General features: G+C 43.6%; 9 protein-coding genes and 3 pseudogenes across 12 annotated transcripts in view; 4 read left to right on the top strand and 8 right to left on the bottom strand.

Annotated features, from left to right (window-relative positions):
• Positions 1-357: 357 nt before the first annotated feature.
• On the bottom strand, positions 358-16,623 carry c8h22orf15 (chromosome 8 C22orf15 homolog; the record flags this gene model as incomplete). The annotated part of the gene is made up of 4 exons (XM_084176202.1): positions 16,467-16,623; positions 1,084-1,206; positions 797-871; positions 358-491 (listed from the first exon to the last, which is right to left on the bottom strand). Exons 2-4 carry the CDS (start codon positions 1,190-1,192, stop codon positions 358-360), a joined length of 318 nt encoding a protein of 105 aa, XP_084032328.1. The 5' UTR covers positions 1,193-1,206; positions 16,467-16,623.
• Positions 8,113-13,028, bottom strand: adora2aa (adenosine A2a receptor a; the record flags this gene model as incomplete). Its single annotated transcript, XM_084176230.1, is given in 3 exon segments — positions 8,113-8,560; positions 8,562-9,288; positions 12,694-13,028. Coding segments are annotated over 3 exon segments (1,386 nt in total). The 3' UTR covers positions 8,113-8,236.
• Positions 16,624-38,290: 21,667 nt separating the features above from the next.
• On the bottom strand, positions 38,291-62,767 carry LOC311141282 (cytospin-A-like). The gene is made up of 16 exons (XM_084176562.1): positions 62,716-62,767; positions 56,638-56,803; positions 56,006-56,144; positions 54,243-55,888; positions 52,571-52,778; positions 51,952-52,025; positions 51,514-51,689; positions 51,091-51,275; positions 50,827-50,930; positions 49,697-49,787; positions 49,002-49,097; positions 48,620-48,770; positions 47,718-47,820; positions 43,780-43,896; positions 42,750-42,809; positions 38,291-42,052 (listed from the first exon to the last, which is right to left on the bottom strand). The coding sequence occupies exons 2-16, from the start codon at positions 56,785-56,787 to the stop codon at positions 41,963-41,965; spliced, it is 3,390 nt and encodes a 1,129-aa protein (XP_084032688.1). The 5' UTR covers positions 56,788-56,803; positions 62,716-62,767; the 3' UTR covers positions 38,291-41,962.
• Positions 62,768-67,040: 4,273 nt separating this feature from the next.
• Positions 67,041-114,585, bottom strand: LOC311141439 (breakpoint cluster region protein-like). Its single transcript, XM_084176769.1, has 23 exons — positions 113,142-114,585; positions 83,825-83,985; positions 82,879-82,983; positions 82,470-82,655; positions 81,779-81,886; positions 81,529-81,586; positions 81,226-81,278; positions 80,635-80,775; positions 77,336-77,457; positions 77,050-77,215; positions 76,740-76,859; positions 76,456-76,531; positions 76,253-76,357; positions 76,030-76,104; positions 75,400-75,497; positions 75,163-75,294; positions 72,853-72,912; positions 72,412-72,521; positions 69,731-69,870; positions 69,204-69,338; positions 68,939-69,044; positions 68,610-68,772; positions 67,041-67,246 (listed from the first exon to the last, which is right to left on the bottom strand). The coding sequence occupies exons 1-23, from the start codon at positions 114,496-114,498 to the stop codon at positions 67,157-67,159; spliced, it is 3,867 nt and encodes a 1,288-aa protein (XP_084032895.1). The 5' UTR covers positions 114,499-114,585; the 3' UTR covers positions 67,041-67,156.
• Positions 114,586-115,460: 875 nt separating this feature from the next.
• On the top strand, positions 115,461-137,215 carry ift81 (intraflagellar transport 81 homolog). The gene is made up of 18 exons (XM_084176313.1): positions 115,461-115,945; positions 116,169-116,272; positions 116,375-116,555; positions 117,060-117,149; positions 117,454-117,519; positions 117,844-117,954; positions 118,210-118,294; positions 118,949-119,112; positions 119,272-119,367; positions 124,574-124,720; positions 127,988-128,137; positions 129,794-129,922; positions 130,636-130,725; positions 131,644-131,730; positions 131,950-132,021; positions 132,130-132,215; positions 132,614-132,659; positions 136,810-137,215. The coding sequence occupies exons 1-18, from the start codon at positions 115,802-115,804 to the stop codon at positions 136,990-136,992; spliced, it is 2,031 nt and encodes a 676-aa protein (XP_084032439.1). The 5' UTR covers positions 115,461-115,801; the 3' UTR covers positions 136,993-137,215.
• A 5,357-nt stretch (positions 137,216-142,572) lies between these two features.
• Positions 142,573-179,388, top strand: LOC311141928 (sarcoplasmic/endoplasmic reticulum calcium ATPase 2-like). Its single transcript, XM_084177441.1, has 20 exons — positions 142,573-143,015; positions 147,761-147,778; positions 147,985-148,067; positions 150,272-150,376; positions 152,248-152,386; positions 162,784-162,864; positions 165,320-165,405; positions 165,750-166,214; positions 168,653-168,741; positions 168,874-168,976; positions 169,074-169,205; positions 169,301-169,420; positions 169,541-169,759; positions 171,425-171,760; positions 171,892-172,112; positions 173,816-174,018; positions 174,229-174,314; positions 174,411-174,544; positions 174,695-174,812; positions 174,921-179,388. The coding sequence occupies exons 1-20, from the start codon at positions 142,898-142,900 to the stop codon at positions 175,191-175,193; spliced, it is 3,129 nt and encodes a 1,042-aa protein (XP_084033567.1). The 5' UTR covers positions 142,573-142,897; the 3' UTR covers positions 175,194-179,388.
• A 335-nt stretch (positions 179,389-179,723) lies between these two features.
• LOC311141929 (anaphase-promoting complex subunit 7-like) lies at positions 179,724-188,110 on the bottom strand. The gene is made up of 11 exons (XM_084177442.1): positions 187,891-188,110; positions 186,708-186,894; positions 186,409-186,528; positions 186,142-186,253; positions 185,877-186,030; positions 185,608-185,750; positions 185,342-185,459; positions 181,353-181,549; positions 180,975-181,199; positions 180,684-180,834; positions 179,724-180,523 (listed from the first exon to the last, which is right to left on the bottom strand). Exons 1-11 carry the CDS (start codon positions 187,989-187,991, stop codon positions 180,358-180,360), a joined length of 1,674 nt encoding a protein of 557 aa, XP_084033568.1. The 5' UTR covers positions 187,992-188,110; the 3' UTR covers positions 179,724-180,357.
• Positions 188,111-223,777: 35,667 nt separating this feature from the next.
• LOC311140937 (ubiquitin-conjugating enzyme E2 G1-like) lies at positions 223,778-231,901 on the top strand (annotated as a pseudogene). The gene is made up of 8 exons: positions 223,778-223,853; positions 225,096-225,160; positions 225,311-225,395; positions 226,831-226,932; positions 229,488-229,590; positions 229,724-229,822; positions 231,530-231,713; positions 231,821-231,901. The product of its transcript is annotated as a ubiquitin-conjugating enzyme E2 G1-like (transcript).
• Positions 231,902-244,684: 12,783 nt separating this feature from the next.
• On the top strand, positions 244,685-255,044 carry LOC311140938 (annotated as a pseudogene). The gene is made up of 8 exons: positions 244,685-244,806; positions 244,940-245,059; positions 245,220-245,326; positions 245,593-245,686; positions 246,257-246,321; positions 248,084-248,205; positions 254,254-254,462; positions 254,886-255,044. The product of its transcript is annotated as an uncharacterized misc_RNA (transcript).
• Positions 255,045-257,579: 2,535 nt separating this feature from the next.
• LOC311141388 (protein phosphatase PTC7 homolog) lies at positions 257,580-278,634 on the bottom strand. Its single transcript, XM_084176698.1, has 6 exons — positions 278,084-278,634; positions 271,689-271,868; positions 268,807-269,005; positions 261,550-261,673; positions 261,288-261,417; positions 257,580-261,040 (listed from the first exon to the last, which is right to left on the bottom strand). The coding sequence occupies exons 1-6, from the start codon at positions 278,283-278,285 to the stop codon at positions 260,982-260,984; spliced, it is 894 nt and encodes a 297-aa protein (XP_084032824.1). The 5' UTR covers positions 278,286-278,634; the 3' UTR covers positions 257,580-260,981.
• Positions 278,635-281,347: 2,713 nt separating this feature from the next.
• LOC311140999 (serine/threonine-protein phosphatase PP1-gamma catalytic subunit A) lies at positions 281,348-284,505 on the bottom strand. The gene is made up of 7 exons (XM_084176268.1): positions 284,089-284,505; positions 283,455-283,586; positions 283,119-283,349; positions 282,858-282,962; positions 282,452-282,675; positions 282,206-282,340; positions 281,348-282,020 (listed from the first exon to the last, which is right to left on the bottom strand). The coding sequence occupies exons 1-7, from the start codon at positions 284,141-284,143 to the stop codon at positions 281,931-281,933; spliced, it is 972 nt and encodes a 323-aa protein (XP_084032394.1). The 5' UTR covers positions 284,144-284,505; the 3' UTR covers positions 281,348-281,930.
• Positions 284,506-285,174: 669 nt separating this feature from the next.
• Positions 285,175-288,358, bottom strand: part of LOC311140939 (myosin regulatory light chain 2, ventricular/cardiac muscle isoform-like) — a 4,002-nt pseudogene continuing 818 nt past the window's right edge. The window contains exons 2-4 of the transcript in view: positions 286,460-286,561; positions 285,371-285,419; positions 285,175-285,279 (exon numbers count right to left, since the gene is read on the bottom strand). The product of the transcript in view is annotated as a myosin regulatory light chain 2, ventricular/cardiac muscle isoform-like (transcript). The remainder of the gene's footprint in view (positions 285,280-285,370; positions 285,420-286,459; positions 286,562-288,358) is intronic.

Consider the following 288,358-nt stretch of genomic DNA (forward strand, 5'->3'; position numbering starts at 1 on the left):
TTGTATTTTATTTCAACTTCATGAATTATTGTGAATACATGAATAAGTAGATTAATGTATTTAATAAGTGGTCCATATAACCTAATTCTCAAAAATATTCCTAGATGAGTACAAAACGTTTCTGGGCCTATACCAGCCTCTAGTATGCACATCAGACATGTAACATTCTTACATTTACCAGTTGGGATATGTTGGAATGTTAATTTATCAACCTAAATGTACCTTAGTTGAAAATAATCAGAGTGAAGTGAACCACAGCACCAACACAATTACTGTATTAGTATGTGGTCCACATCTTTTTATTCATGCATGTCCATCACCATCATGTTCACCTTTCCTCATCTCCTCTCATCATAGTCAAAGTTTTCCAGAATGGCTCTTCTTGTTTCCAGCGGTGGCCTTGCTCCAGGTCTTGTTAACAGAGCCTTTCCTTGACGGACCACTCTTTCTGTCCCGCTCCTTACAGGGGTTGGACAGCTTCTTCAAGACCTCTGAGGTAGACAAATGGTACAAAAGTAACAAGGGTGCAGACAGTACATACAAACGTACATATTAGCCACACCTTTTCATGCAGTCTTAAATCAGGCTTGATGTGGTTTTGCTCAAGGCAAGTGCACTGCACATGTACAGTAACTAGGCAAGAGAGTCATATTACAGGTATAACTCCAGTCTGTACCATTAGGAGGCCACAAAGAACCACTTCAGACCATGCTCAGCTCCAACTGAACAGACTCATGCAGTGGTTTCAGTAGTGCACATTTGCCTGTGCTGTGGATGAATGTGTTTTTGTCATTACCTGCTAACTCAGGATGGCTCTTGCCCAGGTCATTTAGGAGTGGCACATACTTCTGCCCTTCAGTCCCGTCAACTCCTGGGGGCAAAATATGAAGTAAATTAAAGTGAATCAGTTTCATTACTGTAAAATATCTTTAGTAATAACAACATTTATTGCAGCCATGCTAACGAACCTATCTATAACATATTAGTAGGGCAAGCAATGTGAGAAACCACTCTTTGATCCCATGGGATTTTTAATATGGACATGTGTAGCTTAGTGCCTTCATCATATTTGGAGAGACTCACTGCAGATGCGTATGAGAATGTAGCTGTGCCTCTTCTTCATCAGACTGCTGGCCTGCTCCATGCTCTCCTCCTTGTCACTCAGGTTCACTAGCTCCCCTGTCCTGTCCATCAGGTCCACACAGTCTGCAGAGTACATCTTCAATGTGACCTTTACACTGGGCTCTCTCTGTCTATTACATATTCAATTATGACATTTACCCAGTCAGGAAACAATCTGGCAGACTGTTTCTATCATTTCCAGTCATTGACAGAGTTACCATATACAGTTAAAGTCGGAAGTTTACATACACCTTAGCCAAATACATTTAAACTCAGTTTTTCACAATTCCTGACATTTAATCCTAGTAAAAATTCCCTGTTTTACGTCAGTTAGGATCACCACTTTATTTTAAGAATGTGAAATGTCAGAATAATAGTAGAGAGAATTATTTATTTAAGCTTTTATTTATTTCATTATATTCCTAGTGGGTCAGAAGTTTACATACACTCAATTAGTATTTGGTAGCATTGCCATTAAATTGTGTAACTTGGATCAAACGTTTCAGGTAGCCTTCCACAGGCCTCCTTGCTCGCACATGCTTTTTCAGTTCTGCCCACACATTTTCTATAGGATTGAGGTCAGGGCTTTGTGATGGCCACTCCAATACCTTGACTTTGTTGTCCTTAAGCCATTTTGCCACAACTTTGGAAGTATGCTTGGGGTCATTGTCCATTTGGAAGACCCATTTGCAACCAAGCTTTAACTTCCTGACTGATGTCTTGAGATGTTGCTTCAATATATCCACATAATTTTCCTTCCTCATGATGCCATCTATTTTGTGAAGTGCACCAGTCCCTCCTGCAGCAAAGCACCCCCACAGCATGATGCTGCCACCCCCGTGCTTCACGTTTGGGATGGTGTTCTTCGACTTGCAAGCCTTCCCCTTTTTCCTCCAAACATAACGATGGTCATTATGGCCAAACAGTTCTATTTTTGTTTCATCAGACCAGAGGACATTTCTCCAAAAAGTACGATCTTTGTCCCCATGTGCAGTTGTAAACCGTAGTCTGTCTTTTTTATGGTGGTTTTGGAGCAGTGGCTTCTTTCTTGCTGAGCGGCCTTTCAGGTTATGTCGATATAGGACTCGTTTTACTGTGGATATAGATACTTTTGTACCTGTTTCCTCCAGCATCTTCACAAGGTCCTTTGCTGTTGTTCTGGAATTGATTTGCACTTTTCGCACCAAAGTACGTTCATCTCTAGGAGACAGAACACGTCTCCTTCCTGAGCGGTATGACGGCTGCGTGGTCCCATGGTGTTTATACTTGCGTACTATTGTTTGTACAGATGAACGTGGTACCTTCAGGTGTTTGGAAATTGCTCCCAAGGATGAACCAGACTTGTGGAGGTCTACAATTTATTTTCTGAGGTCTTGGCTGATTTCTTTTGATTTTCCCATGATGTCAAGCAAAGAGGCACTGAGTTTGAAGGTAGGCCTTGAAATACATCCACAGGTACACCTCCAATTGACTCAAATGATGTCAATTAGCCTATCAGAAGCTTCTAAAGCCATGACATCATTTTCTGGAATTTTCCAAGCTGTTTAAAGGCACAGTCAACTTAGTGTATGTAAACTTCTGACCCACCGGAATTGTGATACAGTGAATTATAAGTGAAATAATCTGTCTGTAAACAATAGTTGGAAACATTACTTGTGTCATGCACAAAGTAGATGTCCTAACCGACTTGCCAAAACTATAGTTTGTTAACAAGAAATGTGTGAAGTGGTTGAAAAACAAGTTTTAATGACTCCAACCTAAGTGTATGTAAACTTCCGACTTCAACTGTACATACAACCTCACACTACAATGTACTGTTTAATGTATATCCAGGACTGTTTGTATCACGCTTTCATACTGTAACCACACTATCAGGTTGAATTAGGAATGTGATATTTGATTAAACATATCAGAAGTTCAACTGTAAATTATTCTGCTCTATGGGAGAAGTACAGGACAGTACCTTGAGGATCCAGATGACACCTCTCCTTCAAACTGTGGATGAAGTTTATCATCCTGCAGTTCAGGTTTAACAATTCTGTTTGGGCCTCTTTCAAAGTAATAAAAGATAAGTCTTTTTGTACATATCCTCTGTCTATAACATCATACTTCATTAAAGTAACCTGATTGTCACATCTAAATCCCCACAATGATTTTCTTAAAGTTTTTACTCTCATATGATCCGTTTATATCAACAAAGCTTTCCATTACTGTATGTCATACATTTAATTACAGGTCAGCTGTTGGCCTCCACAGAGATTATGGAATTATGCCCAATCAAATCATGATGATGATATAGCACCATCTTTTACTTACCTCCAAACTGCACTGTGACAAACATTTCACCTTCTCTCTATACAAAATGCTTCACCAGACCTCTATAGCCCCCTCCTGTAATGTCGCTACAAGCAGCTGAAGCACTGGCCTCTTCCATAGAGCCAAAATAAGTAATGAGTTTGGGCTAAGCACACAGTGCCACAATAGGGGGTGTTAAATCAATGTTGTTGACTACAATCATACTTAGTGACAAAGCTTTGGCACTGAGGGAGAGGCCATTGTGAATGGCTTCTGCAGTTGCTCTGAGCAAACCAACAGTTGACAGGGTAAGTTATCCGTTTGGAATTTTAACCAGACATGTAAACAGTTTTGAATTGTTGCAGGGACAGCACTTATCTAAGCACATTCCCCCATGGTTGATAACCCCTCTGACACCCACTCTTCTCTCCTTTCCTTTCAAAAGAAGAGAAGACAGGAAGCCTTTTATGTGAAGGGACTGTTCTTGTTTGTATCCATGGAGTCAATACACAGACAGAGCTTTTACTGCTACTTGTTGAACACTGTGGTCTGACAGCTATACTGTGGGGGATGACTTAGGGGGTTTATTGTCAGCCGACCACTAACTGGGATTGAAAACAAGACTGTGTATGACCTATATGAATGAGACACTATAGAGCCACTTAGTGAGAGAATTAGATTAGCCTTGTTCAGTGAGCACCATTTCTCATGGCCAAATGTACAGCAAACCATGTACAGTATCAGGACCACTGGTCATCACTGAGTCATGACAGAAAGGAAACTATCTGTCTGTAACATAACCCCCCAGGACACTTAGGACAGTCACAGGTATATCATTTTACATAACATTTTAGTCATTTAGCCGACACTCTTATCCAGAGCGACTTACAGTAGTGAGTGCATACATGTTCATACTTTTTCGTATATCAGCAGTAGAGGTTAGTACAGTAACACTGGACTAAAAATACATTTGGGTGAGGATGACACCGCAAAACAGGTAAGTGGTGAGAGAGAGATATATTGGCCAGAATGGTCACAGCTAAAAGGGTGAGTTGTTGAAGTCTGATTTAGTAATGTCAGAAAGGGGGAGAGAGACAATATTTTGTTGTGCAGAAAACACCAGTGAACTAGGCTGGAAGCATCTTTAAAAAACACAAAAATGTCATTTCAGGAAGGCCCTGAGAGAATATCAAAAGGAGAATGCCCTGTAACCCTGTAACCTGGAATCATCAGGGAATTTGGATAAAAGCTGGGAAAGCTGGAGAAATCAGAGGATCTCACAGCTTGTGATAGGGGACATAAATCCCATAGAGGGCCCGTCTGGTCTGGTCTGCCCCTTCCCCAGAGTCACCAGCCAGCCTGCCTCTGGAGCTTCTCTGCACTTATTGATTGATGGTTGGGAAAGCTGTACAGTAATTGTAATGCGTAAACAGTGCAACATGGAAAAGCAAACAGATACACTTAGAGATGACAATAACATACAAATATTTATTTTCAAACAGGAGGTATTGTGTCCTGTATAGCGTTCGAAAATGTGAGAATGCAGAGAATGCCATAGCTATGTAATACTTGAGAGTATATTCAGTGAATAATGTAAGCTCTATGTCATTGATTAATTATTTTTACCATTTAATTGTCTGTGTAATCTCAATGATCAGCACAACAGTTTTGGTGTGTGCTACTGACAGTTAGACAAGTTGGAAGAACTGCAAAGTAGAGAAAGTGCAGAGTAGTATAGATATTCCTCAAAATAGTTTAAAACCATTATAATTTAAAAACACGCTGATCATTTTTTGAGCATTCATACATTTGCAAGATCATAAACCTGAACGTCCATCTGTATGGTGCACAAACATGCTAAATCAATGCAGTAGTACTGTCCCCTTATCACAAACTTGGAACATCCTTGCCATCCCCAAATACACATGAATAATCATAAAGGTAATTTATTAAATGTCACGCTCTGGCTCCGGGACTGTGTAGTTTGAGCCAGGGTGTATTCATTTGGTTGTGTTGGGTATAGGGTGTGTTCATTTGGTTGTGTTTGGTTTTGGTTGTAGTGTCTTGTCTCGTCATGTGACTCCCAATCGGAGGTAACGAGTGTCAGCTGTCGGCTCGTTATCTCTGATTGGGAGCCATATTTAAACTGTCAGGGTTCACCTTAGGGTTGTGGGTTTTTGTTCCATGTTTCAGTCTGTGTACTGAGGACTTCACTATCCGTCATTGTTTATTGTTTTCTCGTTCGTGCACTTTAACTTTAATAAAGTCATGTTCGCTACAAACGCTGCGCTTTGGTCCACTCCTTCCGTAGACGGCCGTGACAGAAAAACCCACCACAAAAGGACCAAGCAGCGTGTCCAGGAGCAAAGAGACTGGACATGGGAGGAAGCGCCGGGTAAGGAGATCGAGAGGCTGGCGATGGCCCAGGTGGGCAAATCGTGGTCCTGGGAGGACATGCTCGGGGGCAAGGGACCTTGGGGGAGGATCAAGGCCCTGGCGAGAGAGGAGCAACGGCGTCAGCAGGGCCATCGTCGGAAGGACGAGAGGCAACCCCAAAACGTTTTTTGGGGGGGGCACATGGCTTGGGCGGCTGGGCAGCAGGAGGCTGCCACCGGGAGACGTGGAGAGAAGGCTACCGGATTACGGGAGCCATTGGCGAGTAGAGGGAGGGAAGTAGTGGAGGCACGGCGTGAGAGACTGAGGTGTGTTACCAGTCCGGTCCGGCCCGTTCCTGATCCCCGGTTAAGGCCAGTGGTGTGTGTTCCCAGTATGGACCGGCCTGTTCCTACTCCACGCACCAAGTCCACGGTGTGCGTCGCCAGCCCAGCCCGGCCTGTTCCTGCTCCACGCACAAAGCCTACGGTGTGCGTCGACAGCCCTGTCCGGCCTGTTCCTGCTCCACGTACCAGACCTACGGTGTGCGTCGCCAGCCCAGCCCGGCCTGTTCCTGCTCCACGCACTAAACCTACGGTGTGCGTCGCCAGCCCAGCCCGGCCTGTTCCTGCTCCACGCACTAAACCTACGGTGTGCGTCGCCAGCCCAGCCCGGCCTGTTCCTGCCACCCGCACCAAGTCTACGGTGCGCGTCGCCAGCCCGACCCGGCCTGTTCCTGCCACTCGCACCAAACCTACGGTGCGCGTCGCCAGCCCGGTCCGGCCTGTTCCTGCCACCCGCACCAAGTCTACGGTGCGCGTCGCCAGCCCGACCCGGCCTGTTCCTGCCACTCGCACCAAACCTACGGTGCGCGTCGCCAGCCCGGTCCGGCCTGTTCCTGCCACTCGCACCAAGCCAAGGGTGCGAGTTGTCAGCCTGGTCCAGCCCGTTCCTGCTACTCGCACCAAGCCAGGGGTACGAGTCGTCGGCCTAGTCCAGCCCGTTCCTGCTACTCGCACCAAGCCAAGGGTGCGAGTCGTCAGCCTGGTTCAGCTCGTCCCTGCTACTCGCACCAAGCCAAGGGTGCGAGCCGTCAGCCTGATCCAGCCCATTCCTGCTACTCGCACCAAGCCAGGGATGCGAGTCTTCAGCCTGGTGAGGCCTGTTCCGGCTCCACGCACCAGGCAAAGGGTGCGTTTCGTCGGCCCTGTCCGGCCCGTTCCTGCTCCCCGCACCAGGTCTGTGGTGCGTGTCGTCAGCCATGTCCGGCCCGTTCCTGCTCCCCGCACCAAGTCTGTGGTGCGTTTCGTCAGCCCTGTCCGGCCCGGTCCCGCTCTCCGCACCAAGTCAAGGGTGCGCTTCGTCAGCCCGGTCCGGCCCATTCCTGCTCCCCGCGCCAAGGCAGTGGTGCGCGTCGTCAGCCTGGTAAGGCCCGTTCGTCCTCCACGCACCAAGCCAGGGGCGCGTGTCGTCAGTCCGGCTCCGACCAGCGGGGCTAGACAGGACCAGGGGTACTTTGGGGGGTTGGAGAGGAGGTGGGGATCAAGGCCGGAGCCAGAGCCACCGCCGAGGAGGTATGCCCGCCCAGCCCTCCCTTGTTTAGCCCGTATTGAGGCGCGGTCGCAGTCCGCGCCTTTAGGGGGGGGTACTGTCACGCTCTGGCTCCGGGACTGTGTAGTTTGAGCCAGGGTGTATTCATTTGGTTGTGTTGGGTATAGGGTGTGTTCATTTGGTTGTGTTTGGTTTTGGTTGTAGTGTCTTGTCTCGTCATGTGACTCCCAATCGGAGGTAACGAGTGTCAGCTGTCGGCTCGTTATCTCTGATTGGGAGCCATATTTAAACTGTCAGGGTTCACCTTAGGGTTGTGGGTTTTTGTTCCATGTTTCAGTCTGTGTACTGAGGACTTCACTATCCGTCATTGTTTATTGTTTTCTCGTTCGTGCACTTTAACTTTAATAAAGTCATGTTCGCTACAAACGCTGCGCTTTGGTCCACTCCTTCCGTAGACGGCCGTGACATTAAAACCTCACCGGTTATCAAAGAGCAAAAGTAAATTGTGAGGATTCAGATTTAAGCACGTCACAGACCAAGAGAATAAACATCGTAAACAGAATCACATTTAACCATTCGAGTCACATTAACGTTTCTTCCATAAATAACTAAAACAAATTTAAATACAATTGTTCATACCCCCAAAATAAGTTGTTCTCTTCCGCATGGTGAATGTACAGTAGGCTTTGTATGCCTGCCTTTGTGTAGGTCCTCGGCTCGTACTCATTCAGGACCACGGTTACAATCCCTGGCGATAGAATGCCTCCAAGTATGTGGAATTAGGCCATCTGGATAGCATGGGATACAACCAAACTCTGATCCTCAGCTTGTGATCCTGCCTGCCCAGTAATTTACTCTAAGCTGACTCCAAAAAATTTGCGCATCCACAGTAATTTCACACCAAAGGCCAGGTGATAAAGATCCTTTGTAGCTGTCTGATGAGCTCAGTGAAGCAGGTTTTATGTTTATAGAACAGTGATTTGACCTGGACAAGGGAGAGATCCTGCCTGTCCTTTATCTCTTCCACCTCCGGTCCTTTAGGAGACTGCTGCTGCTGGTCCCCATACTGCAGGGGATGACATAAAGGGGGTGTATGTGTCTGTCTGAGAGGCTGTGGCACAGGGGGGCTTTCCCTTTGATTGTGGGAGCTAATCACGGTAAGAGGGTGGTTGTGAATGGGCGCTGGCTTCAGAATGCCCCCTGCAGGTTTGATATGGCTATGACGGGTGGGAGCTCTCACAGCTACTGCTGCTGTGCTCGGTGTAGAGGTTGAAGCGGAGGCCGTTGGCCTTAACCCTTACTGAGTCGCTGATGCTGTTGTGGGTGGAGGTGCGGGTGCTGCCATCGCTGTCAAACAGCTCCCGGCGGCCCAGGACATGGCGGCGGATGACCCTCTGGAAGGTGTGGCGGAACTCCTGGATGCGGTATGCGTAGATGAAGGGGTTGACCACCGAGTTGCCGTGAGAGAGGATGATGGCAACGTATATGATCCAGAGGGGCGGGCGGGTACACTGAGGGCAGAACAGTGTGAAGCAGTTGATGATGTGCAGCGGTAGCCAGCAGATGGCAAACAGGCCCACGATGATGGCCAGCGACTTGGCCGCATGGATCTCCTTCTGCAGGGTGGAGTGGGACTTCCCCCCGTGGACAGCCTTCAGTTCTATGAGCTTCAGCTGATGCCGAGCTGCCATGAAGATCCGCAGGTAGATGACCAGCATGAGCAGCAGAGGCATCAGCACACAGGCAAAGAAGTTAAAATAGACCATGTAGTCCATGACCACCACCTCCTCAAACAGGCACTCCATCAGGCCTGGGGGGCAGGTGCTGTTGGGGCGCTCAGTGAACTTATTCCAGCCCAGCATTGGGGTCAGGCCAATGATGATGGACAGCACCCAGCAGACGGCAATGATCCCCTTGGCACGCTGGCCTGTCACCAGGCTATTGTACCTGTGGGAATAATAAAGATATGGACTCTGTCAGTAAGACAAATGATGGGCTCTCTTGGCTGGAGGAGGATAAGTTGTCTCTCTGGAGGGTTAGATTCCCCCAGAGGTTAAGGGATAGTGAGTTAGATAATACACATTATAATAGCAGGCATATCATTATCTAGGTTTCCATCCAATTTGCGACCAATTTTCATGTGAATATTCTAAACTCTGCATTAAACAATAAGCGCATTTTCCCACCAGAGATGTTTCCATTAAACATACTTTTTGCAGATAAAAGGTTGTGCGTGATGACGTGGTGCACATGAAAATAACTTTTGCCCTTAAATTCCCATGTACCGAATGAAAATTAGAAGTTAAATGGGTTTCCATCGCATTTTTAAATATACTGATGGTTTTGTCACAAAAACTGTTGCGTTATATAGCAAATGTGCTCACTCTGGTATTGGCATATGTACTCTAGCCAACAGCTCACAGATACAGCAGGTAGGCTACCTACATTATGAGATTATTATGGATAAGAGCAATATTATTTGTATTTGTCAAATGGCAGCCAAGCATCGATCATCATGTCACCAGAATAAGACCCTTGATATTTATTGGAGAGGAGCATCAAGCTCATCACCTTTAACATTCACCACCCTGCGAAGTTCATCATCATTTATTTCACCTGTAGCCTAATAAACTGCATGGTTTCCTGAGTCGTAGTGGGAGGACCACGCAACATACACTACATGACCAAAACTATGTGGACACCTGCTCGTCTAATTCCAAAATCATTGGCATTAATATGGAGTTGGTGTCCCTTTGCTGCTATAACAGCCTCCACTCTTCTGGGAAGGCTTTTCACTAGATGTTGGAAGATTGCTGCGGGGACTTGCTTCCATTCAGCCACAAGAGCATTAGTGAGGTTGGCACTGATGTTGGGCGATTAGGCCTGGCTCGCAGTCGACGTTCCAATTCATCCCAAAGGTGTTTGATGGGGTTGAGGTCAGGGCTCTATGCAGGCCAGTCAAGTTCTTCCACACCGATCTCGACAAACCATTTCTGTAAGGACCTCGTTTTGTGCACGGGGGCATTGTCATACTGAAACAGGAAAGGGCCTTCCCAAAACTGTTCCCACAAAGTTGGAAGTACAGAATCGTCTAGAATGTAATTGTATGCAGTAGCGTTAAGATTTCCCTTCACTGGAACTAAGGGGCCTAGCCCGAACCATGAAATCAGCCCCAGACCATTATTTCTCCTCCACCAAACTTTACAGTTGGCACTATGCATTTGGACAGGTAGCGTTTTCCTGGCATCCGCCAAACCCAGATTCGTCCGTCGGACTGCCAGATGGTAAAGCATGATTCATCACTCGAGAGAACGTGTTTTCATTGGTCCAGAGTCCAACGGCGGAGAGCTTTACACCACTCCAGGCAACGATTGGCATTGCGCATGGTGATCTTTGGCTTGTGTGCGGCTGCTCGGCCATGGAAACCCATTTCATGAAGCTCCCGATGAACAGTTATTGTGCTGACGTTGCTTCCAGAGGCAGTTTGGAACTGGGTAGTGAGTGTTGCAACCGAGGACAGACGATTTTTACTCGATACGCGATATGCGCTTCAGCACTCTGCGGTCCCGGTCTGTGAGCTGTTGTTGCTCCTAGACGTTTCCACTTCACAATAACAGCACTTACAATTGACCGGGACAGCTCTAGCAAGGCAGAAATTTGACGAACTGACTTGTTGGAAAGGTGGCATCCTATGACGGTGCCATGTTGACAGTCACTGAGCTCTTCAGTAAGGCCATTCTACTGCTAATGTTTGTCTATGGAGATTGCATGGCTGTGTGCTCGATTTTATACACCTGTCAGCAACGGGTGTGGCTGAAATAGCCAAATCCACTAATTTGAAGGGGTGTCCACATACCTTTGTATATATAGTGTATCATCGCGTGACTCTAAGTTTACTTCGATATGATGGTTATCATATCAATATTTGCGCATAAAGGCGTTTTCACCGCTTTCTTGTATAATTAATTTTACAGACACAAAAAGATCCCACCATGTCGAATGAACAAATTGTCTGTCGGGATATATAAAATTGTACCAGCATTTAATCAGCCCGGTTGTGACTTGTTTCATGTGTCAGCTAATTCATCTGCATGAAATGGTTGGATGGAAACGTGGTTAGACACACTGTCTTTTTATGGGAAAAACTCTCGTCTAAGTTATAAAGAGAGACTTAAAAACAAAATGTCAGTATTTGGAAGGGAAGTCTATTTCGAGTGTCTGTCGGTCAGTGTGGGAGAGCAGCTGATCTTTTGGGCCGTTTCTGTCACATTCTCGAGACGTTGAAGTTCAAAGGTTAGCTGTGAGAAAACAGCAACCCCCCCCCCTCACCCCGTGCAGCAACACAGACATGCACAAACGCCCTTAACACATCCCAGGGACACAACAGAACAACAATCTTGGACGCAATAAAAAAAGGGAGTGATGGGCATGTTGTTTTTAGGTAATGCACACTATCAAATATGCTAGTATGAGTGAGGTTGAGAGAGTGTGTGAGCATCAGTCTATACATACTTTCCAGAAAGTGTATAAGTAATTACTGATTATTAATACATTTTAGGGCATAATGTAATTTATATTTGTTTATCTAGGAAAATAAATGAGTGGTCTGAACAGCTGTTTTATTTTTACATGCTTATAGTTGTGAATAGGGGTCATGGTCTGTATAAACTATTAGTAAGAGGAGATTACAGTTAACTGGTCCTGGGTGAGATGGCCTCCTGGGAGACTATATCTGGTTCCACTGAGGAAATCAAAAGCTCAACTAGCCATTTGGTAAATAAATCTAAAGTTCATTTAAAAATAGCACGGTCCTCTGCTGCTCTATTCTGAAAATATCTCACACAGATTTTAAGATTTACTTTTTTTAATGTAGCAATGTGCTACTGGCATGAAGCATACAATGTACCTGCAACCTGGGTATGCAAATCAATCAAAAACCCTATACAACCTCAAAGGGTAGATTTAAATCTTTGAAAAGCCTAACGTCTAACCCAGGGGTGGGAAACTTTTTGGCTCGAGGGCCACATAAGGATTTCAAAATTCAACCGAGGGCCGCTCCAATTTTTTGGGGACCAATTTGTTAGTCCAAATCAATTTGCGGGCCAGAAAAAGGGCTGTTATTTTAAAATATATAGGTGCATTCTCATTTCTACATATTTTCTAGCTAGTTTTAGACATTCAAGTGTAGACTTTAAAAAAAACCTAAAATAATAATTTCCCCAATAAAGTAGTTTTCCCACCCTTGGTCTAACCTCTTTCTCTGTATATGGGAGAGGAAAGCAGCACGACAGCAGCAATATGTTTAAAATGGTTAGCACACTCTCTGTTATGTTCATACAATTTTGAACTGACCTGAGGGGTATCTTGATAGCGATGTAGCGGTCTATGGCAATGGCCAGCAGGCTGAAGATGGAGCTCTGGGTGAGCACCAGCACAAAGCAAGCGATGAAGAGGCAGCCATAGAAGTTGGAGCAGAAGCCCGTGCTGATGACGATGGCGAAGGGAATACCCAGCACTCCCACAGCAATGTCTGCCACTGCCAGGGACACCAAAAAGAAGTTGGTGATGCTCTGCAGGTTGCTGTTAAGACAGACGGCCCAGCAGACCAGCACATTGCCCAGCACGGACAGTATGGCTATCAGCAGCTCCAGCACAATGTAGATGACAGAGGCAGCATCGTTCAGCATGGTGAGAAGAGCAGCGGGGTCACTGAGGAGGAGGGAGGACCACTCTCATCAAAGTCCATAGCTGCAGCCAGGCAGCAGTGCGCTTACTCTGTAGGGTTTATCTCGCTGCCTGGGATTATGGCTGAGCTCTCCACACAGAGACCACTTCACCTTGAAGCCTCTTAGAAGTCCCACACAGTTGGTGATCAGAGAAGCAGTCCAAACGCTAAGGCATTCTCCTCACTTAACATATAGGGCACGACTGTCTCCTTTCTGTTATGGTATCTGCTGTCCTGTCTGGCCCTCTCCTCTCAAGTCCTTCCCCTCACTGTTGCAAGATTCAGCACTGTGAAACTCAGATGGCGCTGAGACTGAACCAGGAAGTGATCACATGAGCGCCATACTGATGCTGATAAAGGGAAGAAAGAGTAAATAAAGTGGAAATGCTAAATGCAGAAATGACATGACATAAAATACCAGTGAATAAGATACTTTCCATCAAATATTAACCACATTTGAAGTCAAACAATAAATGGCAATGTATTGTCTGCCATGATACTCTGGGATTTCCAATGTAGCAAGTAAAATAATAAGTGTACTGCATTCCCCATACAACTGCTGGTCATCATCATTAATATTTGATCTGCAATAGTGAGCACTGACATCTGACTACGGATCACAGTATACTGACTACATTACACACCCTGGCCAACTGCAGGGGTCATGTTAACACATGATAACTGACTTTCCACCAATCCTCCTTTTCACCATTAACAACAGTCACTAAACTGTAAACCAGGGCCAGAGGAAATATAATCAGTGTCATGATGACACAGTGGTGTTATGGAGCTACTATCCCAGTGACAGTTAAATGTCAGCTGTACCAGAGAGAGGAAACAGTCGGATGCTTCAGGGACTGGAACTTTCTATATGTCCCCCTGAGATCACCCAACCCCTGCCTGATAAGGAGAAAGGAGTCTTGAGGACACCAAATGAAGCATTCAAATTTTGTTAGAGAAGGGTGTCGTCATGCTCAAGAAAAATAAAAATAATAATAAATGAAGTAGTAAATACAGCAAGCATAATCTACACTTGAAATGACAATTGTTTTAAACAAGGTCTAATTTGTCAATCAACTGAGGTCACTGCGCCACGCTGAATTCCCCTGGAATTAAATGTGAGCGTGAAGAGGTTTCCAAACTCCTTTCATACAGAACTCTGATCATGTTTATGGAGAATTCCCACAGTGAAGCCAATGATGTTTTCTGAGGTTACTCATGGTTTCAGGAGATAGCAGCTGTGACGGAACTGAAAGGCCTTTGCTCTCAGAAACATTTCCATTTAGGTGGGACTGAGGTTTTTTCAGACTGATCTCAGTTACTGTGTCAGTTTCCATACTGTTTTAAGTTTATCACACACATACAGTATGAGGCACAGAGGTTGCTGTTGCAAATAGTGTCAGTCTTTGAGCACATGTAACCCAACAGTGACAGATCTGATAGCCATAGCCTCGTATACTGTAGGACAACCCCTTTGCATTGCAAAAAGCCTATAATGCAGTTGTGATAGGAAAAGGCGAAATTATGTTCACCATCACACGGTCACAAAAGGACCAGGGAAGATGCAAAGTGGTACCTTCAATATAGAGGTTACAACTGGATTAGAAGTGACATCTCAATGTGACTGCATGTGTGACCCTGTCTCAGTCACCTTATAACAGCAGTCAAAAACTAGGTAATAACAGGGTATTTCAGTTGTCCTCTTTGATAGCACTTGAGGGGTATGAATAGTTCACGTATAGTCCATAATGTTAAATTCATTTTTATTTCCCAGGGATGTAGCTCAGTTGGTAGAGCATGGTGTTTGCAACACCAGGGTTGTGGGTTCGATTCCCACGGGGGGCCAGTATGAAAATAATAATAATAATAATGTATGCACTCACTAACTGTAAGTTGCTCTGGATAAGAGTGTCTGCTAAATGACTAAAATGTAAGCAACTCCTGTGTATATTTGGCCTTCTGTTTTAGGTTATTGTCCTGCTGAAAGGTGAATTTGTCTCCCAGTGTCTGTTGGAAAGCAGACTGAACCAGGCATACCCATAACATGATGCAGCCACCACCATTCTTGAACATATGAAGAGTGGTACTCAGTGATGTGTTGTTTTGGATTTGCCCCAAACATAACGCTTTATTTTCACGGCATTAAGTTAATTTATTTGTCACATATTTAGCAGGCTTACTTTAGTGCCTTATTGCAAACAGGATGCATATTTTGGAATATTTGTATTATGTACAGGCTTCCTTCTTTTCACTCTGTCATTTAGGTTAGTATTGCAGAGGAACTAGGGCGGCAGGTAGCTTAGTGGGTAAGAGCGTTGTGCTAGTAACTGAAAGGTTGCTGGTTCTAATCCCTGAGCCGGCTAGGTGAAAAATCTGTTGATGTCCCTTAAGCAAGGCACTTAACCCTAATTTCTCCTGTAATTCACTCTGGATAAGAGTGTCTGCAAAATTACTAAAATGTAACTACAATGTTGTTGATCCATCCTCAGTTTTCTCCTATCACAGCTGTTAAACTCTGCCATCCTCAGTTTTCTCCTATCACAGCCATTAAACTCTGTAACTGTTTTAAAGTCACTTTTGGCCTCATGGTGAAATCCCAGTGCTGTTTCCTTTCTCTCCGGTAACTGAGTTAGGAAAGATGCCTGTATTGTTGTAGTGACCGAGTATATTGATACACCATCCAAAGTGTAATTAATAACTTCACCACGCTCAAAGGGATATTGAATGTCTGCTTTTATTTATTTTTACCCATCTACCAATAGGTTCCCTTCTTTGCGAGGCATTAGAAAACCTCCCTGGTCTTTGTGGTTGAATCTGTGTTTGAAATTCACTGCTCGACTGAGGGACCTTACAGATAATTGTATGTGTGGGGTACAGAAATTAGGTAGTCATTCAAAAATCATGTTAAACACTATTATTGCACACAGAGTGAGTCCATGCAACGTATTATGTAATTACCTTGTTAAGTAAATCTTTACTCCTGAACTTATTTCGGCTTGCCATAATAAAGGGGTTGAATACTTATTGACTTAAGACATTTCAACTTTTCATTTTTAATTAATTTGTTTAAAAAAAGTCAAATAACATAATTCCACTTTGACATTATGGGATATTGTGTGAAGGCCAGTGACACAAAGTCTGAACATAACAAAATGTGGAGAAAGTCAAGGGGTGTGAATACTTTCTGAAGGCACTGTAAACTTTGCATAGGCTAATGTCCCGTGTCTGTATTCCTGGCCGAAAATAATTTTGATTGCACCAGCACTAACTGTTGTATAAACTTACATTGTCTAACAAAATGTTTTATTAGTCTATTCATTAAATAGTTAAAACACTCCAAATGCAAATACAAACTCTTGGACTTCTATCCAATTCTATGTTCAATAAAAAAAAAACGTACCTTGTTAAATGTATGCCTCGTCGTATTAGAAATTAATTAAAATCTTTTTAGAAATGAGTTTGCGCTATATCCATAATCATCGCTCGAATAAAATAACATAATTCCTAGAAAAACCGTTGTGAATAATAAGATGTGCGAAACTCAATTTGATGGGCTATTTGTGCGCTCCGCACCCACTGTTTCACTACGGATTCTCCGTTCAATAACTCAGGCGGACCAGATTTACACCACGTGATCCCATGGTCCGTGTTCGTGCGGATAATTCCCTTTCTACGCTAAACCGAGCAACACGGAATGAGAAAACGGACAGTTATTTTGTTTTTGGATACACATTTTAAAACTGAAAAGTTTTTTGTTTGTTTTTAATCTCGTTTTTGCTTATAAACCAAAAACAACTTGATATTTTGATTTTCACATATGGGTGGGGTTAAATGTGGAATGCCTGTCATTGGCCAAATAAACAGCCAACACTTCCTGTCCCTTCAAAATAGCAGTTCACCCTTCTAACTCTATTCTATTATCTATTAATTCATATATTAATAGCTGCCCATAACATGCCACAGTGCCAAGGTGAGATTTCTCAATTTCTACTTTAGATTTAAGGTTAGCTATGTAAGCTAGCCACAACAATGATAGGGTTTATTGACTTACATGTCTACTTTAGATTGAAGGTTATTCATAAACTACTGTTATTGTAAATGGTTAGCTAACTGATATATCCTAGCTACAGTCACCTCCAAAATTATTGGCAAAAAATACTTCATAAAATAAATACAAATACTGAGCTATATTGTAGGCCTATGCAAAAAAAAGTATATTATTTAATAATAATACAATTGCTCAGAGAAAAATATTTTGTTTAACAAGTAATTTAAAAAAAAATCTAAAAAGGATAGGTGTCAAAATTATTGCCACCCGTTTTCAATACTTTGTGTACCCTACCCTTGCGAGGATAACGGCATTTAGCCTTTTTCTAGAACTCAGACCATTCCTCCATACTGAATCTTTCCAGATCCTTGATATCCTTTGGTCTGCGCTTATGGACTGCCCTCTTCAATTCAAACCACAGGTACTCAATGGGGTTCAAGTCCGGAGACCGAGATGGCCATTGCAAAATGTAGATTTTGTGGTAAATTAACAATTTCTTTATGGATTTTTATGTGTTCTTGGGGTCATTGTCTTGCTAGAAGATCCACTTGAGGCCAACTTTCAGCCTCCTGGCTTAGGCAACCAGGTCTTTGGCTAAAATGTCATGGTACTAGGTAGAGTTCTTGATGCTGTTGACCTTAACAAGGGCCCCAGGACCAGTGGAAGCAAAACATCCCCATAACATCAAAGCTCCACCACCATATTTTACAGTAGGTATGAGGTTATTTTCTGCATATGCATCCTTCTTTTGAGGCCAAAACCACCACTGGTGTGTGTGGACAAAGAGCTCTATTTTCGTCTTATCTGACCATAGCACCCAGTTCCAATCAAAGTGCCAATGGCGATTAGCAAACTCCAGGCGTTTACATTTGTTGGTTGCTCTGAATAAAGGCTTTTTTATGGAAACTCTTCCAAATAGCCTATAGATATCGAGGTGGCGTCTAACTGTAGATTTGGACACTGTAATTCTCCAACTGTGGCCTTCAGACTTTTCTTTGCCTCCCGAACAATTTTATTCCCTCTGCGTTGGGACGTGATTAGGGCTGTTGCGGTGACCTTATTACCGCCACACCGGCAGTCACGAGTCATGAAGGCAGTCAAATTCCACGTGACCGTTTAGTCACGGTAATTAGGCTTCTCCAAGTGCTGATGCTGCTGATGGTCATTAGTAGCCTACCAAACTTGCTAACTGCCTGGTACTCAGCACTCTATTGTCCCTCTAATCACTCTGATATCAATGCAAATGTAATCGAAAATCTAATTAAACTCTTCATGAGAGCCCATGAGCTCATGTTGCACAACATTTCTATAGGCTATGCAATTGCACGAGAAAACAGAGTGATGGCCTCTATTAAAAAGAGGAGGATCCCATCAGCTTTATATAGGCTAGGCCTACTATATTTATTTCTCAACTTTTCTAATATTAAGCAAATATTAAGCACATTGTTTATCTTTACAACAGGAGTATAGCCTACCTGGCTGGCATGAAAATGAACCACAGGAAAAGCGTCCTCCATTCGCTATTTAAGTGCAGAGATGACATGTCTTTTTTCCCGTGCCCGTTTTGAGACAGGTGCATGATAACGGTCCATTCTAAATCAAAACGAATTTCAGACATACATTATTTAGTAAATGTAAAGACAAGATTAAATCAAGAATAGTCTGATGGGTGACAATATTAGCCTATCACTTGTGAATTATATATTATCATTTATGAATGATGCCCAGCTTAAGGCAAGAAACAATGCCTTTTTTGTGTGACTTTTTCTAATTATAGTCGCACACCTCATGTAGCTTAGCCCATAGGCGTATATGTTTGTTTTGATAAGGTTTGTATCACAACTAAAGTGGCCAAATAACTTATTAAAATGAAGCACATTAATCCGCTTTACAACAGTTGTAGAGCCTAACTGGCATAAATACTGTATGCAGCGCGTGAGTTTCAAGTTTGGGGAAGATAATTTTCACCATAAAATTGCACCTTTATAATAAAAGCATTACATGCATAATTGCACTTGTGGTCACTTTTGATAATGGTGTTTTCCCCGCTAATGGAACATTCGCGCTTATAGCCTACTGCCGTGTGCGCATTTCTGCGCTTAAAATGTGAAGAAAAAGCCTAATAGTTTATCAACATTTTAAGCTAAACGTTCTGATCTGTTGCTTCAGCTTAATTGCGTAAATAAGGTTTTTTGATGCTAGTGATTGTATTAATTTGGGATCTATCGCATCCCACAACTGTCCCAGACTATGTTTGGAATATTTATTTCTCATACAGAATAGAATAGGTCAACTTTTGTACTATGGGGGATAGTAGATTGACATAGGCTAGTGCTTTTGCTGTTCGTAAGGCCTACTCATCTTGTTGGCTGCCAAAAAGTAAATGTGGACAGTTCTTCCAATTCTTCAATATGCACCCCGGAATTGGATAAGGACGCGCGCAGTTGTGCCCCTGATGTGTCTGTCTTCACTTGTAGCCTGTGAGAAAGACCCAATCACGTGATGGAGAGCTGTGTGAGTGAGATGAGAGGTGATTCGGAGCAGGCAGCACTCAGGGAGTAGGGCTGCAAAAGGCATGGATTTTTTTAGGGTGTATTATGGCCACACAAAGGGGATGCCACTGGGAAATTTGAGGAATTATATCAAGTGCTTCTCAAATTGTGAATGCGAGACTGACAAAATGTATACAGCCTGCGCAAAAACAAAGCAGAGCTCATGCCTTTCAAGCAACTTTTTTCAAATCATCATTAGAGTCGCATCATGCAGCCTTACAATGTATTAAAAATGAAAACATATAGCCCAACGTTTGTAGAACAACTAAAATTACATTAATAACTCTAAATTAAGCATATAGGAGTACCTATTTATTTGTTAACTGCTCATCACAGAATAGCCGCATGTGCGCACTCCCTCAAATCGTTTGGAGAAAATACCCTTTATTTTTATTCAGCTTTGTTCAATTGTATTATTCATACTATAAAATAATGTAAAATAATGCCATGGAATTCTAAGCAAATCTTGTCTGCTAAATGAACTAGTGTAGGCCACAGCCATATGGCATTGCCAGATCAGGACCTAACATGAGGACAACTCAGAGTATGCTATTGTGTTCTTCTGAAATATACTACATTTTCTTTATATCATGTTTCTTTAGACCTGTCTAAAATAAATAATTGATTTATTGTGAAGGTGTAGGATATATTATATGGATTTATTAGACTTTTTTAAATGTAGGCTTGTAGGCTATGTGTGGAAGCCAAGAGATGCTAAATGTGTTTATGTTAATTAACGGTCAATAACCGTGAGACCGACAGTTATTTGCTTGACAATCACCGGCTGACTAAATTTCGTGACCACCACAGCCCTAGACGTGATACACTTGCGTCCTCTTACTCATCTACCAGACAAGTTTACCACTGTTCCAGTGGTTTCAAACTTTTTAATTGTTGCCCTAATAGTGGTAAGTGATATATTTGTTTTTTCAGTAGTTTTTTTGTACCCATTGCTTGATTTATGAAAGTCAACAACCATTTGTCTCTTTTCATTTGTGAGTTCTTTCCCTTTCCCCATGATGATGGATGACAAAGGGATTTTACATGCATGTTACTTACTTTTTATACCCCAATGAAACAGTAAGCTTGATCATTTGGCAGCCATTACAGCTGTGAATCATTTTGAATAAAATTCACCAACTTTGTCAGGCGAGTGCACAAATAGGGCTCTACCTGTGCAGAGCACACGCCACTTTGCCCTTCCAGTCTCAAAAGTGTCCTTTTGGGTGGTGGTATAATTTCCCCAAAAATGATATATATATATATTTTTTTATGTGTAATTATTGTCTGAAACCCATTGCCTGCAAGTAGTTCTGAAGGCACTGTATAGAGGTAAATCACAATCAATAAAATAAATCGAGCTAGCTAATTAGCAGATTTACATCAATCATCAACATCAACGATCAGCTGATAGCCCACCCCCTTTTCCCGATGTCAATCATGTCTTTAGGAGGCACTGTAACTAGCTTGCTTACAATTTGTGATGATTGTTGTTATTGCAGAAATAAATAGGGCTACGTTCAAAAATGTAAAACATTTCATTACAGAGGCATTTGGCATGTTATGAATTTAGATATATGAATCATGAAATATATTTTTATTTAAAGCGGGGGGTGTATTTTGAGCACTCGCCCCCTGAAAGGTCTGTGCACGGCCCTGAACCTTGTACAACACTTAGGGCAACATATCCAATGTCTTTGTCGAAATGGCTCAAGCTCAGTATTTGGATGGCAATCTTTTATGGACAGCAATATACAAACAGATTTTCAAGCAGATTTAAGTCAGGACTTAGATTGGACATTCAGGAACACTCACCACCTCTTGGAAAGGCATTCTGGAGTATCTTTGGCATTAAAATCTGTCTAATTGTTCGGTTTGCAGAAGACTATGGCAGACTTTCCTCAAACTTTTTACTGGGGCTTTGCTCCTTTCATATTTATTTTGATCCTGAAAAACTCCCCAGTCCCTGCCGGTGACAAGCATACCCATAACATGATGCTGCCACAACAATACTTGAAAATACAGAGCATCAACAACATTGAATTCACGCCACATTACTGGCCTGTATGACAAAGTGAAAAGAAGCAAGCCTGTGTTAAAAACTCCACTCCAAATCATCCATTCTGTTTGCAACAAGGCCGTTAAGTAGTACTGAAAGACAACACGGCAAAGAAATGTACTTTTTGGCTTAAATTAATTGGTTGGTATGCTTATCACAGGCAGGGACTGGGGAGTTTTTCAGGATCAAAATAAATATGAAAGGAGCAAAGCCCAGGTAAAAAATTAGGAAACCTAACCCTGGGATAGTTTTATTTTTCAGAGGGACAATTACACAAATGTCCCAACATATATTTGACTGAAAATCAGTGACAAGGTTTGAATATTGCTGTGCATCAATGATTCTGAACCAAATTTACTGAGCTTAAAACATTTTGACAAAAACAATAGTGTACTACTGAGTGTACAAAACATTAAGAACACCTTCCTACTCTTGAGTTGCACCCACCCTTCTGCCCTCAGAGCAGCCTCAATTCGTCGGGGCATGGACTCTACAAGGTGTCAAAAGCGTTCCACAGGGATGCTGGCCCATGTTGACTCCAATGCTTCCCACAGTCGTGTCAAGTTGGCTGGATGTCCTTTGGGTGCTGGACCATTCTTGATCCACACGGGAAACTGTTGAGCGTGAAAAACCCAGCATTGTGCAGTCCTTGACACACTCAAACTGGTGCGCCTGGCACCGACTACCATACCCCATTCAAAGGCAAAATGTTTTCTTGCCCATTCACCCTCTGAATGGCACACATACACAATCCATGTCTCATTTATCTCAAGGCTTAAAAATCCTTCTTTAACCTGTCTCCTCCCCTTCATCTACACTGATTGAAGTTGATTTAACAAGTGACATCAATAAGGGATAATAGGTTTCACCTGGACTCACCTGGTCAGTCTGTCATGGAAAGAGGAGATATTCTTAATGTTTTGTACACTCAGTGTATGTTGCCCTAAGAGTTCTACAAAGTTGGTAGAATCTTATTTGAAATGATTCACAGCTGTAATGGTAAATGTGTTTCCACCAAGTATTAACTCTGCGGTGTGAAGACGTACACGTACACAATTTGTTTTTTTTATTATTAATTTGGAAAATGTTCTATAATTTTCTTTCACTTTGAAAAAAGTACTGAGTAGGTTTTATTTAACTTTAAGACAGAAAAATGTGAAGACTGTGCAAGGGGTGTGTAGACTTTACTCTATGTCTACTATTCACGCTTGCTTCATTCCAGCTAGGTAGATGTGCACCCACTGACTAACTATAGCTAGGGGCATATCTCTAGTCCAGCAATAGAAACTGTTGTTTTGGCTGTATTGCATCATTGAGTGAGATTACCAATGGTTAGCTAAGTAGCTAGGATATATCAGTTAGCTAACCATTTAATTAACAGCAGTTCATTAATAAGTCAAACACGATCATTGTTGTGGATAGCGTGCATAGCTAACTTTGAAATCTAAAGCAGAAATCCCACCTTATCTTGGCACTGCTGCAAGGTATGGGCAGCTATTAATAGATTCATTAATAGAGATAATAGATTGGAGATAGAAGGGTCCGTGTACCTTTTGGCCAATTAATATTTCCTATTACATGACAAGATAAAAAACGAGTAAAGGGTCATTCCTCATTAATTTTTTTGTTATTAAAGTTGTATTTTTCCATTTTTTCCACAAAAAAAAATAATAATAATAGTACAGCATAAAAACATTGAGCATGACATCCAGACATATCCTCCAACATAGCACACATACATGGTAAAATAGTATCTCACAAGCTACAATACAGAACTAAATGGGTTCACAAGCATAAGTAATCACCTCCCAGTCTTAGAAACATGACAATTAAAACGCCTCCTGCTTCTAGAATTGTTGTTTCTACCAGTGATCCTAGCAAGCATTTGTTAATAAGATGCTACCTCCAACATTGATTCTATCCACTGTTTCAGAGTAGGAGTGTCATGACCCTTCCAAATTCTAAGGATTACTCTAGCTGCTGTAACGATACCTACAGTGATCAGTGCGAATTCCTAATTTGTTACATTAGGTAATTCTGTTCTATCGCCCAAGAGACATATTCTCGGTGAAACTGGAATTGTTAACCCCAACCATTCCTCCAGATATTTCAAAACATCCTTCCAGAAAGGTAGCACTAATGTACATTCCCATATTGCGTGTAAAAATGTCCCAGTGTCTTTTTGGCATTTCCAACACAGATAATTGTTGGTCAGACCCATCTTATGAAGCCTTGTTGGGGTCCAATAAAACCTATATATTGAGCAAGTTTATTCCTCATTTATTTGATTTGAATCTGAAATCAAACAACACAAACGGTTCTGTTTTTTGTTTTTATTGTCTAAAGGAAATGTTAAATAACAAGAAACTGAATAACTATTTGATTATTCCCACTCAAATGTTGAATTTTTATTTATCGGTTCTGGTTCAACCCTTGCACCATTCGTTTTGGCCAATTAATAGTCGTGGCTTCCTGACAACATAGAAAATGATAAAAGGGGCATTCATGTTTTTTATCTGCATACAGTGCATTCAGAAAGTATTCAGACCCCTTCCCTTTTCCCACATTTTTTTACATTACAGCCTTATTCTAAAAGGAATAAAATAAATGTTTTCCCTCATCAATCTACACACAATACCCCATAATGACAAAGGGAAAACAGGTTTTAGGATTTACCTTATTTACATGAGTATTCAGACCCTTTGCAATGAGACTTGAAATTGAGCTCAGGTGCATCCTGTTTCCATTGATCATCCTTGAGATGTTTCTACAACTTGATTGGAGTCCACCTGTGGTAAATTCTATTGATTGGACATGATTTGGAAAGGCACACACCTGTCTATATAAGGTCCCACAGTTGACAATGCATGTCAGAGCTAAAACCAAGCCACGAGGTTGAAGGAATTGTCCGTATAGCGCCGAGACAGGATTGTGTCGAGGTACAGATCTGGGGAAGGGTACCAAAACATTTCTGCAGCATTGAAGGTCCCCAAGAACACAGTGGCCTCCATCATTTTTAAATGGAAGAAGTTTGGAACCACCAAGACTCTTCCCAGAATCGCCGTTATAATCATTGCTAATTTAGGAAAGGGACGATTTTAACTAGCTAGCTAGTCACCGGAGGACAACGGCACAACGAGATGCAACAATTCAAGTTTTCTCTCACTGACATTAGGCTTCTAATGTGATGTGATTAGTTTGAAGCCAAATCCAAACTGGCTTCCCTTGCCACTTTTTTTTGGCGTGCCAGAAGCATTCATAGCTGAGCTCACTCAGTATAGCTCAACACTGATTGGCTATTATTAAATATTGTTTTAATAAACTGAGGACAAATGCTCCCTGGCTTCCCTTGCATTCAATGCTACCGGCGGGCTACACACAGAGACAGAGGTTTGCTGTTTCGTTGGCTTGGATGCTTTCTCCAGTGCATTCAGCCTCTTGCGAATTGAAGGACATTTATGAAACACAGAGAGATGATAGATACATTATTTTGTATGTTTTTTTCTTGGTAATTTTTTTTGGGGAAGCATGGTTTCCCTTGGCATGCATGAATACACGACACTGCTCTCACGTCACTTTATACACAGAAGATCTCAGCTAAACACATAATCACATGGTTTATCCGTCTCTCTGTGACCAGCAATAACTTCAGAACAAAGTTGACTACAAATACAAAGTTGCCAATGTCTTTGCAATTGATACAAACGAGCGACGTATAAAAATATGCTTCAAATGAAAATCGAGATGACCGCATTAAAATCTAAATAGTAGGCTATGCATGCCTATTTCAATCAAATTGAAAAATACATTTCATGTTCAATCAGTTGAGTTCTATGTTGATACTTGTAGGCAACTGTCTGTAATTTGTCTCAATATATTGAATTATGTGTAGCCTAACTTGCGCAATGATGTGCCAAATCGGTGATTTAGTGCATTTTTATTGGGTAATCATTAGAAGAAGCGGCCTCAATATTTGCAGCGGTAGGTGGTAATCTCTCTCTAGGAGCTTATCCGTCGTCAGTATTGTGAATTCCTGAAAGATTTGAATGGAGAAAGCTGATTCAAGAGCAGCATTCCGTTTCTTTCGATCCTATCAGGATCGACACATGCTCCAACGACACACTTAACGACCGTCTTATCTGCGTGGTGTTTTGGGAAACGCATGTTACATCTTAGGCCGTTGTAGGAAAGATGCATCATTAAAACAATCATAAGCCTCAAAAGTTCCATCGCTATCAGGAAACCGGGCCCAAGTCAAAACATTGTGTTGCTGTGTGTTAAAGCACTGTGGAGGAAAGAAGACGACCAGGGTTGAAATCAATTAACATTACATGACGAAATTGGATAGGCCTAGCCTACGTTTCACATGAAATGCGGGCTATTAGTGGTGAACTGGAGAGCTCCCCCAACGAGATCATGTAAAACGATGCTCTTAACTGTGGCTCTTACAGGTTCACTCTACTTGCTTGTTTGGGAAACGCTCTTAAAAAGCTGGACGGTAAATAACTATGCATCTGGTATGACCATCGTGATGCTTAAGTTACATCGCAACTGGGAAACGAGGCCCTGATCCGTCGGTCTCTCCTGAACTGCGTTACCTTCAATGTTCTCCAGACAGTCCCAGGGGAAAGTGTCTCACACTTCGAAAACCAAATTGGCAATTGGCTAGGCTATGGTTTACAATGTTTATTTGTCCAATTATGTAAACTACTATGCCACTGCAGGGGCACAGAGCAGGTCGCCATAAAATATAAAATATGGATAAAAAGTGGCCTACGCCTACAAGTGGATATCGAACAGCTTAAAACATCTCTCTGCGCTGCTTTTTCACTGACAACCAGCAGCTGTTTTCTAGAAGTCCACGCTTCCCGAATTTCCAACGACACAGGTGAGTGCAATTGTCTGGATGAAATTATGAATAGGCCTAATAGTAGATGATCGTCCCTTTTAGCAGGGCTAGAGAACATTGTCTGGAAGACTGCTGCCATTATGAGATTCACAGGAAGACATAGCCTAAATAACTCATGTTGTACTAGTAGGTGGTTAGGAAATGACCATGCCTCAACAGCAGAGAGAGAGCTTTGTATCCTGCAGCCTTCCGTCTCTCCTCCTGGGCTCAGAGCAGCGGTCATGTTTCTCCTCCCCGGAGTTGCGCGGCTCTGTGTCGAAACGCCGCTTTTTAATTATGCAGGTAACCAATGTAGAAACGCCAGGTGGAGGTCTGCTGACAATACTACGGTGTCGAGACCTGCAGAGGGGACAAGCTCTCCAAAACAATAGCACACCTAGTGGCAAGCACTGCCTATCTCAATTACTTAGGTAAGCCTATAGTCTATAGACTAAGTCTCTAGTCTACAAAACAGACTCTATAATAGTCTCGCCTGTTGCCTCATCCAGAACTCTCAGCACCTGCGTCTTTTATCAACACTGTTCAGGATCCTGAACCTGTCAAAATACAAATAGAATACAGGCAAACCGAGTGGCGCATGGTCTAAGGCACTGCATCTCAGCGCTTGAGGCGTCACTACAGACCCCCTGGTTCAATTCCAGGCTGTATCACAACCGGCCGTGATTATGAGTCCCATAGGGCGGCGCACAATTGGCCCAGTGTCGTCCAGGTTTGGCCGGTGTAGGCTGTCATTGTAAATAAGAATTTGTTCTTAACTGACTTGCCTAGTTAAATAAAAAAAACACAAATAAAAAACCAGATCCTTCAGGTTTCGGGGCTGTCGCTGGGCAATACAGACTTTCAGCTCCCTCCAAAGATTTTCTATTGGGTTCAGGTCTGGAGACTGGCTAGGCCACTCCAGGACCTTGAGATGCTTCTTACGAAGATCTCGCAATACATGGCCCATCCTCCCCTCAATACGGTGCAGTCGTCCTGTCCCCTTTGCAGAAAAGCATCCCCAAAGAATGATGTTTTCACCTCCATGCTTCACGGTTGGGATGGTGTTCTTGGGGTTGTACTCATCCTTCTTCTTCCTCCAAACACGGCGAGTGAAGTTTAGACCAAAAAGCTCTATTTTTGTCTCATCAGACCACATGACCTTCTCCCATTCCTCCTCTGGATCATCCAGATGGTCATTGGCAAACTTCAGACGGGCCTGGACATGCGCTGGCTTGAGCAGGGGGACCTTGCGTGCGCTGCAGGATTTTAATCCATGACGGCGTAGTGTGTTACTAATGGTTTTCTTTGAGACTGTAGTCCCAGCTCTCTTCAGGTCATTGACCAGGTCCTGCCGTGTAGTTCTGGGCTGATCCCTCACCTTCCTCATGATCATTGATGCCCCACGAGGTGAGATCTTGCATGGAGCCCCAGACCGAGGGTGATTGACCGTCATCTTGAACTTCTTCCATTTTCTAATAATTGCGCCAACAGTTGTTGCCTTCTTACCAAGCTGCTTGCCTATTGTCCTGTAGCCCATCCCAGCCTTGTGCAGGTCTACAATTTTATCCCTGATGTCCTTACACAGCTCTCTGGTCTTGGCCATTGTGGAGAGGTTGGAGTCTGTTTGATTGAGTGTGTGGACAGGTGTCTTTTATACAGGTGACGAGTTCAAACAGGTGCAGTTAATACAGGTAATGAGTGGAGAACAGGAGGGCTTCTTAAAGAAAAACTAACAGGTCTGTGAGAGCCGGAATTCTTACTGGTTGGTAGGTGATCAAATACTTATGTCATACAATAAAATGCAAATTAATTACTTAAAAATCATACAATGTGATTTTCTGGATTTTTGTTTTAGATTCCATCTCTCACAGTTGGAGTGTACCTATGATAAAAATTACAGACCTCTACATGCTTTGTAAGTAGGAAAACCTGCAAAATCTGCAGTGTATCAAATACTACTAGTTCTCCCCACTGTATATATATTTACAACAAAAATACATTGTCATAAAATAGCTTTACATTATTTAGCCCATCCAACGATGACATAGTAGCTTATAGGCCTATGTGACCCTTCTGTGGCGGGCATAGGCCCTAAATCAAAGTAGCCTTTGAGTCCAGCCTCCATCGGGCCAGGTGCACAGTTGTCAGTAGGCCTATGAACCCATTACCGCTTTCCCGACCCCACTGGTATAGAGACGGAAACCATGGAATAGCCTACTGCATAAACCCCGTCCTCAATCATTAATTTCACTAAATGCATAGGCAAAACTTTTGACCTATATTCAATAGTAGCTTTTTTTGTATCATAGGCTAATTGTCCAGTCAAAGTAGCCCTTATTTCTACTAAACATTTCCCCGAAAAATCAAGGCTAGGCTATTGCAAAAATACCGACTTGTGAAAACGCTGGGCCCTGCATTGTAACGGCATAGTAGCCTACATATTTTGATAACTAAACATTGCAAACCATAGCCAACTGGGTTGTGAAACTGTGAGGCACTTTTCCCAGGGACTGTGACTGAAGGTGACACAGTCCAGGAGAGACCGATGGGCAGGTCTTTATGCACGGTTGCGCGTCGGAGAGTTGGAATGAGAAACCAAAAAATCTATAAACAACATGTATCTGTTTATTTGATTTCATATGCAGATCAAAAACATGAAGAACGACCCATTTATCATTTTCTGTGTTGTCAGGAAGCCACAACAATGAATTGGCCAAATCATATGGCGCAGGTGTTGAACCAGAACCCATAATTAAAAACACATTTGAGTAATCAAATAATTATTCAGTTTCTCTTTATTTAATATTTCATTTAGACAATAGAAACAAAAAACAAAACCGTTTGTGTTGTTTGATTTTAGATTCAAATAAAATAAACAAGGAACAAGCCTTTACTCATTTTTTATCTTATGTAATCTTAATAAATATTAATTGGCCAAAAAGCACACAGACCTAGAAGGGTGAACTCCTATTTTGAAGGGACAGGAAGTGTTGACTATTTATTTGGCCAATGACAGGCATTCCACATTTAATCCTACCCACATATTAAGTCGTTTTTTGGTTTATATGCAAAAACAAGAAAAATAAACTATACATTTTTCAGTTTTTCGACTTATATCCCAAAAATGAATAGGGCGTTTTCTCGTTCCTTTATTTTTTTGTTCAGAAGTGAGAGTTGTGCTTGAGCCCTGCTTGAGCCCTATACAGTGAGGGAAAAAAGTATTTGATCCCCTGCTGATTTTGTACGTTTGCCCACTGACAAAGACATGATCAGTCTATAATTTTAATGGTAGGTTTATTTGAACAGTGAGAGACAGAATAACAACAACAAAATCCAGAAAAACGCATGTCAAAAACGTTATAAATTGATTTGCATTTTAATGAGGGAAATAAGTATTTGACCCCTCTGCAAAACATGACTTTGTGATTGCCAACAAGGGTTTTGCCACCAAGTACTGAGGTCAGACATTTCTTGTAGTTGGCCATCTCAGGAGGGATTTTGTCCCACTCCTCTTTGCAGATCTTCTCCAAGTCATTAAGGTTTCGCGCTTGACGTTTGGCAACTCGAACCTTCAGCTCCCTCCACAGATTTTCTATGGGATTAAGGTCTGGAGACTGGCTAGGCCACTCCAGGACCTTAATGTGCTTCTTTTTGAGCCACTCCTTTGTTGCCTTGGCCGTGTGTTTTGGGTCATTGTCATGCTGGAATACCCATCCACGACCCATTTTCAATGCCCTGGCTGAGGGAAGGAGGTTCTCATCCAAGATTTGACGGTACATGGCGCCGTCCATCGTCCCTTTGATGCGGTGAAGTTGTCCTGTCCCCTTAGCAGAAAAACACCACCAAAGCATAATGTTTCCACCTCCATGTTTGACGGTGGGGATGGTGTTCTTGGGGTCATAGGCAGCATTCCTCCTCCTCCAAACACGGCGAGTTGAGTTGATGCCAAAGAGCTCGATTTTGGTCTCATCTGACCACAACACTTTCACCCAGTTCTCCTCTGAATCATTCAGATGTTCATTAGCAAACTTCAGACTGGCCTGTATATGTGTTTTCTTGAGCAGGGGGACCTTGCGGGCGCTGCAGGATTTCAGTCCTTCACGGCGTAGGGTGTTACCAATTGTTTTCTTGGTGACTATGGTCCCAGCTGCCTTGAGATCATTGACAAGATCCTCCCGTGTAGTTCTGGGCTGATTCCTCACCGTTCTCATGATCATTGCAACTCCACGAGGTGAGATCTTGCATGGAACCCCAGGCCGAGGGAGATTGACAGTTCTTTTGTGTTTCTTCCATTTGCGAATAATCGCACCAACTGTTGTCACCTTCTCACCAAGCTGCTTGGCGATGGTCTTGTAGCCTATTCCAGCCTTGTGTAGGTCTACAATCTTGTCCCTGACATCCTTGGAGAGCTCTTTGGTCTTGGCCATGGTGGAGAGTTTGGAATCTGATTGATTGATTGCTTCTGTGGACAGGTGTCTTTTTATACAGGTAACAAACTGAGATTAGGAGCACTCCCTTTAAGAGTATGCTCCTAATCTCAGCTCGTTACCTGTATAAAAGAGCCAGAAATATTTCTGATTGAGAGGGGGTCATATACTTATTTCCCTCATAAAATGCAAATCAATTTATAACATTTTTGACATGCGTTTTTCTGGATTTTTGTTGTTGTTATTCTGTCTCTCACTGTTAAAATAAACCTACCATTTAAAATTATAGACTGATCATTTCTTTGTCAATGGGCAAACATACAAAATCAGCAGGGGATCAAATACTTTTTTCCCCTCACTATATATATATATATAAATAAAATCTCTCATTACCAGAACAAAGGATGCTGGCTGTATTCCAAATCCCACCAGCTAGCTGACTGAATTAAACACTCTATTCATCAACAATTTACGTCCCAATCTAATTTGATATAATCCCATGATCTAAATAATCCAAGTAGTTTAATATGCCCTGTTACAGAGAATCAGAGACAGAGTATTAGTGTTCCCTGTTTCACAAGAGAGGATTTGAGGAATTACGTTTTTTTGTTTATCAGTGCCTTCATTAAAAACTTCAGACCAGTAATCTGGTTATAATACACATAGTGCTACAGTTAAATCATAGCCTTTTACTCTATAAAGGAGACATGACTTAATTAACCACGTGAACAATTATATGTATGTCTTCACAAAACAACATAAAATACATTCCTGTTGCAATGATTCTTTAATATTACTGTCTGCAAAATAAAACAATATACAGTTGAAGTCGGAAGTTTACATACACTTAGGTTGGCGTCATTAAAACTCGTTTTTCAACCACTACACACATTTCTTGTTAACAAACTATAGTTTTGGCAAGTCGGTTAGGACATCTACTTTGTGCATGACACGTAATTTTTCCAACAATTGTTTACAGACAGACTATTTCACTTATAATTCACTGTATCACAATTCCAGTGGGTCAGAAGTTAACATACACTAAGTTGACTCTGCCTTTAAACAGCTTGGAAAATTCCAGAAAATGATGTCATGGCTTTAGAAGCTTCTGATAGGCTAATTGACAGCATTTGAGTCAATTGAAGGTGTACCTGTCACGATCGTCAGGGAGAGACCAATGCGCAGCGTGTTGAACGAACATGGTGAACTTTATTATCTTTAGTGATAATCTACACAATAAACAAAACAAGAAACGACTCGTGAAGTCCACGGTGACAAAGACCGAACACGGAACAAAAACCCACAAACACAAAGTGAAAAACAGACAGTAAAATATGGCTCCCAATCAGAGACAACCAGCCAACAGCTGACACTCGTTGCCTCTGATTGGGAGTCACTCAGGCAAACATAGAAAACAACAAACTAGAACCCCCAACATAGAAATACACCACATAGAACAAACACACCCTGGCTCAACAACTAGAGTCCCATAGCCAGGGTGTGACAGTACCTGTGGATGTATTTCAAGGCCTACCTTCAAACTCAGTGCCTCTTTGCTTGACATCATGGGAAAATGAAAAAAAAATCAGCCAAAACCTCAGTTATTTATTTTTTTGACCTCCACAAGTCTGGTTCATCCTTGGGAGCTGATGTGCTTGCCTATGGAGCTGTGAGGGGATCGGCACCTCTGTACCTTCAGGCTCTGATCAGTCCCTACATCCAAACGAGGGCATTGCGTTCATCCACCTCTGGCCTGCTGGCTCCCCTTCCTCTGCGGAAGCATAGTTCCCGCTCAGCCCAGTCAAAACTGTTCGCTGCTCTGGCACCCCAATGGTGGAACAAGCTCCCCCACGACGCCAGGACAGCGGAGTCACTCACCACCTTCCGGAGACATTTGAAACCCCACCTCTTTAAGGAATACCTGGGATAGGATAAAGTAATCCTTCTACCCCCCCCCCCCCCCCAAAAAAAAAAAGATATTGTAAAGTGGTTATCCCACTGGCTATAGGGTGAATGCACCTATTTGTAAGTCGCTCTGGATAAGAGCGTCTGCTAAATGACGTAAATGTAAATGTATAAACACCATGGGACCACGCAGCCGTCATACCGCTCAGGAAGGCGCGTACTGTCTCCTAGAGATGAACGTACTTTGGTGCGAAAAGTGCAAATCAATCCCAGAACAACAGCAAAGGACCTTGTGAAGATGCTGGAGGAAACAGGTACAAAAGTATCAATATCCACAGTAAAACGTGTCCTATTTCGACATAACCTGAAAGGCCGCTCAGCAAGGAAGAAGCCACTGCTCAAAAACCACCATAAAAAAGACAGACTACGGTTTGCAACTGCACATGGGGACAAAGATCGTACTTTTTGGAGAAATGTCCTCTGGTCTGATGAAACAAAAATAGAACTGTTTGGCCATAATGACCATCGTTATGTTTGGAGGAAAAAGGGGGTTGCTTGCAAGCCAAAGAACACCATCCCAACCATGAAGCACGGGGGTGGCAGCATCATGCTGTGGGGGTGCTTTGCTGCAGGATGGACTGGTGCACTTCACAAAATAGATGGCATCATGAGGAAGGAAAATTATGTGGATATATTGAAGCAACATCTCAAGACATCAGTCAGGAAGTTAAAGCTTGGTCGCAAATGGGTCTTCCAAATGGACAATGACCCCAAGCATACTTCCAAAGTTGTGGCTAAATGGCTTAAGGACAACAAAGTCAAGGTGTTGGAGTGGCCATCACAAAGCCCTGACCTCAATCCTATAGAAAATGTGTGGGCAGAACTGAAAAGGCGTGTGTGAGCAAGGAGGCCTACAAACCTGACTCAGTTACACCAGCTCTGTCAGGAGGAATGGGCCATAATTCACCCAATTTATTGTGGGAAGCTTGTGGAAGGCTACCTGAAACGTTTGACCCAAGTTAAACAATTTAAAGGCAATGCTACCAAATACTAATTGAGTGTATGTAAACTTCTGACACACTGGGAATGTGATGAAAGAAATAAAAACTGAAAGAAATCATTCTCTCTACTATTATTCTGACATTTCACATTCTTAAAATTAAGTGGTGATCCTAACTGACCTAAGACAGGGAATTTGTACTAGGATTAAATGTCAGGAATTGTGAAAAACTGAGTTGAAATGTATTTGGCTAAGGTGTATACTTCAACTGTAAATACAGATATAAAACCTTTCTTTTTTTTACCTTTTTATAATTGTTGATTATCATAATAATGTGCATTTGGTCTACTTCCCTACACTATACCATAATCTTTCAATTATCAGTATCAAATCAACAGGACACGTTTTTATTTCAAGATATTCCTTCGGCAATGAAGTGGCAATCATGACTTCTTAAAAACAGAATATGACAAAACAAAAGGAAACATGGATCTCTTGGTCTTCTTATTACCAAGTAAAACTCTGGCAAGAATGACATTATTCATTTGTATGCAAAATGCACCATGCATAAGAATGAAAAGAAAGAGGCTTAGAAACATTTAAAACCTTTTAAGTAAACAAAATGAAAACTTATTAAATAAGAACCCGTAAAATAAAATAAACATGCTTTAAGTTCTTTTCACATTTGTTGTGATGTATTGAATAAATAAATAGAAGAACATGCAGAGCAAAATACTGAAGTCTAAAGAAGCCATTGAAAATGAGCAACTTATTGAATAGGTTACCAGACCACTGTTCTTCAGTGGTGATATAATGTCAAGATGATAGTCAGATATTTGACATTGTATTATCTACTATACATTTAAGTCATTTAGCAGACGCTCTTATCCAGAGCGACTTACAAATTGGTGCATTCAACTTAGGATAGCCAGTGGGACAAGGACCACCGGGGGAGGGGGGGGGGGGGGTGTAGAAGGATTACTATACCACCGCCATTCTGTCCACAGAGTACAGTTGAGTATAATGTTAGGGAAAGGTTTCAGTCCTCATAAATTACAACATTTACAGTGCCTTCAGAAAGTTCACACTCCTTGACTTTTTCCACATTGCTGTTACAGCCTGAATTTAAAATGGATTCAATTTAGATTTATTTTGTCACTGGCGTACACACAATACCCATTAATGTTAAAGTGGAATCATGCATTTAGAGTTTTTAACAAATTAATAAAAAATGAAAAGCTGAAACATCTTGAGTCAATAAGTATTCAACCCCTTTGTTATGGCAAGCCTAAATAAGTTCAGGAGTAACAATGTGCTTAACAACTCTCATAATAAGTTGCATGAACTCACCATGAGGCCAATGGTGACTTTAAAACAGTTACGAGTTTATTGGCTGTGATAAGAGAAAACTGAGGATGGATCAACAACATTGTAGTTACTACACAATACTAACCTAATTGACAGAATGAAAAGAAGGAAGTCTGTACAGAATACACAATTCCAAAACATGCATCCTGTTTGCAACAAGGCACTAAAGTAATATTGAAAAAAATGTGGTAAAGCTATGAACTTTTTTTCCTGAATAAAGTGTTAAGTTTGGGGCAAATCCAATACAAAGCTCTGACGAAGGCCTTGAGGCCGATACGTAAAGCTTATTAAAGAGCAGTGATCCTATCAACATTTTACATTTTACATTTTAGTCATTTAGCAGACGCTCTTATCCAGAGCGACTTACAGTTAGTGAATACATCTTTTTTATCAAGAGCAGTGATCCTATCAAGAGCAGTGATCCTATCAAGAGCAGTGATCCTATCAAGAGCAGTGATACTATCAAGAGCAGTGATCCTATCAAGAGCAGTGATACTATCAAGAGCAGTGTGCGGGTTTCTTCTTTTTTTCTAATCTGGGCAAATCCAATACAACACATTACTGAGTACCACTCTTCATATTTTCAAGCATAGTGGTGGCAGCATTATTTTATGGGTATGCTTGTAATCGTCAAGGACTGGGGAGTTTTTCAGGGTAACAAAGAAATGGAATGGAGCTAAGCACAGGCAAAATCCTAGAGGAAAACCTGCTTTCCACCAGACACTGGGAGATGAATTCACCTTTCACCAGGACAATAATCTAAAACACAAGGCCAAATCTACACTGGAGTTGCTTATCAAGAAGACAGTGAATGTTCCTGAGTGGTCAAGTTACAGTTTTGACTTAAATCCACTTGAAAATCTATGGCAAGACCTGAAAATGGTTGTCTAGCAATGATCAACAACCAATTTGACAGAGCTTGAAGAATTTTGAAAAGAATAATGGACAAATGTTGCACAATCCAGGTGTGGAAAGCTCTTAGAGACTTACTCCGAAAGACTCACAGCTGTAATCGCTGCCAAAGGTGCTTCTACAAAGTATTGACTCAGTGGTGTGAATACTTACACTACCGTTCAAAAGTTTGGGGTCACTTAGAAATGTCCTTGTTTTCCATGAAAACATACATGAAATGAGTTTGAATAGGAAATATAGCAAAATGAATAGGACATGTAGTCATTGACAAGGTTAGAAATAATAATTTTTAATTGAAATAATAATTGTGTCCTTCAAACTTTGCTTTCGTCAAAGAATCCTCCATTTGCAGCAATTACAGCCTTGCAGACCTTTGGCATTCTAGTTGTCAATTTGTTGAGGTAATCTGAAGAGATCTCACCCCATGCTTCCTGAAGCACCTCCCACAAGTTGGATTGGCTTGATGGGCACTTCTTACGTACCATACGGTCAAGCTGCTCCCACAACAGCTCAATAGGGTTGAGATCTGGTGACTGTGCTGGCCACTCCATTATAGACAGAATACCAGCTGACTGCTTCTTCCCTAAATAGTTATTGCATAGTTTGGAGCTGTGCTTTGGGTCATTTTTCTGTTGTAGGAGGAAATTGGCTCCAATCAAGCGCCGTCCACAGGGTATGGCATGGCGTTGCAAAATGGAGTGATAACCTTCCTTCTTCAAGATCCCTTTTACCCTGTACAAATCTCCCACTTTACAGATGGCATCAAGCACTCCTCCAGCATCTTTTCATTTGGTCTGCGTCTCACAAATGTTCTTCTTTGTGATCCGAACACCTCAAACTTCGATTTGTCTGTCCATAACACTTTTTTTCCAATCTTCCTCTGTCCAGTGTCTGTGTTCTTTTGCACATCTTAATCTTTTCTTTTTATTGGCCAGTCTGAGATATGTCTTTTTCTTTGCAACTCTGCCTAGAAGGTCAGCATCCCGGAGTCGCCTCTTCACTGTTGACGTCGAGACTGGTGTTTTGCGGGTACTATTTAATGAAGCTGCCAGTTGAGGACCTGTGAGGCGTCTGTTTCTCAAACTAGACACTAATGTATTTGTCCTCTTGCTCAGTTGTGCACCGGGGCCTCCCACTCCTCTTTCTATTCTGGTTAGAGCCAGTTTGCGCTGTTCTGTGAAGGGAGTAGTACACGGCGTTGTACGAGATCTTCAGTTTCTTGGCAATTTCTCGCATGGAATAGCCTTAATTTATCAGAACAAGAATAGACTGACGAATTTCAGAAGAAAGTTATTTGTTTCTGGCCATTTTGAGCCAGTAATCGAATCCACAATTGCTGATGCTCCAGATACTCAACTAGTCTCAAGAAGGCCAGTTTGATTGCTTCTTTAATCAGCACAACAGTTTTCAGCTGTGCTAACATAATTGGAAAAGGGTTTTCTAATGATCAATTAGCCTTTTAAAATGATAAACTTGGATTAGCAAACACAACGTGCCATTTGAACACAGGACTGATGGTTGCTGATAATGGGCCTCTGTACGCTTATGTAGATATTCCATTAAAAATCAGCCGTTTCCAGCTACAATAGCCATTTACAACATTAACAATGTCTTCACTGTATTTCTGATCAATTTGATGTTATTTTAAATGGACACATTTTATTTTTATTTTCAAACAAGGACATTTCTAAGTGACCCCAAACTTTTGAACGGTAGTGTATGTAAATTAGATTTTTCGGTATTTCATTTTTCAATACATTTGCAAAGATCTCTAAAAACATGTTTTCACGTTGTCATTATGGGGTATTGTGTGTAGATGGGCGAGCAAAAAATCTATTTAATCCATTTTGAATTCAGGCTGTAACACAACAATGTGGAATAAACCAAGAGGTATGAATACTTTCTGAAGGCACTGCACCACTTATCAATACCAATGTACATTGGAACATCATCAAGAGACATTGAGGTTGTCTCAGGGATATGCAAAAAACTACATTTCAAATTCACATGTGTATAATACACACTTGTACATGTGTGAAATAGGACAAATGTAAGCACACCCACCTAATTATTTGTATTTATTATTACATTGTGTACTTGGCAAGAAGTAGCAGAGTAGCTTCACATAATAGAATCACTGCATACCAACTACTGTTTGGATCCAATGCAAATCAAATTTAAGCCACAGGGTTGCAGTATGTCAATGGGAAATATAAATACATGAGATTTAGAGGTAACATACTATGCACAATTTTCAATAGTAAATACTGTACATGATAATGATAACAATCACAAATTAGTGTTCATCCATACAATCGACTACCAACAACTTTTAACCACCCAGTCTTACTCTCCAACCACACTGATCGACACAAAAAAAAGAACTAGCACTCATGCTCCTAGTTGTGCTTTGTCAGTGAGTGCCTCAATCACCATGCAGTGCTTCGTACAGCTGGTGGGAAGGTGGCTTGGCAAGCAGACAGGAGTGAATGTGCTTTTAAATATAAAAAACAAAAAAATGTTTGTCCCTCCAAAGTTTTATCGCCACATGCCAGTGTGTTAGATCGTAGATGTAAAGGGGCCTAAACTAAAGTGGTACAGCAACGAGGGAGTATCTACTGCATCCTGTACCATTCAGAAATTATACAGTAGTGTGGTTGGGACCAAATGAAAGGCAACAAGCCAGCTTATGTTATGAGCTTATGAGAGAAATCAGTGCAGCAGTGTGATGAAGTCATAGACTTGTCACATACATTACATAACCAAAAGTATGTGGATACCTGCTCGTCGAACATCTCATTCCAAAATCATGGACATTGATATGGAGTTGGTCCCCCCTTTGCTGCTATAACAGCCTCCACTCTTCCAGGAAGGCTTTCCACTAGATGTTGGAACATTGCCATGGGAACTTGCTTCCATTCAGCCACAAAAGCATTAGTGAGGTCGGGCACTGATGTTGGGCGATTGGGTCTGGCTCGCAGTCGGTGTTCCAATTCATCCCAAAGGTGTTCGATGGGGTTGAGGTCAGGGTTCTGTGCAGGCCAGTCAAGTTCTTCCACACCGATCTCGACAAACCATTTCTGTATGGACCTCGCTTTGTGCATGGGGGCATTGTCCTGCTGAAACAGGAAAGGGACTTCCCCAAACTGTTGCCACAAAGTTGGAAGTACAGAATCGTCTAGAATGTCATTGTATACTGTAGCGTTAAGATTTCCCTTCACTAGAACGAAGGGGCCTAGCCCGAACCATGAAAAACAGCCCCAGACCATTATTCCTCCTCCACCAAACTTTACAGTTGGCACTATGCATTGGGGTAGGTAGCGTTCTCCTGGCATCCTCCAAACTCAGATTCGTACGTCGGACTGCCAGATGGTGAAGCGTGATTCGTCACTCGAGAGAACGCGTTTCCACTGCTTCAGAGTCCAATGGCGGCAAGCTTTACACCACTCTAGCCGACACTTGGCATTGCGCATGGTGATCTTAGGCTTGTGTGCGGCTGCTCGGCTTTGGAAACCCATTTCATGAAGCTCCCAACGAACAGTTTATGTGCTGACGTTGCTTCCAGAGGCAGTTTGGAACTCGGTAGTGAGTGTTGCAACCGAGGACAGACGATTGTTACGGTGATACACGCTTCAGCACTCGGCGGTCCTGTTCTGTGAGCTTGTGTGGCCTACAACTTTGCGGCTGAGCAGTTGTTGCTCATAGACGTTTCCACTTCACAATAACAGCACTTAAAGTTGACCGGGGCAGTTCTAGCAGGGCAGAAATTTGACAAACTGACTTGTTGGAAAGGTGGCATCCTATGACAGTGCCACGTTGAAAGTCACTGAGCTCTTCAGTAAGGTCATTCTACTGCCAATGTTTGTCTATGGAGAATGCATGGCTGTGTGCTCGATTTTATACACCTGTCAGCAACGTGTGTAGCTGAAATAGATGAATCTACTCATTTGAAGGGGTGTCCACATACTTTTGTGTATATATAGTGTACTTTATAGGAACTTTACTTTAACATTTATAATACTTGCCTCGCTATACTGGATGGTGGATTAAACCATGCTAATAAACCCACAGAAACTGTAATAAGCAGAGGCACAATAACATGACAGTCATTCTTCATTCCAATATCTTTCTTGCCGACTATGTAAACTACATAGAATTGAGTTACACATTAATGCTAGTGTTTGTAGGGCTTTATATCAATTAAGTAAATTGGGTGAAGAAAGCTCAGATATATAATTTACAGATGCGTTACTTGTGCATTTCTTGTAGTTAGAATTAGCTGTGCAAATGTATTTGTAGACTAGTTAAATGTTACTGGCAAGCTACAAAGTTAGATTACACACACACAGTCACACCCACATATGATTAGTTAAAGCCATTGTGAGTTGAACTCAGAGTATCTAATAACACACCAATCTTACAGTTCAAGAGCACTGAACTGTGACCAATCCTGGGAGTTCAATGTATAGAATGCAAATCAGTCTGCTGTTGGTGGAAGTAATGTGTCAACACTAACAATATGTTAATATGGTTGGTTCCAGCAGAAAAACAGATGCATTTTGCAGTTGAAAAACTTTCCCAATCTTGATTGATGACCACAACAAAAGTGACTATGAAGAATGTCCAACCCTGAGACTCAACATCCTGGCCAAACATCCTTTTACCACAATCAAATCACCAAGAAGCAGGACTTTTGGCAAGTCTAGCCCTTGACTTCACACAGAGAAAGAACACTTGAGCAAGTATTCCTTTTTTGGTTCAGGATTAAGACAGTTCTATGTGAGAAAGCCATCACTGAGAGGCATTGTGTTGGTCCTGTATTGTTCATTGGTCTCTGTTACCAATACAAAATGCTACTGTAGCAATGTTCACGCTCCTAAAAAGCACATCAACATTGTAGTTTTAATCTAACAGGTGATCGTGAGAGCACCTGACAGCTTTATCCCTTATGATGTAGCTAGTGTTTTTCATATAACTGCTGCATAACTAGTGTTTCTAAAAAGCTTCACTTCGATTCCTCCAAAGATGCTTTGAAAGCATGGAAACAGTTTCATTGAGAAATTTTTGCTCCTACCTTCTCTCTTAGGAAGTCAGCGATGTAATTTAAACAGGCACTTAATCAATGATAAAAGAGGAACCTGAGCCTGACAAAGTGTTCAATTTGTTTGTCTTTTTTCCATAGAAAAGAAGTGCCATGAACACACTACACACACTGGGTATGGTTTGGCTGAAACATTTTGGATAACCCCTTGGTTAGAAGAGTAAAGGCTGGGTGCAAGGCACAAAGGCTGGGATAGTTTGTAGCATGTTCCCCAACTGGTTTAACTAGATAATTTGGATTAAGGGTCATCTCAACCGGGTTATCCAGTAATAAAAATTGAATCCCAAACAGAGCAGGCCCTGAACAGGTGCTTGAAGTGCCCTTAGGCTGCATGTTCATCACACTTAAGGTGTCAGTGAAAAAGGCAAGATTGTTCACAATAGCAATACCATGAATAGCTTGCAGTGAGCTTATTTGTAGATTCTTATGGCGATTCAAAACTAGCAGGCCTCTAGACCAGAGACAGAGTGGCCGGCATGCGGCATGGCTGAGTGCTGGGATGAAGGGTGGTTCAGTGAAGTGAGCTATAACACCGGAGTTGAATGTCGAGTTGAAGTGTTGGAGGTGAAGTGAGGTCAGAGGAGCTGCCGGGCAGGGCTGCAGGTTGTGCTTGCCGTGTTGGATGGTGAGATCACATCAGGTCTCAAAGTACTTGTAGATGGCCGTGACGTAGGTCATCACACTCTGCCAGTCTGGTCTCTCAGTACTGGCCATCTCATTGAGGTCCTGCAGCACAGAGAATAAGACAAAGTTAAAGCAACAGGGGCTTTGTCATTAAGAAACATCATGCCTTGGAAAAGGTCCTTGCCATTTCTTCATCTTTGTATTATATATCAAGGTGATGTTTGTAAAAAAATAACTTGAAATAACATGCTGTTGAGTTCCACAATCAGACTATAAATAACTGTGGAGGTCAGAAATGTGCTTTTGTGGCATAAATTCTGAAAATAAGAGCTTGCATTTTTTATTTCTAGAACCAAGTGAACCCATAAAACAAATCTGTCAGAACAATTCACACAGGGCCTGCTTTATACCTAGCTATGGGTACAGTGATATACATTAATGTGAGAACTTATTTTGTAAAAAGGACTAAAATAGCTATCCAGGTGATGCCATGAAACTGCACCTGCCACCCTGCACATATGCACAATGAAGGCAGTTTCATCTAAAATATGTATCTTCTCTACAGGAGTCTACCTATAAGAGCCAGTCCTCAATCTCAATGCCTCACATAAAAAAGACCATCCTCAACATGCAATAGAATAGCAGGTCACGATTCACAACTGTGATTTTTAAGGTGAAATGAGCCTGAAAGATTCTCTATTAAAAAACAGGATTTTTTTTAAAGCATGTCAGATATAGGTTTGAATATGTTCCTGTGAAAAACACCTCTGTTATTCAGTTCAGTTAATCTTTCACTTACCAGAGTGGACTTGATCCCCACACTCTCTGCAGCCTGGAAGGCTAGTGTGAAATTACGCCTCTAAAGATAGGGAGACACAAACAAACATTCACACACTATAATGCTCCCTGATCACAGATTAATGAGACAACTGGAAACAATGAAACAATCAAACAATGGCTAGGTTTCCATCCAATTGGTGACAGATTTATGTGAATGTTAAAAAATCCCAATAAAAACAATATGCACATTTTCCCACCAGAGTTTCCATCAAACTGACTTGTAGCAGATAAAAGGCTGTGCATGCTGACGTAGTGCACATAAAAATGACTTGTGGTTAAGTTCCCATATACCGAATAAAAAAAACATAAGTTAAATGGGCTTCCATCACAACTTCAACCCTAGCAATGGTTTTGTCACAAAAACTCTTGCGATAAATAGCAAACTGGTTTTGGCACATGCTCTCTAGACAAGACTTGGCTGATAATGTGGACAGGGGGTTATATGATTTGATAAAGATAAGAGCAAGATAATTGTATTTGATAATTGGCAGCCAAGCGCCGATCATCATGTCACCAGCATTCAAATAATAGCCTACCCTCGATATTTAGCCTATTGTAAATTTGCATGATTACCGTACACTTAACCACCATGTGAAGTTCATAACTTATTTAATCTGCCTATAAACTTTTGATGCTTTTCCACGTCGTGGTGGTAGGCCCATATTATCGTGTGACTCCAAGTTTACTTCGATATGATGGTTATTATATCAATATTTGCGCATAAAGGCATTTCCACTGCCATTTCTCGAATAATTAATTTTACAGTCACAAAAAGATCCCACCATGTCGAACAAACAAATTGTTCTTAATGCTAGTGTCTGTCAACATTTATGAATTTGCACCGACATTTCCTGTTTCCATAAGACCTGTTGTTACTTATTTTAGTCAGGTAATTCTTCCACATGTAATGGTTGGACGGAAATCTGGTTACAGTTCTCTGATACATTGTTACTCATCATCATCATCACTATCGTAGGAGGTAGGCTTGCCTTGTCCTGGCTGGTGAGCTCCTGGTAGGGGATGTGAGCAGGCAGGTAGGTGTGAAGCAGAGCACAGAACACAAGGCCGTCGTTCCAGCTACTGCTGAAGTTTGTTATGTCGATGTTCTGCCAGAAAGAGGGGCAAAGGGTTATTTTCATTGTTTTGCAAATGTAGAGTGTAAAGATGTGGGATGCAGGAGGAGTTTGGTATTGATTATACAATATATATTGGGTCGGGTCCCAGACATTGGTCCTAAAAGCGCCATGTGGTTTCATCCTACTAGTGGCTATAATGTCTTAAATCAACAGGCTTGTGTTCCTCATGACCTAATTTCTCTGAAGGATGAGGTCATATACACTGAGTGTACAAAACATTGAGTTGCACCCCTTTTTGCCCTCAGAACAGCCTCAATACATCAGGGCATGGATTCTACAAGGTGTTGACTCCAATGCTTCCCACAGTTGTGTCAAGTTGGCTGGATGTCCTTTGGGTGGTGGACCATTCCTGACACACAAGGGAAACTGTTGAGCGTGAAAAACCCAGCAGCGTTGCAGTTCTTGACACAAACCGGTGCGCCTGGCACCTACTACGATACCCCATTCAAAAGGCACTTACAGTGCATTCGGAAAGTATTCAGACCCCTTGACTTTTTCCACATTTTATTACGTTACAGCCTTATTCTAAAATGGATTAAAATGGTTTTTTCCCGCCTCATCAATATACACACACAATACCCCATAATGACAAAGCAAAAATATGTTTTAAGATTTTTTTGCAAATGTATTAAAAATAAGAAACTGAGCTATCACATTTACATTAGTATTCAGACCCTTTACTCAGTACTGTTGAAGCACCTTTGGCAGCGATTACAGCCTGAAGTCTTCTTGGGTATGACGCTACAAGCTTGGCACACCTGTATTTGGTGAGTTTCTCCCATTCTTCTCTGCAGATCCTCTCAAGCTCTGTCAGGTTGGATGGGGAGCGTCGCTGCACAGCCATTTTCAGGTCTCTCTATAGATGTTCGATCGGGTTCAAGTCTGGGCTCTGGCTGGGCCACTCAAGGACATTCAGAGACTTGTCCTGAAGCTACTCCTGTGTTGTCTTGGCTGTGTGCTTAGGGTCGTTGTCCTGTTGGATGGTGAACCTTTGCCCCAGTCTGAGGTCCTGAGCACTCTGGAGCAGGTTTTCATCAAGGATCTCTCTGTACTTTGCACCATTCATCTTTCCCTCGATCCGGACTAGTCTCCCAGTCCCTGCCGCTGAAAAACATCCCCACAGCATGATGCTGCCACCACCATGCTTCACCGTAGGGAAGGTGCCAGGTTTCCTCCAGATGTGACGCTTGGCATTCAGGCCAAAGAGTTCAGTCTTGGTTTCATCAGACCAGAGAATCTTGTTTCTCATGGTCTGACAGTCCTTTAGGTGCCTTTTACTGTTTGTGCCTTTGTGCCTTTTACTGAGGAGTGGCTTCCGTCTGGCCACTCTACCATAAAGGCCTGATTGACGGAGTGCTGCAGAGATGGTTGTCCTTCTGGAAGGTTCTCCCATCTCCACAGAGGAACTCTGGAGCTATGTCAGAGTGACCATAGGGTTCTTTGTCACCTCTCTGACCAAGGCCCTTCTCCCCTGATTGCTCAGTTTGGCCGGGTGGCCATCTCTAGGAAAAGTCTTGGTGGTTCCAAACTTCTTCCATTTAAGAATTATGAATTATGGAGGCCACTGTGTTCTTGGGGACCTTCAATGCTGCAGAAATGTTTTGGTACCCTTCCCCATATCTGTGTCTCGACACAATCCTGTCACGGAGCTATACGGACAATTCCTTCAACCTCGTGGCTTGGTTTTTGCTCTGACATGCACGGTCAACTGTGGGACCTTATATAGACAGGTGTGTGCCTTTCCAAATCATGTGCAATCAATTGAATTTCCCACAGGTGGACTCCAATCAAGTTGTAGAAACATCTCAAGGATGATCAATGGAAACAGGATGCACCTGAGCTCAATTTCAAGTCTCATAGCAAAGTGTCTGAATACTTATGTAAATAAGGTATTTCTGCTTTTTATTTTTAATAAATGTGCAAAAATTTATAAAAACCTGTTTTTTCTTCGTCATTATGAGGTATTGTGTGTAGATTGAAGATAATTAAAAAATATATATATTTTAGAATAAGGCTGTCAAGGGGTCTGATTACTTTCCAAATGCACTGTAAATATTGTCTTGCCCATTCACCTTCTGAATGGCACACATACACAATCCATGTCTCAATTGTCTCAAGGCTTAAAAATCCTTCTTTAACCTGTCTCCTCCCCTTCATACACTAATTGAAGTGGATTTAACAAGTGACATCAATAAGGGATCATAGCTTTCACCTGGATTTACCAGGTCAGTCTATGTCATGAAAGAGCTGGTGTTCTTAATGTTTTGTATACTTAGTGTATGTTGATTGAGTATGATGTCTGCTCAGATTCATCTGACCGGATGATCAGATGCAACTATCAATCACATTTATTTTATAAAGCCCTTTTTACATCAGCAGTTGTCACAAAGTGCTTATACAGAAACCCAGCCTAAAACCCAGAAGAACAAGTGAAGCAGATGTAGAAGCACAGGTGCTAGGAACAACTCCTTGAAAGGCAAGAACCTATAGCAGGGGTTCCCAAACTTTTTCTATGGGCTAAAAAACATTAGCTGACATGGGCTAGTTGATCTGGACATTTCTGACAAGTTACAAATAGCACGAAGGTATGCAATGACTAACATGACAAGAGGAACTGATGATGCACTACCCATTTCAACCCCTCGCCCCACAGTTTGGGAACCACTGCTATAGAGGAAACAGGCTCCGAGGGGTGGCTTTGCCGGCTGGAGATTATAAGAGTACATGACCATTAAGGCCAGATAGTTCTTCAAGATGTTCAAACGTTCATAGATGACCAGCAGATAAGATGACTAGCAAGGTAAAATAATCATCAGTGGTTATAGAGGGTGCAACGGGTCAGCACCTCAGGAGTAAATGTCAGTTGGCTTTTCATAGCCGAGCATTTAGAGGTCGAGACAGCAGGTGCGGTAGAGAGAACGAGAGTGAGAGAGCGAGGGAGCGAGAGAAACTAGATTTCTGTTAACACCACATTATAATCCTGACAGGATTGTTTCCTCAGCTACAGCAACAACAGAATCCCCCCCAAAAAACAAAGCTGGTTTGTTTCCATCCCACTAGCCCAATGCATTACATCCCAATGCTCTCCTCCCAGCCAGGCAATCCACAGCTTTTCTGTCAGGCAGTTGAAAGGACGTGTGAAATTTGGCACACTTCCTGAAGAGGACCTCTGTAAAGGGGGAAACCATGACGACCATTCACTCTCTGCACTAGAACCAACAAGCCCATTGGAAAAAAAAGCTGTTTCAATATGACAGAGTGAGTCTTAAAAACGTGCCCTAGATAGCAAATTCAACAAATCAATATAGTTGATTTATAGTAGCTAAACATTTATTCCCTCTCTGGATGATGTTTGAAGCCGTGCCCAGGCACTGTTGGTCCAATCCCATGCTTTAGAGCAGGAGAGGAACCATAAGGACAACACAATAAAACTGACAAGTCCTCATGACATCTATAATGGTTTACAACTTGAAAAGGGGAGCTTAAAGGATGCACTGACGTAGGTGTCCGAGAGGGGCTTTTAAAAAAAACAATCAACTTAACTAGACCTTCTGACAATGCTATTGAATTAGATTATCATGAATGAACCTCACACCAGATATTTTCACTTATAAAAAATCATCCATTGGATCAGTCTCACTGTTGAGATATTTAACAAAATAAATCCTTATCAACAGGCGAGTCAGTGACATGAGAGGTGAAATGACCCAAGATATAATTCTCATCCCAAACCGTCTGTTCTGAGTACATCCACAACCTGTCAATTCCTATTCTGACTGAACAACACATACCTGGTACCCCTCAGTCTTCTTTTGGCACCACTTAAGCAGCGCGTTCCTCTTGGAGCCCCCATACTCCCGGGCCAATGCTGAGAGGGGGTCCTTCCGCTCCTCTCTGAACACACGTCACACAGGAAAGGTCAGAGAGTCATTTGAATTAATACACATATCCAGATTCCATGTACCTGGCCATTGAAGCCTATATGCTATAGTCAAAATCAGTGTTGTAGTACTCGAGACCGGTCTCTAGACCACATATTGAGCGTCTCGGTCTTGACTTGGTCTCGGACAATCAGCTCCCATTCAGTCAGCACATAAAACCGCTTCGCCCAGCCAACTAGCCACACTTCATTTATGACACATGAATAGCTTATCGCCTACCTGACCTTCCTACTTTACTTGTAACATTACTGTCCTTTACTTTTGTTGAAAAATGAAAATAAAGTTGCACTCTCACTATTAGTATGGGGAGACTGGGGGAAGTTAGTAAAAGTTGTATTTGTATCTATTATAGACCTGTTTGGGTTAGTGATAGTTGGTAGAGTGGCTCCCTGTTTGCCCTCAGCATGCATTTGTTCAACATTCTGAATGTCTAAAGAATCCATATATTCTTCTGAAATATAAACACAGACATTCTGGACATTTTGAACTCTTATTATGGTGGCGATTTGACACAATTACAATCGTGGTCTTGAATTGGACTTTTTGTGCATTGTTCTGGTCCGGTCTGGCGAACCCCTCGCCCCCCTCCCGGTCTTGGTTTTGACTCGATTTGCTCTGTTCTTGGTCTTGAATCAGTCTCGCTTTAAGTGGCCTCGAACACAAAACTGGTAAAAATATAATGTTAACCATACAAAGGACTTCGTGGACTCATATGTATCGTATGAAAGGTATGGAGCTCATGAGGCTGTTACCGGAGGCGGCTGCGTGCAGTGGGGGTGACAGAGGCGGTGGGGGAGGAGGAGGACAGGGAGGAAGCAGACCCCATGGCCATCAGAGAGGAGGAGGTACCACCCTCAGGGGCAGAGATGTCCCTCTTCATCTCCTCACTGCTCCTGCGGGACACTGACCACCACACAAACAGACAGAGATACAGTGTGGCTGACATCTTCACTGCAAGTGAATTCCAAAGTCTGATCTGTTCTGTGTGTGCATGGTAGGGGATGCATTCCAACAAAATATTTGGTCAAATGTCATTGATTTCTTTCTCAAAATGCACTTAATTTTACTGGCAACCATTTAGAAGAATTGCAGATTTATTTCAAGGTTTATTCCTATTTCCATGACTTGTGATACCTGAGATGGCCATGGCCTTAGATGGGTCCATGTTGGAGACCCTCTGGAGAGCAGAGGCAAGGCGGCTGGCAGAGGAGCCCCTGAGATGATGCTCTGCTGCGGAGAGAAGGACAGTGGCAGGATTAAACACACTAACATTATGATAACCCCACAACCAGTCAAGAAACAAATTTGAGTTTTAAGCAAGAGGGATGTGGGGTCAAAAGCAACATTCCAGGCCTGGAACTGTCAAGTACCATGGAATGAGGTTTGTTTCCATGCAAGAAAACAACCGGGACATTAAACTAAACATTGGAGACTTTGACCACTATAGCACGTTCACATTTACAGGCCCTTGAGCACGGAGTCAGCAGAGCTTCATGTTTACCCCCCCCCCCCCATGGTGCTTTGTTACACCTCCCACACCAAATTAAAGTCAACACGAAGCTCTGCTGACTCCATGCTCACGCTCACCTCCTCAGGGGCTAAAGACAACCACCTCCCTGCTTTAGAGGCAAAGCACCGCCACACTCGCTGAAATATATCCACATAATACGAGGACCAAGATGAAATTGTTTATTTTCTGCAGCCATTTCTCTCCTTTTATGTGGGCCTGTGACAGATTGAACGCCTCTCTCATTTTGTTCAAGAGAGACCGAATGAGATCCAGACATGGAGCTTTGCTGTCAGTGTTATTGTTTGTGCTGTCAACTCACTTGGCATGCTGATGTCTGTGTAGCTGGGCCTTTTGTCATTCAGAGACGAGAGGGGTTTGGGTGCTGAGATGGACCCAGTTATGGAGTGTCTCTGAAATAGACCAACAATCATTTGATTAAAACTCTCACATACAAAATGTCTTCATCCTCCCAACAGAAGTAGCCTAATGTATGCCATTTCTGGAAAAAGCCCTAGCTTGAAGAGAGGCCATTCTGACAGCAGCACTAGCAGCCAGGCACTGCCAATAATCTTGTGACTGCAGAGGTCAAAGATAGATGAGAAACAGCAGGACTGAAGACTTATGAAAGTTGTATACGAGGAAACAGAAAAACCCATCTCTCTCCCCCTGAACTCTGATCCTTTTATTTGAGAATACCTGATTCTCTACTAAAATAATGCATACAAAATATCCAAGGCTCTGATTTCCCCCCTCTGTCCACAGTATTCCATGAACTGACTGAATTTGTCCTTCTACTGTATAGCATTGCAGAGTTCTGTGGTAGTCTTTGAGCCATGAAGCTGATTATGTTTTTAAAAATGTGTGAGAGTTTAAAACATGATAAAATAAATCTATGGGGCAATTCAATGCATTGAGAAATGATCTATGGATGATGTGGATGCACTGACAGTAAGTCACTCTGGATAAGATAATCTACAAAATTACCAAAATGTAAGTGAAGGGAAAGTGAGATAATGGAATTAGAGCTATGGGACATATTCTCGATCAAAAACTCAATATCCGTTCCATCTCATGGTCTGTGTATGAGGCAAGCCCAGCGACTGTCAGCTGTGACAAAGTGCCAGAGGAGGAAATGCCACCTGTGGAGTATTGGAGGTCTATAAACACTGAATATAGGACAGCTCTTGACCTGGTGGTCACAGTAACTCTTTCACTACTGCACCGCTTCCTGACCTAGTCAGCACAGACAACAATTCCATCCTAAACTGCTCTGGCGGTTCTAAAACACTCCATTTGATCTAGACCTTGATAAGTAGTTACGTGTGAATGACTGGTCTAGTGTAAGCCAGGTTTTTTTTGTGTGCTTGACCTGATGCCTACACTTAGAGCTTGCCATGCAAACAAACACACTGAAATGGGTCAGTGGGTCAAACGTTCCAGGTGGTGTACCTGTATGGGTGTGATGGCGGCTGCAGGAGGGGTCTTCATGGGGCTGGGGCTCAGGGGAGTGCGGGGTAATGTGGCAGCAGGGGCAGCGGTCGGGGGGACTGGGCCTGTTGTGAACAGAAGGGGACACACAAATCAGTCACATCAGGTAGAAATCCCACAGTAATATTACTACACTGTATAAGGAGCAGTGATACTGCTAGGCTTATTACTAGGAATGTACAGGTCAAATTAGAATAAAAGTCAGAAAAGTGGTCCATAACTTACACTCGCAGGTTGGGGTACCTTGTGTGGAGGCATTGTCGAAGCTCTTGATGAGGGTTTTGACAGTGGGAGAGGGCTCAGAGGAGGTAGAGGAGCGACGGCTCAGGCCCATGCCCTGCCTCAGTGCAGCCAGATCCCTCTCCACTGCATTCATGTAGTTATACACCCTGCCCCTCTCCTCATCCTGCCTGACGAGACAAACACCAACACTCAATACACACATACACACCAAGGCACATCAGCTCTCACATCACCCATTTCATGTAAATGAAAATACAGACCAGCACATCCAGCTTGATCAATGTGACAAACACTGTTAAACCCAAACCTGCACACATACATCTCCCCTAAATGATCACAAGACAGCTGGCGTCAGCTGACGTGACACTTGGCATCAAGCACGGCGTGTTCCTCAGTGTCTCTTACTTGCGGTTCTTGACTTCCTCCAGCTCCTTGCCCAGCTTCTCGTTCTTCTCCTGGGCCTCGCGGAGACGGTGCCGCATATCCCCAATCTCCTCCTGTGCTTCCGACTTGATGTCATTAGCGATGACCACGGCTGTCTGCAGATCAGCCTGGAACTGACGCCACTCTGCCGACTCCTCCTGAACACACACAGCGAATCAAAACAAACAAGTCCATCATAAGATACGGCCCTCTGAATGCTGAAAAACACCAACATAATTTCGACCACTGAGGCCGAATGATCAATCTATCTAATAAGAAAAAATGTGGAACCAAACTTCATTATATTGCTTTACAGTAAATTTGAGTTGTAATGAACATGGCCCAAACCATAGTGCTGCTGTGCATGACCGTGTCAGTGAACCCTGGTCCTCAGATGGCCCTGTCCACTGGCCCACTCACCCTCAGCCTCCGGTGGAGAATCTTAATCTCCCGCTCCATGTCATGCTTCTGGTCCTGTAGTTTTTTCACAGAGTCTGAGGGAGGAAGCAGATACATGGCTGAGTTCATGTGAACAGGCCACAGGATATATTCACACGCAGCACAGGAAGAGAATCTGCGTTAAAAAAATTCAGGAGCCGATAGAGACCTTAGCAGCACCATCTTATGAAACTGGGAGTTAGGGTTAATTATTGTGTAATTCAGTCTATGAAGTAACTGAACCCCATTGACGGCAATAGCAATATAGCTACACGTCAAGGAGTCTCAAAGGCAAAACATTATTGACTTGTATCTACCAAGCGTATGTTAATTCATGTTAAATAACAACAGTTCATACGCATGCTTTTTGTGAGTCTGAGTGACTTATAACCACACAAAATCAACACAGGTGCGAGTACAGAAATCTCTCTTATTCTAACAGAGGACTGTTCACACTTTCCTCAGGCTGCAAGAAGCCTGACACAGCCACCATGTGGCCAAAAGGTGGAAAATGCATTGTGGGGCTCCAGTGTCATGTGATATGATGACATAGTTCTATGATGCTGTGCCATGTTTTCCCCCCTGGCCCTAGCCCACTCACTCTCCAGGTCTGTGATGATGAGATTGTCATGGAGTTTGACGGCTCGATGCTGCTCCACCTCATCCTCCAGCTCAAAGATGGTCTCCTTCATGTCCCCGATCTCCGTCTCCTTCTCCAGCAGCTCACCGCGCTGCTTCTCCAGCCCACGCTTCTGCTCTGCCATCTGCTTCTGCACCTGCTCCTGGAAGTCTCGGTACTCCCCATCCAGCTGCACACACCACCCAGGACAGAAGGAATCAATCATCTCATTCATTAACTAAATGGCCCAAATGAATGCTCATTCTTTTTTTCCAGTGGTGAGGGAATACACACTCACCGGCCAGTTTATTAGTTACACCACCCAGTTCAAGAAAATGGATCGCTCCTACAGACAGTGAGTCACGTTGCCGTGGCTTGCTATATAAAGCAGCCAGACAGGCATCGAGACATTCAGTTACTGTTCGATTGAACGTTAGAATGGGCAAAACGAGTGACCTAAGCGACTTTGAGAGTGGTATGATCGTCGGTGCCAGGCGCACCGGATCCAGTATCTCAGAAACGGCCGCCCTCCTGGGATTTCATGCACAACAGTGTCTAGGGTTTACCAAGAATGGTGCGACAAACAAAAAACATCCAGTCAGCGGCAGTCCTGTGGGCGGAAACAGCTCGTTAATGAGAGCGGTCAAAGGAAAATGGCAAGAATCATGCAAGCTAACAGGCGGGCCACAAACAGACAAATAACGGCGCAGTACAACAGTGGTGTGCAGAACGGCATTTCGGAACGCACAACTCAATCCTTGTCATGGATGAGCTTTTGCAGCAGATGACCACACCAGATTCCACTCCTATCAGCTAAAAACAAGATGAAGCGGCTCCAGTCGGAGTCATGCTGATGGCAGAGTCAGGATTTGGCTTAAGAAGCATGAATCCATGGACCCATCCTGTCTGGTGTCAACGGTACAGGCTGGTGGCGCTGGTGTACCGCCATCCGATCTGCAGCAAATGTGTGATGCCATCACGTCAGCATGGACCAACATTCGGATGGAGCGTTTCCGACTTGTAGAATCCATGCCCCGAATAATTCAGGCTGTTCTGGAGGCAAAGGTGGGTCCGACCCGGTACTAGATGAGTGTACCTAATTAACTGGCCGGTGAGTCCATAAAGCAGACAGATGCATTTCTATGAAAGCTTTAAAGTAACTGTCCAGTGAAAATCTCACTTTTAAAAAGTTCATATTCTATTAACTCATACCCAAATAATGTTGTTGACTCGTCCTATACTCGTATGTGTTCGAAGCATAAATTAAAGAAAAAAACACTTCAAAATCCCCACCTCAAACTTGTATCTCAAAGAGACTGTTTAAAAAATGCTTGCTATTTCCTCATAAAGTGATGTCACGTTGGCTCATTTGCTGAGCTGGCCAATCAGCTGTTTACTTGTCATGAATATTCTTAATGACCGGTATACGGCCACACCATTCTGTTGTTGGGGTACGCCCACAGAAAAGCTGCTTTTTAACATACTTAATTAAAAAAAATTGGAAGGAAAACTATTTCACTCATATAATTAATTAAAAACACTGGACAGTTACTTTAAGGTGGTATAGAGGAAAGTGGACTTTTATGAACTTTTCACAAGTTGGATACAGGAGACAGAAGCAACCATCAAAAGGGTGGTGCGTGCGTGGACTCACCTTATTGAGGGTGTCCTGCAGCCTGGTGACATCACTGCAGGCGTGGCCCAGGTCCTCCTGCAGTTTGGCAGCCCTGCCCTCTGCCTCCTCCTTGTCCAGCCGAACACCCTCCAGCAGCTGGCAGATGTCACTCTTGTCTCCAGAGTTGTGGATGGAGTAGAGCTCAGCCACCTTCTGCCTCTCCTGGTCCAGCTGGGCCCTGCAGCGGCTCAGCTCTACCTGGTCACAGCTCACCGCTGCCTTGTACTCCTCCAGCGCTGCCACCATGGCCCCCTGGTCCTGCCTCTCTGACTCCATGATGCGCTCCATGTGGTGGTTTCTCTCCTTCAGAGCCCCGATCACCTCCTGGGCTTCGGCGTTGTCCTGCTCTGCCATCTTCAGCGTGTTGCTGAGGTGCTGCTGCACCCCCAGTAGCTGCTCCCTTTCGAAGCTGGCGTTGTCAGCCAGATCCACATAGCGCTGCTCCAGCTCCATGTAGCGGCCGCTCTTGATGTCTTCCTCCAGGACGTAGGACACGTGGTGATCGTCCAGCAGAGAGCGGAAGTACTCAATCTGCCGGCCGTAGTGCTCCAGCTTGTCGCTCTGCTGACACAGAGAGTCCATGAGGATGACCTTCTCCTCCCCTAGCCTCTCGTTTTCTCCGTTCAGCTCCTGGGTGATCTGCTGCAGGTCAGCCAGCTCCTGTAGTGTGGCCTGCAGCTCCTCGGCCGTGCTGTGCTGGTTCTCCTCCATCTGGTGGATGCGCTCTGTCAGGCAGGCCACAGACACCTCGCTGGCGTTGCCGCTGCTGCCCCGGTGCGAGCGCTCTCGGCTGGGCACGCTCTCAGACTCGGAGGAGGAGGAGGCTCCGGAGGGGGCGTCCAGGGCGTCGTCGCTGGATGTGACACCCTGGTAGACCTCGCTGGACTCACTGTCCAAGTTGTCCACTGAACCACCATGCTGCTGGGCCGTCAGCAGGTCCTCCAGGGAGCCCGGGGCAGAGCCCTCCACAGAGGAGGTGAGGGTACCAGTGCACCCACCATCGCTGTGTCCGCTGCTGGCTGCCAGGTCTGGGCTCAGGGAGGCGTAGCTAAAGAGCTTGTCAGAGCCATCCAGCCTCTGCTCCAGGGAGAAGCCAAGCGCGTTCAGCCGGTCCTTTAGCATGCGGTTCTCACTCTTCAACAGGTTCAGTTCCTCACGGATGGCATGGTTCTGCTCCTGCAGAAGGAGCAGCGTGGACTCCACGTCCGCTGCTGTGATGGCCGACACCTCCTTCTCCAGGGGCTTCTCCTCCCCCCTTCCACCTTCTACCTCCTCTGGGGGCACCTCCTCCCGTCCCAGGCCCAGCTGAGCCCTCATGTCCCTCAGCTCGCTGCGCAGGTGCAGGATCTCCACGTCTTTGCTCTTGGCCAAACCCAGCAGGTCCTCCACCTTGGCCTCCAGGGCCACTTTGTCACTGATCTGGCTGTCTGATTTAGACTTGTTCCAGCGGCCCTCCGACTCTGCTAGCTGCTGGCTGTGAGAGCGCTTTCCCTGGGCAACATCTCCCTGCCCTGCCCCTGACGATGACTGCTTCTTACTAGTCGATGTTCTGGATGTCCGCAGACGGTCCCTTGATGAGTTGGGCTCCTTGGAGGTTGAGGACGTCACACGTTTGGCTGAGGAACCTTGTAAAGAGAGACAGAACAGAGCAAGCATGAAATGCAGAGTAATAATAAATATTATGAAAATAGACTAGGTCATTAGAGGCTAGTCAGCTAATATAAAGATATAAACAGATTTACCTGTGCTAGTCTTTGGTTTACTGTCTGGGTTACCACTGCTGGTCCCCGTTGAGGCAGTCCTCTTATTCTTAGTCACAGTGCGGTTGGTAGCTGGAGTGCCCCCTGCCATTGCTGCTAGCAGATCATCATTGCTTTTAACCTGGAGAACAATCACATGAGAACGATCACTTTAATGCCACTCCCACTGATCCTGCCAGCCACCAGAATAATAACTTAGGAATGTTCGGTACCATGGTAAACATGTACAAATGGATGTTGGCAAAGTAGGCCATTGTATAATAGCAATAAGGCACCTCGGGGGTTTGTGGTATATGGCCAATATACCACGGCTAAGGGCTGTATTCAGGCACTCCGCATTGCGTCATGCTTAAGAACAGTCCTTAGCCGTGGTATATTGGCCATATACCACACCCCCTCGTGCCTTATGGCTATTATAAACTGGTTACCAATGTAATTAGAGCTGTAACAAGAAATGTTTTGTCATACCCGTGGTATACGGTCTGATATACCATGGCGGTCAGCCAATCAGCATTCAGGGCTCGAACCACCCAGTTTATAATATATAATTTAGAATATGATAGAAGTGTACCTGGCTTAGTTACAAGAAGTGTAGTGGAATAACAGAAGTGTACCTTTGACAGGGGTGCTGTTGTGGTGGTCTTGGCTGCAGCCTTGCCTGTGGTTCCTGTAGCAGTGCCTTCAGTCTTCCCCCTCTCTCCACTCTGAACCTTACTCCCCACTGGCCTGCCTGTCTTCTTCATACTGGGCTCTCTGATGCCCATACATTTACACCTCAGTCTGGACACACACAGGCGGTAAGGACAACACATCAGTGGAAAGATTACCTTCAACTACATTTCATTGAAACAATTTCCATAAAAGGAAAACACCTCATCTCCACAAGTCTGGAAAACAAGGCATTCTCATTTGACTTCATCTTGCTCAGTCTCAGATTTCCTGACTGTCATCAACTCCACTAGATGGTAGTCACTAGCTGGTTTGGGTCTAACTGGGGTTGTTCTGTGTTCAGAAGTTCCTACTGTCACTGATAAAGATTTAATACACAATCCATGTGTATTAGCTCACGTCTCACCCAGGTGCATGGACAACTGGCCTTGCTGTCATGATGACCAAGGTAGGGAAAGTATTTGGGGCTTTATCTATGACAGCAGAGCTTATAAAACGGCGTTATAGGACAAATGAGGCAGTCTCTTTCATCCTGAAAATTACTCACCAAAAGTTAAGAAATAGGCTAGGTGTTGCGCACAAGAACATTTTACTTTATGTCTTCAAGGAATGGTTGTGTAACATTGCAAGAGGCCCTGAGAATAGCCTAAAAATAAACTATATCTGCTAAAAGGGTGAACCAATTTGCAGAGTAATGGCTTTCCAAAGGGCGCGGCAAGACAATACAGTTCTCAGAGATATGGACATAGTTTAAATTATACTGCCGGAGACAGGACGGGGGAGGGGCAGATCTCAGTAATAACCTTTCTTCTGCCTGCTCTCCCGAGATTCCTACGATCGAACCAAACCTGCTGCTGCTGGCCATACTATACCGCACAGCATAGCCTATGTGACCATTGAACCAAACAAACTTGTTTCATTTTAAAATATAAATTATATAGGGAGCATTTCTGGCTAAATACAGTTATTTGCCTGTGACAAAGTGATAACCTTTTATAAACTCTTTTGTTTGGCGTATTAAGAACTTCAAACTCTTTCCATTCTCTTTCTTCTTTAGACTAACCGACACAATCCATCAAAAAGAGTTGCAAAAAAAGGGAACACGCCGTCTGGTCCTTTCCGCACTTGTGCTGGAGTTATGAGATCTTTCCAGAGCTTTTTTAACAGCTCCCAGTTGTCCTCCCTCACCTCTCATTTATGGCAGAGCAGCAGAGGGCTTGTGCTCATGAGGAGTAGGCCTAAACTCTGCCTAATGTCTCTCAGCTGTGTGTGTGTGTGTGTGTGTGCTGCAACCCTTTGGTTGGGAGGTGCTTGTTTATTCAGACCCCCTATTGAAATATACCTAGTGTACACATTCCTGAACAGCCAGAGGGTAAGAGACAGGCCAGACTGTGAATGTTGAAATAACTAAAGTGAAATACAATACAGTAACATAGTACATACACCCTTATTGGCAGTGGAATATTAATGTAAAACTTGGCATTGGAATATTCCTTTAGAGTTGCCCCTTTAACGTAAAACTAAAACACAATGAGTGTTCTACTGAAGCCTATGTGTGCGTACGCCTGTTCTCACCCCCATCTGACCTCTGTTTGGATTGTGCAAGGCTTGTTGCCAGCTGCTGACATGGGCTCTCAACATACATACTGGTTAGGCTACAGTTGTCTGTAGCTCAGATGTGGGTCAAACAAGATCACCCAAACACACAACCTGGACCTAGAGGGCTGCTCTTTTCTTTGGCTATGAATGAATGGGACTGGGTGACAGAGGCTGGGGAATAAACTGACCTTTCAGTCTATTCTCACCATTCATAGAGTAACATGACGGAATGTCTTCTGTAGACCATCAGGTTCAGATGTGCAGTAATACTTCAATGCCTTTCTTATACTCAACATACACTGATTATACCAAACATTAGGAACACCTTCCTAATATTGCGTTCCCCCCCTCTCCCCCCTTTGCCCTCAGAACAGCGTCAATTCATCAGGGCATGGACTCTACAAGGTGTCGAAAGCATTCCACAGGGATGCTGGCCAATGTTGACTGCAATGCTTCCCACAGTTGTGTCAAGTTGGCTGAATGTCCTTTGGGTGGTGGAGCATTCTTGATACAAACGGGAAACTGTTGAGCATGAAAAACCCAGCAGCGTTGCAGTTCTTGACAAAAACCATTGCACCTGGCACCTACTACCATACCTGTTCAAAGGCACTTAAATATTTTGTCTTACCCATTCACCCTCTGAATGGCACACATACACAATCCAGGGTGATGAGTCTAGGGTGATGAGCTCTCACTCCGCAACAGACTACCCAGCTCTGAAGCCAGCACTGGTCCTGATGAATGGGCTAGTGCTGCTATTTGACTACAACAATGTCAGACTAATGAATGCATGGGACCCTTGGATTCAATCCAAGGCTGACCAGAAGGACAACTGTGCACAGTCAGTGTCCCTAGTTGCTTATTTAACAATACTAATTAAAGAGGGAATAAAAATTGAGCAAGAGAGCAATAGTCCATAAATGATTTCACATTCACTCAGTTACTCCTAACTGCCCCCTCCCTCTTTCTTATTCAGCATGCTTTGACTGCGGGAGTCACTTCCCTTCCATAACATCAGCTTCCTGTGGTGGCGTCTCCTTTGAGAAAATCCTACAAGGATGAATGTGTGTGCGAGGACAAGTAGGCATCAGTGTGTTTGAGACAGAGCAGTGTAACCTACTAACCTCTGATCTCACAGTCTAAAACATCCTTCAAAGCCAAAGAGCCAGTCCTAACAGATCCAACAAAGACATCTTTCATTTTAAGATTAAGATCACAAGGTCCAACCGAAATGTGACTTCCACTTTATCTCAACCCCTCCAAAAGACACACATACCTATACAGGATAGGAGAGGTTGGAGCAGGGGGCTGCCACACTGGGCATCTGTGGAGCAGTTGTTTTGGGGGGTTAAGTGCCTTGCTCAAGGCCACAACAGCAGGCAATGGCATCTAGGATTTGATACCGGCAGCAACGCTCCGGTTGCCAGCTCACTTCAGACCAGAGATTTGAACTGGCAACCCTCTGGTTGCTGGCTCTCCTCTCTAACCGCTAGGCTACCTGCTGCCCCGAAAAGTGGTGCACCGTTCCTGGAGGTACTCCAATACCGGGTGGATGCGCGGAGCAACTCCCATTTCCCACTCCCTGCTTGAAAAATCAATATAATAAGTAATCCCCCGATGGGGGATGTATTAGATAATAAACTGAAAAGAACAGATACTAGACTTGATCTTAGCCAAGCTAAATGTACCCTATCATGTACCTATTATGCTGGATTGGAAAACACTGTGATATGCAGTGCATACAACTGAAAACATGGCTAGGACAGTCTGTATCGGAGTTTAGGGGATTTTGGTGAACAACTCACAAAGGAGGAGCCCACTACACAATCACACATGCACAAACACATACTCTGTTCAAAAGGGGGAATTGGCTCTGGAAGCCAAAACAGTCAAATACTCCATCTAAATCGATTCTTAATTATGGTACGGTTGTAGAAACATAAATCCCTCTACTTTAAAATCACATCAAAATAATTTCACAAATCAAAATACACACTTACACTGTTTTAACACAGTTGCAGCTGACAGTATTTTCAGTGACAACACCTTTGTGGCATTGGTCTTCTGTTTTACAGGTGTTCGGAGACACAGATAGCTAATTAGCACAGGTAGTCCACTCCGTCTTCCGTCTGTTTTCCGTCAACAAGCGCTGTAACATGGAAATATTGCCATGTGGGACACTAACCCTATAAAAAGGCACTTTTTTTATTATTATTATTCCTCGCCGATATGAAAGATAAGGTTCCAAAACCGTACCGCAAGCAATGCGTGTTTATGTTCGGACCGAGCGCTGCGGCTCTTAACAAAACGTCCCTCTACTGAAGACGCCTACGTCCAATGACTCTTATGGGCAATGTAATGAAATTGAGAGTCATGATCAAGGGCTAGTGCTTAGGTAACCTCCAGCTTTAGGAATGTGCTTTGTTTGGCAGGGGTTTCCTTTCAAACTGCAAGAGGAACATTTCCAAGAACTGAAGATTTTTCACTTTAGGACATTTTTCCAAAAGGCAGGCTGCAGAGACAAGGAAGAGTAGGCTAGGCCTAATTCCTATTGCATAAGTCACATTCCTTGGACAGGACATTGAAGAGCAGACCATAAAAATATAGCTTAATGATGCACTATGCTGGAAATCGCTCCACCATTTCCTGGTTGCTAAAATTCTAAATAGTTCACTTAATTTCAGTTTGTGACAAAACAAGCAAGTATAGTGTAGAGAATCATTGTACCATCTAAACCGCTGTGAAATATTTTTTCCATAACCAAAAATATTGTATTTTCAGCTGTTTGAAGCTGGTGTACAAAACCAAAAATATACTGAACAAAAATATAAATGCAACATGTAAAGTGTTGGTCGCATGTTTCATGAGCTGAAATAAAAGATCCCAGAAATTTTCCATATGCACAAAAAGCTTATTTCGCTCAAATTTTGTGCACACATTTGTTTACATCCCTGTTAGTGAGCATTTCTCTTTTGCCAAGATAATCCATCCACATGACAGGTGTGGTATATCAAGAAGCTGATTAAACAGCATGATCATTACACAGGTGCACCTGGGGACAATGACAGACCACTCTCAAATGTGCAGTTTTGTCACACAACACAATGCCACATATGTCTCAAGTTTTGAGGGAGCGTGCAATTGGCATGCTGACTGCAGGAATGTCCACCAGAGCTGTTGCCAGAGGATTTAATGTTAATTTCCCTACCATAAGCCGCCTCCAACGTCGTTTTAGAGAATTTGGCAGTATGTCCAACCGGCCTCACAACCGCAGACCACGTGTAATCACTCCAGCCCAGGACCTCCACATCCGGCTTCTTCACCTGCGGGATCGTCTGAGACCAGCAACCCGGACAGCTGATGAAACTAAGTATTTCTGTCTGTAATAAAGCCCTTTTGTGGGGAGAAACTCATTCTGACTGGTTGGGCCTGGCTCCCAAATTGGTGGGCCTATGCCCTCCCAGGCCCACCCTTGGCTGCGCCCCTGCCCAGTCATGTGAAATCCATACATTAGGGCCTAATTTATTTATTTAAATTGACTGATTTCCTTATATGAACTGTAACTAAGTAAAATCGTTAATTGTTGCGTTTATATTTTTGTTCAGCAAAAACTAAACTTAAGAACGGGACGCATAGAAATAGCGCACATAGAACAGATTTACTGTTTATTTGACTTGCAATGAGAATTACAGATCTATAACACATTTCTATGTGAATTTGGTCGGGTTGCCCATAAATAATTATTATTATTCCATTCCGTAAAATAAAGAGTAGTCAGTTAAAAGAGACTCACTTAGAATTATTATTTATTCTACTGTATATGAGAACAGCGTGCGTGTGTTTTAGCTACATTTTCAAAAATAAGTATGCCTTTAGAGAAACCTCTAAGTTGCATGCGGTAAGGTGTGACATGCTTCAGGTTCAGGGAATCACAACATTTAATTACATTACAATTCGTTACTACTGCTATGATGACATTTGACATAGACCAGTTGACAGAATGTCACCACACTCCTTGATTGTTAGCTATCAATCTAATAGCTTGCTGCCAACATTTTGTTACCGAGCCAAACCCTTGTATTCCCAGTGCCTGTGTATGACTAACTAGCAGACATAGCTAACATTATACGACAAGGAATACATTACTTTTAGCTCTATTTCCTAATCACGTTAGCTAACTAGTTATCGTTTTAGCGAGCAAATCAATCAATACAGCCACTCATTAGTTCTCAGCTAACCTAGCTAGCTACCTACCGTCGCTAACCATTAGGCTAACGTTAGCTGTGTCAAACTATTCAGCTATACTACCAACTAATTAGCTATCAAAAAGACACTCACCAAGCTAGTTGAATGTTCCAGGAGACGTAAAAGTTGCAAGGTTTTCATTAGCTTAATAGCTATCTAGCTAGCTAAAAAATTCATACCTTGGCTTTTTCCATTTGATCCTTGAAGATTAAAGATGACTTCCGGGATGCGAGTACATCTGAAGGCAGCTTTGTAGCCGAGACAGATATCTACTGGAGGTTATCACAATATTTCCATTGCAGCTGCATTGGTCCATCTGACACGATGCTTTTCAGTTGTCAATGCAGCAGCTAACAGCAGCCTGATTCTTGCTTGTTCAATGTTATCTAGGATCCTTGTGACGTCCCTACCCTAAACCATAACACATACATACCCCTTCCCAGAGTCTTGCCCTGGTCTAGAGAGCATCGTTCATAGATGTATTTTAACAAGATCGGCATGTGCATTCTAGCCCTTCTATCTCCATCTAGAGTCCAACTCTAGTTTTCAGGGCAGGTTATACAGTATAAATGAATGAGATTGATGAAGAACATGTATTTAATATCTGCTCATGCAGCTGTTTTGAAGAATATTTGTAGCTAATACATTGTGAAGAAAATAAAACTAAAATCAACATAATGTGTAATAGGCCTACTCACAACACGTGAACAAAAAATGTAGTTAAATTGTGTTCTCAGATGGCAGAGAATCAAGACAAAAATACAAAGCACATGGAAATCAACTCTTTATTATACATGCACATAAATTATTGTGATAATGACTACAACAGTGTCTGGAAGGAAAAAGAGATGTCAATTAAGTGATTGATGATAGTTTACATACGAACATAGTCAGTTAGCCTAACAGTATCATATGTGCTATAATGGTATCATATCTCAATTCAGATATCTGTAAACATTTGGAATGATTTTCAGTTTGCCAGAACAGATATATTTTCCAAGAGCTTTCGAAGTTACAGCTCACCAGGCAGAGAACAGTAATATTTTGCTAGAAACAAAATAACACAACAGAAGACAATGGTATATTTGTTTTCATACCCAGGAGATTTGGATATTAGTAGATAACTACCAGGGTAGGCTACCACTAAACATTTTATAAAGAGCCGAAGCTTAGCTCAGTGCTATTTCTGTCTCATTTCCATGTGACAGCACTGAACAGTATGGGGTTTTAACCAATCTGGAAAAAAATTAAAATATCCTCCAGTGAAGGGGTGGCATTTTCGGATTAATGATCTCTAATTGAATCAGATCAAAAGATAAATTACCCCATAGAGGAAATGCTTAAGGCCAACATAGGCCCTTATAAGATAACAAAACAACTCTGATAAACAGTTGTCTCCACTTTTACAACCTGCCAGAAATCTCTTAACAGAAACTATCACATAGACAGCAGTTATATGAAGATAAAAATAATTAACACATTTAAGTCAACATGCCTGCATGTTAAATATACCTACTGAAAAGTGTGATCAATCTCACATTCCTTACAAAATAAAGACAGCATTTGCATAAACATCTGGTGAATACATTTCTTCCAACAATGGGCTTCAACATGGAGGGGGGGAATGGCACATTATTCCATAATGAAACAGGCCTAAAGTATTAGCTCCATAATAAGGATTTTAACTACTGTATCTTTCAGTTTTGATAATTGTGCTCATTAGTGGATCACCAGTACCTCTAAAATGACTTGATTGTCAGATATAAGTAACATAAATAATTTTGACACTATCTGTATGTGCTCAGCACACCTAATATGTGGTAATGACATTGAAAGTATGAATATCAAAAGATCTCAAATTAAATCAGAATATCAGTGTGCAATATACTGTAGTAGAGAATGTTTTTCTCTTTTGCAAAAGCTGCATCATGGAGTTGACAATTTGCCTCACTTCCATCATCTGGTTAAACTATTATTGCCATTTTAAAATCAAATAAAGGAATGGTGCTTTGATCTGACCATATTAAATTGATTTCTTTGTGTTTGATGTAAGACAGTTTTAATGTCAACAACAAGATAAGGATGATATTGATCATATTGGAATGGCTTTGGTCATGGTGATGAAGTATTTGTTCTAGTATGGAATGTGCTGTTGACTCCATCTGGTGGCCATATAGAGCAGCTGCGCTGCAATCCAGCCATTGATTCAACTAATTATTACTAAGTAACTGGTTCCACAGCCTTTTTTAGTTTACTCAACTTTTCAATCAGTGTTACCTGAACTTAACATTTTTAGTTGGTCCAAATTTAGCTCCAATTTGAGAGAAATTCAGTCAACTTAAAATTGTGTTTGCTCAACTTGTCTCAGATGTTCATTCAACTATAAATGATTATTTCTTCACTAAAAAAGGCTGTGTAACTAGTTACACACACATGGTGCTTTTGACATAATGTTTTCAACTTACACGTAGTCCCCTGTAGCTTACAACGCCAGGGTTGTGGGTTCGTTTCCCACGGGGGGCCAGTATGAAAATGTATGCACTCACTAACTGTAAGTCGCTCTGGATAAGAGCGTCTGCTAAATGACTGAAATAAAATAAATAAATACATGTTTGATACACGTTAACATACATGATTACATTGTGCATGTTTATTTATACAGTAATTATTATTCAACATGTCATCATCTGGGATTTTGAACTCACAATCTCTTGGTTCACAGCATACTGATCTTCCTGCTACGCCACCATGTCTGTGTCAATCACTGATTTCACCTGTATTGCTACACTTTGCACTTCAAAGTAAATCACAGCTCTGTTAAAAGTACACTCAAGTAAAACTATTCTATTTACACTACTTGACCAAATGTATGTGGACATCTGCTCATCAAACATCTCATTCCAAAATCATGGCCATTAATATGGAGTTGGTCCCCCCTTTGCTGCTATGACAGCCTCCACTCTTCTGGGAAGGCATTCCACTAGATGTTGGAACATTGCTGTGGGGACTTGCTTCCATTCAGCCACAAGCGCATTAGTGAGGTCCAATTCATCCCAAAGTGTTCCATGGGGTTGAGGTCAGGGCTCTGTGAAGGCCAGTCAAGTTCTTCCACACCGATCTCAACAAACCATTTCTGTATGGACCTTGCTTTGTGCACAGGGGCATTGTCATGCTGAAACAGGAAAGGGCCTTCCCCAAACTGTTGCCACAAAGTTGGAAGCACAGAATCGTCTAGAATGTAACTGTATGCTGTAGCGTTAAGATTTCCCTTCACTGGAACTAAGGGGCCTAGTCCGAACCATGAAAAACAGCCCCAGACCATTATTCCTCCTCCTCCAAACTTTACAGTTGGCACTATGCATTGGGCAGGTAGCATTCTCCTGGCATCTGCCAAACCCAGATTAGTCCGTCGGACTGCCAAATGGTGAAGCGTGATTCATCACTCCAGAGAACGCGTTTCCACTGCTCCAGAGTTCAATGGCGCCGAGCTTTACACCACTCCAGCCGACACTTGGCATTGCGCATGGCGATCTTAGGCTTGTGTGTGGCTGCTCGGCCATGGAAACCCATTTCATGAAGCTCCCGACGAACAGTTATTGTGCTGACGTTGCTTCCAGAGGCAGTTTTGAACTCAGTAGTGAGTATTGCAACAGAGGACAGAGGATATATTTAAGCGCTTCAGCACTCTGCGGTCCCATTCTGTTAGCTTGTGTGGCCTACCACTTCGCAGCTGAGCCATTGTTGCGCCTAGACATTTCCACTTCAAAATAACAGCACTTACAGTTGACCGGGGCAGCTCTAGCAAGGCAGAAATTTCACAAACTGACTTGTTGGAATGATGACATGATTTACACCTGTCAGCAACGGGTGTGGCTGAAATAGCCGAATCCACTAATTCAAAGGGGTGTCCACATACTCTTGTATATATAGTGCATCATAGTGATTAAGGAGTAACATAAAAAAATTATAATATGCCCCACAAACATTAGACAACTATAAAGAAAACCCTAAAATTGCTTAAATAAGTAAATCAATGATGAGAGAATAGTCAGATTAACTGACAAATGGCACAGACATGGTGGTGTAGCAGGAAGATCGGAATGCATTGAACCAAAAGGTAGTAAGTTCAAATCCCAGGTGAGGACATGTTGAATAATAATTACTGTATAAATGCACAATGTAATTGTGTGTCATATGTAAGTTGAAAACAAAATAACTGTGTGTGTGTGTGTGTGTGTGTGTGTAACTAGTTCCAAAGCCTTTTTCTTTTTAAATGCTCAAATAATAATTTATAGTTGAATAAACATGAGACAAGTTGAGCAAACACATCATTTTAAGTTGACTGAATTTATGCCTAAGCTTTCTCAAGTTGGAGCTAAGTTTGGACCAACTAAAAATGTTAAGTTTAGGTAACAATTTGACCAGAAAGTTGAGTAAATTAAAAAAGGCTGTGGAACCAGTTACTTATAATAATTAGTTGAAACAAATTCTTTTTTTTTTTTTTACAGTGCAGTGTTCATTAGCTCCTGCAGCAGCCATTCTTGGTCACAGCCAACAATTCACCATGGGGAAGGCATCATTTTGTCAAATTCTCCTAAGATGGAAATGTCCATGCTCCTGCTATACTTCAGTGGAGAAGAGGATGCTTTGACGTTTGCTGTCCGGTGTTGGGATGCTCTCAAGCTGAAGGAAATACAGTAGGACCTGTACCTACAGAAACAGAAGGGGAGGAGGGACAGAGCAGAGGAAAGGGATTATTAGAATCATAGCACAGATTAATGGGCTCTACGAATACACCACATGACCAGAAGTATGTGAACACCTGCTCGTCGAACATCTCATTCCAAAATCATGGGCATTAATATGGAGTTGGTCCCCCCTTTGCTGCTATGACAGCCTCCACTCTTCTGGGAAGGCATTCCACTAGATGTTGGAACATTGCTGTGGGGACTTGCTTCCATTCAGCCACAAGCGCATTAGTGAGGTCAGGCACTGATGTAGGGCGATTAGGCCTGGCTCGCAGTCGACGTTCCAATTCATCCCAAAGGTGTTCGATGGGGTTGAGGTCAGGGCTCTGTGCAGGCCAGTCAAGTTCTTCCACAACGATCTCGACAAACCATTTCTGTATGGACCTCGCTTTGTGCACGGGGGCACTGTCATGCTGAAACAGGAAAGGACGTTCCCCAAACTGTTGCCACAAAGTTTGAAGCTCAGAATCCTCTAGAATGTCATTGTATGCTGTAGCGTTAAGATTAAGAACTAAGGGGCCTAGCCCGAACCATGAAAAACAACCCCAGACTATTATTCCTCCTCCACCAAACTTTACAGTTGGCACTATGCATTCGGGCAGGTAGTGTTCTCCTGGCATCCGCCAAACCCAGATTCGTCCGTCAGACTGCCAGATGGTGAAGCGTGATTCATCACTCCAGAGAACGCGTTTCCACTGCTCCAGAGTCTAATGGCGGTGAGCTTTACATTACGCTTTGGCATTGCACATGGTGATCTTAGTCTTGTGTGCGGCTGCTCGGCCATGGAAACCCATTTCATAAAGCTCCCGACGAACAGTTCTTGTGCTGACGTTGCTTCCAGAGGGAGTTTGGAACTCAGTAGTGAGTGTTGCAACCAAGGACAGACATATTCTTACGCGCTACTTGCTTCAGCACTCGGCAGTCCCGTTCTGTAAGCTTGTGTGGCCTACCACTTCACTGTTGAGCCGTTCTTGCTCCTAGACGTTTCCACTTCAAAATAATAGCACTTACAGTTGACCGGAACAGCTCTAGCAGGGCAGAAATTTGACGAACTGACTTGTTGGAAAGGTGGCATCCTATGACAGTGCCACGTTGAAAGTCACTGAGCTCTTCAGTAAGGTCATTCTACTGCCAGTGTTTGTCTATGGAGATTGGATGGCTGTGTGCTCGATTTTATACACCTGTCAGCAACGTGTGTGGCTGAAATAGACGAATCTACTCATTTGAAGGGGTGTCCACATACTTTTGTGTATATATAGTGTACCTCAATCTACCTCAGCAACAAAATCAACATTGAAGCTTACTTTCAATAGACACTATAGTACCTGTGACATAACCTCCAGTGACCAGCTGTCATTCATAGTGATGGGCTGTGTGGCATTGGCTGGGATCTTGCTGTCTTTCTCAGAGGGGCGGAGCAGGGTGGGGCCAAAGACCGTGGCCAGGTTGTGGAAAGACATCTTGTTAGCGCTCTCATTATCAGCAATCCTGTAATAACACAGATGATATCAAAAGTGTCAGCTTGTGGGATGCAGAGAAAAAGGAAGGAGAGATTAGCAAGAGGATTTGAATGACAGATCTGTGACTGAATGACAGATCTGTGACTGTATTCATGTGACAGGATATAACATGATGCCACTGTGGGGGACTATACCTCTTCAGGTGGTCCAGCAGGAAGAGGAAGGTGACCAGGTTGGGTTCTGGGAGTGATAGCAGAAGGTTCAGCATACAGCTCTCCTTAGCCACACTGTCTGACAGGGCTGAAAGAGGAGGATACAATTAGTTAGCTTTTTTGTGGTAACTGTACTACCTGATTTATGTTTAATGGTTTGTTAAATTTCACGCTTATTATGTTGTATTCAATATGACAATATGAAATGCAATGGTAGGCTTTTTTGAGGTTCCAAGGAGAGACTGACCGATGCCTCCAGCAAAGTTGGGGTACAGGTCATCTGTTAAAAGAGGTTCCGGCAGCTCACGGAAATACAGTTTCAGTGTTCCAGCAATGGCATTCACATCCATCTCACTCATCATCACCGACACATCATTATTGTCTGTCAATCAGAGGAATGAAATTAATGATAAATGTGGGGAACAGTAAGCTGCAAGACGGTATGAATAATAGTAATCCATACATTTCATTGTATAGCCTATGCTGTATTTTTTGCAGGTTAGAGTTTTTCGTAATTAATCTTGTTCTGGAGGCAGCTCTGCAGTGCTCACTAGCTGGCACAGCCACAAGTCACAAAATCTGATTAACGTTATATTAAGAACAAAAAGCAAATGTTTGTTTTCATGAAATTTTACAATATAGCCAATTTTGACTTTGCAGCTGGCCTATCTAAGGGGAAATCGCTCAGTTCTGCCTACAGGACAAGACTCATGACAATAAACGTCAACCTGCATATCATTTGCTATAAAGGAGATCCAAGGTCGGTGTTCTTACTGGCATCAAATGCAGCCTTCAGGGCCTGGATGTCTGTAGCCACCCCCGAGACCCGGTAGATTCCCACCTCCTCCATGCCCCGGCGCTCTATCTCCTCTACACACTGCTTCACGATAAGGGGCACCTTGGACCGCTCCCGTCTGTCAAAGTCACACACACACACACACTCTGCAGGATTAAAACAGGATCAATGCAGGAAACGAGAAGTCTAGTGCTTTACACTAATGATACCTGTGACTGCATAACTGGGTGTCTCATTTCTGACTACACACCTGGTGTTTTTCTGTTGTGGTATTGCATAAACTACACTACCAGTCAAACGTTTGGACACCTACACATTCAAGGGTTTTTCTTTATTTTTACTATTTTTTACATTGTAGAATAATAGTGAAGACATCAAAACTATGAAATAACACATATGGAATCATGTAGTAACCAAAAAAGTGTTAAACTAATCAATATATATTTTATATTTGAGATTCTTCAAATAGCCACGCTTTGCCTTGATGACAGCTTTGCATACTCTTGGCATTCTCTCAACCAGCTTCATGAGGCAGTCACCTGGAATGCATTTCAATTAACAGGTGTGCCTTCTTAAAAGTTAATCTGTGGAATTTCTTTCCTTCTTAATGCGTTTGAGCCAATCAGTTGTGTTGTGACAAGGTAGGGGGGTATACAGAAGATAGCCCTATTTGGTAAAAGACCAAGTCCATATTATGGCAAGAACAGCTCAAATAAGCAAAGAGAAACAACAGTCCATCATTACTTTAAGACATGAAGGTCAGTCAATATGGAACATTTCCAGAACTTTGAAAGTTTCTTCAAGTGCAGTCGCAAAAACCATCGAGCGCTATGATGAAACTGGCTCTCATGAGGACCGCCACAGGAATGGAAGACCCAGAGTTACCTCTGCTGTAGAGGATAAGTTCATTAGAGTTACCAGCCTCAGAAATTGCAGCCCAAATAAATGCTTCACAGAGTTCAAGTCACAGACACATCTCAACATCAACTGTTCAGAGGGGACTGTGTGAATCAGGCCTTCATGGTCGAATTGCTGCAAAGAAACCCCTACTAAAGGACACCAATAAGAAGAAGAGACCTGCTTGGGCCAAGAAACATGAGCAATGGACATTAGACCGGTGGAAATGTGTCCTTTGGTCTGGAGTCCTAATTGGAAATGTTTGGTTCCAACTGCCGTGTCTTTGTGAGACGCGGTGTAGGTGAACGGATGATCTCCGCATGTGTATTTCCCACCGTAAAGCATGGAGGAGGTGGTGTTATGGTGTGGGGGTGCTTTGCTGGTGACACTGTCTGTGATTTATTTTGAATTCAAGGCACACTTAATCAGCATGGCTACAACAGCATTCTGCAGCGATACGCCATCCCATCTGGTTTGGGCTTAGTGGGACTATTATATGTTTTTCAACATGACAATGACCCAACACACCTCCAGGCTGTGTAAGGGCTATTTGACCAAGAAGGAGAGTGATGGATTGCTGCATCAGATGACCTGGCCTCCACAATCCCCCAACCTCAACCCAATTTTCCTTCACTCTGAGTCGGAACGCAGAGTGAAGGAAAAGCAGCCAACAAGTGCTCAGCATATGTGGGAACTCCTTCAAGACTGTTGGAAAAGCATTCCAGCTAAAGCTGGTTGAGAGAATGCCAAGTGTGCAAAGCTGTCATCAAGGCAAAGGGTGGCTATTTGAAGAATCTCAAATATAAAATATATCTTGATTTGTTTAACACTTTTTTGGTTACTACATGATTCCATGTGTGTTATTTCATAGTTTTGATGTCTTCATTATTATTCTACAATGTAGAAAATAGTAAAAATAAAGAAAAACCCTTGAATGAGTAGGTGTGTCCAAACTTTTGACTGATACTGTATATCAAGAGCATTTTTCTGTTTTCTGTTCTAATACCTGTTCCCAAGAATGTAAAACCTATTCCCAAGAATGTAAAACCTGTTCCCCAGTATGTAAAACCTATTCCCCAGTATGTAAAACCTATTCCCCAGTATGTAAAACCTATTCCCCAGTATGTAAAACCTATTTCCCAGTTTGTAAAACCTATTCCCCAGTATGTAAAACCTGTTCCCCAGTATGTAAAAACCGTTCCCCAGTATGTAAAACCCGTTCCCAGTATGTAAAACCCTTTCCCAGTATGTAAAACCCGTTCCCAGTGTGTAAAAACCGTTCCCCAGTATGTAAAACCCGTTCCCAGTATGTAAAACCCGTTCCCAGTATGTAAAACCCGTTCCCAGTATGGCCGCTGCCTTCTTTTTACTAGTAGAGTAAAGCGAACACTGAGAAAGACATCCATCCTTCAGTATTGCATCTTCAGCACTATAAAATGATGTTTTCTCAAATAGACCCTGCCCATAAGGGGCTGGAGTTTAGAGTTATTTTACACATTATCATGAGAGCCTTGTGCTCCCTGTGAAAATAGAAAAACCCAAACAAGGCATGTCTTTGAGAGTTATTCCTGGCCTTCCATTGAAAGTGAAGGAGGTTGGAAGAGGTATCCCATTCATTTGACAATTTTAGGTCTGATATGTGTTGGTCACAGAAATGTGGTATGCATTACACTGAGGCTCTCATGACAGGCTTAACATGAGCTGATTTGGTTCTGGGTGCCGAGATTATACAGGGGCTAACAAAGACACATTATTCACTCACTTGGTTACAACACTTATTTTCACCCCAAACACGCCTGACTGTTTCCGCGAGGGCATTCTCTTCAGACTGAACTCTCTGGTGGTGAACTTCATTGACAGCTTCACCTCAATCTGTACCAAGAGAAGTTAAGAATTAGCCAGCAGTCAGAGAAATGAAGACCATTGCATGTAACCTCATCAACACTGTAAATGTAAATACAGGGGGCACACTTAATATTGAAAAGTATTTATACCACAGTATTGATCAGTGGAAAAACCCATGTAATTACCATGTTATACAGGCCTACATAACTTATCCAACAATGGTTACACTGGCCACTGGAGTATAAAGTGGTGCCAAAACTGTCCCTTTGCAAAACAAAAAATGTAAGACAGTGTGGTTTCGGAGAGATTTGTGAAAAACAGTGATGATTTAGCATTTCCTTAGGCTGGTAATACGTACCCCGTTCATGGTGATGACTGTTCTTTGCCAGTCTTTGCTTTGTAGGGTCTGGGGATCCAGCTGGAAAATATGGAGACATATGTCAGTCAGAGCAATCATCTGACCCAGTAAACACAAACTGCTCAGACAGACACTGAATGGACACCATGATGGTGTAGGACTGATTCTGTCTTTATCTCAGTACAGACATGTTATAGTACTGTACTAATGAAATCCATTTCATTATTAAGAACCAATGAGATATTTAAACCACTCAAAATCCTGCTTTGTATGAATGTTTAGCACAGTTAGCCTCTTGATCCTTTTCAATTTATCAGAGACTAAAACAAAGTATAAAAATAAAAATAAACGTTCAATGAAACTGTCCATATTAGATTGGAAATGATAATTTCACAGATGAAAAGCTAGAAATGGACAAAAGGATGGATTCAATAATCAGCAAGCCTGGGTCTGATCTCCAATCAGCAAGCCTGGGTCTTACATATCAGTTACCCATCACTTTCCCTCATCCTTACATAAACTCCATATGGTTGGGTAGTGTCAACTCAAGTCACTGTGCTATTTTAATCATCTGACTAATACCAAGCTGCCAACAGTTATTTGTAGTGATCAGGCACGAGTGTTGTGATAACATCATCTCCTGGTATTCAGATTATCTAACATGACAGATGTCCTCTCACCCAAGGAACCAACAGATACTCAATATAACTCAGATAATCTTAATCTTTTTGTTCTGTGGACATCTTCTTACATAATGCAGTGGACTTATCAAAAGAGTATTAAGTATGAGAATATAACACATTCAAGGATACTTAAAATATGTACCAACTAAGGATATATGTACATATTAAAATATCTACCCTACCCTCTATTAATATTCCTAACCAAAGACCATCCGCGACAACAATAAAGAAAGCCCATTCTCTCTCTTATGTGTGCTATGTCTTTACCTTCTGTCTGAGCAGAGTGCTGCGGACCCTGCCCCACAGCCGTGCCCCTGTGCCTGGGGGCTTCCTGGGACCTGTGTCCCCCTCATCCTCCAGAGAACAGCTGCTAGTGAACTGACTGCTGGTCTGATCCAGGATCAGCTCTTCAGTACAGGTCTCACCCATATTTCTAGTTGAGACTCAGTCGCTCACTCTATTTTCACCACTAATGTACTGTACCAAACAATGGGACAAACAAAACAAGGCAGCAGTCATGAAAATAATCTTCCAAATCAGCCACTCTCTCCTAAACAATCCCCAACAAACAGCATGGGATTGGATCCCTCTGATCTGATATGGTTATTGCATCGTCTCAAAGAATCCTGAGGCCCGCATAGCCCTTCAGTGGTCCAGTAGAGTCCCCCGCAAGTGTGTGTGGGTCCTGTCAACTTCCTAACCCTGTCATGCCATCGATCCTTCCACACCAGATAAAAAAATAAGTTGAACAAAGGCAGCCTCTCGACCACGCTGCCTCCCTGTTGTCCCAGTTCCCAGATGGATCTGTGGATTAACTCCTGAGAATCCCCTCCTCCTGTGATTATGGACGCACGCTGGCGGAAGCGCAGAGGTTGTTATGAGGACTGCAGGGTGGGTATACAACCCCAGGCCTCCTACAGCATCCTCATTGGTCACCAGTTGGTAGATCTGTTTTGGGTCTACTGGCTCCTCCTAACTGAGTGCCTTTGTCTGACCCTTTCTCCTTTCAGCCAAACCCTCCCACATCTGATCCATCTCTTTTTAATCCCCAAACATTTGGGCACACATGCACACACAATGTTCAGACTGCCTCTCCAATCAGCACTTATCTCAAATTCCACAAACAGATCAGACCCAGGCCAGAGGGTCACACACAATTGAATTGCTGTGTGGGACCACGTTGGCTGTGGATTGTTTAAAAAAAAGACAAAGGAAACAGTACATTGTCTATTCAAAAGACAAACATACAATGTTCTCTATTGGGTGTTTTCAGGGTTCTTCTAAGAGGGGTCCCTCTCTGTCTCACTTCCACTGGATGGATCTGTGCCTGGGGCTACATTTGGTCAGCCTGTTTCCCTTCCCAACTGTAATCCCCACTCTGTCACAACACCCCATTACCAGTCAGGCTGAGGTGAACCAGCAGCGACCCCACAACCCTTTTCCTTTTCCACACCACAGAACCACACATGGTGGGATTATCCACAAACAGGGCAGCTATTAGGGCTGGCATACTAGATAAGTCATTTTCACCACTGTGGCCTATTAGTTAATTCAGCTATGTCACTGTTGACACTGTAGACCGGTGTGACAGGCAACACAAAATGTGCTTCATACTCTCACACCGTACCTGTATCTGTCCTTTGGCCATGATTCTGTCTGTGTTCTCTCCGTCCTCCTTGTTTTGCCTGGCTTTGTTGTAGCATTTCTCATAGCACAGCAACCTCAGAGTCTGAGAGCCTTCCAGCTCAATCTCAAACTCCTGCAGGGAAACAGCAAAAAAACACATAAGAGACAATCCAGCAGATAAGGCTGAATATACAGGACACTTTAGTTCTGAGTGTTAACTGACACGTGGAATCCTCACCTCGTTCCACTTGGGTTCTGTGGAGTCTCTGTACACACGTGTCTTGGCTTTGTTCACAAAGTAGCCAAAGGACTCCACCTCCAGAGTGCAGTAGAGATCTGTGTGGAAGAAGAAACAGTTCATGGGAGTTAGATTGGTTAATGAGGGATACACACTGAGTCACAGTACGACCTGTATGGAGGAGTATACATGTACTTTTCCCTACACTGTTAAACCATACTTTATAACAATCCTCATAATAGAACTTGCCATGCCCTCTGAATCTGGTAAGAATTGAGGAAAATATTTCCCGTCCAGAGCAAGATTACATCTGGATTAACAGGTCAGATTTTTTATAAAATAAGAGGTACTGCATGCATGTGAGCTGTATGCTTGACTGCATTTGGGACAAAGAGTGAGACGACAGGGGTTTTCCATCCAGACCGGACCACAGTGTTCCTTGTTAATCCTCAGAGTTCTGACTGTTCCCCAGCAGCTGCTCCACATGGGAATGTCTGCTGACTGCCAGGTGACAGCCGGACAGGAGGAGACTGACAGCGGAAGGGAAGGACAACCTTGGCTATACTCCATTCAAGGTGATCAGGGTAGGACACCAACAATCTGGGGAAAATACACAACTGAGCCACTTACTCAAGCTCTGTTTGAGTCCTGATGCAGAGTGAACAATGACATTCAGAAAACCGTAGAGTCCAGACGATTCATCTTCTAAAGAGAGAGGAGAGCGAATAGTCATGAGTTGTTCAATCAAAAACAATACTAATAAACATCTCCCTCTCTTATTATTAATAAGTGTGACATTACTGACCAGCCTTCCATCCTTCCCAATACTGTATCAGTTGTGTCTATGGCCTACCTTCTTTATTCATGGTCATTGGTATAGTATGGACCGTCTGAAGCTTCACACATGAGTTGGTGAGCATCTGCAGCTCCAGAGAGGTCAGAGAGAAGCTTTTGAAACCTGCAGGAGGGAATGGAGTTCAGAGAGAGACTGACAGCCACCATCAGCTTAATCATGGGATTGTCACAAGCATAGCTTATGTTGCAGAGAACACTCACACTTCTTCTGTTGCTCCCGGATGATCTCCCTCCACTCCGCACGTTCGTAATCCGACGAGATAAGGAATGTGAAGCCCTGAAACACACAAAGGAACATGTAGCCCTCTGCTGTACAACACAATAGTCATCTTAGCAATGCTGTACCACATCTCTACACCTGTAGGTGGCAGCAGACCCTGGACCAAAATATTTCACAGTACAAACAATGAGCTGTGTAGTTGTTAGATATGACCTTGCAGGACCATAGGTGCAGAGAGAGAGTAAGCAGTCAGTGGCTGGCTCACCTTGCCGTTCCTGTTGGCCACTCTGAAGGCCATGCTGGGGGACATGAGCAGCAGCAGAGACTCCTGCTCCGACAGCTTCTTCCTCAAACGCTCTATCGCCTTCCCTCCTTTAGTGGTTCTCTGCACATACACATTCAGAAGAAGAGCACTCAGACAGCTGCTGCCATCTCAATGTATAGCACTGTCTCAGTCATTAATGTCTCCTTCTCTTATGAAGCCATGATCTGGTCAAGTGTTTCAACATTATTATAATAAAGTGATCAGTTATAACACTACAGGGATTTCCCCTCTTTCTGAAGTCTGTTGTCACCTTCTCTCTCTGGAGCTCGTTCTTGATCTGTGAGATTCTGATCTTCATGGCGTCAATCTCCTCGTCCTGGACCTGGGGGATGGGCGTGGCCTCCGAGTCCTCAATGGTCTGGAAGGTGAGGTCTGATAGTGGGATGTACCACTTACACTCATACTGCTGGCCTTTCCTGGAGACAAAAGGAACACACACACACAGGAACCATCAAACAACACACACACAGGTAAGGAACACCACACAGACAGGATATGACACAAACCATCTGGTCCATCGGTAAATCTACACTCACCCTGCAGTCTGTTTCTTCAGCTTGGCACAGAGTAGTAAGTCTGTGAAGAGGAAGACGTGGCGAAGCTTTCTGGATCCCTCCACCAGCTCCACCATGAAGCAGTCCCTCAACAGCTGACGGTTCTACAGGGGCAAAACAGGGAATCACACATTCATTGGATATTTTATCTATTCATATTTGCTAGAATTTGTTACCATACCACCAGAGCGTGAACATTTCTTCATGTAAGGTCGTTTTCCAGTAATTTCCCTGTCAAGTTACTTTCACAATATCTGATCCCATCACATTCAGCCAATGAGAGCTGCTCCTCAGGCAGCTGACCCTTAACCCCCTCATCAAATCAAATTTTATTTGTCACATGCGCCAAATACAACAGGTGTATTTCACCTTACGGTGAAATGCTTACTTACAAGCCCTTAACAAACAATGCAGTTTTAAGAAAAAAAGAGTTAAGAAAAAATATTTACTAAATAAACTGAAGTAAAAAGGAACAGAGCAACAATAAAATAACAATAACGAGGCTATATACAGGGGGTACCGGTACCGAGTCAATGTGCGGGGATACAGGTTAGTCGAGGTAATTGAGGTAATATGTGCATGTAGGTAGGGGTAAAGTGACTATGCATTGATAATCAACAGCGAGTAGCAGCAGCGTAAAAAAAAAAAGGGGGGGGGGGTCAATGCAAATAGTCCGGGTATCATTTTACATTTACATTTTAGTCATTTAGCAGACGCTCTTATCCAGAGCGACTTACAGTTAGTGAGTTCATACATTTTCATACTGATTAGTATCCATTTGATTAGCTGTTCAGCAGTCTTATGGCTTGGGGGTAGAAGCTGTTCAGAAGCCTTTTGGATCTAGACTTGGCGCTCCGGTACCGCTTGCCATGCGGTAGCAGAGAGAACAGTCTATGACTAAGGTGGCTGGAGTCTCATTCAATTAATTATCTGTTGACAGAACACAGATTATACACAGAACACAGAATCAGTAGTCATCGAGTGTGTTTCATAAACAATGAATGTACTCTGATGACTCACGTGACTAGGGTTGCAAAATTTCGGGAACTTTCAATAAATTCCCTGGTTTTCCCGAAATCCCGGTTGGAGGATCAGGAGGGAATAAGCGTTTTGTCACTCATTTTGTGGTACTGAGTCCCTACTGTCCAAGCAGCCAGAGACAGTAGCAGCTGCATGCCAGCATAGGCCTACTGGTCTTTTGGTATGTCAAAATTGCTTGAAATTGATGATTTACTTGCATTTGGAATTTGTTGTTAAAATGAATTATTGCATAATCAAAATGTTTTGTAGACGAAATAATGAAAAGAGCCCTCTGGTAGTCTCAATAAATAGACAAAGATTTGTAGTTGGGCATTGTCATTGAATGTATAGATATTTTTTTCTTGACTTGAAAAAACTTGTGACTCGACTCACTCTTAGAATGCACAACTTAGACTTGACTCGAAACTCGACCCATTCTACTTTGAGACTCAGACCTTGAGACTTGCTTGTAACTCGAATAATAGTCAATTGGTCCCACCTTTGCTGAATAGTAACATAATATTTTAGCAATGATCTGAGCTGACAGTAGTCTGTTTGTTCTGCAAAATAACAAACTTCTAGAGGCTGCTGGAATAAAGATAGTCTCTTCTCATAAATAAACATCTGTCCTCAAACAAATTTGAGACCTGGTTGTAAAAAGTGTAAATGAAAGACGTCAAATTATCAAAGAGCCAGTGTTTACAGGAATAGATCCTAATAATCCTGCCTGGTCGGCCAGTCCAGTGGGCGGTTGGTGACTGGTGCAGTGACATCTGCTCTTCCTGTGGCCAGAGCGGGGCTGTGGATGCATGGACTGTTTATACTGACCTTTGACCCTATGGGCTGAAAGCTGCTTATAAATATAAAAATAACACGCACATGGGACTCTACCAATCCATCCTAACCACATTTAAGCAAAAACAAGGAAAACTCCACCAGGGAGATGCCCTCGGATGGTCATCGGTTACTTTCTGACATAGTCATCCTCCATTTTGAGATATCTGATGACAAAATTGGTAAAATAAGCACAACTAAACCGAAACCTGGATTTCAATCACCACAGTAAGTTTATGCAGTTAGCTACCAAACTCCAGTCACTTACAAGTACTACATTTATTTTGCCTTTAGCAAATACAGGCCTATGAATTGTGGAATACTACAATAGAGCCAACCCATACAGAAATGTAATTTGTCTGAGTTCAATTCTCACGTTCACTTATGGTAAGAAGTCTGATGGACATAGTTGGACCGGTTTCCAGTAATAATAGATGACATTCAGCAGGGGTGAGGGAGTGAGGGTAAGTAAGTAGGACGTCCCTCCACGGGAAAGGGTGGACAGATACTTGATAAGACGTGCTAAAGGTCATTTCTGGGAAGCAGACTTCAGAGTGGGACAGGAGGATGGAAGTGGGGGAGCCAGGACAAGGACGTAGGCGGTGCCATGGGCTTTCCTGGTCAGAACCATGGAAACCCTTGGCCTCCCTGTTTATATTATTTTGTCATGAGCTTCCTCTACGCTCCATTTCCTCCACTAATAAACCAGACAGGCAGAGATGACTCAGCAGGAATCTGACTCACAATGCAGGTTTATTGGACACACCGTTCCCCTGGCTTTTACTGTTTATACTGCTTTTACAGGAACTGAGAAGCACTGATTGGCTAATTTACAGTAACCCTCAGATGCCTAATGTATGGCTCTGAACCTGTGTTGCTTGGTGGAATCTCTATCTTATTATGCAATCTACCCAACTAACTACTGTACTGTAACTGTCTGAATAGACAAGAAAAGACTGGTGATTCCTCATTTTGACACAAGCTGTGTAATTGGACACTATTTTGCTCATGAATTTGTGCAGTGTGACATCAAAGTGTCTGAAATGAAGCCAAGTATGAAAGCATTATAAGGGAGGTCCAGATAGCCACAGGGCCAGGTCGGGGTGTCTGTGCGCCTCTATAGCCGTGTTCACATTGGCAGTTTGAAGTGACTCAAATCCTATTTATTTGCATATCCGATTCGAATCTGTTATTTTCCTGCAGTCTGAAAAGCAAAAAAGCACACGGAATCGGATATTTCAAGCCACATGTCAAATACAAATCTGATTCCTGTCCATGTGACTTGTGTCTGAATGGTCAAATCTGATTGATTTGCCCTCAAGTGGTTTTTAGACTGTTACTATGACAACTAGCGGATTTGGTCACTTGAAACTTTCTGTTTGGACAGTCAGTAGTCCAAAACGCATGTCACAGCCTGCCACACTGACCTCTCCCTTCTTCACTGTCATAGACTGCCTGCGTGGGGTGATCTCCTCGTTGATGCTGGACAGGAAGTTCTGGGAGATTCTCAGGGCATCCAGCAGCAGTGGATAGTCTGGGTGGCCGGAGGGGGTGTGTTTCAACAGGTCCTGAGAGAGAGAGAACGAGAGAGAGAGTGCGCAAGAGCGAGAAAGAAAGAAAGAAAGAAAGAAAGAAAGAAAGAAAGAAAGAGAGAGAGAGAGAGAGAGAGAGAGAGAGAGAGAGAGAGAGAGAGAGAGAGAGAGAGAGAGAGAGAGAGAGAGAGAGAGAGAGAGAGAGAGAGAGAAAGAAAGAAAGAAAGAATAAGAGTAAAAGAGAGAAAGAGTAAGAAAGGAAGAGAAAGTGAGAGAGAGAGAAAGAAAAAGAGATAGAAAGAGGAGAAAGAGAGATAGAAAGAGGAGCGAGAGAGAGTGAAAGAAAGCGAGCGAGCGAGAGAAAGAAGATGAATTAATTTTAGTTAAATGATTACTTCTTAAGATATGTGAAGCATTGTTTTCATAGACAAAATCAGAAATTCAGGTCCAAAGGGGAAAAACCTTCAGTGTGTTGATTTGACTTACATGCAGAACCAGGGTGCTGCGGGTGACTCTGTCCACGGGTTTGTAGAGCAGAGCTGAGGGGGAGAGGGTCATAAAGTATATAAAGCCCAAGGCAGGACAAGGCAAAGCAGAACTAACAACATAGGACACCTTGAGGTTGAGGGTCATATTCACTATGCTTTAATTAAGCATGTACCACTCTTTCTGAATTCAAATAACTAGAGGGTTGAATTATTCATTGTCTTTAACTATTGATATGTAAATAAAATGTAAGGTTTAGTTCATTTGACCCTGAATTGTTCAAAATAATGAAATTGCACTTACTTTCCAGTGAATTTTTTGCCTGGTCTTTGCATTCCTTGGTGCTTCTGACCTTAAGATTCTGAGGACACAAGGAATTGAGAAAGGCATATGATATGAGTACACCATTTCAACACAGCACAGTAAGACAATTTCATAACAACAACATTTATTCTAATCTCTGTCCACCCAGCCGGCTCTGGGGACTAGGTTACATGTATTCTAACTGAAATGTTGCCCTTGTAAAAGTTGACATATACAATACAATACATACCTCACATATTTCAGCAAACTGTATGTTGGCCTGGCAACACTTGTCTGCCATCTCCACAGCAACCTTATAGTTATCCACAAAGGCCCTGTACACTCCCAGCTGGCTGGCCTATAATAGAGAGAGACAATAGAGTAGATACGATGTAGTTAACCTGCTGTTGATTCATGTACCCAGCTTTGGCTCCTGTCATACTAGTTGTGTTTTCCCTTCTCATGGTGCTGGAAATAGCGATCAGATGAGGTATGGCCTTTCAACAAAAACAGCATTAAAAACATGCATCCTATCAGTCACAATGTCCCTTTTTTTGTGACTGTGTGTGCACGCACACTCGCTGCCGCACGTGTGTGTTTGTGTTTCATGCATCTTCCTTTCCTCCACTGTCATACTGAGGGAGCTCTTTGCAGTCAGGAGCCTCTTAGTGTTTTGTCCTCCTTTACTGCCTGTTATGTGCTATAGCCAGGCTTTTATCTGTGCAGGAGATGTCTCCAGGCAGTCTGCTCACATGTGGGGTCACTGACTGTGATTGGATAAATATCTGCTTACTCACAGAACAATGCAGTTTGTGGCTGGGGAAGTCTATTTCACATGTTTTTGTACTTATGAACAAAGGAACAAAAGCACCTGGAAGAACCAACACAAAAGAGCCATAACAGCATTTCCTAGGTCTTTACACAACAATAATAAGGCTCACCAGTTTCTGGAAGAGATCACCCACACACTGGTTGTGGCTCCACTCCTGAACTCTGGGTAGCAGGGCATTGTAGAAGTCCTTGTGGATCTCATGGAGCTCTGTCACCTTGAAGAAGATGGTCTCTATCTGCTGGATGGTCAGCATCGGCTGGGAGGTAGTAGCTGCTGCCCTCAGAGGCTTCATGGGCTGGGACAATCAACACAAGACAAGCATTACTGTGAGTGTGTGTGTGTGTGTGTGTACACTGGTGGGTGGGTGTGTACATTTGCATGCATATATCCATCTGTGTGTGTCCATCCAACATGTAACATTTTACTGGCCCAACGCTTTTAATCGCTAGGCTACCTGCCACGCTGTTCATCACAGTAAGGTGTGTCATATTCAATTAGCTCAAAGTCCTGTCTCTTACCAGTAAGATAGCCCCCAGGTGGCTGAGATATGTCTCCTCACTGGCCAGGATCCCTGACAAAACCCACTTCCGCATCTCCAAGTCTTTCTCCTGAACCAGCTCTGTCTGTGTGTGAGAATGGGACTAACAGTGAATGACACAGAGAGAGAGAGAGAGAGAGAGAGAGAGAGAGAGAGAGAATCTTCCCTAAACCCCCTGGGTGTTCAATGAGACCTCTATACAGCTAGGAGTAGAGACTGTCCTCTCCAGGGAACCCAACACATTTGATTAAACCCTGTGGGAGATGTAGAGGGCAGAGGCCAGGGTCAAAGATCCATCGTATTGTGGAAGGAAACAACTACAGGATGGGACCTGTAGTTATTGATGGGTCAAAGGCATCAGTCAGTTAGGTTTCTGATAGTCTGTCGTCAACGAGGCTGGTGAGAGGAGGACGGCTCATAATAAAAGCTGGAACGGAGTAAATGGATCGGTATCATTTATTCCGTTCCAGCCATTACTATGAGCCCGTCTTCCCCCATTAAGGTGCCACCAGCCGCCTGTGGTCTGTCGATATGGAGCTCATTCATAGAGCACAGAGAGCAGAGCAGAAATGAATAGCTCTGACATTCCACAGCCTGAACACTAAGGGGGGCACAAGAAGAGGCCTCCCCTGGACTTAACCTTTGAAGATCAGAGAGTGGAGCACATCAGAGGAGGACGACCTAGGGGACACCGGAGATTGGCTAGGTACCGTACAGTAGGGGTGGATGAGATTTATAGGGTGAGTGAAAGTGTGGTTGGAACGAGCAGAGCATCGCTCCATTAAATGCACTCAGAGAGCCCAAGGCAGACTTATAGAGGACGGGGGCATTAACAGACTGCTACACTGGGACATGGGCTTTAAGAGTAGAAGATGGAAGTGTGTGGTAGTAGAAGTGTATAGTAGTTGGACTGGCGATAACTTTACCGACAGGGTGGACTCCAGGGAACCAGAGGAGTGTGTGTGCCGGCTGCTGCAGCTCGAGGAGGGCGAGGTGCTGAAAGGCAGGAGGTCATGATGCTGCTGGGGCTCCTCCGCCTGCTCCAGGTCATAGCCATAGGAAGGATGGGTCCCACTGTAGGGGGCTTCTGTGATAATGACACACAGATGAAGGGGGTTAGGTGTGGTAGTGTAAAATATGTTAGACAGTGGCACAGTGTGAATCTCTCTCTCTCTTCGACACCTCACTTCACACCCTTCACAGGCAAGACAACCTCTCTTCTCATCTAAAAACACCATTAATGCCTTTGAACAGGCAGATTAATTGTCGTGCTCTGTTTGACTGGAAACATAATCTCCCTCTCAAAAATACCAATCTGTATTAATATGTGTCTATATTCATCTGCTCTTTGAAATAAAAATAAATAAATAAAAAAGTGTAAAACATAATAATATTATAGTCATATAATCCTTTGTTGAGACGAGAATATGGTGCAGACACAAAAATAACCAAAATAGGTCTTACATCAAAAACAAACATAAAATAAAGTTATTCATATATGTATATCAATGGTATTATATAAAAGCTACTGTACATTCAAAATAACTCAAATGGCCCACAACTGCTGAAAATACAGCTGTGTCATTCAACCTCTAGTGTGCTCTATTCCAATACGTTCCGTGTCTCTGTGCTTCAAATCCTCTCTGATCTTCAGAGACTGTGCCAGACACACAGGACCGTCCCACAGCAGAGGATAAGCCAGGAGAATCGCAGCGAAAACTCTGATTCACTTGTGTGGTGAGGAGAAGCATTAGTCAGTCCCTCTACTCTCTGTACATACTGTAACATACTTTAACTGTACAGATGCAGCAGCAGTTCAAGGCAGCTCTTTGGTTTGTACTGTAGGTGTTAGCCACAGACCAGAAAACACCCCCTTTTATTCACAATCACAGCAAAAGCAGACATTCTGGGTGGAAGTGTTCGCAGACACAATGAAACACTGTGGTCTATTTTGATGTGTTACCTGCTGTTGTGTAGACTACATGTTTCCTCTATTATTTATCTATATATAGTATTGCATCAAAAAAGGGTTCAAACCCTGTTATTGTCACTTTGACTCACCAACAATGTCTACCATTATTGGCAGTATCTGTGTGGGAGAAGCACAAGCACCCCCAGTGCATGTAGTGATATAAGCTGTGGTGTTTGTTTGTCTGTGAGGCCTCAGTGTTGAAATAGCAGGACACTGAAATACTGTATGTTCAGAAGAGGACACACAGAGATCACTAAACTGAACAAAAATATAAAACGCAACATGTAAAGTATTGGTCCCATGCTTCATGAGCTGAAATAAAAGATCCCCGAAATTCTCCATACGCACAAAAAGCTTATTTCTCTCAAATTCTGTGCACAAATTTGTTTACGTCCCTGTTAGTGAGCATTTCTCCTTTGCCAAGATAATCCATCCACCTGACAGGTGTGGCATATCAAGAAGCTGAGTAAACAGCATGATCATTACATACTGTTGGTGCACCTTGTGCTGGGGACAATAAAAGGCCACTCTAAAATGTGCAGTTTTGTCACACAACACAACGCCACAGTTGTCTCAAGTTGAGGGAGCGTGCAATTGGCATGCTGACTGCAGGAACATCCACCAGAGCTGTTGCCAGATAATTGAATGTTCATTTCTCTACCATAAGCCGCCTCCAATGACATTTTAGAGAATTTGGCAGTACGTCCAACCGGCCTCACAACCACAGACCACATGTTACCACGGCAGCCCAGGACCTCCACATCCGGCTTCTTCACCTGCGGGATCGTCTGAGAGCAGCCACCCGAACAGCTGATAAAACTGTGGGTTTGCAGAAAACCCTGGCACCCGGCAGCTGTACCATCGTATGCCCTCGGGAGCGAGAGCCGAATCCCACTGGACCCCGGATGTACTCCAGATTGCGGTGGTCAGTCAAAATGAGAAAAGGGTGTTTAGCCCCCTCAAGCCAATGCCTCCACACTTTCAGAGCTTTATCCACAGCCAACAGCTCCCGGTCCCCCACATCATAGTTGCGCTCCGCCGGGCTGAGTTTCTTCGAAAAGAAAGCACAGGGGCGGAGTTTTGGTGGCGTACCCGAGCGCTGAGACAGTACAGCTCCTATCCCAGCCTCGGATGCGTCCACCTCTACTGTGAATGCTAAGGAGGGATCCGGATGAGCCAGCACTGGAGCCGAGGTAAACAGGTCCTTCAGGTGACCAAACGCCCTGTCCGCCTCGGCTGACCACTGCAGTCGCACCGGTCCCCCCTTCAGCAAGGAGGTAATGGGAGCCGCTACCTGACCAAAGCCCCGGATAAACCTCCGGTGGTAGTTGGCAAACCCTAAGAATCGCTGCACCTCCTTAACCGTGGTTGGAGTCGGCCAATTACGCACGGCCGAAATGCGGTCAATCTCCATCTCCACTCCTGACGCGGACAGGCGGTGCCCTAGGAAGGAGACAGACTTTTGAAAGAACAGACATTTCTCCGCCTTGACGTACAGGTCATGTTCCAACAGTCGACCAAGCAACTTGCGCACCAGGGACACATGCTCGGCTCGTGTAGCGGAGTATATGAGAATATCATCTATATACACCACTACACCCTGTCCGTGCAGGTCCCTGAAAATCTCATCTACAAAGGATTGGAAGAATGATGGAGCGTTCATCAACCCGTATGGCATGACGAGGTACTCATAGTGCCCAGGTGTGGTACTAAATGCCGTCTTCCACTCATCTCCCTCCCGGATACGCACCAGGTTGTACGCGCTCCTGAGATCCAATTTTGTGAAGAAGCGCGCCCCGTGCAATGACTCCGTCATACTAGCAATGAGCGGTAGTGGATAACTATACTTGACAGTGATCTGATTGAGATCCCGGTAGTCAATGCACGGGTGTAAACCTCCATCCTTCTTCTTCACAAAAAAGAAACTCGAGGAGACAGGTGAAGTGGATGGCCGAATGTATCCCTGCCCCAGAGATTCGGAGACATATGTTTCCATAGCCGCCGTCTCTTCCTGTGACAGGGGATACACGTGACTCCAGGGAAGTGCAGCACCTACCTGGAGATTTATCGCACAATCCCCCTGTCGATGGGGTGGTAATTGAGTCGCCTTCTTGAAGGCGAGAGCGAGAGCCAAATCGGCATATTCGGGGGGAATGTGCATGGTGGAGCCCTGGTTTGGACTTTCCACCGTAGTTGCCCCTATGGAAACACCTACACACCTCCCCGAGCACTGACTAGACCATCCCTTGAGAGCCCTCTGTTGCCATGAAATCGTGGGGTCATGAGAAGTTAACCAGGGAAGCCCCAACACCACTGGAAATGCAAGAGAATCAATCAGATACAGACTAATTTTCTCCTCATGACCCTCCTGCGTCTTCAACCAGAGTGGAGCTGTGACCTCCCTAATCAGGCCTGACCCTAAAGGGCGACTATCTAAGGCATGTACAGGGAAGGGCACATCAACAGGAACAATAGGAATCCCTAAACTACGGGAAAACTGACAATCAATAAAGTTCCCAGCTGCGCCTCAATCTACGAGTGCCTTATGCTGGGAATGAGGGGAAAACTCTGGAAATACGATATCAATACACATATGCACAGGGAGCTCTGGGTGTGTCGGGTGCCTACTCACCTGAGACGGTCCACCAGTGCTCTGCCTACTGCCTCGACTCCCTAAAGACCCTCCCCAGCACGGACCAGTATTGTGTCCTCTGCGGCCACAGTTGGTGCAGGAGATGGCCCTTCTTCCGGTCTCCCTAAGCGCAGCACCTCCGAGCTCCATAGGGGTAGGGTCGGAGGTGCTGGGGGATGGAATGGGCGGCCCCTGATCCGGACTTCCGCGGGTTGCCAACAGGTTATCCAGCCTTATCGACATATCCACCAGTTGGTCCAGGGTAAGGGTGGTGTCCCTGCAGGCCAGTTCCCGACGAACGTCCTCCCGTAGGCTGCATCGGTAGTGGTCGATCAGGGCCCTCTCATTCTATCCTGCGCTGGCAGCCAGAGTCCTGAAGTCCAGTGAAAGTCCTGTGCACTCCTCTTCCCCTGTCTGAGGTGGAATAGACATTCCCCGCCGCTCTCCCCTCCGGTGGATGATCGAATACCGCCCGATAGCGGCGGGTGAAATCCTCATAGCGTACTGACGCTGCGTCTATTCCTCCCCACTCTGCGTTGGCCCACTCGAGCGCTCTCCCCGACAGACAGAAGATGAGGGCGGACACGCTCTCGTATCCCGAGGGAGCCGGGTGGATGGTAGCCAGGTAGAGCTCTACCTGGAGCAGAAAACCCTGGCACCCGGCAGCTGTATCATAGTATGCCCTCGGGAGCGAGAGCCGAATCCCACTGGACCCAGGTGACGAAGGGGTGGACAGCGGTGTGGGTGGTTGTGTAGTTGGAGGAGGTGTAGGATAACCACCTCTCTCCCATCGCTCCATAGTGTTCAACACGCGCTCCTTTGCGGTGCCGAGAGTCTGGATCATGGTTGCCTGCTGTTGGACACGTTCCTCCATTGATCCGGACGAAATGAATGTACCTGCTGACACCATTTATGGTGCGTGTTCCTGTCAGGAGGTCAGTGTGATGCAGTAGGACGAAGTCAGGCGCAGGACACAGAGCTAATCGATAAACATACTTTACTCGTAGGTAATGTAAATAACATAACCTCCACACAGGGAGGAACAAACCCGCTCACCAGATGACAACCAAACATGAACAAACACGCACAAAACACAGTGGGAGCCAGAGGGTTAAATAGGGAAGAAATCAATACATAATGTGAACCAGGTGTGAACAATCAAGACAAAACAAGTAGAACACAGAAACATAGATCGGTAGCAGCTAGTACTCCGGCGACGACGAACGCCGAAGCCTGCCCGAGCAAGGAGGAGGGGCAGCCTCGGCTGAATCCGTGACACATTGAGCATGTTTGGGATGCTACGGATCGACGTGTACAACAGCGTGTTCCAGTTCCCGCCAATATCCAGCATCTTCGCACAGCCATTGAAGAGGAGTGGGACAACATTCCACAGGCCGCAATCAACAGCCTGATCAACTCTATGCGAAGGAGATGTGCCGCGCTGCATGAGGCAAATGGTGGTCACACCAGATACTGACTGGTTTTCTGATCCATGCCCCTGCCTTTTCTTTTGGTTAAAAGGTACTGTATCTATGACCAAGAGATGCATATCTGTATTCCCATTCATGTGAAATCCATAGATTAGGCCCTAATGAATTTATTTCAATTGACTGATACTTACATGAACTGTAACTCAGTAAAATCTTTGAAATTGTTGCATGTTGCATGTATATTTTTGTTCAGTGTAGTTCACCTCTGCTAGAAAACAGGAAAGAGAGGATTCCGGAAGCAAGGAAGGCAGATCGAACCCAGCCCTGTGGAGTGGCCGGGGCCTGGTTGAGTCAGGCTGACAGTGTGACACCCCCAGAGACCATGACAAAGAACATGAACAAACACACTGGGCCGTGCAGAGAGAAACCACTGAGGAGCAGGCCAGGGGAATACAGGGGAAGTCAATGTGAAAGGCCACACCGTGTGTCTGTCAGATTATACAACAGCAGTGACACTGGGTGAATAACCTCTCACACAGCCACAGAATCCTGGAAATCACTTTCAATGGACACACACTGACCCATCATACAGACTAAAATATATTTCAGTAAAATGGACATAAACCATAAAACATGTCTTAAAATATGATTTATTACATATGAATTGATATGAAATAAAATAATGTTCACAGAGACAGTTATTTACATGGCTCTTGAATAACCATGCTTTTAAATGCTGATTAGTTATCTGTGGTAGCATGAAAAAGCAGGCAAGCATCCCAACATTGAGTGAAGAGGATTTCACAATAGACTAGTTCCTCAGTAAAGCTTAGTTCTCAGACTGCAAGGCCTGTTGCTAAGGAAGTGCCCAGGCAGGTCTGTCCAGAACATTCAGCAAATTCATCAACTTCAGAGCAGGAAACAGACATTCTGCACAAGGTCACCTTTTCACACAAACATCCCCCTCCTCCCACCCGCACACATTTAGATTTATATTAAATATCATATATCAACTCTAGGATTGCTGTCCCTGAACCAACCCTGTGAGTTGTCTAATGCATTGACTTTTTCCTAAGTTAAATCATGGTAAAATATTTAACAAAGAAGCTCAGCTACGGCCCTGTGGGACTAACAAAGAGCTAATGCAGTTTCCACTGTTGTAATAGTATGGAAAGCCGTTTTAACATACACTCAGTGGCCAGTTCACAAAAATGGTTCGCTCCTACAGACAGTGAGTCACATGGCCATGGCTTGCTATATAAAGCAGGCATCGAGGCATTCTGTTGCTTTTTGATTGAACGTTAGAATGGGCAAAATTAGTGACCTAAGCGACTTTCAGCGTGGTATGATCGTCGTTGCCAGGCGCGCCGGATCCAGTATCTCAGAAATGTCTGGCCTCCTGGGCTTTTCATGCACCACTGTGTCTAGGGTTTACCAAGAATGGTGCGCCGAACAAAAAGACATCCAGTCAGCGGCAGTCCTGTGGGCGGAAACAGCTTGTTGATGAGAGGCCGAAGGAGAATGGCAAGAATCGTGCAAGCTAACAGGCGGGCCACAAACAGGCAAATAACAGCGCAGTACAACAGTGGTGTGCAGAACGGCATCTCGGAACACACAACTCGTCGATCCTTGTCACGGATGGGCTATTGCAGCAGACGACCAACACCAGGTTTCACTCCTATCAACTAAAAATAAGAAAAAGCAGCTCCAGTGGGCACGCGATCACCAACACTGGACAATTGAGGAGTGGAAAAACATTGCCTGGCCCAACAAATCCCGGTTCCTGTTGAGCAATGGCCCCATCCTGCCTGGCGTCAACGGTACAGGCTGGTGGTGGTGGTGTAATGGTGTGGGGATTGTTTTCCTGGCACACGTTAGGTCCCTTGATACCAATTGAGCAACGTTTCCATGCCCCAAAGAATTCAAGCTGTTCTGAAGACAAAGGGGGGTCCGACTCAGTACTAGATAGGTGTACCTAATAAACTGGCCACAGTGTATATTCATTAAAAAATATATATCAATAATTGTATTTTTTATATCAATAATGGGATTTTCTATATCAATAATTACACTTATTTATTTGAAATTAATTAGGAAAATATTCAATCATTTTTCTTTCACTTTGAAAATGTGGAGTAGGTTGTGTACATCAGTAGGAAAAATGTCAAATGTAATCAATCTTTAGATGTCATTTTAAGGCAGCAAAATGGGAAGACTGTGCAAGGGGTGTGTAGACTTCCACTAGGCACTGTATGTATGAGCATGCAAATGTAATCCCGCCCCCATGAAATGCATTATAATAATACATAAATAAATAAATATATATAAATGCAATTACCGATATCAAAATATCGATAATTGAATTTGGTATATCCAAAAAATATAATTAAATATTTTTTTTATATCAAATAATTTATTCTTATTATTTTGTAATTATAAAAATACAATTATTTATGTAAAAATCCAATTAATATATGTTAAAACAGCTTTCCCTAGTAATAGTCACAGCAGATGGGTTTATTCTTAAACACTATGTGGTTAAATGGTGGTAGAGTGAATCGGACCGTCTCCCCTCAATTAACCTCAAAATGGTTACTATTGTGCAATAGAGCTGTAACAAATACATTCTAATAAAATTGCATAACAGTGCTTAAACCAACAGCTGGGGCTGTGTGTGTTTTAGATGTAGCAGCCCAGGAACAGAGAACAACGTTTCTCTGGACTTTTAGTAGAGAATACTGCAGAATTTAGAGGTTCTTTCAGCATTATTGAATTTGCCTGTGTTCTGATCTTTGGGTTTAGGAAGCCAAAGTTCATCAGGCTCAGAAAAGCTTTGGCTGGATCTGGAAGTTGTGTTTGTTTAGTGTACAAGTTAGTAGTTCCCGAGGGAGCCATTTTGCCACACTACTACAAAGCTGCTTCTCTTTTAGCTTTAGGACAGGGCTGACCTAGAAATAGCTGCCTGCTAGGATTCCAAACACAACAGGTTAACATGCTCTTAAATCCCTGTCCAGAGAATAATCTGTGCACTGTCAACATGCACTCTGTCCCTGTAGATACAACAATTGGAAACCTGAAAACCTCGGTTTTGTGGAGAGTGATGATAGAGGTTTGACGCACGCATGCACACACACGTGCACACACAAACGCACACACGACAAAGCATCAAGGACATATTCACGGACATGTAATCCTAATCCACATGTATAGATAGATGAACTGACTATGATCCAGAGAGAAGGGGAATGACAGATGTGTTAGCAGGACAAATCCACAGAATCATAAACACAGAAAATCAACATCACAACAGTGATGTGGCCTTGCTTAGAGGGCAGGGTTCACACAGTTTCAGTGGAATACAGGATATCCATATGAATGCTCTAAAAAAGATTACTTGTCTTGAAGATGTAGTTCCCAGGCCATTTTCTTTCCCCCTTCGATTAAGACCGAGAGCTTGATCATGTTGATGCTGAATGTTGCTGCTTTTAGAATCTCCATGTAATGCATGCATCAAAGCACTGTCACACTTCACTGCATTGGCTAGACAACACTTTAAATGTTTCTATGGAGAGAAAGCTGAACTCTGCATTTGTTCTGGAAATAACTAAAAGGAGGAAATGGTCCAGACAGTGATCAGTTACAGCCTGTAGAGATCCTGCCAGGCCCACCTGGACACACGCATTAACCGGGATGGGATGCAATGAACAAAACGGAGTCCACCAATTCCTTTCAATTGACAACCAGAATTCAGATAAAATCTGTTAAAACAAGACACAAATGTTAATAGATTATCCGAAGACAGGGCTAATATTCCCTTTATTTTAGACATTATGGTCCAGGAATAATAATTTTAGTATTGAGTGTAGCACAGTGACAGTCTCTCTGTCACCTCTGACTGCATGTTTATAGATTAGAAGAGATATGGCCCCTTCTAAAATGAGAATAAAAACAACGGCAGAAATGCGTGTGAAGCTGTTAAGGGTTTTGGACACTTTCTGCCTCCACTAAATGGATTCTCATCCTGATCGTGTGATCACTGGGGAGACAGCCGTCAACTAACCGAGAGGAAACAAGTGTTACAATGGCTTTTACCATCCAGCATGTATGGAATGTATAAACAGAAAGCTATACAATAACAAATCTACTTTACTAATCCTCAGCCTACAAAGAGTTGCACTTCAATCCCACTACTGCAAAGGGGTATTTTCATCCCTCACAGCTAACCCAGGAAGGGCTGGGTTGGGTGGAGTGGATCTTTCAGTACTGCATACACTTCATTTCAGCACATCTGGTTTCTCTCTGATTGAGCTTCACCCATCAGGTTGAAAAGAAACAGGCCTGAAAACGTGGCACCTGCAATGGGGCGGGGTCACTGCGGCCCTGGAAGAAGCTGACTGGGTGTTTTGGCAGATCAGAGTGTGAGCCAAACAAACATCAGCACATTCTGGCACATCTGAAGTGCCCTGTTGAAGTGGGAGGGAGGCCGACCACAGGCCCAGAAGGAGTAGTCAGGCCCACCAGCTCTGCTCTGCTCAGATCTGTTATGGGACAGCCTAAAATTAGCACCAGCCATTGAGCAGTGTAGGTCAGAACTCAGCTGCCCAGCCCAGCACACCTACTAATCAGCGTGTTGAAATAGCTCAGGGTGGTCACAGTAATGCTCTGTATAACAGAATATCAAGGTTCAATAATTGCTCCAGTCTGTGACCTACAGGATACACACTCGCGCACACACACACACACACACAATTCAACCCATACAGATGATGCACTCACATGAGACAGTCTAAGAGTTGGACACACAGAAGGCCAGGTTTAGAGGCTTTTCCTCTTAGCACTGTGGACAACCAGGTAATGGGAGCAAAGACCACAAACTACACATGATTCTTCGCTATAATTGTGCTTTCAGAGCAATGTCAAGAAAAGTCGTTTAGCTTCCAGGAGGAATCTTCTTAAGGACTCATGCTTGTGGATATGCGTATTTGTTCTTTTTTTGTTTTGTTGGTATTTTACCCCCTTTTTCGTGGTATCCAATTGGTAGTTACAGTCTTGTCCCATCGCTGCAACTCCCGTACGGACACGGGAGAGGCGAAGGTCGAGAGTTGTGCGTCCTCCGAAACACAACCCAACTGAGCCGCACTGCTTCTTGACACAGTGCCCGCTTAACCCGGAAGCCAGCCGTACCAATGTGTCGGAGGAAACACTGTACACCTGGCGACCGAGTCAGCGTGCACTGCGCCCGGTGGGACAAGAACATCCCTGCCGGCCAAACCCTACCCTGGACGACGCTGGGCCAATTGTGCGCCGCCCCATGGGTCTCCCGGTCGTGGCCGGCTGCAACAGAGCCTGGACTCGAACCAGGATCTCTAGTGGCACAGCTAGCACTGCGATGCAGTGCCTTAGACCACTGCGCCACTCGGGAGGCCCCCTTGCGTATTTGTTCTACAGTACATCTTGTTAAAGTAAATACATGAAATATTACAGTGTGCCAGAAGTGACATCCACAAACTAACATGGCCCAGGCTGTTTGTGCAGAGGTGCGCTCATACAGCACTTTACATTTCATTAGCTGTGTTCCCCCATACCCCACAAGCAGCTGAGACATTCCATAAACAATTGGCTTGCCAGCCAGCAGTACAGAGGGCCCTTTGAATAGTACCTGGAAGGGAACTAAGACCAGGGGACCAGACGGACGACGGAGCACGAGGGAGGATTAGAGAGAAGAGGGAGGCCTGGAGGGAGGGCCAAAAGCTCAAACATTTCTCATGCCTTTTTACCATTATCTGTAAGAAAATATATGGATATGGAAAACTGCCTTGGGTAGACACAAATACTTTCAGACTTGGTTGTAGTAGGCCGACTGCACTTACAGAGAGACTGTACATGTTCTGTTAGATCTGACAGTATTTCTCATGTTTCAGAGTTGAGGGTTGAAATAGCGCCAAGTAGACCCAACCGTTTACCCCTATGCTGGTGTAACGAACTGGACACGGCCTACTTATTTGAGAGATATGAATGGTGTGTTTGTCCCTTTGCTCCATCTGACTGCAGCTGGCAGGGCCCTGGTCTGCTGCTATGATCCCCTGCCAGCTCTCCAGGCACACTCCATTCTGCACCATTTTACCAAGTCAACTACCCGGGAGGACAGGTGACACTAAACACAGAGCTCACTCAGGGTGCACAAGAGCTCTTTCCCTTTTCTGTGCTGGCCCCACTTCATCCAAATTGTTGGACAATTTTCTTGTATATAAACTCAAGGGGAGGGAGAGGTCAAATAATGTTTGCTTCCTTAACCACTAAAATCTCAGAATGTTGACATTCAGGTACAAAAAACAGTGTGAGCTTCATCAGGAGCTCTGAAAGATTCATGATTGGACCGTAAACCTGGAGGGTGGGCCACCACCACCTCTCTGATTCCTCCTGTGGTTGCAAATACAGCCCTGGACTGAGGCCAGACACACAGACAGATAGGAACACTATAAGACAGACTGAGTGAAAGATTGTCATTAGTGTCAAATGAGACATACAGACCTGTCTAACTGATATTAAGCGGAGGCTACTCTTGGCCTGGCACTGGTTCACTCAATGTGCAGACATTCTAACAACACAAGCCCCAGTAGCCCTTCTTTTAATGCACTCATGATTAGCCATGAGTCAGTTGTATGGCAACCCCAGTCATTCTCTGAGCCATACAGTAAGAAAAAGTCCTGGCCACTGGCATATGTCTATGTTATAGTGATAACTATTCTACAATGGACCCTGGGACTAAACACCTCGCTCTGCAACTGGATCCTGGACTTCCTGACGGGTCGCCCCCAGGTGGTAAGAGTAGGTAAAAGCACATCTTCCACGCTGATCCTCAACATGGGGGCCCCTCAGGGGTGCGTGCTCAGTCCCCTCCTGTACTCCTTGTTCACACATGACTGCATTGCCAAGCACAACTCCAACACCCTCATTAAGTTTGCCGACAACACAACAGTAGTAGGCCTGATCACCGACAACGATGAGACAACCTATAGGGAGGAAGTCAGAAACCTGGCAGTGAGGTGCCAGGATAACAACTTCTCCCTCAACGTGATCAAGACAAAGGAGATGATCGTGGACTACAGGAAAAGGAGGGCCGAGCATGCCCCCATTCTCATCGACGGGGCTGTAGTGGAGAAGGTTGAGAGCTTCAAGTTCCTTGGTGTCCACATCACCAATGAACTGTCATGGTTCAAACACACCAAGACAGTCGTGAAGAGGGCACAACAACGCCTATTCCCCCTCAGGAGACTGAAAAGATTTGGCATGGGTCCTCAGATCCTCAAAAAGTTATACAGCTGCACCATCGAGAGCATCCTCACTGGTTGCATCACCGCCTCGTATGGCAACTTCTCGGCCTACGACCGCAAGTCACTACAGAGGGTAGTGCGTACGACCCAATACATCACTGGGGCCAAGCTTCCTGCCATCCAGGACCTCTATACAAAGTGGTGTCAGACGAAGGCCCTAAAAATTGCCAAAGAGTCCAGCCCCGTAGTCATAGATGGTTCTCTCTGCTACCACACAGCAAGCGGTACCGGAGCGCCAAGTCTAGGTCCAAAAGGCTTGTTAAAAGCTTCTACCCCCAGCTAACCAAATGGTTACCGGAATATTTGCATTTACACCCCCCGTCCCCCTGTCCCCGTCAAATGTTTGGACACACCTACTCATTCAAGGGTTTTTCTATATTTTTACATTGTAGAATAATAGTGAAGACAAAACTATGAAATAACACATGGAATGATGTAGTAACCAAAAAAGTGTTAAACAAATCAAAATATATTTGAGATTTGAGATTCTTCAAATAGCCACTCTTTGCATTGATGACAGCTTTGCACACTCTTGGCATTCTCTCAACCAGCTTCTTGAGTTATTCACCTAGAATGCATTTCAATTAACAGGTGTGCCTTCTTAAAAGTTAATTTGTGGAATTTCTTTCCTTCTTAATGCGTTTGAGCCAATCAGTTTTGCTGTGACAAGGTCTGGAAGACTAGTCAGGATTGAGGCGAAGATGAACGGAGCAAAGTACAGAGAGATCCTTGAAGAAAACCTGCTCCAGAGAGCTCAGGACCTCAGGCTGGGGCGAAGGTTCACCTTCCAACAAGACAATGACCCTAAGCACACAGCCAAGACAATGCAGGAGTGGCTTCGGGACAAGTCTCTGAATGTCCTTGAGTGGCCCAGCCAGAGCCCGGACTTTAACCCGATCAAACATCTCTGGAGAGACCTGGAAATAGCTGTGCAGCAACGCTCCCCATCCAACCTGACAGAGCTTGAGAGGATCTGCAGCGAAGAATGGGAGAAAATCTCCAAATACAGCTGTGCCAAGCTTGTAGTGTCATACCCAAGAAGACTTGAGGCTGTAATCTCTGCCAAAGGTGCTTCAACAAAGTATTGAGTAAAGGGTCTGAATACTTACACTACCAGTCAAAAGTTTGGACACACCTACACATTCAAGGGTTTTTCTTTATTTTTACTATTTTATACATTGTAGAATAATAGTGAAGACATCAAAACTATTAAATAACACATATGGAATCATGTAGTAACCAGAAAAGTGTTAAACAAATCAAAATAGATTATTCAAATAGCCACCCTTTGCCTTGATGACAGCTTTGCACACTCTTGGCATTCTCTCAACCAGCTTCATGAGGTAGTCACCTGGAATGCATTTCAATTAACAGGTGTGCCTTCTTAAAAGTTAATTTGTGGAATTTCTTTCCTTCTTAATGTGTTTGAGCCAATCAGTTGTAATAATAATAAATAATAATAAGTTGTGTTGTGACAAGGTAGGTGGGGTATACAGAAGATAGGGCTATTTGGTAAAAGACCAAATCCATATTATGGCAAGAACAGCTCAAATAATTAAAGAGAAACGACAGTCCATCATTACGTTAAGACATGAAGGTCAGTCAATAGGGAACATTTCAAGAACTTCAATTTCAAGTGCAGTCGCAAAAACCATCAAGCACTATGATGAAACTGGCTCTAATGAGGACCGCCACAGGAATGGAAGACCCAGGGTTACCTCTGCTGCAGAGGATAAGTTCATTAGAGTTACCAGCCTCAGAAATTGCAGCCAAAATAAATGCTTCACAGAGTTCAAGTCACAGACACATCTCAACATCAACTGTTCAAAGGGGACTGTGTGCATCAGGCCTTCATGGTCGAATTGCTGCAAAGAAACCACTACTAAAAGGACACCAATAAGAAGAAGAGACCTGCTTGGGCCAAGAAACACGAGCAATGGACATTAGACTGGTGTAAATTTGTCCATTAGTCTGGAGTCCAAATTGGAGATTTTTGGTTCCAACCGCCGTGTCTTTGTGAGACGCGATGTGGGTAAATGGATGATCTCCGCATGTGTAGTTCCCACCGTAAAGCATGGAGGAGGAGGTGTTATGGTGTGGGGGTGATTTGCTGGTGATACTGTCAGTGATTTATTTAGAATTCAAGGCACACTTAACCAGCATGGCTACCACAGCATTCTGCAGCGATACGCTATCCCATCTGGTTTGCGCTTAGTGGGACTACCATTTGTTTTTCAACAGGACATTGACCCAACACACCTCCAGGCTGTGTAAGGGCTATTTGACCAAGAAGGAGAGTGATGGAGTGCTGCATCAGATGGCCTGGCCTCCACAATCACCCGACCTCAACCCAATTGAGATGGTTTGGGATGAGTTGGACGGCAGAGTGAAGGAAAAGCAGCCAACAAGTGCTCAGCATATGTTGGAACTCCAGGGGAAGCTGGTTGAGAGAATGCCAAGAGTGTGCAAAGCTGTCATCAAGGCAAAAAGTGGATATTTGAAGAACCTCAAATATAAAATATATTTTGATTTGTTTAACACTTTTTTGGTTACTACATACTACATATGTGTTACAGTGGCTTGCGAAAGTATTAACCCCCCTTGGCATTTTTCCTATTTTGTTGCCTTACAACCTGGAATTAAAATGGATTTTTGGGGGGGTTGTATCATTTGATTTACACAACATGCCTACCACTTTGAAGATGCAAAATATATTTTTATTGTGAAACAAACAAGAAATAAGACAAAAAAACAGAAAACTTGAGCGTGCATAACTATTCACACCCCCCCCCCCCCCCCCCCCCCCCAAAGTCAATACTTTGTAGAGCCACCTTTGGCAGCAATTACAGCTGCAAGTCTCTTGGGGTATGTCTCTATGAGCTTGGCACATCTAGCCACTGGGATTTTTGCCCATTCTTCAAGGCAAAACTGCTCCAGCTCCTTCAAGTTGGATGGGTTCTGCTGGTGTACAGCAATCTTTAAGTCATTCCACAGATTCTCAATTGGATTGAGGTCTGGGCTTTGACTAGGCCATTCCAAGACATTTAAATGTTTCCCCTTAAACCACTAGAGTGTTGCTTTAGCAATATGCTTAGGGTCATTGTCCTGCTGGAAGGTGAACCTCCGTCCCAGTCTCAAATCTCTGGAAGACTGAAACAGGTTTCCCTCAATAATTTCCCTTTATTTAGCACCATCCATCATTCCTTCAATTCTGACCAGTTTCCCAGTCCCTGCCGATGAAAAACATCCCCACAGCATGATGCTGCCACCACCACCATGCTTCACTGTGGGGATGGTGTTCTCGGGATGATGAGAGGTGTTGGGTTTGCGCCAGACATAGCGTTTTCCTTGATGGCCAAAAAGCTCAATTTTAGTCTCATCTGACCAGAGTACCTTTTTCCATATGTTTGGGGAGTCTCCCACATGCCTTTTGGCAAACACCAAACGTGTTTGCTTATTTTTTTCTATAAGCAATGGCTTTTTTCTGGTCACTCTTCCGTAAAGCCCAGCTCTGTGGAGTGTACGACTTAAAGTGGTCCTATGGACAGATACTCCAATCTCTGCTGTGGACCTTTGCAGCTCCTTCAGGGTTATCTTTGGTCTCTTTGTTGCCTCTCTGATTAATGCCATCCTTGCCTGGTCGGTGAGTTTTGGTGGGAGGCCCTCTCTTGGCAGGTTTGTTGTGGGTCCATATTCTTTCTATTTTTTAATAATGGATTTAATGGTGCTCCGTGGGATTTTCAAAGTTTCTGATTTTTTTTATAACCCAACCCTGATCTGTACTTCTCCACAACTTTGTCCCTGACCTGTTTGGAGAGCTCCTTGGTCTTCATGGTGCCGCTTGCTTGGTGGTACCCCTTGCTTAGTGGTGTTGCAGACTCTGGGGCTATTTCAGAACAGGTGTATATACAGTTGAAGTCGGAAGTTTACATACACTTAGGATTTTTCAACAACTCCACACATTTCCTGTTAACAAACTATAGTTTTGGCAAGTCGGTTAGGACATCTACTTTGTGCATGATACAAGTAATTTTTCAAACAATTGTTTACAAAAATATTATTTCACTTATAATTCACTGTATCACAATTCCAGTGGGTCAGAAGTTTACATACACTAAGTTGACTGTGCCTTTAAACAGCTTGGGAAATTCCAGAAAATGATGTCATGGCTTTAGAAGCTTCTGATAGGCTAATTGACATAATTTGAGTCAATTGGAGGTGTACCTGTGGATGTATTTCAAGGCCTACCTTCAAACTCAGTGCCTCTTTGCTTGACATCATGGGAAAATCAAAAGAAATCAGCCAAGACCTCAGAAAGAAATGTGTAGACATCCACAAGTCTGGTTCATCCTTGGGAGCAATTTCCAATAGCCTGAAGGTACAACGTTCATCTATACAAACAATGGTACGCAAGTATAAACACCATGGGACCACGCAGCCGTCATACCGCTCAGGAAGGAGACGCGTTCTGTCTCCTAGAGATGAACGTACTTTGGTGCAAAAAGTGCAAATCAATCCCAGAACAACAGCAAAGGACCTTGTGAAGATGCTGGAGGAAACAGGTACAAAAGTATCTATTTCCACAGTAAAACAAGTCCTATATCGACATAACCTGAAAGGCCGCTCAGCAAGGAAGAAGCCACTACTCTAAAACCGCCATAAAAAAGCCAGACTACCGTTTGCAACTGCATATGGGGACAAAGATCGTACTTTTTGGAGAAATGTCCTCTGGTCTGATGAAACAAAAATAGAACTGTTTGGCCATAATGACCATCGTTATGTTTGGAGGAAAAAGGGGGTTGCTTGCAAGCCAAAGAACACCATCCCAACCGTGAAGCAGGGGGTGGCAGTGTCATGCTGTGGGGGTGTTTTGCTGCAGGAGGGACTGGTGCACTTCATAAAATAGATGGCATCATGTGGAAGGAAAATGATGTGGATATATTGAAGCAACATCTCAAGCCATCAGTCAGGAAGTTAAAGCTTGGTCGCAAATGGGTCTTCCAAATGGACAATGACTCCAAGCATACTTCCAAAGTTGTGGCAAAATGGCTTAAGGACAACAAAGTCAAGGTATTGGAGTGGCCATCACAAAGCCCTGACCTCAATCCTATAGAACATTTGTGGGCAGAACTGAAAAAGCGTGTGCGAGCAAGGAGGCCTACAAACATGACTCAGTTACACCAGCTCTGTCAGGAGGAATTTGGCCAAAATTCACCCAACTTATAATTGAGTGTATGTAAACTTCTGACCCACTGGGAATGTGATGAAATAAATAAAAGCTGAAATTAATCAATCATTCTCTCTACTATTATTCTGACATTTCACATTCTTAAAATAAAGTGGTGATCCTAAAACAGGGAATTTTTACTAGGATTAAATGTCAGGAATTGTGAAAAACTGAGATTAAATGTATTTGGCTAAGGTGTATGTAAACTTCCGACTTCAACTGTATACTGAGATCATGTGACAGATCATGTGACACTTAGATTGCACACAGGTGGACTTTATTCAACTAATTATTCGACTTCTGAAGGTAATTGGTTGCACCAGATCATACACTGCTCAAAAAAATAAAGGGAACACTAAAATAACATCCTAGATCTGAATGAATGAAATAATCTTATTAAATACTTTTTTCTTTACATAGTTGAATGTGCTGACAACAAAATCACACAAAAATTATTCAATGGAAATCAAATTTATCAACCCATGGAGGTCTGAATTTGGAGTCACCCTCAAAATTAAAGTGGAAAACCACACTACAGGCTTATCCAACTTTGATGTAATGTCCTTAAAACAAGTCAAAATGAGGCTCAGTAGTGTGTGTGGCCTCCACGTGCCTGTATGACCTCCCTACAACGCCTGGGCATGCTCCTGATGAGGTGGCAGATGGTCTCCTGAGGGATCTCCTCCCAGACCTGGACTAAAGCGAGACATGATGTCCCAGATGTGCTCAATTGGATTCAGGTCTGGGGAACGGGCGGGCCAGTCCATAGCATCAATGCCTTCCTCTTGCAGGAACACACTCCAGCCACATGAGGTCTATCATTGTCTTGCATTAGGAAGAACCCAGGGCCAACCGCACCAGCATATGGTCTCACAAGGGATCTGAGGATCTCATCTCGGTACCTAATGACAGTCAGGCTACCTCTGGCGAGCACATGGAGGGCTGTGCGGCCCCCCAAAGAAATGCCACCCCACACCATGACTGACCCACCGCCAAACCGGTCATGCTGGAGGATGTTGCAGGCAGCAGAACGTTCTCTACGGCGTCTCCAGACTCTGTCACGTCTGTCACATGTGCTCAGTGTGAACCTGCTTTCATCTGTGAAGAGCACAGGGCGCCAGTGGCGAATTTGCCAATCTTGGTGTTCTCTGGCAAATGCCAAACGTCCTGCACGGTGTTGGGCTGTAAGCACAACCCCCACCTGTGGACGTCGGGCCCTCATACCACCCTCATGGAGTCTGTTTCTGACCGTTTGAGCAGACACATGCACATTTGTGGCCTGCTGGAGGTTATTTTGCAGGGCTCTGGCAGTGCTCCTCCTGCTCCTCCTTGCACAAAGGCGGAGGTAGCAGTCCTGCTGCTGGGTTGTTGCCCTCCTACGGCCTCCTCCACGTCTCCTGATGTACTGGCCTGTCTTCTGGTAGCGCCTCCATGCTCTGGACACTACGCTGACAGACACAGCAAACATTCTTACCACAGCTCGCATTGATGTGCCATCCTGGATGAGCTGCACTACCTGAGCCACTTGTGTGGGTTGTAGACTCCGTCTCATGCTACCACTAGAGTGAAAGCACCGCCAGCATTCAAAAGTGACCAAAACATCAGCCAGGAAGCATAGGAACTGAGAAGTGGTCTGTGGTCACCACCTGCAAAACCAGTCCTTTATTGGGGGTGTCTTGCTAATTGCCTATAATTTCCACCTGTTGTCTATTCCATTTGCATGTGAAACAGCAAATGAACAGCATGTGAAATTTATTGTCAATCAGTGTTGCTTCCTAAGTGGACAGTTTGATTTCACAGAAGTGTGATTGACTTGGAGTTACATTGTGTTGTTTAAGTGTTCCCTTTATTTTTTTGAGCAGTGTATTTAGGGGCTTCATAGCAAAGGGGGTGAATACATATGCACGCACCACTTTTCCGTTATTTATTTTGTATAATTGTTTTAAACAAGTTATTTTTTTCATTTTACTTCAGCAATTTAGACTATTTTGTGTATGTCCATTACATGAAATCCAAATAAAAATCCATTTAAATTACAGGTTGTAATGCAACAAAATAGTAAAAATGCCAAGGGGGATGAATACTTTTGCAAGGCACTGTATTTCATAGTTTTGATGTCTTCACTATTACTCTACAATGTAGAAAATAGTAAAAATAAACAAAAACCCTTGAATGAGTAGGTGTGTACAAACTTTTGACTGGTACTGTACATGTACATATTACCTCAATTACCTCGACTAACCTGTGCCCCCGCACATTGACTCTGTACCGGTACCCCCTGTATATAACCTCGTTACAGGCCTCCTATAGCTCAATTGGTAGAGCATGGCGCTTGCAACGCCAGGGTTGTGGGTTCGATTCCCACGGGGGGCCAGTATGAAAAATGTATGCACTCACTAAACTGTAAGAGCATCTGCTACAGTGGGGGAAAAAAGTATTTAGTCAGCCACCAATTGTGCAAGTTCTCCCACTTAAAAAGATGAGAGAGGCCTGTAATTTTCATCATAGGTACACGTCAACTATGACAGACAAAATGAGGAAAAGAAATCCAGAAAATCACATTGTAGGATTTTTAATGATTTTATTTGCAAATTATGGTGGAAAATAAGTATTTGGTCAATAAAAAAAGTTTCTCAATACTTTGTTATATACCCTTTGTTGGCAATGACACAGGTCAAACGTTTTCTGTAAGTCTTCACAAGGTTTTCACACACTGTTGCTGGTATTTTGGCCCATTCCTCCATGCAGATCTCCTCTAGAGCAGTGATGTTTTGAGGCTGTCGCTGGGCAACTCCCTCCAAAGATTTTCTATGGGGTTGAGATCTGGAGACTGGCTAGGCCACTGCAGGACCTTGAAATGCTTCTTACGAAGCCACTCCTTCGTTGCCCGGGCGGTGTGTTTGGGATCATTGTCATGCTGAAAGACCCAGCCACATTTAATCTTCAATACCCTTGCTGATGGAAGGAGGTTTTCACTCAAAATCTCACGATACATGGCCCCATTCATTCTTTCCTTTACACGGATCAGTCGTCCTGGTCCCTTTGCAGAAAAACAGCCCCAAAGCATGATGTTTCCACCCCCATGCTTTACAGTAGGTATGGTGTTCTTTGGATGCAACTCAGCATTCTTTGTCCTCCAAACACGACGAGTTGAGTTTTTACCAAAAAGTTCTATTTTGGTTTCATCGGACCATATGACATTCTCCCAATCCTCTTCTGGATCATCCAAATGCACTCTAGCAAACTTCAGACGGGCATGGACATGTACTGGCTTAAGCAGGGGGACACATCTGTCACTGCAGGATTTGAGTCCCTGGCGGCGTAGTGTGTTACTGATGGTAGGCTTTGTTACTTTGGTCCCAGCTCTCTGCAGGTCATTCACTAGGTCCCCCCGTGTGGTTCTGGGATTTTTGCTCACCGTTCTTGTAATCATTTTGACCCCACGGGTTGAGATCTTGCGTGGAGCCCCAGATCGAGGGAGATTATCAGTGGTCTTGTATGTCTTCCATTTCCTAATAATTGCTCCCACAGTTGATTTCTTCAAACCAAGCTGCTTACCTATTGCAGATTCAGTCTTCCCAGCCTGGTGCAGGTCTACAATTTTGTTTCTGGTGTCCTTTGACAGCTCTTTGGTCTTGGCCATAGTGGAGTTTGGAGTGTGACTGTTTGAGGTTGTGGACAGGTGTCTTTTATACTGATAACAAGTTCAAACAGGTGCCATTAATACAGGCAACGAGTGGAGGACAGAGGAGCCTCTTAAAGAAGAAGTTACAGGTCTGTGAGAGCCAGAAATCTTGCTTGTTTGTAGGTGACCAAATACTTATTTTCCACCATAATTTGCAAATAAATTCATTAAAAATCCTACAATGTGATTTTCTGCAATTTTTTTTCTCAATTTGTCTGTCATAGTTGACGTGTACCTATGATGAAAATTACAGGCCTCTCTCATCTTTTTAAGTGGGAGAACTTGCACAATTGGTGGCTGACTAAATACTTTTTTTCCCCACTGTAAATGACTAAAATGTAAAAAATGTAAAAAAATGTACTGTTATTTTATTGTTGCTCTTTAATTATTTGTTATTTTTCTATTTTCTTCTGTAAGGTCTACACCCGTTGTGTTTGGCGCATGTGACAAATACAATTTGATTTTGAATTGAATTAACTATGGCAAAGCAGACAAACCATAGAAGTGTCTTCCTTTAAGCCACACTGCTAATCAGCAGCTGTATTCACAGCCAGGAGTGACAATTGGCCTAGATATCCACATATGAGGAGACTGTGCTCATTCTCTCATTCCTAGGCTATTCTAGGAAAAAGACACCTTAGAGATTTGTACATTTTAGACTAGCTGTTTTCCGATGATTACAAGCGAGAGGTGTAGCATGGTTTGTAGAGTCAGTGTAGCAAGGACAGAGGCCCGTTTATGCCCGTCAGTACTGTACCCAATGCTAGGGCTGTCCCTCCTCCTCCTCAGGCAGACCCAGAGTATGTCACAATGCCAGACAGTAGAACACTAGAGGAGGTCTGCAAGGTAGTCAATGCCCCACTATGTTTGACTGGCTGTCTGCTCATGCAGTCACAGAGAAAACTGCATCCCCAAGTTGTTTTTTCTAATTAAAATGTAGCAATGACATACAGTACCAGTCAAAAGTTTGGACACACCTACTCATTCAAGTGTTTTTCTTTATTTTTACTATTTTCTACATTGTAGAATAATAGTGAAGACATCAAAACTATGAAATAACACATATGGAATCATGTAGTAACCAAAAAAGTGTTAAACAAATCAAAATATGTTTTATATTTGAGATTCTTCAAAGTAGCCACCCTTTGCCTTGATGACAGCTTTGCACACTCTTGGCATTCTCTCAACCAGCTTCATGAGGTAGTCATCTGGAATGCATTTCAATTAACAGGTGTGCCTTCTTAAAAGTTAATTTGTGGAATTTATTTCCTTCTTAATGCGTTTGAGCCAATCAGTTGTGTTGTGACAAGGTAGGGGTGGTATACAGAAGATAGCCCTATTTGATAAAAGACCAAAGTCCATATTATGGCAAGAACAGTTCAAATAAGCAAAGAGAAACGACAGTCCCCATCATTACTTTAAGACATGAAGGTCAGTCAATCAGGAAAATTTCAAGAAAGTTTATTCAAGTGCAGTCGCAAAAACCATCAAGCGCTATGATGAAACTGGCTCTTAAGAGGACCGCCACAGGAAAGGAAGACCCAGAGTTACCTCTGCTGCAGAGTATAAGTTCATTAGAGTTACCAGCCTCAGAAATTGCAGCCCAAATAAATGCTTCACCTAGTTCAAGTAACAGACACATCTCAACACCAACTGTTCAGAGGAGACTGCGTGAATCAGGCCTTCATGGTCGAATTGCTGCAAAGAAACCACTTGCTTGGGCCAAGAAACACAAGCAATGGACATTAGACCGGTGGAAATCTGTCCTTTGGTCTGATTAGTCCAAATTTGAGATTTTTGGTTCAAACCGCTGTGTCTTTGTGAGACGCAGGGTAGGTGAATGGATGATCTCAGCATGTGTGGTTCCCACCGTGAAGCATGGAGGAGGAGGTGTGATGGTGCTTTGCTGGTGACACTGTCTGTGATTTATTTAGAATTCAAGGCACACTTAACCAGCATGGCTACCACAGCATTCTGCAGTGATACGCCATCCCATCTGGTTTGGGCTTAGAGGGACTATCATTTGTTTTTCAACAGGACAATGACCCAAAACACACCTCCAGGCTGTGTAAGGGCTATTTGACCAAGAAGGAGAGTGATGGAGTGCTGCATCAAATGACCTGGCCTCCACAATCCACCGACCTCAACCCAATTGAGATGGTTTGGGATGAGTCAGACCGCAGAGTGAAGGAAAAGCAGCCAACAAGTGCTCAGCGTATGTGGGAACTCAACGTATGTTGGAAAAGCATTCCAGGTGAAGCTGGTTGAGAGAATGCCAAGAGTGTGCAAAGCTGTCATCAAGGCAAATGGTGGCTACTTTGAAGAATCTAAAATATATTTTTACTTGTTTAACACTTTTATGGTTCCTACATGATTCCATATGTGTTATTTCATAGTTTTGATGTCTTCACTATTATTCTACAATGTAGAAAATAGTAAAAATAAAGAAAAACCCTTGAATGAGTATGTGTGTCCAAACTTTTGACTGGTACTGTATTGCAACTTAAACTAATTCAAATGAAGGCAGTGCCATTATTTTTTATTTTTTATTTATTTTTAGTCATTTAGCAGACGCTCTTATCCAGAGCGACTTACATGAGCAATTAGGGTTAAGTGCCTTGCTTAAGGGCACATCGACAGATTTTTTCAACCTAGTCGGCTCGGGGATTAGAACCAGCGACCTTTCGGTTACTGGCACAACGCTCTTACCCACTAAGCCACCTGCCGCCCTGCCATCTGAAAGGAACATATGAACCCTCCTTATAAAGCTACATAGTCACCAGAACGCTTGTGCAACTAGAGCACAGTGGCCCTTTATAACATTGTCATTATACAATAGCTTTATCAGATTACATGGAATTTACTGAATGCTGCAAGGAGTTATATGATAAAACAAAAAAACGACTTTCCCATACTTGCTAAAAGTCAGTGCCCACAACAGAGAACAGTGGATTGTCATGCTCGCCTCAAAACCACTGCTTATCACAGTACTGATCCAGCAATGTATGCAATAATGTTCCTACGACATCAGAAAATAAATACAGATTTCTGTTAATCCACAAAGCACGGTTTGCATGAAGTGATCCTGCAGCAGGACCGTTACCTCAGCAGCATGGCCTTTTAGACAACTACTCCAGGGACAGGCTCAGCAATGTTGTTTTTGTTGGACATTTAATCAGCAAGCCGTAGCAATCTCAACTTTCTCTGTCAGCCTGTTTCCCTATTTTCTACAGGTCAAGCTGCATTGGTAAATAGGTGTTACTGTGAAGAAACAATAAATGTGGTAAGACAATGTAGAAAACAACACATTACAGTGTTATTGCAATGTCATAAAGCAAAATATTTGACCACAAGTCACATGGACTTGTGTATTTTGTCAGAAGAGCCACACACTGTCTTAATGTTCTCATGCTGATTATTTCCCAGACTATATGCTTGTTCATTGTATGTTTGGTTTACAATCCTATGCTTTCCAGCCTATCACCTTACATAACAACAGCCTATTCTCAAAAATTGCTACTGAAAATCTGCTTCACACAGCATGTATTTTTTGTAATAATGGCAAACAAAGTTTTCTGCTCTTCTCATATGAATTCTCATAGCTTTTATTAGTTGAGCCTAGCATGTCTGAAATGGAAGACAATGAATGACCCCGACTGATTTACTACAACAGACCGTCTGCTTTTATGACTTCAGTAAAATCATGTGATATGAGGAAATATGTGGCATTGTCACCCCTTCACTTAGACATGTCTATACCTATTTGAATCATCATAGACTTGAGCAACCAAAAATATCTGTATGACTGTTAGTTTAGAGACTATCTAAGAACTACACAGGGAAGAAGACAGCCCATCAAACCATGACCTTTCCCTGTCAGTCTGTGGCTAAGGAAATCAGTTCTAAAGACTAATGGAGAGCAAATCCACAGTTTTGCATCAACATTTGGCTTCTTTCATCTCCACTAAAATAGTATTTTCAAGACCAGATTAAAGCAGTTAAGCATAGGCTTAATACGAGAGGGAGAACATATGTTTGTTTGTTTTTCTCAGCTGTCGGAACAAAGTGTTTTATAAAACATACACCCTCTCATGTATTGATGCTTTAATAAATATTTTGCATTGGGAACTCTCACTCTCTTCTCTCTGTCCTTGCAGCACCTAGTACCACCCCATCCCACTTAACATTGTTACATTGCTGCAGTGTCAATACGTTCTAGATGAGTGATTCTCCTATTGTGTTCACACACCACAACAGGAAACACTGAGGCCTGAAATGTTGATGGGAAGCCATGTGACACTGACCCCTCTCACTCTTTTTAGTGAGAATTATCAGCCCTTTTCCTCCCCACCCCCAACAAAGAGCCTCCCTAAATGTATCACGCTACACAAACCCCTTTAAGTTAATTACTCCTAGACAAGGACAACAATGCTGATGTGTGCTGACACAAAAACACTCTGGGTGGACAGGGCCGAGTGACTGGGTAGCCTGAGGGCACTCACGGTCTCAATCAGGACATCTCTAGAAGAGCACTACACCACTCAATGGTAGAGAGCAGAAGGGGGGCAAGGGGGCAGGCATGCTTACAAAGTGAAAAGAAAACAGTCATACAATCCACAAAGAACCACACAAGCACTAGGGTGCTTTGCAATGGTGGGCTGTGCTAATGGTTTCATTTAATCTATATATATGTAAACAAATTTGGCAGATCTATGGTACACTATGCAGGTGCACATACAGTGCCTTCGGAAAGTATTCAGACCCCTTGACTTTTTCCACATTTTGGTAGGTTACAGCCTTATTCTAAAATGTATTAATTGGTTTTTTCCCCACATCAATCTAGACACAATACCCCATAATGACAAAGCAAAAACAGGATTTTAGAATTTTTTGCTGATTTATACAAATAAATAAAAACTTGAATATCACATTTACATACAGTACCAGTCAAAAGTTTGGACACACCTACTCATTCAAGGGTTTTCTTTATTTTTTACTATTTTCTACTTTGTAGAGTAATAGTGAAGATATCAAAACTATGAAATAACACATATGGAATCATGTAGTAACCAAAAAAGTGTGAAACAAATCAATTGAGATTTGAGATTCTTCAAAGTAGCCACCCTTTGCCTTGATGACAGCTTTGCAAACTCTTGGCATTCTCTCAACCAGCTTCACCTGGAATGCTTTTTCAACAGTCTTGAAGGAGTTCACACATTTGCTGAGCACTTGTTGGCTGCTTTTCATTCACTCTGCAGTCCGACTCATCCCAAACCATCCCAATTAGGTTGAGGTCGGGGGATTGCGGAGGCCAGGTCATCTGATGCAGCACTCCATCACTCTCCTTCTTGGTCAAATAGCCCTTACACAGCCTGGAGGTGTGTTGGGTCATTGTCTTGTTGAAAAACAAATCGTAGTCCCACTAAGCGCAAACCAGATGGGATGGCGTATTGCTGCAGAATGCTGTGGTAGCCATGCTGGTTAAATCACAGACAGTGTCACCAGCAAAGCACCCCCACACCATCGCACCTCCTCCTCCATGCTTTACGGTGGGAACTACACATGCGGAGATCATCCGTTTACCCACACCGCGTCTCACAAAGACACGGCGGTTGGAAAACAAAAATCTCCAATTTGGTCTCCAAACTAATGGACACATTTCCACTGGTCTAATGTCCATTGCTCGTGTTTCTTGGCCCAAGCAGGTCTCTTCTTCTTATTGGTGTCCTTTAGTAGTGGTTTCTTTGCAGCAATTCGATCATGAAGGCCTGATGCACACAGTCCCCTTTGAACAGTTGATGTTGAGATGTGTCTGTGACTTGAACTCTATGAAGCATTTATTTTGGCTGCAATTTTTGAGGCTGGTATCTCTAATGAACTTATCCTCTGCAGCAGAGGTAACTCTGGGTCTTCCATTCCTTTGGAGGTCCTCAAGAGAGCCAGTTTCATCATAGCGCTTGATGGTTTTTGTGACTGCACTTGAAGAAACTTTCAAAGTTCTTGACATTTTCCGGATTGACTGACCTTCCTGTCTTAATGTAATGATGGACTGTCGTTTCTCTTTGCTTATTTGAGCTGTTCTTGCCATAATATGGACTTGGTCTTTGACCAAATAGGGCTATCTTCTGTATACCCCCCTACCTTGTCACAACACAACTGATTGGCTCAAACACATTAAGAAGGAAAGAAATTCCACATATTAACTTTTAAGAAGGCACACCTGTTAATTGAAATGCATTCCAGGTGACTACCTCATGAAGCTGGTTGAGAGAATGCCAAGAGTGTGCAAAGCTGTCATCAAGGCAAAGGGTGGCTATTTGAATAATCTATTTTGATTTGTGTAGGTGTGTCCAAACTTTTGACTGGTAGTGTAAGTATTCAGACCCTTTACAGAGTACTTTGTTGAAGCACCTTTGGCAGAGATTACAGCCTCGAGTCTTCTTGGGTATGACACTACAAGCTTGGCACGGCTGTATTTGGAGATTTTCTCCCATTCTTCGCTGCAGATCCTCTCAAGCTCTGTCAGGTTGGATGGGGAGCGTTGCTGCACAGCTATTTTCAGGTCTCTCCAGAGATGTTTGATCGGGTTCAAGTCCAGGCTTTGGCTGGGCCACTCAAGGACATTCAGAGACTTGTCCCGAAGCCACTCCTGCATTGTCTTGGCTGTGTGCTTAGGGTCGTTGTCCTGTTGGAAGGTGAACCTTCGCCCCAGCCTGAGGTCCTGAGCTCTCTGGAGCAGGTTTTCTTGAAGGATCTCTCTGTACTTTGCTCCGTTCATCTTCGCCTCAATCCTGACTAGTCTTCCAGTCCCTTATGCTGAAAAACATCCCCACAGCATGATGCTGCCACCACCATGCTTCACCGTAGGGATGGTGCCAGGTTTCCTCCAGAAGTGACGCTTGGCATTCAGGCCAAAGAGTTCAATCTTGGTTTCATCAGACCAGAGAATCTTGTTTCTCATGGTCTGAGAGTCTTTAGGTGCCTTTTGGTAAACTCCAAGCGGACCGTCATGTGCCTTTTACTGAGGAGTGGCTTCCGTCTGGCCACTCTACCATAAATGCCTGATTGGTGGAGTGCTACAGAGATGGTTCTCCCATCTCCACAGAAAAACTCTGGAGCTCTTTCAGAGTAACCATCGGGTTCTTGGTCACCTCCCTGACCAAGACCCTTCTCCTCGATTGCTCAGTTTGGCCGGGCGGCCAGCTCTAGGAAGAGTCTTGGTGGTTCCAAACTTCTTCCATTTAAGAATGATGGAGGCCACTGTGTTCTTGGGGACCTTCAATGCTGCAGACATGTTTTGGTACCCTTCCCCAGATCTGTGCCTCGACACAATCCTGTCTCAGAGCGCTACGGACAATTCCTTCGACCTCATGGCTTGGTTTTTGCTCTGACATGCACTGTCAACAGTGGGACCTTATTTAGACAGGTGTGTGCCTTTCCAAATCATTTCCAATCAATTGAATTTACCACAGGTGGACTCCAATCAAGTTGTAGAAACATCTCAAGGATGATCAATGGAAATAGGATGCACCTGAGCTCAATTTCGAGTCACATAGCAAAGGGTCTGAATCCTTATGTAAATAAGGTATCTGTTTTTTTATTTTTAATACAGTTGCAAAAAATTTGAAAAATCTGTTTTCGCTTTGTCATTATGGGGTAGTGTGTAGATTGATTAGGATTTTTATTTATTTAATCAATTTTAGAATAAGGCTGTAACATAACAAAATGTGGAAAAAGTCAAGGCATCTGAATACTTTCCGAAGGCACTGTATAAGCACATCGCTGCCTGAGGAGAGATCAAGGTTTGGGCAAGTACAGGCATCTCTAATAAACACATGAAATGGCAGTGGCTATTGAGCCCTGGGGATGCATAAATAGTTATTGTGCTTTTATACATAAAATATAAATAAAATATTGTTGAGTACAAAATAACAGTATAGAGACTATGGCCTTGTAGACCTACCCAGAACTCCATGGAGACTGTTGTCATGCGAGGTCCTACTGGACGTAGTGGAGTCCCCATCCCCGCACCAGATCTGGCCTGTTTTACGGACACCCACGACCGAGGCCTCGGACACCAACACCTGCTGCTTCAGACGTTTCTGAGACAGGGGGGAGGGCGGGCTGCTACTGTCAAAGGACTGCTGGGAAATCTGGGAAGGCGAGCGACTTTTCTGTCTGTACATGTGATAGGTGGTAGGACTTGGGGACATGTGACTTGACTGGCCACAGGAGGAGAAGTCCTCTTCGCTGGACGTTAGGTTCTCATTGGAGCTGCAGTCTGGGGTGTAGCCGCCCCCAACATCGTCAAAACTGCCAGGTGAGTAGGAGTGCCTTGGCCAGTTGAGGCGGGAGTCCTCCTCCACACTGTGGTCCCCGATGTGAAGGACCCTTCCCTCCCCCTCTGCCATCATCCCTCCGACATACACACTGGTGTAGGGTTGACAGTCTGCCGGCTGTCTCCCCCCATTGGAACGGATCACACTATCCTTGAGGAAATGTGGGTTCACCTCTGTATCATCATACAGCCCATTGTAGCCACAGCCGCCCTCTGTGGACCTGCATCTGAGGACAGATTTGCGGATGTCCCCCATAGCAGTGGACAGGTTCCCGGGCAGGGAGTGCAGGGACCTCTTCCGCTCCATTTGCATGGCCTGACAGCCCAGGCTGCTGATTTTATCTGAGACCTCCCTGTCATTGACCTTCACTAGGCCTCTCTCATGGTGGTACTCCATGTTCACGTAGAAGGGTCTCTCTGTCCCTCCAACCCCTTTCCCATCTCCAGCCGTGTGAGAGTTGGCTCTCTTGATGCGCTCAAAGTTGGACCTCAGTGCTGCTACTGAGCTCATGCCCACCCTGTCCCTGTCCAGATCTGTGTCTGGGGGGTCCACTGTAGGCATGTGGAGGGACAACCCACCCCTCTGTTTGGAGGGAGACACCCCATCTACCTCTCCCTCTGGATACTGTTTATATCTCCCTGTGTCGACTGCCTCTCTCGGCTGCTCCTCTACTGTAGGCTCATCTAAGTGGGATGTCTGGGTGTCTGAAACACTGGATTGGTCTCCAATATTCATTAGGGACATCTTCTTGATGCCCCATCTCTGCCCATCATAAGCCTTCCTCTCCTTGGCCAGTAACGTCTGCAGGTAGATCATCTGAAAGCGCTCTTTGTTTTCCTCTAACTCCAGCTGCCTGATAGATGCCTTGCATTTCTCCAGCTCCTGCTCAATATCACCCAATGATTTCAGCTCCATGCTTGGGGCATCTGACTCAGGGAACTGGGCTTTCCAAGCCTCCACAAAACCTACTGGTTCAACCATTGTTTTTTTGTTTTTGTTTTACCTAGTCCACTAAGACTAGAGTAGTAGAGTAGAAACTAAATGTCTACTAAACTATATGATACGTTTCCAATCAAAATAATTTCTAAAGCATGACTTATAATGGGCATTAAAAACTATTTCCACACTTCACCTGACTGAATACATTTTTCATAAGACTCATGCAAAAAAAGTATAGTTAACATGCAACATGATACTATAGTCAGCTCGAGTGCTTACGGGCACCACTGAGAATGACATGATGCCTGTTCTCAAAACGACAAAGAATAAGTGTCCTTCTGTAATGATTATTCATTCATCGTAAAAGCAGGAGCACTGTCCTATCCAGAAGTTCCATTCAATGATTTAGTGAAAGTCCAAGAACAATTAAACATTTCCAGTGTAATTCCTGTTTTTCATGTTACCGGTAATTCGTTATTCCGCACCCGATTGAAAGTTAGTTTGAATGTTCTCTCGTTAAACTTAAATCCACAAGACATGTGATACACCTCGTCGGATCGCACACTGGTTACGGTTACTGTGTGTTTTGGTCATTTTCTTTATTGAGTTGGTGCTGAAAAGAGAGGGAGGGACTTTGATGTGTCCGGTTTTAAAGACACAGGCACGTCAAGAAAACAAAATATAAAGCCAAGCTGCAAAACAACTCTGGAAAATATGATTATATGGTCTATCTATATTATGTAAGTAATAATGTAGACTAATCTATTGCCATTTTGTATGATTAAAAACAGAAATGTTGTATTGCGGTAGGCAGGCTACAAACCGCCTGAAATATCGATATTTGTCTCCATCTACTGGTACAAAAGAGATATCCAGACAGACAGGAACCCGCGTGCAACTCTGCTTGTGGACTGTGTTGTGCACGTGCTGGTGGCAGAATCTTGCGCAGCAAATTCCACAGGCATGTACCAACTGCAGGCTGACCCTCTTGAACAAGCCGAAATACTTCCTGTTAGCAACCAGCTCGAGGACGTTTGTGTCTGGTTTCCAAGACGGATTGCCTTGTGACTGTAAACGTTGTCTTTCCGGTTTAAAACGAGTTTTCCTCGAAATAAACAAAGGGACAAGCCAGCTGGCCACGTTGTGCATACGAACTGGCTTGTTAGCGTGTAGCTAGCTATGCTTCAAGCTATCCACCTCGTAAAGTAACGGTAGCTAGGCTAGTAAATAGCTAGCAAGCTAATGCTAAGGTTGATTCTTACTTTTTGCTAGCTACTCCTCTTGACTAGCTTGCAGCTAAAGTTATTTACCTCGCAATAACATTAGCTGACCAGTTGATTTCAAGATGAGCGAGCAACTTAAATTTATTGTTGAGTACCTGAATAAAGACCCCTTCAAGAAAAACTTTAACCTGATCACCTTTGACTCACTGGAGCCAATGCAACTGCTGCAAATTCTCAACGATGTTCTGGCCGAAATAGACCCTAAGGTGAGACAAATTATGTTTTTCAATGTACACAACAACCTCATACTTGATCACGAGTTGTCCAATGATGTATATAGTTGTCCCAGTTTATATTATGCCTAAAATTGTATTATCTTGATGATGACACCTGCCCCATTTGGAGCCCCACTACTATTGTGTTTACCAGTCACCGAAAGTGTGTGTGAAATGTGTGAATAACTTGTAAATCATATTTTATTTATTTCAGCAAACTATTGATATCCGTGAAGAAATGCCTGATCAGACAGCAAAGAGAATGTTCACTTTGCTGGGGATGTTGAAATACAAACCACCTGGGAATGTGTCTGATCCGTAAGTATTCTTCTGATGTAAGTAATTTACATAAATCAAAGCAGATTTCAGCATTAGAACACAGAGTGTTTACTTCTCACTGTCCTCTCTCTTTTAATACAGGAGCAGTTTCAGACAGGGCCTGGTGACTGGCAGTAAGCCTGTGATACACCCTATCCTTCACTGGCTGCTGCAGAGGATCACAGAGCTGAAGAAGAGAGCTTACTTGGCTCGCTTCCTGGTTAAGCTGGAGGTGCCTTCTGAGTTCCTGCAGGATGATGTCATCACTGACACCTATCACCAGGTTTGTTTAACATTGGGCAAGTTCATTTTGCATGGCAAAACAATTTGCCCATTGACTTCAAGGTGCAAGCATAATGCTGCATTCATAACCAAGTGGGAAGTTGATGCATTCACGTGTTTTGAACTCATTCAGAAACACGTATTGGCTCATGGCCAAAAAGCTGCATCAACCATAAACTAAAAGTACAGCTATCATGCTTGTAAACAAATTATAGTGTTCAAAAAACATATTAATAGATTGCCAGTTGGAGGCATGTTCAAGTGGATTTTTCCTAGTCATTTGTGGTAAATACCACCTTCCCACTTGGTTATGAATGCAGCATAACATTTAACATGGGATCATGGCTCCTCCTCTTGCTAGACTAAAGAGATCACACTATGATGCCATGATTAAAACCATTATTTTATTATTTAAAGGTCACTGTGGGTCAGACAGATGCTATGTGATGCATAACTGAGACATGTCATTCATAGTTTCATAGTGTTTGATCTGTTGTTTTTGTAGTATGAAGAATTAGTGGAAGGATTCAAGACCTACCACAAGGAGTGTGAGCAACTGAAAAGCTCTGGCTTTTCCACTGCAGAGATCAGAAAGGTAAAAACGGGAGCAAACAAGTCCTTAACATTTTATGTTTTCCACTCATCAATAGGTATCATATGGAAATCTCTTAAGTTAAGCCATAGATGGGGATATGTGCACACACAGTGCTAGACACAGCCCTCCTGTAGCTCAGTTGGTAGAGCATGGTGCTTGCAACGCCAGGGTTGTGGATTCGATTCCCACGGGGGGCCAGTATGAAAAATGTATGTACTCACTAACTGTAAGTCGCTCTGGATAAGAGCGTCTGCTAAATGACTAAAATGTAAAATGTAAAACACAAACTTTTCCCTAACCTCAGGACATTGGTGCTATGGAGGAGGAGAAGGACCAGCTGATCAAGCGAGTGGAGCGGCTGAAGAAGAGGGTAAGGCAGGCAGTCTGTTTGAGGAAGCCCACCCTGTCATAATGCCTGGAACTCACAGGGATTCACAGAGTAATGAAAACATGACCTCTCATACACGCCAACAGATTCCTCGTGGTAATGAGACTAGGCAGGCATCTGACAGGCTCAATGCTTCACCCTTTTACAGGGCAGATGGGTAATGGAGTGATAATTTAGTGGGTCATACTTTTAAGCCATGCCAGAAGGGGAAACTTGAGTCCGTGGCAGTGGCTCCTGGCGGTCGTGTGCAGTGAAACTCAATCTCAGATGCTGGCACAGTATCACAGTTTCTTATGTGTCCACCAGGTGGAGTCAGTGTCCAACCACCAGCGGATGCTGGAACTGGCCAGACAACTACGGGTGGAAAAGGAGAGAGAAGAGTCACTGGCTCAGCAGAAGCAAGAGCAGAAGAACCAAGTAATGAATTGACTTTTCTTAGTCTAGTTTAAATCCTGTTTTGTCTAACTTTCCAATTTACAGGCTTTGTTACCCATATGATCAACGTTACTGCATACAGAGTACAAATAAGTGATGAAGACTTTTGGGTAAAGGTCTACATATTATCAGAGATTGTTGTCAATTAGATATTCCAAATTCACCTACAAGTAGATTTATAAGCATGATGTTGGTTTAGATGCTGATAAGTGTGTGTTGTCATTTGCATATGTCCAGCTTTTCCAGGCAGAACAGAGACTGCAGAGATCTCAGCAGCAGCTGAAGGACCTGCGTCAGGCAGCAGCAGATGCCAAGCCAGAGAGTGAGTAGGCATGTTCTGCATCACCCTCAACGCCACAGCTGGTTGAAAGGTCAAGGACACAGCAGATAAGGCAGAATCTCTGTTAATTGATTCACATGTATTAAGGCCCTGTAATCATGCTGATCTTTGATGTGCTCCATTAGAGCTCACCATATGTGGACTTTCCTCGTTTTTTGTCCTCATCTACTGGTAGCCTTTTTACAATCACACAGGAGATTTACACATTTACAGTTTCAAAAATGACCTAAGCAAAGAAAGACAGACATGAGACCTTGGTGGATGGCACACCAACAAAGCATTTGACAATTCAATGACTCAAAATACCACATATTAAAACATTTCCTAATGTGACTATTTTGTAAAGGTTTTTGGTCTCGTATAGGCCTACTCCTGCATCAGAGCTAAACAGCAGCATGTAAGAGCACGATCTATGTTGAGGTTACATGACCTTGAGTCGGTTAATTTAGACAGTGTTTTGCATACGCTCTTGATCTTGTCTAATTTAAATTATAATGATGAACAGGTGTCTCACGTTTAGGATGTGCATATCACCCTCCTTTTCTTCTATGAGCAGGTGTGCCTCATTGTGTTTCAAAGAATGAGGTATCCTGATCAAAGGTGTAAGAACAAGCTTTCTCTCTGTCACGGTCTCAGGCTTAATGAAGAGGCTTGAAGAGGAGATCAAGTTCAACTCCTACATGGTGTCTGACAAACTGCCCAAGGAGCTGGAGAGTAAGAGGCGGATGGTGCAGTACCTGCAGAAAGTGGTGTCTGAGCCGGCCATGGGCCAAGCTGAGCTTGGGGAACTAGAGGACAAGGTGAGATATCTCTACCTACCTGGGCAATTAAGCTATAGAGCCTTGCAAGTTTGGTAAATTTGGTTCACACGTATTACAACAAGAATGGCTGACAATAGCCAAAAAGATTGTTTATGACAAATTGAAAGTTTAAGTCTGACTGTTCCCCACTTTGTCCAGATTCGAGAAAACAACATTGAAATAAACCTGCTGATTGAGAAAAGAATGATGCGAAACGACCCCATGGATGATAAACTGTCTCTTTTCAGGCAACAGGTGATTTGTTTCATATTTTCTATTATCACATTCTTTAGAGATACAGTAGCGTTATTATATGACATAACACCAGCAATTATGTAGGATGAATTTTGTGTCAATTTCAGAATGCCATTCTCTATCATTGATACTAAATCAGACGGTTCCTTGTCAGTTATATGAATTTGTATGAGCTGGCTGTTTGTGTGTGGTTAAGCGTTTGCTGGCTCTTTGAACTTGTGTGGATGATTGATGTTGTCTGATGAAGTGAGGCAACTTTATTTATCATCAACAGATTTATTAATGTTATCATGTTGATATTTGAATACTTTGTTTTGTTGTTGTTGTCTCTTTTGCTATAGTGAGGCAGATAATAGAGGATCAACTGCTCTGGTTTGGCAACATACTATATTAACCAAAGATTTCCTAGCTGTGGTTTGTGGTAGACACACTGTTGCGATAGCCTTATCTCCTGAACTCTTCTATACCTGTGAAATGTGTGCAGGTTCTGCTTGGTTATTTTGTGCGAATTAGAATAAATTGATATATATACAGTACCAGTCAAAAGTTTGGACACACCTACTCATTCCAGGGTTTTTCTTTGTTTTTTAAACTATTTTCTACATTGTAGAATAATAGTGAAGACATCAAAACTATGAAATAACACATATGGAATCATGTAGTAACCAAAAAAGTGTTCAAAATCAATATATCTTATATTTGAGATTCTTCAAAGTAGCCACCCTTTGCCTTGATGACAGCTTTGCACACTCTTGGCATTCTCTCTACCAGCTTCATGAGGTAGTCATCTGGAATGCATTTCAATTAACAGGTGTGCCTTGTTAATTTGTGGAATTTATTTCCTTCTTAATGCGTTTGAGCCAATCAGTTTTGTTGTGACAAGGTAGGGGTGGTATTCAGAAGATAGCCCTATTTGGTAAAAGACCAAGTCCATATTATGGCAAGAACAGCTCAAATAAGCAAAGAGAAACGACAGTCCATCATTACATTAAGACTGGAAGGTCAGTCAATCCGGAAAATGTCAAGAACTTTGAAAGTTTCTTCAAGTGCAGTCACAAAAACCATCAAGCGCTATGATGAAACTGGCTCTCATGAGGACCGCCACAGGAAAGGAAGAACCAGAGTTACCTCTGCTGCAGAGGATAAGTTCATTAGAGTTACCAGACTCAGAAATTGCAGCCTAAATAAATGCTTCACAGAGTTCAAGTAACAGACACATCTCAACATCAACTGTTCAGAAAAGACTGCGTGAATCAGGCCTTCATGTTCGAATTGCTGCAAAGAAACCACTACTAAAGGACACCAATAAGAAGAAGAGACTTGCTTTGGCCAAGAAACACGAGCAATGGACATTAGACCGGTGGAAATCTGTCCTTTGGTCTGATGAGTCCAAATTTGAGATTTTTGTTTACAACCGCCTTGTCTTTGTGAGACGCAGAGTAGGTGAATGGATGATCTCTGCATGTGTGGTTCCCACCGTGAAGCATGGAGGAGGGGTTGTGATGGTGTGGGGGTGCTTTGCTGGTGACAGTCAGTGATTTATTTAGAATTCAAGGCACACTTAAACAGCATGACTACCGCAGCGATACGCCATCCCATCTAGTTTGCGCTTAGTGGGATTATCATTTGTTTTTCAACAGGACAATGACCCAACACATCTCCAGACTGTGTAAGGGCTATTTGACCAAGAAGGAGAGTGATGGAGTGCTACATCAGATGGCCTGGCCTCCACAATCACCTGACCTCAACCCAATTGAGATGGTTTGGGATGAGTCAGACTGCAGAGTGAAGGAAAAGCAGCCAACAAGTGCTCAGCATATGTAGGAACTCCTTCAAGACTGTTGGAAAAGCATTCCAGGTGAAGCTGGTTGAGAGAATGCCAAGAGTGTGCAAAGCTGTCATCAATGCAAAGGGTGGCTACTTTGAAGAATCTAAGATCTAAAATATATTTTGATTTGTTTCACACTTTTTGGGTTACTACATGATTCCATATGTGTTATTTCATAGTTTTGATATCTTCCCTATTATTCTACAATGTAGAAAATAGTAAAAATAAAGAAAAACCCTGGAATTAGTAGGTGTGTCCAAACTTTTGACTGGTACTGTGTATATACAGCTGCGGAAAAAAATTAAGAGACCACTGCAAAATTATCAGTTTCTCTGGTTTTACTATTTATAGGTATGTGTTTGGGTAAAAATAACATTTTTGTTTTATTCTATAATCTACTGACAACATTTCTCCCAAATTCCAAATAAAAATATTGTCATTTAGAGCATTTATTTGCAGAAAATGACAACTGGTCAAAATAACTAAAAAGATGCAGTGTTGTCAGACCTCGAATAATGCAAAGAAAATACGTTCATGTTCATTTTTAAACAACACAATAGTAATGTTTTAACTTAGGAAGAGTTCAGAAATCAATATTTGGTGGAATAATCCTGATTTTCATCACAGCTTTCATCCGTCATGGCATGCTCTCCACCAGTCTTTCACATTGATGTTGGGTGACTTTATGCCACTCCTGGCGCAAAAATTCAGGCAGCTCGGCTTCAGGCAGCTCGGCTTTGTTTGATGGCTTGTGACCATGTATCTTCCTCTTGATCACATTCCAGATCTGGGGTTCAGGTCTGGAGATTGGGCTGGTCATGAAAGGGTCTTGATCTGGTGGTCCTCCATCCACACCTTGATTGACTTGGCTGTGTGGCATGGCGCGTTGTCCTGCTGGAAAAACCAATCCTCAGAGTTGGGGAACAATGTCAGAGCAAAAGGAAGCAAGTTTTCTTCCAGGACAACCTTGTACGTGGCTTGATTCATGCGTCCTTCACTAAGACAAATCTGCCCGATTCCAGCCTTGCTGAAGCACCCCAGATCATCACCGATCCTGGGGTGTGAGACACTGTGGCTTGTAGGCCTCTCCAGGTCTCCGTCTAACCATTAGACGACCAGGTGTTGGGCAAAGCTGAAAATTGGACTCATCAGAGAAGATGACCTTACTCCAGTCCTCTACGGTCCAATCCTTATGGTCTTTTGCAAACCTCAGCCTGGCTCTTCTTTGCTTCTCATTGATGAAGGGCTTTTGCACGAAATTTTAAGGATGTAAGCAACCTGACACTCACTGTATCCCTCTGCCAGTAAAGCCAGAATTGACCCCTTCTTTTCCTCACTCAAAACGTTCCTTTTCAACTCTTTTGGTATGGTCAATAGTTCTTTTTTTATTAATATTACTTTTGAGGTACTATTAGCACTGTTTTTGCCATCCAGCTGGTCCTATTGCAAGAGGATAGTGATGACCACAGCAGTGGTATTTATACTTTACCTCGTTAAATAAGATTTGGTTAATGTGATCAGCTAATCAGTACCTAATTCAGTAGAATGAGGTGTGCCTGTGTTGGAATTCAACAGACACTGAAATGGAATGGCTGTCATACATGTAGAGATGCTGATTTAAGAAAAATGTGCAGTGGTCTCTTAATTTTTTCCACAGCTGTGTGTGTATATATATATATATATATATATCTCAGCAAAAAAAGAAACGTCCCTTTTTCAGGACCCTGTCTTTCAATGATAATTAGTAAAAATCCAAATAACTTCACAGATCTTAATTGTAAAGGGTTTAAACACTGTTTCCCATGCTTGTTCAATGAACCATAAACAATTAATGAACATGCACCTGTGGAACGGTCGTTAAGATACTAACAGCTTACAGACGGTAGGCAATTAAGGTCACAGTTATGAAAACTTAGGACACTAAAGAGGCCTTTCAACTGACTCTGAAAAACACCAAAGGAAAGATGCCCAGGGTCCCTGCTCATCTGCGTGAACGTGCCTTAGGCATGGTGCAAGGAGGCATGAGGACTGCAGATGTGGCTAGGGCAATAAATTGCAATGTCCGTATTGTGAGACGCCTAAGACATCGCTACAGGGAGACAGGATGGACTGCTGATCGTCCTCGCAGTGGATCTGCACAGAATCGGTACATCTGAACATCACACCTGTGGGACAGGTACAGGATGGCAACAACAACTGCCCGAGTTACACCAGGAACGCACAATCCCTCCATCAGTGCTCAGACTGTCCGCAATAGGCTGAGAGAGGCTGGACTGAGGGCTTGTAGGCCTGTTGTAAGGCAGGTCCTCACCAGACATCACCGGCAACAACGTCGCCTATGGGCAGAAACCCACCGTCGCTGGACCAGACAGGACTGGCAAAAAGTGTTCTTCACTGACGAGTCGCGGTTTTGTCTCACCAGGGGTGATGTAGCTCAGTTGGTAGAGCATGGCGTTTGCAACGCCAGGGTTGTGGGTTCGATTCCCACGGGGGGCCAGTATAATTTTTTTTATTATGCACTCACTAACTGTAAGTCGCTCTGGATAAGAGCGTCTGCTAAAATGTAAAATGTGATGGTCGGATTCGCGTTTATCGTCGAAGGAATGAGCATTACACCGAGGCCTGTACTCTGGAGCGGGATCGATTTGTAGGTGGAGGGTCCGTCATGGTCTGAGACGGTGTGTCACAGCATCATCGGACTGAGCTTGTTGTCATTGCAGGCAATCTCAACGCTGTGCGTTACAGGGAAGACATCCTCCTCCCTCATGTGGTAACCTTCCTGCAGGCTCATCCTGACATGACCCTCCAGCATGACAATGCCACCAGCCATACTGCTCGTTCTGTGCGTGATTTACTGCAAGACAGGAATGTCAGTGTTCTGCCATGGCCAGCGAAGAGCCCGGATCTCAATCCCATTGAGCACGTCTGGGACCTGTTGGATCGGAGGGTGAGGGCTAGGGCCATTCACCCAGAAATGTCCGGGAACTTGCAGGTGCCTTGGTGGAAGAGTGGGGTAACATCTCACAGCAAGAACTGGCTAATCTGGTGCAGTCCATGAGGAGGAGATGCACTGCAGTACTTAATGCAGCTGGTGGCCACACCAGATACTGACTGTTACTTTTGATTTTCACAGGGACACATTATTCAATTTCTGTTAGTCACATGTCTGTGGAACTTGTTCAGTTTGTCACAGTTGTTGAATCTTGTTATGTTCATACAAATATTTACACATGTTAAGTTTGCTGAAAATAAACGCGGTTGACAGTGAGAGGACGTTTCTTTTTTTGCTGCGTTTTATATATATATATATATATATATATATATACTGGTTGTGTCTGTATTGACTGTATCTGTAATATGACTGGTGTGGCTCTTCAGGCGTCTATTATAACTCGTAAGAAGGAGGCGAAGGCGGAGGAGCTGCATGAGGCGCGGGAGGAGCTAGCTGCACTAGACAGAGAGCTGAACCAGAAGAACAGCCAGGCACGAGACCAGGACGGAGACGAAGTCATCCGGGGAGACGAGGTAACATTACAGTAACTAACCGCCTCTCACAGCTCAATACTCTTGTCTGAACATCATCATCCACATCAATAGTAATCTTCTTCCTCACCAGTCAATGTCTGTGGAATAGGGTCAGATACCTTTTTTTTTGTCGAGTGATGTATTGAATTTTGCAGCAGAAAGACTGCTACCCCTATATACAATCTGCTCAGTAATCACTTGTAACGTTGTACAATTGCCCACCACTCAAAACTGAACATCACTATCCAAACTTTCTCAGAAGATAAAGCAAACTGCATCAGAGATAATATATTTTCCATCTTTAGGGGTAGATTGATTAAACATTCTACTGTTTGCTTACGTCTACTCCGACACATAAACTTTGTTGATAAGGGTGACGTGCGGTAGTTGTGCACCCCAGTGAACATGAGACGCTATTTCTGCTCTTATGTAAACATAGTGGGGCTCACAGGCTAATGCTACTTATCCCTGTTCCCCTCACTCTCCCACATTCCCATGCAAGGTTAAAAATAGACCACAACAGGGACTACCCGGAACCAGGACAGTATTGAACAAACTGTCTGAAATGTATTTTTTTTTATCTCTTGTGTAAATATTCTAAATGAATTCAGCAAAACACATAAACCATTTCAATGTAAATCCTTCAACTAACTTTGACATCTATGGAGGCTGTGTTACCGCAAAGAAAACAGAGATTTTTTTTACCCCTTTTTCATGATGTCCAATTGGTAGTTACAGTCGTCCCATCGCTGCAACTCCCCTACGGACTTCGGAGAGGCGAAGGTCGAGAGCCATGCATGCTTTGATGCCATGTTTGGTTAGATCACTATAAACCATTGGCAGAGAGAGGACTCTCAAATTTGAATGCCTTTTTGCCTCTGCAACACGGTGCCAGGAGCCATCAGTCCTGTGTGTCAACACACCCTGTGCCTGGCTCTGTAAAATCAAGGATCAAGAGAACAACCACTCTTCACATCTCAGACTAAGCCTGTTCCTGTTTGCAGAGCAACCTTTGGCCATTAACAGGTCTATATAGTTGGTGGTAGCTGATGGATAGGGCATGTACTGCACCCATATGTTCATGTCTGAGTGGTTTCTGGGCAGGCGTTCCACACTCAGTGAAAACATTGCGCTGACAGCTGGACAGGCTGGTGAAGCACAGGAACTGCATGTCTGAAATAGCATCCACTTTCTCCTTGCTCTCCTCCATGCGCTGTTCAATGTGGGTGGTTTCATCTGCTCCTCTGGATAATGAGTGAGTGTGTTTGATGTGAAAGGAAACTCTAAACCTGACTTCTTCTCAGTATGGTAACAGTAGGTGAGAAAAAGAGGGAGGGGGAGTCAGGGGATTTATGGTAAACGGAAAGGGTCTAGTCACACTGGGCTTATCAGTCTCTCCTGGGGTCCATTGGTCATGGTGGAAATGAGCACCATATCAGAGGTATTTTCCATTATGCTGCTTACGTGTCATCACATGTCACCCAGCAACTGCTCATCCTCAGTTAGCTTGCTTTTACACCCACTACAAACTAGTCCACCATGTTTCTAGTGTTCCATCAGAACAGCCTCAATTCATCAGAGCATGGACTCTACAAGGTGTCGAAAGCGTTCCACAGGGATGCTGGCCCATGTTGACTCCCAATGCTTCCCACAGTTGTGTCAAGTTGGCTGGATATCCTTTGGGTGGTGGACCATCCTTGATACACTTTTTTTTTTTTAACTGTTGAGCATGAAAAACCACCCAGCAGCGTTGCAGTTCTGACACAAACCGGTGCGCCTGGCACCTACTACTATACTCTGTTCAAAAGCACTAAAATCTTTTGTCTTACCCATTCACCCTCTGAGCACACATGCACAATTCCTGTCTCAATTGTCTCAAGGCTTAAACATCCTTCTTTAACCTCTCTCCTCCCCTTCATCAACCCTGATTGAAGTGGATTTAACAAGTGACATCAATAAGGGATCATAGCATTCACCTGGATTCACCTGGTCAGTCTGTCATGGAAAGAGCAGGTGTTCATACTGCTCTCTGTTCACTTACACCCCAAATTCCCCCAACATAAATAACAGATGTGTTTGCTCAGTCTGGAAAAGCTATTCACCCTGCCAAAATGGATTTCACATATAGTAGGATACTGCTATTTATAAATATGCACAGTGCATATACTGTATGTGCATAATGTTTCATTATCTATTATAAACTGGGTGGTTCGAACGCTGAATGCTGATTGTCTGAAAGCCATGGTATATCAGACCATGGGTATGGCAAGAAATTACTTTTTACTGTTCTAATTACGTTGGTAACTAGTATATAATAACAATAAGGCACCTCAGGGGTTTGTGGTAAATGGCCAATATACCACGGCTAAGGGCTGTATCCAGGCACTCCACGTTGCGTTGTGCATAAGAACAATATACCACACCCCCTCGGGCCTTATTGCTTAACTATCCCAATGTGCTGCATTTTCAAGAACTATCCTCCTGTCCTGAGTGTGTGTGTGTCTGACACAGTGTCATGATAAATAGTTCAAACCTGTCAAAGTTGTGCTGGCTAATTTAGCAGCTGTTGTTTTGGGGACATATTGTATGTGACGAGGGAATGCTACGCAGCCTTATTCTGGCTGCTAATTCCCTCTCAACCTTGTCTGCCCTTGATGTCCCGAAATAAAACAAACCATACATTCTTGCGCACAATCCGTGCATGCCCCAAGTGACTTACAGGACATTTTCTGTGATTTCTGAGATTCTCCAGAAGGAATAAATGTTGACATGCACAGGAGTCTCATTGTATCCCTACAGAGAAAGGGGGAGGGCGGGTTGAGTGCCGCTTCCAGTGGGCCAACGGTTGGTATGTTTTCCAGATGAAGAAGATGTTTGCTCCCTCTGTCTGGCTGTGTGCCTGAGGATCAGGTTACTGTTTCAGGTCACAGATATGTCCCTGAGGCACCTCGACCCCCGGCACTGCCTCGCCTCCTAGCATTTGTCTTCTCCAAGAGCATTTTACATGGTTCCATCACTGCTGGATACTAAGCCACATTACAGTAACTCTCTCTCTCTTTCACACTCCCCAACTCACTCTCTCAGACATGGGTCATGTCTGTCTCGGTAGAAACTGAAGAGGATGACCTTGCTTCAAGATGTGGTTTCCCTTGTGTATTTACTGTTTGTTTTCAAACAAATAAATTAAATGTTATTGTCATTTCTGTCTATCATTCCCTTTCTCGCAGCATATCTTTCATGACAATAGTCTCTCTCGATTCCTCCCAGTTTAAACGTTTTGTCGGGAAACTGCGCAGCAAGGGGACAGTGTTCAAGAAGAAGCGGCAGGAGATCACCGAGCTGAGAGCTGAGTATGGGGTCCTGCAGCGGACAGAGGAGATCCTAAAACAGAGGCACGAGGTCGGCCAACAGCAACTGGTAACTATGCACCAAAGCAGCAATCCACCCTAACACCCTACCTGCTCCCCTCCATACCGCATAGAAGCCAATCTACGTGTATAGTGGGACACATACCTTTCCATCCTGCCCTTGATCATGCAACGTGCATTAACAGTGACGTGACATAACCTTCCTGGAAATGACTTCACACCTCGGTGCCCTCCCAGCTCCTGACTTGCTGACAGCCTGGCTGACACAGTGAGGGCTCGGCTGCTGCATCTGCTCCTCTCTCTGTGTCTGACGCTGGCATTTCTTTATCAGTGGATGTATTTCCCCCTCGTACCATGGCTGTTAGTGTCTGAGCCCCGTCTCCTCTCGCCACCTGCATTCCTGTTCCCATTACTCACCCACCCAGTCACCCCAGTCCAACTGTTACCCCTCCCACATAGAACTATGAACCATTTGCTGCAACAATGTTGGTTATAGCCTACTGTATAACCCAAAACTCGCTAGAAGCCCTGCCTGCCACTGTGAACTGTTCATATCAGAACCAAATATTAGAATGTAATTTACATTGTCTTTATCAGTGTTTGAACAGATCTGCAGGAGAGGGATGGGTGCTACATGGGAAGGAAATTGTGTTAATTTTCATAGATCACAGATTTCTCACTCCTCATATACACACGTGCTGCTATCTCAACCGCATGTAATCTTCTATTCTTGGAGAACAAAGTGGCCTCTACTCCCAGGTGTTGAGCTGACCCCTGCCTGTTTTTGTGGACACAACCCTTCACAGTGCTTAGAGCACAGGCGCTATGGGTCAGTTCAGGACTAGGCTCCATGCTACTATATATCCTCCCAGACAGGGAGGGAGTAACTCAGTCACTGTTCCAAGTTTTATTAGTCGTATGTACAGGATACACATGGTAAACACCGTCCAACAAAATGCTTACTTGCAGGTTCCTTCTCGACAATGCAACCACAATAAGAAAATATATGAGTACAAACATAAAGTCAATGGCAGTAGAATAGAATAGTACATTTTAGCATAAGTATTACACAGGAAGGCACAATTTATAGAACAATATTTACACATGTATCAGGGAAGAGGGGATTGGGGGTAAGTGTTTAAATTGTGCAGTTGTGACGTGTGTGTGTGTGTAGCATGAATAGATGTGTGGGTGTGTGCATGTGTGCTAAGGTGCGGAGAGTCAGTGCAGGTGATCAGTCTAGTTCAAGTGTTCAGCAGTCTGATGGCTTGTAGTCTGTTGGTATCAGACCTCATGTTCCGATACAGTCTGCCCGACAGTAAGGGCTATACAAGTCATAGCTATAGGCTTACGTTTGTTGACATGGTGCAAACAAATCATTAACAATTAAGTCAGGTGAGCCACTGTATACAGTACATGGAGGTTTACTCATTGCAAATTATTAACTTGTATTTACTGATTACACTCATTAAAATATCTTACTGCCTTGCAGCTCATGTGGGTGTGGACTACATTGCTCAAGTGCCAGGTGTTTCTAGCGAACTCTTGCCAGGTCCAGTCCCTACACTGACATTTGCCTCAGGATTATAACACTGGACACAATCTCATCATTTTATGCTGCTGTATTACAAGGCTTTCATATTTTGTGTAGTTACTGATGTGTCACCCCATATGCCCTCTCATGCTCTTATTGTGGTCCGTGTAGCAATCCATGGAGGCACAGAAGGGGATCTCTGGGTACAGTGACACTCAGGAGGAACTGGAGAGAGTGTCAGCCATCAAGAGTGAACTGGACGAGATGAAGGGGCGCTCGCTGGACGACATGTCAGAAATGGTGACTATATCAGGGGATCGGAGCCACTGTCTGAGTAGCATGTCACTTTACCACAGTGACAGATCTTTACCCACTCCAGACCACCCATACTCAGTCACAGGATCATGCTCATTGCATTCAGATGCCCCTTCTAATGCGCTACACAAACACAGCACAATTTGTTTTACCAGAACCGTCCTAGTCCTGTTTGGTTGTCATTGATTTATTCGCATTGATTTAGTGACTTGATACCTTTTGAAATACCACTCGTGCATACTTAATCTGTCCTTTTGTGGGGAAAGGAAGAGTAATTGCTGAGTTTTAAGCCAGGTTGGATCACCAAATCACTCTGCTTTATCAATATGTCATCCCATTGCATTGAAGTTCAAATAGAACCAGTTGCAGCCGATTAGGCCCCAGTCCAATATGTTTTTGAAATGATTTAAAGGGTAGTCAGGGCTTGTGGTTAAAGCTGGCAGCTTGCACACTTGTGCTGCTGCCAATGATTCAAACATTCCTGGCTGTAGCCATAAAGTAGACTTTCACTCACCTCCTGTTTGGCCTCTGAATGCACACCCTGTAAGGCCCCTGCTTGTGTACAACACAGGTGACATAATGATTATTATATGTTATTATGGTCATAGTTATCTTTAACTGACATTTCTGTGGATTACTTTTACCACCAAATCAGGATGTTGGCAGATGGGTTGAAATATGTGATGCTTTTTTTTCAGGTGAAGAAACTGAACTCGACGATAGTGGAGAAAAAGTCTGCCCTTGCTCCGATCATAAAGGAACTGAGGCCTTTGAGACAGCAGTGTCAGGTGAACGTCACACGCTATAAAACTTTGTCTGCAGTTTCATCTTCAAATTGCGTCATTACACAGAGCTGTGTCTATAGAATTAGGTCCCGTGTAGCTCAGTTGGTAGAGCATGGCGTTTGCAACGCCAGGGTTGTGGGTTCGATTCCCACGGGGGGCCAGTATGAAAAAGTATGAAAATGTATGTACTCACTAACTGTAAGTTGCTGCTAAATGACTGAAATGTAAATCTAATTAGCCAAATGTATAACCACAGATTACAAAGCGTTACAAAGCATGACATGAGGCCAAGGGATTTGACAAACGAAGGGAGGAAACCCTTGAGGCCTCAGCCAGCTACTGTTGACTTCATGCAGGATTTTTGTGGAGTCCATTAACAATAATTTACACATAGTCTATATGTATACTGTACGACAGGGAAAGCCCCTCACATCTCTCAGCTTAAGCTGGGGATCAGATTTTCCAGCATGTGTTCCCTGAGTTGGTTGACCATCATACTAGCTAACATTTACTAATGATGAAAAGTTACGTCAGAAATATATTAATATACTCAGCTAGAGTTTAGGCTTAAGTAAAATGGTGCAAATACATGGGCTTTGATCTGATAATGATATGAAATGGGTTGGGGAAACTATAACTTTTGCATACATAACATACTATAATGGTGAAAAGTGTTGTAATTGTACTCTGTCTTTTTAAATGCTGTAGAAATGTCCCATGTATGGGTATGTATCTGTGAATGGGTATTTCTTTGTGTTCATGTATCTGTGAATGGGTATTTCTTTGTGTTCATGTATCTGTGAATGGGTATTTCTTTGTGTTCATGTATCTGTGAATGGGTATTTCTTTGTGTTCATGTATCTGTGAATGGGTATTTCTTTGTGTTCATGTATCTGTGAATGGGTATTTATTTCATGACAGGAGCTAACTCAAGAGTATGAGGAAAAGAAGGCCCAGTATGACAGCTGTGCTGCAGGGCTGGAGAGTAACCGATCCAAACTGGAGCAGGTACAATATGAATGCTATGTGTAGACACCTGGCCTATCTACTAACACACCCAACATATCAGCATATCACCACATATCAAATCTTCTCTATTTACATAATTGGAATGTACTCTGCACAAGGAACAGTTCAGTACTGCCATGGCAACAAGCGTCTGACGCTTCAGGCCTGATGCTTCAGTTTCCTATGGTCACATGTTTTCATTCAACACTTCCATTGCAGGAGGTGAGAGCTCTGAGGGAGGAGATGGCTCAGGAGGAAAACCGATACCACTACATCAACTGCATGAAAGAGGTAAGGGGTTCAGGTAGCAAACAACCTCTCCCCCGACACCTGTTCTGTGCTGTGACCGTAAACCAGAGCTCTCTCTCTCTCTCTGCCCATCTCTCTCTCTCTTCACAGATCATTGAGATGCAAATGCAGCGAGCAGCAGAGGAGATGAAGGCCTACGTGTCCCCTGATCCGCAAGAGAGGAGGAAGACCATCAGGTGAGTCTGCCAGCTGCTTAGGACTTCTATTACCGCAGTCACCAGGTGCATATGCTAATATTACAACACAACGTGTGCATATACTACTGTTGCCACCCACCTCCCCCTATACCTCAAAGGACACAATTACAGCAGTCTGTTAGTAGATTCACCCTCATAGGTCTTAATACTATAGCTATGCATTTCCAAGTGTGTCCAGAAGTATTGCTTTGCTATAGAAAAATATGTAACTATAATACTGGTTTAATAAAATATGTTATGGATGTTTGCTATGTTGTGTTATTCAACTACCAGGTAGACTTTCCCTTGTATAACTCACAGTGATGTCATAATAGCAGCATTGAGCTTGCAAAAGTGAATAAGCTCACATGAACTCTGACCCTCTGGCTGTTTCACAGGGAGCAGTACATGAAGAACATTGCAGAGCAGGAGTCCCTGGGCAAGGTGAGCAGAGAGGTGCTTTGTCAGGGTGCAGGCACAGTGCCAATCCTGTGCTGCACTGGTATCTGAAATGGATCCCCTGCAAACACGGGGGCCATACTTTGGGTTCCTTCCTTCCTCACCCTGATAAGAATGTGGCCAGAGAGGAGAAAGGGTATGGCAGAGGGGCTCAGCTGCATTCCTGCAAAACCACTTGGCCAAGTAAACGAGCTGTAATGTAGACGTGCTGCTGCAGCAGACCAGCAGTGGAGGCTCCTCAGGGGAGGACCAACCTCCTCAGTGAATTTCATACAAATAAAAATTGTGAAACATTAAACTCATCCTTTTTAGATAAAACTATACTAAATATATTCACTTCAAAAATAATTGATTAAAACACACAGTTTTTTATGAAGATCTACAGTAGCCTCAACAGCACTCTCTAGGGTAGCACCATGGTGTAGCCGGAGGGAAGCTAGCTTCCGTCCTCCTCTGTGTACCTTGACTTCAATACAAAACCTAGGAGGCTCATGGTTCTCATCCCCTTCCATAGACTTACATAATATGCTGTAATAGAAATAAGGCCCATAATATTTTTCCCCCTCCCTTTGTCTTAAACGGCACCGACCGCCACTGCACACCAGTATAGGTGCAGCTTGTATAACAAGATGTCCATCCTCTCATCACTGTGGAGCAGCTGGAGGGTTGCATGCTGATTTCTCTCTACCCTAGCTCTGTCCTAGACCTCATCTACACTCATCTACAGTACCAGTCAAATGTTTGGACACACCTACTCATTCAAGGGTTTTTCTTTATTTTTACTATTTTCTACATTGTAGAATAACATCAAAACTATGAAATAACACATGGAATCATGTAGTAACCAAAAAAGTGTTAAACAAATCAAAATATGTTTTATATTTGAGATTCTTCAAAGTAGACACCCTTTGCCTTGATGACAGTTTTGCACACTCTTGGCATTCTCTCAACCAGCTTCACCTGGAATGCTTTTCCAACAGTCTTGAAGGAGTTCCCATATATGCTGAGCACTTGTTGGCTGCTTTTCCTTCCAACTCATCCCAAACCATTTCAATTTGGTTGAGGTCAGGTGATTGTGGAGGCCAGGTCATCTGATGCAGCACTCCATCACTCTCCTTCTTGGTCAAATAGCCCTTACACAGCCTGGAGGTGTGTTGGGTCATTGTCCTGTTGAAAAACAAATGATAGTCCCTCTAAGCGCAAACCAGATGGGATGGCGAATTGCTGCAGAATGCTGTGGTAGTCATGCTGATTAAGTGTGCCTTGAATTCTAAATAAATCACTGACAGTGTCACCAGCAAAGCACCATCACACCACCTCCTCCATGCTTCACAGTGGGAACCACACATGCAGAGATAATCTGTTCACCTACCCTGCGTCTCACAAAGACACAGCGGCAAATTTGGATTCATCAGACCAAAGGACAGATTTCCACCGGTCTAATGTCCATTGCTCGTGTTTCTTGGCCCAAGCAAGTCTCTTCTTCTAATTGGTGTCCTTTTAGTAGTGGTTTCTTTGCAGCAATTTGACCATGAAGGCCTGATTCACACAGTCTCCTCTGAACAGTTGATGTTGTGTCTGTTACTTGAACTCTGTGAAGCATTTATTTGAGTTGCAATTTCTGAGGCTGGTAACTCTTAATGAACTTATCCTCTGCAGCAGAGGTAACTGGGTCTTCCTTTCCTGTGGCGGTCCTCATGAGACCCAGTTTCATCATAGCGCTTGATGGTTTTTGCGACTGCACTTGAAGAAACGTTCAAAGTTCTTGAAATGTTCCGAATTTACTGACATTCATGTCTTAAAGTAATGATGGACTGTCGTTTCTCTTTGCTTATTTGAGCTGTTCTTGCCATAATATGGACTTGGTCTTTTACTAAATAGGGCTGTCTTCTGTATACCACCCCTACCATGTCACAACACAACTGATTGGCTCAAACGCATTAAGAAGGAAAGAAATTCCACTAATTAACTTTTAACAAGGCACACCTGTTAATTGAAATGCATTCCAGGTGACTACCTCATGAAGCTGGTTGAGAAAATGCCAAGAGTGTGCAAAGCTGTCATCAAGGCAAAGGGTGGTTACTTTGAAGAATCTCAAATATAAAATATATTTTGATTTGTTTAACACTTCTTTGGTTACTACATGATTCCATGTGTGTTATTTCATAGTTTTGATGTCTTCACTATTATTCTACAATGTAGAAAATAGTAAAAATAAAGAAAAACCCTTGAATGAGTAGGTGTGTCCAAACATTTGATTGGTACTGTACATTTCTCCAAAAATCAAATCACATTTTATTTGTCACATGCGCCGAATACAACAGCTGTAGTAGACCTTACAGTGAAATGCTTACTTACAAGCCCTTAACCAACAATGCAATTTTAAGAAAGAATAGTGTTACTTTCCTCGAAGCGAGCATATAAGTAATTTAGCTTGTCTGGTAGGTTCGTGTCACTGGGCAGCTCGCGGCTGTGCTTCCCTTTGTAGTCTGTAATAGTTTGCAAGCCCTGCCACATCCGACGAGCATCGGAGCCGGTGTAGTACGATTTGATCTTAGTCCTGTATTGACGCTTTGCCTGTTTGATGGTTCGTCGGAGGGCATAGCGGGATTTCTTATAAGCTTCCGGGTTAGAGTCCCGCTCCTTGAAAGCGGCAGCTCTACCCTTTAGCTCAGTGCGGATGTTGCCTGTAATCCATGGCTTCTGGTTGGGGTATGTACGTACAGTCACTGTGGGGACGACGTCATCGATGCACTTACTGATGAAGCCAGTGACTGATGTGGTGTACTCCTCAATGCCATCGGAAGAATCCCGGAACATATTCCAGTCTGTGCTAGCAAAACAGTCCTGTAACTTAGCATCTGCTTCATCTGACCACTTTTTTATTGACCGAGTCACTGGTGCTTCCTGCTTTAGTTTTTGCTTGTAAGCAGGAATCAGGAGGATAGAATTATGGTCATATTTTCCAAATGGAGGGCGAGGGAGAGTTTTGTACGCGTCTCTGTGTGTGGAGTAAAGGTGGTCTAGAGTTTTTTTCCTCTGGTTGCACATGTGACATGCTGGTAGAAATTAAATTCCCCGGCCACTAGGAGCGCTGCCTCTGGATGAGTGTTTTCCTGTTTGCTTATGGCCGTATACAGTTCATTGAGTGCGGTCTTAGTGCCAGCATCGGTTTGTGGTGGTAAATAGACAGCTACGAAGAATATAGATGAAAACTCTCTTGGTAGATAGTGTGGTCTACTGCTTATCATGAGATACTCTACATCAGGCGAGCAAAACCTAGAGACTTCCTTAGATATCGTGCACCAGCTGTTGTTTACAAATATACATAGACCACCACCCCTTGTCTTACCAGAGGCTGCTGTTCTATCCTGCCGATACAGTGTATAACCCGCCAGCTGTATGTTATTCATGTCGTCGTTCAGCCACCACTCGGTGAAACATAAGATATTATAGTTTTTAATGTCCCGTTGGTAAGATATACGTGCTTGTAGTTCGTCCACTTTATTATCAAGCGATTGTACGTTGGCCAATAATATCGATGGCAAAGGCAGATTAGCCACTTGTCGCCGGCTCCTTACCAGGCACCCCAATCTCCTTCCGCGATATCTCCTTCCGCGATATCTCCTTTTCTTTCTACTGAGAATGACGGGGATGAAGGCCCTGTCAGGTGTCTGAAGCAAATCCCTCTCATCCAACTCATTAAAGAAAAATGATTTGTCCAGTTCAAGGTGAGTAATCGCTGTTCTGATGTCCAGAAGCTCTTTTCGGTCATAAGAGACGGTAGCAGCAACATTATGTACAAAATAAGTTACAAACAATGCGAAAAATCTAACAAAATAGCACGGTTGGTTAAGAGTCTATAAAACGGCAGCCATCCCTTCCGGCGCCATTCTACCACCCCTGTCACATTCGTGACAAGCTACTTCTTTTTTAGGGTTATGAATAGGCTAGATGCTAATTCCTCTAAGTAATAGGTATTTGGTTGGTCAAGCTTCTCGTTCATTTATAAAAGGATGTCATGGCTTGCCTTGCAACTTATAATGAAAAAGGCCATTTAACAATGCTGATCATACACTGTATGCATGTTGGGCTGACATATTAATTCTTAGTCTTTCCCTTTGGACAACAACAGAAGTTGCGTGAGCAGCAGAAGAGTGTGAGGGAAAGCCATGGGCCGAACATGAAGCAGGTGAAGATGTGGCACGACCTGGAACAGCTGATGGAGTGCAAGCGCCAGTGCTTCCTGAGGGCCCAGAGCCAAGCCTCCATTGGCCAGGTCATCCAGGAGGGCGGTGAGGATAGGCTAGTGCTGTGAGGACGAGGAGAATATCAACGCAGGGCCAACTCTGGTACACTAAGCTCTACCACAATGACCAGGACTTCTCACTCATCTAACTACTGTACTAAAGTTCGCCAGTTATAGTTAATTATTCTGTTCTGTTTGTCATGCATTATATCTATTTTTAGGTGAGATAATTACTCTTCATGTATCAAAACTACTCTGCTTTCATCGCCTACAGTTAAAAGGATTCAATTTATCCAATCTGTGTTATTCCTCGTTTAGTTAGCGATTTGTTTCTGTAAATAATCCCAAAGTAGTTTTTAGTTTAACTGATTTATCTCCTGTGAGGAACACCTTTCCGGTGACGATATTGTGAGAGTTGCCTGATGAATCCAGAACCAAAAGAACACATGTACCAGAAGGTTTCAGCCAGATAAGAAGTTTAACTCTCTCTGGCCCTCTGACTTTAAACAAATCCACAGCCTCCATTTTGACACATCTTTAAGAATAAAGCTTGAATCTATAGCTGTGTTCGAATACCCATACTAACATACTGTATACTACATACTATTAGTTCATTTTAGTATACTGTAAACGAACGGTATCCTTTCAGTTGAGCGTACTAGTGCTTCGCCTGTCTACCGGAAGTTGATGCTGTTGCTATGCAACCTCTTGCTAGACAAATTACTAGCTAGACATTTTACGACTTCGGGTGTGTTCGTAAAATTCAATCTGGAGTGTGTTCTGGTCGTTCGTAAATTCAGAGCGGTTGTCAGATTGTCCGTTCGTAAATTCTGAGCATTTCACTCTCGGAGCACACACTGCACGCTCTGGCGGAGGAGTAGGGTTGATCCGAGCGTTCTGACCTCACAACGGCAGTCAAGCACCCAAGCTAACTACTTCCAGACACAAATGTGAGAACACCACACTGACCATTTTACTCGCCCTAGCAGAGCTGGTTAGGCAGTTATGTTATCCAGAGCGTTGGTGACTGCAACTGTGCTGCTGGCAACAATTTAATTATGCTTTTTTGCCGACGTTTACTGACACCAGCCATATTCAAAGAGTGTTGAGCGCCCGTTCGTGAATTAATCAGTTATTCTGCGCTCTGGCACACCCAGACGAGAGTGCTCTGAAATCGGAGTAGATAGCCAGAGTGAATTAACAATGACCATTGAGAACACACAACGACTATACCACTAAGCTAAACAAAAAATGACATATAGTTAATATACTGGCAAGTTCGATGTATTAGTAGCCAAATAACGTTAGGTAGCTAGCTAACATAGCGGTACATGCTGCGGTTCGTAAGGATAGCGTAGCTAACAAATTGTCAGCCAACGTAACTTATTTGAAAAGTCATTACTTTATTACATTGCTCAACATTTTCTTAACATTTGTCATAATTAGTTAAAGCAATTAAATAGTATACGCTCTCGTCGGACTTTGGCTGCGTATTTCCTGCCATTTTCTTGAAATCTGAAAATGTTGTGAAGCCATGCCCATTTCCTGAAGAATTGCATTATGGGCCCTAAAAGCATGGAAATAGTGTCCACTGCTTGTATACTTCGTATTTTGGCGAAGTTAGTACGACATCCGGGAACGTTTGGCATACTAACTATATCCATACTATGACCAATAAGCATACTACATACTCAATTTACGTCACAAATAGTAATGTTAGTGAGGTTAGTATGAGTATTCGAACACCGTTTATGTGTCTAAAGATAACAGCGTACAATGTGTTGCACTTGGGACGCAGCTGCACTCAGCTATTTTGGGAAACAACAGCCACGACCTTGGGTAAAGGAGCTTGCCAGTTTTGTAATTCAACTGGGCCTCTTGTTCAGACAGGACAGTGCAGGGTGAACTAGTCAAGCATAATTTTCTTGCATATTGTACTTTGGTGAAGTCTATTTCTTTGTAACACCTCTATGTAACACCTCTGTGTAACACCTCTATTTCTTCCATAAATTATACTGAACAAAAATATAAATGCAACAATTTCAAAGATTTTACTGAGTTACAGTTCATATAAGGAAATCAGTCAATTGAAATAAATTCATTAGGCTCTAATCTATGGCTGGGCAGGGGTGCAGCAATGGGTGGGTCTGGGAGTGCATAGGCCCACCCACTTGGCAGCCAGGCCCGCCCGTCTGGGGAGCCAGACCCAGCCAATTAAAATTAGTTTTTCTCCACAAAAGGGCTTTATTACAGACAGAAATACTCCTCAGCTTGAATTGCTAGGGGGTTGGCGCATGTTGGGGAAAATGTAGGGAAAATACCACATTTTTCAGAAAAACAGTCGCTTTCAAACTAGGGATTTCATGGCTAATTAAGGTAAAACAGTAATTCTGCTCATAGATTATGCATATATGAACTACACATTGACACATCCAGCTCAAAGCGGGAGGTTTAAAAATACTTAGTAGTCACCAAAGTTCCGGAGCATGTCTTCAATACAATATTTGAAGATTATTGATATTTGTTTGTATTTCTGTCTGACTAGTAACAGCCTACTAAAGGGGATGGATAACAATCAATGATAAATCAACTGACAGGTCATCCTTAGAATATATCTCTCCCATTCACAAATCTGAATACCTCGGTCTATAAATGCTGATGTGAATAAGGGGACTTGTCACTCGCTGTACCCATGTCTTAGCTTTGACTATAGCGTGGGGACTTGAAGGGGGCATTCACCCATGGTAATTTCAGCCCCCCCACCCCTCTCATTCCTCCCTCTGGGTATAGCATATACACTATATATACAGAGGTATGTGGACACCCCTTCAAATTAGTGGATTCGGCTATTTCAGCCACACCCGTTGCTGACAGGTGTATAAAATTGAGCACACAGCCATGCAATCTCCATAGACAAACATTAGCAGTAGAATGGCCTTACTGAAGAGCTCAGTGACTTTCAACGTAGCACTGTCATAGGATGCCACCTTTCCAACAAGTAAATTAATAAAATGTCTGCTAGAGCTGCCCCGGTCAACTGTAAGTGCAACCACACACAAGTCTAATATCAATGCATAGTGCCAACTGTAAAGTTTGGTGGAGGAGTAATAATGGTCTGGGGCTGTTTTTCATGGTTCGGGTTATGCCCCTTAATTTCCAGTGAAGGGAAATCTTAATGCTACAGCATACAATGACATTCTAGACGATTCTGTGCAACAGTTTGGGGAAGGCCGTTTCCAGATTCAGCATGACAATGCCCCCGTGCACAAAGCGAGGTCCTTACAGAAATGGTTTGTCGAGATCGGTGTGGAAGAACTTGACTGGCCTGCACAGAGCCTTGACCTCAACCCCATCGAACACCTTTGGGATGAATTGGAACGTCGACTGCGAGCCAGACCCAATCGCCCAACATCAGTGCCCGACCTCACTAATGCTCTTGTGGCTTAATGGAAGAAAGTCCCCGCAGCAATGTTCCAACATCTAGTGCAGGAGTACTCAAGTACTTTTTGAGAAGGTCCGGTCACAGAAATGTCCTAGGTGGCAAGGGTCCGGATGGATAATGTAATTTATCGGCGTAGTAACAAACCCCCACCTCGCAACATTTTACATTTGAGTCATTTAGCAGACGCTCTTATCCAGAGCGACTTACAGTTAGTGAGTGCATACATTTTTCATACTGGAGGCTGGTGGCAACCCATGCGACCCCAAACTGTTCACACCCCTCTTGTTGGCCGAGAGAAAATGTTGCAGTTTTAAAGCTAATTTCCAGCAATTCTACACATTTTGCATGGGGAAGAGATTTTTTTAGCTGTTTTAAAGCTAATTTCCTGCAATTATATGAATTTTCCCATGTCTTATGTGTGTTTATATAATACCAGGTGGAGGCTGATATAGCAGCAAAGGGGGGACCAACTCCATATTATTGTCCATGATTTTGGAATGAGATGTTCGACGAGCAGGTGTCCACATACTTTTAGTCATGTAGTGTAACTCAATATACTGCAGACACAGAGGAGGCTGGTGGGAGGAGCTATAGGAGGACCGGCTCATTGTAATGGCTGGAATGGAATCAATGGAACGGTATTAAACATATGTAAACCACATGTGACTCCATTCCATTTATTCCATTCCAGCCTATACAATGAGCCTGTCTTCCTATAGCTCCTCCCACCAGCCTCCACTGTGCTGACAGCCACAGTTAGCAGTCCATCCCTGTGCCAGATGGATTGCTTGTGAATTCTAGAAGGAAACTTGACTCGGAACTGTGGATAGAATTATAACTGACAACAGGATCGGCCTTGTCCCCCTGGATGCCTCCATTAAGAAGTGTCAACAGATTAAACATGCCAGTCCTGTTTAATGAGCTTACAATAATGCCCCCTAATAAACACAGTGGGGTGTCATCTTAACCTAGTGCCCTTCGCTGACATACTTCACACCATCATAGTAGTTTGCCTGTGATTGCTTTGCATCACTTGGTTTGACAAAGAAATGCTGCCTTTGTTCACATCAAATTATGATGTCAGGTGAGGTCAGGTGAGGTGAATGCATGCATGCAAATATGAGCATGCTGCTGGGGTCCAGTCACTCTCATTGTTGTTGGTCATACTAATGTACGTAAATACTGGCTGTGGCTAGGTATGCAAACCCAGAGTGTGGATCACAATCTATGCTGGTACATAGACTTTACATAGACAATATCCAACCTGTTCAGTATCCCATGTCAAAGTATATTGTTATAGTTTACAGTAAATAGTCGATGGCTTTTTATTTTGCTAATTTAGTAATTTTAATGACAGCCCTATGATTCAGCTAATTATGGCCCAGACTAAATATCATGCTAAGTTTTATTTTAACAAGGTGTGTTTTTTATTTTTATTTATTTTATTTATTTAACCTTTATTTAACCAGGTAAACCAGTTGAGAACAAGTTCTCATTTACAACTGCGACCTGGCCAAGATAAAGCAAAGCAGTGCGATAAAAACAACAACACAGAGTTACATATGGGGTAAAACAAAACATAAAGTCAAAAATACAACAGAAAATATATATACAGTGTGTTCAAATGTAGCAAGTTATGGAGGTAAGGCAATAAATAGGCCATAGTGCAAAATAATTACAATTAGTATTAACACTGGAATAATAGATGAGCAAGAGATGATGTGCAAATAGAGATACTGGGGTGCAAATGAGCAAAATAAATAACAATATGGGGATGAGGTAGTTGGGTGGGCTAATTTCAGATGGGCTGTGTACAGGTGAAGTGATGGGTAAGGTGCTCTGACAACTGATGCTTAATGATGCGCTGGAATAAAAGCTTGTAGGCCTACACCTCTGGACCCTGAGTTGGAGAACCCTGAACTAGGGCCTACTGATCCTGGGAAAGGGAAATGCATCAACATGATTTTCTGCATCATATTCAGATTACTACAGTCCGAGTATTTGTTTGGCCGTGTTTGTCACTGGCTGCTAATATCAAATTCTTGGTAAATCCTTACTTTTGAGAGAACATTTCCGGACTACTTCTGTCCAATTAGAGTAGTCCACATACGGAACATGCAAGAAAGGGGCAGTATTGAGGCACTTTTGAAATAAAACAGATGCGCTTTACAGTGTGTTACCACTGAAGCTGAGACAGTAGACCAACGCAAGCCGAGGGCAGCGCAAGGATTGGACTGGGTGAATGCAGCCCTCAGCAGTGGCGATTGTGGCATTCTTTTCCACCATTTTTGGGGAGATAAGAGGACACCCAATGTAACGTTAACATTAATCGAAGGAGAAAGGGTCATTTTTCGTTTCAATTAGCTCGTTCATCAGGCTAATAATTTATTATTTATAGCATCTGGCAGTTATCTGAATGCATATTTCACAGTTGGCACACTGTATTTCTTCTTCTGAAAGTGTTGACTTTTAAAGAGACGCAGGCGGCTGAGTAAACGAAGTACAACTGACATAAGGAGCCGATTGTCCACCATGGATAACGCTCACACAAAGAGTGTTGAAGAAGTTTACAGCGATTTTTCTGTCAACGAAAGCACGGGACTTGGTTTGGACCAGGTGAAACGTCAGAAGGAGAAATGGGGATCGAACGGTACGTGAACCTCTAGCTACACTTCTACTACCGGTACCGGTATTTAAGCTAACTATATTCCACTCACGAGGGAACGAAATCAGGGTTTCCCAAAGTCGGTCCTGCCCCCCCCCGGGTACACGTTTTGGTTTTTGCCCTAGCACTACACAGCTGATTCAAATCATCAAAGCTTGGGAAAGACCGAGTTTGGGAAACCCTGGACTAGATAATGTACAGTAATTTATGTCCGTTGTTATGGTGCTTTCAAGACAACAGGGAACTCGGGGAAAAAATGAGGTCAAATCATGACGTCAGTGATCTTCAGGTCGGAAAGTTGGAACTCTAGAAAGAGTTGGATGACCATTCAAAACGAATTTTCCCAGATGGAGCTCGTTTTTCCCCCCGAGTTCCCAGTTGTCTTGAACGCACTGGTCTGAGATTTCCCAGTTCAGAGTCCTTTTGAACGCGGCATTAGCTAAACGTCAGCACTCACCCGGCTTGGTCATTGGTTGACGTCATCGTAGACTACCTTGTGGGTTTCAATCTTACGTTTTCAATTTTTTTTACTAAAGGAAGTAGTTACACTGGGGAATTGTTCAATTAGTTCATTTTCAAGGGTGTTTAAGACCGCTGACCTGTGCATTTGGGGCAGGATAGCCACCCGCAACAGGTCCATGTAGCTAGTTAACGATGCTAGCAGGCTAACTAACGTTAACTAAAACGAAAGCTAGTTCATAGGATCCTGTGGTCTGTTTTTCTAGATGGTTATTTACTAGTATTCTGCCAGCGCCACAAATGATGACGTCACGTACGTATGGTAATGAGGAAACCTTGTTCATAACTCATTCAAGGATATTGCATTTTAATCAATGGCCACTTTTATTGTGCCGAAAAGAAAAGGCAAGTAATTTATGAAAAAATATATATATATTGTAAACTTTTTTTTTAGACCAATAATGAAAAAAAGTATATGTTGACATTGGTATGTTGAGAATTGGGCTGTAGAGAACTTTTCTACCTGACTCAGCTAAAGTGTATTGGAAAATACTCAGTAGGGTCTTAACTAACCAAATATATGTAGTTTTGGAGGGGGACTGTCATACATATCCAGAAGCACTTTGTTCTCCAACCCATCCATAGCTGAGACGGGTAGAAAAGTTATATCTACAAGCCAATATGTACCCCATGTAAAGTCTATTACAGTGTATTGCGTTTGAGGGCTTGGAGGTGGTGGAGAACGAAGTGTTGCTGGATATGTATGACACAGTCCACCTCCAAAACTACACACATTTGGTTTGTAAAGACCCTACTGAGTATTTCCCACCCCAGTTTATATGAGACGGGTAGTAACGTTTTTTTCTCGACAACCCAATAAGTATCCCATATACAGTGTTTTGCATTGCAGTAAATGGAGTTGGTAGAGTAAGGAGTCACCAACACTCTGTATTAAACCTGTTGCCCAGCACAAGAGACCAATTAAAGTTTCAGACTCTATTGAGTAATTCCAATAACGTGTATTTTTTTTCATGTAGCATACACAATTGCTTTCAACATCAAATACAATTTTATTTGTTATATGCGCAGAGTGTAGACTTTACTGTGAAATGCTTACAGTGGGGAAAAAAAGTATTTAGTCAGCCACCAATTGTGCAAGTTCTCCCACTTAAAAAGATGAGAGAGGCCTGTAATTTTCATCATAGGTACACGTCAACTATGACAGACAAATTGAGATTTTTTTTCTCTCCAGAAAATCACATTGTAGGATTTTTAATGAATTTATTTGCAAATTATGGTGGAAAATAAGTATTTGGTCACCTACAAACAAGCAAGATTACTGGCTCTCACAGACCTGTAACTTCTTCTTTAAGAGGCTCCTCTGTCCTCCACTCGTTACCTGTATTAATGGCACCTGTTTGAACTTGTTATCAGTATAAAAGACACCTGTCCACAACCTCAAACAGTCACACTCCAAACTCCACTATGGCCAAGACCAAAGAGCTGTCAAAGGACACCAGAAACAAAATTGTAGACCTGCACCAGGCTGGGAAGACTGAATCTGCAATAGGTAAGCAGCTTGGTTTGAAGAAATCAACTGTGGGAGCAATTATTAGGAAATGGAAGACATACAAGACCACTGATAATCTCCCTCGATCTGGGGCTCCACGCAAGATCTCACCCCGTGGGGTCAAAATGATCACAAGAACGGTGAGCAAAAATCCCAGAACCACACGGGGGGACCTAGTGAATGACCTGCAGAGAGCTGGGACCAAAGTAACAAAGCCTACCATCAGTAACACACTACGCCGCCAGGGACTCAAATCCTGCAGTGCCAGACGTGTCCCCCTGCTTAAGCCAGTACATGTCCAGGCCCGTCTGAAGTTTGCTAGAGTGCATTTGGATGATCCAGAAGAGGATTGGGAGAATGTCATATGGTCAGATGAAACCAAAATAGAACTTTTTGGTAAAAACTCAACTCGTCGTGTTTGGAGGACAAAGAATGCTGAGTTGCATCCAAAGAACACCATACCTACTGTGAAGCATGGGGGTGGAAACATCATGCTTTGGGGCTGTTTTTCTGCAAAGGGACCAGGACGACTGATCCGTGTAAAGGAAAGAATGAATGGGGCCATGTATCGTGAGATTTTGAGTGAAACCTCCTTCCATCAGCAAGGGCATTGAAGATGAAATGTGGCTGGGTCTTTCAGCATGACAATGATCCCAAACACACCGCCCGGGCAACGAAGGAGTGGCTTCGTAAGAAGCATTTCAAGGTCCTGGAGTGGCCTAGCCAGTCTCCAGATCTCAACCCCATAGAAAATGTCATGCAATAAAATGCAAATTAATTACTTAAAAATCATACAATGTGATTTTCTAGATTTTTGTTTTATATTCCGTCTCTCACAGTTGAAGTGTACCTATGATAAAAATTACAGACCTCTACATACTTTGTAAGTAGGAAAACCTGCAGAATCGGCAGTGTATCAAATACTTGTTCTCCCCACTGTACATGTAGGTAGGGGTAAAAGTGACTAAGCACTGAGGATAGATAATAAACAGAGTAGCAGCAGCCTATATGAAGAATGTGAAAGTGTGTGTGGCGTCAATATGTGTGTGTGTGTGTGTTGGAGTGTCAGTGTAGTATGTGTGGGTAGAGTCCAGTGAGTGTGCATAGAGCAAGAGTCAGTGCAAATTGTCCGGGTAGCCATTTGATTAACTGTTCAGCAGTCTTATGGCTTGGGGGTAGAAGCTGTTCAGGAGGCTTGGCGCTCCGGTATCGCTTGCTGTGCGGTAGCAGAGAGAACATTCTATGACTTGGGTGGCTGGAGTCTTTGACAATTTTGAGGACCTTCCTCTGACACTGCCTGGTATAGAGGTCCTGGATGGCAGGGAGCTCGCCCCCAGTGATGTACGTATTATCCTCTGTAGCGCCTTGCGGTCGGATGCCATACAGTTGCCATACCAAGCGGTGATGCAGCCAGTCAAGATGCGCTCAGTGGTGCAGCTGTAGAACTTTTTGATCTGAGGGCCCATGACAAATCTTTTCAGTCTCCTGAGGTGAGAGCGACGTTGTCATGCCCTCTTCACGACTGTGTTGGTGTTTGGACCATGATAGGTCCTTAGTGACGTGAACACCGAGGAACTTGAACCTCTCAACCCGCTCCACCACAGCCCTATCGATGTGAATGGGGGCGTGCTCGGCCCCCCGTTTTCTGTAGTCCACATACCCATATTTGTGTAAACTTTCAAAAATAAAACTAGTTTTATTTTTACGGGCTCCTTTTTTTTTTTGCACTGATCTTAAACTTTTTTTGAACATGAGTGAAAAGAGCTTCTGGACATCAGAACAGTGATCACTAACCTCGATTTGGATGAGGATTTGTACTTCAATGAGTCGGCGGCGAAGGACATACTGCTCATCCCGGACCAGGCCCAAATCCCAGACACTCGTAAAAGGAAGAGGCAGCGTTATAGAGGCCGGCGTGCGGCATACCTGACGAGTCTACGTCGGCAAGTGGATAAACCGCTTCTACCCTCCGTTCTATTGGCAAACGTGCAATCACCGGAGAATAAACTGGACGAGCTCCGTTCGAGACTATCCTATCAACGTGATCCTGAAGAACTGTAACATCCTATGTTTCTCGGAGACGTGGTTGAACAAGGACATGGAAAATATAAAACTTCCTGACGGATTGACCCCAGGTGGTGAGGGTAGGCAGGTGGCTTAGTCCCTTCCTGTACTCCCTGGCCGTGCATGACCGACAACATGACGGTGGTAGGCCTGATCACCAACGATAATGAGACAGCCTATAGGGAGGAGGTCAGAGATATACACAAGATATATTGGGTGTCTGACAACATTCAAGGTGACCTCTGAAAACATGGGTTAAAAAAAGTTCCCTATAGTATGGTCACCACCATGAATTCAAACATTGATTGGGTAATATGCTTACCCTCTACGACTTTTGATACTGTTAATGACTCAGCTGAATTCAAGGCTGTGGTTTCATGCAGTGAATGCAATTAAATGAAATCCCTGTTTTTCAGGTTTCTGATGGCAAAGGTTTAGCTTTGCACAATCTAAACCAGCACATAGGGGGTTAGTGGGAGTCATATGGGTCGGTGGTAGTCAAAGCTGAGGTGGAGATCAACAAATTGCAATGCCATATCATGATTGATTGTCAGAATTTTAATAACCGTTACTAAACCATTTTCCCTAATGGTGTGTTCTCTTTTCCTTGATGCACTTTGGATTGGACCATCTCCAGAGCTACCTGCTGAAGAAGGTAACACTTGTTGAAAATAGTTTGTTGTAAAAATTAAACCTAATTCTGATATTTTGCCCAATTATTTGCAAAAGAGCTGATCTGATTGGTGAAAAGACCAATTAGTGAAAAAATATCAGGAATGGGCTGCATGTGTAAACGTAGCCTATGTGATGCATTCTCTTTTTCTTGATTTCATGTCATTTTACACCTCTTTCATTCCACAGGGAAGTCTCTATGGGAGCTTGTTGTTGAACAGTTTGAAGATTTACTTGTACGAATTCTTCTGCTGGCAGCTTGTATATCTTTTGTAAGTATATCACCTGGACTCTTTGTTTCTGAGATGGGGTTTAGGACACACTAAATTGTTTTAATAGGCTAGTCCTTGATATCAATCAGCCAACATTTTACATTAGACAAATATAGATTGATGTGAGTATTAGAAGCATGTCACTCTGATAATTTAGTCACGGTATTCTTGGTGTCACTGTAAAGGTTTTAAATTAATAGAATTGTGAATGCATTTGATTAATTTGGTTTATTACGCAGATGTGACAATCCCGATGTGCTGTGTTAAGTTGTCTTATAAGCAAACCCCTAAATCATCTGATCATCTGCTTGCTGTCTGGAGGTGCTGAAAAAAGCTTGTGAGTAGGAGTGGGCTGTCTAATGGAAAGGGAACGTTTGTTTGGCCTAGTGGCATGAGAGGTGTGGACAGCAAGTGTTTGTATGCCTCTGCTGAGGTTACACTCTCAGATCAGGCTGCTAAACAGCTGAGAAGGCTAGCTACACGTCTGAGGAATGGTGACAACAGCAGTTGCTTGAATCGAGTTGCTATCACCATGTGTCTAACAAGACATTTGAGTCATCTTATACTCTTTCAGCGTAATCACTTCTATCAGGGTTCTTGCTGGTAGTTTGCCTTTCTCCTCATGTTTGGACATTTAACGTTACATCGTTATTGGGAGTAAGAAGCCTATACACAAGCTAAATGTTTTGGTGGAAATTTAACTGACAGTATGCAGTGATCTAGCCTAAATTCCATAGTTCTACAGTATTATCAGTGTTCCTCTACATCTGTGTTTACTATTCATGTTCTTAGGTAGTGGACAGACGGATGTTTCTGCATTGGAAAATGTAGTGTCAGATACTAAGCACCTTGACTTGAGGAGATGGGGTCCTTTTGAGGCCAGTATGGAGGGTTCAAGAGCTGGAATCTATAATCCCTGGTGTGTGTGTGCGCGTGTGCGGTGTGTTAGTCTGCTAGAGGAGCTGGGATGTAGTGTACCCAGCCGTGCGATATGGAGGTGTCGGTGGCTGCTGTCTGACCAGGGGACAGGGCCCTACTGAAGACCAAATTTGGGCTCTGACCTTCAGTGGGAGGACACACGCCAGACGAATACACCACACCCCATGCCCCTCACTCCCATACTTTTGGTCGGTGGTCAGTTATTAAGTCGGATCTGATTGTGGGAGTAATAGGCTAATAGACGGAAAGAAACGGGTGCAGCAGGGTGTTCATGATGCTGTCAGTGTTATGCAGCTTTGTCTCGTTGAAGTGAATTTGTGTGCGCTTATTCTCAGCAGTTAAGAGGGACATTATTCAAATGAGTCCCACTCCCAGAAGTGTTTTTATCTCCTGTTTGTGAGAGAGGAAGAGTGCTGAGTTGGAGAAGGGCTTTGTTACATGCACAATGTGTGGGTTGTGACTGATTACAGAAGCAGTGGTCCTCCTGGTAACTGGTTTAATGTTGTGTGTGTGTGTGGGGGGGGGGGGGGTTTGGTTTGAGGTGGTAAGATGGTTGTCTGTTGGTTTCAGCTGCTCATTTTGACATGCATACTGTGCATGATACTGAGGGCCATTGATTAATTTGGCCAAATGTACTGTTATGTGCTGACACTGAAATTACAGATACAGCATTACAAATCCAGTCAATCTGTTCTAAGCTTTGTAGCCTTACTCTATTTTCTGAGTTTGATTGACAGTTTTGTAGTGCAAATGCAATTTATGTGCAAACTTGACCATAAACCTAAATTAAATCTGGCAGCATGATTTAATGAAATTCTGGTTCAATAATCACCTCCATCGTTGAAGAAAAGTTTCAAATTAAATCATGTTGCCAGACTAAAATTAGGTTAATGGTACATTTTGCACTTATTAGCTCAAAGCTTTTTAAAATGTTAGAAATGTGACGGCCACTGCTAAATTAATCAGTCATATCAGAATGCATAAACTCTACTACTACCATGTTTAAATACAGATGTTGTTGGGTCCATTGGCAAGCATGGATGGAGTTTGTCTGTTTTTACAGCTCTCACTAACAGCCATGCGTTCCCCATCATGACATTTAGTACAACCTTATTTCACAACATACTTCAATCATAGTCTTCTTAATATGATTATGATCATTTAAATGCGTAGTTGTAAGTAACCAGGGGGAATAATGTTGCTACGTACTCCTGTACTATGTCCTATATGCAATAATGTATCATCTTTGTCTTGTTTACCTTTAGGTCTTGGCCTTGTTCGAGGATGGAGAAGAAACAATCACAGCCTTTGTGGAGCCTTTTGTAATCTTACTCATTCTTATAGCCAATGCCATAGTGGGTGTGTGGCAGGTGAGCAACTAACATTACATCATTTAGACATCTTTTACAGTATCTTCAATGTCAGTGTGGAGCTGCAATGTCAATGACAAAGTATTCAGAAACTATTGTTTTGGTGCAGGCTGTGGAAAGGAATACTTCTACAGCTTGTATGCTGCTAGCTAGTGACTATAGGCGAAACAGGCCACCATAAAGAGTTACAGGTAGGAGTATCCACAAGTCTCATACATTCTGCTTCTTGGTCATATGCCCGTTTGATGCTTTACTCTATTTAACATGCTTTTCAATGGAAAGTAGAAGTGGGTCATTGACTACATTTGAGACAGTTTAGATGAGACCAAAGAAAACTGACAACCCCTCCTCTCGCCCAGCCTTGACATGTCTGTTGCTTTGCTGATGTTTACACACAGTGGTCTCTTAGACATTCTCTAATCCATATTTGCAGTCAGCCTGTAGCAGCACAACTAGGCTGTATGCTCCCTTAGGATGTATTATTTCTGTCTAAACTCATGCATATTTCTGGCCTGCATGAGTTTGTCCAGAAGAACTAGGCTACATTTCCTCAGCAGTCTGCCTTCAACATAGATGGCATGTTTGTGAGCAAATGGCCTTGAACATTTGAATCCAATCCATAAAGCATTTATGTGCAGCCAAAGAACGAGCATAAAATATTGGCAATCACTCTGTTTCAAACAACAAGTTGATAGTTGTTTTTTTTACTCAGTTTAGATGGCCAATTTATAGTGTCAGATAGAACTTCTGTCACGCTGGTTGACTTTGCTTACACTGCCAGGCAGCTCCTAGGAGGAATGTTCATTAAGCCAAGCTAGTGCGTGCAATGGAGTAGACTCCAACATTTACATTTAAGTCATTTAGCAGACGCTCTTATCCAGAGCGAATTACAGTTAGTGAGTGCATGCATTATTCTTTTTATTTTTTCATACTGGCCCCCCGTGGGTAACGAACCCACAACCCTGCCGTTGCAAACGCCATGTTCTACCAACTGAGCTACATCCCTGCCGGCCATTCCCTCCCCTACCCTGGGCCAATTGTGCGCCGCCACATGGGTCTCCCGGTCGCGGCCGGCTACGACAGAGCCTGGATTCGAACCAGGATCTCTAGTGGCACAGCTAGCACTGCGATGCAGTGCCTTAGACCACTGCGCCACTCGGGAGTACTGAGTACCAAGCTCTGTCCCCGTAGCCCTAAATTACCATACTCAACAGAAAATGATAGGCTCTTTATTAACTGATATGAATCAATCAAATGTAATTTATAAAGCCATTTTTACATCAACTGTTTTCACAAAGTGCCATACAGATACCAAGCCTAAATCCCCAAAGAGCAAGCAATGCAGATGCAGAAGCACTTATATGTTGAAGCTGGTCAGGAAATGTGGACTTTAGGACCAAGCATTCTATTCCTCTAAGTTATTGAGTAAACACAAACATGACTTTCGCACAGTGTGTGAATTTTCTTATTTAGCTGCTGTTCTCATAAATGTGACTTTCCCTATGACACAGTGTTAACAACTTACACTTCTGTTTTCTTAAGCATAATCAGTATAGAAATTGACTATTTTCTGAATTGAAAATATGCAAAGGGAATCACCTGGTCATGCACTAGCTCTAAAAATATTTCCTGCTGTCTATGACTGTGGTTACATTTTGCCAGCCCCATCCATCAGAATTAATGAAACAAAACTGCATGGTTAGGCTGTTGAAGTGACAGATTGTGCCTTTTAAAGGAAGTCGCATATCTGCAGTTTGTGGGATGGTGAAAAGTCAAATAGGCTTATTTGATTTTAAATCTATAATGTCATCAGATCATCTATTTCAGTATGTAATATGTAACCACACAGTCAACATTTCTAATCTACACAGGAACGCAATGCTGAGGATGCCATTGAAGCCCTTAAAGAGTACGAGCCTGAGATGGGCAAGGTCTACCGCCAGGACAGGAAGACTGTTCAGAGGATCAAGGCCAAAGAAATTGTGCCTGGAGACATTGTGGAGGTTGCTGGTAAGTTGGCCCTGTCTTTCTCAGTGCTGTAGGATGCATTAAACCTACACCATTTTTGATGATTCAGTAATTTGGCTTATGAATAACCATTGTTTAAGATTTAACCAAAACAGTTCTTAGTCTTTGTTAGGAAAAAAAGGACACCTCACTCAGGTATAGTGGCTTGCAAAAGTATTCACCCCCCATGGCATTTTTCCTATTTTGTTGCCTTACAACCTGGAATTAAAATTGATTTTTGGGGGGGTTTGTATCATTTGATTTACACAACATGCCTACCACTTTGAAGATGCAAAATATTTTTTATTGTGAAACAAACAAGAAATAAGACTAAAAAACACAGAACTGGAGCGTGCATAACTATTCAAAGGCAATACTTTGTCAAGCCACCTTTTGCAGCAATTAAAGCTGCAAGTCTCTTGGGGTATGTCTCTATAAGCTTGGCACATCTAGCCACTGGGATTTTTGCCCATTCTTCAAGGCAAAACTGCTCCAGCTCCTTCAAGTTGGATGGGTTCTGCTGGTGTACAGCAATCTTTAAGTCATACCACAGATTCTCAATTGGATTGAGGTCTAGGCCATTCCAAGACATTTACAGTGAGGGAAAAAAGTATTTGATCCCCTGCTGATTTTGTACGTTTGCCCACTGACAAAGAAATGATCACTCTATAATTATAATGGTATGTTTATTTGAACAGTGAGAGACAGAATAACAACAAAAAAATCCAGAAAAACGCATGTCAAAAATGTTATAAATTGATTTCCATTTTAATGAGGGAAATAAGTATTTGACCCCCTCTCAATCAGAAAGATTTCTGGCTCCCAGGTGTCTTTTATACAGGTAACGAGCTGAGATTAGGAGCACACTCTTAAAGGGAGTGCTCCTAATCTCAGCTTGTTACCTGTATAAAAGACACCTGTCCACAGAAGCAATCAATCAATCAGATTCCAAACTCTCCACCATGGCCAAGACCAAAGAGCTCTCCAAGGATGTCAGGGACAAGATTGTAGACCTACACAAGGCTGGAATGGGCTACAAGACCATCGCCAAGCAGCTTGGTGAGAAGGTGACAACAGTTGGTGCGATTATTCGCAAATGGAAGAAACACAAAATAACTGTCAATCTCCCTCGGCCTGGGGCTCCATGCAAGATCTCACCTCGTGGAGTTGCAATGATCATGAGAACGGTGAGGAATCAGCCCAGAACTACACGGGAGGATCTTGTCAATGATGTCAAGGCAGCTGGGACCATAGTCACCAAGAAAACAATTGGTAACACACTACGCCGTGAAGGACTGAAATCCTGCAGCGCCCGCAAGGTCCCCCTGCTCAAGAAAGCACATATACAGGGCCGTCTGAAGTCTGCCAATGAACATCTGAATGATTCAGAGGAGAACTGGGTGAAAGTGTTGTGGTCAGATGACCAAAATGGAGCTCTTTGGCATCAACTCAACTCGCCGTGTTTGGAGGAGGAGGAATGCTGCCTATGACCCCAAGAACACCATCCCCACCGTCAAACATGGAGGTGGAAACATTATGCTTTGGGGGTGTTTTTCTGCTAAGGGGACAGGACAACTTCACTGCATCAAAGGGACGATGGACGGGGCCATGTACCGTCAAATCTTGGGTGAGAACCTCCTTCCCTCAGCCAGGGCATTGACAATGGGTCATGGATGGGTATTCCAGCATGACATTTTTTTATAATGGATTTAAATGGTGCTCCATGGGATGTTCAAAGTTTCGGATATTTATTTAAAACCCAACCCTGATCTGTACTTCTCCACAACTTTGTCCCTGACCTGTTTGGAGAGCTCCTTGGTCTTCATGGTGCCGCTTGCTTGGTGATGCCCCTTGCTTAGTGGGGTTGCAGACTGGGGCCTTTCAGAACAGGTGTATATATACTGAGATCATGTGACAGATCATGTGACACTTAGATTCCACACAGGTGGACTTTATTTAACTAATTATGTGACTTCTGAAGGTAATTGGTTGCACCAGAGCTTATTTAGGGGCTTCATAGCAAAGGTGGGGAATACATTTGCACGCACCACTTTTCCGTTATTTATTTTATAGAAAATTTTTAAACAAGTTATTTTTTTCACTTCACCGATTTGGACTATTTTGTGGATGTCCATTACATGAAATCCAAATAAAAATCCATTTAAATGAAAGGTTGTAATGCAACAAAATAGGAAAAATGCCAAGGGGGATGAATATTTCTGCAAGGCACGGTAAATGTTATTTTTAACCGGACTCATGAATCCAGGCATGGTCAGGCTGACGTTGAGCAGCAAAAGCTCATTTCAATTGCCCTCTCCCCCCCAGTCCCACTGCAGAGGTGACACCCTACAGGAGTGGTGTATTTTTGGATGTTTCTATTAACCCATTGTCCCAGAGGACTAGTCACTAGTGGTGCTAAGGACCTCTCGAATCACGTGTGCATGTTTCCTGGGGTGCTAAACTCACGAAGGTGCACTGCACACGGCACACCACCTTTTCGAGGCTCACATTGAGTTCAACCATAGCACCATGCTAGCACATATCCATTGGAGCCGGTAAACTCAACCTTGGAGTGGCTCGTCTCTCACATTTCCTCAGTGTAGCTTGTGAAAGAGCCTGGAGTGACTAGCACTTTAGCAGAGAGAGAGATGTTTCTGATTGATTTTCAGTGGAATTGTGTCCTGGAAAGCATGTGGCTGCAGTGCAGGGGGGATGGATGTAGACGTAGTCAACTGATGTGCAGTAAAATGCTGGAGTCTTTGAAGCGCTAACGTTATCATGATACTTGGTTTAACCCTAAGCCACTGAGGTGATACTGGGTTTTTCTGTGCATAGTGGTGGGTTTTATTTTTAGCCTGTCTAGATTATGGAATAATGGTGTATTTATAGCAGGCAATGACGGTAGTTCCTCTCTGGGGAAAAGTCTTGCCATGTATGACGTGGGACTCCAAGCAGGACTCCAAACTCACCTTGAGAAGGGCACCGGCAGCACTGAGTGCATTTTCTATTCAACCCATTGTTTTAGAGTGATGGAACATTTGGTTTGGGGGTTGATGTTTAACAGTACCTTCATGATGATATGTTATCAAAGTGGGTCCTGGATGTATTAGTGGGTGTTCTGTATATTTGCCTTTATTTGTTGCCCAAGAATCCTTGACTGGTCCTTGCTGTGTGAATTCCAGCCTCTTTGTGCTTCATATGTTACAGTCCCCTGTAGCTCAGTTTGTAGAGCATGGCGCTTGCAACGCCAGGGTTGTGGGTTCGTTTCCCACGGGGGGCCAGTATGAAAATGTATGCACTCACTTAACTGTAAGTCGCTCTGGATAAGAGCGTCTGCTAAATGACTGACTAAAATGTAAATATGTTTGTTGAGTGTATGCATGATTGGTTGTGTAGAGTGAAGATCGCTTATGGTTTTGCTGTGTGTTTACCCAGGAAAATGGCTAACAGCCTTGCTCGGAAACCAGACTCTCTTCAAGGGAACAGTTGGTAAAGCAGATATTGTCCGAGTGATGCGTTGTGGATGCTGTCAGGTGGAGATTGAGAATGTCACCTAAGCTTAGAGAGCACATTGGGTAAATCCTGCAGAGCCTTTTCATATTGGTTTCTGTGAGGCTGCTTTCTGAATGTTTTCCCAAATCCCCAGTGTGACCCCCTGCCATGCAGGAAGGCTGGTCATGACGCAGATGCCAGCTTACTGCTGAGGCAGAGGACGCAGGCTGCACTTACTGGTTGAGCTGTGAGCAGAATACTAAACGGGCCAATCTCTGGCCCTGCCTGTCAGGGTACCACTGTGGGCCCTGACACAGCCAGCCTCCCGCTCCACTCGTCAATGTGTTTATTGCACATAGCTAGTAGTCATCAACATAATGTGTCTGTAGCCAGGGGTGTTGCAGTTCCGCAGGACTGAGGAGAGACTGACCTGGTCCCTGGCTGGTGCATGTTCAGTACGGGCCCAGATACTGATAGGGCCAGTCGGTGTGGGGTGGGATGAGGGGGATGATCTCTCAGCTGCTTTTATTGTTTGGACAGCAAGATTACCTTGTAGGGAAGTCTGTCAGTGGTGGATAGCGATCCCACCCCTCCAAGCCCAATGCACAGATACCCTACCCATCAGCACCCTCCATGGCCTGGGATTCCAGACACTCATCATGGCATGTGGCATTTTGTGTGGCCTGCTGTGGGGTCTTTTGGCAAGTGTGTGGTCCAGCCAGGTGTTTGCTGTCCCCAGCTTGTCTGCAGGAGACACAATGGCTGTCTGTGTCTTAGATGAATGAGGCGGAGGGATCTGTATGAACTTGAAAAAGGGATGCTGATGCAGTAACAACCTGCTGTTCATTTAGCCCTGGGACCGGTTTCCCAATAGCGATGGAAGTTTGGAGTGTTTTAATGATGCATCTTTCCTACAAGGGCCGAAGATGTAACATGCATTTCCCTAAACACCCCGTAGAGAGAATGTTTAATAAGTGAGTCATTGAAGCATGTGTCGATGCTGATAGGATCGAAAGATCAGATAAGCTTTCTCCATTCAAATCTTACCTTAGCATTAAAATTGTTCCACAATACTGACGACGGATCAGCTCCTAGAGATTATATCACCTATGGCTGCAAATATTGAGGCGGCTTATTCTAATGCTTATCCTATAATAATGCACTAAATCAAGATTTGGCACACAAATCTGCGCACATGTTACGCATCATGAAGTATATTGAGCCACATTTTTTTACAGTAGTCTACAATTAGCAAAATAGTGCTCAATTGATTGAACATGAAATGTATTTCAATATGATTTTAAATATATACAGTGCCTTCAAAGTATTCATACCCCTTGACTTATTCTACATTTTGTTGTTACAGCCTGAATTCAAAATGGATTAAATATATTTTCTCACCAATCTACACACAATACCCCATAATGACAAAGTAAAAATATGTTTTTAGATTTTTTTAGCAAATTTATTGAAAATGAAACGCATAAATCTAATTTACATAAAAATATAATTAAATGTTATTTGTCAAATGTGCCGAATACAACAGGTGTAGACCTTACCGTGAAAAGCTTACTTAAAAGCCCTTAACCAACAATGCAGTTCAAGAAATAGAGTTAAGAAAATGTAAATAATAAATAGTCCGGGTGGCCATTTTATTAATTGTTCAGCAGCCTTATGGTTTGGGGGTAGAAGCTGTTAAGGAGCCTTTTGGACCTAGACTTGGCGCTCCGGTACTGCTTGCCGTGCGGTAGCAGAGAGCACAGTCTATGACTTGGGTGGCTGGAGTCTCTGACAATTTTTTGGGCTTTCCTCTGACACCGCCTAGTATAGAGGTCCTGGATGGCAGGAAGCTTGGTCCCAGTGATGTACTGGGCCGTACGCACTACCCTCTGTAGCGCCTTACGGTCGGATGCCAAGCAGTTGCCATACCAGGCGACGATGCAACCAGTCAGGATGTTCTCGATGGTGCAGCTTTGGAACCACACGGCCAGGTCTCTGACCTCCTGCCTATAGGCTGTCTTGTCGTTGTCTGTGATCAGGCCTACCACTGTTGTGTCGTCTGCAAACTTAATGATGGTATTGGAGTCGTGCTTGGCCATGCAGTCATGTGTGAACAAGGGTGTACAGGAGGGGACTGAGCACGCACCCCTGAGGGGCCCCCATGTTGAGGATCAGCGTGGCAGATGTGTTGTTACCTACCCTTACCACCTGGGTGCGGCCCGTCAGGAAGTCCAGGATCCAGTTGCAGAGCGAGGTGTTTAGTCCCAAGGTCCTTAGCTTAGTGATGAGCTTTGAGGGCACTATGGTGTTGAACGCTGAGCTGTAGTCAATGAATAGCGTTCTCATGTAGGTGTTCCTTTTGTCCAGGTGGGAAAGGGCAGTGTGGAGTGCAATAGAGATTGCATCATCTGTGGATCTGTTGGAGCGGTATGCAAATTGAGTGGGTCTAGGGTTTCTGGGATAATGGTGTTGATGTGAGCCATGATCAGCCTTTCAAAGCACTTCATGGCTACAGACGTGAGTGCTACGGGTCGGTAGTCATTTAGGCAGGTTACCTTAGTGTTCTTGGGCACAGGGACTATGGTGGTCTGCTTGAAACATGTTGGTATTACAGACTCAGTCAAGGACAGGTTTAAAATGTCAGATGCACTTATTGATGAAGCCAGTGACTGATGTGGTGTACTCCTCAATGCCATCGGAAAAATCCCAGAACATATTCCAGTCTGCGCTAGTAAAACAGTCCTGTAGCTTAGCATCTGCGTCATCTGACCACTTCTGTATTGAGCGATTCACTGGTACTTCCTGCTTTAGTTTTTGCTTGTAAGCATGAATCAGGAGGATAGAATTATGGTCAGATTTGCCAAATGGAGGGCGAGGGAGAGATTTGTACGTGTCTCTGTGTGTGGAGTAAAGGTGGTCTAGAGTTTTTTTCCTCTGGTTGCACATGTGACATGCTGGTAGAAATGAGGTAAAACTGATTTAAGTTTCCCTGCATTAAAGTCCCCAGCCACTAGGAGTGCCGCCTCTGGATGAGCATTTTCTTGTTTGCTTATGGCCTTATACAGCTCGTTAAGTGCAGTCTTAGTGCCAGCATCGGTTTGTGGTGGTAAATAGACAGCTACGAAAAATATAGATGAAAACTCTCTGGGTAAATTGTGTGGTCTACAGCTTATCTTGAGGTACTCTACCTCAGGTGAGCAATACCTTGAGACTTCCTTAATATTAGACATCACGCACCAGCTGTTATTGACAAATAGACACACTCGTCTTACGAGACGTAGCTGTTCTGTCCTGCAGATGCACGGAAAACCCAGCCAACTGAAAGAAGAGGTTGACCTTAAGACAACAGGGGAAACATTAGTACTCTTCAGAGCTTCTTCTTTCAGAATACATTACTGTGGTCAGACTAGCCTTGTACACAGCTTCTCGTGACGACGTGGAAAAGTGCATTAGAATATTAAGAAGACTGCTGTGTGGAGAGGAGAAGGAAGGTGGGATGAGTCATCAATACTCCCCTTTCATTGAGCTAAGTACAGGGATAAACAGAGGGTTTAATTACAACCTTTTCATGGTGTTGATGGCAACAGAACGCGCTGGGATAGGGACAGGACATCCAAAAGAGGTCGTTTTTAAGTATCCATTTCAATGTCTGAAAAAAAATCTTTGTCTACTGTATGATATGTATTTTTCAACAGTACAGATGTTTTCCCCAGCATATAGAGGCCATAGATAGTTTGAAGGCATGTTGACCTCTGTTCTTCCTTTCTATCTCCCAGCAGAATCCTGGCAGATGGGCAGCATCTGGTCTATATCTCACACAGCACAGGCCACTGGTCTTAATCTAGGTGTCATGTGACTCCGTCGCAGTGTCTTGTTGCAACCAATCCTAGGACAGGACATGGTGATCTGTCTGTAGTGTACTGTACAGTCCTACACACAGTTATTTAGGTTATGAGAGGAGACTAGGGATCTCAATACACCCACTGAAAACAGGAAGTAAAGATTAAAGCCAGACACATGGTTGTTACTCCAGCTAGCTTTAGGCTAGTGTTCATGTTTATGTTCACATGGCCTCCTTTTTCCTTTTGTAATTTTCTCTGATTCAACAAGTTCTTTGGCATTTGAATTGTTAGTGTACTGTACACTTGGTTAGTGGTGAATGCTTTCTAGACAATAACAGCTGGTTAAGAGCACTTGAAGAGTTCTAGGACTTAGTTACCCGTCGAGTGCTTCTAAAATAGCTTCCTCAGAATGAGCTTTTCAGCCTTTTTTTGTAGCTGCCATAAGCACCTGTACCCTCAGGATTGGCCACAGAGAAGCCTGCTGCGTCATGCAGTCATACACAGCAGGGCCTGTTTCAGTCTGTCAGCTAAAGCAGTTTGTCTGTCTTCCTGGTGTGGTGGCCTTGCTTGGACTTACTCCATTGTTGTAAAGAAGGGCACCCCTGGGAGTCATGTCTGGCACTGGTTCACGGACTCTTGAGTCTGTGCCTCTTGTTGCTACGCTGCCTGTCTCACTTGCCTAGGTGTGGAGACTCACTTTTTGGCAAGCCTTAGGGTGAAAGTATTCATGTTTGAGGAGACGTTTGGCCTGGTACCAAGTAGGATGTTGACTTAAAGGGACAGATGATAAACACACACTTCATCCAGAGCAGGTCTGGCCAGTCTAACTGCACCAGGACAATGTCATGTGTGTCTTATGTGTTTTGCACCCCCATAATGACATCAACAAGTGTTATTGTAAATGGCTTTAAGCCATCCTGATTTGTCTCTCTATACCCCCCACCCTGTAGTCGCCAACGTTTCTTAAAAAATGTAATGTGTCTTTGCACAGGAAGTGTTGCACAACCCTAAGGATGTTGCCGTTATGCTTCATGACTGAAGGGGAAACATTTGACTGTGGTCATGTTTTCTTTCTGTTCAGCTTGGTGTCAGATTGTATATTGAAACTCCTCCCAAATGTGGTATCATTCTTTGGCCTGTAGATAATATTATGTAACTGTTTGCCTTTGTCTGAATAGCTTTCAAGTGAGCCCGATGAAAATGTGATGTTGCAGCCCAGTTAGGTCTCCTGACCTTTTCAGAAGTGAAACACATTGTTCCACAATTATTTCGGAGAAAAGCGGTCTCTCATTCACTCACTCACTCATATGATTGGCCCATGTCCACTGATGGTCCAGAACTTCTGGCACCAGTGTCGGCATTAATAAGGCCTGACACACACACCCAACTGCACACCGGGGCAGCTCGCATCTCTCTCTTTCTCTCTCTCTGAGCCAAGGCCTTGTTGGTGTTGAGGCTTATGTGTCTAGCTTTAATATGTGACAGCTTAGGGACACCCGCTTGTTAATTGAAGGTTTAAAAACAAAGCAGTTTGAGGTTCCAGCATGTACTGTGTGCTAAGCGCCACTCCTGTTGCGTCGATGAGATTTGGAAAGCGGGGCTCCATGTCTGAGTGACAGCGGCTTGTATTATCTCCTCCACCTCTTCCTGTGCAGTGGGGATGACAGGAAAACAGCTGGCATTTTAAACCAATCAATCAATCAATCAATCAATCAAATGTATTTTATGATGCCCTTTTTATATCAGCAGTTGTCACAAAGTGCTTATACAGATACCCAGCCTAAAACCCCAAGGAACAAGTAGTGCAGAAGCACAGTGGTTTGGAAAAACTCCCTATAAAGGCAGGAACCTAGGAAGAAACCTAGAGGAACCAGGCTCCGAGGGGTGGCCAGTCCTCTTCTGGCTGTGCCGGGTGGAGATTAGAACAATACATGGCTATTAAGGCCAGATCGTTTGGTCAGCTCATTGGGGGAACATATTTAAATAGTTTTCCCATTTTGGCTGTGCGTATTGTACATCCCATGCTATTTTCCTCTCCTCTCAAGGGCACAGGGGGGATCGGATTAGTTTACTGTCTGTTCAGTCCTGAAAAAGGAATCCTGATATTCATGAACATGTTTCCCTTCCCTGGTTTCCACCAGTCTCCCTCCATCACCCAGATTGGGCATATTATTCCAGGACTCACTGTGTCCTGAAAAGAAAGGTAATGTTTGCATGACTGAAAATAAACCTGTTAGCCTTCCCTTTTTCCTTTTATGTCTGCTTTACATATCACCTTGAGTTTGTCTTGGGTTGGGCTGGTTTAAAAATGACTGAAGATTCATGTCTTCCTCTTTTGTCTCCTTTGCAAGATGGTCTGTGTGTGGAGGTGTTTTTATTGGGGAAATACATTTTTACAGGCCAGCCTGGTTACAGGAAGACATTGTAATACCATGTTAAGTCTCCAGGTCTGTGAGAGCCAATAGATGTGTTTTTATGTAGAACTGTGACCTACAGCGTTTATGTACTAATAGGTTGCTGAATCAGGACGCCACAATTCAGATGTGGCCCAAATTGTCTGTCTCCTTTGGGATGGGCCTTTTATGTCTCACCAGTCCTCCATTTCCTCCTCCTGCTCTGGCTCTCCTCCTCTCTCCTCTACAGTGATGGAAGCCCAGTACTCTGCCTCTGTGTGGCACAGCAACAAACCCTGAAATGAGCTATAGTCTATCAGTTAACACTGATGCTGAATAAATGACTTCTATATTTCAGAGAACGGCTCAGTACTCTTCAAGGTCAATTAGTCTAAGCACTCTGTATTTTTCATAATGTTCTGCTTTTAGTATGGGCTTAGACTTGAATATGGCTTTGCACATCCATAACCAGGTCTTGAGACCTGTAACTGTATAGTATCTGTTGTGCTGCTACAATGAGTTGACGTCATGGGCAGAAGTTATGGAGGTCATATTAATTATCTGTCTAGTTTTCCCTGATTGCACAATTTGCAAAGCATTGTTGTACATCTATTATGTTTTTAAATCTGTGTACCTCTAATTCTGTCTGTATGTCTGGTTTCCCCATCCCCAGTTGGAGACAAGGTTCCTGCAGACATCCGTCTTACCTCCATCAAATCTACAACCCTGAGAGTAGACCAGTCCATCCTGACCGGTAAGACACGTGGCTGTTTGCTGCACTGTTTTTCCTATACTGAACCAACTTAGGCTACTCTACAACTCTAGTAAAAATTGACAAACTGCCTTACTCCAAAAGCATAACAAAACTCTCTCTTCCTGTGTAATGGCAATGTATGCTAATTTCAGATGTTCTACATCTAGCTTTAATGATAGTATGAGCTAATCAAAGCCTGCAAGCATACTGTATGACTTTTAATTGTCTGCCACAGGTTTATTTGCTTTCAGTCCACATAGGCAAACTTGAACTGTTTACAGTGCCTTGCAAAAGTATTCCTCCCCCTTGGTGTTTTTTCAATTTTGTTGCGTTACAACCTGTAATTTAAATGGATTTTTATTTGAATTTCATGTAATGGACATACACAAAATAGTCCAAATTGGTGAAGTGGAATGAAACAAATAACTTGTTAAAAAAAATTCTAAAAAATAAATAACAGAAAAGTGGTGCGTGCATATGTATTCACTCCCTTTGCTATGAAGCCCCTAAATAAGATCTGGCGCAACCAATTACCTTCAGAAGTCACATAATTACTTAGATTGCACACAGGTGGACTTTATTTAAGTGTCACATGATCTCAGTATATATACACCTGTTCTGAAAGGCCCCCCAGAGTCTGCAACACCACTAAGCAAGGGGCACCACCAAGCAAGCGGCACCATGAAGACCAAGGACCTCTCCAAACAGGTCAGGGACAAAGTTGTGGAGAAGTACCGATCAGGGTTGGGTTATAAAAAAATATCCGAAACTTTGAACATCCCACGGAGCACCATTAAAATCCATTATAAATAAATGGAAAGAATATGGCACCACAACAAACCTGCCAAGAGAGGGCAGCCCACCAAAACTCACGGACCAGGCAAGGAGGGCATTAATCAGAGAGACCAAAGATAACCCTGAAGGAGCCGCAAAGCTCCACAGCGGAGATTGGAATATCTGTCCATAGGACCACTTTAAGCCGTACACTCCACAGAGCTGGGCTTTACGGAAGAGTGGCCAGAAAAAAGCCATTGCTTGAAGAAAAAAATAAGCAAACACGTTTGGTGTTCACCAAAAGGCATGTGGGAGACTCCCCAAACATATGGAAGAAGGTACTCTGGTCAGATGAGACTAAAATTGAGCTTTTTGGCCATCAAGGAAAACGCTATGTCTGGCGCAAACCAACACCTCTCATCACCCCGAGAACACCATCCCCACAGTGAAGCATGGTGATGGAAGCATCATGCTGTGGGGATGTTTTTCATCGGCAGGGACTGGGAAACTGGTCAGAATTGAAGGAATGATGGATGGCGCTAAATACAGGGAAAGTCTTGAGGGAAACCTGTTTGTCTTCCAGAGATTTGAGACTGGGACGGAGGTTCACCTTTCAGCAGGACAGCAGGCATACTGCTGAAGCAACACTTGAGTGATTTTAAGGGGAAATGTCTTGGAATGGCCTAGTCAAAGCCCAGACCTCAATCCAATTGAGAATCTGTGGTATGACTTAAAGATTGCTGTACACCAGCGGAACCCATCCAACTTGAAGGAGCTGGAGCAGTTTTGCCTTGAAGAATGGGCAAAAATCCCAGTGGCTAGATGTGCCAAACTTATAGAGACATACCCCAAGAGACTTGCAGCTGTAAATGCTGCAAAAGGTGGCTCGACAAAGTATTGACTTTGGGGGGGGCTCAAGTTTTCAGTTTTTTTGTCTTATTTCTTGTTTGTTTCACCCCAAAAAATATTTAGCATCTTCAAAGTGGTAGGCATGTTGTGTAAATTAAATTATACAACCCCCCCCCCCCCCCCCCCCCCCCCCAAATCAATTTTGATTCAAGGTTGTAAGGCAACAAAATAGGAAAAATGCCAAGGGGGGTGAATACTTTAGCAAGCTACTGTATTCCTCCTCCAGAACCAAGTTATTCAAAACTTTATTTGATAGGTGAATCATGTCGCTAACAAAACACCTCCATAGACTGGTGTATTATAATACGCCAGTAATGTAAGAGCCAGTTCAAACCCAACAGCTCAGCCCCACCTCACAACAGCTTTTTACTTTAGCTTATCAAAATAAGACTTGCATTATTAATTTAATATCATGACACGATTTAATGAATTGAGTTCACCTCTGAGTCTAGAGCCAGGGTTTTCACTTGATCCACATTATGATAAGAGGCTTTGCCCTGCATCATGCGCACAAGCACCAAGAGCCATGAATGTTACACATTGATTGTGGAGTGGTAGTCTGATTGTGGAGTGGTAGTCTGATTGTGGAGTGGTAGTCTGATTGTGGAGTGGTAGTCTGATTGTGGAGTGGTAGTCTGATTGTGGAGTGGTAGTCTGATTGTGGAGTGGTAGTCTGATTGAAGTTGATATAGTTTTTCCCTGAGGCTTTAGACACAGACAAAGGGGTATCCGTGTGATATGTGACCTGCGCTGCTCTCTGCTATGATTCCAGGCGAGTCGGTCTCTGTCATCAAGCACACCGACCCAGTGCCTGACCCTAGAGCTGTCAACCAGGACAAGAAGAACATGCTCTTCTCTGTAAGCAACACTCTTCTCTCTTCACTTCTTACTGCTCCTTGTAGCGGCTGTGTGATGATTGAACTCTCCACCATCAGCTAGTAGTTTGAGCTTGTCCTTCAGTTACTTGTTTACAGTCAAGCTCAATAGAGTTGAAGAACATGCTTGATGCATGAATCCTTTAACTTTCCTTAACATAATTAACAAATTATGCCAGCATCACTCAATATCAAACATGTACTTAAATATACAGACCCTGCTATGTTATTTTGGTTTGTAAAAGTGGTTTAATTTTCTATCTAGTCTGCTCTCCTCATGCATGTGTATGATTGTGTGGCCATAATATTCCACCTGTGTGTTTTCAGGGCACCAACATCTCGTCTGGCAAGGCTATTGGGGTTGTGGTGGCTACGGGTGTGAACACTGAGATTGGTAAGATCCGTGATGAGATGGCAGCCACTGAGCAGGAGAAGACCCCCCTGCAGCAGAAGCTGGATGAGTTTGGGGAGCAGCTGTCCAAGGTCATCTCTCTGATCTGCATCGCTGTGTGGATGATCAACATCGGCCACTTCAATGACCCCGTCCACGGAGGCTCCTGGATCCGCGGCGCCGTCTACTACTTTAAAATTGCCGTGGCCCTGGCAGTGGCCGCCATACCCGAGGGTCTGCCTGCTGTCATCACCACCTGCCTGGCCCTGGGCACCCGCCGCATGGCCAAGAAGAACGCCATCGTCCGCAGCCTGCCCTCTGTGGAGACCCTGGGCTGCACCTCTGTCATCTGCTCCGACAAGACCGGCACCCTCACCACCAACCAGATGTCTGTCTGCAGGGTGAGTCTGGTTGATTGTTTTGGTTGTTTTACACACTGACTGGACAGAGAGGTCTGCCTCTGAATTGGCTCTGTTGCATTACCTTGCTGTGATAGTGTTTGAGAGTATGTGTATGTGTGCAAAAGGCTCTTTGTAGTGGAGAATCAAGAGAGAGATGTGTTACACAGAGGCGGGGAGGCAGTGACGCGCTGCGGCTTTGATATACATTCAGCCATTGGATGACTGTTCATCCGCGGTGCTCTTGCATAACTGACCTTGCGTCACTGCTCTGCGAAGCATCTAGCCCCTCCCTCCCTCTGAGTGGCACCCCAACACACCTACAGCTCTTTCCCAGTGCAGAGAGACATTTCATGATTAATTGAGCATGTTTATTTTATTTTTGGTGAATATGCACAGGTCTTTGGAACTGCTGATTCCACTCCTTTAAAATTTGACCTGTTGCATTATTTAGTAGGCCTATGTCTATCAAACGTTTCTGGATGAGAGGCTCTTTATTTGGTAGCGGCCATTTATTTACCAGAATAACTTTCTTTTGATCTAGCATTCCATGGGTCTCTATGGTCTGTTTTAATGTATGTCCCTCTGTAGTCACTTCCTTTCGCCTCTGGTGTAGACTGAAATTATTAGGGGAAAGGGGATGTCTAGTCAGTTGCACAACTAAATGCATTCAACCGAAATGTGTCTTCCGATTTTTAACCCATCCCTTCTGAATCAGAGAGGTGTGGGGGGCTGCCTTGAAGGGATACTTCAGGATTTTGACAATGAGGCCCTTTTATCTACTTCCCTAGAGTCTGAACTCGTGGATACCATTTTTATGTCTCCGTGTCCAGTATGAAGTTAGAGGTAGTTGCGCTAACTGGCTGGAAGTTTATGGGTATCTGCTAGCACATGGCTCTCCAACCCTGGTCCTGGAGAACTTCCATCCTGTAGGTTTTCACTCCAACCCTAATCTATCACACCTGATTCTAATAATTAGCTGGTTGATAAACTGAATCAGGTTAGTTACAACTGGGGTTGGAGCGAAAACCTACAGGATGGTAGCGCTCCAGGAACAGGGTTGGAGAGCCCTGTGCTAGCGGATACCCAGAGACTTCCAGCCATTGCGCTAACGTTAGTTAGCATTGGATGACGAAATACTGGATACAGAACATAAAAATGGTATCTATGAGTTCTTCTGACTCATGGGAAGTAGATAAAGGGCCTCATTACCAAAATCCCAAAGTATCCCTTTAATCAACTTCCCCGTCATTGGTGCCCGGGGAGCAGTTGTTATTAGGATGTATGATGCAATTTTAGCCATAATGCACTAGTAAATTAGCAACTACTAGTTATCATATCCTACTGTACTTATCTCATTGTTTCCATTAAGTGATGACATTTTAAGTAACACATGTTGTAGGCTGTGGAGAGTTCTCCACATTGCTTTCACCTATCCCAGTAGTTTGAGAATGGGATCTCTGGTGTAGAGGCTAGGAGCCGAAAGATAACCATGCCTTCTTCAGGTCACTACCCAGTGTCCACCAACCAACCCCCATCTCCCTTTTCATCTGTCAGTGATGCTTGGAAAATCTTCCACAAAAAATAGTTTGTGTTGAATTCACAGCAACTTAAGCATAATGTATTCAGAGAGAGACTGCTCTTAAAAAAAGGATGGAATGCTATTTTCTTCTAATCATCTGACGTCAGCAAGGCTCTCTGAAGTATGGCCTCCAGCTGGAAAAGGACATGAATGATTACCATCACTCTTCCTTCCTCCTATCTATCTGACAGACTGCTGTGGTGTCCCAGCTGACTGGCTGTTGTAACGTGGTGTTAGTATGCACGTGCCGACTGCTAGGCTTGGACCAGTCCAGTTCTTCCTGTGGGAAAAGGCCCAGCCCTCCGGGCTCCAGTGCGCTCTTCTCTTTATGCTGGCTCCCTGACAGATGGCCTCCACTATTTACTTATGGACTAAACCAAACAAGCACTGCTCACTGCTAGACTCCTGCCTTAGCCCCCACACAGCCATAGGGCATCTAAATCCCTCCAGCCCAGAGAGTATGACACACACACAGTATAGGGTGGTCTACAGCAGTGTTTCCTAACTCCAGTCCTCCAGTACCCCCCAACAGCACACGTTGTAGCCCAGGACAAACTCACCTGGTTCAACTCATCCAGGGCTTGATGATTAGTTGACAAGTTTGTCTGGGGCTACAACAAAAATGTGTGCTGTTGGGGATTCTGGAGGACTGGAGTTGGGAACAACTGATCTACAGCTCTCAGGCTCTGTGGTGCTGACTTGATGTAGTCCACTGTGCTATTATGTGGTGTTTGCTGCCATCTACAGTGTACATTAAGAAACAACCTCTAATGTAATGTTGTAACCATACATTGGTGTGAGATATGATTAGTTGTGTGTGAGAGACAGCCTTAACTTTCCTTGTCTGTGTTGTCTCCAGATGTTCATCCTTGACAAGGCCGAGGGGAACAGCTGCTCTCTGAATGAGTTCACCATCACCGGCTCTACCTACGCCCCTGAAGGAGAAGTGTAAGTACCAAATACGCTCAACGCTAATCCATTTACGATACAATTATTTATTTACTTCCAATTACATTAATAATTAAACTCCCTCTAACGTTTCATCTTGTCTCCTGGCCTGTCCTGTGTGTCTCCCTCCAGGTACCAGGATGGCAGACTAGTGAAGTCCTCTGCGTATGATGGTCTAGTGGAGATTGCCACCATCTGCGCCCTGTGCAATGACTCCTCTCTGGACTTCAATGAGGTCTTTGCCCCTACCTGCATGCCTATCTCCTCCTTCATATGGATAATTATGGGATGTCGAGTAGAGGTGACTGATTGGTTAATGTTTGTGTCGTCAGGCCAAAGGTGTATATGAGAAGGTTGGCGAGGCCACAGAGACGGCCCTCACCTGCCTGGTGGAGAAGATGAATGCGTTTGACACCGATGTCAAAGGCCTGACCAAGATCGACAGGGCCAATGCCTGCAACTCTGTAAGTACACTAACTTCAACCATTGAACCGTTAAATGGTGTAGTACGCCACAGCTGGTTTTTAGCAGGTTTTCTGAGTGGTGTGTTGTCTATCAGGTGATCATGCAGCTGATGAAGAAGGAATTCACCCTGGAGTTCTCCAGAGACAGGAAGTCAATGTCTGTGTACTGCACCCCCAACAAGGCCCGCTCCTCCCTCGGAAAGATGTTTGTCAAGGTATCACCACCTTTTAGAAACCCTGCTATGTTTGACTCCCATTGAACCAATTGTTAGTGTTTTTAAGTCACCCATGTTTGAATCTGTGTGTCAACCTTTAAAACACTTTCATCTCCACAGGGTGCCCCCGAGGGAGTTATTGACAGATGTACTCATGTCAGAGTGGGCACCAGCAAGGTTGCCATGACCCCGGGCATCAAAGAGAGGATCATGTCTACGATCCGTGGGTACGGAACGGGGCGTGACACCCTGCGCTGCCTGGCTCTGGCCACCCGGGACGCCCCACCTAGGAAGGAGGACATGGTGCTGGTCGATTGTGCCCGCTTCGTTGATTATGAGGTGAGCACTACTCTCATTACCACTGCTGCATAGAGTAGGAGTTGACAGGCATTTTGTTAAAAGGCATTTGTTATGTGTAGATATCATACCTAACTTATACTTCTGGATCCTATTAATATCATATGAACAAAAATAGAAACGCAACATGTAAAGTGATGGTCCCATGTTTCTTGAGCTGAAATAGGAGGCCAGACATTTTCCATACGCACAAAAAGCATTTTGTGCACGAATTTGTTTACCTCCCTGTTGGTGAGCATTTCTCCTTTGCCAAGATAATCCATCCACCTGACAGGTGTGGCATATCAAGAAGCTGATTAAACACCATTATCATTACACAGGTGAACCTTGTGCTGGGGACAATAAAAGGCCACTCTAAAATGTGCAGTTTTGTCACACAACACAATGCCACAGATGAAGTGTTGAGGGAGCGTGCAATTGGCATGCTGACTGCAGGAATGTCCACCAGAACTGTTGCCAGAGAATTGAATGTTCATTTCACTACCATAAGCTGCCTCCAACGTTGTTTTTTGAGAATTTGGCAGTAAGTCCAACCAGCCTCACAACCGCAGACCATCTGTAACCACGCCAGCCCAGGACCTCCACATCCGGCTTCTTCACCTGCGGGATCATCTGAAAGCAGCCACGCGGACAGCTGATGAAACTGTGGGTTTGCACAACCGAATAATTTCTGCACAAACTGTCAGAAACCGTCTCAGGGAAGCTCATTTGCGTGCTCGTCGTCCTCAACAGGGTCTTAACCTGACTGCAGTTCGGCGTCGTAACCAACCTCAGTGGCCAAATGCTCACTTTTGATGACCACTGGCACGCTGGAGAAGTGTGCTGTTCAAGGATTAATCACGGTTTCAACTGTACCGGGCAGATAGCAGACAGCATGTATGGCATCGTGTGGGCAAGCGGTTTGCTGATGTCAACGTTGTGAACAGAATGCCCCATGGTGGCGGTGGGGTTATGGTATGGGCAGGCATAAGCTATGGACAATAACACAATTACATTTTATCAATGGCAATTTGAATGCACAGAGATACCGTGATGAGATCCTAAGGCCCATTGATGTGACATTCATCCGCCGCCATCACCTCATGTTTCAGCATGATAATGCACGGTCCAATGCCACAAGGATCTGTACACAATTCCTGGAAGTTGGAAATGTCCCAGTTCTTCCATGGCCTGCATACTCACCATTTGAGCATGTTTGGAACTCTGGATCGACGTGTTCGACAGCGTATACCAGTTCTCGCCAATATCCAGCAACTTCGCACATCCATTGAAGAGGAGTGGGACAACATTCCATAGGCTACAATCAACAGCCTGATCAACTCTATTGGAAGGTGATGTTGCGCTGCATGAGGCAAATGGTGGTCACACAAGATACTGACTGGTTTTCTGATCTACGCCCTTACCTTTTTCTGGTATCTGTGACAACAGATGTATATCTGTATTCCCAGTCATGTGAAATCCATAGATTGGGGCCTAATGAATTTATTTCAATTGACTGATTTCCTTATAAATGTAACTCAGTAAATCTTTGAAATTGTTGCATGTTTCGTTTTATATTTTTGTTCAGTGTAGTATAACTTTTGGATGTTGTCCAGTATTGTGCAATTCTAGTAGGAACCCTGATGGTGACACTGTTTCTCTGCTCAGTCTGACCTGACCTTCGTTGGCTGCGTTGGCATGCTGGACCCTCCCAGGACCGAGGTGGCTGCCTCCATCAAGCTGTGCCGCCTAGCCGGCATCCGCGTCATCATGATCACCGGCGACAACAAGGGCACTGCCGTGGCCATCTGCCGCCGTATCGGCATCCTGGGTGAAGAAGACGACGTGGACAAAATGGCGTTCACTGGCCGCGAGTTTGACGACCTGTCCCCCCAGGCCCAACGCGATGCCGTTACCAACGCCCGCTGCTTCGCCCGTGTCGAGCCCTCCCACAAGTCCAAGATCGTTGAGTTCCTGCAGGCCATGGACGAGATCACAGCCATGGTACGCCCCCCCCCCCCCCCCCCCCTCACATCCTTATCCTTACTGTACATGCAAAGCTGTTATATGTATTACTGTTGTCATTTAGCCTCCTATCCACCCTTAAGTATATGTGCCACTGTTTTCTCCCACAGACTGGTGATGGAGTGAATGATGCCCCTGCCTTGAAGAAGGCAGAGATTGGCATCGCCATGGGCTCTGGCACTGCCGTGGCCAAGTCAGCCTCTGAGATGGTCCTGGCCGATGACAACTTCTCTTCCATCGTGGCGGCTGTGGAGGAGGGCAGAGCCATCTACAACAACATGAAGCAGTTCATCCGCTACCTCATCTCCTCCAATGTGGGAGAGGTCGTCTGGTGAGTCAGCCATTTGTCATATACGTACAGTGGGGAAAAAAAGTATTTAGTCAGCCACCAATTGTGCAAGTTCTCCCACTTAAAAAGATGAGAGAGGCCTGTAATTTTCATCATAGGTACACGTCAACTATGACAGACAAATTGAGGGAAAAAAATCCAGAAAATCACATTGTAGGATTTTTAATGAATTTATTTGCAAATTATGGTGGAAAATAAGTATTTTGTCACCTACAAACAAGCAAGATTTCTGGCTCTCACAGACCTGTAACTTCTTCTTTAAGAGGCTCCTCTGTCCTCCACTTGTTACCTGTATTAATGGCACCTGTTTGAACTTGTTATCAGTATAAAAGACACCTGTCCACAACCTCAAACAGTCACACTCCAAACTCCACTATGGCCAAGACCAAAGAGCTGTCAAAGGACACCAGAAACAAAATTGTAGACCTGCACCAGGCTGGGAAGACTGAATCTGCAATAGGTAAGCAGCTTGGTTTGAAGAAATCAACTGTGGGAGCAATTATTAGGAAATGGAAGACATACAAGACCACTGATAATCTCCCTCGATCTGGGGCTCCACCCAAGATCTCACCCCGTGGGGTCAAAATGATCACAAGAACGGTGAGCAAAAATCCCAGAACCACACGGGGGGACCTAGTGAATGACCTGCAGAGAGCTGGGACCAAAGTAACAAAGCCTACCATCAGTAACACACTACGCCGCCAGGGACTCAAATCCTGCAGTGCCAGACTTGTCCCCCTGCTTAAGCCAGTACATGTCCAGGCCCGTCTGAAGTTTGCTAGAGTGCATTTGGATGATCCAGAAGAGGATTGGGAGAATGTCATATGGTCAGATGAAACCAAAATATAACTTTTTGGTAAAAACTCAACTCGTCGTGTTTGGAGGACAAAGAATGCTGAGTTGCATCCAAAGAACACCATACCTACTGTGAAGCATGGGGGTGGAAACATCATGCTTTGGGGCTGTTTTTCTGCAAAGGGACCAGGACGACTGATCCGTGTAAAGGAAAGAATGAATGGGGCCATGTATCGTGAGATTTTGAGTGAAAACCTCCTTCCATCAGCAAGGGCATTGAAGATGAAACGTGGCTGGGTCTTTCAGCATGACAATGATCCCAAACACACCGCCCGGGCAACGGAGTGGCGGCTTCGTAAGAAGCATTTCAAGGTCCTGGAGTGGCCTAGCCAGTCTCCAGATCTCAACCCCATAGAAAATCTTTGGAGGGAGTTGAAAGTCCGTGTTGCCCAGCGACAGCCCCAAAACATCACTGCTCTAGAGGAGATCTGTATGGAGGAATGGGCCAAAATACCAGCAACAGTGTGTGAAAACCTTGTGAAGACTTACAGAAAACGTTTGACCTGTGTCATTGCCAAACAAAGGGTATATAACAAAGTATTGAGAAACTTTTGTTATTGACCAAATACTTATTTTCCACCATAATTTGCAAATAAATTTATTAAAAATCCTACAATGTGATTTTCTGGATTTTTTTTCCTCATTTTGTCTCATAGTTGACGTGATGAAAATTACAGGCCTCTCATCTTTTTAAGTGGGAGAACTTGCACAATTGGTGGCTGACTAAATACTTTTTTTTCCCCACTGTACCTCCTCCTGCCAACGTGATGTCTCTGTAGTGGTGTTATGGTGCTCCTGTGGAGGTTAATGATGTTTCTCTATGGGGGCAGCATCTTCCTGACGGCTGCTCTGGGCTTCCCTGAGGCTCTGATCCCAGTTCAGCTGTTGTGGGTCAACCTGGTGACAGACGGTCTCCCTGCCACCGCACTGGGCTTCAACCCCCCTGACCTGGACATCATGAACAAGCCCCCCCGCAGTGCCAAGGAGCCCCTCATCTCTGGATGGCTCTTCTTCAGATACCTGGCCATCGGATGTGAGTTAATGGGACTGTTGTGCTTTGTTTCCAACTATATATCAGATGACTCAATCTTAATTTTCCTCTTTCAGTTTACATTTTCTCAAGCTCACTGCTACTGGCATACCCTGGCATATACTGTTATTGTGCACCTCTCTGCATGTCCACTGTCTTCCTAGTTATAGAACTAGTCTGTCCTACAGTCAGTCAACTGTGTCTCTGTCTCAGGCTATGTGGGAGCTGCCACAGTAGGAGCTGCTACCTGGTGGTTTGTGGCTGCTGAGGATGGCCCTATGATCTCTCTGTACCAGCTGGTGAGACTAGCGCCTAGATGTCAGCTTTACTGTCCATATGGTGTTGTACCTCCCAGCCTTTCTTATGTCTCTCATGTCTGACTCCTCCCCCCACAGAGCCACTTCCTGCAGTGTTCCCCTGACAACCCTGACTTTGCTGACCTAGAGTGTAATGTGTTTGAGTCCCCCTACCCCATGACAATGGCCCTGTCTGTGCTTGTCACCATTGAGATGTGCAATGCCCTTAACAGGTGGGTCCCCTGCAGTGAGATGAGCTTTCTTTCATCCTCAAAAATAATTTGCATTTAGTAGATGACAACTACAACTTTCAATGTACAAGAATAGAATATAGAGTTTTGACTAAGATATGATCCACCATCCACAATCTGACCTTCTCCCAGCCTGTCAGAGAACCAGTCCCTGCTGCGTATGCCCCCCTGGGAGAACATCTGGCTGCTGGGGGCCATCTGCCTCTCCATGTCCCTCCACTTCCTCATCCTCTATGTGGAGCCACTGCCCGTAAGTCAGCTTTACTCATATCAACCTCTCAACCCAGGTCAATCTGTAAGTTCTCCATTTTCACTCTCTCGCCATCCCCTCCTCCTCCCTCCTCCTCTACCTCTCCAGGTCATCTTCCAGATCACCCCTCTGGACCTGACCCAGTGGCTGGTGGTGCTGAAGATCTCCCTGCCTGTCATCCTGCTGGATGAGCTGCTAAAGTTTGTGGCCAGGAACTACCTGGAACCCGGTAACCAGCCAGAGTCTAAGTCAGCCAGCAAAGGCTGGTCCCTCTCTGCATGCACAGAGGGCATCTCCTGGCCCTTTGTGGGCATCACCCTCCCCCTGATGCTGTGGCTCTACAGCATCGACACTAATGTGTCTGCCCTGTTTTGGTCCTGACTACAGCACACAACCCTCCCAGTGCACCAGTGTGAGTGGAGATTAACACACGTCTAACGAAATCCCCCATTAACCAGGATCAACTACAACAACCACATCAACTGCAGTGAGAGCTTAAGTCAACATTTGTACCTGTGTTGACGACAGATGTAATCTGTGAGCCCTCTGCTGGTTTGTCTCCAGGACATTTTCACCATTCCGCTTTTTTATTCTTCTTTTAAGATATTCATATTTTTAATGGCGTTAGTTTTGTCATTTGTCAATGTGTCTTCATTTAATATCAAGCTTTTGGTTCTTTTTTTGCTCCCCCTTTTTGAACAGGCATTTAAAAAAATCTGCTATTTAGGAGCTGTCTGACGTGTACAGAGAATTAACACTATTTTATCCAAATTAAGATTTTTGTAGCTTTGGGAAGGTGTGTGAAGGGCAGCCAGGTGGTATAAGGGGCGTGCACAGAACTCAAATGTTTCTCTTGTTTTCAGTGTGAACTTTGACCTCTAAAGAACTTCATTTGCACTGAATCAGAAGTCTGTAACAAAACGTGCATGTATTCTGCCCAGGCATGAATAACGGGGATTTCTTCACCAAATTAATTATTGTTCCTTCCCCTGTTTGAGCTCCTCCATTTGACTTGTTTGTGTTTATTTTCTGCTCTAGGCAGAGCACAGCTACCTCAATGCTATTGATATCACAATTGATTACTACCTGTGTTCCTCAGTAAGCTTTTCATAAACATTGTCATATTGAGTGTTGAGGTATGCACCATTTCGCTTGTGCATAAGGAAATATAAAGCCCTCATTTGCCTTTCATGTTATTTTAAGAGCTTTTTAAAAGTTTAATCTGTGTTCTTTTTATGTTCCTTGAGGGAGGTTAGGGTTAGGACAAATATGTAAATGTTACCTTAGTTCAATTGAAAGTAGTTTTTTGGATATAGACAAGCCTGTCGTTAAACACGTTTACTTGAACACAACATATTCTGTCTATTCTCATAAAGGTTCACCTTTTTAGGTTTAGTCTTAATTTACGGACACTGTAGTGTCTTTATTACATAACTATATTGATTATGTATTGAGCACATACTGTACTTGAATATGTATAAACACACCAAGTGGCGGATTTTCTTATCAGTTGAGCACAAGATGGATGCTTTGACGGGACCGTTATGTGGTCAGGATTCCCTATTGGGGTGTATCACCAAGCGGAGACTGCTTTGGCCATAGTATATAGGCCCAACGCTAAAATGACTGGCTGGTAGAAGAGTCTGTACATATAACACAAAATAGTATCTATGTGTATAGAGTTTATATTAAAGATGCTCCATATCTTTACACTAGTTTACTTGAGCGTGTTTTAGAAACACTGTAGGTAATAGGTATTCCTGGAAAGCATGCCCTCCAATACCATGCCAGTAAACGCTTGAGTGTTCTTAAACCTAACTGCTATTTCTTCCAATGGCTTCCGCCTGTTTACCCAACAGTGAGTAGCCTCTGCCTGCATGCTCATGCCTTGCTGTCAGTGTTATTGCTCGAACTCTGGGTACTTGAAAGGTTTTGTTGCTTTAATATGACAGCAATAACTCTTCTCCTTGTTGGAAGAATACATATTGGGTAGAGTCTGTGATCTTAGTCTTTGATGGGCTTTATAAATGGTACCATTCCATGAGTGATTGATTGTTCTTTTACCTGTTATGTACAGTGCCTTGCAAAAGTATTCATCCCCCTTGGCATTTTTCCTATTTTGTTGCATTACAACCTGTAATTTAAATTGATTTTTATTTGGATTTCATGTAATGGACATCCACAAAATAGTCCAAATTGGTGAAGGGAAATGAAAAAAATAACTTGTTTCAAACAATTCTAAAAAATAACGGCAAGTGGTGCGTGCATATGTATTCACCCCCTTTGCTATGAAGCCCCTAAATAAGATCTGGTGCAACCAATTCCCTTCAGAAGTCACATAATTAGTTAGATAAAGTCCATCTGTGTGCACAATCTAAGTGTCACATGATCTCAGTATATATACACCTGTTCTGAAAGGCCCCCAGAGACTGCAACACCACTAAGCAAGGGGCACCATGAAGACCAAGGAGCTCTCTGAACAGGTCAGGGACAAAGTTGTGGAGAAGCTTATAGAGACTTGCAGCTGTAATTTGGGGGGGGGGGGGGTGAATAGTTATGCACACTCAAGTTTTCTGTTTTCTTGTCTTATTTCTTGTTTGTTTCACAATAAAAAAAATATTTTGCATCTTCAAAGTGGTAGGCATGTTGTGTAAATCCCCCCCAAAATCAATTTTAATTCCAGGTTGTAAGGCAACAAAATAAGAAAAATGCCAAGGGGGTGAGCCACTGTATCAGCCAACAGAGGCCATCGGCAGGATTTTGTAACATGGTGGAAAATGACAGGCGACAAAATGCCACTAAGTTCCAGCCAAAGCACACACACAGTATAGGATGTGGGGCTTTTGGAATTGCAATAGAAGCCCCTGTGTCTGTCTCAGTTCTACCTGTATCAAGTCTGTTTTTTAGGGATTGAGGTGTGAAGGGTCATTACTGGTAGCAAGTGTTTGGCTCTGACATACTGCTCACTCTCGCAGGCTATTGTGTTTCACTTAAATATGTCCAGTGGTGGAAAAAGTACCCAATTGTCATACTTGAGGAAAGATACCTTAATAGAAAATGACTCGTGCAAGTCACCCAGTAAAATACTACTTGAGTAAAAGTATTTGGTTTTAAATATACTTAAGTATCAAAAGTAAAAGTAAGAAATCATTTAAAATTCCTTATATTAAGCAAACCAGACGCCACAATTATTTCTTTTTATTTATGGATAGCCAGGGTCACACTCCAACACTGACAATTTACAAACAAAGCATTTGTGTTTAGTGAGTCCACCAGATCAAAGGCAGTAGGGATGACCAGGGATGTTCTCTTTAAGTGTGTGAATTGGACCATTTTCTGTCCTGCTAAGCAGCATATTTGGGTGTCAGGGAAAAAATATGGAGTAAAAACTACATCATTTTCATTAGGAATGTAGTGAAGTAAAAGTAAAAGTTGTCAAAAATATAAATAGGAAAGTACAGATAGCCCAAAAAACTACTTTAGTACTTCAAAGTATTTTTACTTAAGTACTTTACACCACTGAATATGTCTTACTGCATTTATTCCCATCTTTCTGTTTGCACGTGGCATGGCCCTAGACATGACTGCAAGTAGAAAATGAAGCAGTGATGGCCTAATGGCTTTCTATTCACCATGCCTTTTTAAATTCCCAGTGAGAGAGCCATGTCTCTGTTTTCATCTTTGCTTTTTTAACCTATGCCTTCTGTCTGTCCTATGATTGATTGGTTTCTCCCTGTCTTTCTCTCTCCTCTCTCTGCAGCTAGTGCCGTGTAAGCCCGCTCCTCCTATAAATCCCTTGTAGGAACTGCAAGGTTTTGTTTTGGTGTTGTGCATGTGTTTTGATCAGCACCACATCTTCCAAGACCTGCATGTCAATAAAGAAGAGCTATCAAGACATGATTGATACATTTTCATAAGCAATTAAATTACAAAAAAGTAATAATCAAATGTTATATGTTTTACCTGAATGGGTATAAATGTTTTTGGAATCAAATTAACCAATCCCTGGTCCATCCATCCTTACTACATGAAGAGCCATAGGCAGCATTTACACATGGCAGCCAAATTCTGGTCTTTTGCCCAATTATTGGTAGTGGAAAAAGATCCGAATTGGGTTGCCTGTGTAAATGCAGCCTTCAAACTGGACAAGACAGAGTTCTTATGCCATCTTAATAAACCTATGTTATAGTTTTCTATTAATGTACACTATTCCATGATGCATGTCCTCTGAAGCAGCCAATTATTTTATTAGATGTGTAATCGTTAATGTATTGATAAATGAAATGGACATTACCCACAATAGTACAAATGTTAAACTCAAACGCCTATCTTTTCCTAAGGAAATATTTTTTGGGATGGGATATGTAAAATAACCAAAGACGCTGTAATGTGCAACATGTTTGAAGCAGATTTTGCAGTATCTGGGGAGGCGGAGGTGTGGCAATAGCTGCAGATCCATTACCCTGAGAGAAAGTCAGTCCCTTCAATGGCACGCATGTTTGCCAAACTGTAATGTAATTTCAGAACTGACGATTGTATTGACTTGGGGTTCAGGTAAATAAAGCAATTCTACATTCATATGTTGCTGATCTTCTATATGCCATATTGGAGATGTGGTGTCATTTGAAGCTACCTTCCTTGTAGCCTAAATACAAGGATGTTTTAGATGAGTGTTTCCCAACTCCAGTCCTTGAGTACCCCCAACAGCATACATTTTTGTTTTAGCCCCAGACAAGCACACCTGATTCAACTAATCATCAAGCCCTCAATTAGTTGAATCAGGTGAGTTTGTCTGTTGGGGGTACTCAAAGGACGAGTTGGGAAACACCGGTTTAGAACTGTTCCTCAAGAATAGGTCACTAATACTAATTTACCACAAACTTTAAAAGAATGTAAGGGCATGAGAGACCAGACATGTCATGGTTTTATATCTTCAAAACATATATATACACAGTGGACAACACATGGCTATAAACATTTGCATTGGAAAACTTTCACATTACTTTGCAAAGAATGTGTAAAATGAAATGACCCCATGATTGACACAAACACCATTGAGAGAAAGGCCTTAAGTTATCTGATTATTCAGAAGGGAAAGTATGTCACCAGTTTCACACCAATATGTGTTAATACATGCAAATGTTACAAGGGTAAAGGAAAACTTAACAGAAAAGCAACAGAAATATAATAATTTCAATGGTTACTGGCTTCAGATATCTCGTTAACCCAACAAACAAGCAAACTAATGGCAAACTCCTAGGCCATGGCCCAACAATCCTAATGCCAGGTTTTTATAAATATTTTGGGCTAGGTTGTAAGATGCATCCTCCCCAAACCTCAGTGGCTGCTATGATGACTTCTCTATAACCCTGGGATGGGGCTTTATACACCCATATAGAGTGGGCCACCAGATCACTACATCAGGTAGCCCATGATGCCCATGTGTGGCATATGCCCCCAGCCCCCCTCTGTGCCCCTGGCATCTCTGCAGTGCCCCTGGCGTCTCTGCAGTGGGCCTGGGTCACTGCATGCCAAACCACTGCTCCTAGTCTGCCCACTGGGCTGCCTCACTGTCACTGCCTTCCAGGTCTCCATCCTCCCCGCTGCCCTCCATGTCATCCCCATCCAGCTCCACAGTGGCATCAGCAGGGCTCTCCTCCTTCTCCATCTTCTGCATTCCTTCCAGAGACTTCTGTTTATTCGGGTCCAGGCTGAGAGACAGACAGTGTCAGATTTGGATGATAGAGAAACATGTGCAGGCTCAACATCGAAGTGCAACATTTACATATTTCAGAAAAGGTAGACCTAAGGACAACACTGCATTAACATTTCATGAGTTGTGTAAAACCCTGGACTTTGGTGTAACATTACCCAAGTGCTATGCAGTATTGGTCCATAGCCTCTTGATAATCATAGACTGCCAACAGGAATTCCCCCAGCATCATGAGCAGCACACAGTCGCTCTGATTGGCTAAGGCATTCCGGAGAAGAGCAATCCCTTCCTCGTATTTCTGTTCCCGTCCTTAAATGGGAAAACAAACAAAATATCAAATCTTGTCCCTAACATCTTTGGTAACTTTTTTTTACAAAAGATACAATGGTTCTAAATCTCTACAGCACAACAACTAATAGAACTTCAGGGTCAGGTACCAAACCACATACTTAGTAGCTCTGCCTTCTTGACCACAGCCTTGGTGTAGTCAGGCCTCTGGGCTAGCGCCTTGTCCAGCAGGGTTTTGGCCTTCTCCTGGGTCACAGGGTCCTCCAGGCAGACTGTAGCCAGGATAGTTAGAGTCTGGGCATTCTCTCCGAGGGTCTTACAGATGTTATTCGCCATCCCCATTGCCTCTCGGATCCCATTGGATGCCAGGTAACAGTCAATCAGACCTGGGGACAGACAAGGCTCATTACTACCTCAATACTAGTAACAACAAAACACTTAGCAAACTTGCATCTGATGTTGCAGCTTCATGTGGGGGCAGTTCAAGATTAAAACATGTTCATTACAATGATGGTATCATAACAAGTATGTCCCCTTGCCTTCATAGCAGTCCAGACGGCAGGGCGCCAGGCGCATCGCCTCTCTGAAGTGGATGATGGCCTCTTGCACTCGGCCCATGTTCCTCAGTGCTGCTCCCTTCAGGAGGAGGGCCTGCACACTGTTGCTCTTCAGCTGGATGGCCTTGGCACCCAGGTAGAGGGCCCGGGAGTAGCGCTTACTGTAGAAGCTGTGACATCTGAGCCAACAAAAAACAGATTGATAGGAACATGTATTTAGTGTACAAAGAACAGGCCTTTTATTTTATACGGTTATAACACAAAATACAAACATATTATAGATCCATTTTTAAAAACTGCATTCAATATGTTTTCATCGACTTCAATCTTCTCACATTTATTTCTGGTCACTTAGAAGATGACTTGCCCAGTAGTGATGGGGGGGGGGGGGGAATCGATACAGTTACATATCGGGATATTATTTGTGATGATATATCGTATCGACAATATAATAGTAGGTTTACATCAAGGATCTCTCTGTACTTTGCTCGGTTAATCTTTCCCTCAATCCTGACTAGTCTCCCAGTCCCTGCTGCTGAAAAACATCCCCACAGCATGATGCTGCCACCACCATGCTTCACCGTAGGGATGGTGCCAGGTTTTTTTTATCCAGACGTGATGCTTGGCATTCAGGCCAAAGAGTTCAATCTTGGTTTCATCAGACCAGAGAATCTTGTTTCTCATGGTCTGAGAGTCTTTAGGTGCCTTTTGGCAAACTCCAAGCGGGCTGTTATGTGCCTTTTACTGAGGAGTGGCTTCCATCTGGCCACTCTACCATAAAGGCCTAATTGGTTTTTTTATTTTTTATTTAACCTTTATTTAACCAGGTAAACCAGTTGAGAACAAGTTCTCATTTACAACTGCGACCTGGCCAAGATAAAGCAAAGCAGTGCGATAAAAACAACACAGAGTTACATATGGGGTAAAACAAAACAAAGTCAAAAATACAACAGAAAATATATATACAGTGTGTGCAAATGTAGCAAGTTATGGAGGTAAGGCAATAAATAGGCCATAGTGCAAAATAATTACAATTAGTATTAACACTGGAATGATAGATGTGCAAGAGATGATGTGCAAATAGAGATACTGGGGTGCAAATGAGCAAAATAAATAACAATATGGGGATGAGGTAGTTGGGTGGGCTAATTTCAGATGGGCTGTGTACAGGTGCAGTGATCGGTAAGGTGCTCTGACAACTGATGCTTAAAGTTAGTGAGGGCGATAAGAGTCTCCAGCTTCAGAGATTTTTGAAATTCGTTCCAGTCATTGGCAGCAGAGAACTGGAAGGAATGGCGGCCAAAGGAGGTGTTGGCTTTGGGGATGACCAGTGAGATATACCTGCTGGAGCGCATACTACGGGTGGGTGTTGCTATGGTGACCAATGAGCTAAGATAAGGCGGGGATTTGCCTAGCAGTGATTTATAGATGGCCTGGAGCCAGTGGGTTTGGCGACGAATATGTAGTGAGGACCAGCCAACAAGAGCGTACAGGTCACAGTGGTGGGTAGTATATGGGGCTTTTGTGACAAAACGGATGGCACTGTGATAGACTACATCCAATTTGCTGAGTAGAGTGTTGGAGGCTATTGTAAATGACATCGCCAAAGTCAAGGATCGGTAGGATAGTCAGTTTTACGAGGGCATGTTTGGCAGCATGAGTGAAGGAGGCTTTGTTGCGAAATAGGAAGCCGATTCTAGATTTAACTTTGGATTGGAGATTCTTTATGTGAGTCTGGAAGGAGAGTTTACAGTCTAACCAGACACCTAGGTATTTGTAGTTGTCCACATACCCATTTTTTCAGACCCGTCGAGAGTAGTAATTCTAGTCGGGTGGGCGGGTGCCAGCAGCGTTCGGTTGAAGAGCACGCATTTAGTTTTACTAGTGTTTAAGAGCAGTTGGAGGCTACTGAAGGAGTGTTGTATGGCATTGAAGCTCGTTTGGAGGTTTGTTAACACAGTGTCCAATGAAGGGCCAGATGTATACAAAATGGTGCCGTCTGCGTAGAGGTGGATGTGAGTCACCAGCAGCAAGAGCGACATCATTGATATACACGGAGAAAAGAGTCGGCCCAAGAATTGAACCCTGTGGCACCCCCATAGAGACTGCCATAGGTCCAGACAACACGCCCTCCGATTTGACACATTGAACTATATCTGAGAAGTAGTTGGTGAACCAGGCGAGGCAGTCATTTGAGAAACCAAGGCTATTTAGTCTGCCAATAAGAATGCGGTGATTGACAGAGTCGAAAGCCTTGGCCAGGTCGATGAAGACGGCTGCACACTACTGTCTTATCGATCGCGGTTATAATATCGTTTAGGACCTTGAGCGTGGCTGAGGTGCACCCATGACCAGCTCGGAAACCGGATTGCATAGCGGAGAAGGTACGGTGGGATTCGAAATGGTCGGTGATCTGTTTGTTAACTTGGCTTTCAAAAACTTTCGAAAGGCAGGGCAGGATGGATATAGGTCTGTAACAGTTTGGATCTAGAGTGTCACCCCCTTTGAAGAGGGGGATGACCGCAGCAGCTTTCCAATCTCTGGGAATCTCGGACGTTACGAAAGAGAGGTTGAACAGGCTAGTAAGGGTTGCGACAATTTCGGCAGCTAGTTTTAGAAAGGGTCCAGATTGTCTAGCCCAGATGATTTGTAGGGGTCCAGATTGTTCAGCTCTTTCAGAACATCAGCTGTCTGAATTTGTGTGAAGGAGAAGCGGGGGGGGGGCATGGGCACGTTGCTGCGGAGGGTGCAGAGCTGGTGGCCAGGGTAGTGGTATCCAGGTGGAAAGCATGGCCAGCCGTAGCAAAATGCTTGTTGAAATTCTCGATTATTGTAGATTTATCGGTGGTGATAGTGTTTCCTAGCCTCAGTGCAGTGGGCAGCTGGGAGGAGGTGCTCTTATTCTCCATGGACTTTAGTGTCCCAAAACTTTTTGGAGTTAGTGCTACAGGATGCAAATTTCTGTTTGAAAAAGTTAGCCTTTGCTTTCCTAACTGCTTGTGTATATTGGTTCCTAACTTCCCTGAAAAGTTGCATATCGCGGGGGCTATTTGATGCTAATGCAGTACGCCACAGGATGTTTTTGTGCTGGTCAAGGGCAGTCAAGTCTGAGGAGAACCAAGGGCTATATCTATTGGTGGAGTGCTGCAGAGATAGTTGTCCTTCTGGAAGGTTCTCCCATCTCCACAGAGGAACTCTGGAGCTCTGTCAGAGTGACCATTGGGTTCTTGGTCACCTCTCTGACCAAGGCCCTTCTCCCCCGATTGCTCAGTTTGGCCGGGCGGCCAGCTCTAGGAAGAGTCTTGAAGGTTCTAAACTTCTTCCATTTAAGAATGATGGAGGCCACTGTGTTCTTAGGGACCTTCAATGCTGCAGAAATGTTTTGGTACCCTTCCCCAGATCTGTGCCTCGGCACAATCCTGTCTCTGAGCTCTACGAACAATTCCTTCGACCTCATGGCTTGATTTTTGCTCTGACATGCACTGTCAACTGTGGGACCTTATATAGACAGGTGTGTGCCTTTCCAAATAATGTCCAATCAATTGAATTTACCACAGGTTGACTCCAATCAAGTTGTAGAAACATCTCAAGGATGATCAATGGAAACAGGATGCACCTGAGCTCAATTTTGAGTCTCATAGCAAACGGTCTGAATACTTATGTAAATAAGGTATCGGTTTTTTATTTTTTATAAATCTGCAACAATCTCAAAAACCTATTTTCGCTTTGTCATTATGGGGTATTGTGAATAGATTGATGAGGACATGTTTTTATTTAATCCATTTTAGAATAAGTCTAACGTAACAAAATGTGGAAAAAGTCAAGGTCTGAATACTTTCCGAATGCACTGTATAGTGAGCAATATGTTTGGAACATAGAATCGCAATACATATAGAATCATGAGAATTGCAATACATATCGTATCAGCACCTAAGTATCGTGATTATCTTGGCAATTCCCAGCCCTATTACCCATATATGACCCAGGGCTCTGCATGCTGGTCTGAGATGTTGAACAACCTTCCTCCCAGGACCTCAACATCCTCCAGGTGCCCCTCATGTGCCATAAGGTAGCCATATACATCCATGCCTGACAGCAAGTAAAGACAACATAACAATTAGTCTAACCATACATAAAAACCTAATAGTTAATGTCTCGCTAGCCTGGCTTAGTGAGTCCTAGGAAACATATTTATTTAGTCAGTCAGATGGGTTTTGTGATGTCTGCTGTCCAGTACCTTTGATCAGATAAGGGTCCAGCATCTGGGCCTGCTTAAACTTCAGGATGGAGTTCTTTGTGTCGCCTGCCCTGAAGTAGACATCTGCCAGGCTCACCAGCAGGTCCACATTGTCCCGCAGTAAAGACTTCTTCTCCAGGGAGCTGAGAAGTAGAATCAGAAAACAGAAACAACACCCAGAATGAGAGCCATAGCTTAACAATACCTGAGATTATGATTAATTAAATAAATAACGCTCCCATGGTGGTATGAGGAACTGGTCTGCTCACCGGATGGTGTCGATTGCTCTGTGGTTGTCCCCTACATGTATGAAGGCATAGGCTTTGATCCACACAGAGAGCCACTCCAGGTTGGGAAGACTCTGGATCACATCCATAGTCATGGACGCCACTTCAGCTCCCTTCACTGACAGAGACAGGAGACCTACAACAGACACGAGTTAAAAGAACCCTTTCAAATTAAGAGCACAATAACATGGGGTATTGGCATGTCTGTGTGACGCACTACAGAAACATCCCAGTAACAAGTCCATACCAATGATGGCATCCAGTGCCAAGGGACACTGTTTCAGGACCTCTTTGTAGCTTGTGACAGCAGAGCGTTCCTGTCCAGCCTTCCTGTACAGATTAGCCAGCATCATGTTGATCTGAGGAAGAATACACAAATATGAAATTCGGAAATTCCTCACAAGAATCTGGGCTGCTTTAATTCATTGAAATAGTCATAAACGGCACTGCAAGCTTGGGTGTCATTGAAAGAGGATGGGTCTTTCAGAAGGGGATCTTGAACTTGGCAGCCTACCTTTGGGGTTCTCTGTCTAGATGGAATCCAATCAAGCACTGCAATTGCATCCTTATCCAACTTCAGGTAGGTGTAGCACTCTGCAATCTTATACTTGACCTCAATCTCTGAGGGCAAACTCTGAAATAAAGAAAAATTGCATTTGGTCAATTCAGAAGGCATTGCACATTGTGCACAATTACATATACAGTCTGTAGAGCAGCTCAGTCAAATGTGCATTATTTGTAATGAATGACATGGATGCCTGTTGCTACAGCCAGATATGTTGTAATTGACAGAGAGTTGGGAGCCTTGCACACCTGTGACTGCAAGGAGGATGCAGTTCCCCCGGTAGATAGGCGCACTTTAGAAGTTTTGCTGAGAACTTTCTTCTGCTGCAGTGCCATGTTGTACTTACAAGCAGCATTACGGTACTCCTTGTCATGGAAGATGGCATCTGCATGATAAACCAGCAGCTGGTACTTCTGGGATGGTGAGAACAGCTCTCTGAAAGAACAGATGTGGCACATGCATCACCCTATTTGACTGACAATAACTATATGAAGTGGTCAAGGAAATTAGCAATCAACATACAAAATCTTTTCACAAATAGTCACAGAATTAATCCAGATACAACTACACTGAACAAAAATATAAAACGCAACAACCTGTAAAGTGCTGGTCCCAGAAATGTCCCTCAAATTTTGTGCACAAATTTGTTTACATCCCTATTAGTAAGCATTTTACCCTTTGTCAAGATAATTCATTCACCTGACAGGTGTGGCATATCAAAACGCTGATTAAACAGCATGATCATTACACAGGTGCATCTTGTGCTGGGCACAATGGAAGGCCACTAAAATTTATTTTTGTCACGCAACAATGCCACAGATGTCTCAAGTTGAGGGAGCTTGCAATTGGCATGCTGACTGCAGGAATGTCCACCAGTTGTTTCCAGATAATTTAATGTTAATTTCTCTACCATAAACCGCCTCCAACATAGTTTTAGAGAATTTGTCAGTATGTCCAACCGGCCTCACAACCGCAGACCACGTGTAACCACGCCAGCCCAGGACCTCCACATCCAGCTTCTTCACAGGCAGGATCTTTAGTGGTTGGGCCTATGCCCTCCCAGACCCACCCATGGCTGCGCCCCTGCCCAGTCATGTGAAATCCATAGATTAGGGCCTAATTAACTTTTTCAATTTACTGATTTCCTTATATGAACTGTAACTCAAAATCGGTTAAATTGTTGCGTTTATATTTTTGTTCAGTATACATTTACACCCATCTTAAGCTCGTTAGCTAGCTAGAAAGATTGCCAAATGCGTCCTTGTCAATTTACCTCGTGACGATAAGCATGCATTTATTAGGACACGTGTTATCTATTGTACATAATTAGATGCTCTTGAAGATGATCGAACGGATTTCATAACTAGTTAGGTAGCTAATAACATTCAGATGGGTGTTCAGTAGCTAGCCAGCCAGCTAGCTAATACTTACGGATTGTTATTGCTCATTGTCAGCAGTAAGCCACTCATTATCCGAACGTTTGAGTGAAGTCCCGCGGCGGCTATATCCCGCACATGATCTATGACGTTCATTTCGATGTATTTTGATGGCTTGCTTTAAGATCAAAATCTAAAGTTTAAAGTTAACGATTGCAGATAGGTAGCTTACTTGTTTGCTATCATCACAAACTGCGATGTATTAAATATGGCGCCGCAAGTTGAAGGACCCATCAATTATGTTTTGCTTTTATAAAACAACATCCTATCCTTGCTACATGTGTCATAAATATGACATAGTTTTTTTTCCTCCTCGGTATAAATTATTACAATTTAAGTAATACGTTTTAAATACTTAAAAGGCCACTCCGTCAAAGTTTTCTTGTTCAGGCGAATAGAGTACGACAGTATGAGTCATAATACCAATAAAACCTAACAGTCACACAGGGAAATGATCAGGGGATGCTAGGTTTAGCAGAAATTTTTAGGCTAATGAAATCTGAAAACCCGTCCACAAGGCCTGAAAACTAGCCCAAAAATGTTTTTCGCAGCAAGAGAGGAGTTGCCACATTTATCCAATAAACCTTTTTTCGCCCCAATAACGTTATTGAGCGAATTAAGGAATATCTACGTCATTTTTAACGACGTAGGCTAAGAAGCAAAATTCGGTTTTCCATCAAAATAATAATTCTTGCGAGTTTAAGAATGTAGCAAGACAAAAGATAATCAAATCAAATCGAATCAAATTTGATTTGGCACATGCGCCGAATTCAACAGGTGTGTAGACCTTACAGTGAAATGCTTACTTACAAGCCCTTAACCAACAATGCAGTTTTAAGAAAAAATAGAGTTAAGTAAAAAATAGATAGTTGAAGCCGGAAGTTGGGTTGGAGTCATTAAAACTCGTTTTTCAACCACTCCACAAATTTCTTGTTAACAAACTATAGTTTTGGCAAGTCGGTTAGGAGATCTACTTTGTGCATGACACAAGTATTTTTCCAACAATTGTTTACAGACAGATTATTACACTTATAATTCACTGTATCACAATTCCAGTGGGTCAGAAGTTTACATACACTAAGTTGACTGTGCCTTTAAACAGCATGGAAAATTCCAGAAAGTGATGTCATGGCTTTAGAAGCTTCTGATAGGCTAATTAACATCATTTGAGTCAATTGGAGGTGTACCTGTGGATGTATTTCAAGGCCTACTTTCAAACTCAGTGCCTCTTTGCTTGACATCATGGGAAAATCAAAAGAAATCAGCCAAGACCACAGAAAAAAATGTGTAGACCTCCACAAGTCTGGTTCATCCTTGGGAGCAATTTCCAAACGCCTGAAGGTACCAAGTTCATCTGTACAAACAATAGTACGCACGTATAAACACCATGGGACCACGCTGCCGTCATACCGCTCAGGAAGGAGACGCGTTCTGTCTCCTAGAGATGAATGTACTGTGGTGCGAAAAGTGCGAATCAATCCCAGAACAACAGCAAAGGACCTTGTGAAGATGCTGGAGGAAACAGGTATAAAAGTATCTATATCCACAGTAAAACAAGTTCTATATCGACATAACCTGAAAGGCCGCTCAGCAAGGAAGAAGCCACTGCTCCAAAATCGCCATAAAAAAGCCAGACTACGGTTTGCAACTGCACATGGGGACAAAGATCGTACTTTATGGAGAAATGTCCTCTGGTCTGATGAAACAAAAAAAGAACTGTTTGGCCATAATGACCATCGTTATGTTTGGAGGAAAAAGGGGATGGCTTGCAAGCCGAAGAACACCATCCCAACCGTGAAGCACAGGGGTGGCAGCATCATGCTGTGGGGGTGCTTTGCTGCAGGAGGGACTGGTGCACTTCACAAAATAGATGGCATCATGAGGAAGGAAAATGATGTGGATATATTGAAGCAACATCTCAAGACATCAGTCAGGAAGTTAAAGCTTGGTCGCAAATGGGTCTTCCAAATGGACAATGACCCCAAGCATACTTCCAAAGTTGTGGCAAAATGGCTTAAGGACAACAAAGTCAAGGTATTGGAGTGGCCATCACAAAGCCCTGACCTCAAGCCTATAGAAAATGTGTGGGCAGAACTGAAAAAGCGTGTGCGAGCAAGGAGACCTACAAACCTGACTCAGTTACACCAGCTCTGTCAGGAGGAATGGGCCAAAATTCACCCAACCTATTGTGGGAGGCTTGTGGAAGGCTACCCGAAACGGTAGGCAATGCTACCAAATACTAATTAAGTGTATGTAAACTTTTGACCCACTGGGAATGTAATGAAATAAATAAAAGCTTAAATAAATCATTCTCTCTACTATTATTCTGACATTTCACATTCTTAAAATAAAGTGGTGATTCTAACTGACCTAAGACAGGGGATTTTTACTAGGATTAAATGTCAGGAATTGCGAAAAACTGAGTTTAAATTTATTTGGCTAAGGTGTATGTAAACTTCCGACTTCAACTGTATTTTTTAAGAGAAAAGCCATGGCGGCTGCGTAGAAGTAGCCCAAAAATATTGTTTTCAAAGTATCAGTGGTGGAAAAAGTACCCAATTGTCATACTTGAGTAGAAGTAAAGAGACCTTAATAGAAAATGACTCAAGTAAAAGTCACCCAGTAAAATACTACGTGAGTAAAATTCTAAAAGTATTTGGTTTTAAATATACTTAAGTATCAAAAGTAAATGTAATTGCCAAAATATTCTTAAGTATCAAAAGTATAAATCATTTCACATTACTTATATTAAGCAAACCAGAGGGGACAATTTTCTAGTTTTTTTAATTTACAGATAGCCAGGGTCACACTCCAACACTCAGACATAATTTACATACTAAGCATTTGTGTTTAGGGAGTCTGCCAGATCAGAGGTAGTAGGTGTGTTGTTATTTTTACATTTTAGTCATTTAGCAGACGCTCTTATCCAGAGCGACTTACAGTTAGTGAGTGCATACATATTTTATACTGGCCCCCCGTGGGAATCAAACCCACAACCCTGGCGTTGCAAGCGCCATGCTCTACCAACTGAGCTACACGGGGGGCCTATGTGTTAATAACATGAAGACTACTTTACCCAGCAGGCTATGCGAGGGGGGGAAGTGGAAGTATGCCTTGCATTGCTACACAAGGAGATTTCTGGCTAAAGTATCCGTTTATTAAAAGTAGTTCAACCTACGCCCTGGTTTGTCATTAGTTAAAGGAACAAACATAACATGGTGTCAGAAGTGGGATAAATAATAATTTCTCAAAATGCTGCAAAGCTGAGGATACAAAGAAAAAGGTTCACACAGTCAAAGAGGAGACTGAAGAATTCTTTGATTCTGTGGAAAAATGCAATGCAGTAAAAGCTGAATGGATTGTGCCATTGACTGTGAATGAAACTATAATACCATTCAAGCTCGATACTGGAGCTCAGGTAAACCTGTTGTCGCTGGATGACTACAAAACACTGAAAGTGAAGGCAAAATACACCCTGTGAAAATCAAGGTTACTGGTTATACTGGGGAGAACGTACCAGTTAAAGGAAGCTGCATAGTAACTTTACAGCACAAAGGAAAACAGTTCAAAGCACAGCTTCTGATCGTGGAAAAGATTGTACAGCCTATTCTAGGAATCAGTGCATGTGAAAAGCTCAATTTGGTGAAAAGAGTGTATGTAGTGACATCACAGACTGAAAATGACCAGGAATCGCTACTGGCTGAGTATGAGGACGTGTTTGAGGGTCTCGGATGTTTACCTGGAGAACACAAAATATGACAAAATTACTCCAGTTGTGCATGCATGCAGAAAAGTTCAATTTGCACTGAGGAAAAAGCTCAAGGAGGAACTCGGACGCATGGAAAAGATGGACGGCATCACAAAAATCTATGAACCTACAGATTGGGTAAGCTCACTGGTTATTGTGGTGAAAAAGAACAGTGTCTAGACCCGAGAGATCTCAACAAAGCTATCAAGTGAGAGTATTTCAAGTTGCCAACCAGAGAAGAGATAATGTCATAGTTTGCTGGAGCAAAGTGGTTCAGTAAGCTTGATGCCTCATCAGGATTCTGGCAGATGAAGCTAGATGATGCAAGCTCAAGGCTATGCACATTCAACACACCTGAGGGCAGGTACAGATTTTTTCGTCTACCATGTGGGATTCTCTCAGCGCCAGAGGTCTACCACAAGACAATTCACATGATCTTCAAGCACATTCCAGGAGTAAAGACCATGATGGACGACATCATCGTCTGGGGGTCCACAAAAGAAGAACACGACGCGCGAGTGAGACAAGTGCTGGACCTGACACGGAAAGTCAACCTGAAACTAAACAAGGACAAATGCGAGTTTGGTGTGAAAACACTTACAGTGGCTTGCGAAAGTATTCACTCCCCTTGGTATTTTTCCTATTTTGTTGCCTTACAACCTGGAATTAAAATGGATTTTTGGGGGGGTTGTATCATTTGATTTACACAACATGCCTACCACTTTGAAGATGCAAAATATTTTTTTTTGTGAAACAAATAAGAAATAAGACAAAAAAACAGAAAACTTGAGAGTGCATAATTATTCACCCCCCCAAAGTCAATACTTTGTAGAGCCACCTTTTGCAGCAATTACAGCTGCACGTCTCTTGGGGTATGTCTCTATAAGCTTGGCACATCTAGCCACTGGGATTGTTGCCCATTCTTCAATGCAGAACTGCTCTAGCTCCTTCAAGTTGGATGGGTTCTGCTGGTGTACAGCAATCTTTAAGTCATACCACAGATTCTCAATTGGATTGAGGTCTGGGCTTTGACTAGGCCATTCCAAAACATTTAAATGTTTCCCCTTTAACCACTCGAGTGTTGCTTTAGCAGTATGCTTAGGGTCATTGTCCTGCTGGAAGGTGAACCTCTGTCCCAGTCTCAAATCTCTGGAAGACTGAAACAGGTTTCCTTCAAGAATTTCCCTGTATTTAGCGCAATCCATCATTCCTTTAATTCTGACCAGTTTCCCAGTCCCTGCCGATGAAAACATCCCCACAGCATGACGCTGCCACCACCATGCTTCACTGTGGGGATGATGTTCTCGGGGTGATGAGAGGTGTTGGGTTTGCGCCAGACATAGCATTTTCCTTGATGGCCAAAAAGCTCAATTTGAGGTTTATCTGACCAGAGTACCTTCTTCCATATGTTTGGGGAGTCTCCCACATGCCTTTTGGCGAACACCAAATGTGTTTGCTTATTTTTTTCTTTAAGCAATGGCTTTTTTCTGGCCACTCTTCCATAAAGCCCAGCTCTGTGGAGTGTACGGCTTAAAGTGGTCCTATGGACAAATACTCCAATCTCCGCTGTGGAGCTTTGCAGCTCCTTCAGGGTTATCTTTGGTCTCTTTGTTGCCTCTCAAATTAATGCCCTCTTTGCCTGGTCCTTGAGTTTTGGTGGGCGGCCCTCTCTTGGCAGGTTTGTTGTGGTGCCATATTCTTATATTTAATGATGCTCCGTGGGATGTTCAACGTTTCTGATATTTTTTTATAACCCAACCCTGATCTGTACTTCTCCACAACTTTGTCCCTGACCTGTTTGGAGAGCTCCTTGGTCTTCATGGTGCCGCTTGCTTGGTGGTGCCCCTTGCTTAGTGGTGTTGCAGACTCTAGGGCCTTTCAGAACAGGTGTATATATACTGAGATCATGTGACAGATCATGTGACACTTAGATTGCACACAGGTGGACTTTCTTTAACAAATTATGTGACTTCTGAAGGTAATTGGTTGCACCAGATCTTATTTAGGGGCTTCATAGCAAAGGGGGTGAATACATATGCACGCACCACTTTTCCGTTATTTATTTTTTAGAATTGTTTGAAACAAGTTATTTTTTTCATTTCACTTCACCAATTTTGACTATTTTGTGTATGTCCATTACATGAAATCCAAATAAAAATCAATTTAAATTACAGGTTGCAATGCAACAAAATAGGAAAAACGGCAAGGGGGATGAATACTTTTGCAAGGCACTGTACCTTTTGGGAGATGTACTTTCAGAGGATGGAGTCAAACCAGACCCGAGGAAAACATCAGCCATCAACAACATGGAGCGTCCGAAGAACAAGGACGACGTGAGACGCTTCATGGGCATGATCACCTACCTTGCAAAGTTCATACCTCAACTGTCAGCACAGTCTGCTCCACTCAGATGTCTTCTGGAACAGAAAAACGAATCCCATGAGCAGGAAAACTGCTTCAAAAACCTAAAGAAGACAATCATGGAAGTGCCAGTGCTCAGGTTCTATGATCCAGAGAAAAGCACAAGGATTTCTGCAGATGCGTCACAGTTTTGCTTAGGAGCAGTTCTTCTGCAACAATATGATGACACATGGCAACCTGTCGCTTATGCGTCCAGAGCCTTGACAGGCGCAGAAACAAGATATGCACAAATAGAGAAAGAACTACTGGCGAGCATATACGCGTGCGAAAGGTTTCACCAATATGTCTACGGACAAGCCTTCCAAGTAGAAATCGACCACAAACCATTGGTGTCAATCATGTCAAAGCCACTGAATGGTTGTCCAATGAGAATCTAGAGAATGTTGATCAGACTGCAAAAGTATGATGTGAAGATGATCTACCCCCCGGGAAAGTTCATGTTCTCCACCGACACTCTTTCTCGAGCAGTCAACAAGAAAGAGAGCGCCAACTCTCAGAAAAACACTGAGATTCAGGCCTATGTCGACATGATCGTAGCATCACTTCCTGTGTCTTCTGAGAGAATGGCGCAGATCAAAAGAGAGACCGCAGCTGACCAAACAATGACAGAGTTGAAAGAAACAATACTGATAGGATGGCCTGCACAGAAACACAACTGTCCAAGGAGAATACAGGATTACTGGATGTGCAGAGTAGAGCTCACTGTTGTGGATGACATAGTGTTCAAAGGCAATAAGATTGTCATTCCCATGACACTACGCAAAGAAATGCTACAGAAAATACACAAGGGCCACTTGGGTGAGGAAAAATGCAAACGACGAGCACGAGAAGTAATGTACTGGCCAAGAATGAACCAGGAAATCAGCCAGAACACAGCTTCATGTGAACTGTGTTTGACCTACAGGCCAAAACAGCCAGCAGAACCAACCGACCCTACAACAAAGTTGCAGTTGACCTTTTTGACTGCAATGGCAAAAGTCACATTGTTGTTACCGACTACTACTCAAACTACTCTGAAGTAGCAACACTGCCAACTACCTCCAGCAAAGCTGTAATCACCTACCTGAAATCAGTCCTCGCAAGACATGGGGTTGCGTCCGAACTGTACTCGGACAATGGCCCGCAGTTCTCAAGTTCTGAATTCCAATCGTTCTCTAATGACTGGGGATTCCAACACCATACCTCCAGCCACAACTACCCAAGGTCCAACGGCTTAGCAGAATGTTCAGTCAAAATAGTCAAAGGTCTGATGAAAAAGGCACATGATGGAAATGAGGACTTCCTAAAAAGTCTGATGATCTACCGCAGCGCACCGCTGCAGAATGGACTTTCACCTGCACAAATGTTGATGGGACGTCGCATCAGAACCAACCTACCATCCATGAGGACTTGCTAACACCCAGAGGTGCTTACAACGTCAAACTCGCAAAGGAAAAACAGAAAGACAAACAAAAACAGCGACACAACAAAAGTGCAAGAGACTTACCTGAACTGAAACCTGGAGATCATGTATGACTCCGAGACATCACTACAAGAACATGGATGCAGCAAGGGTGCGTGCAGAGAGAAGTTGCACCAGAGCATGGATCACAACTGAGTCGAAACAGAGTGGATCTAAGGCTTCAGCCATTCACTCAAGGGACTGAGGATCATCAGGAGGATACTGCTGAAGTGTCAAATGCCTTTACCAATGGACAATTCAGTCAGAACACCCTGACTGACAATTAACGTTGTCCAACTACTTCAGGAAGCACTTCAGCAGAACGACCAAAAAGGACTGTCAGAGTCCCCAAAAGGTTTATTGAGAATTGCTAAAAAATATATATACAGTGGGGAAAAAAAGTATTTAGTCAGCCACCAATTGTGCAAGTTCTCCCACTTAAAAAGATGAGAGAGGCCTGTCATTTTCATCATAGGTACACGTCAACTATGACAGACAAAATGAGAAAAAAAATCCAGAAAATCACATTGTAGGATTTTTTATGAATTTATTTGCAAATTATGGTGGAAAATAAGTATTTGGTCAATAACAAAAGTTTCTCAATACTTTGTTATATACCCTTTGTTGGCGATGACACAGGTCAAACGTTTTCTGTAAGTCTTCACAAGATTTTCACACACTGTTGCTGGTATTTTGGCCCATTCCTCCATGCAGATCTCCTCTAGAGCAGTGATGTTTTGGGGCTGTCGCTGGGCAACACGGACTTTCAACTCCCTCCAAAGATTTTCTATGGGGTTGAGATCTGGAGACTGGCTAGGCCACTCCAGGACCTTGAAATGCTTCTTACGAAGCCACTCCTTCCTTGCCCGGGCGGTGTGTTTGGGATCATTGTCATGCTGAAAGACCCAGCCACGTTTCATCTTCAATGCCCTTGCTGATGGAAGGAGGTTTTCACTCAAAATCTCACGATACATGGCCCCATTCATTCTTTCCTTTACACGGATCAGTCGTCCTGGTCCCTTTGCAGAAAAACAGTCCCAAAGCATGATGTTTCCACCCCCATGCTTCACAGTAGGCATGGTGTTCTTTGGATGCAACTCAGCATTCTTTGTCCTCCAAACGACAAGTTGAGTTTTTACCAAAAAGTTATATTTTGGTTTCATCTGACCATATGACATTCTCCCAATCCTCTTCTGGATCATCCAAATGCACTCTAGCAAACTTCAGACGGGCCTGGACATGTACTGGCTTAAGCAGGGAGTCCCTGGCGGCGTAGTGTGTTACTGATGGTAGGCTTTGTTACTTTGGTCCCAGCTCTCTGCAGGTCATTCACTAGGTCCCCCCGTGTGGTTCTGGGATTTTTGCTCACCATTCTTGTGATCATTTTGACCCCACGGGGTGAGATCTTGCGTGGAGCCCCAGATCGAGGGAGATTTTCAGTGGTCTTGTATGTCTTCCATTTCCTAATAATTGCTCCCACAGTTGATTTCTTCAAACCAAGCTGCTTACCTATTGCAGATTCAGTCTTCCCAGCCTGGTGCAGGTCTACAATTTTGTTTCTGGTGTCCTTTGACAGCTCTTTGGTCTTGGCCATAGTGGAGTTTGGAGTGTGACTGTTTTTGTTGTTGTGGACAGGTGTCTTTTATACTGATAACAAGTTCAAACAGGTGCCATTAATACAGGTAACGAGTGGAGGACAGAGGAGCCTCTTAAAGAAGAAGTTACAGGTCTGTGAGAGCCAGAAATCTTGCTTGTTTGTAGGTGACCAAATACTTATTTTCCACCATAATTTGCAAATAAATTCATAAAAAATCATACAATGTGATTTTCTGGAATTCTTTTTCTCAATTTGTCTGTCATAGTTGACGTGTACCTATGATGAAAATTACAGGCCTCTCTCATCTTTTTAAGTGGGAGAACTTGCACAATTGGTGGCTGACTAAATACTTTTTTTCCCCACTGTACATATAAAAAAAAGGGGCACCTGGATTGAATGTTTTGGTCTATGTGAAAATAAATAGAGCCACAATAGAGTATTTGTCACGGATTCTGCCGAGGCTGCTCCTCCTCCTTTCTCGGGCAGGCTTCGGCGTTCGTCGTCCCCGGAGTACTAGCTACTGCCGATCGATGTTTCGGCGTTTGTCTTGTTCTGTCTTGAGTGGTTACACCTGTTGTCTATTATGTTTGATTGTAGTCCCTATATTTACCCATGTCTCTCGTGTGTTATTGTTTTGTGTCTAGGCTGTATCGGCATTGCTGTTTTTGTCGTATACGTGTATTTTGTTTTCCTCCCTGTTAGGAGGTTTTGTTTTGTATGTTCTTTACTATTAGTAAAGTACGTCTGCTAGTATCTCTGTGTCCTGCGCTTGACTTCACTCACCGCATACACGTCGCCCCTGACAGAATAACACCATCATGGAGTCAGCAGGATCGGCGGTGCCAACGGGATCACTGGAGGAGCGCGTAATCCACCAAGCAGCCATGATCCAGGACCTGGGCACTGCCATGCAAGGGGTGATGGACACCTTGAGGCGATGGGAGAGAGGAGGTTTGCCCACACCACCTCCAACGATACCACCACCATCAGCCATACCCATCGTTCCATCTCCGGAGTCCAGTGGGATTCGGCTCTCACTCCCGAGGGCTTATGATGGCACCGCGGCCGGGTGTCAGGGTTTCCTGCTCCAAGTAGAACTCTACCTGGCAACCATCCACCCGGCGCCCTCGGGATACGAGAGCGTTTCCGCCCTCATCTCCTGTCTGTCCGGCAAGGCACTGGAGTGGGCCAACGCCGAGTGGAGGGGAATAGAAGCCGCTACAGTCAGCTATGCGGAGTTCTCCCGCCGCTTCAGGGCGGTTTTCGATCATCCCCCAGAGGGGAAAGCGGCGGGTGAGCGTCTGTTCCACCTCAGACAGGGGAAGAGGAGCTTGCAGGATTTCGCACTGGATTTCCGGACTCTGGCTGCCAATGTGGGATGGAATGAGAGGGCCCTCATCGACCACTACAGGTGCAGCCTAAGGGAGGACGTTCGCCGAGAGTTGGCCTGCAGGGACACCAACCTAAGTTTCGATCAGCTGGTGGACATGTCGATTCGTCTGGATACCCTGTTGGCTACCCGCGGACGTCCGGAGTTGGGGCCGTCCATTCCATCCCCCAGCACCTCCGAGCCGAGCCCTATGGAGCTCGGGGGTGCTGGTGCTAGAGAGAAAAGGAGAGAGACCAGGAGAGAGGCCGTCCCCTGCACCAACTGTGGCCGCAGAGGACACACTGCGGTTTGGTGCTGGGGAGGGTCTCCTAGGGATCGAGGCAGCAGGCCACCCACTGATGAGTCATTCCAGGTGAGTAAGCACCCAACTCACCCAGAGCTCTCTGTTGTAAACATGTGTATTAAAGTTGTGTTTCCAGAGGTTTCTTCTCACTCCCAGCATAAGGCGCTAGTCGATTCAGGCGCAGCTGGGAATTTTATTGATCGCTGTTTCTCGTATAAGTTAGGGATTTCCCTTATACCAGTTGATGTGTCCTTCCCCATCCATGCCCTAGACAGCCGCCCTTTGGGGTCGGGATTGATTAGGGAGGTCACAGCACCACTTAAGATGAAGACGCAGGGGGGTCATGAGGAGATTATACAGTTGTATTTGATTGACTCTCCTGTGTTTCCCGTGGTGTTGGGGCTTCCCTGGTTAATATCTCATGACCCCGACATTTCATGGCAACAGAGGGTTCTCAGGAAATGGTCTGATCAGTGTGTCGGGCGGTGTATAGGTGTTTCCGTAGGGGCAACGACGGTGGAAAGTCCGAACCAAATGCCCGCAATGCACATTCCTCCTGAGTATACAGATTTGGCACTCGTCTTCAGTAAGAAGAAGGCGACTCAATTACCACCTCATAGACAGGGGGATTGTGCGATAGACCTCCAGGCAGGCGCTGCACTTCCTTGTAGTCATGTGTATCCTCTGTCTCAGGAAGAGACGGCAGCTATGGAGACATACGTCACCGAATCTCTGGGACAGGGATACATACGGCCATCCACTTCTCCTGCGTCCTCAAGTTTCTTTTTTGTGAAGAAGAAGGATGGGGGTTTGCGCCCGTGTATTGATTACCGTGGTCTCAATCAGATTACCATTAAATACAGCTATCCTCTCTCTCTGATTGCGAGTATGACGGAGTCATTACTCGGGGCGCGATTCTTCACAAAATTGGATCTCAGGAGCGCTTACAACCTGGTGCGCATTAGGGAGGGAGATGAATGGAAAACAGCATTTAGTACCACCTCGGGTCACTATGAGTATCTCGTCATGCCATACGGTTTAATGAATGCTCCTTCAGTCTTCCAATCATTTGTGGACGAGATTTTCCGGGATTTGCATGGACAGGGTGTAGTGGTGTATATTGATGACATTCTAATATACTCCGCTACACGAGCCGAGCATGTGTCCCTGGTGCGTCGGGTGTTGGGTAGACTGTTGGAGCATGACTTGTATGTGAAGGCGGAGAAATGCCTGTTTTTCCAGGAGTCCATCTCCTTCCTGGGACATCGGTTGTCCGCGTCAGGGGTGGAGATGGAGATTGACCGCGTTTCAGCCGTGCGTAATTGGCAGACTCCCACCACGGTTAAGGAGGTGCAGCGGTTTTTGGGTTTTGCCAATTACTACCGGAGGTTTATTCTGGGTTTTGGACAGGTAGCAGCTCCCATCACCTCCCTACTAAAGGGGGGCCCGGTGCGTTTGCAGTGGTCGGCTGAGGCGGACAGGGCGTTTAGACATCTGAAGGACCTGTTCACCTCGGTTCCGGTGCTGGCACACCCGGACCCCTCTTTGGCGTTCCAAGTTGAGGTGGATGCGTCCGAGGCGGGGATTGGTGCTGTACTGTCTCAATGCTCGGGCACGCCTCCAAAACTCTGTCCCTGTGCTTTTTATTCTAAGAAGCTCAGTCTGGCGGAACGCAATTATGACGTGGGGGACAGGGAGCTGCTAGCGGTGGTTCAAGCCCTGAAGGTGTGGAGGCATTGGCAACACCCTTTCCTCATTCTGACTAACCATCGTAACCTGGAGTACATCCGTGCAGCGAGGAGACTGAACCCTCGTCAGGCCAGGTGGGCCATGTTTCTTGCCCGGTTTGTATTTAAGCTCACGTATATACCAGAGTCACAGAACGTGAAGGCAGACGCCCTGTCCCGGCGATATGACACAGAGGAGAGGTCCATTGAGCCCACTCCCATACTTCCGGAGTCTTGTCTAGTGGCACCGGTGGTGTGGGAGGTCGATGCGGAGATTGAGCGGGCGTTACGTACAGACCCTACTCCTCCTGAGTGTCCAGAGGGGCGGAAGTACGTGCCGCTCGAGGTCCGTGATCGACTGATATATTGGGCTCACACGTCACCCTCCTCTGGTCATCCGGGTATTGGTCGAACGGTGCACTGCCTTAGCGGGAAGTACTGGTGGCCCACCTTGGCTAAGGACGTGAGGGTTTATGTTTCTTCCTGTTCGGTGTGCGCTCAGTGTAAGCGCCTAGACACCTGCCCAGATGGAAGTTACAACCTCTACCCGTTCCACAACGGCCGTGGTCTCACCTATCGGTGGATTTTGTCACGGACCTTCCCCCCTCCCAGGGGAATACCACGATCTTGGTCGTTGTGGATCGGTTTTCTAAGGCCTGCCGTCTCATTCCAATGCCAGGTCTCCCTACAGCCCTACAAACGGCCGACGCCTTGTTTACCCACGTCTTCCGGCACTACGGGGTGCCTGAGGATATAGTGTCTGATCGGGGTCCCCAGTTCACCTCTAGAGTCTGGAGGGCGTTTATGGAACGTTTGGGGGTCTCGATTAGCCTTACCTCGGGTTTTCACCCTGAGAGTAATGGGCAGGTGGAGAGAGTAAACCAGGATGTGGGTAGGTTTCTGAGGTCCTATTGCCAGGACCGGCAGGAGGAGTGGTCGGGGTATATCCCCTGGGCAGAGATAGCCCAAAACTCACTTCGCCACTCCTCCACTAATCTTACTCCTTTTCAGTGTGTGTTGGGGTATCAGCCGGTTCTGGCACCCTGGCATCAGAGCCAGATCGAGGCTCCTGCGGTGGATGAGTGGTTTTGGCGCTCGGAGGAGACATGGAACGCTGCGCTTGTCCATCTGCGGCGGGCTATCAGTAGGCATAAGGCGAGCGCCGATCGCCACCGCAGTGAGGGTCCAGTTTATGCACCTGGAGATCGGGTCTGGCTCTCGACTCGAAACCTGCCCCTTTGCCTGCCCTGCCGGAAGCTGGGTCGGCGGTTTGTGGGGCCATTTAAAGTCCTGAGGAGATTGAACGAGGTATGTTATAGGTTACAACTGCCCATAAATTACCGCATTAACCCCTCGTTCCATGTGTCTCTCCTCAGGCCGGTGGTAGCTGGTCCACTCCAGGAGAATGAGATACGAGAGGCTCCTCCGCCCCCACTAGACATCGAAGGGGCTCCGGCGTACTCCGTCCGTTCCATCGTGGATTCGAGACGTCAGATGTCTGCAGTATCTCGTGGAGTGGGAGGGGTACGGTCCGGAGGAACGGTGCTGGGTCCCTAGGAGGGACATCCTAGATCCCTCCCTGTTGACGGAGTTCCACCGGAGTCATCCGACTCGCCCTGCTCCGCGTCCTCCTGGCCGTCCCCGAGGCCGGGGTCGGCGCACGGCTGGAGCCGCGCGTCAAGGGGGGTGGGGGGGGGGGGGGGGGGGTACTGTCACGGATTCTGCCGAGGCTGCTCCTCCTCCTTGTTCGGGCAGGCTTCGACGTTCGTCGTCCCCGGAGTACTAGCTACTGCCGATCGATGTTTCAGCGTTTGTCTTGTTCTGTCTTGAGTGGTTACACCTGTTGTCTATTATGTTTGATTGTAGTCCCTATATTTACCCATGTCTCTCGTTTGGTATTGTGTGTTATTGTTTTGTGTCTAGGCTGTATCGGCATTGCTGTTTTTGTCGTATACGTGTATTTTGTTTTCCTCCCTGTTAGGAGGTTTTGTTTTGTATGTTCTTTACTATTAGTAAAGTACGTCTGCTAGTATCTCTGTCCTGCGCTTGACTTCACACACCGCATACACGTCGTCCCTGACAGTATTGTTGGTGTCACACCCTGACATAGAGTTCGCTAGTTGGTTTGGTCAGGGTGTGAATATCTATGTATGTGAATTTCTATGTGTATGATCTAGATAGTTTAGATCTATGTTGGCCGGGTGTGGTTCCCAAAATGTATGGAGTAAAAAGTACATTATTTTCTTTAGGAATGTAGTGGAGTAAAAGTAAAAGTAGTCAAACATATAAATAGTTAAGTAAAGTACAGATACCCCTCAAAAACTATTAAGTAGTACTTTAAAGTATTTTCACTGAAGTACTTTACACCACTGCAAAGTATCCCAGTTTTGCCGGAAAAACGCAAACTTGGCAACACTGGAAATGGTTCCAATCGTTTTTCCACCATTCATTTTTCCCATAGGGGATTGTATGTGTAGGCCATAGGAGATTGGCGGCACCTTAATTGGGGAGGAGGGCTCGTGGTAATGGCTGGAGCGGAATAGGTGGAATGGAAGCGAATACATCAAACAAATAGTTTCCATTTGCTCTTTTCCACTCATTATTATGAGCTGTCCTCCCCTCAGCAGCCTCCACTGGTGTAGACTTACCCTGGCATGACGTTTTGATATCCTGTAAATCTCTCAAGGCCAAGGTGACTTTATCCGTTTACACAATGGAGTTGCTGACCATACTATTGGCTGCAGTGTGGGTGGTGGAGATGAGGCCAGACAGAGTAGTCATCTGCTCTGACTCCTGTGCAGCACTGATGAGCTTAAATCCATTTGTGTCTCAGAGCAGACAGGATGTATTGTATGAGGTTTTGCAGTGCTTGTATAGGGTGAAACAGATGGGGGTATTTGTGATGTTCCTCTGGGTACCAGCTCATGTGGGAGTAGAGGGGAATGAAGAGGTGGATGTTATCGCTAAGCAGGCTCTTAAACATCCTAATGTTGAGATGGAATTGCCAATCAAATCAAATCAAATCAAATTGTATTTGTCACATACACGTGTTTAGCAGATGTTATAGCGGGTGTAGTGAAAAGCTTGTGCTTCTAGCTCCATAAGGACAGTAATATCTAACAAGTAATATCTAACAATTTCACAACATATACCTAATACACACAAAGCTAGTAAGGAATGGAATTTAAGAACATATACATATATGGACAAGCATTGACAGAGCGGCATGGACTAAGATACAGTAGAATATTATAGAATAGAAAGCAGTATATACATATGAGATGAGTAGTGCAAGATATGTAAACATGATTAAAGTGACTGTAAACATTATTAAAGTGACTAGTGTTCCATTTCTTAATGTGGCAAGTGATTTCAATAGGCAGCAGCAGCCTCTAATGTGCTAGTGATGGCTATTTAACAGTCTGATGGCCTTGAGATAGAAGCTGTTTTTCACTCTCTCGGTCCCAGCTTTGATGCACCTGTACTGACCTCGCCTTCTGGATGATAGCGGGGTGAACAGGCAGTGGCTCGGTTGGTTGATGTCCTTGATTATCTTTTTGGCCTTCCTGTGACATCGGGTGCTGTATGTGTCTTGGAGGGCGGGTAGTTTGCCCCCGATAATGCGTTCGGCAGACCGCACCACCCTCTGGAGAGCCCTGCGGTTGCGGGCGGTGCAGTTGCCGTACCAGGTGGTGATATAGTCCGACAGGATGCTCTCAATTGTGCATCTGTAAACGTTTGTGAGGGTTTTAGGTGCAAAGCCGAATTTCTTCAGCCTCCTGAGGTTGAAGCGACTCTGTTGCGCCTTCTTCACCACACTGTCTGCGTGGGTGGACCATTTCAGTTTGTCGGTGATGTGTACGCCAAGGAACTTGACGCTTTCCACCTTCTCCACTGCGGTCCAGTCGATGTGGATAGGGGGGTGCACCCTCTGCTGTTTCCTGAAGTCCACGATCATCTCCTTTGTTTTGTTGACGTTGAGTGAGAGGTTATTTTCCTGCCACCACACTCCCAGAGCCCTCACCTCCTCCCTGTAGGCGGTCTCGTCATTGTTGGTAATCAAGCCTACTACTGTTGTGTCGTCTGCAAACTTGAAGTCCAGGACCCAGTTGCACAGGGCGGGGTTCAGACCCAGGGCCTCGAGGTTGATGATGAGCTTGGAGGATACTAATAAGAACAGTGGTTAAAAACAAAGAGTTGTGGAACAGGGAGAGAAAGGGAAGACACCTGTATAAAAAAATTGTTCTGTGCACTCTCACTAGAGACCTCTACCTTACCTGTCACCCTAGACCCACTTCAATTTGCTTACCGCCCCAATAGATCCACAGACGATGCAATCGCCATCACACTGCACACTGCCCTATCCCATCTGGACAAGAGGAATACCTAGTAAGAATGCTGTTCATTGACTATAGCTCAGCATTCAACACCATAGTACCCTCCAAGCTCATCATCAACCTCGAGGCCCTGGGTCTGAACCCCGCCCTGTCGAACTGGGTCCTGTGTGTGGTTCAGAGGCAGATTTTCTAAAGAAAATAGACAAAGATAGTATCAGCAATTCTCAATCAGATGAGACACACTGTTATTATGATTTTCTCGGGTATCAAGTAATTCATGATGCAATAAGATATTTAACACTTAGCTGGGGAGTTCATTCAAATATTTAATACGTACCGTGGTTCGTTCTAACAAAAGGACAGTGCTTTGCCTCTTGCCATTCCGAACCCACAGACAAAGAAAACCTCTCAGTTTATATACCTTCTGTTACACTTTTCTTCAACCATCATTTGGCACTCCCTTCTTTGATGGTATTACCCTGTACCCCAAGTCAGTATATCATGTCCATCAATCATTCTAAGATAAACCACCAGTAAGCTCCTTTGACATAATGGAATCCTTGTTATTCAGACTGTGCGGCGCCTATAATCACTTATCTACTAACGTTAACCTGGTTCACAATCCATATTTTCTTTCTCTTTGTGGTAAGTAACATTACTCAGCTATAACATTACTTAACCCTAACAATTCACATAAAACTTCATATAAAATAAAATGTTCTCCAATCAGTAGTATATATATATATAATTTGTCTAAACTATGCTAGATAACTGAGAATTCACCCCTCTCTACCTTCTATACCTGAATCCAACCAGATTCTCAATATATTTAATCAACAACGGTATAAACTCTGTCATCTATCACATGCACAATCAAACCTCTCAAACTTGCTATGTAGTTAGTCTGAGTAAAAGATTGATACATGATGAATTACTATATATTCATGCTAACAATCTATGTAGTCAAAACCTTACTAATATATAAGGAAATATCCCACATAGACTATCCCTCTTTTTTAAATGACACCCTTGTATACATAATTTTCAAATATACCCATCATCTTAGACATGCTACCAAGAAAAACATGCATAGAAAAAAATTCTTAACATCATGACATCATCCACACAAATACAAAGATACATGACCCTTTCTAAGTTACATGGATATTATAATATATTCAAATGAATATATTTAAATAAAATAACGTAAGTCTTCTTCATCCATGTTCATTCAGGAGGAACCCCAAACTTTTTCTCTGGTCACTTGGGGCACTATCTGATCGACTGAGTTAGTCTTGTTTCCACATCTTCAATCCTGTAAACCTTAACTTCCCTGTTATACAGTTCCAACTTAACATTCCACATTCCTCCATCAACATTATTGTCACGGTTTCGGCCGAGGCTGCTGCTCCTCCTTGTTCGGGCAGGTTTCGGCGGTCGTCGTCCCCGGAGTACTAGCTGCCACCGATCTATGTTTCATGTTCGTTTGGTTTTGTCTTGATGTGGTACACCTGTGTCTAGTTAGTCCTCATTAGTGTCCTATTTAGTTCTCGTTGTGTGTGTCAGGTGTTGTGTGTGATTGCTCTTCTGTTTGGTGTTCTGAGCTACGTGTTTCCCTCCGTTGTTTTGGAGAGGTTTTCGCACATGTTAGTGCGCCTATTGTTTGACGCCTGTGTGCGCCTTTATTTCGCCTCCGGGCTTGTTTTGCTCGTGTACTACGTGAATATTTCACTAAAGTCTTTTGGACTTAGTTTCTGCGTCCTGCGCTTGATTCCTGCACCACACCCACCTTCAGCACCCCTGACAGAATCACACACCTTAATGAATGGAATCAGCAGGAGCAACAGTCACGCCTGAGTCGCTGGAGGAGCATGTTCGCGGCCAGGATGACCAGATCAGACAACTGGGGACCGCTCTACAGGACGTCATCAACACCCTGCACCGATGGGAGTCCAGAGGGGTACCCACACCTCCACCTACCTTGCCACCCCCATCGGCCGGTCCACCAGTCCCAGGTCCGGAACCCAGTGGGATTCGGCTCTCGCTCCCGAGGGCGTATGACGGCACAGCTGCCGGGTGTCAGGGGTTCCTCCTGCAGGTGGAGCTCTACCTGGCCACTGTACACCCGGTGCCCTCGGGACACGAGAGCGTTTCCGCCCTCATCTCCTGTCTCACGGGCAAGGCGTTGGAATGGGCCAACGCCGAGTGGAGGAGGATGGACGCCACCACCATCTCCTACGCCGAGTTCTCCCGTCGCTTCAAGGCCGTGTTCGACCATCCACCTGAGGGCAAAGCGGCAGGGGAGCGTCTATTCCACCTGAGACAGGGGAGGAGGAGCGCACAGGCGTTCGCACTGGAGTTCCGGACTCTAGCGGCAGACGCAGGGTGGAATGAACGGGCCCTCATCGACCATTTTCGATGTAGCCTACGGGAGGACGTTCAACGTGAGTTGGCCTGCAGGGACACCAATTTCACCTTCGACCAGCTGGTCGACATGTCCATCCGTCTGGACACCCTGCTGGCCACCCGTGGACGTCCCGAGTGGGGTCCGTCCATTCCACCCTCCGGCACCTCCGAGCCGAGCCCTATGGAGCTCGGGGGTGCTGGCGCTAGAGAAAGGAAGAGGAGGAGCCCGAGGGGGCCTGTCCCCTGCACCAATTGCGGTCGTGGAGGGCACACTGCGGCCAGGTGCTGGGGAGGGTTCCCCGAGGGAGGAGACAACAGGCCACGCACTGGGGAGCCTTCCCAGGTGAGTAGACGCCCCACTTACCCAGAGCTCTCTGTTGCGCACTTTTGTATACCTGTTTTTTTTCCACAGGTTGCACCTCATTCCCAGCATAAGGCGCTAGTAGATTCAGGCGCAGCTGGGAATTTTGTTGATCGGAAGTTTTGTTTAGATTTAGGGATCCCTCTCCTGCCTGTTGACAAGCCTTTTCCCGTTCATGCTTTAGATAGCCGCCCGTTGGGGTCGGGGTTGATTAGGGAAATCACAGCGCCACTTAGGATGTGTGCGCAGGGGGGTCATGAGGAGACTATACAGCTGTATCTGATCGACTCTCCTGCGTACCCGGTGGTGCTGGGAATTCCCTGGTTAAGTACCCATAACCCTGCTATTTCATGGCAACAGAGGGCTCTCAATGGGTGGTCTGCTCAGTGTGAGGGGCGATGTCTGGGTGTTTCCGTAGGGGCGACTTCGGTGGAAAGTCCAAACCAAGTGCCCGCACTGCACATTCCGCCTGAATATGGGGATTTGGCTCTCGTGTTTAGTAAAGCTAGGGCGACGCAGTTGCCTCCTCATAGACAGGGGGATTGTGCGATTGATCTCCAGGCAGGAGCAGCGCTCCCACGGAGCCACGTGTATCCTTTGTCTCAAGAGGAGAGAAAAGCTATGGAAACTTACATAGCCGAATCTTTGAGACAGGGATACATACGGCCCTCCACTTCTCCCGCCTCCTCAAGCTTCTTTTTTGTGAAGAAAAAAGATGGAGGGTTGCGCCCGTGCATCGATTACCGTGGTCTCAATCAGATTACTGTGAAATACAGTTATCCACTCCCTCTGATTGCGACCATGACGGAGTCATTGCACGGAGCGCGGTTTTTCACAAAACTGGATCTCAGGAGCGCGTATAACTTGGTGCGCATTAGGGAGGGCGACGAATGGAAAACAGCATTTAGTACCACGTCAGGTCATTTCGAGTATCTCGTCATGCCATACGGGTTGATGAATGCTCCATCAGTCTTCCAATCCTTCGTGGATGAGATTTTCCGGGATATGCAGGGGCAAGGGGTGGTCGTGTACATTGATGACATTCTAGTGTACTCGTCTACCCGAGCCGAGCATATAGCCCTGGTGCGTCGTGTATTGAGGAGGCTGTTGGAGCACGACCTGTATGTCAAGGCAGAGAAATGTCTGTTTTTCCAGGAGTCGTCTCCTTTTTGGGTTATCGGTTGTCCGCGTCAGGGGTGAGAATGGAGGTGGATCGTGTGTCAGCCGTGCGTAATTGGCAAACCCCAACCACTGTCAAAGAGGTGCAGCAGTTCTTGGGCTTTGCGAATTACTACCGGAGGTTTATCCGGGGTTTTGGACAGGTGGCAGCTCCCATCACGTCCCTTCTGAAAGGGGGTCCGGTGCGCCTGCAGTGGTCAGCTGATGCGGACAGGGCCTTTAGGAGACTGAAGGACCTGTTTACGTCGGCTCCGGTGCTGGCGCATCCGGACCTCGCATTACCCTTTCAGGTCGAGGTGGACGCGTCTGAGGCCGGTATAGGGGCCGTACTCTCTCAACGGTCCGGCACGCCACCTAAACTCCGCCCCTGTGCTTTTTACTCTAAAAAGCTCAGCCCGGCGGAGCGAAATTATGACGTCGGGGACAGGGAGCTGTTAGCTGTAGTTCAGGCCCTTAAGGTGTGGAGGCATTGGCTTGAGGGGGCTCAACACCCTTTCCTCATTTTGACTGACCATCGGAACCTGGAGTACATCCGGGCAGCGAGGAGACTGAACCCTCGCCAGGCTCGATGGAGTATGTTTCTCGCCAGGTTCGTATTTAAAATCATGTACATCCCTGGGTCCCAGAACGGTAAGGCAGATGCGCTGTCCCGGCGGTATGACACGGAGGAGAGGTCCGTTGAGCCTACTCCCATACTACCGGCGTCTTGTCTTGTGGCACCGGTGGTGTGGGAGGTCGATGCTGAAATCGAGCGGGCGTTGCGTACCAACCCCAGCCCTCCACAGTGTCCTGTGGGTCGGAAGTACGTTCCGCTCGAGATTCGGGATCGACTCATTTACTGGGCTCACACGTCACCCTCCTCTGGACATCCGGGTATTGGCCGGACAGTGCATTGTCTTAGCACTAAATACTGGTGGCCCACGTTAGCCAGGGATGTGAGGGTTTATGTCTCCTCCTGCTCGGTGTGCGCCCAGTGTAAGGCGCCCAGACACCTGCCCAGGGGTAAGTTACAACCCCTGCCCGTTCCACAACGACCATGGTCCCACCTCTCAGTGGATTTTGTGACAGACCTTCCCCTCTCTCAGGGGAATACCACCATCCTGGTCGTTGTGGACCGGTTCTCTAAGGCCTGTCGTCTTCGCCCTATGTCGGGTCTTCCTACTGCCCTACAAACCGCAGAGGCACTATTTACCCACGTCTTCCGGCATTACGGGGTACCCGAGGATATAGTGTCTGATCGAGGCCCCCAGTTTACCTCCCGAGTATGGAGAGCGTTCATGGAGCGTTTGGGGGTCTCGGTGAGCCTTACCTCAGGGTACCACCCGGAGAGTAATGGGCAGGTAGAACGAGTCAACCAGGATGTGGGTAGGTTTCTGAGGTTGTATTGCCAGGACCGGCCTGAGGAGTGGGCTCGGTACATTCGCTGGGCCGAGATGGCCCAGAATTCTCTCCGCCACTCCTCTACCAACCTAACCCCCTTCCAATGTGTGTTAGGTTACCAGCCGGTTCTGGCACCTTGGCAGCAGAGCCAGATCGAGGCCCCTGCGGTGGATGATTCGATGAGGCACTCGGAGGAGACGTGGAACGCTGCACACGTCCACCTGCAGCGGGCCATCCGTCGACACAAGGCGAGCGCCGATCTCCACCGCAGTGAGGGGCCGGTGTACGCACCCGGAGATCGAGTCTGGCTCTCTACCAGAAACCTACCCCTCCGCCTGCCCTGCCAGAAGCTGGGTCGGCGGTTTGTGGGGCCTTTTAAAGTCCTGAGAAGATTGAACGAGGTGTGTTATAGGTTACATCTGCCTGTTGAATATAAGAATATTAACCCCTCGTTCCATGTGTCTCTTCTCAGGCCGGTGGTAGCTGGTCCACTCCAGGAAGGTGAGATAGGAGAGACTCCTCCGCCCCCACTGGACATCGAGGGGGCTCCGGCGTACACCGTTCGGTCCATCTTGGACTCTAGACGCCGGATGGGGGGTCTCCAGTATCTCGTGGAGTGGGAGGGGTACGGCCCGGAGGAGCGGTGCTGGGTGCCGCGGAGGGACATCCTAGACCCGTCTCTCCTGTCGGAGTTCCACCGGGACCATCCCGCGCGCCCTGCTCCGCGCCCTCCTGGTCGTCCCCGAGGCCGGGGTCGGCGCACGGCTGGAGCCGCGCGTCAAGGGGGGGGTACTGTCACGGTTTCGGCCGAGGCTGCTCCTCCTCCTTGTTCGGGCAGGTTTCGGCGGTCGTCGTCCCCGGAGTACTAGCTGCCACCGATCTATGTTTCATGTTCGTTTGGTTTTGTCTTGATGTGGTACACCTGTGTCTAGTTAGTCCTCATTAGTGTCCTATTTAGTTCTCGTTGTGTGTGTCAGGTGTTGTGTGTGATTGCTCTTCTGTTTGGTGTTCTGAGCTACGTGTTTCCCTCCGTTGTTTTGGAGAGGTTTTCGCACATGTTGGTGCGCCTATTGTTTGACGCCTGTGTGCGCCTTTATTTCGCCTCCGGGCTTGTTTTGCTCGTGTACTACGTGAATATTTCACTAAAGTCTTTTGGACTTAGTTTCTGCGTCCTGCGCTTGATTCCTGCACCACACCCACCTTCAGCACCCCTGACAATTATCAATGAACACTGGAATAACATGATATAGATGAATAATTAGTACTCTCCCTCCTTGCATTAATATTGACTGATACATCTCTATTCGTAATCACTGGCATATAATCGCATACATTTCCCCTTTACCTACTGTAATAGCATACCATGCTATGCGATTGTTGATTGCATATTGTCCAATGAGTACCATCTCATACCCAATTGCTTGAAAATCCAAGACTGTTAATAGATACAATGTTCAACTCTGACTTTGTTATCCTAATATGCCTGAGATAGATACACAGTATAACACTCTGTTTTCAGTCCCTGTTAAATCAGTACCTCCTTGGACTAGTTAGATTTGAGAAATTCAACCACAATCAGATCAGATGAAAATAGCATGAACATTCCTATGTCTCAAATACCAAAACCCCATAATAGGAACTAGTTAAGTACTTTCCTAGCAACATAGATATGTACCACTCTAAACATCCATATCAATACCACCCAATATTTCAAATGTATATAGTGACTAATATGTTAATACAGTAACTTAATAATACCTTACCATAATGTATCACTGTTTTAACCATAATATCTATATAAGACAGTTATATAATAATGATTTACGTAAATCACTCAGTCATCTTATAAATGATAACCAAACCCAAATTACTTAACTCAACCAAATTTAGAATGACAATTCTTATTGATTCACTTGGTCCTTATCAATCAAAATTAAAACCCTCAACTTTATCACCCATTACAACTGTCAGAATGTACACTTATATTAACATACAGTATAAACATCCATAATTCTATTATGAATTTCCTCATCCTGATAATAAATACAGATAATTATCTCAATGCATTCTTAATACTATTAATTTAGCAGTGTATATACCTCCTACCCAAATTAGCAAATTTAGATGAAATCCAATTTTTTTATTAACACAGCTAAGCAACCCCTTTTTTCTCCGGCACTTAAATCTTCTGGCGTCTCTTCATTATGTTCTTCAGACAGTTTCATAGTTCAAAATGAATTGCCCATGACAATGTCACAACTAGAATGTCTCATCCGGGTCATCACCTTCCCTACAACATCATTGTGTATTGTCCATTTGCCAACCAGTACACCCACAACATTAGAAATGTTGTATTTGAACATATATTTCTCCATTCTCACTCAATGGTGGACTCCTGTCCCACTCCCTCGATATAAAAACATGAGAGAAAATCCTTTGATAGCTTCGATTGGCTGTTGTACACCGGTTGCATGTAGAAGTGATACTTTACAGAAACATCTTCAACGCCTCTTATATTCATGTTCAGCCGGTTCATAGGTTGTTTCTTTTATTTAGGTTCACACCATTCTAGGACAAATTATCCCTGCTATGCATCAAGACACCATCTGTATTTACCTCACTAGAAGACAAAACATAACAGTTTAATTGAGTTAATTTCTAATCCAAGAAATCCATATAAGCATTGACTATATGACAAGTTATTATGTTTTAGCAATTATTCCTAATACCAATTTTTTATATACTCCCCAATTTCTATTAACATTGCTCTGTGTAGTGTGTCCTTCTTGCATCGTACCAAAAGGGAAGTTGACAGTCCCTGCTGCAAAAACACAAAGACACAAAAACAATGCTCCGCAGTGGCAGTGCCATCTTCCTTCTCTGGGTTTGAGCACTCCTACAGTGGGACACATAGATGAAGGTATCTCTCTCTGCTACTTTCCCCTCCATAGAGTTAGCCAGAAACACCTAGTACTGACCTCCCCACCTAGGTTTTGTCCAGCTCTTACTTCTGTAATCCTTTACTGCCACATAGTCTCCAATGCGCAGAAAATGCCCAGATTCTCCTGTTAGTTCTGGCAGAGAAGCCTTCACCCTTTGGAAGAAAGTCTTCAGAACATTGTTAGGTGAGACACAGTATGCTACTTTACCCTGTCTTCTTATCAGTCAGGAGAAGCCTTGAGATTACAAAGTGCACATTCTTGCAGCCTGTTGCAGTCCCTAGTTTCATAGACAGGCCTCCTCTACATCCTGCCTTATACCACAAATACATTTTCACCTACAGTGAGGGGGAAAAGTATTTGATCCCCTGCTGATTTTGTACATTTGCCCACTGACAAAGACATGATCAGTCTATAATTTTAATGGTAGGTTTATTTGAACAGTGAGAGACAGAATAACAACATAAAAATCCAGAAAAACGCATGTCAAAAATCTCAGGAGGGATTTTGTCCCACTCCTCTTTGCAGATCTTCTCCAAGTCATTAAGGTTTCGAGCCTGACGTTTGGCAACTCGAACCTTCAGCTCCCTCCACAGATTTTCTATGGGATTAAGGCCTGGAGACTGGCTAGGCCATTCCAGGACCTTAATGTGCTTCTTCTTGAGCCACTCCTTTGTTGCCTTGGCCGTGTGTTTTGGGTCATTGTCATGTTGGAATACCCATCCACAACCCATTTTCAATGTCCTGGCTGAGGGAAGGAGGTTCTCACCCAAGATTTGACGGTACATGGCCCCGTCCATCGTCCCTTTGATGCAGTGAAGTTGTCCTGTCCCCTTAGCAGAAAAACACCCCCAAAGCATAATGTTTCCACCTCCATGTTTGACGGTGGGGATGGTGTTCTTGGGGTCATAGGCAGCATTCCTCCTCCTCCAAACACGGCAAGTTGAGTTGATGCCAAAGAGCTCGATTTTGGTCTCATCTGACCAAAACACTTTCACCCAGTTCTCCTCTGAATTATTCAGATGTTCATTGGCAAACTTCAGACGGGCATGTATATGTGCTTTCTTGAGCAGGGGGACGTTGCGGGCGCTGCAGGATTTCAGTCCTTCACGGCGTAGTGTGTTACCAATTGTTTTCTTGGTGACTATGGTCCCAGCTGCCTTGAGATCATTGACAAGATCCTCCCGTGTAGTTCTGGGCTGATTCCTTACCGTTCTCATGATCATTGCAACTCCACGAGGTGAGATCTTGCATGGAGCCCCAGGCCGAGGGAGATTGACAGTTATTTTGTGTTTCTTCCATTTGCGAATAATCGCACCAACTGTTGTCACCTTCTCACCAAGCTGCTTGGCGATGGTCTTGTAGCCCATTCCAGCTTTGTGTAGGTCTACAATCTTGTCCCTGACATCCTTGGAGAGCTCTTTGGTCTTGGCCATGGTGGAGAGTTTGGAATCTGATTGATTGATTGCTTCTGTGGACAGGTGTCTTTTATACAGGTAACAAGCTGAGATTAGGAGCACTCCCTTTAAGAGTGTGCTCCTAATCTCAGCTCGTTACCTGTATAAAAGACACCTGGGAGCCAGAAATATTTCTGATTGAGAGGGGGTCAAATACTTATTTCCCTCATTAAAATGCAAATCAATTTATAACATTTTTGACATGCGTTTTTTCTGGATTTTGTTGTTGTTATTCTGTCTCTCACTGTTCAAATAAACCTACCATTAAAATTATAGACTGATCATTTCTTTGTCAGTGGGCAAACGTACAAAATCAGCAGGGGATCAAATACCTTTTTCCCTCACTGTAAAACATTTAATCTAACCCATAACACATTAATTACTACTGCTCATATTCTTACTACAATATGCAAATGTACCAATAAATCCTCATGCCATCAGTACTTCCCACCTTTGGTCACATGACTCACATCGTCATTCATGCATTCAAAAAATAAAACATTACATTGTTTGTTAAACCAAAATAATAAATGACATTAAAATGACACCCTTTGCTAATACCTGAACGTAATTGTATCCCGTAAGGTAATTCAAGAATAGTAAAATTGACTAGCGACAGGTATCCCTCATCCAGGGATAGCGCTCTCTCTCTTTCCTTTTCATGGTCAGAATCATATATATATATATATATACACTGCTCAAAAAAATAAAGGGAACACTAAAATAACACATCCTAGATCTGAATGAATGAAATAATCGTGTTAAATACTTTTTTCTTTACATAGTTGAATGTGCTGACAACAAAATCACACAAAAATTATCAATGGAAATCAAATGTATCAACCCATGGAGGTCTGGATTTGGAGTCACCCTCAAAATTAAAGTGGAAAACCACACTACAGGCTTATCCAACTTTGATGTAATGTCCTTAAAACAAGTCAAAATGAGGCTCAGTAGTGTGTGTGACCTCCACGTGCCTGTATGACCTCCCTACAACGCCTGGGCATGCTCCTGGACAGTCTGTGGTGCAACGTGGCGTTGGTGGATGGAGCGAGACATGATGTCCCAGATGTGCTCAATTGGATTCAGGTCTGGGGAACGGGCGGGCCAGTCCATAGCATCAATGCCTTCCTCTTGCAGGAACTGCTGACACACTCCAGCCACATGAGGTCTAGCATTGTCTTGCATTAAGAGGAACCCAGGGCCAACCGCACCAGCATATGGTCTCACAAGGTGTCTGAGGATCTCATCTCGGTACCTAATGGCAGTCAGGCTACCTCTGGCGAGCACATGGAGGGCTGTGCGGCCCCCCAAAGAAATGCCACCCCACACCATGACTGACCCACCGCCAAACCGGTCATGCTGGAGGATGTTGCAGGCAGCAGAACGTTCTCCACGGCGTCTCCAGACTCTGTCACGTCTGTCACGTGCTCAGTGTGAACCTGCTTTCATCTGTGAAGAGCACAGGGCGCCAGTGGCGAATTTGCCAATCTTGGTGTTCTCTGGCAAATGCCAAACGTCCTGCACGGTGTTGGGCTGTAAGCACAACCCCCACCTGTGGATGTCGGGCCCTCATACCACCCTCATGGAGTCTGTTTCTGACCATTTGAGCAGACACATGCACATTTGTGGCCTGCTGGAGGTCATTTTGCAGGGCTCTGGCAGTGCTCCTCCTGCTCCTCCTTGCACAAAGGCGGAGGTAGCAGTCCTGCTGCTGGGTTGTTGCCCTCCTACGGCCTCCTCCACGTCTCCTGATGTACTGGCCTGTCTCCTGGTAGCGCCTCCATGCTCTGGACACTACGCTGACAGACACAGCAAACCTTCTTGCCACAGCTCGCATTGATGTGCCATCCTGGATGAGCTGCACTACCTGAGCCACTTGTGTGGGTTGCAGACTCCGTCTCATGCTACCACTAGAGTGAAAGCACCACCAGCATTCAAAAGTGACCAAAACATCAGCCAGGAAGCATAGGAACTGAGAAGTGGTCTATGGTCACCACCTGCAAAACCAGTCCTTTATTGGGGGTGTCTTGCTAATTGCCTATAATTTCCACCTGTTGTCTATTCCATTTGCACAACAGCATGTGCAATTTATTGTCAATCAGTGTTGCTTCCTAAGTGGACAGTTTGATTTCACAGAAGTGTGATTGACTTGGAGTTACATTGTGTTGTTTAAGTGTTCCCTTTATTTTTTTGAGCAGTGTATATATATATATATAGTTCTATTACCAAATTATAAACTTCTTCATAATTATCAGTATTATAAATGATCCCCAACTCTGTATAATAAATTACCTTAAATTCCTCATCCCTTGCCTTTCCAGTGTGGGTGATAAATTCACACTAGAAAGTCAGGACAGAGTTCAGAGGTCATCCAAACCCTTCAAAGAATTGTTCCATTCTATAGTATAAACTAATCACTAACAACAGTCAAAACATTTCATAAATGTTGTATCCCGAGTGTACATTAAGTCCTCATGACATTTCTTCTCAAAATAAATCATGTGTTTACCCAAAACTCACTCAGAAAATAAAATAACGTAATAAAGCTCCATGTGAGTGCTCCTTTAATACTTATCACCTTTGACCTGTTAAAACACCCTAAAATCGAAATAACAACCCTATATAACCATTGTAATAGGTGGGTTGTGTGTGGTTATTTGAAAAACCTAATTGGAAAACAATAAACAAAAATAGCCAGGCCTTATTTAATTTGGTAGCTCCCTTTTACAACCTAATACTGCCAAATTTTACAAACTGCTCCCCCCAGCCCTGGGAAACATTCCAATGAGCGATAAGGAAATCCCCTTTCTACTGGAAGAGAAAGTATACATTTTGTTAACATTCTATTATAATCAGCAATCCAAAAATAGTAATTACACAGAAAACATGATGCATGTATACACCGTCCTATCTCACATCAATAATAGTTTGTTTCAATCTAATTCCTCATAACTACTCCATAAGATTATTTAACATTTCTCAAAAGATGAAAACCACTCAAATTTCTCTGAGTTTACAATGAGTATTTTTAATTGATTACCCTTCAGACTTCATCCTCTGTAATTCTCACAATGATTATTCAACCCCAAAATCTGCTCCTTTTGATCCAATATCAAATTATCCTAGTATCGTTACTTGATAAACAACATAGGAAATATTGGTTTCCCCTTATAATGTTCCTGTCACCCCTCTAAATGTCATATTTTATTCATTTGCCAATATAATCAATTACTCCGCGTAAGTAAGACTGATATTTTATCCCAGGCATCTATTAAAAAAATTGTATGAGACGTTGTCTCCTACTTTCCCTTAACATATACTGTAGGGGATTTCCATCAATCCAGGAAAAAAACTCCCACTCAAAACACATCAGATAATACCACGTTTCATTAAGTTCCCCACACCTTCTACTATAAACCTATAACCCCTGTTTGGTAATGTAATCATCTCCACTTGTTGCATTGATGTTTTAAAATAACAACCTATTGTTTAATAACTTCAGAACTTACAAAATATGTTTACTCCTCCATCAGCCTAATAGTAAAAACTATCTCCCAATGTACAACATACCATAAACAGATTATCGTTTTTAGAATTAAATAACTGTCTGCATAAATCACTGGTGTTTAAACAAACTATGGAATTTAATAATAATAATTAGAAATTGTCAAAGAACGTTCTATATTCAACTATTCAGATATCTGCTTCACATTATCCCAATGTGTCCTTTCCGTCTCGATATACCCCAACGATCACTACTCTTTTTCACCCTCTTACTAAATCATGTCATTAGTAAATTGTATCCACAAACCACTACTACCTAATAACATATTTTCATTGACCTTACTAGAAATACATATTTTAATACCAGTCTATTAAACAATCTAATTCAACATTTCTCATCACCCAATTAACTAACTTACTTTGTAACACAGAAAACCCTCTACAATATCTATCATTCTCTACTGCTGACTTCCCATCTAACGGTACTTTAACAGATGACAAATTATAGTGAAGTTATTGTCAAAACGAACAAAACATCTATTCACAGAGATGCAACTTTAATTACTATGTTGTACTATGTCGCCATGTGTTGGTAAGACTATCCCTTTCCTATAATGTTATCAATTCACCCAGTGATCTAGGTCAATAGCATCAATGTAACAGTTTTACTTCCGTCCCTACCTGAGCTTGAACCAGGGACCGTCTGCACACATTGACAACAGTTACCCTTGAAGCACCGTTACCCGTCGCTCCACAAAATCCGCGATCCTTGCAAAGCAAGGCAAACAACTACTTCCATGTCGCAGAGCAAGTTACGTCACCACTCTAAATGCTACTAGTTCGCACCACTAACTAGCTAGCCCTTTCACACCGGTAACATTCACCCCCCTTTGACTTCCTCCTTATCCACCGCAACCATTCATCCATATACACCAAATGTAACCCATAATGACACTTACAACTCTCTCACGTTTCAGCGAGCCCCAATGGCTAACACCCGCAGACAAAAATATGGAAACTCTTCCATTCTTACTAGTAGAACAAATAAAACCCATTCTCAAACAGTGTTTCTGCATTCACCTTTATCGTAGGGTTGAAAAACTAACTTAACACCTTTCACAATCCTAAATTGCTGTAGTAGCTTCATGTTTGGTTCAGTTTATCTGTTACTATATTGTGTCAGTAATTGTATTGTGTTCTACAGTAATACTTCTGTAGTGACCTCAACCAAAAGTTGCTATAAAAGTTGCTATATTCCTCAGTAAATGTTATCTTTCATACTCTGCTTCCTTCCAACACTGCTTCATTATCCCTAGTGTTTGTTTAATATTCCTTTAATTCTCTGAGTTCCCTTGCTTCACTTCCCATGAAGATAAGACATTCGCTTCTCTGTGCGTCGTAAACTACATCCTATTTCCCCTGTTATCAACTAAGATCATAGCCACAGCTCTTATGAAACCACCAATCCGCCATTATTAGAATACAGCAGATCTAGGTAAATGTCCTTTCTAAGTAGGCTATAAGCAATAAACCAAAGACTTGCTGTAGTTGACCAGCATATATTGAATTTATATCCATAGTATCAATATCCAATTTATGGATTGACATTACGACACCATTCTCAATCGTTTAATCTAGCAAACCCGAAGGCAACGCAAAAAATTGACCACCACGCAATCGTCTCACTATTCCTGTTAAATAAGTGAGTCCTTCCATTTAACCCAAGCACGCTACAAACCTTCCATTCTTCATCACCTAAACCAAATACTTTGTATTATCTGTCTAAGCAACACATACCAACAGTTGAATTACACTCAGAAACCCAGATTTGTTTACTCTATTCCATTACCCCAGTGCTATTGAAATGACACAGACATCCCACAAATAGCACAATTACAATGGTTTGTCGTCTTACGCTCTGATACAAAATGAAGTTCCTTCACTTCACCACCTTAGCTCCACACTGATAATTAGTTTAACGGAAACCCTAAATTGGCTTTGTACAATATTATAAGTTACGTCTATGAATTCCACTCCTTATGGGCAGTAATTTTTTTTGGTCATTTAGCAGATGCTCTTATCCAGAGCGACTTACAGGAGCAATTAGGGTTAAGTACCTTGCTCAAGGGCACATCTACAGATTTTTCACCTAGTGGGCTCGGGGATTAGAACCAGCAACCTTTCGGTTACTGGCACAACGCTCTTAACCACTAAGCTACCTGCCACCCCTTAAACCTTATCTCTATCAAAGGATCTAACAACTGTACAAACGTAGAAAACCAGTATTAATTATTTCCCACCCATGACGTACGTCTACGTTTGGGTGAGCAAGTTAATACATATATAACGTTAGAAACTTCTAGGTACTCACATCCAAGAATCCCTTCGTGGTTTTTAACCAATTCTCAATCGACACAAATCCAACTTCTTCAAACATACTCCCAGCGGAACCAAAAAATTGCCCTGCCTGTCCCAGAAAATACAGACTTTTCCATTACTCTCTAAAACAGCATCACAATCTCCATACCACTCCTTGATATTCTATAACTTAATTCAGTTATATATCGAAAGTTCTTATCCAAACGTATATTAAATTATCATATCCATTTTTATAACTTATTATGCACCCTTCAGATTCAAATTACTTTCTGCTCTTTGTTCATAAGATAGCCCATGTTGTTCCATTCAATTACTTAACTTTGTTAGCTTACTTCTTCTCCTTATTACTTATATTTCCTTGCCATCGTGCGCTCATTAAATCGCATGCTTTATATGCCTCTTTCATATAATGTAAATCCCATTTCATGTTGCTTACGACGATATTATCAATGATATATCTGTAACTTATCCCTTAAAAAAAAATAAAAAATTACTCATTATCTGTCCATGCTGATAAATCACTAAGATATGGTTCCACATAGAAAAATCCTAATTTACTTAATTTACATTACTTTTATAAGAGAATGTTCTAAATGTGGATTTGTCTGTAATAATTTTGAGTAATTCACAAAATACAAATTCTCTCTTCACCACAGTACTCTACCTCTCAGAGGATTGAACCTCCTTAATTTGTACTTCTCCTCTATAGTGTTGCCACTTCCTTAATCACTTATGGCTTATTTTAACTGTAACCCTCTACCAAGGACTTTAATCTTAAACCAAGGACTCAAACCTTAATATCTAACTGTAACCTTCTACCAAGGATTTTAACCTTCAACCAAAATACCTTATAGGGCTTTTATAACCTGGTTGAGGCCTTGAACCTCTTCATATATATATTATTTCGTCACAGGACTTGAACCTATAAACAATGTTTCATGTTGAGGACTCAAACCTCTGACCTATTTTATAATGTCGTACACCCTATAATCTTGTCATATTGAGGACTCGAACCTCTGACCTATTTTATAATGTCGTACACATTAAAAGACCCTACACCCAATCTTGTTACACCCATTCTCCTTCTCCTCTGTTGTTTTGAGTCATTACTCTGACTATACCCTTCTAAGAATCATAGCACCATGTTATTGTCTAATTTGATAATTCTCCTTACATCCCTTCTATACAACTCAACAACACTCATCGTCCCCCTTTAAAAATATTGAATTTTTAAACGTTCGTTTCAGCTCAGCCTTACCACAGATTAGCAGCATTTGACATAATCAAAAAAATTAACATCTGCTTACCTGTTAGTTCGGCTGTAAACTGCATCCTGTTCGTTCAGACGCCAATCTGTTATGATGAGTTTCTCGGGTATCAAGTAATTCATGATGCAAGAAGATATTTAACACTTAGATGGGGAGTTCATTCAAATATTTAATAGGTACCGCGGTTCGTTCTAACAAAAGGACAGTGCTTTGCCTCTTGCCATTCCGAACCCACAGACAAAGAAAACCTCTCAGTTTATATACCTTCTGTTACACGTTTCTTCAAGAACATCTGTTAACCATCATTTGGCACTCCCTTCTTTGATGGTATTACCCTGTACCCCAAGTCAGTATATCATGTCCATCAATCATTCTAAGATAAACCACCAGTAAGCTCCTTTGACATAATGGAATCCTTGTTATTCAGACTGTGTGGCACCTAGAATCACTTATCTACTAACGTTAACCTGGTTCACACAACATTATGAAATGACATCATAAGACACACCTCGTCTCATTAATGTATAGATGTTACTTAGATTGAGAATGATTTCCATATCGGTTATTGCTCATGGTGTAATTAAGTGCTGTTGTTTTTTAACACACAGCAAACCAAAAGCTGCCACCATTGCTGTGGGTGCCATATAGACAATGGTGGTAAATATCTCATTCAAGTTGAATTTCATTCATAAATGTGGCCACTTAATTTATTGTGTGGATATCTTGGTGGAGTGCTGCAGAGATGGTTGTCCTTCTGGAAGGTTCTCCCATCTCCACAGAGGAACTCTAGAGCTCTGTCAGAGAGACCATTGGGTTATTGGTCACCTCCCTGACCAAGGCCCTTCACCCCCGATTGCTCAGTTTGGCCGGATGGCCAGCACTAGGAAGAGTCTTGGTGGTTCCAAACTTCTTCCATTTAAGAATGATGGAGGCCACTGTGTTCTTGGGGACCTTCAATGCTGCAGAATTGTTTTGGTACCCTTCCCCAGGTCTGTGCCTCGACACAATCCTGTCTCGAAGCTCTACGGACAATTCCTTCGACCTCATGACTTGGTTTTTGCTCTGACATGCACTGTCAACTGTGGGACCTTATATAGACAGGTGTGTGCCTTTCCAAATCATATCCAATCAATTGAATTTACCACAGGTGAACTCCAATCAAGGATGATCAATGGAAACAGGATGCACCTGAGCTCAATTTCGAGTCTCATAGCAAAGGATCTGAATACTTATGTAAATAAGGTATATCTGTTTTTTTTATTTTTTATACATTTGCAAAAATTTATAAAAACCAGTTTTCGCTTTGTCATTATGGGGTATTGCTGAGGATGTTAAAAAATGTAATCAATTTTAGAATAAGGCTGTAACTTAACAAAATGTGGAAAAAGTCAAGAGGTCTGAATACTTTCCGAAGGCACTGTACAGCAGGGATGGACATTAAGCTAGCCCGAGCCTAGTACTTTTCAGACTGGGCTAGTAGAAAATGTGCCAAACTGGCCTGACACAGCACTAAAATGTTGCCTCTACAAACATTGCATGCCATAGATTTAGGACCTGAATGTAGAAATCGTGGTCACGTTACATCCCTGCATGTCAGTCCCTTTCAGACGTTCCCCCTATCACTGTTGGTCCTCCCCAGTGACCTCACGGCTGAGGGTTTTAACTTTGCTCTTGAGAATTACAATCAGAAGTACAGTCATATAGCTCATCGCAATACTTCACCTCTTCCGGCAAATAGTACCCTAGACTGTCCTGATCATCTAGTTGAGCATTCCAGATAATTTCTCCATCCAAGCAGAAATATCCCATCCACATAGATGTGCAGACAGACCAAAGCCAGTCTATTTTACCATTACTATGGTCAAGTCTGTGGGTTATGGTATTTAAATAAAGATGTTACCATTTTAGTAATCAACCTAGCTAGTTAGTAAAAGTAACTTTTATTTTGTCTTTCAGACTGGCGGACCGGAAACCCAGTGACAACACTCAGGTCTGCAGTTGACATTTTCCATTGGGAAAGAGAAATGGCCCTGTATTTACCAGAAAAGGTAGTTCATCCACCATGGCAGAAGAGGAAGATCCAGACACATCCACCATGGCAGACTATGAAGTTCCAGGCCCCTCGGCCGCTAAAGAATGTAGGAGGCTGCTGTCTGCACAGTTGCAGAATGTTCTCACTGAGGTGCATCTTGAGGAAACATTAGCGCAGTTGAAGGTTCTACAGAACCAGCTGTATACCTGCAACAGGTATTCAGCTTCCTGATAAAGTACATTACTTAGTATGGAAACAGGACTTCCAGACAAAGACATGCATCGTTGTTGAATACTTGGAATGTTACAAGGACTGCCAAGTGGAGGGTCGAGATGCTGTCATTTGAGGTTTATGGCGCTTATGAAGTTGCCTCACAGCTACACCAACTTGCACCTGGCTCAACTATTCAATTGTAGTGCAAGCACTGTCAGCAATGTTACCATCACTTTCATTCACGTCATCCACAAGCTTTTTTGCCATTAGCATCATGAAGATCCCCTGTAGCTCAGTTGGTAGAGCATGGCGCTTGCAACGCCAGGGTTGTGGGTTCGTTTCCCACGGGGGGCCAGTATGAAAATGTATGCACTCACTAACTGTAAGTCGCTCTGGATAAGAGTGTCTGCTAAATGACTAAAATGTAAATGTTCCAAGACAGGAGAAGAACCAGACGTGCTTGCCTGTGTCTTTTCAGGGGTCCAGCAAAAACTGCAGGATGGTCATTGACTGTACTGACATAGAAGTTGCTACTCCATGTCTGATGGATCTGCAGAAGCAATCCTACTCTGTGTACTGTTCAATGCGGTGATAACATACTGCAGTGATCTTTATCCAGGATCTATGTCGGACAAAGCTATTGTCCAGAAGTCGGGGTTTGAGAAGATCTTCACGTCTGGAGACATGATTTTGGCATGATCCAGAGCTTGATGCCTGCTGGAGTCACTGTGAAAATTCCTCCATTCCTGAACCACGCAAGGTTCACAGAGAGTGAGATACATCTAAAAAAAATACATAGCGAGAAACAGGATCCATGTTGAGAGGGCAAATGCTCGACCAAAATATTTCAAAATTCTTAGATTCATCCCACCTTATCTGTTATAGTAATGTGCTGGTGCAGACTTGTTGCACACTTGTAAACCTCCAAGACCCACTCATCAGAGAAGTAGCTGTTAATTGGGAAAGAAAAACAAGAACAAACAATGAGGTATGAGGGTTGGATGTTGAGGGACCCCTTTCAAATTGTCCAAGGTGGGTTTGTGTTATGATAAAAAAAATCATTTTCTGTCCAGATAAAGATGTTGATACAGCATTGAAAAAGACCCACCAAATCAAATTTATCTTTGTTTTCCAGTCCAACAGGAGTGCATCCCTCAGGCCATCTGGTGCATGGACATCCTGTGGCAGTGTGATCCGAGCGTGAGCGTCCAGTTGTGGAGACTACAGCACATCTAGCCTGTGGACGAACAGGTCAGTAACTCATCAAATATGTTACAATATTGTGTAAAACATTGAATTTATAGATGCATCAACATTTTGACTTTATGTCCCCTTTTCCCCATGTTTTAGACACAAGCCGTGACATGCGGAACATCAGGCTCACCCCACAAGAAGCAGTGCATGATCAACGCCGCCCTCAGCAAAGAGATCTGCTGTAAGTGATGTCTCTCCCATCCTGCATTTACCAGAAAAGGAAGCTCCCCCAAAAAACTGATTGGAATAAAACCTCAAACTAAGAACAAAAACTGATTTGTGCAAAAATGATTTACAAGATATACAGATGATCACTGTAGCAGTGCCAACTTTGAGAGCATGTGGTCCTTGAAAAACTCCTCTAGTCCAGCAACATGAGTCTGCCAGAGGTCGTCACGCTGGATGGTAATGGTGATGGAGGCTTTGGTAGTCCACACAATGAAGAAGCAAGTGTCCCTTCCAGTGATGTGGAGCTGCCCTTGGACCTGGTGCCAGTAAGGATGGTCTTCATGGAGGCTGTAAGACCCTCCCTCCTCCTGGATATAGAAATTCTTCAACTTCACTGCCTATTCAATCGTAAGGTCCCTTGCACCATACGGACACTTGACATCCATCACTGCTGTGGTGCCCACCAGACCATCTGGTGAGGCACCCAGGATCCCAGACCCCGTGACCCAAAGTCCTGACTCCTGCACATCCATCCCTGTAGCCATTTTGAATGCATGCCTTGATGTCCTCCTCTTTGTTATCTGTGCCCCACTTTACAGACACCCCATCCAATGACTGTGATCTGAGGAACCTTTTTAGCAGCGACGGAGAAACGTGCTTGGCCCTAACCACTGCTCCAAATTGGCTGGCCGTCAACCTCCCTCTCCTGATGGTGTGCGAGTTGGGGTTGGTGCGCTGTCCAACTGTTGCCTGCCGTATAGCCTCCTGCTGCTCCACCGAGAGCGCCATGCCAGCCAGGATGCCTGCATGCCCCAGGTGCCCTTGTTTTTTAACAATGACCGGTACAGACAGGGAGGGTAGCAGTTGTTCTGGCTCAGGTTCAAGAAGACATGCCATTCCACTGAACATGCCCCGGAGACGGTTCCTTAGACATTGAAGATCCTTCTCTGTGGGCTCTCTGGACAGAAGGTTGTAGACTTCAGCCGGGTACAGGTCTTCCACTGACTCCACCTGGTTGGGCACGACTGGCCTCCTCCACTTGCATTCCACATCCATACAGCCAATATTGTGAACCGCAAAAATCGCCAATGCCGCCGCATGGCTACACTTATGAGTTCCACGGGGGCATTCGCATGTGGTAGGGAGAATCCCCTGGTCACCTATAGAGACCTGCCAAGAGGAAGGATGTTAAGTGCCACATGCCTTTCAATTCATGACTTTGAACACCTTGGAATGCATTTGTTGTAAGAAATGTTCTATATAAATAAAGTTTGATTTGATTGATGACATTACAGCTATAGAATATTTAATAAACTGTCATTTTCACGAGGACAAGTGCAGTTTTCCCATGAACTTTTAATTGATAACTTGGGATTTTATCACTTGACATATCAATTTGTAGATGCATCGAAATTTTAACTTTATGTCCCCTTTTCCCAATGTTTTAGACATCATGCGGAACATAAGGCTCACCCCACAAGAAGCAGTGCATGATCAACGTCACCCGCAGCAAGGAGATCTTCTAGAAGTGATGTACTCTCACTCTGGGGGTAAGACATAATGTAAACATCACAGATATAAATTCCCACTGTTCCCATGATAAAATGCAATATGAATTGTGTTGTACTACTGAATGAAACTGAGGAGATGCACTCAGACCATTCTTTGTGATTGAACTTACGTTAACTACATTACTTTAGTTGGCTAATTTGAGCAAAACTTGAAGCCTATTGTTTGTGTATGATCTTCATTCATTGTTCACTTGTTTTTCAACAATGTCAGGTACAGGCAGGGATGACCGGGGCCTTTAGCAAGTAAGACACAGGGGGTAAGACATCATTTAAACATCACAGATATACATTCTCACTGTGCCCATGATAAAGTTAACGACATTACTTTAGTTGGCTGCTTTGAGCAAAATTTGCATGTAATATAACCTATTCTGGGAGCCTAGTTTGTGTGTGTATGAACTATGTGGAATATATCTTTGGACCATTGGCTTCCCTGAAAAACGGCACTGACAGAAGGAGCAATAGGAGTCTGCCAGAGGTCGTCACACTGGATTGAGATGGTGATGGAGGCTTTGGTGGTTCACACAACGAAGAAGCAGGTGTCCCAGTGATGTGGAGTTGACCTTGGACCTGGTGACAGTAAGGATGGTCTTCACGGAGGCTGTAAGACCCTCCCTCCTTGATATAGAAATCCTTAGACTTCACTGCCTCTTCTATCAGTGGTGGGAACATCACATAATTATTAGCCGGTTCTGGCAATGGCATCACGGTAGCAAACTCCATTAGCTGTTAACAGCTAGCATATACACCAGGGATCATCAACTAGATTCAGCCGCCGGCCGATTTTCTTCTTGAGCGCATGGTCGGGGGGCCAGAACATATACTATATATACAAAAGTATGTGGACACCACTTCAAATTAGTGGATTCGGCTATTTCAGCCACACCCGTTGCTGACAGGTGTATAAAATCGAGCACACAACCATGCAATCGCCATAGACAAACATTGGCAGTAGAATTGCCTTACTGAAGAGCTCAGTGACTGTCAACGTGGCACCTTCAAAGGATGCCACGTTTCCAACAAGTCAGTTTGTAAAATTTCTGCCCTGCTGGAGCAGCACTGGTCAACTGTAAGTGCTGTTATTGTGAAGTGGAAAGTCTAGGAGCAACAACGGCTCAGCCGCGAAGTGGTAGGCCACACAAGCTCACAGAACGGGACCGCTGAAGCGCATAAAAATCTTCTGTCCTCGGTTGTAACACTCACTACCGAGTTCCAAACTGCCTCTGGAAGCAATGTCAGCACAATAACTGTTTGTCGGGAGCTTCATGAAATGGGTTTCCATGGCAGAGCAGCCACACACAAGCCTAAAATCACCATGTGCAACGTCAAGCGTTGGTTGGAGTGGTGTAAAGCTCGCCGCCATTGGTCTCTGGAGCAGTGGAAACGCGTTCTCTGGAGTGATGAATCACGCTTCACCATCTGGCAGTCCGAAAGGACAAATCTGGATTTGGCGGATGCCAGGAGAACGCTACCTACCCCAATGCGTAGTGCCAACTGTAAAGTTTGGTGGAGGAGGAGTAATGGTCTGGGGCTGTTTTTCATGGTTCGGGCTAGGCCCCTTAGTTCCAGTGAAGGGAAATCTTAATGCTAGATCATAATATGACATTCTAGATGATTCTGTGCTTCCAACTTTGTGGCAACAGTTTGGGGAAGGCCGTTTCCTGTTTCAGGATGACAACGCCCCCGTGCACAAAGCGAGGTCTATAGAAAAATGGTTTGTCGAGATCGGTGTGAAGAACTTGACTGGCCTGCACAGAGCCCTGACCTCAACCCTACCGAACACCTTTGGGATGAATTGGAACGCCGACTGCGAGCCAGGCCTAATAGCCCAACATCAGTGCCTGACCTCACTAATGCTCTTGTGGCTGAATGGAAGCAAGTCCCCGCAACAATGTTCCAACATCTAGTGGAAAGCCTTTCCAGAAGAGTGGAGGCTGTTATAGCAGCAAAAGGGGGACCAAATCCATATTAATGCCCTTGATTTTGGAATGAGATGTTCAACGAGCAGGTGTCCAAATACTTTTGGTCATGTAGTGTAATTACAAATAATTTGTAGACTGCAAATTGACACAAGAAGCCCTAACAGATATATTTGACAAAAACATAATAATTTCAAACCCTGCTTACATTTGTATGCAATCACATATGTGTCTCTATGTGTGGGAACAGTTGGGAATACTTGGAACTGATTTCCTGGTGTGTGTTTTTTTTGGGGGTGGGGGGGCTCAAATAAAACCCTGATATACACGTTTTAATTCCATTGTAAACTAACCCCTTCCCCTTCTGTATTTTAGTAAATAGGTTTTACTTACCTTTTCTTAATATCGGAGGTTGTCAGACACCATGCACATTATTTCAGCCAATGGATTGTCCAATTATGTGCACCGGATATGGGCTGCAACTTACAGTCCACCTTTTCATTTGACCACACTGACAATAGGTACCTGTCACTCATTGTCTACACAACATTTCACTGTTCTTTTGTGTTTTTTTGTTAGTTTAGTGCATTTTGTTACATTGTATTTCTATTTCAGAACTCAACAAGAACCCAGTGGAGGGCTTTTCAGCTGGCTTAATAGACGATGAGGATATATACAAATGGGAGGTTGTCATCATAGGGCCACAAGACACCCTCTTGTAAGTTAAGACATTTGAGAATGTCTGATTGTGAACATAGGTTGGTATTCTGAAAGAAGAGGAGTACATCTTTTAAAAGTATTCTGAGATGGGGATGATGACTGCTTTGCTTTCTCTGTTCTCTCCATTACAGCGAAGGAGTTTTTTTTTAAAGCATACCTGACCTTTCCCTATGATTATCCTCTACGGCCTCCCAAGATGAAGTTCATCAATGAAATCTGGCATCCTAATGGTAAACACACTTAACACTTTATGAGCCCTACTAAACCTAGCGCCATAATATTTTATGTGTCTCCTACCATGTTTACTAATGTATATAATGACTTTTCATCTCTTCCTTATTGGCAAAGAATGGCGACGTATGTACAGTGGGGAGAACAAGTATTTGATACACTGCCGATTTTGCAGGTTTGCCTACTTACAAAGCATGTAGAGGTCTGTTATTTTTATCATAGGTACACTTCAACTGTGAGAGACTGAATCCAAAAATCCAGAAAATCACATTGTATGATTTTTAAGTAATTAATTTGCATTTTATTGCATGACATAAGTATTTGATCACCTACCAACCAGTAAGAATTCCGGCTCTCACAGACCTGTTCGTTTTTCTTTAAGAAGCCCTCCTGTTCTCCACTAATTACCTGTATTAACTGCACCTGTTTGAACAGGTTACCTGTATAAAAGACACCTGTCCACACACTCAATCAAACAGACTCCAACCTCTCCACAATGGCCAAGACCAGAGAGCTGTGTAAGGACATCAGGGATAAAATTGTAGACCTGCACAAGGCTGGGATGGGCTACAGGACAATAGGCAAGCAGCTTGGTGAGAAGGCAACAACTGTTGGCGCAATTATTAGAAAATGGAAGAAGTTCAAGATGACGGTCAATCACCCTCGGTCTGGGGCTCCATGCAAGATCTCACCTCGTGGGGCATCAATGATCATGAGGAAGGTGAGGGATCAGCCCAGAACTACACGGCAGGACCTGGTCAATGACCTGAAGAGAGCTGGGACCACAGTCTCAAAGAAAACCATTTGTAACACACTACGCCGTCATGGATTAAAATCCTGCAGCGCACGCAAGGTCCCCCTGCTCAAGCCAGCGCATGTCCAGGCCCATCTGAAGTTTGCCAATGACCATCTGGATGATCTAGAGGAGGAATGGGAGAAGGTCATGTGGTTTGATGAGACAAAAATAGAGCTTTTTGGTCTAAACTCCACTCGCCGTGTTTGGAGGAAGAAGAAGGATGAGTACAACCCAAGAACACCATCCCAACCGTGAAGCATGGAGGTGTAAACATCATTCTTTGGGGATGCTTTTCTGCAAAGGGGACAGGACGACTGCACCGTATTGAGGGGAGGATGGTTGGGGCCATGTATCGCGAGATCTTGGCCAACAACCTCCTTCCCTCAGTAAGAGCATTGAAGATGGGTCGTGGCTGGGTCTTCCAGCATGACAACGACCCGAAACACACAGCCAGGGCAACTAAGGAGTGGCTCCGTAAGAAGCATCTCAAGGTCCTGGAGTGGCCTAGCCAGTCTCCAGACCTGAACCCAATAGAAAATATTTGGAGGGAGCTGAAAGTCCGTATTGCCCAGCGACAGCCCCGAAACCTGAGGGATCTGGAGAAGGTCTGTATGGAGGAGTGGGCCAAAATCCCTGCTGCAGTGTGTGCAAACCTGGTCAAGACCTACAGGAAACATATGATCTCTGTAATTGCAAACAAAGGTTTCTGTACCAAATATTAAGTTCTGCTTTTCTGATGTATCAAATACTTATGTCATGCAATAAAATGCAAATTAATTACTTAAAAATCATACACTGTGATTTTCTGGATTTTTGTTTTAGATTCCGTCTCTCACAGTTGAAGTGTACCTATGATAAAATTACAGACCTCTACATGCTTTGTAAATAGAAAAACCTGCAAAATCGGCAGTGTATCAAATACTTGTTCTCCCCACTGTATCTCAATTCTGCATGAGCCAGGAGAGGACAAGTTTGGCTATGAGAAGCCAGAGGAACGTTGGCTTCCAATTCACACTGTAGAGACGATTATTGTCAGTGTAATCTCCATGCTGGCCGACCCAAACAGTGATTCGCCTGCTAATGTGGATGCTGCGGTGAGTTGTAATAATAAATGTATTTAACACAGACTTTGTGTGTTACAATAGCCAAGTACATCCAAAACCTATGTCAAAGTGACAATGACAACTGTGCTATTGAGATTGTGAAATGGAGTTTGTGCTGTGGGTTCAAGAGAAAGGTGGCTCACTGTGTACGGAAAAGCCAGGAGATGGCATTTGACTAGAACCCAGACTCAATGACAAAGTTCTAGGGTGAGTAAGCAACATACACCTAGAATTAGGGTTTTACTCAGTCTTGTTGCTATTGAAAGGAATGCAGTCATTATTTTGTAATGTTGTGTTTTTCGTCTCTTCCATCCAGGTAAACGACATGGCTTCAGAAGGAAAATAGGCAGTTCAGCAAAAGGCTTTTGCACCCCTTCTTTTGCCATTCAAGAGATTTGGTTGGTCAGACACTTTCTTATTTTATTTTTTCTGAAAGGTCGTAAGAGGAATGAATGTGTGAAACCTACCAGCAAATATTTCCCTCCATTTCCTACCTGGGATTCGATATTAGTGTTTTTATTTTGGAAAAATATAGATTAGATTTAAAGTTTAATAGTCACATGTACAGGGTTGCAATGATGTAAGATGTCACTACTGTAAATTAACTTGATTTTATATCTGCTGCTGAACAGTTTTTGTACTTTATATCAGGTTTCTTATGCAATTTGTTTGTTGTGCTTGAAGAATTTAAAACACGTGAATGCCAGTTCTTCTCATTATTAGGTTCTCACCAAGTGTCCCATCCTCACAATCACCTTATATACAACTAATGATACATGCAATCATGTTCGTAGGTTCGCAGGTTGACTTGCTAACAAATTAGCTATGCTGGGATTGCTTACAAATGCATGTATTCATATGATTGGATGTGACATGGTGTACAATTTATGGTACTATGTAGGCTTTATGACTCATAAATTACCTTTTTCCTCTAGATTTGCTAACCTAATCACCTCCTCAGACCGTTAATCACTTTATTGCAGAAGAGACTCAGTGCATTTAAAACATTGAAGCAATAAACTCAGATAATCTCAATGGTGTTTATCCAGGTAATCCTGATATCTCACCTTAACCCCCTTGTTTGTTGTTTTTAACAATTTGTTTATCCAATGTGTATTTGACATGAGCTCAATAAAATGTGTTAACTGTCATATACTTTTGGTCTTTTTGTTTTACCTATTTAGTTGTATTTATCTAGTGTTAGTCTAATCGGATGGCAAGTGATTAAATGGCAAAATTACTTTTAGATAACCTTGTCTAGTCTGTGCTGGATCCGCCCCATGGACTGACATTCTCTCCTGGTCACGCGACCATGGCTCTGTAAGCTTGGTACTTGTAACCACTAATATAAAAATTGACCTCGATTTGTTACAAAGTAACAAAATCATGAAAAAACAGGTTATGTTTGTCGAGGAAATAAGAAAAGGAATTTGTCTGATTAAAACGCAGTGGTAGCCACATTTTAGCAACAAGGTAGGCTTGCAAAAATAGCAAATTGTATGCTTCTGTAATGAATGGTAATTAAATTAATTCATATCTATAGACCTGTTTTAATGACTTGTTATTAGAGCTTTTCTAATATTGCCTTCAATGTAAACAACAGGTCAAGTTTCTATTTCATTGTTGTAGGTCTGCAGAGTCCAATAACATGTAGAATCATAGATATGGGTATGTACAGCCTGCTGGTTGTTGAACTTATGCATTGTTTGCATTGTTCGAAACTATAGGCTGTTTTGTGAGTCGAAAATTCAATGTGAAACGGTCCTCTGTTGACCGAGACCTGAAATATAATGGCCTGCATGTGGTGTAATAGAAAGCACAGAAGCCAAGCGGTAGGCCTATAGGAGTCCATATCTTTTCAAATTGTCTTTTGGGGCGTATCTAAATGTTAGTTAAATGTTAATTTGGTGAATAAATCTATTTAACACTTAATGATTGAGTTAATAGCCGTCACATTAACATGTTACTCAATCAAAAATGAAAACGTAAACATTGTGTGATTCATTCAGATCGTAGGCCTCATTAACACGCCTATCTACTGTGCATTCGGAAAGTATTCAGACCCCTTGACTTTTTCCACATTTTGTTACGTTACAGTCTTATTCTAAAATTGATTTTTTTTAAATAATCCTTGTCTACACACAATACCCCATAATGACAAAGCAAAAACAAGTTTATAAAAAAAAACTAAAATATTTAATTTACATAAGTATTCAGACCCTTTATTCAGTACTTTGTTGAAGCACCTTTGGCAGCGATTACAGCCTCAAGGCTTCTTGGGTATGACGCTACAAGCTTGGCACACCTGTATTTGGGGAGTTTCTCCCATTCTTCTCTGCAGATCCTCTCAAGCTCTGTCAGGTTTGATGGGGAGCGTCAGGTCTCCAGAGATGTTCGATCGGGTTCAAGTCCGGGCTCTGGCTGGGCCACTCAAGGACATTCAGAGACTTGTCCCGAAGCCACTCCTGCATTGCCTTGGCTGTGTGCTTAGGATTGTTGTCCTGTTGGAAGGTGAACCTTCGCCCCAGTCTGAGATCCTGAGCGCTCTGGAGCAGGTTTTCATCAAGGATCTCTCTGTACTTTGCTCGGTTAATCTTTCCCTCAATCCTGACTAGTCTCAGTCCCTGCCACAGTTTGGCCGGGCGGCCAGCTCTAGGAAGAGTCTTGGTGGTTCCAAACTTCTTCCATTTAAGAATGATGGAGGTCACTGTGTTCTTGTGGACCTTCAATGCTCCAATTGTTGGTACTCTTCGCCAGATCTGTGCCTCGACACAATCCTGTCTCGGAGCTCTACGGACAATTCCTTCGACCTCATGGCTTGGTTTTTCCTCTGACATGCACTGTCAACTGTGGGACCTTTTTTAGGCAGGTGTGTGCCTTTCCAAATCATGTCCAATCAATTGAACTGACCACAGGTGGACTCCAATCAAGTTGTAGAAACATCTCAAGGATTATCAATGGAAACAGGATGCACCTGAGCTCAATTTCGAGTCTCATAGCAAAGGTTCTGAATACTTATGTAAATGTGATATTTCCATTTTTTAAACAAACATTTCTACAAAACAGTTTTGGGGGTATATGGGGTATTGTGTGTAGATTGATGAGGAATTGTTTTATTTAATACATTTTAGAATAAGGCTGTAACGTAAAACAAATTGTGCAAAAAGGGTAGGGTTCTGAATACTTTCCGAATGCACTGTATATGACAGACACTGAGCATGTGTATAAGGAAACAAAACACCAGGGTGGATGTCACGATCGTCTAATGAGGGAGACCAAGGCGCAGCGTTGCGAGTGAACATATTCTATTTATTAAATGCTCACACGAACAAAACAATAACCAACGAATGCGTGACGTCTATGGTACAACACGAACACACACGAACAAAATCCCACAACCCGAAAGAAAAACAGACAGATTAAATATGGCTCCCAATCAGAGACAACCAGCCGACAGCTGACACTCGTTGCCTCTGATTGGGAGTCACACCGGCAAACATAGAAAATAGACAACCTAGAACACCCACCAAAGAAACAGAAAACATAGAATGAACACACCCTGGCTCAACATAATGAGTCCCCGAGCCAGGGTGTGACAGTACCCCCCCCTAAAGGCGCGGACTGCGACCGCGCCTAAATACGAGCAAAAACAGGGGAGGGCTGGGTGGGCATTCCTGCTCGGCGGCGGCTCCGGCTCCGGGCTTGATCCCCACTTCCTCTCCAACCCCCCAAAGTACCCCTGGTCCTGTCTAGCCCCGCTGGCCGGAGCCGGACTGACGATACACACCCCTGGCTTGGTGCGTGGAGCAGGAATGGACCGGAATGGGCTGGCGACGCGCACCACAGACTTGGTGCGGAGAGCAGGAACGAGCCGGACAGGGCTGACGAAACGCACCACAGACTTGGTGCGGGGAGCAGGAACAGGCCGGGCCGGGCTGGCGACGCGCACCACAGGTTTGGTGCGGGGAGCAGGAACAGGCCGGGCCGGGCTGGCGACGCGCACCACAGACTTGGTGCGGAGAGCAGGAACGGGCCGGACCGGGCTGGCGACGCGCACCACAGGTTTGGTGCGGGGAGCAGGCACAGGCCGGGCCGGGCTGGCGACGCGCACCACAGACTTGGTGCGGAGAGCAGGAACGGGCCGGACCGGGCTGGCGACGCGCACCACAGGTTTGGTGCGGGGAGCAGGAACAGGCCGGGCCGGGCTGGCGACGCGCACCACAGACTTGGTGCGGAGAGCAGGAACGGGCCGGACCGGGCTGACGACACGCACCACAGGCTCGATGCGAGGAACAGGAACAGGCCGGACCGTACTGGGGACACACACCACTGGCCCTACGCAGGGATCAGGAACGGGCCGGACCGGACTGGTAACACACCCCAGTACCTCTCGCCGTGCCTCCACACTTTCCCTCTCCTCTGTGACCAGTGGCCCCCTTAACCTGGCGGCCTCCTCTTCACACCCGCTGGACCGCTCCCTCGCGGCCTCCTGCTGCCCCGTCGTCCACGTCGTGAGCCCCCCCCTAAAAATTTTCTGGGGGTCTCTCCTCCCCGTGGGCCAGGCCTCCATCGTTCTCGCCCACCTCTCGCTCCTCTGTCTCCAACCCTCGTCACTCAGCTCCTCAATGGGCTTGACCCAGTCGAAGCTCTTGATCCATTGCTCCATAGACCAGCCTCTCTTCTCTTCACTTAGCGGGGCCCAGCCGAAACTCCTACTCCACTGATCCCAGGTCCTTCCTCTCTCCTCCTCAAGCTGCTTGGTCTGGTACTGGTGGGATTTTCTGTCACGATCGTCTAATGAGGGAGACCAAGGCGCAGCGTTGCGAGTGAACATATTATATTTATTAAATGCTCACACGAACAAAACAATAACCAACGAATGCGTGACGTCTATGGTACAACACGAACACACACGAACAAAATCCCACAACCCGAAAGAAAAACAGACAGATTAAATATGGCTCCCAATCAGAGACAACCAGCCGACAGCTGACACTCGTTGCCTCTGATTGGGAGTCACACCGGCAAACATAGAAAATAGACAACCTAGAACACCCACCAAAGAAACAGAAAACATAGAATGAACACACCCTGGCTCAACATAATGAGTCCCCGAGCCAGGGTGTGACAGTGGAGACGCATAGGACAGCACATTTCAAGGTCTCTGACAACCAGCAGGTGAAAACCATACCAAGTCCATGGTGACTGCATCATTTCTACAGGTAACATGTCAGCAAGTTCTTTGCCATATACCAAAATGAATATATTACTCAATTGAAATGTAGTGTTATACAAAATATTGTAATCATGTTCCAGCATCCAACCCTCACAACTGGACAAAAACGATATCTCTACAGCATTGCAAATGTCTACAGCACCGAGCACAAGAAGACTGATGAAGCAACACTATCTTAATGTGCTGCATAGGTGTATTAAATCAGGTGTGTTGTAACTGTATTTACTTTAAAATGAAATATGGACCAACTATTGCCCATCTTTCATTAAATATTTTCCCTCAAGGTCATAGCTCTTTGGATAGAACCAGAACTACTACTGGATATCCACTACTTAAAGCTCACTGTGCTGCCATCTTGTTAGAAGGTAACAGATTATTTTATTATAGTGATTAAGAGTGACTTTCATTGTGTTCCATGGTGTTTAGCGCCCCCCTAGTGGAGCTTTCTGGTACTTAGAATTATGTACGAAAACCCGGAAGTAAAGTTGTTATTATGCACGCAGACAAGCAGCTAGAAACAACGTTACTGTACAGTTCTTTCAGTGCAACTATTTCTTGTTACGCTTCAGCCTCGGAAAATATTTGTTTGTAAGTTCAATTCAAGCATATTGCAAGTGATGATAATATTGTTATTGACAGAATTGCTTACTTATCAATGTTAATTGGTTACATTTACTCACGCAAATTGCATTGACTTTCATGGATGCCGTTAGCTGTATTAGTTTGCTCGTGCGTCATGTAAAAGAAGTGTAAAACATACTATAGTTTGTTACTGTTTCTAGTGTAATATGCTTTGTTATTGTACAGAGGTGTTTGTACATTATTAGAGTAATGAAAGGAGTTGGCTAGTTGTTACTCATAGAGTAATTATCTATTTGGTTTGTCGTCATGCCAGATATATGGTAACTTGGCACTTGCTTTGTATTTATGCAACTTCAACTTGAAATGTATAATGTACAGCTACAGTATGTCAATGTGAATTGAATACTAAAGTATATTATTTTCTGTATTTGCAGTTTCACAACATAAACGTTTTCAATACATTCGTTCAAGAAAAGTCACGCCTTGGAAGTTTTATTGAAGACTCAGTTGTTAGCTATCTGTCTAGTTTTGCACGGGAACGCAATTCCAGGGCAGAATAGTGAAAAAACATCATCACGGCGGGCTCAAGCACAAGAATAATCGCACGTGGTGGTTATGATTCTACGTTCATTAGCCAACAAAGCCTCTGATCCTAGGGATGACCAGCAGTCTACGATGCAGCAACCAGAGGCAAGTGTTCGACAGAAAGAGGAAGAGGAGCGAGTAAGAGAGATGGAGGAGCCTCTTCAGCACATTGAGACCAAGTCTCAGTCTGCAAGATCAAGGTCATCAAAACAGTCAAGCAGATCCTCAACGGCGAGTTATGCAGCCATCAAAGCACGTGCCAAGGCGGACGCAGCGCGTGCTAGAGTCTCCTATGCTGAAAAGGAAGCTTCTATGATGAAACAAAAAGCGGAACTGGATGCAAGTTTATATGTTCTCCAAGTTGCGAGAACAGCTGCTGCTGCGTTGGCTGAAGCTATAGCCTTTGAAGAAGCTGTAGAGTCTGAACGCAGAGAGCTCCACAGAGAACTCAACACAGGGACACAGCCCTTAAGTCCAGTCCAACGTACTTGTGAGTATGTGCAACAACATGCTAGGCCCTACTTTGCTAAAATGCCATTTGAAGTAGAGACACAAGAGCTTAGTGTTGACCCAGCTACAGGCCACAATCCAGAAAGTAGCAAACAACGGAGCATGAGCAGAGACTCTCCGTACAAAAGAAATGAAAAGCAGCATGGTGGAAAGGGAAAACAGACCCACTTCCAGTCACCGACACAAAGCTTCCCTGAGTCACAAGTGGCACCAGAACTCACCAAGTACCTCCTGCGCCGTGAGATGGTGAGTTCCGGACTCCTGAAGTTTGATGATCGTCCTGAAAATTATTGGGCATGGAAAGCATCTTTTCTCAATGCGACCAGAGACTTGAATCTATCAGCCAGGGAAGAGTTAGATCTAATTACCAAGTGGCTAGGGGCAGAGTCGTCTGAGCAAGCAAAGATAATTAGATCTGTCTATATTCTCAATGCAACAGCAGGGCTTAACATGGTCTGGCAACGACTAAAAGAGTGCTATGGTACACCCGAAGTGATCGAGAATGCACTGTTGAAGAAAATTGATGAATTTCCAAAACTGTCTAACAAAGACAATCACAAACTAAGAGAACTGGGTGACATTCTTCTCGAACTGGAGTGTGCTAAAGAAGAAGGGTACCTTCCAGGCCTCGCTTATCTGGACACATCTCGTGGGGTAAACCCTATAGTAGAGAAACTTCCATTCAGTTTACAAGAGAAATGGATAGCACAGGGATCCAAATACAAGGAGGACTATCGGGTAGCATTCCCACCATTCTCGTTTTTCTCGAGATTCATCAGGAACCAGGCGAAAATTAGAAACGACCCCAGCTTCACCCTCTACACCTCAACTACCCAGGTGTCTGTGAAAAGTGAGAAACCTGTCAGGTACAGCAGCAAGGCACCTGTGACTGTACACAAAACAGATGTGTCATCTGAGCCCTCAGACCACCAAACCAAACCCAGTAAGACAAAGGTTGAAAGCCCTGACCATCACTGTCCAATACATAACAAGCCTCATCCTCTTAAAAAGTGTCGCGGATTTAGATACAAAACCCTAGATGAGCGCAAATCATATCTCAAAGAGAATGGCATTTGTTTCCGATGTTGTGGGTCAACTCAGCACAGAGCTAAAGACTGTAAGGTGTCAATCAAGTGCTCCGAGTGTGACAGCGACAGACATCTTGCTGCTCTGCATCCAGGTCCAGCTCCTTCAACGATAGACACCGCTACAGCAGAGAAAGAGCATGGCGGGGAGCAAGGTGAAGATGCTCTTCTATCAGTCACCTCAAAGTGTACCGAGATCTGTGGTGAGGCAGCCAATCCAAGATCATGTTCAAAAATATGCCTAGTCAAAGCTTATCCAGCTGGGAAAAGAGAGAAAGCTGTCAAAATGTATGCAGTGCTTGATGAACAGAGCAACAAATCTCTGGCCAAGACAGAGTTTTTCAATCTCTTCAACGTCAATGACAACTCTGCTCCATACACCATGAAGACCTGTTCTGGGGTAACAGAGACTTCAGGCAGGAGAGCCGTCAACTTCATGGTGGAGTCTATAGACGGACACAAGCAGCTCACTCTCCCTACTCTGATAGAGTGTGACATGATGCCAGACGATAGAATGGAGATTCCCTCCCCAGACATTGCGCATCATCATCCCCATCTGCAACCAGTGGCGGACAAAATTCCAGCTGTGGACCCAGACGCTCCCATCCTCCTGCTCTTAGGACGAGACATCTTAAGGGTACACAAGGTACGAGAACAAATCAATGGGCCCCACGACACTCCTTATGCACAGCGACTCGACCTCGGGTGGGTCATCGTGGGTGAAGTTTGTCTGGGAACGGCTCACCGACCAGCCAGTGTTAACGTGTTCAGGACAAACATACTTCAAAATGGTAGCACGTCCTATCTGAGCCCTTGCCCTGACATCATCCAGGTGAAAGAGAACTACAGCAGCGTAGCTCAGCAACACATTTCTCTCTCTACAGGGCACTCGAGAGATCCAAGCACAACTGTGAACACAGACAGCCTGGGATGTTCCGTGTTCAACAAAACACAAGACGATGATAAACCAGCACCATCTGTGGAAGACAAAGCTTTCTTGGACATTATGGACAAACAGGTTTTCCAGGATGATGGAAACAACTGGGTGGCTCCACTACCCTTTCGCCCCACTAGACGTCGTCTTCCTAATAACAGGGAGCAGGCCATGAAGCGTCTCACATCACTTCGTAGGACTTTAGACAAAAAGCCTGACATGAAACTTCAATTTATTGACTTCATGCAAAAGATGCTGGATAACGACCAAGCTGAACATTCTCCGACACTAGAGGGAGACAAAGAACGCTGGTATCTGCCAATATTTGGTGTTTACCATCCACAAAAGCCTGAACAAATAAGAGTGGTGTTTGACTCCAGCGCTGAGTGTCAAGGCGTGTCACTGAACGACGTCCTGCTCAGGGGTCCAGACTTAAACAACACACTCTTGGGCGTCTTAATGCGCTTCCGCAAGGATGGCATTGCACTAACGACAGATGTGCAACAAATGTTTTACTGTTTTGGTGTACGTGAGGATCACAGAGATTACTTAAGGTTTCTCTGGTATGAAGACAACAACCCAGATAGAAACATAACTGAGTACAGGATGAAAGTCCATGTATTTGGGAACAGCCCCTCACCAGCCGTAGCCATCTACTGCATGAGACGAGCAGCTCTACAGGGTGAGAAGGAATACGGGTCAGAACCCAAGCAGTTTGTAGTGAGGAACTTTTATGTCGATGATGGGCTGATATCAGTAGCTACTCCAGAAGAAGCTATCAACATTATGAGAAAAACACAAGCAATGTTAGCGGAGTCCAACATGAAACTACACAAGATTGCATCCAATAGCAAAACAGTTATGGAAGCCTTCCCCATGGAGGACCGTGCCAAGGACTTAAAAGACTTGGAACTCGGAGTAGATCCTCTCCCTTTTCAACGGAGCCTAGGACTTTCCTGGAACCTGGAAACAGACAGCTTCACATTCCAGGTGTCCCACAATGAGAAGCCTTTTACACGGAGAGGCATCCTGTCCACAGTGAATAGTCTTTATGACCCCCTTGGGTTTGTGGCTCCAATAACAATGCAAGGGAAAGCCTTAATCAGAGAACTCTCTTCTGATCAGAGTGAGTGGGATGCCCCCCTTCCCACAGAAAAAGAAGAGGAATGGAAAATGTGGAAGGAATCTTTGATGGAGTTGGAACATCTGTATATTCAGCGGCCCTACATCCCAGTCTACTTGTCTACCACTCAAAGAAGAGAGCTGCACATCTTCTCGGATGCCTCTACAGTAGCCATAGGAGCGGTAGCCTATCTGAGAGTTATTGACTCGGAAGGTCAATGCCATGTTGGATTTGTCATGGGGAAATCTAAATTGGCCCCTCGACCGGCCCACACTATCCCACGCCTAGAACTGTGTGCGGCTGTGCTAGCTGTTGAGATGTATGAACTGATCAGAGACGAAATAGACATTGATGTAAATGCAGCCAAGTTCTACACAGACAGTAAGATAGTTCTCGGTTACATCCACAATGTCACCAAAAGATTTTATGTGTATGTTGCCAATAGGGTAACTCGTATCAGGAAGTCTACCAATCCAGACCAGTGGTGTTACGTAAACACTGACAGCAATCCAGCAGACCATGCAACCAGGCCCATACGAGCCGCACTCTTAAAGCACACCAGTTGGTTCTCAGGTCCCCCTTTTCTGACTCAAGCAAACTCCTTTCACAAAAGTGCGGACGACAACAACTGCAGAGGCTGGCATCAGTGTAAAAAACCATGCAGTACAAGTGAGTTGTCACAAGCCAAAACAGCAATCATTCACTGTGTGCAACATGAAGCCTTCAAAGAGGAATTCAAATGCCTTGAGAAAGGAAAAGAGTTACCAAAACAAAGTACACTCAAAAAGCTGAACCCAGTGATTGATGAGGATGGGTTGCTGAGGGTGGGAGGCCGATTATCCTCTGCCGACCTGTCACAAGACGAAAAACATCCTCTCATCATCCCACGGACGCATCATGTCGCCACTCTGCTGGTAAGACATTATCACGAGCAAGTGGCTCACCAGGGCCGTCATTTTTCAGATGGAGCTATTCGAGCAGCAGGCTTCTGGATTATTGGGAGCAAACATCTGGTCTCTGGTATCATCCACAAGTGTGTCACCTGCCGTAAGGTTAGAGGAAAGTCAGTTGACCAAAAGATGGCGGACTTACCTGCAGACAGACTCACATCAGAGCCACCATTCACCAGTGTTGGACTTGATGTGTTTGGACCATGGAATGTCATAACTCGTCGCACTAGAGGTGGTAGTGCAGACTCCAAGCGCTGGGCGGTACTCTTTACATGTATGTCTACTAGAGCAGTCCATATTGAGCTCATCGAATCCATGTCCACATCCAGCTTCATCAACGCGCTGAGGCGTTTTTTCTCTATCCGCGGTCCAGCAAAAGTGCTACGCTCTGATCGAGGTACAAACTTTATAGGTGCCTGCAGGGAACTGGGAATCGACACAAATGACTCAGAGTTGACTAAATACCTCTCAGACAAGGGATGTACTTGGATATTTAATCCCCCACACTCGTCTCATATGGGTGGTTCTTGGGAGAGACTCATTGGGGTTGCCAGACGTATCCTTGATGCTATGCTGTTTCAGACGGGTTCCACTCGTCTCACACATGAGGTCTTGAGCACTCTTATGTCTGAAGTTATGGCAATAATCAATGCGAGACCCCTAGTGTCAGTGTCAACCGATCCTGACATGCCTGCCATTCTTACACCCTCAATGTTACTGACACAAAAGACCAACGCTACCTCAGCCCCTTCTGGATATTTCCACATGAACGATCTTCATGGAAAACAGTGGAAGCAAGTCCAGTGTCTCGCTGACACTTTTTGGAAAAGGTGGAGACAGGAGTACCTGACAACACTGCAGAGACGCAGAAAATGGACAGCAGAAAAGCCAAATGTGAAAGTGGGAGATGTTGTCTTATTGAAAGACAGTCAGACGCACAGAAATGACTGGCCAGTCGGACTTGTGGTCAAAACCTTTCCCAGTACTGACGGAAAGGTCAGGAAAGTAGAACTAAAGGTTGTCAAGCAAGGGATTGCTAAGGTGTTTCTGAGACCAATCTCAGAGATTGTTGTTCTTCTTTCTGAAGCATCCTAGAGGCAAAATATTTGATTTCATAGTGGCACAATCTCATTATACCAGGCGGGGAGTGTGCTGCCATCTTGTTAGAAGGTAACAGATTATTTTATTATAGTGATTAAGAGTGACTTTCATTGTGTTCCATGGTGTTTAGCGCCCCCTAGTGGAGCTTTCTGGTACTTAGAATTATGTACGAAAACCCGGAAGTAAAGTTGTTATTATGCACGCAGACAAGCAGCTAGAAACAACGTTACTGTACAGTTCTTTCAGTGCAACTATTTCTTGTTACGCTTCAGCCTCGGAAAATATTTGTTTGTAAGTTCAATTCAAGCATATTGCAAGTGATGATAATATTGTTATTGACAGAATTGCTTACTTATCAATGTTAATTGGTTACATTTACTCACGCAAATTGCATTGACTTTCATGGATGCCGTTAGCTGTATTAGTTTGCTCGTGCGTCATGTAAAAGAAGTGTAAAACATACTATAGTTTGTTACTGTTTCTAGTGTAATATGCTTTGTTATTGTACAGAGGTGTTTGTACATTATTAGAGTAATGAAAGGAGTTGGCTAGTTGTTACTCATAGAGTAATTATCTATTTGGTTTGTCGTCATGCCAGATATATGGTAACTTGGCACTTGCTTTGTATTTATGCAACTTCAACTTGAAATGTATAATGTACAGCTACAGTATGTCAATGTGAATTGAATACTAAAGTATATTATTTTCTGTATTTGCAGTTTCACAACATAAACGTTTTCAATACATTCGTTCAAGAAAAGTCACGCCTTGGAAGTTTTATTGAAGACTCAGTTGTTAGCTATCTGTCTAGTTTTGCACGGGAACGCAATTCCAGGGCAGAATACTCACATTAAAGATGGACAATGAGCGAGATTCTGGATCTAGGATCAAGCCATATGGACAGAGGAAGGGCACCACAGTGCACTCTAAAGTTATCCTCTCAAAGATTGCCAACAGTCACAGTGCAGAGAGAAGATGGCATTTGAAATAATTATATTGAAGTCAGTTCGACATTTAATTAATCTGACAATGTATTGAGCTGTAGTATAATATTGAACATTTCAAAATAGTTTCATTCTCCTTATTGGTAAATTAATTTGAGTCCCAACAGCAGCATACTTCTAGTGACAGGTATCACCAAAACACATGACCTGGGTTTCCAGGAGAGTGAAGCTCTGCAAGCAGTGTTTCCTTCTTACCTCTGCCCCAACATCCTGAAGGCCCTGGCCAGGTGAGCTCCCATAACATACCCCAATCTATCTCCTCATGTGACATTTATGAAGAGTGATTCAGATACCGTCTAAGAAGTATATGATGATTGTTTATTTAATAATTTACATTTGTATGATCTATTATAATTGTATTACATTTCTATTATTATTTTAGGCCAGACTTATAGGCGACATGGTGATGCACTTCCCAGTGTCTCAGGAGGAGATCACTCTGTCCATGTCTCCGCTGAGAGTCAATCTGAAAAACTACTTTGAAGAGGAAAGTGGTGAGATTCTGCACAGTCTACACATTTACATTTTTTTTTTACATTTTAGTCATTTAGCAGACACTCTTATCCAGTGCGACTTACAGTTAGTGAGTGCATACATTTTTTTTTTTTTCATACTGGCCCCCCGTGGGAAACGAACCCACAACCCTGGCGTTGCAAACGCCATGCTCTACCAACTGAGCTACACGGGGCCACAGTATGACAAACATACAAACATCAGCAACATATTGTGCATGCCTAACTCCTCATTGTTTTGGGTACAGATCGAATGAAGGCCATGCACACTGAGATGTCTTTAGATCCTACTTCCAGGTTGGAGTTGACTCAGACATAACCTTCTGTCTGAAGGAGCTGAGGGTAAGGGGGTTATTTTAGGAAGGTCCTTAATTTTCTGTCACATGAGCTTGTGAATATAGGGTGAGTCACTATCTGTTCTTGCATACCCAGGGTTAATTCATTTTTATTTACTGCACTGAATAATGAATAATTTTAAATGGAATCTTTCCGTCCTGGGTGAGATTTTGTTTTACGACCCTAATGAATCAAGTTATAATATGATATGTTTTTTTCTGCACGTTGGGCAGACCGTACCACCCTCTGGAGAGCCCTGCTGTTGCGGGCGGTGCAGTTGCCGTACCAGGCGGTGATACAGGCCGACAGGATGCTCTCAGTTGTGCATCTGTAAAAGATTCTGAGAGTCATAGGGGCCAAGCTGAATTTCTTCAGCCTCCTGAGGTTGAAGAGGTGCAACAATGATCATATTTTCCCTGTCACCTAATGTACATTGCTGTCTAGCAGAGTACCAGAATGTTGTGATCCACCATGACCTGTTATTCTCATTTGTGGTGAATGATCAAACTTTGAGTCATCAGTTAATGATGAACATTAGTTGTCTCCAAACATGCATGTGTTTAATGTATTCTCTAGGGATTGTTGTCATTTGCTGAATCACATGGTCTATCGGTGTCTGCCCACTTTGACGCTACAGGAAAGTAAGTATCCTGGTCCTTGTGATTATACCCAGTGACAATCACCACTTTTACTTAGGTCCTAAATAAGTCCCAGAGTTTTTCCCGGTCTGGTCACATGATTGGATAAATCTCAGCGCCCTGATTACAGGTACAGTGGGGAAAAATAGTATTTAGTCACCCACCAATTGTGCAAGTTCTCCCACTTAAAAAGATGAGAGAGGCCTGTAATTTTCATCATACGTACACGTCAACTATGACAGACAAATTGAGATTTTTTTTTCCAGAAAATCACATTGTAGGATTTTTTATGAATTTATTTGCAAATTATGGTGGAAAATAAGTATTTGGTCACCTACAAACAAGCAAGATTTCTGGCTCTCACAGACCTGTAACTTCTTCTTTAAGAGGCTCCTCTGTCCTCCACTCGTTACCTGTATTAATGGCACCTGTTTGAACTTGTTATCAGTATAAAAGACACCAGTCCACAACCTCAAACAGTCACACTCCAAACTCCACTATGGCCAAGACCAAAGAGCTGTCAAAGGACACCAGAAACAAAATTGTAGACCTGCACCAGGCTGGGAAGACTGAATCTGCAAAAGGTAAGCAGCTTGGTTTGAAGAAATCAACTGTGGGAGCAATTATTAGGAAATGGAAGACATACAAGACCACTGATAATCTCCCTCGATCTGGGGCTCCACGCAAGATCTCACCCCATGGGGTCAAAATTATCACAGGAACGGTGAGCAAAAATGCCAGAACCACACGGGGGGACCTAGTGAATGACCTGCAGAGAGCTGGGACCAAAGTAACAAAGCCTACCATCAGTAACACACTACGCCGCCAGGGACTCAAATCCTGCAGTGCCAGACGTGTCCCCCTGCTTAAGCCAGTACATGTCCAGGCCCGTCTGAAGTTTGCTAGAGTGCATTTGGATGATCCAGAAGAGGATTGGGAGAATGTCATATGGTCAGATGAAACCAAAATAGAACTTTTTGGTAAAAACTCAACTCGTCGTGTTTGGAGGACAAAGAATGCTGAGTTGCATCCAAAGAACACCATACCTACTGTGAAGCATGGGGGTGGAAACATCATGCTTTGGGGCTGTTTTTCTGTAAAGGGACCAGGACGACTGATCCGTGTAAAGGAAAGAATGAATGGGGCCATGTATCGTGAGATTTTGAGTGAAAACCTCCTTCCATCAGCAAGGGCATTGAAGATGAAATGTGGCTGGGTCTTTCAGCATGACAATGATCCCAAACACACCGCCCGGGCAACGAAGGAGTGGCTTCGTAAGAAGCATTTCAAGGTCCTGGAGTGGCCTAGCCAGTCTCCAGATCTCAACCCCATAGAAAATCTTTGGAGGGAGTTGAAAGTCCGTGTTGCCCAGCGACAGCCCCAAAACATCATTGCTCTAGAGGAGATCTGCATGGAGGAATGGGCCAAAATACCAGCAACAGTGTGTGAAAACCTTGTGAAGACTTCCAGAAAACGTTTGACCTGTGTCATTGCCAACAAAGGGTATATAACAAAGTATTGAGAAACGTTTGTTATTGACCAAATACTTATTTTCCACCATAGTTTGCAAATAAATTCATTAAAAATCCTACAATGTGATTTTCTGGAATTTTTTTCTCATTTTGTCTGTCATAGTTGACGTGTACCTATGATGGAAATTACAGGCCTCTCTCATCTTTTTAAGTGGGAGAACTTGCACAATTGGTGGCTGACTAAATATTTTTTTCCCCACTGTATGCTGATGTTGTGCTCTGCTGTCTGTCAGGCCTGTGTCCTTCAGTGTGGAAGATATGGTGCTGGAGGCCAGTGTGGTGTTGGCTACTCTTGTCGACCCAGAGAGCAGGACCCCTCCCAGGCTACAGAGGCCCAGGATCCTGCTGCACTAAGGTAGCCATCACCATTTATTATACAGTAATTACACCACCACCACCAATAGAGGGGTTCTGTATTTGGTGCAACATTGTGTAATACACCACATCACCAGCATCACATGCTGCTATTAATCTACTTCTATCTGCATCATCTATTATGTCGTCACCAGGGCAACCATAAGGGTAAATTCAGTTATGTTTTATGTAGAAGTACCCTAATTATTTCAAATAGACAGGGAAGCCCTTGTTAGGGAACATGTTGTGGAAAGATGCAGGACATTTTGTCCTAGGGAGAAGCAGTTTCTCAATAGCATATAGAAGGCAAACAGCCTTAAATAGCCTTAAAGCGCTTGTCCAATCATGTGACAGTCACAGTAGAGTACATTTGAATCCTAGAGCTGGCTGTGCCTGTGATGTCCTCCTTACTGGAGGCAGTTTGCCATCATGTGCTTTTTTTGGTGCCTAAGTCGGAGTTGTGTTACAGAACAGTGCCGTGGCAGTTTAACAGAGCCTGGCTATCTGGGGCAAGGCTGTGCTGGCTGGGTTAGAGGCCTGACAGGCTGTAATCCCTACATCCCCTACAGTCACTAACCTGTTACGTTGCTGTGGCGATGATGTCACTCAGTGTGGTTCTCCATGCCCGCCCGCCCGGCCTCTATCTATTTCTCTAAGTATCTGCTCTGAGCTGCCTGAGGTGGGTTTTGCACCAGTCCCAGTCGGATTGCTGCACATCTGGGTCACTTACATGCTGTATGACTACAGTGTCATCGCTGACCTGATAACCATGTAGTTTCACGTCTGACAGGGCTCCCTCTCCCTCCCCAAGCTTAAACATGTTCTGTGTTATGTACCCACAGCTTTCAAAGGAATTGTACATACAGTTGCAGCCAAATATATTGGCACCCTTGCACTTTTCTTAGATAATTCCCTATTTCTCTTAAAATAAGTTGAAATGGAAAATCACTTTTGGTCTCCACACCTTGTTATTGGATCTTCAACATTGTAGAACCAATTACATTTTTGTAAACTTAAGTTTACATTTTTTATTTATTATTTTTATAAAAACAAATGGCATGGACGAAATTATTGGCACCCCGGAGCTAGTACTTGTTGCACAGCCTTTGACCAAGATAACTTCAGACAAATGCTTCCTGTAGCCATAAATGAGCTTACTGCACCTTTCTAATGGTAATTTGGCCCTCTCTTCAGCAGCACACTGCTCTAATTCTTCAATGTTTGACGGGTGCCCTCCACCAACCGCCGTTTTCAGATCTTGCCATACGTTTTAGATGTGATTCAGATCTGGACTCTTTGTTGGCCACTCCAGAACAGTCCAGCATTTCTTCTTGAATCATTCCTGGGTGTTTTGATGTGTGTTTGGGGTCGTTGTCCTGCTGGAAGACCCACAATCTTCAATGGAGACCCAGTTTTTGGACACTGGTTTGAACATTGGACTCCAAAACACCTGATTATCTCCTGATTTCATGATGCCTTGTGCACTTCAAGACCCCCAGTACCAAAGGCAGCAAAGCAACCCCACAGCATTGTCAAACCTCACCCATGTTTGATTGTAGGGAGGGTGTTCTTTTCTTTGAATGCTTAATTTGGTCGTCGTGCATTAAAATTGTCAAGCCACCCCGGGTCCTCCCCAAATACTACCGCTACACCATCGAGAGCGTGCTGACCGGTTGCATCAAGGCCTGGTACGGGAATTACTCCATCCACGACCGCAATGCCCTCCAGCGGAGGGTGAAGACGGCCCAGTACATCACTGGGGCAGTGTTTCCCACCCATCCAGGACATCTACTTGACATGGTGCCTGAGGAAGTCCTGCAGCATCAACAAGGACCCCACACACCCCAGCCACGAGCTGTTCTCTCCCTTACCGTCGGGCAGACTGTATCGGAACATGAGGTCTGATACTAACAAGCTAAGAGACAGTTTCTATCTACAAGCCATCAGACTGCTGAACACTTAAAACTGTAGTGGGCTAAATCAGGGTCACACAGTGTTTCTTGGTAGTCTTAAACAAATCTACCTTGAAACAAAAGTATACACCTCACACACATGGTTATGGGTTTAAAAAAAGAAGACACCTGTACCATGTCAGATATGGAGTTGAAATGTGTTCAATTTTGAGTTTGCATCCCAATATTACACTTTATATACATTTCTTTATTTAAATTATGGTTATTGATTAGGAAATTATTAAAAATATTAATAACATTCCACCCATGAGGCCACTAGGTCATTTGACTGCAGGAAAGGGCTACACTGGACTGACCACCTGCACTGACTCTCCGCACCTTAGCACACATGCACTCATACAGATTTCCTCTCCCCCTCCCTCTGTCTGCCTACAGCTCCCTCTTTTTTTTCTCTATGTTCCTCCCATTCTCTCCCTGCCGTCTTTTGTTCCATCTAGCTCTGTCCCGCCACTCCCCTCGCTCTCCTTCACACCCTGACGCACCAAGCAGTTGTAATAACTCATGCGGCATAGTGCATAACCCACACGCTCATGAGAGCAAAGACTTCTTTCAAACACACACTACTGTGTTATCTAGAAACTATATATTCCCAATAGAACATAGCGTGCAAAATTTGATCTATCTCATCTAACTTCTATTAGATATCTACTTTATCTATATACAGTTGAAGTCGGAAGTTTACATACAGTTAGGTTGGAGTCATTAAAACTCGTTTTTCAACCACTCCACAAATTTCTTGTTAACAAACTATAGTTTTGCAAGTCAGTTAGGACATCTACTTTGTGCATGACACAAGTAATTATTCCAACAATTGTTTACAGACAGATTATTTCACTTATAATTCACTGTATCACAATTCCAGTGGGTCAGAAGTTTACATACACTAAGTTGACTGTGCCTTTAAACAGCTTGGAAAATTCCAGAAAATGATGTCATGGCTTTAGAAGCTTCTGATAGGCAATTGACATCATTTGAGTCAATTGGAGGTGTATCTGTGAATGTATTTCAAGGCCTACCTTCAAACTCAGTGCCTCTTTGCTTGACATCATGGGAAAATCAAAAGGAATCAGCCAAGACCTCAGAAAATAAATTGTAGACCTCCACAAGTCTGGTTCATCCTTGGGAGCAATTCCCAAACGCCTGAAGGTACCACGTTCATCTGTACAAACAATAGTACGCAAGTATAAACACCATGGGACCACGTATGGGATTAACGTGCTTTGGTGCGAAAAGTGCAAATCAATCCCAGAACAACAGCAAAGGACCTTGTGAAGATGCTGTAGGAAACCGGTATAAAAGTATCTACTGTATATCCACAGTAAAACGAGTCCTATATCGACATTACCTGAAAGGCCGCTAGCAAGGAAGAAGCAAATGCGCCAAAACCGCCATAAAAAAGCCAGACTATGGTTTGCAACTGCACATAGGGACAAAGATCGTACCTTTTGGAGAAATATCCTCTGGTCTGATGAAACAAAAATAGAACGGTTTGGCCATAATGACCATCGTTATGTTTGAAGGAAAAAGGGGGTTGCGTGCAAGCCGAAGAACACCATCCCAACCGTGAAGCACGGGGGTGGCAGCGTCATGCTGTGGGGGTGCTTTGCTGCAGGAGGGACTGGTGCACTTCACAAAATAGATGGCATCATGTGGAAGGAAAATTATGTGGATATATTGAAGCAACATCTCAAGACATCAGTCAGGAAGTTAAAGCTTGGTCGCAAATGGGTCTTCCAAATGGACAATGACCCCAACCATACTTCCAAAGTTGTGGCAAAATGGCGTAAGAACAACAAAGTCAAGGTATTGGAGTGACCATCACAAAGCCCAGACCTCAATCCTATAGAAGGTTTGTGGGCAGAACTGAAAAAGCATCTGCGAGCAAGGAGGCCTACAAACCTGACTCAGTTACACCAGCTCTGTCAAGAGGAATGGGCCAAAATTCACCCAACTTATTGTGGGAAGCTTGTGGAGGCTACCCGAAATGTTTGACCCAAGTTAAACAATTTAAAGGCAATGCTACCGAATACTAATTGAGTGTATGTAAACTTCTGACCCACTGGGAATGTGATGAAATAAATAAAAGCTGAAATAAATAATTCTCTCTACTATTATTTTGACATTTCACATTCTTAAAATAAAGTGGTGATCCTAACTGGCCTAAGACAGGGAATCTTTACTAGGATTAAATGTCATGAATTGTGAAAAATTTAGTTTAAATGTATTTGGCTAAGGTGTATGTAAACTTCCGACTTCCGCATAATAAACACAATATATATATAATGACCTGAAATATTGATAAGTGTGAAGAGCCAACTGTATGTCTATTAATTAAGTAGACCTATTGCTTTAGTTTGTTGACTATCACAAATGTAGTTAGTTCATTTATATTGATTTAAGACTGACAGGCATAATCTGTTTTAAATATTAAGCTGTATATAAAGATAGGCGGATCACTTTTCAAAAATGAAAACGTAAACATTGTGGGATTCATTCAGGTTGAGGCCTCATTAACACGCCTATCTACAGTGCATTCAGAAAGTATTCAGACCCCTTGACTTTTTCCACATTTTTTTTACGTTCTAAAATGTATTACATTTGTTTTTCCCCTCATCAATCTACACACAATACCCCATAATGAGAAAGCAAAAACAGGTTTTTAGAAATTGTTGCAAATTTATAAAAACTGAAATATCACATTTACATAAGTATTCAGACCCTTTACTCAGTACTTTGTTGATGCACCTTTGGCAGAGATTACAGCCTCAAGTCTTCTTGGGTATGACACTACAAAATTGGCACAGTTGTATTTGGGGTGTTTCTCCCATTCTTCTCTGCAGATCCTCTCAAGCTCTGCCAGGTTATATGGGGAGCGTCGCTGCACAGCTATTTTCAGGTCTCTGCAGAGATGTTAGATCGGGTTCAAGTCCGGGCTCTGGCTGTGCCACTCAAGAACATTCAGAGACTTGTCCCGAAGCCACTCCTGCGTTGTCTTGGCTGTGTGCTTAGGGTCAATTTCCTGTTGGAAGGTGAAACCTTCACCCCAGTCTGAGGTCCTTAGCACTCTAGAGCAGGTTTTCATCAAGGATCTCTCTCCACTTTGCTCCATTCATCTTTCCCTCGATCTTGACTAGTCTCCCAGTCCCTGCCGCTGAAAAACAGCCCCACAGCATGATACTGCCACCAACATGCTTCACCGTAGAGATGGTGGCAGGTTTCCTTCAGATGTGACGCTTGGCATTCAGGCCAAAGAGTTCAATCTTGGTTTCATCAGACCAGAGAATTTAGCATCTCATGGTCTGAGAGTCCTTTTGGGGCCTTTTGGAAAACTCCAAGCGGGCTGTCATGTGCCTTTTACTGAGGAGTGGCTTTCGTCTGGCCACTCTACCATAAAGGCCTGATTGGTGGAGTGCTGCAGAGATTGTTGTCCTTCTGGAAGGTTCTCCCATCTCCACAGAGGAACTCTGGAGATCTATCAGAGTGACCATCGGGTTCTTGGTCACCTCCCTGACCAAGGCCCTTCTCCCCTGATTGCTCAGCTCTAGGAAGAGTCTTGGTTGTTCCAAACGTCTTTCATTTAAGAATGATGGAGGCCACTGTGTTCTTGGGGACCTTCAATGCTGCAGACAGTTTTTGGTACACTTCCCCAGATCTGTGCCTCGACACAATCCTGTCTTGGAGCTCTATGGACAATTCCTTCTACCTCATGGCTTGGTTTTTGCTCTGACATGCACTGTCAACTGTGGGACCTTATATAGACAGGTGTGTGCCTTTCCAAATCATGTCCAATCAATTGAATTTACCACAGGTGGACCAATCAAGTTGTAGAAACATCTCAAGGATGATCACTGGAAACAGGATGCACCTGAGCTCCATTTTGAGTCTCATAGCAAAGTGTCTGAATACTTACGTAAATAAGGTATTTCTGTTTTCTCTTTGTCATTATGGGGTATTGTGTGTAGATTGCTGAGGAAAATGTTTTATTTAATCCATTTTAGAATAAGGCTGTAACGTAACAAAATGTGGAAAAAGTCAAGGGGGTCTGAATACTTTCCGAAGGCACTGTATGCTCTCAGGTGTGGAGGTTTTGCAGAGCCTCCAGAGGGTGAGGCAGATGCTGGTCCCCCCCAGGCCCAGGGGTTTCCCTCTGCAGGCAAGCTGATAGTATCCAGCCAGGTAAGCCCAGTGTTCAGTGGAGCAGCCTTCATGAGAGAACATTTTGACAGTCAGAATACCACATTACACACACAGAGGTCTTGGCATCACAACTTCTGCTTCCTCCAAGGTAATAGAAATGTTCCCCCAAGATAAATTAGAACAGAGTTTGAACTTTGGTGGACCTCTGTTTGTGCCCTCAAGCCACTGTGTTCTGGGATTTTGGCAGGCTCTTACTGGTACTATAATTTGGTAACTGCCAAAGTATGGATAATGCCTTGCTTCAACCTTTAAATGAGAAATGTGCAATAATGTCTCACCATGTGAGGTGTGATTGCCCTCAAAGACAGACAGGGTGAAGGTTAATTGTGATGGATGCAAGGTGTCTGGCTGGCTGCACAGCCCTCTTATTGACAGCCCTTTTACCTAAGAACTGCCAGACCATACTGCTGACAATATGTTGAAAACTGTTTCACAGCTTGCTGATTATTTTTCTCATACTCGTAGTCTGCTCAGCTGTCTATTAACAATGAATTGTGTTTTGGTTCCTTAGGTTCGCTCCCTCCTCTTTGGGGCTTTGTCCTGTGATGGTTGTACCTTTGTGCTGCTCAGTCAAAATCAAATCAAATCAAATCAAAACTGGAACAGTCTGGTGTGTTCCATTGATACAGAGGAAGATGGGGGAGATGACAGGGTCAGTGGTGCACTGTAAGTTACCAAAGAACAATGAACCAGCCAATAACTGTTTTTGTACCCTGCAAGTTTTTTCAGCAGACCATATTTTGCCTTTTTTCCATTGTATATTGTAATTTTATTTAAACGAGATCAGAATATATTTTTTATTAATTTGATTGCTTTAAATGAAAGTTCATAAAGCATGGCCATTTGTTTTTACTTACAAATAAGTTATTCCAATGGTATATGTGCATTTATTGCAAGGAGCATAGTGTAGATGTGAAAGTCAGACATTAAAAACATATAATTAAAGATACGCTCCGGAACTTTGGCGACTAGTAAGTCTTTAATAAATCTCCCGCTTTGGGCTGGATGTGTCAATGTGTAGTATGAAAATGTATGCACTCAATAACTGTAAGTCGCGCTGGATAAGAGCGTCTGCTAAATGACTAAAAATGTAAAATGTAAATGTAGCTCATACATGCATAATAATTTGAGTGACAGCTAGCAAGATGCACACACAGCAGAGAGAGAGAGCAATGACGTGGTGCACATATCTGCACGTGAGACCACTTTTGGCTCGTGAGTGCTACTTTCAGAACTACTGGCTAAAAAGTATACAAAAGTGCCGGAGAATCTCTTTAAGTGGTTAAAATGAATATTTGATCTAGACTTGCCCATGAAAACATTCCTCAAGCCAAGCGCATGGAGATGCCACACCTGGGTGCTGATAGTAACGCTCAACGCCTCACAGAATGGCTGAAGCTTGAGGAATGTGTAACTTAACATACAGATCACACTGAGCATTCTCATGTACAGTTGAAGTCGGATGTTTACATACACCTTAGCCAAATACATTTAAACTCAGTTTTTCACAATTCCTGACATTTAATCCTAGTAAAAATTCCCTGTCTTAGGTCAGTTAGGATAAACACTTTATTTTATGAATGTGAAATGTCAGAATAATAGTAGAGAGAATTATTTATTTCAGTTTTTATTTCTTTCATTACATTCCCAGTGGGTCAGATGTTTACATACACTCAATTAGTATTTGGTATCATTGCCTTTAAATTGTTTAACTAGGGTCAAACGTTTTGGGTAGCCTTCCACAAGCTTCCCACAATAAATTGGGTGAATTTTGGCCCATTCCTCCTGACAGAGCTGGTGTAACTGAGTCAGGTTTGTAGGCCTCCTTGCTCGCACACGCTTTTTCAGTCCTGCCCACACATTTTCTATAGGATTGAGGTCAGGGCTTTGTGATGGCCACTCCAATACCTTGACTTTGTTGTTCTTAAGCCATTTTGCCACAACTTTGGAAGTATGCTTGGGGTCATTGTCCATTTGGAAGACCCATTTGCGACCAAGCTTTAACTTCCTGACTGATGTCTTGAGATGTTGCTTCAATATATCCACATAATTTTCCTTCCACATGATGCCATCTATTTTGTGAATTGCACCAGTCCCTCCTGCAGCAAAGCACCCCCACAGCATGATGCTGCCATCCCCGTGCTTCACGGCTGGGATGGTGTTCTTCGGCTTGCAAGCAACCCCCTTTTTCCTCCAAACATAACGATGGTCATTATGGCCAAACCGTTCTATTTTTGTTTCATCAGACCAGAGGATATTTCTCCAAAAAATACAATCTTTGTCCCCATGTGCAGTTGCAAACCGTAGTCTGGCTTTTTTATGGCGGTTTTGGAGCAGTGGCTTCTTCCTTGCTGAGCGGCCTTTCAGGTTATGTCGATATAGGACTTGTTTTACTGTGGATATAGATACTTTTGTACCCGTTTCCTCCAGCATCTTCACAAGGTCCTTTGCTGTTGTTCTGGGATTGATTTGCACTTTTACGTTCATCTCTAGGAGACAGAATCTTGGCTGATTTCTTTCGATTTTCCCATGATGTCAAGCAAAGAGGCACTGGAATTTTCCAAGCTATTTAAAGGCACAGTCAACTTAGTGTATGTAAACTTCTGACCCACTGGAATTGTGATACAGTGAATTATAAGTGAGATAATCTGTCTGTAAACAATTGTTGGAAAAATTACTTGTGTCATGCACAAAATAGATGTCCTAACCGACTTGCCAAAACTATAGTTTGTTAACAAGAAATTTGTGGAGTGGTTGAAAAACGAGTTTTCATGACTCCAACATAAGTGTATGTAAACTTCCGACTTCAACTGTAGCTTCAGGGCAGTTTCCTCATTTGCATAAGAGCAGACAACTGTGAGGGAAACAGGCTCATACTCTGAGTGTAGTCCACTGTGGTGCTGAGACAGAGGCATTGACGAGTCACAGCAGGGAATTGCTGCCTGGCAGGGAGGAGTAGGGTTCCATCTGAAGAGAGAAACTATGCAGAGATTCTCTATCAGAAACACACCTACCTAGCTGGTATTCAAATTGTAGCCTGTTCTGGTTCTAGATGCTTTTGACCTACATGTTTTCATTACCTCAGGATATGTTCAGCCTACTGTGCAAGTAAATAAATACCTTTCAGAGACCAGTGAACAAACAATATTGACACAGGAAAAACCTGTGACAAGGGTCTGGTTTAAGGAAAAGAACACAAGGGTAATAAATACTATACTCTTTATTTAAATATTTTACAGCTTTGAAAACATGTTTAACAGAACCTGTCTCTGCATTGTTGAACTGTACACACAAAATATAGATACATGCATCTCTCATTGTAACAAACTTAGCTTTTTGAACTGAAGGCTAGAATTGGCCAACAGAACAAAATTGTCAGGTCACTAGGCCAGTGGAGAGCTGGACATGGACATCATGGGGAAGCTAGCTTTGATATAGTGCCATCTGACAGGGAAGATTGCTTGTACTTTAAGGCTGGTGAGGTTATTGGCAACCTCTAGTGCCATAATGCTTACAAAAACATTTGGGTCATCCAGTGCAGCTGCCTTTCAACTACCAGCGCAGTAAGAAAGGTATGCAGGGTATTGTGCTTTTGGTTCTTTTTTTAATGATTTAATGATAAAACACCGGATAGCGGTACCGGCATATCTATTATTTTCCTAGTTAGGGGAGAGCCCTTGAAGCAGGACAGTAGCCTGCAGTGAGGGAGCACCATTACATCAATAAAAAGAACACCAAGGGTACTACAGATGATACACAGAATATTAAGGATTCTAAGATCATGTCATGCTTTTTCAACCCTTAAAAAAATAAAATAATTGCTTAATCATTCACATTTTGACATGTCCCATGGTGAAAGGCATTGAACACATTGAAAGGGAATGAGAGGTCTCCAATCAGATGGCGCAAATTAATTATTAAGACAGCAGGGCATGATGAGAAAAGTAAGCGTGAATCATATGGCTACTTGTCAGTTTCTGCTCTGTGTTCAGTAGCTGACATAGTGGGGGGGGGTTTAGGAAACAATAGGATACATCATTTTGCCAATATCAATAGCATCTGATACAAGGCATCAGCTCCACAATGTATAAATCAACATGTGCATAGTAAATGTTACTCTTAAAATGTTGCTGTACACAAGTAATGTAAATGCACAGTGCATTTGACAGCAGCAACAAAAAGCAACAAAAATGAAATGAAGTTATCAGCCATGAAAGAAAATGAAACCTGCAATTAAAGATTAAATAAACAAAAGTGACCTGATTATTATGACTTAATGAAATGTGCTATTGTAGCTTTACAGCAGGGACAACTGATGAGGAGAGACAAGGAAATGCTGATTGTGAACAATTATTCCTAAAGCTAAATTGAAGCTGTGTGCAGTCCAGATTCCCACCAAACAAGTTATAAAAAACATATGCTTGGTCACCTGACCAACATCCACTGTGAGCTTTCAGATATGCTTTCTTTACCCTTCTGTGTAAATGGTCGTTACCATTGCATCCCAGTGGATATTGAAGAAAGCAGTGTAGCCTAGATAAAACCCATCCATTCCGCATGAATACAATATAAAACAGACAGGCTAGAGGTTACTCTATCACACATAATAACCTTCCACATCACTTGCAGTCACACTCACACCCTTTGTATCACAGCAGGAGTGAGGACGGGTTTAACAGAAACATAAAGTCGAAATGTCCCATCCTTAGAAACAATTAACTTGGTCTATGTACAACCCAAATTGTATTCAATCAATCAAATGTATTTTATAAAGCCCATTTTACAAGAGCAGTTGTCACAAAGTACAGATTCCCAGCCTAAAACCCCAAAGAGCAAGCAATGCAGATGTAGAAGCACAGTGGCTAGGAAAGACTCCTAAAAGGCAGGAACCTAGGCAGGAACCTAGGAAGAACCAGGCTCCGAGGGGTGGCCAGTCCTCTTCTGGCTGTGCCGGGTGGAGATTATAACAGTACATGGCCATTAAGGCCAGATCCTTCTTAACAACGTTTAAACGTTCATAGATGACCAGCAGTCAGATAACCACAGTGGTTATAGAGGGTGCAACAGTATAACACCTCGGGAGTAAATATCAGTTGGCTTTTCATAGCCGAGCATTCAGAGGTTGAGAGAGAGAGAAAAATAGTTGAAAACAGCAGGTCTGGGACAAAGTAACACATCCAGTGAAACAGGTCAGAAACTGATATGGCAAAGTATGCAGCAACTGCACCTGGTTTCCATACAACCCATTAGATCAGTCAAACAACTTAAAATATCACATACAGTCCCTTGCCCAAAAATCTACCAAAACATTTCAACAACATCCATTCACATCACATTGACGCATGCCCTTATGCCTGCATAAAAATGTCACCCTTCAATTTACCTTTTTTTGTATTAATTAGATTTGGTTTAATCTGAGTCACTGAAAGTGACATTTTTCATGGCCTTATTATTCAGACTTGATGGTATATCTTACGGATTCTCCTGCCTGTGAGTTGTATAACTTTATGCAGCTCACTCCACCCATCCCTGATGGTGCCAGAGAGACTGTCTCCCCAAACCCAGTGACCTCTGCTACCAGGCCACCAATAGGGTGCTAGAGGGTAGGACACCTGACAGTCCTTCTGCCTGCTCAGGTCAGAGCCTCCTCAGTCTCTCTCCAAGTGGACAAGAGTGAGTGATGTTATTGAAACTTGAGGATTTACTGTTGGTTGTTACTATTACTAGTTGTTAATAGTAGTTGATGCTATGTGTTATACAGTCCTTTGCTTATGTCACCATCTCCTTATACAGTCAATATTATTGCTCGTGCTATTACTCCTTTATTCTCATGCTGTGTTTATTATGTACAGTATATTCATTCCCATCTCTTCTCTGTACAGAACCACATCCATCTCATATGTCCTCTGGAACTAAAGTTCTCTATTGTGGATAACTCTCTGTGAGGTTGCCTTATTCTTCTGACCGGGACAGGTGTCAGTGAGTCACAGACCAGCCTAACTGGAGAGCTGCTCTCTTAAAGTATAGTATGCTGAGGTTACTTACTGTCTTGAATCAGCTCAGTTCCTGTGATTAACACTCACTGGCATGATCCACAGATTTTAATTCCTGACTCAATCACCTTTTGACTGGCTACTCTTGACCTCGTTTCTTAATCTCTACCTTCTGGGCTTTGTTTTAAAGGCCAAAATAACAGACTTATCCCTATCATGTGAGAGCCAGAGTTTCATCTTCAACACGACTACGTCCTTTATCCCACTGAACAGGGATTAGGTCAATGACAACTGGACATTTTCCAAGATAGATACTTTGCAGCAGGTAGCCTAGCAGAGAGGTGTCAGAACAACCCTCTGCTTTATTCATCCATGTCTTCAGGCTATTAAAGATTAACACTCAGTTGTGATGGTGAAGTCAGTGCATGTATTGTCAAGTGTTCCATCGGAGAGATGAGCCTGATTGAGTCCTGGAGGAATGCTGGTCTCAGGAGGGCAGCTCAGCCACCAACATCACTCCTTAATCCCCGCCAGCAGGAACCAAAGCTGTCTGACATCTTCAAGAGGCAGACAAGAGGAAACCTCTATTTCTCCTCCTAGCCTCCATACAGTCTCTAGTCTGTGTACTCTGTCACTATTGACAGCAACACAGTGATGTCATCTGGCTTTCCTCCTGTGGGGACGAGAAAGAGATGCAGTCAGGAGGATGAATAAATGGACTGAGTTTGGGAACAATCTGTCATTTTCATTATCCCTAAAGGAAGGAACACTATCAACCAAGAAGGGATCAGTCACTTCTTATTCCTCTCTGGGTGACATTCTCCCTGAAGCAGGGCAGCAACGGAGCAAATGGACTGAAATGAGGACTACCTTGGCTTTGTCTCCAATGTCCACGCACATGAAGAAGTGATAATCATTACCTCTTACATTCAGTCCATTGTCACAGGCAAACTGTGCAAAAGGCGACATGTAGTTGTGGTCGTATGCCAGAACATGGGCCTGCTCTGCAATGCTCCTGGCTGTCTGCTGGATACTCTCATAGTTGGTGTTCTGCAAAAAACAAAATATTGAGGCTAGTGTGTTAGCATTTTTGGAATGTCTCGTTCCTCCACTTCAATAGTCTGCTGACTGTAAACATGTTTGTTGCACACAGGTACTGCAAAGATTTATGTGATGGTGTACCTTGAGTTTTTTCAGCTCCTGTAGGATCATGTAGTCGGGCATGTTGTCGAAGAGGCCGTCTGTGGCTGTGAGAATGATGTCCCCCAACAGGACGTTAAAGGAGGAGCTGTCTGCAGCATCAGGACTGAGGGGGCACAGAGAGACACAGAGTCAATATGTAAGTCTTAAAAGAGCATATCAACACAATGTAGGGAAATAACAGTCTTGTGGCGCATTAGTTACCTGTCTTGATTATACAGTGCCTATTAGAGAGAAAAAAGTGCTTAACCAAACTGCAGCCAATAGCCCCTCCCTCATACCCCCCTCCAGGAAGGAAATGTGTCCTGTCTGAGCCCAGTTTAATAAGTGCCTCTAGCCCTTCCCTAGATCACTGACACACTGCTGCTCAGTCTCCTGTCTGACTATGAGACTCAAAACACACACACACACACACCTCAGGGTAGACATGGCTATAGATCACCGTGTCAAACACTGGAATAAAGTATTGAAACGCAATGCCATTTTAGATTACAACCATCACTATTTTTTCAGCTGTGAAATGCTGCTGCTAACAAAGACCAAATATTTACATGGCTCAAAGAGAAGGAATATAATATCTATTGTATACAGGAAACTCATTCAACAATTCGAGATGAAGTAGCGTGGAAAAAAGAATGGGGGGGGGAAATATACTTCTCCCATGGGCAAAGAAATTCAAAAGGGGTGATGATATTAATTAATAGTAATTTCGATCCGAATGTGCAAATTGTCCAAATAGATACGCAAGGTAGATGGATTATTTTAAATATGTTATTGGACCATAAACAGATATGGCTCATTAACCTTTACGGACCAAATAAGGATGATCCACAATTCTTTGACAATATATATAATAAATTATCAAGCCTGCAAGCAACTCAAGACAATATTATTATGGTGGGGGATTATAATACTGTTTTAAATAGCTCAATGGACCGAAAAGAAAATCACACCACAAACAATCACCCACATGCTCTTAAGGAAATTGTGAATGTCATGGATACATTAGAACTAGTAGATATATGGAGGCTTAAATATACTGATCTAGTGAGATATACATGGCGGAGACTGAATCAAGCTAGTCGTCTTGACTTCTTTCTTATCTCATTCTCGTTGGCACCAAAAGTTAAAAAAGTGTTGATAGGGGACAGTATGCGGTCGGACCATCATATAATAGGCATATACATTACTCTTACTGAATTTCCACGTGGGCGAGGATATTGGAAATTTAATCAAAGCCTATTGGATGATCATTTATTTATAATTAGAACAAAGGAATTTATAACTGACTTTTTCCAACATAACACAGGTACAGCGAATCCCCTTATTGTATGGGACACCTTTAAATGTGCCTTTAGAGGCCATGCAATTCAGTACTCATCTCGAAAACAAAAGCAATTTAGGTCAAAAGAGTTTATACTAAGAAAGGAAATAGAAAGTCTAACAGAACAGATAGATGGCAATAAAAACTGTAACAGAGGCTCAGAATAAATTAGAGGAAAAACAAAAAGAAATGGAGAAACTTATTCAAGAAAGATCAAGTGTAATATATTATAAAAATAAAGCAAACTGGATGGAATATGGGGAAAAATGCACAAAATTATTTTTTAATCTTCAACATAGGAATGCTACCAAAAAGAACTTAATGAAACTGGTTACAATTGACGGAGTCACCCATAATTCACCAAATGATATTTTGAAGGAAGAAACAAAGTACTTTAAGCATATGTTTTCTTTTCAGTCGCCTCCATCTCCTCTAACTGAAGCTAATTGTAGAGATTTTTTTTCTATTGATAATGTCAAATTAACAGCCACACAGAAAGACTCATGTGAAGGTGAAATTACAGAGGAGGAACTTCTGGATGCAATTAAAGACTTTAAGTCCGGGAAAACTCCAGGGTTGGATGGCATACCAGTCGAGGTATACCAAACCTTTTTTGATATACTAAGAGGACCGTTATTAGCATGTTTTAACCACTCCTATGTAAATGGTAGATTATCTGACACTCAAGAAGAAGGTCTGATCTCATTATTACTGAAACAGGATACAAGTGGAAAATATAAAGATCCAGTCCATTTACAAAATTGGAGGCCCCTTACACTTCAGTGTTGTGATGCAAAAATCCTAGCAAAATGTATAGCGCATAGAATTAAAAAGGTATTGTCGGATATTATTCATTCTAATCAGACAGGTTTTTTTTACATGGAAGATACATTGGAGATAATATAAGGCAAGTATTGGAAACAATAGAACACTATGGAAAATATGGGAAACCAGGCCTGCTATTCATAGCAGACTTCGAAAAGGCATTTGATAAAGTTCGACTGGGGTTTATATATAAATGCCTGGAGCATTTCAATTTTGGAGAATCTCTTATAAAATGGGTCAAAATCATGTATAGTAACCCTAGGTGTAAAATAGTAAATAATGGCTATTTCTCAGAAAGTTTTAAACTGTCAAGAGGAGTGAAACAAGGTTGTCCACTATCGGCATATCTATTTATTGTGGCCATCGAGATGTTAGCTATTAAAATCAGATCCAATAATAATATCAGAGGATTAGAAATACAGGGCTTAAAAACAAAGGTGTCATTGTACGCAGATGATTAATGTTTTCTTTTAGATCCACAACTATAATCCCTCCACAGCCTCATAGAGGATCTAGATACATTTTCTAACCTCTCTGGATTAAAACCAAATTATGACAAATGTACTATATTACGTATTGGATCACTAAAAAATACAATTTTTACATTACCATGTAGTTTACCAATAAAATGGTCTGATGGTGATGTGGATATACTCGGAATACATATCCCAAAGGAAATAAATGATCTCACTTCAATAAATTTTAATAGAAAGTTAGCAAAAATAGATAAGATCTTACTACCATGGAAAGGAAAATACCTGTCAATTTGTGGAAAAATCACCCTGATTAACTCTTTAGTATTATCCCAGTTCACCTATTTGCTTATGGTCTTGCCTACGCCTAGCAAACAGTTTTTTAAATTATGAGAAAAAAATATTCAATTTTATTTGGAACGGCAAGCCAGACAAAATTAAAAGAGCATATTTATATAATGAATATGAATTCGGAGGACAGAAATTATTAAATATTAAAGCATTAGACCTATCACTAAAATCTTCAGTCATCCAAAAGTTATACTTAAATCCGAACTGGTTCTCAAGCAAATTAGTAAGATTGTCTCACCCAATGTTCAAGAAAGGCCTTTTTCCCTTTATTCAGATTACAACCTCTCACTTTCAGTTATTTGAAAAGGAAATAATCTCCCAAATGTCACTATTTCTAAAACAAGCCATAGAAAGTTGGTTGCAATTTCAATTTAATCCTCCAGAAACGACAGAACAAATAATGCAACAAATATTGTGGTTAAATTCAAATATACTAATTGACAAAAAACCTTTCTGTCAAAAAAATAATGTTTAAAAAAGGTATAATCTTCGTAAATGATATCATCGGTAGGACTGGTGGAGTTATGTCGCACATGCAGCTAACAAAAACATATGGAAATGTCTGCTCTACCCAAAATTACAACCAAATAATTGCAGCCTTACCGCAAAAGTGGAAGAGGAAAGTGGAAGGGGGAGAAAGTAAGGAACTTGTCTGTCGGCCTTGCATTAAAGAACATAATTGGTTAAGGAAAACTGTGATAAATAAAAAAGTATATCAGTTTCACTTAAGGACCAAAGGATTGACAGCCGTCCCATATAGATTGCAAAATAGTTGGGAAGACATCTTTGACGTACCGATCCCATGGCATAGTGTTTATGAACTGACACGCAAAACGACACCGGATTCAAAAATTAGAATCTTTCAATTTAAATTATTATATAAAATTCTTGCTACCAATAGAATGTTATTTATATGGGGGATACAATCTTCCCAGCTCTGCAGATTTTGCTGTGAAGAGACAATCATTAGATCATTTGTTTTGGTTCTGTCCATTTGTAGCTTGTTTTTGGACACAGGTCCAGGAATGGCTAAAGGATTGCAATATTTACCTGGAACTAACCTTGCAGATAGCATTACTGGGTGATCTGAAAAGTCATAGTCAATCAATCAATAATATAATAATACTTTTAACAAAAATGTTTATTTTTCATTCACAATCTGTAGAAGCAATGAGAATAGAAAGGTTCAGAACTTTTGTAAAACATCACAGTACGGTTGAAATATATATGGCAAATAGAAATCCTATATGGATGGTGTTAAGAGATAGATGGGAGGTATTGAATAGAGTTGAAGGATGGGACTAATAACAAATAACAACAAATAATAACAAAGATAGCTAATAATGTAAGCATACTGTGTCCATAATAAGTATATAGGTTGTATGTTGGGAGCTTTTGGGAAAGAGCACAGTTAGAAAGATATGGCATATAGAAGCAAACCGGATGGACATCATGAAAATGATCGGAGAGGTTGAGAGTAGAAGAAGTTCAGGAGCAAAAAATAAAATATATACAGTGGGGGAAAAAAGTATTTAGTCAGCCACCAATTGTGCAAGTTCTCCCATTTAAAAAGATGAGAGAGGCCTGTAATTTTCATTACATTTACATTTACATTTACATTTTAGTCATTTAGCAGACGCTCTTATCCAGAGCGACTTACATATTATTTTATACTGGCCCCCCGTGGGAATCGAACCCACAACCCTGGCGTTGCAAACGCCATGCTCTATCAACTGAGCTACATCCCTGCCGGCCATTCCCTCCCCTACCATGGACAACGCTGGGCCAATTGTGCGCCGCCCATGAGTCTCCCGGTCGCGGCCGGCTGCGACAGAGCCTGGATTCGAACCAGGATCTCTAGTGGCACAGTTAGCACTGCGATGCAGTGCCTTAGACCACTGCGCCACTCAGGAGACTTCATCATAGGTACACGTCAACTATGACAGACAAAATGAGAAAAAAAAATCCAGAAGATCACATTGTAGGATCTTTAATGAATTTATTTGCAAATTATGGTGGAAAATAAGTATTTGGTCACCTACAAACAAGCAAGATTTCTGGCTCTCACAGACCTGTAACTTCTTCTTTAAGAGGCTCCTCTGTCCTCCAGTCATTACCTGTATTAATGGCACCTGTTTGAACTTGTTATCAGTATAAAAGACACCTGTCCACAACCTCAAACAGTCACACTCCAAACTCCACTATGGCCAAGACCAAAGAGCTGTCAAAGGACACCAGGAACAAAATTGTAGACCTGCACCAGGCTGGGAAGACAGAATCTGCAATAGGTAAGCAGCTTGGTTTGAAGAAATCAACTGTGGGAGCAAATATTAGGAAATGGAAGACATACAAGACCACTGATAATCTCCCTCGATCTGGGGCTCCACGCAAAATATCACCCCGTGGGGTCAAAATGATCACAAGAACGGTGAGCAAAAATCCCAGAACCACACGGGGGGACCTAGTGAATGACCTGCAGAGAGCTGGGACCAAAGTAACAAAGCCTACCATCAGTAACACACTACGCCGCCAGGGACTCAAATCCTGCAATGCCAGACGTGTCCCCCTGCTTAAGCCAGTACATGTCCAGGCCCGTCTGAAGTTTGCTAGAGTACATCCAGAAGAGGATTGGGAGAATGTCATATGGTCAGATGAAACCAAAATAGAACTTTTTGGTAAAAACTCAACTCGTCGTGTTTGGAGGACATAGAATGCTGAGTTGCATCCAAAGAACACCATACCTATTGTGAAGCATTGGGGTGGAAACATCATGCTTTGGGGCTGTTTTTCTGCAAAGGGACCAGGACGACTGATCCGTGTAAAGGAAAGAATGAATGGGGCCATGTATCGTGAGATTTTGAGTGAAAACCTCCTTCCATCAGCAAGGGCATTGAAGATGAAACGTGGCTGGGTCTTTCAGCATGACAATGATCCCAAACACACCGCCCGGGCAACGAAGGAGTGGCTTCGTAAGAAGCATTTCAAGGTCCTGGAGTGGCCTAGCCAGTCTCCAGATCTCAACCCCATAGAAAATCTTTGGAGGGAGTTGAAAGTCCGTGTTGCCCAGCGACAGCCCCAAAACATCACTGCTCTAGAGGAGATCTGCATGGAGGAATGGGCCAAAATACCAGCAACAGTGTGTGAAAACCTTGTGAAGACTTACAGAAAACGTTTGACCTGTGTCATTGCCAACAAAGGGTATATAACAAAGTATTGATAAACTTTTGTTATTGACCAAATACTTATTTTCCACCATAATATGCAAATAAATTCATAAAAAATCCTACAATGTGATTTTCTGGATTTTTTTCCCTAATTTTGTCTGTCATAGTTGACGTGTACCTATGATGAAAATTACAGGCCTCTCTCATCTTTTTAAGTGGGAGAACTTGCACAATTGGTGGCTGACTAAATACTTTTTTTCCCCACTGTATATATATAATAGAATTATTGTAAAATTAACTGTGTCCATAAGGTGTAGATAGTAAGTATAGACTGGAAGTAGAGGCCTGGGCATTGTTGTTCACTAATTTACTCCAAGTAGGGAAAGGATGGTGGGGTTGAAAAGTAATAAAGGAGAATATATATATAAAAAACATGGGGGATTGGAAGTGATGCAGACAATTACATTGATAGAAGATACAATCTATCTGCAATATTAAGCTGATCCATTCCCCCCAGAAGAAAAAAAAAAGACCAAATGGCATAGGTATGATGGAAAATAATTCAAGGAAGTCACATGTCCCGAGTTTGGAAAGAACACCTTGGTCGTCATGGGAAGTTCTAAGGAACTGCTGTCATGGTGATGTGAGACGGTGATACACATATAGATCAGAGCCAAGTTCAGTGTCAAGTTAAGTTCTTGGAAGGCGGCCTTAATTCTCTCTGTCCCAGACTCCCCGCCAGTCATGGTTGTTATACAAACCATTTGTAACCCAGCAGTCTTTCCATCTACAGTATTTAGTAATCATGATTACGGAATCACGGATTTAGCTCTAAATAAAACAATGAACATCTTGTCTGCCCACCTACTAAAGAGGAATCACAATGCTTATGACCCTGCATATGATACTATCAAGGGGAAAAAATGCTGCTGCCTCTAGCTCATGGAAAGTTGTTAATTTCCAGCCCATATATACACGACAAGGCAGAACCAATGCTGTGACTGAGGCAGAGGGGCTTTGTGTTTCAAAACCAAACCAACAAATGGCTACACAGCTTCTTTACAATACAAAATATGGCTTCTGCAGAATACACAGAACTGACCTGTCACTAAGGACAGCCCCCTCTGCCTCAGGCGGGGCGATGGAGAGCTGGAAGGGGGTGTTGAAGTAATGCTGTTGTTCGTCAGAGCGGTGCACTACCTCTCCTCCCCGCACCACCAGGAAGCCAGAGTCTCCCAGGTTGGCTGTGTGTAGCCTGTTACTCTGCCGGTCCAGCACCACGATACAGGCCGTGCTGCTGCCTGGAGGGAAACACAACACAAGAGGATAAATATTGGTGGCACGCCCTACATCCTGATTCTATCTGTAACTAATGAAGTTGAATAGATCAATTGGTTGTTAGGATGATTTATGAGTAGTGTTTTCACTTGGTTCCAGGCATGTCAATACATTTCAGGAAGATAAACGTTTTGGAAGGATAAAATTGAAGGAAACATAAAAGTTAACTGAACCGGCGAAAACATGGCTCTGCGTGCAGCCACACCCTGCTGATGAATCATCTAGTCTGGACCACCAGAATGTGCTATGGGAGCTCCATATAACCCCCTCACGTTCTATGACTCACTCACTCCCGTTCTTGTGTTTTTCCAATAGTAATACAATTACTGCTGGCCTCATAACCGCAATGGAAAAATACAATACTGACTTGTTTTTCTCTTCAACATGCGAGATGGGATGAAAAAGTACAGACTGCCGAGACAGACCGTTCTCGACTCCTTACTCAGTTCTTTCTCCCACATGTTTCTGCATGCTTCATTCTAGCAAAGCACCGTGATCAAGACAAGAGATTCTGGAGCTGAGTTGCAGGCAGTAGGAATAGGCTACTACTAGTCTTTACATAGCAATAACAAAAAATAGTAAGAGGCATGCAGCAGCTCTCTGACTCATGATGCTAATACCTTATCTAAATAGTAGCACCCCATGCCACTTAGCCTAACCACACAGACTGAAAACAGCCCATCCCAAGACTGTTCCCTCTACTGCAGGGGTTCCAAAACCTTTTGGGCATACAACACTTTTTTGATATCTGAAAATTATCATGATCCCAACCATGTGAAGAAAATGATGTACTTAACAGCCAATATTTACTTTTTTATTTGGGGCTATGGCAGTCAATTGAAAAACATTCTAACAGTATTTCTGATTGTCTTCTCAATTCACCATCACATACTGTGGGGCTATGACAGTCAATTGCAAATTAGTCTGACATAATGTATCTTATCTCAACACCACTAATGAGATGGGTGTGCTTGATGCATGTCACGTTGAAGCTTCTCAAAGTCATGGGGCGTGGTCGACAGTGCGCACCTCATCTCTGCTCTCACATCCAACCTGGATCGATGTTTGGTTTTAAGACGAGAGCACTGATGGTGCTTTCAAGACAACTGGGACCTCTGAAAAATACAAGGTCAAATCATGACGTCAGTGATCTTCAGGTCGGAAAGTTGGCGCTCTGGGAAGAGACCGAGTTAGAAGCCCGAGTTGGATGACCGTTCAAAACTATTTATTTCCCCCAGTCGGAGATAGTGTCTCTCTCTCTCGAACCCACAACCCTGGCGTTGCAAACGCCATGCTCTACCAATTGAGCTACATGTCACCCATTGAGCACGTTTGGGATGCTCTGGATCGACGTGTACACAGCATGTTCCCGCCAATATCCAGCAACTCACAGCCATTGAAAAGGAGAGTGACAACATTCCACAGGCCACAATCAACAGCCTGATCAACTCTATGCAAAGGAGATGTGTCGCGCTGCATGAGGCAAATGGTCGTCACATTAGATACTGACTGGTTCTGATCCACGCCCCTACTTTTTTTTTTTTTTAAGGTATCTGTGACCAACATATCTGTATTCCCAGTCATGTGAAATCCATAGATTAGAGCATAATTTATTTATTTTAATTGTCTGATTTCCTTATATGAACTGTAACAGTCAAATCTTTGAAATGGTTGCATGTTGCATTTATATTTTTGTTCAGTATAGTTTACAATCAAAGTTACCTGCTGCAGTATATCTCAGTTCTGTGCTCAGTTCTTTTGCCGCCAGTTGCTCTCAGTGTATCATTCATAACTTGAGTGCAGAGGCCTGCCCGCCATAGATGGAGCCCCATCTCTGCAAAAGCCCACCATTCGATACCATGGAATCTGTTTTTCGGCAATATAGCCACGCAGCACACTGAACATCGCCTGTGTGGTTTCATGCTCAGGAATCGTGAGACAGAACAATGTCCTTGTGAATAGCATCCCCCGACATGTATAGTGAACAAAAGTCAATGCATGGGCATCTCCGCCCTCACAGCCAACGTCCATTTGGAGAGCATAAGCTGGGGAGTTTGAGTCGTTCAGTCAGATTTCCTCTTGATCGCTAGCAATAGTATAAATTATTTGTTTAACAGTGTTATCTGACAAAGGTATTGATGTGAGTTTCTGTGCCTCTGCCTCCCCACACATTGTTTTCACCATATCAATTGCAGCCGGTAATATCAACGTCTCTGCAATAGTGTGTGGTTTCATAGTGTAGCGGGCCTAGCCATTCACCGTGGGAATGATTCAAGTGCAATGGTCAAGTGCGGCGTTTTCCCGTGCTCTCTGGTTGAATTTTATCTTTTAGATTTGAATAATTGTCAGTGTTCCATCGGAGAGATGAGCCTGATTGAGTCCTGGAGGAATGCTGGTCTCAGGAGGGCAGCTCAGCCACCAACATCACTCCTTAATCCCCGCCAGCAGGAACCAAAGCTGTCTGACATCTTCAAGAGGCAGACAAGAGGAAACCTCTATTTCTCCTCCTAGCCTCCATACAGTCTCTAGTCTGTGTAACAGATTCCATGGTATCGAATGGTGGGCTTTTGCAGAGATGGGGCTCCATCTATGGCGGACAGGCCTCTGCACTCAAAACAGTGATCCTCAAGGGCTGGCTTTACTCACCTAGCAGAGGCACTTTGTTCTGTAGGAGCTCATAGTAGCTGCTTGTGAGGACGCCCACTGGGTTGCTTGGAACAAAGCGTCCCTCTTTTACCAGCCGCTCACACGTCTTCATCAGGGTCCCTGAAAACTGTGATGGGTCAACCCCGTAGTCTCTCCAACCCCCCACTCCATCTGCAACACCTAAGGAAACCACAAACAATTAGGTTAAAAAGAGGATAAGAGTATAGGAAAGAATCAGGATTGGATTATGATTATTCTTAACACTCCTGACTAAGACATTCCCAGAAGAAGACAGAAGAATACAGATTTTCTTGGCTGAGACGTTTTCTACAAAAGGAAGAGGTCATATTGGTCAGAAACAAGTACTAGATGTTGTCATGCAGCTGTGACGGGAGAAACAAGAGGCACTTACACCAAAACACAAAACAAGGCACCAAGTGTAGAGCATGACAGTGCTCAGAATGAGACAAGGGACACTTCAGATAATTTAATATTTCTTTGATCTGCTTATTATGAATGGTCAATTTGACAAACATGTCTATTTCCTGGAATAATCTCCATTGATCATTTGGCCAGTCTGGTACATAAACAACTTTTACTGATAGCTATGTGAAACTGGAAGTTAGTCATTATCTGCAGTTGTCAAGTCACATTATCAACAAGCCCCTTCACTACTTTGAGGTCACATTATCACACTTCATAAAAACATGAAACATTTGTTTTCTCTGGTATTTGAAATGTCCCTCTGCCTAAAGTGGGAGAAGTTGGTCTGGCAGTCCATGTTTTTCCTAGAAAGGCAATTCTATCCAGCTGCTTCCCAGACACTAGAATCGGCTCTTGCTGTGACCATACAAGGAGGGTCCTCTCTCACTCTCTCCCTGCCAACCTGAGGCTAACGGATGTGACAACAAGCCGACATGGCGTGCCTCACAGTTTCCTCCCAAACCACACTGCGAAAACAACATGTAGCCTCAAGTGGACAGGGATTTTCTATCAAGTCAATGGGGATCTTCTGGCTTTGGTAAGGGCCGGGGCAAAGGAGACTTTTTTCACTTTAAAATGTATGCCAAACTAAAACCAAAGTTTAACAACCCATACAACTCTATGCGCAATGACTACTTTGAACAATTGACAAAGTAAATCAAATTAAAATAAAAACATTTACTGGAAAGACTGTGTAGATGAAAAATTTGGTAACAGAATTACGGTAAAATCTCCCTGTTTTATTCTGATACCAAACTTTGCATCTGCACAGTCCTTGTGCATCGAATTCTATGGTTGTGCTGTTATTTAGTGCTGAGTATTTTGCAAGGCAGAGGATAATGTCTGTTCCACACTACATTTACAGGTAACTGCCAAAATAAAGGAAACACCAACATAAAGTGTCTTAATAGGGTGTTGGGCCACCACGAGCCGCCAGAACAGCTTCAATGCACCTTGGCATAGATTCTTAAAGTGTCTGGAACTCTATTGGACGGATTCGACCAGGGTTGTGGTCAATTCAGGAAGTACACTGAAATTCAAATTCTCCTCAATGCTTTCAATTAGGACATTTTGGAATTGGGTTGACTTTTTGAATTGACTGGAATTTAAATGGAATTGACCGCAACCATGGATGGGTCACTATTCTTCCACAAGAAATGTTTTATTGATGGTGGTGGAAAACGCCATCTCAGGTGCCACTCCAGAAATTGTTCAATTGGGTTGAGATCTGGTGACAGACACACTCACCCACCCTTTAAACCCGCTACACTCCTTTGAGACCCCTCTTTCAAAGTCACAGATCTCTTCTTCAAACCATGGTAATCAAAATAATGAGACGGGTGTAATTGCGGCCAACAAATTGTCCGTTCCTGCATTTGGGCATTCCTGCATTTGCAGGAACCCCTCTTTATACTTCTATTGGTCCATTTTTAAGATATGACTCCGGTACACAGGCGGTAGCTCTCCAGTACAGTAGTTGGTGGTGGTAATGCACCATAATGTTGGATGCCAACCCCACAGAAGGAGAAGAAGTAGTAGTGGTGGGGGCGACACCGGTAGCTAGCTAGCTAGGACACCGTTAGTGTCCTTCATCCTCGACGATTTCCCTTTTGACCCACATTTAAAATCGCATAGTAAATCATGGGAAATCCAGAATATCAAAAGTGTCACACAAGCATGAAGATGGAATGCCCGAGGGGGGGCATTCACGCAGGAACCAATGGGATGCTCGAGGGAGGGGGTGTTCCTGCATTGAAAATAATGGCCAAATGGTTTTAATATACACACTGCCCTAAAAGGCGTCAGCATGCTTCAGTTCGGCTGGCGCCTAGTCGAACTCTGCTAGCTGAACCAAACGAGTGTGCTTGCATACTCCCTTAAAAGACCTTTGCTTCAAAATCGAGAAAAAAGCGGCAATAGTACTGTTTGTTCATTTTGAGATGCCATAGCCAGTATACACTTCCTCAAAATAGTCTGAATTAATCTAAGATAACTCAAGAAATCTGTCATTAAATGTTGACGTTTTTGCCAAAGAGATCTTAGTCGCGCAATTTTACATCTAATTGGTTACATCTGTTTGGTGCAGTATTTTTCAATGAAAAAATGTGCATGAAAACGAGTCGTCACTCGTTGAATGACAAAGACTTTATTGAAGAATCCCTACTGTTGACCAATCACTGACAAAGCGGCGTAGACTTTGGCTCCGAACTTCGGCTTGCCGCCAGAAAAAATGTTATGTGGCCGAACAGCCGAAAAAACCCTCACAGAAGTACAAAAATGTCATAAAATGTCATCATAATCTATGCAATCAAACTGTTTCGGCTGGGAAGCATGCGGACGCCTTAAGCATGATGGGATGTTAATTGCTTAATTAACTCAGGACCACACCTGTGTGGAAGCTCTAATTTACTCAAATGTTTCCTTTATTTTGGCACTTACCTGTATATCTGAAGATTTTGTCACATAGTGTCCTCCTGAGGTCCAGGACCAGTTAGGTACACCCTATATATTGTGGCCTGGGGTAATGTGTGAATGAAAAATCAAGTCTGTCTGAGATGGACTGGTTGTAGACTACATAGTAAAAAAATAATAAACAAGCAAGAGATAAAGAAGAAAGCACACCCCCATTCACATCGACGGGCTGTAGAGGAGTGGTTTGAAAGCTTTAGGTTCGTCGGTGTCCACATCACTAAGGATCTATCATGGTCCACACACACCAACACAGTCGTGAAGAGGGCACGACAACACCTCTTCCCCCTAAGGAGGCTGAAAATATTTGGCATGGGCCCTCAGATTCTCAAAAGGTTATACAGCTGCACCATTGAGAACATCTTGACTGGCTGCATCACCGCTTGGTATGGCAACCGCTTGGCATCCGACCGCAAGGGTAGTGCGTACAGCCCAGTAAATCACTGGGGCCGAGCTCCCTGCCATCCAGGACCTCTATGCCAGGCAGTGTCAGTGGAAGGCCCTAAACATTTTCTAAGACTCCAGCCACCCAAGTCAAATCAAATCAAATGTTATTTGTCACATTGTGTTTAGCAGATGTTATTGCGGGTGTAGCGAAATGCTTGTGCTTCTAGCTCCGACAGTGCAGTAATATCTAACAAGTAATATCTAACAATTTCACAACATATACCCAATACACACAAATCTAAGTAAGGAATGGAATTTAAGAATATATACATATGGACAAGCAATGACAGAGCGGCATGGACTAAGATACAGTAGAATATTACTGTCATACTGTTCTCTCTGCTACCGCAAGGCAAGCGCTACCAATGCACAAAGTCTGGAACCAACAGGACCCTGAACAGCTTCTACCCCCAAGCCATAAGACTGCTAAATAGTTAGTTAAGTAGTTAACCTAATAGATACCCAGACTATCTGCATTGACCCTTTTTATTTTTATTTTACTCATCACATTTGTTGCTGCTACTGTTTATTATCCATCATGTTGCCTAGTCACTCTATTCCTAGTTATACACTGAGTGTACAAAACATTAAGAACACCTTCCTAATAATGAGTTGCACCCCCTTTTGCCCCCAGAACAGCCTCAATTCATCGGGGAATGGACTCTACATGGTGTCGAAAGCATTCCACAGGGATGCTGGCCCATGTTGACCCAAATGCTTCCCACAGTTGTGCCAAGTTTGCTGGATGTCCTTTGGGTGGTGGACCATTCTTGATACACACGGGAAACTTGAGCGTGAAAAACCCAGCAACGTTGCAATTCTTGACAAACTCAAACCGGTGCACCTGGCACCTACTAACAAAGGCACTTAAATATTTTGTCTTGCAAATTCACCCTCAATGCACACACACAATCCATGTCTCAATTGTCTCTAGCAGTAGGCTTAGAAATTATTATTTAACCCGTTGCCTCCCCTTCATCTACACTGATTGTAGTGGATTGAACAGGTGATATCAATAAGGGATCATAGCTTTCATCTGGTCAATCTCATGGAAAGAGCAGGTTTTCCGAATGTTTTGTACACTCAGTGTGTGTACATAGTGCATTCGGAAAGTATTCAGACCCCTTGACTTTTTCCACTTTGTTACGTTAAAGTCTTATTCTAAAATGGATTAAATAAATACAAATTCCTCATGAATCTACACACCATACCCCATAATTACAAAGCGAAAACAGGTTTGTAGATTTTTTCGCACATTTATAAAAAATAAATGCTTAAATACCTTATTTACATAAGTATTCAGACCCTTTGCTATGAGACTCGAAATTGAGCTCAGGTGCATCCTGTTTCCATTGATCATCCTTGATGTTTCTACAAGTTGATTGGGGTCCACCTGTGGTACATTTAATTGATTGGACATGATTTGGAAAAGGCACACACCTGTCTATATAAGGTCCCACAGTTGACAGTGCATGTCAGAGCAAAAACCAAGCCATGAGGTGGAAGGAATTGTCCGTAGAGCTCTGAGACAGGATTGTGTCGAGGCACAGATCTGGGGAAGGGTACCAAAACAATTTTGCAGCATTGAAGGTCCCCAAGAACACAGTGGCCTCCATCATTCTTAAATGGAAGAAGACTCTTCCTAGAGCTGGCCGCCCTGCCAAACTGAGCAATCGGGGAGAAGGGCCTTGGTCAGGGAGGTGACCAAGAACCCGATGGTCACTCTGACAGAGCTCCAGAGTTCCTCTGCAGAGATGGGAGAACCATCTCTGCAGCACTCCACCAATCAGGCTTTTATGGTAGAGTGGCCAGACGGAAGCCACTCCTCAGTAAAAAGGCACATGACGGTCCACTTGGAGTTTACCAAAAGGCACCTAAAGGACTCAGACCATGAGAAACAAGATTCTCTGGTCTGATGAAACCAAGATTGAACTCTTTGGCCTGAATTCCAAGCGTCACGTCTGGAGGAAACCTGGCACTATCCCTACGGTGAAGCATGGTGGTGGCAGCATCATGCTGTGGGGATGTTTTTCAGCGGCAGGGACTGGGAGACTAGTCAGGATCGAGGGAAAGATGAACGGAGCAAAGTACAGAGAGATCCTTGATGAAAATCTGCTCCAGAGTGCTCAGGACCTCAGACTGTGGCGAAGGTTCACCTTCCAACAGGACAACGACCCTAAGCACACATCCTAGAGAATGCAGGAGTGGCTTCAGGACCAGTCTCTGAATGTCCTTGAGTGGCCCAGCCAGAGCCCGGACTTGAACCCGATCTAACATCTCTGGAAAGACCTGAAAATAGCTGTACAGCAACGCTCCCCATCCAACCTGACAGAGCTTGAGAGGATCTGCAGAGAAGAATGGGAGAAACTCCCCAAATACAGGTGTGCCAAGCTTGTAGCGTCATACCCAAGAAGACTCCAGGCTGTAATCGCTGCCAAAGGTATTGTGTGTAGATTGAGGATTATTATTTTTCTAAAATCCATTTTAGAATAAGCCTGTAACGTAACAAAATGTGTAAAGTCAAGGGGTCTGAATACTTTCCAAATGCACTGTATCTAACTATCGAATAACATTTTATTTGAAGTCCTAAACAATTGCCAATACTCTCAATCTGTCTAATCTATTTCTTAACGTGTAATGGTTATGGCTGCTCAATATCATTACAACTCTCAAACTACTACAGGCAGCTCTGACGTCTAGGACACCTCAAAGGGCAGCAGGACAAGGCTGATACTAATGGGTTGGCAATGATGGCAGATAACACAGTAAGTAGTACATTTTTTCTTGGCTTGAAACTAAGCGAATAGCTAGTTGACTCAATGTACATAGTAATTGTGCATCTGTCATTATCAAGCAAAAATACATGTTTAGTGTCCCTGGTTTGTTATTGTTTGACAATATGCAACACTAAGGTTACAAACTAGCTAGCAAATGTGCACTGTCCTGTTAGCTAACGTTAGCTAGCAAGCTAAACAACCTGACAGATTACAACTCACCCAAAACATCAGCAGATCTATGTTGGGCAATAAAGCAAGCGTCGTCGCCGTAGCACATCCCTTTCTTCAAGATACCCTTGCGAGAATCTTTCCCAAAACCGCAGCTTGCAGTTACCAGGCTGTAGTCACGGCTATCTGTTTGAGAGAGTCCGCCAATGACAGCTCTGGCAACAAGTCTACCGTACGAAAGTACGGAGAACATCACCTACACACCAGCTCCCACTAAAGTGCCAAGCTAGCGCGGATGTAACCACACAATCTTGACTTGCTACTGTGATGCTTGGACTAGTCAGCTAGATAGCCTGACAATAACATTAGCCACGCACAGACAAAGCCGCGCGCAAGCTGATGTGATAACGGCCCCACACGAGACTTGTATTCTTTAGTCTGAAGAGTTCTTGCAAATTTAGTGCCGTAGTTCGACGGATATCACACATCCAGATCCCAAGAGATGTTCCAAGTTCGTTACAGCCACCGCGCCTGTAGAACAGCCCACATAACACACAAACCTGCAACAGCGCTGCTGGGAGATTGAGCCAGATGGATATACTCCGTGGTTGTCTTGTGACTGCTGACGTCCATCTCATTACTTCTACTTCTTCTTCTTCTTCTTCTTCAGTGGGGTTTATCGGCGGTTGGCATCCAACATTATGGTACATTACCGCCACCTACCGTACTGGAATGTGGGCCAGAGACAGGGAGAAACTAAATCCTACATTTTACATTTTAGTCATTTAGCAGACGCTCTTATACAGAGCGACTTACAGTTAGTGAGTGCATACATTTTTCATACTGGCCCCCCGTGGGAATCGAACCCACAACCCTGGCGTTGCAAGCGCCACGCTCTACCAACTGAGCTACAGGAGTCCTTATCCTACCTGCCAACCCTGTTTCTCTTAAAAAAGATAACAAAATATTTAAGACTATATCTAATGACGTTCTGCTCAATATACTCTTTAAACTAATTTCCCGTATCCCCTTCTCCCTCATACTAAATCTCATCCTCTCTATTTCCCTCTGATACTGCCCACACTGTAGCAATACATGCTCCACAGTCTCTATTTCATGACAATAATCACACTTTCCTGATGGATGCTTTCCTATCATTTTAATGTCTTATTCAACTGGCTGTGTCTCACCCTTAATCTTATTCAACATTTTCCATAGGCACAAAACGTTTATTTCTCTTAAATTTTGGGCACAAATTTGTTTACATCCCTGTTAGTGAGCATTTCTCCTTTGCCAAAATAATCCATCCACCTGACAGGTGTGGCATGTCAAGAAGCTGATTAAACAGCATGATCATTACACAGGTGCACTTTGTGCTGGGGACAATAAAAGGCCACTATAAAATGTGCAGTTTTGTGACACAACACAATGCCACAGATGTCTCAAGTTTTGAGGGAGCGTGCAATCAGCATACTGACTGCAGAAATGTCCACCAGAGATGTTGCTAGTGAATTTAATGTTCATTTCGCTACCAAAAGCCGCCTCCAATGTCGTTTTAGAGAATTTGTCAGTACGTCCAACCAGCCTCACAACCGCAGACCACGTGTAACCTTGCCAGTCCAGGACCTTCACATCCGGCTTCTTCATTTGCAGGATTGTCTAAGACCAGCCACCAGGACAGCTGATGAAACTGTGGGTTTGCAGAACCAAAGAACTTCTGCACAAACAGTCAGAAACCCTCTCAGGGAAGCTCATCTGCGTGCTCGTCGTCCTCACCACGGTCTTGACCTGACTGCAGTTTGGTGTCGTAACTGACTTCAGTGGGAAAATGCTCACCTTCGTTGGCCACTGGCATGCTGGAGAAGTGTGCTCTTCACAGATGAATCCCGGTTTCAACTGTACCAGGCAGATGGCAGACATTGTTTATGGCGTCATGTGGGCGAGCGGTTTGCTGATGTCAACGTTGTGAACAGAGTGCCCCATGGTGGGGTTATGGTATGGGCAGGCATAAGCTATGGACACAATTGCATTTTATTGATGGCAATTTGAATGCACAGAGATACCGTGATGAGATCCTGAGGCCCATTGTCGTGCCATTCATCCGCCGCCATCACCTCATGTTTCAGCATGATAATGCATGGCCCCATGTCGCAAGGATCTGGAAGCTGAAAATGTCCCAGTTCTTCTATGGCCTGCATACTCACCAGACATGTCACCCATTGAGCATGTTTGGGATGCTCTGGATCAACGTGTACGACCGCATGTTCCAGTTCCTGACAATATCCAGCAACTTCGCACAGCCAAGGTATCTGTGACCAACAGATGCATATCTGTATTCCCAGTCATGTGAAATCAATAGATTTGGGCCTAATTTATTTATTTCAATTGACTGATTTCCTTATATGAACTGTAACTCAGTAAAATCTTTGAAATTGTTGCATGTCGCTTTTATATTTTTGTTCAGTGTACAAAGGAAAATGATGCGTTTGAAGGAGCTCAGGTGAGGCCAAATTCAGCACTACTGAGTGGACAGCGCCGTGGAAAGGGAGACTGTACGTGCAGCCACGTAGAAATAAATTGTTTAAACCATGACAGAGAGGTGGTGTTCGTTTCATTTGGAAGCTTTTATTTTCATATTTATCACTGTAAAACATATTTACCAATGCATTTTAAACAAATAGGAGAATGGTTAAATTAGCATTATTTAGAGTTTGACTTTTGTTGCATTCAGGGGAGCTGAGCCCCCCGACTCCCCCGTAATTCGCACCCTGCTTATCTTTCATATCAGCAAGAAATAATACAAAATAAAGGTTACATTACACAGCCATAGTTCCATGTCACAGCGCTTATTTATAGAAAACGGACGGAAGACAAAGTTGACTACCTGTGCTAATTAGCCATTTGCGTCAGTGAACACCTGTGTGTAAATGGAAGACTGACACCCCAAACGTGCTGACACCGAAAAATACGGTCAGCTCCAACTGTTAAAACAGTGGTACAGTAAGTGTATATTTTGAAATGATTGTGATGTGATGAAGGCTTTATGTTTCTAGAACCGTCGGGCAACAGAATCGATTTCACATTTAGATGTAGTATTTGGCTGTTTTGGCTGCCAGAACAATTCCCCTCTAAACAGAACATGTAAGGTCCTTGGACTATAAGGCGTAATGTAAGGCTGCTTTAGTCCATAAGTGTCTTTCACATCACGTAGTAGCTAGTACACAATATATGGCAGTAATTAATTCAAGGTTGAGCTTACCTTGTAATCCTCAAATAATTGGTGAAAGAGCATGATGCTAAGAAATCAAATTCAAATGCCAATTTCCCCCTAAAAGTTTATTAGAAAGATTTAGTCAACATTACAAGAACGCTTTATTTCTTAATTTAATTCAGCACAAGACTTGTTCTAAAAATGGTGATGATGCAGGTGCAGAGTGAGGATTCAATGTCATATGATAAAGAAAGTTATACAGAAATAAACAACTAAGTGTCTTGTGATATTTCCATAGTTGTTTAAGAACCATTAATTGCATTATTGACATTGACAGTGAGAAACAGGTGGTGACAGAAATTGATGAAACATGAAATGAAGAAATTGGGAAAACAACTCTGCACAGCTTCAAACAAGGCATTTCTGTGCATTATCAGCCATATTGTTACATTGTTCCTGGTTGAACAGTCATATGTGGCAAAGACTAGTTGCAATGGAGTGCAAAACACCTGAGGTTTTCATGGTGACATATCCATTTACCCTTGTGGACAAAACAACAAAACATTTTGCTTTCATCAGGTTGGAGTGGATATCTTTTCAGTATTGGCAGCAAAGGGCAACCAACCCTTCAGATGCAAAAAAACAAAAGCAGAACGGGGAGCAGGACATAATTCCACTCATGCCACCTTATTTCTTGCCTTGCTTGGTGACCATGTTCCGTGGGGGTGTGACTGGACGGCTACCATTTGGCTTCTTCTTCTCAGCTGGCTTCAAAATCTACAAGAATACAAATAATCCAACTTTAAGATGTTTTGCCCACTGCAATGGTCTTTACATCGTACAGTTTGACATAATGACGAGATTGGTTATAGCGTTAAGACCTGCATACACTTGCACTAATACAATCACTGACACATTTATATCCCTGCGATAAGACCGTACATTCATGATGAAATACTCACCTGAAAAGAGCACATGAGGGTCTCATCCACACTCATCATGGCACCAGCATTGTCAAACTCCCCGCAGTAGTTGGGTGCTGAGAATAAAGTCACAAGCTGTCGCTTGGCGAAGAACTCATAGCCGTCCTCAACAACCTGCCGAAAAAACAACATTGATTATAGTTGGGTTAAAAATAAAAACAATGCATTAAACTCCAGAGAGTACAGTACTGATCTGAACACTTTACTGAATGTAAGGAGACATACCTGATGGGCGCGACAGATCAGATCCAAGTCATGTTTGTGCAGGAACTTTGCCACCACTTCTGAGCCAAAAGTGAATGAGACGCCCCTGTCATTCTCTCCCCAGCCGAGGACATCCTTGTCTGGATCTGACCAGAGCAGATCACACAGGAGGCCCTGGTCGGGGACGTCGGTGGGCCGCATGACGCGCCTGATCTGCTCCATGGACTGGAGGTCTGGTGACAACCCTGAGAGACACAGAAGGAGATGAACACCAGGAATAAGATTAATTCCAGTAAGAACTTGTGGGTAAATGGGCAGGAGACAATTGAAATAAAATAACATTTCTCAATATCACAGCATTGTCTTAGTGTGTCCTAAAACAGGACCACTTCTCTTCATGTTTTAGGACTACTAAAACGCAACCTACCTCCATGGCAACAGAAGATCTTCTCATCAACAATGGCAGCAATAGGGAGGCAGTTAAAGCAATCTGTAAATGTTTTCCAGAGCTTGATGTTGTACCTTCTTTTACCTAGAAGAAAAATAATAACATATTTTAGGATTATAGTAAGCTAGGCAATGCATATGACAGGAACTTATAACAAAATGCAATCTATGTAGATACAAAGGCTGTATTCTGTCAGAGAGTGCAGGGTTATGATTATTACAGCCACCACATATCACTCACACTCATCATAGAATCCATATATTCTGTTGATGGAGGCACACTCATGGTTTCCTCTCAGCAGGAAGAAGTTCTCTGGGTATTTGATTTTGTAGGCCAGAAGCAGACAGATGGTCTCCAGAGACTGCTTCCCTCTGTCCACATAGTCTCCCAGAAATAGGTAGTTGCTCTCAGGAGGGAAGCCCCCATACTCAAACAGCCTCAATAAGTCGTAATATTGCCCATGGATGTCACCTGCAGAAGGCAAATGATTTCAACTTCAAGTTCTACACATCCCTCACTGGGGTATTAGACACTTCATGTAACAGTTATTTTCACCAAATAGTGATGGTTACTCACCACAGATCTTGAGGGGGGCTTCAAGTTCAAGAAGGATAGGTTGGCTGAGAAAGATCTCCCTGGACTTGAGGCACAATCCTCGGATCTCGTTCTCCTGCAGCTGCACGTTCTTACCAGGCTTTGCTCCCCTGACTAAAAATGAAACAATCCTGATGAATCTACAAGCAAAGATACAGTATCTACCTAGTTTGCCATCATACTTATTGCCATGCTGTCTGGATAGGGGTGTGAGTGCTGACCATCATATCAGTTACTCATGTTATTGACTTAATCTTTCACTGACTGACTGGGGCAGCTTGTAGTTGACTGAGACAGCGCCCTGGATCATGTAGCTAAAGTAAAGTTAGTTACCTAGCTAGCTAACTACTTTCACTGAACATTTCGAAATGTGACGACCGGGACAGATGTCACGTTAACATTAGCTAGTTAGCTATGGGCAACAACAGCATGAACTAATGTTAGCTGGTTAGCTAGTTACTAGCTAACGTTAGCTTAGCTAGCTACCGATAGCCTGAGCCAACCTGCGTCAACAACAAGCGTTAGCTCGCTAAGGCTTGCCACCAGTCATCTAACAAAGTAAACAGATAATATTATTGCATAAATAACGTACGATTGATGTAGACTCTTCCCTTACCTTCTAAAAGACGCTGGATGATACTGTCTATGTTGAGTTTGTCAACATCCGCCATGGCGACGAAGAAAAAAATGTCTGAGTGAGCTGCAAATCTAGTACTGGTTAGCTAACGCTGGTGGCTACGATTGGCTAGCTTCGCTAAATTGCTGGTTCAGAGAACGAAAACGTGTAGAAATGACACCCTGTTATTTGGTTATCATACAACGTTATATTATACCTAGCTAACTACTTCAACATCTTAGTGTTGTACAAAACAACACCTAATATTAGCCGTCTACCGGGACAAAATAAGCGTTAGCCTCTCTGTTAGCCGTTAGCGATGCCCTCTGATCTAGCCACACCCACCTTGCTACTTCAAAGGAATCTGCCCGAACAACCTTCCGGGTGGATTTGATGGCTGCTACCGTCTACTCTGCTGGCCTAGAATATACTACCCTCCTAGCTGTGACACACCGTGGCATCTGTGCATGGCTGCTGCCATAGTGCCAGCCTCCTCCCAACATCTTTCAGCCTCCAGTAGAACTTGATTGTAAATGACAATTTAATTACTGTGATTTTCCTCTTCCCCAGAAAAACTGATTATTTTACTAATAGCCAAGCTTAGATGTACGATAGGGGAGCAGGCAAGTCTGGCAACAATACCAATAGGAATTTCTGACACCTCATAAATTGTAATTGACCATTCGTTTTTTTTGTTGCAATATTTGTATTGATTGATTTTGAAGGTTTACAAGTGCACATCCTTGTTCACAAGACAAAACATTAAAGTGGAATTTGTGAACAAGATTACAAATACAAACTGTTGTGAACCTAGACTCTAGACGATTTTAGAATGTGTACCAGCTGGGGCTGGTAAACATATAGGACCCCTTTAGTTCAATTGATCTGATAGCTTTCCCAAATGGACAGATCATACTTAGTTACAGTTGGATCTATATCCTGTATGAAAATTGATTCTATATGATTAACCTGAAAATCCTTTATTTACAAGATGACCATGCACATCTCAAACATTCCCAGGTAGCTTTGATGCACAGGGGAGACGTGTAAAAGCAGAGACGCAGGGACAGTTAGCAAGAGGTGGATTTATTCCTGGTCCTTCTCTTCCCCATGTGTGATGATGTAGAACAGATTCTTGTAGTCCAAGTGTCCAGCCACATCTGGATGGAAGGCGGTGAACATCTGCTCCATCTGAGGGGATGGATCACAAAGCCTGTTTGAGAAGATGATGAAGGTGTTTTTGCTTAGTATGTAACAAAATATCAGTGATGGTGGTTCTAACCTCTTCGCGGGAGAACCTGTCAGCCTGGGTCGTTAACATCTCTGTTACACTGTGAAGAGAAGTTGTAGTTATTAGGAGTCTACATATGTAGGATCTTAATTTGATTACTCTTTTGTTGCTGAGAATTTTCTTGCACAGCAGGAAATGCAAACGTTTAGTGTATTTGAGGTTTAAAAAGGCTTCTAAAGTTTGTAATTTCCACTTTGACATTTTAGACTTAATTTGCCCTAACAAAAAATAAATCAACCCCTACAAAAATGTCCATTAATTATAATCCACATAATAATTAATGTTTCTTGACTCCTGAACAGCTAATCATGGCTACTGGGACTGTTTGCATTGTCCCCCCACCCCACCCCACCCCACCCCAACCCCCTCTTTTACGCTGCTGCTATTCTGTTTATTATTTATGCATGGTCACTTTAACTCTACCCACATGTACATATTACCTCGACTAACCGGTGCCCCCGCACATTGACTCTGTACCGGTACTCCCTGTATATAACCTCCCTACTGTTATTTTATTGCTGCTTTTTTTCTCTTTCTTTTCTTAAATTGCATTGTTGGTTATGGGCTTGTAAGTAAGCATTTCACTGCAATGTCTACACCTCTGGGTCTGCGCCTAAAGGATGACAGACAGACAGACCCATGCATCATCTCAGTTTGACAGATGGGCCAAAGCCAGGATCTGCTGCCAGCATGAAGCCAGATATAGTATAATAATAATATGCCATTTAGCAGACGCTTTTATCCAAAGCAACTTACAGTCATGTGTGCATACATTTTTACATATGGGTGGTCCCGGGGATCGAACCCACTACCCTGGGGTTACAAGCGCCATGCTCTACCAATTGAGCTACAGAGGACCACGCTATGCTAAACCAGCTATTTATCTCTGGCTATAAGCACCTTTTCAATCAGTCACATGAGCAGTGAAGCCTTTGTATGACATCTATGTTGGTATATCAGCATTGTAATGGTTGACCATTCTCACATACTTACATTCAATATTCCCATTTATATCCTGTATATCCCACTTTCTTAATTTCATGAATTTATCTTGTACAAAATTATTTTTTGTGTGTGTACACTCCCTCTGGATCCATCCTTTCCCTTTCCTCACCTTTTAGCTTCTCTCCAAACATAGTCAGTAAGACTGAAATTAATGGGTCCAGGCGCCTCCTTTAACATCTCATACATTTTCATTAAGGATGACAAAGTTAACATGACACATCCACCATACAAGAGCAGTGACCACAGGGGTACTATAGAGCCTTTAACCTACCCAAAGCTGCAAATGTGTCTCTCAGGTCATTATTGTCAATGAAACCATCTCTGTTTTGGTCCATGATAGTGAAAGCCTGTTGAGGGTTGACAGGGTGAGTAGGTGTACATGTATTATCAGAGCATATTTGCATACTCCTGTTATGTAAGAAATTCTGAGCTCTGATAGGTCGTCTCTGAATATATTGAACATTTTGACCAAGACCCGCACCCAACAGCAAGACTCACCAATCTCACCGGAGAAAGCATTAGAGCGAGCGAAACAGCGCACCTCTGTCTTGGTATGTGTAGGCCATGTATCCGATGCGGTCTGGCCAAAAAGTGTATGGCATGTCATATTATTTTTGGTCAGACGGCATCAGATACATGGGCTACAGATACTAAGACAGAGGGGCGCTGTTTGCCTCGCTCAGATGCTTTCTCTGGTGAAATACAGTTGAAGTCGGAAGTTTACATACACCTTAGCCAAATACATTTAAACTCAGTTTTCACAATTCCTGACATTTAATTCTAGTAAAAATTCCCTGTCTTAGGTCAGTTAGGATCCCCACTTTTTTTTCAGAATGTGAAATGTCAGAATAATAGTAGAGAGAATTATTTATTTCAGATTTTATTTATTTCATCACATTCCCAGTGGGTCAGATGTTTACATACACTCAATTAGTATTTGGTAGCATTGCCTTTAAATTGTTTAACTTGGGTCAAACATTTCGGGTAGCCTTCCACAAGCTTCCCACAATAAGTTGGGTGAATTTTGGCCCATTCCTCCTGACAGAGCTGGTGTAACTGAGTCAGGTTTGTAGGCCTCCTTGCTCGCACACGCTTTTTCAGTTCTGCCCACACATTTTCTATAGGATTGAGGTCAGGGCTTTGTGATGGCCACTCCAATACCTTGACTTTGTTGTCCTTAAGCCATTTTGCCACAACTTTGGAAGTATGCTTGGGGTCATTGTCCATTTGGAAGACCCATTTGTGACCAAGCTTTAACTTCCTGACTGATGTCTTGAGATGTTGCTTCAATATATCCACATAATTTTCCTTCCTCATGATGCCATCTATTTTGTGAAGTGCACCAGTCCCTCCTGCACCAAGGCACCCCCACAGCATGATGCTGCCACCCCTGTGCTTCACGGTTGGGATGGTGTTCTTCGGCTTGCAAGCAACCCCCTTTTTCCTCCAAACGTAACGATGGTCATTATGGTTCTATTTTTGTTTCATCAGACCAGAGGACATTTCTCCAAAAAGTACGATCTTTGTCCCCATGTGCAGTTGCAAACCGTAGTCTGTCTTTTTAATGGCGGTTTTGGAGCAGTGGTTTCTTCCTTGCTGAGCGGCCTTTCAGGTTATGTTGATATAGGACTTGTTTTTACTGTAGATACTTTTGTACTTGTTCCCTCCAGCATCTTCACTAGGTCCTTTGCTGTTGTTCTGGGATTGATTTGCACTTTTCGCACCAAAGTATGTTAATCTCTAGGAGACAGAACGCGTCTCCTACCTGAGCGGTATGATGGCTGCGTGGTCCCATGGTGTTTATACTTGTGTACTATTGTTTGTACAGATGAACGTGGTACCTTCAGGCGTTTGGAAATTGCTCCCAAGGATGAACCAGACTTGTGGAGGTCTACAATTTTTCTTCTGAGGTCTTGTCTGATTTCTTTTGATTTTCTCATGATATTAAGCAAAGAGGCACTGAGTTTGAAGGTA

This window comes from Coregonus lavaretus (genome assembly GCF_964263955.1).
Source record: "Coregonus lavaretus genome assembly, chromosome: 14".
NCBI classification, from domain to species: Eukaryota; Metazoa; Chordata; class Actinopteri; order Salmoniformes; family Salmonidae; genus Coregonus; species Coregonus lavaretus.

What these genes read in the sequence shown, in the direction of transcription:
- LOC311141282 (XM_084176562.1), bottom strand. Translation starts at nt 56,787, where the DNA reads ATGGGCATCAGAGAGCCCAGTATGAAGAAGACAGGCAGGCCAGTGGGG. An exon ending in TAAACCAAAGACTAGCACAG is followed by an intron (nt 55,889 to 56,005) that starts GTAAATCTGTTT and finishes TCTCTTTACAAG; the next exon opens with GTTCCTCAGCCAAACGTGTG. An exon ending in ACTGCACGCAGCCGCCTCCG is followed by an intron (nt 47,821 to 48,619) that starts GTAACAGCCTCA and finishes ACGTGTGTTCAG; the next exon opens with AGAGGAGCGGAAGGACCCCC.
- LOC311141439 (XM_084176769.1), bottom strand. Translation starts at nt 114,498, where the DNA reads ATGGTTGAACCAGTAGGTTTTGTGGAGGCTTGGAAAGCCCAGTTCCCT. An exon ending in CAGTCTCCATGGAGTTCTGG is followed by an intron (nt 83,986 to 113,141) that starts GTAGGTCTACAA and finishes TCATTATCACAG; the next exon opens with AAGCCCCCTACAGTGGGACC. An exon ending in GCAGCACCCTGGTTCTGCAT is followed by an intron (nt 80,776 to 81,225) that starts GTAAGTCAAATC and finishes TCTCTCTCTCAG; the next exon opens with GACCTGTTGAAACACACCCC.
- ift81 (XM_084176313.1), top strand. Translation starts at nt 115,802, where the DNA reads ATGAGCGAGCAACTTAAATTTATTGTTGAGTACCTGAATAAAGACCCC. An exon ending in TCACTGACACCTATCACCAG is followed by an intron (nt 116,556 to 117,059) that starts GTTTGTTTAACA and finishes TTGTTTTTGTAG; the next exon opens with TATGAAGAATTAGTGGAAGG. An exon ending in GAGAGGAGGAAGACCATCAG is followed by an intron (nt 132,216 to 132,613) that starts GTGAGTCTGCCA and finishes GCTGTTTCACAG; the next exon opens with GGAGCAGTACATGAAGAACA.
- LOC311141928 (XM_084177441.1), top strand. Translation starts at nt 142,898, where the DNA reads ATGGATAACGCTCACACAAAGAGTGTTGAAGAAGTTTACAGCGATTTT. An exon ending in AGAAGAACATGCTCTTCTCT is followed by an intron (nt 165,406 to 165,749) that starts GTAAGCAACACT and finishes GTGTGTTTTCAG; the next exon opens with GGCACCAACATCTCGTCTGG. An exon ending in ATGTGCAATGCCCTTAACAG is followed by an intron (nt 174,545 to 174,694) that starts GTGGGTCCCCTG and finishes ACCTTCTCCCAG; the next exon opens with CCTGTCAGAGAACCAGTCCC.
- LOC311141929 (XM_084177442.1), bottom strand. Translation starts at nt 187,991, where the DNA reads ATGAACGTCATAGATCATGTGCGGGATATAGCCGCCGCGGGACTTCAC. An exon ending in AGAGCAATCGACACCATCCG is followed by an intron (nt 185,751 to 185,876) that starts GTGAGCAGACCA and finishes TCTACTTCTCAG; the next exon opens with CTCCCTGGAGAAGAAGTCTT. An exon ending in CCGTCTGGACTGCTATGAAG is followed by an intron (nt 181,200 to 181,352) that starts GCAAGGGGACAT and finishes GTCTGTCCCCAG; the next exon opens with GTCTGATTGACTGTTACCTG.
- LOC311141388 (XM_084176698.1), bottom strand. Translation starts at nt 278,285, where the DNA reads ATGTTCTCCGTACTTTCGTACGGTAGACTTGTTGCCAGAGCTGTCATT. An exon ending in TAGATCTGCTGATGTTTTGG is followed by an intron (nt 271,869 to 278,083) that starts GTGAGTTGTAAT and finishes TGGTTTCCTTAG; the next exon opens with GTGTTGCAGATGGAGTGGGG. An exon ending in CAATGGACTGAATGTAAGAG is followed by an intron (nt 261,041 to 261,287) that starts GTAATGATTATC and finishes TCGTCCCCACAG; the next exon opens with GAGGAAAGCCAGATGACATC.
- LOC311140999 (XM_084176268.1), bottom strand. Translation starts at nt 284,143, where the DNA reads ATGGCGGATGTTGACAAACTCAACATAGACAGTATCATCCAGCGTCTT. An exon ending in AGCCCCCCTCAAGATCTGTG is followed by an intron (nt 283,350 to 283,454) that starts GTGAGTAACCAT and finishes TGCCTTCTGCAG; the next exon opens with GTGACATCCATGGGCAATAT. An exon ending in CCCTCATGTGCTCTTTTCAG is followed by an intron (nt 282,021 to 282,205) that starts GTGAGTATTTCA and finishes GTATTCTTGTAG; the next exon opens with ATTTTGAAGCCAGCTGAGAA.